Here is a 288,358-nt window from a genome sequence, read left to right as displayed (position 1 = left end):
ATGCTCGGGTGTGGACACATGAATCCAGAAGTCATCTTTGTAGCGAGCGCAGAAGCTGGAGGAGCCGGAGCGTCTATTGAAATACACATGTCGGTAGAACTAGTTTGATAAACGTTACTCTTTCCGTAAATGCAGCTGAAGGTAGACCTTTTTTCAGGGTTTGATCATAACAATAGCCTGGCCTGTTGTAACAGAAAGATTCTTGGCTCTGAAGACATCTGTGAAGTCATTGTGGGGAGGCAGCTGAAGGAACAAACTCAGGTCGAGCTTCTAGGACTGGCACCCCAATTCCACTGCAGGAAGCTGAGCTGTTTGAGCCGGGCTCATTCCCTCCACGTCGGAGGATCTGCTCCACCCCTTCCCATGGTTACCCTTGCAGCTCAGGCCTCTGATGCAGGTCTGGCCGGGAAACTTACACGGAACCCTGCCTTTCCCTCCTCGTGAGTCATTCTGCATCAACATCCCCAACTCTGATTTGAAGCGGATCAAGAGATTTCTGTGTTTTCTCAAGGCTGCCTTCCTGCTTCTGTGTCTGAGAAAGGAGTGGGCCTGAGGCTTGAGTGAGCATCCCACAGCACCGGGTGCAGCAGCTCAGCTGTTTCACAGTGAGTAGTGTGTGTGTGTGTGTGTGTGTGTGTGTGTGTGTGTGTGTGTGTGTGTGTGGTCACTCCCACGAGACTGCAATCCCGGACTTTCTCTGGTAGTTTTAGTGTGTTCTCGGTAGGGCTGCTGTTGAAGAAAGACATTCAGGAGCCAGGGAAATCCTGGCGTAATGGATTTGCGATGTCTGCCTAGGTCAGGGTGTGGAGAAGAATCACGCTTCCTATCCGCCACTGGCTCTTATTGTTCTGCCTATGACACACTTTCCTTCTGTGTTAGAAGAAATAGCTCGAACAGTTGGGACAGCAAGGCTGTGCCACTACACCTGTCCTGGTGACTGCATGTCTAAGATTGTTACTAGGAGAAAACCAGTGGGCTACGTGCTATGTTCCAAATCCCCCGAGTATATTGTGTTAATCTAATATTTTATTTTTTAACTCTAGATTTCTTTAGTAGTCACCCTCTGTTTCCTCTTATGACTCATCTGCCAGTTTTACCCTCTCCTTTTCCTGAACTGCAGCCTTGGGGTGAATTACACACTCAGTGCATACTTTTGAATGGGAAGTAATACCATAAGGATCAGGCATTGTGTGTGTAGTGTTCATGTATGTATATATGTGTGTGTATGTGTGTGTGTATATATGTGTAGGTATACATGTCTCTGCTTATAGCATGTATATATGTATATATAGTATATGTGTATATGTGTCTGCACATAATATATATGTGAATATGTATATATGCATGCGTGTATATGTATATATTTGTATATATATTTGCCTGTAATAGCATGTATATGCATATATTGTGTATATGTATGTATAGATGCATGTATATATACATTTGTATGTATATATTTATATGTATGTGTAATGTGTTCATATGTGTATGTATATGCATATATGTGTATGTGTATATATGCATGTGTGTGTGTGTGTGTGTGTATGTGTGTGTTGAGTGTGGGTCTTGAACTGGACTAGTTCAGCACCTGAGCAAATTCTGATTTCCCAAAACAAAAGTGAGCTCAGCTTGAGGGGATGAGCTCTTTGCTGCTACAGGAAAGGTGCTTCTGACTGTAGGGACTGGAAGGATGAAGTCTTTGCTTTTCTGCCCTTTGGTGCTCATCCCTCAGGCACCTTTCTGATATTTCTCAGTGTCCTGCTCCCATCCCCATCCAGACAGAATTGGCCACTCTTTTCTCTGTCTTCTCACACGACAAGGTGCACTCTCTGTTATAGAAATACCCCTTAGGGATTTGTGTACATGTTCATATTTTCAAACTGATTTTCTTAAAGAAGAGGCTGTCATTTAGAAACCAATATTTGCTTTTTTTCTGTATATTATCTTATTCAGTTCTAACAGTAAACACACTCAGAGGAGTTAAACAGCAGTTCTACTGTAGTATATAGACATGACAGACATAGGCCTTGAAACGAGGTCATGTTTCACACCTAAACCAAGTGTGATATCAAATATATGGGAGGGAGATCAATAAATGCTCATCAAATAAGTAATTAAACTTATAAGCTGTAGGCTATACAATATTAAGAAAGAAAAGCCTTCCAGCTATTAGCTACAAACAGATCACTTCTGTTACAGCCCTGAGCATGTGTCGAAGTCATTCAAACTCTCTTTTTTTTTCAAGACAGGGTTTCTCTGTCATTCAAACTTTTTTTCTTTTCTTTTCTTTTTCTTTCTTTTCTTTTGGTTTTTCAAGACAGGGTTTCTCTGTGTAGCTTTGCGCCTTTCCTGGAACTCACTCTGTAGCCCAGGCTGGCCTCAAACTCACAGAGATCCACCTACCTCTGCCTCCCGAGTGCTGGGATTAAAGGCACGCGCCACCACCGACCTGGCTTCAAACTCTTAATACCCACAAGAAGGATCTAACACCAGACCAAACTACCCAGAACAACACAGGAACTACCCCACGTGAGATCATCTGCCATACCTACCCTTCCCCAAAATTTTGCTCACACTGTCATCCTTAATGATTCAATTTAAAATGTTAGTGTGCTATGTCAGAACCATCCAAACATGGCCAAGGGAAGAAAGCTTCTTTCCAGCACATGAAGCCAGCTTTGATGTGCCCCAGCTAGGACGGAAGATCTGCTAAAGTGTCAGGTGCCTCAGAGTTAAACAGTGTTCCTTGCTGTGATCTGGGTGAAGAAAGACACTTTCCAGTTAGACTGGTTTTAGATCTATCTGATGCTTTTTGTCTGTTAACAAGTGGTAGTCAGGTGTCTGCATGAGTTAGTTCCTGGCTTTCCTATGTTCACCATCCACAGGGCTGGAGGTCAGGAGTGGCCGAATGCATTCAGGGTGCTCTGCCTAGAATGCGGGACTCTGATCCCCAGGGTCCATGAGCTCACCCTTTTTCCATTTGTCACCACACACGTGCTGGGTCCTGGTGGAAAATAGTCGTGTTTAGGTGGAAACAGCAGGGAGTGGGGCCGCTGTGTTTCGAAGCTTTTACTTCCGCTTCCTCTGTATATGGCTCATAATAGGTTTGGTGAGTGTGTGGGGCTGTATAGTTTCACTTATACTTTCCTTTTCTATGACCGCTTTGCTATCACTGTCCCTAATCACAAAAGCTGATAACATTCCCAGTGTTTGTCTTCTGGGACTATTAATTTTATCTTGCTTATTGTTATGTTTTAGGAAAATCTATTATAAGTTCTGAGGCATTCTACTGAAATAACCATGGACTGTTTTACAATGGAGTTACCCGCTGTGAAACTGATTTTATCTTTCTTGGGGAGCAAATGGAGTTTGGCAGAGAGATGTGATGGGTAAAGATTATAAAGGTGGTGGTTAGATGGAGAGGTCTGGTTTTAGGCTCCAGCCTGGCTGCAACTATATGTATGAATGTTTTAGAGAAGTTATTCAAACATACAGGACCTGAAGAAAGTTCAAGGCCAGCTAGATAATCTCTAAAATCCCTTCAAAGAATTAAAACATTATTCTGAGGTTTTACCCACCTCGCTCCACGTATCCTTTTTCTGGTTCCCCAGAATTAGAGTGCAATTTGGAGGACACACAAAGTGTAAACAAAGCTATTTTTATTGAGGACTTTCTACCATTAACATATTCTCCATTGGTTTGTGGTTCTGTGGTTTGTGAATCAAATTTTTCAAAATTATCTATGATTCATAATCCATTTGGAACTGCTGGAAAATAATGAGAGTTCCTTCAGCGACGACCTCCCACCCCCCACCCAAGACTGGCCACTGAACTGTCTCTAGAATTATAGGAAAACAGGGCCTTGGTGCCTTTGTGATGAGGATCAAAATAATGCATATTTAGGAAGACATTTTCCGGAGAGAATCATCGGAGAATTTATGCTTGGGATTCTACTTTTTACTTCCTCCTAAACCTCTGCTTTCGTACTCAATTTTTTCCTTTCCTTCCACACATGTGTTCATTTGGGGGCTGCAGCTAAAAGACAAAGGGACTGTTTCTGAAGAATCTAGAACTCGAGGGTTGACAACTTAAGCTCTGCACAAAATTTTGAGGTAATTTGATTAAATAGCAAGAGTACCTTGTGTTTTTTTTTTTTTTTAATTTTATTTTCCTCTTCAGGGCTATTAAAAACATTCCATGTGAGACATGGAATTTCTGTCTTCAAGCATAACTTCCCAAAAGCATGGACCATAATCAACATTCTTCCAAAGAAAAAAGATCCCCAGACATCTATTGTGCATATGCAATGTTGATTAAAGTTTTAATAATCAACACTGCATGTTTTCTGGGCACTCTCCAATTTCTGTCTACCAGTGAGGGAAGGAAGATATTCTATATCTGCCAACAAGAGGGTAAGCTTTATTTGGTACCAAGGGAAACTCTAGTTTTCTTCTGCCCAGAGAGTTTAGATGATTTCAGTTTATGTAGAGTGAAGCAGAAGGACACCTTTTTTGGCTTTATAAAGGTCCTTTTACCCAAGGGCCTTTTCTCTCCGGCTCTACTGAGTCACAGTTGCCCTTTCAAGTTCAACAGTATTCATGACTGATAAACACAATCTGCATGGAGATAGAACCAGCCGTAATCTGTAGCTGCCTTTGGCGGTGGAATTTCAAATCAATGTGTGCAGATTAAAGTCTAATCTGCAATGTGTAATTTAAATCTTCAAAAACTCACTCTGCTTTGAACTCACCGGCATGTGAACTAACTGTATTTTATAGTCATCTACATATTGTTTTTAAAGGTGGGCTTCAGATGTTAAACTAACTGAAGTCCTGTGAGGTCAATAGGAGGGTATTTTCCCCGCCAATGAGGCTGACACAAGGGTGGGTTCTGACTCTGGGGTATCTAAGCCTTCCTAAATGTGGAGAGAGTAGTCTCTAAGAAAATAGGAAATGAGTGTGATAGTGATGTATATGGAAAAAGGTGCTTCACACACAGGCACATTTAAAAGAGCTGACAAATATTACACATTCAAGTAAACTCCAGAAATTAAATTTCATGTTCCCCGATATTTTTGAACATTTACTATTTGAGAACATCTACTAACAAACTTTACATTTTAATGTAAATTTCTATAAAGAGATTACAAAAAATTATTTTCACTTGACATGGTTGATTGAAACTTGGTTTTCTTTGTGGTAATAGTTCACAAAAACCTCTTTTCTTTCCATAGCTCAATATTGGTCATACAAAATAAAACATTGCTGTCAAATTTAGGGACCATCTACAATTTCATTCACATATGAGCATGCGTATGTACACTCGGAACTACTCTTGCAAACCTAGACATTGTAGTAAGTCTTACTTCATGTAATTGCCATTCAAAGAAAAAGCTGCGGTGGCTTGTAGTTGTACATGTTACATTGACGGGGTTGTTTCTGGCAGGAGCAGACTTTCCCTGACCACTTGCCTGTGGGATCTACATTGCCTCCTCATGGCTCATGCATCTGATGTTTGGGAGAATTTCCCACAGACTGCCATCTAACCATTTCCACTTTCACACACAGTGCACCTGTGGCTGTGCCCAGGTGTGTCAGTACCGTGAACCTTATACACTCTCCTGAAGGCTGTACACCTGTGGCTGTGCCCAAGTGTATTAGTACAGTTGGCCTTAGTACACTCTCCTGAAGACTACACTTGTGGTTATTCCCAGGTGTGTTGGTACAGTGAACCTTACAGACTCTCCTGAAGACTGTACACCTGTGGCTGTGCCCAGGTGTGTTGCCCAGGTGTGTCGGTACTGTGGACCTTACAGACTCTCCTGAAGACTGTGCACCTGTGGCTGTGCCCAGGTGTGTTGCCTAGGTGTGTCAGTACTGTGGACCTTACAGACTCTCCTGAAGACTGTACACCTGTGGCTGTGCCCAGGTGTGTTGTCCAGGTGTGTTGGTACAGTGGACCTTACACACTCTCCTGAAGACCAAGCTGACTGACAATAACTTATTTATGCAAGGAAAAGACTGCGAATGAAGTGAATATATACCATTTAAGCCATACTAAATATATACTCTCTTCAGTTTCTCCTTAATTGGAGCTTAAAATATCCCAATTAGGCAGTTGGGAGTGGAAAGAGATAGCGGTCTTAACTAGTGGCTGTTAAAGATCTCTCATAATGCTCTGCACATTTTTCAGAAATATAATATTCTGAACACTTCAATTTTCCAGGGTCTTAAAATTGCTTGGGAAATCCTAACCTTAAACCAATTTTATTAGGTTTACAGAGAGCCTAACTCTGACACAGTGTCTGTTCTGTGTTTCTTTTAGTCTTTGGAAAGAATACCTTTTTGATGTCAGGGGTTCCAGCATAGGGGTGAACACCGCTTGAGTCCCCACAGCAAGGTGCCGACGGCAGCGTCCGGTGCCTGGTGCCCATCACCCAAACAGACCTCCCCCTTTCTCCTCTCTGTGTTTCTCTTCATTCCCAGTTTCTCAGTGCTGGGCACTGGGCATGGCCCATGGTCCTTGGTGAAGCATGGGGACACCTTTTTCACAATACAGATCCCACTCTGCCACTGACTTTTAGAGAAGTCTTTACGGTTGGGAGGCTTAGTTATAACCAGAGTTTATACAACATGCCTAGAGAGACTTCTATGAGGATCAGAGGCAATTACATGTAAATTAGTAAATTTTTATGAGCCTTGGCTTCCTTATAAAGTGAAATTAATAACGCATCTTAAGTGGTTGGCAGATTTGAGATAACATATATGTGAAGTTGAGCTGTGCTTGAGATGTAAAAGTCAGAGCTGCTTTTGGAAAAGGCACATGAGTCGCAGTCACATTTTACTGTGCTCTTGCTCACTGCCAGCCTGTCTGCAGTCAGGTTAGAGTTACAAAACAAGCTCTGGCCAATGATACATGAGTAAAAAGATGTATTTCTGGGCCAAAATAGTTAAACGCCAGAGTACTCCTGAACGTCTTCTTAATCTCTGCAGCTGGCTTAGCTGCCTTGTTCAAGGATTGTGGATGCCTGAGTCACCATCAAAGGAGAACATGTCAGGAGAGTTTCGGGACCATGCTGGAATTTGTATGAACATGAACAAGATTTGTATTGTGTGACTGTGATTCTATTTGTTAACTGCAGTTAACCCAGTCATCATTATTGTGGGGTTTTTTTTGTTCTTATTATTTCTGTGGAATGGACTAGAATTACTCATAAACTTCAGTATTTGAAGTGATACATAGAACTACAGTGTTGGCTCCTACCTTCCCTAATGAGGAGAGAAAAATATTTCTTTTACAAATAAAATATTTAGTTTTTCCACAAACACAGATTCGGAAAAATGTTAAACAAAAAAGAGAGTGTTACAGTTTTGTGCTGGATAGTTTCAGGACAACTTGACACAAGCTAGAGTCATCAGAGAGGAAGAAGCCCCATGTGAGAAAAAAAAGCCTCTGTAAGATGGGCCTGTAGGCAAGCGTGGAGGGCATTTTCATTATTAGTGATTGATGTGAGAGGGCCCAGTCTGATGTGAGCAGTGCCCCCGCCCCCGCCCCCCCCCCCCCCCCCCCCCCGCCCCGGGGAGCAGCACTCCTCCATGGCCTCTGCATCAGCTCCTGCCTCCAGGTTCCTGCTCTGTTTAAGTTCCTGTCCTGACTTCCTTCGATGATGAATAGTGAATATGGACGCATAGGCCAAATAAACGCTTTTCCTCCCAAACTCGCTTTTGGTCCTGCTGTTTTACCGCAGCAATAGTAACCCTGACTACAACAGAAACTGGTGCTAGGCTAGTGGGGTATTGCTGTGACAGACCCGACCATGATGTTTTGGGGAAGAGAGTGGAGGGGCTTTGGAACTTTTTTTTTTTTTTTTAATGAGAAAAGCCATTGAGTGTCCAAAGCTTGGTGAGTTGTTCTGTGGGAGCTTGGAAGAAAAGAGTGTTGGGGGGAAAGGCAGAAAAGGGGGTCTGTTTTGTAAATTGCAGAGAGAAGTTTGGGAGTTACTTAAAGACTATCAATGCTGTTGCGAATTTGTTGTTTTGAATTAGGATTCTGTGGTTCCAGTTAGCAGGAACTGAAGAGTCATGATTAACAAGAGACCCGCACCATTGACATGAAACCTTTGCTTTACTGTGACATCTGATGCTGGTCGGCTGGAGCTGAGAAATTAGTGGTGATTAAGAAGAGACCAGCATCACTGAGGTGAAGTCTTCAGAAAAGTTTCCTCAGAGTCAACACACACAGAAGCTGTGTTCCAGGGGTGGCCAAAGTATTACCTTGTGCTGGCAGCTGAACTTGGTAGATGTGTAATAAGAGTCACCCAGGTGGTACTGGTTTTGAATGCATGAGGGGGCATGGAGAGCAACTGAGTCTTGGCTCTGTGAGAGGCCAGAAGGGGCCACTGGTGAAGGTGCAGCCACAGCACCAGTTGGAGGCCCAAGATTGAAGAGGTCATGCAGAGAAGTTGAAGCTTGGCACCATGAAGAGAGCCCAGGAGATGCTATTGGTGAAAGTGCGGCCCATTTTGGAGATGCCAGTACCATGGGCTGACCAAGAACAGCAGCAGCAGTGGAGTGGAGCCTGGCCAAACTTAGAAGACACGCTGTGTGTACTGCCTGGGGCAGAGCTGGAGAAATGACCCAAGCCCTTTGGAGGAGTCCAGAAGATTGTTAGTGAATCCCAGACATTAGACATTGAATTATTTACACACTGAATTTGGTTTCATTTTGATCTGATTGTGATTGTGTCCTGGTTCTTCCCTTTATATATGAAGAAACTATATAACTTATTTCTCATTTGACATGAACTCACAGTTGAAAGACTTTGAACTTTTAAAATGACTGGATAAAGAGGTTGAATTTTAAAGTGTTTGGATTTGCAAAAACAGTGGAACTTTTAAAGTTTTTAAAATGTTTTATAGTGTGAAGTTTATATTAATGTGTGATCTTAGGGATGAACAAGAATAGAAAGATTGTGGCTTAACAATGTGTCTGTGTGTCAAGCTGACAAGGGGTCAGTTGTGCTGGCTAGTTCTATGTCAACTTGACACAAACTAAAGTCATCAGAGAGAAGGGAGCCTCTATAAATGCCTCTATAAATGCCTACAGAGCATTTTCTTAATCAGTGGCTGATGGGGAAGAGCCCAGCCCATTGTGGGTGGGGCCACCACTGGGCTAGTCCTGGGTTCTAGAAGAAAGCAGACTGAGCAAGCCATGGGGAGCAAGCCACTAAGTGGTACCTCTCCATGGCCTCTGCATCAGCTCCTGCTTCCGACATCCTGCCCTGTTTGAGTTCCTGCTCAGACTTCCTTGGTGGTGAACGATGATGTGGAAGTGTAAGCTGAATAAACTCTTTCCTTCTCAAGTTGCTTTCCTTATGGTGTTTCATTGCAGCACTAGCAACCCTAACTAAGACAAGTTTGGATATGAAGTCGCAGCTCGAAATATTCAGATGCTGAAATCTGGATCTCCACCTGGTAGACTGAGTCATTGGGAAGATATTTGATCGTGGAGGGTGAATTATGTGACAACATTATTGAGAGGCGGGTGGAGGAAGAGGTTACATGAGAACATATTTTTTTTAAATATATTTTATTTTATTTTTTATGTGCATTTGTGTTTTTGCCATTGGGTACCAGGGTCCCTTGAAACTGGAGTTACAGACAGGTGTGAGCTGCCATGTGGGTGCTGGGAATTGAACTCAGGTCCTCTGGAAGAAGAGTCAGTGCTCTTAACTTCTGAGCCATCTCTCCAGCTCCTGAGAACATTTTTGAAGGCTGTGTTCTGTATTTGCCCCTATCCTCTCTGCTTCCTGGCTGGCTGGAGGCAGCTTCTGCCCCATGCTTCTACTATAGTATTCTAGGTTGCCTTAGTCCCAGAGCAATGGATTGAGACAAACTTGGACTGAAACCTCTGGAAACATGAACCAAATAAAATATTTCTGACCTACACAGAGAGCACAGTGTGTGCAGTTTTCCACTGGCATAACTGAGTCCTCTTTATTCAGATATTTTATTTGCTTGAGATTCTAAAAGTCAATGCATATTTTCATGATAAAAATATCTCCTCCTATCAAATTTTAGAAATTACAGGTTTTCTTCTTCAAATTTAGTTTGATAATGCTCCAAGCCTAAAAATGCAGACTCTCACTGGAGTATTGTAAACTATATTCCCTATTAGGGATAAATTTCATAATCATTGATTCCTCAATGCCTGGCTGGTGGGTTGTATTCAGAGTTTAGGCATCCTTGAGTGCCAACATGACATGAATGTGTGCATTATTTGCTTTGTAGGAAGCATTGCTTAAACTATATGGAAAATCTCTATGAAAGTAATTGTGCAAATCAATTTGTTAAATGCTGATCTCTTTGGGGGTATGGTCTTTCTTGTTTGTTGTCTGCTTTTTTGTTTTTGAGACAGGAACTTAACCAATAGTCCAGGCTAACCTGGAATTCTATATAGTCCATGCTGGCTGTGAACTTACAGTAATTCTCCTATCTCAGTCTCCCAGATGCTGGGACTGCAAATGGGAGACACCAGTCCTGGCTTATGTTTTATACTTTTAAATGTGGTTTCACTTGCCAACCTTTCTTTGGGAAGAGTGGTAGAAATGCTGTTCATTGGATCTGTGTGTTGGATCCTGCACAATTGTTATCTGCAGCTGCCAGGGGGAAAGAGCATTCAAAAGACCCGAGCAAATTACAGCACGAGGTCATTAACAAATAAAAGAATATCGGTGTCAAGTTGGAAACTAGTGTGAACCTTCAGATAACGTGGCTGAGAGGGTTGGGAAGTGATAAAGGGCCCAGGTGGTTTGGAAAGAAGATCCCGGAGGAAGAAAGTATGCTGGGCCTTGTCCCTTCTGAATGCTGGCTGTCCGTGTGGGTTGGCAGCAGGCAGGCATCAGGCAGCAGGCAGAAGGGCTTAAGGGCATAGAATCGACTACAGAAAAGTGATAATGGTTCCACGCACAGGGGAAATAAAATCTTAATACTCATTAAATCTCATGTTATTACAAAATGGACAACGAGTTCTACTATCAGCTTTGTATTGTTCCAAAGTAGGCACGGTAGAAAAAAGAGTGTAGATTCTAGAAAGATTTCTAGGAGGGAGAGCAAACAAATCTAAGAACTGGATCATTTCATTGCAGAAGGCTGGGTCCTGTTACTAGGTAGGCCCATCTTGAAATGTCATCCTGCAAGCGCAAGACAGGACTGTACATTCAGAAAGGTATCTGGACATGGATATCAGAAATAAGTTGCAGATATGTCCCTGAGAAGACACTCAGAGTAAGAGGGTGGGCATCGGACACTCTGACATCGGTGAAGGTCAATGCTGTCACCTAAGCACAATGACATCCCAGGTTCCCCCGAAGCTGGCAACAGGCAGGCACTTACCTGGAGTCAAGTATGAAACCTGCTTCTCTGGGTTTCAGGGTGTTCCTACAAAGGGCATTTCTGTCCAAGAGATCTGCCCGTGGTTTCCCCTGGGCAGTGTGGTCTGACTAACCCCCCATAGAGCTGCCTACTGCTCCCTACTATTGTTCCCCTGTAGGGAGGCTTTCAAGGTCAGCAGGATCACTAACTGGCAGCAGGATCACTTGGTTGGGATTGAGGTCCCAATCCTAGAATTTCTGGTGTCCAGGTATGTGCATTTCTAGTGTGTGAGGAACTGTTGCTGCTGGCCTGGAGAGTGCCTCTGAAGAAAGACTGATTTAGCACACACGGCAAAGGCATTTTCTACTGTCACATACTAATGGGAGTGGTCCTGTGCTGTGGTCCAGGAGGATGCTCACTCACCCCTGTGAGGGCTAGATGCTGAGTGTCTCAATTTTTCTAAAGATCTGTGAATCAGTCACAGGATGTCAAAGCTGGGCATCACCGCATGTGGCTACATCTTCTAATTTTATTCCTTTCTGTACATCTTGATGGGGTTTTAAATGACCTTTTGTCCTCCAACTCAGTGCTTTTAAAATTTTGTGATATTCAGTCTTTCTCCACAGAAAACTATGCATCAATAGCACACTGCTTACCTTGATTTTCTTCTTCCCAAGTAAATATGGTGGCCTACAGAATACTTTAATACAAAATACTGCAAATGGACAGGATGCTATTAAGATCAGTTCTACTTACAGGCATCTCCCTGTCCAGAAGGATCACTACTCATTGCTGGCGACTTTCTGTTCTAGTTTTTGATAATCACTTTCTGTCACGGGGGCTGTTTCCAGTTTCTGTTTATTTTTGTGTTCTAAAGTTGTGGTAGCATGTACAGAACACAGAGTTTGCCTTTGTAATCTCTCTAAATAGTACAATTAAATGGCCTTACAATGTGCTCTCCAGTTCCAAAACAAATCAATCACAAGAGAATTTCCTTACCCATTTGTTGTGGAATAGAGTATTTGTTTAACTATGTAAAAATATGTTACTGTTTACCTTGCCTGCCTAAGGTACCTGATTGGTCATAAAAAGCTGACTGGCCAGTATCTAGACAGAAATAGGATAAGTGGGTCTGGCAGGGGGAGAGGTAGAGACAAGGGTAGCCAGTCAGCCCACCAGCAACCAGCCAGCCAGACATGGAGGAAGTAGGAAAGTAGGATGATAGTATATAAAATGAGGTAAACAAGCCTCAGGGCAGCATATAGATGAATAGAAATGGGCTAATTTAAGATTAAAAACAACAAGCTAGAAACAAGCCTAAGCTAAGGCCGAGCATTTGTCATTAATAATAAGTCTCCATGTCATGGTTTGGGGGCTGGTGGTCCAAGAAAGCCTGCTGCACCCGTTAAGAACAACTTCCTGCTTTTTTCCTCCATCCACTGATGACTTCTCTTCTCAACTAACATCCTGTGAATTTGTCCTTTCTAGGCACTTCACACAAGTAGGATCATAAAACAACTGTCTCTTTTTTTTTTGTATCAAGACAATTGTTTGAGGAAGTATCTCAGTATGCGGCCCCTGAGCCGGCCTTGAATTTGGGATCCTCCTGCCTCAGTCTGCTAAGTGCTGACATTAGAGGCGCACACCACAGGGCCTGGCTGGATTTCTTCTACACCTGTTTAATCACACTTGTATTCTCTCAAGAGTCCTCTTCCTAAAGGAGAATCCCTTTTATTTCATTACTTTTGCCTCCTTTCCTTCCCTGTCCTCTTTCTCTTCCTTTCCTTCCTCTGCTTCTACCTTCTATTCCTCCTCCTGCCCTCTTTCTGCATCTCCTCCTTGTCCTCCCTTTTCTCTTCCTCTGCTTCCTCTTCCTCCTTCTCTTTCTCCTCTTTATGCAGTCCACTTTTTTTTTCTGTCTTTCACCAGCTTCTGAATAGACTTCTGTACTGATCCTTCCTTCTGTGACTCATGCTCAGGGTATCACCCATCTCTGCTGCCAACTTGTCCCCTAACCAGTCACAGCAAGCAGAGTTTTCCCAAACATTTCAGTCGTTTCAGAAATTCCCCAAGAGCTCTCTCCAGATCCTTCTGAAAGCCATCTTTGAAAACTGAGCGATGGATTGCCAGATCGTTGCTGGGCAGTAGTGGGGAAGATTATCTTCGGAAGCTGCATCCCCTGAACCTTATCTGCTAAGCAAACTGTGTTTTAGCACTTCCATGTAGAAGGCTATTGTGTGTGTGTGTTTTTTTTTCCCTCAGTAGAAGAAGTAAATAAATGCTGCAATCTCGAGGCTATTTAAAAACCAGGAATCTTTAAAATTACCCTTAATTGTACTTTGTTTCCCAAGCCAGTGCCTCATCTGATAAGGGCAACAGAGCATAAATCTCTGCCAAAGGAGAAAAAAAAAAGCTAACAGTATCTTTTCTAGATATGGTTGGAACAGAGTGAGAGCATGGCTTCTGATTATCTCTGAGCCTGTGCTGCTTATCAGGTTAGTAACATTGTGGTTAAGGTTATCTTCAAATAAAGGGAGCTGCAGGGCCAAGCACTAGAGCGAGAGAAAGCCAATGACCACAGACTCCTTCCTCAACACGAAGACACACTAACTTCCACGGTTCCCAAAGGCTTGTGTTCGACGACTGCCCAGCATTCAGCAGGACAGTATCAAGGATCTGGCTAATTTTGTTCATGATAGTCTAATTGCATCCACGATGTGTACACAGTTTGAAAAAGTCTGGAGAGCAACTAATTCTTCTTCTTTTTTTAGTTGCTTATTAGTAACCAGCAATTAGTGAATAATGCTTTTAAAAAAATTAGTATTTTTTAAAAAAGATATAGTATTCTTATATCTTGGGGTTAACCAACAGCTGTCTAATTAGACTTAAAGCCCATTCAACAGGAGGGAGATCATACCCAGGGCCACTACAGACCTACTATAAACCTAGCTAACTGCCCATGGCTAGTGAGATCTTAGAGGATGGAGGAGAGCCTACTATTGACACCTCCCTAAACCGGAATAATTCCCAACTGCATTCTAAATACTCACCCTTGTACCCCTCATGTACCCCTCCCCCCAAGCCTCCCTTCCCCCCACCACAGAAGTTTCTTTCTGCAGCAGACAGAGACTGGTCAAAATGCAGAGAACAACTGACCGTGGGGCCCCAGCCCCAGCCCAGCCCCAGCCCAGCCCCAGCCCAGCCCCAGCCCAGCCCCAGCCCAGCTCCAGCTGGTATATCCGATGCGACACAACCTAAAGGCTCAAGGACCGTGGTGGCAGAGAGAGCAGGAAGGTACAAAGGACCGGGACATCAGCTGTGAGACAGTGTCTTCTATGTATAACAAAGAAGCTGCTCTCACAAAAAAAATCTCAAAACTGTGGTCACCCCAACAAGACCTGAGCAATCAATGTGCAAATGAGGATGGGGAAAATCTCACAGACCCCTCCCTGAGATGAAAAGCTACAGGCGATTAATGAGTGCTGAGGACAGGAAAATCAGTCTTCTCCAGGGACAAGTCCCCAAGTGGTTATCCAGTCCCAAGCAGGCATCCCTGAAATCTTATACCTAAAAGTGACACTAAATTGATTCAGTAGGTGGCACTTACATGCGTATTTGTTTATATATGTAACAATAACAACTAAAGAGGCTGTGAATTTGAGAGGGATTGAGGGAAGGATCTGGGAGGAGTTGGAGGTAGAAGAAAGAAGGGGGGATGATCTAATTATATTTTAATTTTTTTTTAAAGAAAACACTAGGCATATTATGAGAAATCCAGAGTCTGCTTAAAGGGTAAAGGAATTTATTAGTAAGGAAGACTCACTATAGAACAGGAGATTTATCATCGGGTCCTGGAAGGCTGAGGTACAGTCCCATGCTGTTCTTCTGCCTGAGTCTGTCCCAGCATCCAATCCCACAAGGGAAAGAGAAAAGAGAAATATAAGTGTATCTTTGGTCTTAAGGGGTAGCCCTGAGGCCACACCCCAGGGGCAAGTACTTCAAGGTCATAGGTAGGTAGAACAGTTACCTGCTGCATCTCTAGGGGTGGTGCTTCAAGTTCATAGATAGAACAGATATCCACTACATCTCCCCCTTTTGTCTAAATAAGAAAGTTCTAACCTAATACAAAACTATATACAATAGGAACGATTATCAAGTATTGTCCAGGAGAGGGGAGAGGTAATAACATAAACAAAAGTAGAAATACAACCAGCAAGTACAATGTCAAACAAGAAACATATACTAAAATCAAGAAATGTCCACATCATAGATAAATGGCATGTTAGAGGAATTACTCCAATAGCTGTCCTATCCTAAAGAATCTAACTTTATTATTTGAAAAGTTCTTAGCTAAGATATGAGAGATTATAACCATAACTATTTAATCTTCAACCCCATCAAAGACCTGAGAAGGAAAATAATATTACCTGAGAAAACAGGAGGTACAAGCACGCAATTTCCAAAAATATTTGAGAATAGACAGAGACAGCTGGCAGCCTGGATAGTCACCTAAAGATTCTCAACACTGTTGAGTGATCCATTTTGGCTATAGGCCTAGAATATCTGACAAACCATTCAGAAGCAGAAATTTTGAAAGACCATCTTACCCTGTCTTGACAAGGTTCAGTAGTTGCTTTTCCTTATGTCCTGCTTGTCCAGAAAGGACAGTGTTCATACTGTTAGCAGTCAAGGCAAGGACAGTTCTTTGCCCAGCAGGCCATTTGGTGCCAAGAAGACAAACTTCCAAATGGAGTGTCTTAGAAGCCCAACATTCTCTTAAGAGTAGATTGATGCTGCCAGGAGCAATTGTGTCTCCTGTCAACAGAATTCTAAGTTATCAAAAGATTTAAATACCATATTGTCTAAGTCTATTAAGTGTTTGAAGATTACCTTTCTATCTGACATATGTTTCTGTAAATCTGGAAAACCTAACTAATATAACTATAAATAAGACAATCATAGGTGACAATTAATCTGTAAGTCTTATCTACCTAAATAACCTAAGGACTAAGGCTTCACATATCAAGGTAAGCAGTCTGTAAACAGATGTACAGTATAAAGACAATGGCCTCAAAATTGTGACAATATACAAAATAACTTAAACAGAAGTAGAAATGTATAGTGCAATATGATAACAATATCCTTAATATGTATCAATATACAAAATATCCTAAACAGAGGTAGAACATACATACAATACAATGAATATAATTTTACATTTGTATCAATATACAAAATATTTCAAATAGGAGTAGGAACATGTGTACAATATGACAATTATAGTTTTGAGTTTGTATAAATATACAAATTATCTTAAATAGGAGTAGAAAAACAATTTACATTTGTATCAATATATAAGAATTCATATCAGTGTAAATTATCTAAGGCTGATAGTTTGCTAAATTAGTTTACTAGTAGATATAATAGTCTACCATAATATACCATACCTATCTATTCCGTTTTTTCTTTTCCATGACAGAATCCTGACTCTAAATTTTATTGTTCCACCCCTAACTCTATAGCAACTTATTCATTAACCCTGAGAAAATGAAAACTTTTGGGAGAGGGGGCATCATTTTCTCAAAATTGCTTCCTGCTATTTAGGGGACAATGGTATCTCTGTAGGATCCTGTAAGAAAGCTAAATGGTTAAGTCTCAATAAGACTAGCTGTAATGTATATTGCCAGTCTCAGAGTAATGGGTAAAGTTATCTGAGGTTCTGACTAGAAGTGTAATATGATGGACCATCTCATCTTGGAACTGTCCTGAAGAGTTTGCAGTCCAAAGCTGATTAAGTGGTGTTTTTAAGTTCAATGTCATCATTATGGACCAGGTAGAGTCATTGTTGTGGGGCCTCATCTTCCTTCTGGAGACTTCAGAGATTGCTATTGGAAAGACATATTTTACTGTGGAAAACTTGAATATTATTAATATCAAAATGGAAAGTTTGGATTTAGGATGATGTGAGGAAGGATTCCCAGAAATCAAAGATAAGCATGGAAAGAAATAGAATCTTGACAACAATAGTCCCACGATTATTGGTTTTCTTCTGTCCTACACTAGTTGGCTTTTCTGACATGAGGTTTTCTTTTAGCAACATGCTTGGGTTCAGAGAAGGAGAGAGTCACATTCCAACTCCAAAGCCAGTTTGATTTATAATTGAATCAGGACCACAACTCAGTTGGTAGAGCATGGGACTCTTAATCCTAGGGTCATGGGTTCATGCCCCACATTGGGCACCAGATATTATGAGAAATCCATGGAGTCTGCTTAAAGGGTAAAGGAATTTATTAGGAAGGAAGACTCACTACAGAATAGGAGAGTTATCATAGGATCCTGGAAGGCCGAGGTGCAGTCCCACGCCTTTCTTCTGCCTGAGTCTGTTCCAGCATCCAAGCCCACAAGAAAGAGAGAAGAGAGAGAGGCATACATGCGTCTCAGGTCTTAAGGGTAGCCCCAAGGCCACGCCCTAAGGACAGGTACTTCAGGGCCATAAGTAGGTAGGATAGTTACCTGCTACATCTCTAGGGGTGGGCCTTCAAGATCATAGATAGAACAGATATCCACTACACTAGACACACTTAAAAATGGTATTGTTTTCTTTCCTTTTGTATGTAACATTCCAGGTACTCAGAGAACAGAGGCTGAGAGATGCTTCTACTGTATTTACAGCTAAACAGGCTAACTAAGCTTGCTCTTATTTCCAGGGTTAAAATTATTTAAGCAAAAATGGGGAAAAAAACATTGTATATACCTGCCATAAGTAAGTAAATCAGAAAATATGTTTACAGTCTTATCAACCTCACACATTGTTTATTTTTCCTTAATTCTTTATATCATAGCCTCTACCCATCATTATACATTCAGAAAGTTATACAAAAAAAACAGCTCACAGGACATGATCAAAGAATAAAGGGATGGATGTAAGCTAGGCCTTTAGCCCTTTGGTTTTCTTGAAATTCTGCTCCAGTTAGGAACTTGAGCTGAGCATGGTAGCTTGTGCCTGTAACCCCAGCACCATGGAGAAAAAAAATGCCATTAGAACCAATTCTAGTGCCATCTGCCTATAATCTGATGCTGAGAAATGAGAGGCAGGAGAAGCTAAAGTTTGCCGTGAACCTAGGCTCTGTAGTGGGATTTTGTCTCAACAACCACAAGCTGGGGAGATAGCTCAGCTGGACAGGTGTGAGGCTTGAGTTCAGTCTCCAGAATCCACACAAATAAGCCAGATGTGCAACAGTAGGGAATCCACACAAATAAGCCAGATGTGCAACAGTAGGGAATCCACACAAATAAGCCAGATGTGCAGCAGTAGGGAGGTGGAGACAGGGGGTTGCTTGCATTTGTTGGCCAGCCAGTTGACTCTCATCAGGGAGCTCCAGGCCAATGAGAGACCCTGTCTACAAGAAAGAAGCTGTACAACCCCTGAAGAAGAACATCTTAGGTTGGCACCTGTCCTACCCTCCTACCCCCCTCCACACACATGCAAATGTATGTAAACATACATACACCAAAGTCAAACCCAGAACAAAGCGGTAACCCTTGAAGTAGTCAACCTGTATTGTCACTAATTTTTTTTTAAATGGAAGTTTTAACATTTGAGTTACATTTTAATTACTTGTGTGCATTCACGTGGGGTTAACACACGGCACAGCACACATGTGAGCAAAGGTTAGAAGGCAGCTGTCAGGAACTCATTTTCTTTGTCTGCCTTGTCAGTCCTAAGGACCGAACTCACGTTGTCAGGGTTTGGCAGCAAGCGCCCTTACCTGCTGAGCCATCTTGCTGGCCCCCAAAAGGGAGTTTTTAGAAAATATCAAAAAGAAAGATTACATTTCTTTTTATTAATCAATTAAATTTATTCATTTATTTTACCTCCTCCCCTCAACCCGCCCCTCCTCTGTTCCTGTTCAGAAAGGGGCAGGCCTCCCATGGGTGTCAACAAAACATGGCATATCAAGTTGAGGTAGGGCTAACAAAGATTATATTTCTAATTATTTACTGTCTAATGAGATACTCTTGACCAAACATAATTAAACAAATATTTCAGGGGAACTTAGTACAGCCGTATGTAGTGGTTTGAATGAGAACGGCCCCATAGGTTTATATATTAGAATATTTGGTCCCCATTTGGTGAAACTCTTTGGGCAGGATTAGGGGATGTGGCCTTGTTGGAGGAAATGTGTCTGAAGTTTGAAAAGACTCGTGTGGCTCCCAGTGCGCTCTCTCTCTCTCTCTCTCTCTCTCTCTCTCTCTCTCTCTCTCTCTCTCTCTCTCTCTCTCTCTCTCCATTGTAGTTGTGGATCAAGATGTAAGCTCTCAGCTGTTGCTTGGCTCAGTCACCATGAACTCTAACCCTCTGAAACAGTACGCCAAATTGAAACGCTTAATTTTATAAGTTGCCTCGGAAATGGTGTTTGGTCACAGCCAAAGAAGAGTGACTACTACGCCACTTTGCTTCCTATTGAAAGCTTCATAGAGGAATCTCGTACAAAGTGCTGAGAACTTAGCAGGAATAGGAGGCAAATCAAGTGAATATACAAATATCATTCAAGCAAAGTAGAGAAGGTAAATGACATGGGACGGCACAGAACATCCTGAAGGGTTTGGCGGGGAATGACGTCAGGTATTGTGGGAGAAGGAAGAAATAGCTTTAGGCTACACCCTTTGGAACCGATCTCAGTTTGCGGTGGTCAGTGGGAACCAGACTTACGTGGAAGAGCTGGCTGCAGTGAGGTAGGCTTGTCATCCCAGCACATGAGAGTTTGAGGGAGCAGGATTGCTGCAATTTTTAAGGAAGATATTTATTGCCTTTTTACACGAATAAGTATTTTGCCTGTATGTATGTCTGTGCACTACACGTGTGACTAGTGCCCGCAGAGGCCAAAAAAGGGTGTTGGTTAATCTGGAACTAGAGCTACAGATAGTTGTGAGCTGCCACTTGGGTGCTGAAGTGTGGTCCTCCCTAAGAGTCGCAAATGCTCTTAACGTAGGAGCCAACTCTCAGCCCTGTGTGTCTGTGATTTTAAAATCAGCCGGGGTAGATAGCATGTTCAAGGCAAGCCTGGCCTATATAATGCAACTTTATATAGAAAACAAGGGAGGAAGGGAGGAAGAAAATAAAATAAAAACAAATAAAGGAAAGAAGAATGACATGAAAAATTGATTAAATTTGCTAGTCCTGTACTCTATTCTTTATCAGTGGGTCTAGCATAGGTCTTTAAATCTGTATTAAAACAAATTCCCAGTTGTGGTACACTCTTTCTCTTTCTCTCTCTCTTGCACACGTGTGTACGTGTGTGTGTGTGTGTGTGTGTGTGTGTGTGTGTGTGTGTGTGTGTGTGTGTATGTTCTATATATGTGTCCCTCAGGGTATGTGCACATGTGTGCATGAAGACCGGAAGTCAATGTTGGATGTCCTCTATTACTCTCCAACTTAGTTTTTGAGGCAAGATCTCTCACTGGACCTGGATTTGTCTAGACTGGCTGGCCATGGGCTCTAAGGGGGTCCACTTGTCTCCACCCCACAGAGATGGGGTTACAGGTGTGGTACCCAGATGTTAACATTGGTTCTGGGGATCAGAACATAGGTCCTCACATTTGCACAACAGTTACTTTACCCTTTGAGCTGTCTTCCTGGTCTCCCTTCTCTAGTCACAGGTCGTTTTGATACTGTCATCTCAAAAATGGCACACCATCACTGTAGAGCAATTGAAAAGGAGCCAAGCGTTCAGCCCAGGAAAGGAGAATAAACAAACCCAAAGGCCAACAAAATGAAGAGCATTTTAAATAACAGTAACTTACTTTTTGAGTTGTTTCAACTTTGCTAATGAGATTAAGTCTCAAAGGGTTTAAAGAACTGGCTGGAAGTCACAGAGCTAACCTGGCAGAGGCAAGGTTGAAGCCCCTGGGCTCGGGGAACTTCCATTAACTACCATAGTTTCCTGTAGGGGGCAGTACATCTTGTGTGGCAAAGGCATTTTGTCAGGCGGTCCTGGGAGTTAAGGCTGAAGATGTGAGCTGCAGTTGTTTCTGTGGAGGTCTCAGATGCTCTGGCAAGGAGTGTGGTACTTGTGTGTCAATAGAGATGTGCTGACATTTGCGAGCAGGGTTGTTCATTGAGTAATATATCATCAAGGTTGGAAGAAGGGATACAATGTGAACCTCTTTGGCAGCCCAAGCGAAAGGAAACAAGGGAAAATAACAAAGACATTTGAGCCAGAGTGATTTTGTGACTGAACAAAAATGGTGCCTCCCAATCTTCCCACCGGCTGGGATTCCATGACTCAAAAGATTTGACTTACAAGTCAAAGACTTAACTAAACAAAGGTAAATGTCAGAGATTGTTCTTTTTCTCCATTGTGTCACAAATGCAGGTCAGAACTAACAGTGATGATCATCAAGGCTGCAAAAACTACAATATTGTTTTGGCTGTGGGAAGGATAATCATCAACAGAGGGAGCGAGCAGTTATTTGAAATGATCTTACTGTTTTTGGTAACAGAACTTTGTCACTATGCCCACATCTGTAGTCATTCATATGACAAACATGTTCCACCTATTCTGGTGCCATCAGAGTCTGGGGGATACTGGTGGTATAGCTTAGGGCTTGTCTGAAATGACAGAGACCTGGTTTCCATCTCCAAGCACCACTGGGGGTATGTGTGGGTAAAAACCAGTGGAATGTTTTGGTAACCTGAGACAATAAGTGTTGTACCATACTGATGCAAAAGAATTTCAGACAAGAGGGAAAAAAAATCCATGAGGTTTTATGGGTAAATCTGTAATTTCCACTAGATATTTACAAAAAAATTAAACATATCTTTCTTTTCTGTCTCTATGGTTCTGAAAATAAAAAATTTGCCACAGAATAATGTGTATGTGGCTAGTGACGGGTCAAAGACTGTCTAGGTTGGGGCGAAGTGTTTAGGAGGAAAGTATTGACAAGAAAGTAAAAAATGACGCCACACGGAAGGGCTGGAACTGAAAGTGTAGTGGAGCAAGGCAGGCATGTTGGATCATCAGTCTTGACATGTTGGATCACCAGTCTCGACACCAATTAGCTTTTACAAAAACAAGACAGAGCGTTGGCAAGATGGCTCAGGAGGTCAAGTTGCTTGCCACCAAGCCTGGGCAACGCCATGAAGAGAGACAACTTGAGTCCCCCAAGTTGCTTTCTGACCTTCACAGTCATGCATGCTCATAGCCCTCCCCCCTCCACAAATAAATAAATTAACAAATACAAATTAAAAGTATTAAAAGCAAAAACTCCTTAAAGCTGGGCCCGGTTGTGTATTCCTCTGATCTTGGCACTCAGGAGGCTCAGGAATTCAAAGCCAGCCTGAGCTCTACAGAGAGTTTGAAGCCAGACTGGGCAACATAAAAAGACCTTTTTTAAAAATAAACAACCAAATAACTAAGCAAAAAACAAACAAACAAACAAAAAACAAATGGAAACCTAAGTAGAAGTAAGAGGTGTGGAAAACTCCTTTGGAGCATAGAAACACCACACTAAGATCTCTAAGGGGAAATACCTTTACCACACAAACATTTAGAATGTTGTTTTCAGATAGTTGTTTTTAGTTTTTCTAATAGTATTCTAAATATTACAAGTGTACTCTTTGTCACTGATCATACTTTTTCAGAGTAGACTAAGGATGAGAAAACACAGATTGTTGTTGTTTGTTTTGGGCTCTTTTAGGGGGCCCGCCACCCAGCTCCCAAACAAATCACACACAGAGGCTTATTCTTAATTATGAATGCCTGGCCTTAGCTTGGCTTGCTTCTTGCCAGCTTTCCTTAACTTAAATTATCCCATATACCTTTTGCCTCTGGGCTTTTCCTTTTTCTTACTTCTGTATATCTTACTTTCACTCTTACTCTGTGGCTGGCTATGTGGCTGGGTGGCTGGGTGGCTGGCCCCTAGCGTCCTCCTCTCCTTGTTCTCTTGCTCTTTCTTCCTTCTTCTCAGATCTCTCCTTCTATTTATTCTCTCTGCCTGCCAACCCTGCATATCCTTTCTCCTGCCTCACTATTGGCCGTTCAGTTCTTCATTAGACCATCGGGGATTTTAGGCAGGCAAAGTAACACAGCTTCACAGAGTTAAATAAATGCATCATAAAAGAATGCAGCACATCTTTGCATCATTAAATACATGCTCCACAGCGTAAACAAGTGTAACACATCTTAAAATAATATTCTACAACAGAAGATCATGACTCCTTTTAGACCTACTGGTGGTCACCCTCAGCTCTGTGGTCAGGAAAGAGTTAAGCATCAGCCGTTGTGGCAGCAGCAAGGGGACCCAATTCTTCACAGTGCCATAGGGTCTGGTCCTGTGCTGTGTTGTTGCCCTTGTTGTCCCCCTCCCTCCTCTACCCTCCTCCCCACCCCACCCCCAAGATAGGTTTTCTCCATTTAACATTCCTGGCTGTCCTGGAACTGCCTTTGTAGACAAGGCTGGTCTCGAACTCACAGAGATCTGCCTGCCTCTGCCTCCCAAGTGCTGGGATTAAAGGCATGAGTCGCCACACTTGGCCAGAGTCTGGTTTCTTTTCCATGGTAGCATTGAGCCTGGAAGCCATGTGTTCTTACACCATCCAAAATCAGAGTTCCCGAGAGGGAGCATCTTCACATCAGCAAGCATTTGGAGAAAGACATGACAAAGAAGCCTCTCCCTGACTCCACGGTAAAAGACAGATGATCCCCAGAGCCACAAACACTACTCATCACATGCATTTGGAAATTAAATTTCAAGCAGTCACCACCAAAACAACATGAAGCCTTGCTAAAGGAAGCGGCAGAGGGGACCTGTGCTATGGTAGGAAGAGGAATCACAGAAGAAGAGAGGAGCATCAGCTGATAGCATGTAAACAGGATGGTGGAATAGGAGGACTTGCGGAGGACCACCGTGGCTATATTATTCTGAGTCAATGTAACTGAATGAATCACCACTTTTAATGAGGAAAAATTAGAAGGGATGCCGAAATAGAGAACTCCAAACTGCATGTCACTTAACAGCGGCTATATGAATGTATGCATATATTTGCTTAATTTAGCTAGAGACTCTAATTTATTCCTGAGTGTGGGCTAAGTCATCAACAGTTAGATTTTTTTTTTATTTTGTGCAGAGAACATAATCTCTGCACTGTTGCTACCCAGAGCCAGGTGGGTCCAATGAACAATTATAGCCAAGGTCTTCGTACCCTGAGTGGAGAGACTAAGGAAGATATCTCTGTGTAGAGGTGGCCTCGGGACATTGGATGAGATGTGCTATAACCCTCGGGAATGAATGAGTGAATGGGTCAAGGCTAACCAGGAGCATGCAGTTGAGCACTGTGAGCTATAAGCTGTAGTGAAAGGGTTTCCCCAAGAGGTGCCTGGCACAGTCACTGAATGGTACATGAGATAACATGTAGCATTCTGTGGTTGCTGCGCAATTATCAAAACCATCGCATGCCCTCATCACCTTAACTCATCACCAGGCAGTCAAGACAAAGTGAAAAGTAAAGGGAGATGCTTTTAACAGTAATTTGTAGCAAAGCTGTTTGGAAGAAGAGCACATTGCTTGTTACCACTGGCTTTTCTGTGTTAATCACCTAATTGCAAACTGGCTTTGCTTAATGGCTGGATACCATGGAAATAATCCTATACTTTCTCTGCACCTTAGATCCTGTTATTTGAATTTGTATAGAACATGCCTGCACATTGAGTTGGTTTTTTTGTTTTTTTTTTTTTTTTTTTTCTTTAATTTTCTGGAGGCATTAAATCAGGCATTAAATTGCTTGTTTGGGGCCAGGGAAATCAGGCCAGGGAACCATGAAGTTGCATCCTGTACCCTTGGCTCATAGACAGTATATAGTGGGAAAAGAAAGAAAGAGAGAAAGACAGACAATTCAAGGGAGTGGGGCATACTCACTTCGGAAGGCTGAGGGAAGGAGGTCAGGAATCTGAGGCCAACATGCACTACATAACAAGAACTTTTCTCGGAACTGAACAAAAGTAGAAAGCAAATAAAAAAACAAGGAAGTGTTGTGAGAAAAGCAAGAAAAATCATTCTTTCTTCACAGAAGAACCTACACCGGACTCAGCGTGATGATATTGCTGCCTTTGAATACATTTGTCTGTTTTATGTCCCTTCTGATATTAGCACTTTAAACAATCAACCTTCTTTTGGGTGCTTGTGTGAGACAGTCTTATTCTGTAGCCACTAGTCTGGTATCTGGCAATCCTCTGGCCTCTGCCTCCCAAGAGCTGAGATTGCAGGGATGAGCTGCCTACTGGTCTCAGAGTCAAGCTTGTAGACACACTTTGCTTTCTGTAAAAGTGACTGCTGGGCCTGGAGTGATAGCTTAGTGGTTAAGAGCACTCGCTACTCTTACAAAGAACTGGAGTTCTGAGCACCCGTGTTGGGTGTCTCACAACTATCGGCCACCCTAATTCTAGAGGATTGACACCCTGTCTGCCCTCTATGGGTACACTTACTCAGACACATAAACTGAAAACAAAACAAAACATTTTTTTCTGCATTTATTTATTTATTTGTTTTTAATTGAGACAAGGTAGCTCTGGTTGTGCTATGTACACTCACTATGTAGACCAAACAGACCTTGAACTCACAGAAATCCACCTGCCTCTGCCACCCAAGTGCTGGGATTAATGGTGTGTACCGCCACATCTGGACATTTTTTAAGAAAAGGAAAAGATGACGGCCATTGTACACTAAGAAAAATGACCACTGTGGTGACAGACACTTTAAATCCCAGCACAGGGGAAGCAGAGGTGGGAGGACTGCAGTGAGTGTGAGGCCAGATCATCTACATGGAGAGTTCCAGGACAACCAGGATTACATAGAGAGACCCGGTCTCAAACAAACAAACACAAAGATAAAAAGAAATTTTTAAAAAGGATAGAAAGAAAATGTCAAGCAGTCAGTAGGTATCTATGGAACCTATTAATGTAAAAGTCTGACATGGCAGTCTACATGGTCATCCCTAGTCCCTATTTATATGGTGCTCAAGATACTCAGATATATAATAAATGAACCTGAATATGTAGGGCCTACGAAAACTAGTATGAAGTAAGCTATTTGGTGCAATGCATAAAGGGGAGGACAAAAGCTTATGTAGGATTGGGTAGGTGTCCTCATCAATGTGGTAATATTCTATTTGTGCTGAAATGTGGTGATATTTTATTGGTATGTTAATAAATAAAGTTTGCCTGGAGATCAGAGGACATAGCCAGGACATGCCCTTAATCCGATCACACGGCAAGCAGAGTCTCTGTGTGTTCAAGGACACACTAGGGAACAGCCAAGCGTGGTGACACATGCCTTTAATCCCAGTACCGACCATAGAGACCTGGAGGTCTGTACAGACAGGCAGTGACGAGGAAGTGAGGTAGCTGGGCTAAGAGCCAATGAGAAGGCAGAACAGCAAGGCAATAAAGGTGCAGGTTAGACAGGAAGAAGCTGGTTCTCTCTTGGGAAGCTATGGCAGCGTGGTGAGCTAAGGCTAGCAGATGACTCTCACTATTTCTCTGACCTCTACGGCTCTCACCCCTGTATTTGGCTCTGTGTTTCTTATTTAATAAGACTGTTTAGACATTCGCCTACACATCCTCTCCTTTCTCCTCCCCTCCCTCTCCTCTTCCTCCTTGGTCTTTCTTCTCCACCTTTCCCCTACCCTGCACCTTTTAAACTCTTCTCTAACATATGATCAATTGGTTATAGATATTCATGCAATTCTTTATGTAAGGCACAAGGAAGAAATAGCCCCTCATTCCTGAAATAAATGATGTAGATGCATTCAAATTCTCCTCATTCTGTTTTCAAGATTGTTATTTCTGAGGCTGCTTTGCTATTAGTGAAGGGATCTATTTAAAAAAAGAAAAAAGAAAAAAATATTTCCGGCCTCACATCCCTCTTATCTGTCTGAACTGTTTAAAGAAGTAGAGCAAGTCAATATTTCCATTTAGTTTTTATTAGTATTCTCTCTCTCTCTCTCCAGAGTTTCTCTGTGTAGCCCTGGCTGTCCTGGAACTTGCTTTGTAGACCAGGCTGGCCTCGAACTCACAGACACCTGCCTGCCTCTGCCTCCCTGGCGCCCGACCCTATCACTTATTTTTTCTGAGGGCTAATACATTCAGTCTTTCTAAAGCCTGGTTTTGCAGTTTGCACAGCCTTTTCTTCACTCCAGGATTATCTTCACTGCAGAGACTCTTACGCCTCTAGCAATGTCTTAAAAACATGAAGGCCTGTGTCCACCTAGAGCACCAAGTCCTCTGCCACCCACAGTTCATGTAAATCACTCCAGTAGTCTGACAAGCGAAGACATGCACCTGTGTCCCAGTTTGCGGGCAGAGCTTCGGAGCTGAGCGGGTCAGGCTGCTCACCCTGTCCAGCGTTTCCGTTCTCTCCCGGGGTGTTGAAATATTGCTCTTGCAACTGCAAAGAGATAAAAAAAATCTATAAAATAAACAGCTCCCATGTGTCCTATTTCAGATCCGTGTTAGTATGTGCCTCTGGGGCCAGTCCAGGTTTCATCTGGAGCAGGTTCCCCTGTGTCAGGGTTCAGGCAAGCTGGATATGCAGAAGTGCTTCATCTCTCACCGGGCCAATCAGGCTACACCATAAGGAGTTAAAGTTTTCTTCCCCACACAGGGAAGCTGTACTCCAGCAAGCTAGGCTCCAATTGCTTCTCTAGAACTGGCTGGGGGATCAGTAGGTAGATGTGATGATCTCATAGTGGAAAAAAACCACAGCTATCACGTGAGAGTTATTGGTAGTTCTTAGAATCTAAATTTTCCAGATCCTGGCAATTGCCATGATTTGGGTTGAATTAACCTTTTAAGCCATTTTGTTTCTTAGATCCTTTGAAGCCGCTGCACAATACCAAGCTGCTAGCCTTCATCTGTTTGCAAAGCCACAAGGTTGGCGATCACTGCAAAGTCTTTTCCAGACTTCGCTAAACTCTGCTGGGGTACACAGATTAGCGAACTTGATCGCAGCATTCCAGAGAGGGAGTGGTTTTATTAAGCCTCTCCATTTGACTGTAGCCAAGAGAGCCGATGTAGGAAAGTCTGGTTCCTATTCAGAGGGATATCAAAGTTACTTCTACAAATTTACTCTGTACGAAATTATAATTTACTTACCACGTATTTTTTTTCAAAAACTCTTATCATAAAGAAACTTTCCAAATTATAGTTGAAGAAGACATTTCTGTTGACATTGGATGCTAAGCAATTATTATTTACATTCCAGATGAGAAAGGAAGTTCTGTCTTCATGTAGGAAGTAAGAAAGACAATGAATGAGTATTTCTGTAGGCTTGACTCTAACTTTCTGTATTTACTTACCTCAATGGTGTGTTTCCCATCATTCTGCCCTTTGGCATGAGATGGGATCCCTCTTCTGTGCTTAGGAGAATCAGTTTCCCAGGAAATGATTTGAAAATCATCCTACTTCAAAAAGAATTTACTTAGCTCTTGTTTATAGTGCCCTAAGAACTACCTAGAATGCTAGCAAAGGGGATGCACATTTGGAAGTGTTCCTACAGAGGACCCTTTGTCCTGTGGGTACCACTCATTCCTACCATTTTTTTTAAGATTTATTTATTTATTATGTATACAGTGTTCTGTTTGCATGTATCCCTGCAGGCTAGAAGAGGGAGCCAGATCTCATTACAGATGGTTGTAAGCCACCATATGGGAGCTGGGAATTGAACTTAGGACCTCTGGAAGAGCAGCCAGTGTTCTTAACCTCTGAGCCATCTCTTCAGCCCGTTTTTTTTTTTTTTTTTCACTCTTGCCATTTTGACTTAAAGAGAAACAGACAACATCACTTGGTTGTTATAAATGCCTCGACACAGGCAATTTATATCCATCTACTACAATTTAATAAGCACCTGCTGAATTCCTACTTTGAGCCAGGCTTAGCAGGTACACTGAAAAAACACAGGTGTAAGAGAGTTATTAGAAGCATGGATTTGGGGTGCCGACAGCACAAATGAGGTTCCTATTTCTGGCAGACAAATTGTACAGTGCTGAGCAAGCAGCTGGACTCCTCTGTACCTTGGTTTCTTCAGCTTTCAAGTGAGGATAGTAAACTCTTGGTACAGGGGTGGTATACTGATTAAGTTACCTTCTTTACCACATTTAGAATAGTGCCTGGTGTATGGTTATGCTATATATTTTAGTTATTCATGGTGCTGAGAACACAGCTCAGTGATAGAGCCTTTACCTAGATGGATTCTAGACCCATCACTTACATCATTTCCAATAAGTAAATAAAATAAACAAGCATGGCATCGATAGACTGTTTCCATTTCAAACTCTCACTGTGAAATCTGCATAGCTTTTTTCACAGTTATTTCTTATTAGGTTTTAAGTACATTTTCATGAGAGCTTGAAGAATTGTGGTGCTTTACAGTTAGAGACTGTTTTATAGATAGAAATTATACTATATATGCAGTAGGCTTTCTATTTTGGGACACCAACTAGCTCCCAAATCATGACACGGAGACTTACTATTAGTTTTGAATGTTTGGCCCAGCTTAGGCTCATTTCTGGCTAGCTCTTTTAAATGAACCTGTTTCTCTTTATCTACCTCTTGCCTCAGGGCTTTTTACTTTTCTCCATTCTGCATATCTTACTTTCATGCTGTCACTGTGTCTGGCTGGTGGTGGCTGCCTGGCACCTGCCTGACTTCTGGCACCTGGCATGTGTCCCTCTTTCTCATTGTTCTCTTCTTTTCTCGTCTCCTTTTTCTCACAAGCCTAGATTTCTCCTCCTACTTATTCTCTCTGCCCACCAGCCCCACCTATCCTTTCTCTGCCTAGCTATTGGCCATTCAGCTCTTTATTGGACCAATCAGGTGCGTTAGGCAGGTAAGGTGAAACAAATGTAACACATCTTTGCATAATTAAGCACACATCCTTACATCGTTAAAGAAATGCAGCATAAACAAGTGTAACACACCTTTACACATTTAAAGTAATATTTTGCAGCATAAACAAATGTCACACATGTTTGCCTAGTTAAAATAATATTCCACAACATATATGAGTGGTTTAAAATAAAACATGTGGTTGGTTGGCTATAGTGATCATGTCTTTTTTTTTAAACCTTCTCTGTATGATATTGGTGATTACTTTTTCCCTCTGGTATCATCCAGAGGGCTTCCAGCATCATGAGTCCTAGTCAGTAGGGGTGATGCTTCTAGTTGGGCACCAGGTAGATTTCTCCATGTTCCATGACATAAATAAGTGGTATCTTCAGCAATAAGGCCTTACTGTTAGATCATGAAGTTTATCATGAATTTCTAAAGGTCTTACCATTAAAAAAAAAAAAAACAACCCATAACCTGATATTGAGGTGAAAGCTGAAAGATCAAAGAAGGAAAGCAAACCAGAGCCACCACCTCTTACCTCACCAACTCCTCAGCCTGAAAGTGCTCCTGCTGAAAGAGCTTCTAGCTGAAAGGAGCACTTTCTGCCCAAAATCCCTTAGTTCCTGTCTCCTCACGCCTTATATACCTTTCTCCCCACAGCCATCACTTCCTGGGATTAAAGGCCTGTGTGCTTCCCAGTACAGGTATTAAAGGTGTGTGCCACCACTGCCTGGCATCTATGTTTAATCTAGCAGCTTGTTCTGTTCTCTAATTTTTGAGCAAATTTTATTAGGGTACACAATATATCACCACAGTGAAGGGTAACCAATGGCCTTGACAATCAGCTGTGGTGTTTGGGGATTTGGTATGGGACCCTTTTGCCAATGACTTAATAAGATGTAACTCGTTCCTGGCACTGGAGGTTTTGCTTGGTGGCTTTAGATGACATTGTCTCCCTCATCATACCACCAAGTTACATGTGGCCTACAACCTGGTACAATAGGAGTAACCAAACAGTTTTTGATTGGATTTTAGGCCCACCCCATGAGATGGAACCCATACCTGACACTGTTAAGTGGCCAAGAACCTGAAACTAGGGTCATGGGCCCTAGGGGAAAACCTGCCACTATTATTCTGCTAAAGGAACATGGTAATAAAATGACTCTTAATGATATATTCCTACACCTATAGATCAGTGCATCACCCAGTCCTCATTAGAGAAGCTCCCTCTTGCAGTGAATGGTAATTAACAGGGAGACCCACAACTGGACAGTGTGCAGAGAATGAGAGACTTTGGGACATTCAAACCCAAAAGGTCTTTAGTAAATCCCTTCCCTCAAGGCTCAAGCATCTATGTAGGATCTATGGAGTTGTAAAGATTTTAAGAGTCATGGGAGAGGGAATCAAGGAAACAGAATCATCTAGACACAACAGGACTTAACGTACACGTGAGCTCGCTGGGACATGACAGCATGCACAGGACCAGCACACGTTCAAGCCAGACAAAAATTGTAGCACTGAGAGGGGAAGGGGACTCAAAGTCCACATCTTACCCTGCCAGGAAAGGGAAAATTCACTTTCTCCAATGGAGCGACACTGGATACATACTTCAGCACAAAATAGACTCTATGTGTTTTTGTTTTGTTTTAGTATGTTTAACTGGTTTTATTTATCTATTTATTATTTTTGTTAGTTCATTTGTTTTGATTTTTTTGGTTTTGTTTCTCTTTGAGAGAGAGAAAAAGAATAGTATGCATTTAGGTAGGGAGAAAGGTGGAAAGGATCTAGGAGCAGTTGAGGGAGGGGAAAGAATATAATAAAATACATCATATGAATTTTTTTGTTTGTTTTTTGAGACAGGGTTTCTCTGTGTAGCTTTGTGCCTTTCCTGCAACTCACTCTCTAGCCTGGGCTGGCCTTGAATTCACAGAGAGCCACCTGCCTCTGCCCCCCGAGTGCTGGGATTAAAGGTGTGGGCCATCACTGTTGGGTTCATATGAATTTTTTAAAACAATAACAACAACAACAAAACCTTCACTGTGCCTTAAAACGTGTCATTGTCCTGGGTCTTTCAAACTTAGGCATGAGAACCTCAGGCTCATAGTCCAGTTACCCTGTCCCTTGCACAAATCATCAACCGTTCCCTCACCACCAAGGCCACAGGTTGTAGACCTGAATCTCCTTTAGGAGAGAGTTCTGCTCTCACTCCCAGCCCCAAAGCACTCTTGCAGAAAGCATTAGGACAGGCAGAACCTAGCCCAAATGGGCGTCACACAAGCAAGGCTTATTAGGACTGAAAGAGACATGTCGGCTACATTCTCCCAGATCAGCTTTCTCCACCTGATAGGGATGTGACCACAGCCTTAGCACCTTCAGATGCTAGCTCACAGCAGGTCTGGCTTAGACAGTGAAGGGTGAAGCATTATGATTGACCCAGGCTGAGTTACATGTTAGTCTCTGGGACTGTGGATGGAGACGGTGTTTATATTGAGTAGAAGAAGAGAGTGGATGGGGAGGGCAAAACCTATTTTCTGTCTAGCTTCCCCTAGACAAGAGACTCATGTGACATACATATGTGTAAACTCTACATCTCAAATTCATTAGCTTGTAAGTAAGATTGAATACATGCTCCAATGAATATCCTATTTTGTGTTTTATAGCCCACATCCAAGAGTCTGAGACTTGTGTTCCTATTTTGAGGGTTCTTTGATATTTGTGGGCCATAAAGCAAACAGGAGAGTTAGAATTTCACACCATTCCATTCTGTGGCAGGCCTTTCTCTGACACCTGTCAGTCTAAGACTTTTAAGAGCCCAACAGAAGTCTGCACCTGACCCAGGATTTGTCATTGCTTGTAATTTTATAAGAGCTTCTGTTAACACATACATGGGGGCGGTGCTTATCTGCCACCTCACAGGTGAGGAAACCAAGGGTCTAACCTGCACTGGGTTTTATAATTCATCAGTAATAGAACATACCGTGTTTTGGTTTGGTTTTGTCTCTGATCTCCTTGTCAAAGATTGTTTCCACACATTCAGCTGAACGGAGACAGACAAGGGTATTTGTTTTTCAGTTTAGAGACAATAGGGGCATTGAACAGAGTTTGAGAGGGTCAGTGTGTGCCTCCACACATATTTGCTGGATCCTTTGTCCTTGCTCCCAGCACCAAGTGAAAGCTCATCAAGGTGGAGGATCAAAAGGCTAAGCAGGGAAGAGCCCTCCCAGCCAGGTTGCCTCGACCGCATCCACCCCGGCTGGCACTGTTCTCTCAGCGCCGACTGGGGAAGCTTTTCCTTGTTTTCTTTCCTGATTCAGATTGCCAGATCCTTGTGTTTGATTTTAAATTGATATGACAGCACGTCCTGTTTACTTGGATTAGCTCACAATTATTCTTTTTGTCTGCTGTTCTACAACACAAGGGTTACTTTTTCATACCTGACCGGATGCTGAACATGTCCTTTATGTGTTCGAGTTTGTTTAGTTCTCGAAAATACATTTCGTAACTGTATTGAACAACCCAGTTAGTTTGTAGGATTGGGGGTTAGGACATGGTGAGTAGCTCTTTTGCCTCTTAACGAAACAATTCACTCTGTGTTAAGTAGTTCTGAGAGCTATGTAAGGCTCAGGATCACTAATTAGATCAGTTATAACGTTCCCAAAGGCAGTGTTTGATTTCCCAAATCATAACCCAGCACACTGAATATGGACCGAAGAAAACAGCTTTGCAGAAATCCTACTTCTGTTTCAAGACTGAGAAACCATTGACCAAAGCCCTGAGAAATGAGAGCATCAGCCTCATGCTCCGAAGGTATCGGTGAAACCAGTCTTTAAAATGACACCTTACTTCCAAACAGGCAGCTGTAGAAGTTGTTCATAATTGGCCAATTCTTTTGAACTGGAATGAAAGATGAGATTCATTCTGTAAGTCTTCCCTTCGAAATTCTAAGCTCTTTGTAAAGAAACGAATTTATACTTCACAGAAGTGAAAGGCTGGCTTCGTGTATAAGCAGTGGAAAATTTCCATGTGCCACTGCGGGACTGTTAAAAATCAATTAACAAAAGAGTTAATCTGCGGTTGCCTGTGTGAGTGACTCAGTAAGCCACCTCACATGTTACACAACTCTACTTGCAAACACTGGGCTGTCCAGGTGCTGGCCTCCTTCGAAAAAGCAAAAGGAAGGTTCATTCTACATTTAATCTTATTTTTAGATTCCCCCTCATTGTATTCTTCCAGTGTGAACACAGTCACATCTGGTGGTGGTCTGTGGTTGGGAGCACATTCTCCTTAAAATTTCATAGTCTCAAAGCATGTCAAAATGCCATGTTTGACTTAGCACGTAGCTAGCCTCTTTTCATCTAGCTATGTAATTTCGTCTTACATGTTTTCTTTCACCAATTTTCTTTCCATGATTTGTTTCTCTAACTTCCATAAAATCTTAAGTGCTCTTGCTTTTTATTCATTCTTTCTACTCTTCTTCTTCTTCTTTCATTCTCATGGTCTTTTTGGGATCTCTCTGGTTGACAAGAGGTAAAGGTGAAAGGGGAGATGTGTTGTTGGTCAAGTTTTCAGTGTCCAGTTTTGGGCATTCATTCTGATAATATCTCCATGTGTGGAGAGAATGTCTGTTTCAGATGGTGCTTAAAATAATTCTGAAGTCTGTAACCTACATCATTGTCCTGAAACTTTTATGGGTTAATTGTAGTTTTCATAAGGCTAGATTTCTGTATAGCTAAAGAAAAAAAAATCCCCCTGGTCTTTATTATCAGGTCCATGACCTACTTTATAGAGTTACTTAACAGTAGAAGAGCTAAGTCATGCCTGTCTCTGGGTGAGACTGCTCATGTGCCCATCTGCTACTCTGGGCTTCAATAGTACCAAGCAGAGACACTCTGTCTGTATGCATGACAGTCCCCCCAATCCTACTGGCTTAGTTAGGGTTTCTATTGCTGTGAAGAGACATTGTGACCACAGGAACTCTTATAAAGGAAACATTTAATTGGTGGCTTACAGTTCAGAGATTCAGTCCATTATCATCATGGTGGGACATGGCTGCATGCAGGCAGATACAGTGCTGGCGAAGGAGCTGAGAGTTTTACATCTTGATCTGCTGGCAACAGGAAGTAGACTGAGTGTCACAGTGAGCAAAGGAGATCTCAAAGCCCGCCCCACAGTGACACGACTTCTTCCAACTAGGCCACAGCTACTCTAACAAAGCTGTACCTCTTAGCAGTGCCACTCCCTTTGGGGGCCATTTTCTTTCAAACCACCACACCTACCCCACAATGGCTCATTGCACTTTTAGGTCCCAGTTTTACTCTTTTTTAAAAAAAGCATGTTCTGAGTCTCCTTTGCCTTTTTTTTTCCCTCTTTGTCTCCATCAGGTCTCCAACATCACTAAGGCTTTTCAGAGATAAGGGAGAATGGGAGAGTTAAAAGCTTAGGTTTCACATTCAAGGAAAGAAAGAAAGAAGTGCCCAGGGCTGATTACCTGTGGCGGCTGTCCCAGGATGCCACCATTGTGTTTGTTCATTGTGTCTGTCCATAACTGTGGTATGTCTAGGGTTCTAGACTAACCTATACCCCGTCTTGGCCAAAGAGGAAACCTAGCACTCTCAGTACCGAGTTCTCCCTCTCAGTACCGAGCTCTCTTCGTCCTTTCTACTTCTCAGAGCCTTTACCCCAGCATTGCTGTGTCTACCCCAGCTTCAGCCTGTCACTCACAGACTCAGGGCGTCTTGCTCTCTCCCCTTTGGGGTGGGGGGCATCAAGTTTAGTGTCCTTCATACTGAGTAAGTTATTCAATTTTTATTTCAAAGGCGACTAATTTCAAATTTTTTCAGTCGCTAAAAGGTTGTTTATCTTTCCAAATGGTTTCAGAGTGGTCCCCCCAAAAAAACAATCGCTTTTCTTTTGTAACTGGGAGAACATCGCTGTGCACATATCTTTCTTGGTACAAAGCTGATTTTATGGATCTCCTCTAGATGCCTTTGCTGTTTGTTCAACGTTTCTTCTGAAATAGGACACCAGTGATAATCACACCAGGACTCCAGGCATAAGCAAAGTGAAGTGTCATCCTCAGGCACTGTAAACTTCTTTCATTAGAGAGAAAAAAGAAAAGGAAATAAAAATTTAATCTGTGGTTTCTGCTATAATAGACAACAGTCTGCAAATTTTTAGGCCTCATGGGAAAATTAAAGTTTGTCTTCAAGCACAGGTGGGATATTACATTAATCATACCAAGTTTCCAAACTGAATTTCCTTGACTTTCACAGTCAATATTGGTGAAGCATGAACTATGTGCCTAAGCATACCAAGCCAAGGCGAACACACAAGTGGATAGGCACATTTTCACTCTGTTGCTCTGAATACAGACATTCCATCTTCTACGTTTGCTATTTCCTGAGACAATGGCTAGTGCTCCTCATGTTAAAAGATGCTAAAACTGAAATGTTTTGATGTTATAGAAATAGGATTTGTAAGTTCCTTTGTTACTATTTAAATGCTCCTTTGTACAAATAACAAGCAAATTGGATGGCTTTGACTGAGGATCTGCCAATATTTTATTCCCCTTAAAACTGAAGAATGAAGTGATTTAAAAAAAATAGTACCATCTTAGCTTAACATCAGTCATTGTTTTCATAGCTTCAGTCAATGTGAATCTTAATTTAAATCCAGATCTAAGAGACAAAAATGCTGTGGTATGTTTGATATGGGGAGCAAGAAACTCACACTGTGCCTTAGGCTAGGTCATAATATTTGTGGGCAAATAGCTGTTTCCCTGGCACAGCTAGATTCAACAGAGTATTAAAATGTCTGGATTCATCACAATAACTTTTGGGAACATGACTAAATGGCAAAGGCCATTTTGTTCACATTCCACAAAGGATGATCTTTTTGTAAAGCTTTCAGTGAGGAGGAGAGTTTTGGGCCCCTTCCAAGATGACTCAGTCCTTGCCTGGCTGTTCCTTGAATTGGTTACCTGGAAAATAATGTAAGTAGCTATTGCAGTGTTACCAGTCAGTAGGGGCAACTAACATGTACAATGCTGAACATGGAGTAAAGCCTAGCCAATCGAGCACTTTGGGCAACTGGTGATACCATGCAGGCAGAGGTGAGGGGACCACTGTAATATGTGTTTACATCAGCATGCCATGCTTGTAGGTGCTGGGCATACATCTCAGCTCTGTCAGGGACCTAGAGAGAGCAGAAAAAAAGTAGCTTGAATTTGTTATGGTCCATGAAAAAAATTTCAAAATGTCCCAAACTCTGTAATATGTCACCTATCATACAGCGCTGCCTTGTGTTTTTCTTGATCTCTTTCACATAGGATGGGCTTAGCTCTCTAAGTCTCTTAGAACACATGAGCCTGTCTTAAAAAAGCAAAGCCAAAAGCAAACAACAACAAGACAACAAGAGTGAGGGGGGGAAGAGGGAGAGGAGGGGGAGGGAGAGGAGGTGGAGAAGGAGGTGGGAGAGAAGAAGTGGTCCTCTGAGGCACAGCTTCAGACAAAGCTTGCCAGTAGGAAGAGCTGGTGTTGGAAGTCCTCCTGAATCCCCTCTCCTAGCATCCCCTACTCCCTTTTCAGCTCTGAGAACTTTCTCAATCTCTTTTTCTCTAGTAGGGCTAAGCTCCAGGCCTATCTACCCTGTGTACCTCTTCCAAGTTGTCAAATTGGCTTGGATCCCAGCTCCTTGAGTGTGTAACCTGTGGCAAGCTCCTGGTCCCCAGTAGCCTCATCTATGGGGAAGTGAACATATGGTGAGCTTAAGAGGCTTAAACGAAGGAAGCTATTTAATAGGTTCTACAGTGGCTGCTACATATTAGCAGTGTAATAAATGCTACTGTATTTTGTTTCTCCTTCTCCACAGCTCTCCTCACTGGGGCTTTCATTTGGCTGGCACATATAGATTGCATCCACCAATAAGAAGTGTGTCCTGTTCGAGTAGAAAGGGATTTAGAAGAGACTGAGTGGAATTTTTAAGGGAATGATCTACACAGCCTCAGATTCCCCTGGGGCATCCTGAAACCCATGGCCTCCTCTGACCAAAGAAATTCTACTACTATCAAGTTTGCATAATGGAAATTTTTTTTGGTAAGATTTTATTTTGGAAATGTAAAACTGATACCCCCCAGATTCCTCCTACCACCACTTTAAAAAAGTTTGAAACGATGCTTTTTGCCAATTCTTCATCTTACTGATGAGGAAAATGAGACCCAGAGAAATTAGAGATTGAAGCCTTTGCCTTGTGCCTTCCACCCACTAAGTTCCTGGACCATTGCCCTGCCTCAAGCATGTCCTTCCAACCTCTTTAAGGACATTTGGCTGGACTCTGTGTGGCTTTATTCAGTAAGAATTCACTAAGTTTAAGTACCCCCTTCACAGCTGTTTAGCACTGAAGCCTCCTAGGAATGTTGGCATAATTCTTACTACGGTATTGGTGTTTGCAAAAAGATTCTGTTTCATCATTCAATGGATTCAGATCTCCAAAAGCAAACAAATTAAAGAATATAAATTTTAAGAGAATTACTCAAGTTGTACATAAACATGTGTTATTAAACATTCAAACAATACAGAGAGACCTGTGGAAAGTCAAACCTAGAAGTATTTCTCTACCTCTTTACTCATATCCTGAGTGAGGCCAGCTCAGTTCCTACTGACCTGTTGAACCCATTAACTACTAAAACTTCAACACACAAACTTCCAGGTATTACTTTATGTATCTCTAAAGATTCATATATTGTTTTAGTTTTCCTTATGTAGATAAAACCAAACTCCAATTAGAGTTTGTAATAGGATTTTTTTTCTTCTAAAATGTACTACAGATCCTTTATTATTTTAAGTATAAATCACTTTTATATATAGTTTAAGAATAAATCTACTTGCTTTGGAACATATAAAACCTTTCATCTAGTTATTGCTCCACTCAACCACCTACCCAGACCCTCGTTCTGTGGACCTTATGGCTATCATTTTAAAAATGTGCTCACTGCCATTTATAGGGTTCAGGAGAGTGTAAAAATAAATATATGTGGTTAATTGTGGCTTGGTAATCTAAATTCACCTCTAAACCAAAATGTTTTTGAGTGTAAAAGAAATTATTATATTGAAAAATATAAGCAGGGAATGCATCATCATACAACTAATCAATTAACCACAGAAATTACTTTGCTTAAATTTCAAAAGCTTTTTGACACTTTAACATGTGGTTTTATGTTTTATATTTCTATTTTATTGTAAGAATATTCTCTATTCTAATATGTCTATTTTTCCCTAATGAATTTTGTATTAATAGTTACTTTGATATATCTCTTTGCTAGGCCATGTCTTGGTGTTGAGTTACATTTGTTACAGAACTAATACTGTTCAGAAATATGATGTCTATAGGATTGGCACATTATTGACAATACTGACATTATTAAGATATAAGAATATATTCCATTTGAAAATATCTTTAAAATATTAAAATTTTTTCTTTATATGGGTCCTGAATAGTTTTCTGGCCTTTTGCAAAAAGCTTTATAGCCAGGTGGTGGTGGCACACGCCTTTAATCCCAGCACTTGGGAGGCAGAGGCAGGCGGTCTACAAAGTGAGTTCCAGGGAAGGCACAAAGCTACACAGAGAAACCCTGTCTTGGTGGGAAAAAAAAAGAAAGAAAAAAGCTTTATACTGTTTTATACTGATGTAAATGGAATCACTTTCTTTATTTTCTTACCCATAATTGTTGTTATGTGGGAAGGTTTTTAATCTATGTGTTTATTTCATAATTAGAGCCTTGTGTCAGATTTTTTTCTTTCATGTATTTTATAGTTAGTCTCAGTTGTAAACTTGACAAAACTTAGATGTACCTGGGAAGAGGGAATCTCTCTATTAAGAAATTGTCTCTATTAGATTGATCTATGGCCATGTCTAGGGGGTATTTTCTTTCCTTATTCTCTCTTTTATTTTGAGATTATAATACAATTACATCATCTCTCCCTTCCCTTTCTTCCCTCCAAACCCTTCCATATACCTTTTCTTGTTCTCTTTCAAATTCATGGCCTCATTATTCATTAATCACTGTTACATCAATACATCTATATCTATATATCTATATATACATCTCTCTATCTATCTATCTATAGAGAGACATACACACACATATTTCCATATTACTAAATATAACCTGCTCAGTCTATATAATGTTACTTGTATGTATGTTTCTGGAGCTGACAATCTAATATTGGATAACCAATTTGTGTGCTCATCCCTGGGGAAGACAGTAATTCCCACTTTCAGTGGGAAATAGTGCTTTTAGTTATTTGTGTAGAGTTTCTCTGTCTACTTTAGTAAGTCTATTGTTATTCTTTTTCAGTTCATGTTAGGCAGCCATAATGAGACAGAAAATGGAAAGATCTCCCATGCTCTTGGATAGGTAGGATTAATATAATAAAAATAGCAACCTTACCAAAAGCAATCTACAGATTCAGTGCAATCCCCCAAAAAACCCCAACACAATTCTTCACAGACCTTGAAAGAACAATACTCAACTTCATATGGAGAAACAAAAAACCCAGGATAGCTTAAACAATCCTGTACAATAAAGGAACTTCTGGAGGCATCACCATCCCTGACTTTAAGCTCTACTATAGATCTATAGTAATAAAAACAGCATGGTACTGGCATAAAAACAGACATGTGGATCAGTGGAATCAAATAGAAGACCCTGACATAAATCCACACACCTATGAACATTTAATTTTTGACAAAGAAGACAAAATTGTACAATGGAAAAAATAAAGCATCTTCAACAAATGGTGCTGGCATAACTGGATGTTGACACTTAGAATAATGCAAATAGATCCCTATCTATTGCCTTGCATAAAACTCAAGTCCAAGTGGATCAAAGACTCCAACATAAAACCAGTTACACTGAATCTGATAGAGGAGAAAGTGGGAAGTAGTGTTGAACGCACTGGCACAGGAGACTACTTCCTGACTATAACACCAGTAGCACAGATGCTGAGATCAACAATTAATAAATGGGACCTTCTGAAACTGAAAAGCTTCTGTAAGGCAAAGGGCATGATAAAGAAGACAAAACAGCAGCCTACAGAATGGGAAAAGATCTTCACTAACCCCACATCTAGCAGACAGCTGATCTCTAAAATATATAAATCACTCAACAAGCTAGACATCAAAATACCAAATAGCCCAGTTAAAAATGGGGTACAGATGTAAATAGAGAATTCTCAACAGGAGAATTTCAAATGGCCAAAAGACACTTAAGGGATTGTTCAACATCCTTAGTCATCAGAGAAATGCAAATAAAAATGACTCTAAGATACCATCTTACACCTGTCAGAATGACTAAGATCAAAAACACTGATGACAGCTTATGTTGGAGAAGATGTGGAGTAAGGGGAACACTTCTCCACTGTTGGTGGGAATACAAACTTGTGCAGCCACTATGGAAATGGTATGGCATTTTCTCAGTTGATTGGCAATCAATCTACCTCAAGACCCAATGATACCACTCGAATATACCCAAAGGATGCTCAATCATACCACAAGGACACTTGCTCAACTATATTTATAGCAGCATTACTCATAATAGCCAGAACCTGGAAACAACCTAGATGCCTCTCAACTGAAGAATGGATAAAGAAAATGTGGTACATTTACACAATGGAATATTACTCAGCAGTAAAAAACAATGACATCATGAAATTTGCAGGCAAATGGATAAAAATAGGGAAAAAATCATCCTGATTGAGGTAATCCAGACTCAGAAAGACAAACACAGTATATACTCACTCATAAGTGGATAGTAGATGTAAAGCAAAGAATAACCAGGCTACAATCCACAGCCCAGAGAAGCTAGGTAACAAGGAGGACTCTAAGAGGGATGAATGGATTGCCTTGGGAAGGGGAAATAGATGAGATCTCCTGGGTAAACTGGGGGCAAAGGGAGTAGGTAGAGAGGAGGGGCTAGGGATGTGAACATGAGTGATCTGAATAGCCAAGTTGGGGGAGGAATGGAGAGGGAGAGCAATGAAAGCGATACCTTGATAGAGGGGGCCATTATGGTGTTAGGGAGAAACCTGATACAAAGGAAACTCCCAGGAATCCACAAGGATGACTCCAGTTAAGACTCCCAGCAATAGTGGAGAGGGTGCCTGAACTGGCCTTCTGTTATCAGATTGATGACTACTCTAATTATCATCATAGAACCTTCATCCAGTAACTGATGGAAGCAGATGCAGAGATCCACAACCAAGCACTGGGCAGAGCTCCGGGAGTCCAGTTGAAGAGAGAGAGAAGGGATTATATGAGCTGGGGAAGGGAGTCAAGATCTTGATGGGGAAACCCTCAGAGACAGTGGACCTGAGCTTGTGAGAGCTCATGGACTCTAGACTGACAGCTAGGGAGCCTGCATGGGACCAACCTAGGCTCTCTGCATGTGGGTGATAATTGTACAGATTGATCTGTTTGTGAGGCCCCTAACAGTGCAGTGGGACCAGGATCTGTCCCTGGCACATGAGCTGGCTTTTTGGAACATATTCCCTGTGGTGGAATGTCTTGCTCAGCCTTGATGCAGTGGGGAGGAGCTTGATCCTTCCTCAACTTGATATGCCATGCACTGTTGACTCCCATGGGAGGCCTTACCCTTTCTGATGAGTGAATGGAGGTAGAGAGAGTCAAAAGGAGGTGTGTGTGTGTGTGTGTGTGTGTGTGTGTGTGTGTGTGTGTGTGTGTGTGTGTGTGTAGGGGGGAGAAATATAAAATAGATTCTGGGAGTGTACTTTAGTTGGCAGAGTGCTTGTCTTCTATGCACAAAGCTGAGTTTGGTTCCCAGTGCTGCATAAAACTAGATGTGGTGGGGCATGCCTGTAGTTTCAGCAGTCTTGAGATGGAAGCAAGATCTTCAGAAGTTCAAGGTTATACTCAGCTAAATAGGGAGTTCAAGACTAGCCTGGGATAGATGAGACCCTGCCTCAAACAAACAAACAAACAAACGAATAAAATGATGATTTATAAAAAAGAAAGAAAGAAAACAAGAGTTATTGACAAGAAGCAAAGGAGAAGAGTGAATCTTAAGGAAGTGTGGAGATCTGTGTAGCTTTGGGATTGTTATAAATACTTCTTCTATGACCAAACAGAAGCAACTGTTACCTTTATGTCTGGAACATATGCTGTATCTCCAACCTATGGGAAGAGCTCTCTCTGTTTTTGATAAATGACTAAAATTTCTTCTAAGGACAACAAGGTCAGTGTGGCTCCTTTCAGAGCTGAGGAGAAACAGACGTCTCAGGTGCATTGAAGCAAAACCTGACATTGTGTCAGAGATTCTTGATGACCTTTGTTGAAGGCTTTTTTTTTTCACTCTACCAAAAATAATGAAAACCATGTGGAGACCTCATTACTGTGGTACTTCAAGGCAAACAAAGACAACAGCTAAAAGTGATGGACCAAGCCCAGTTGACCTGTTTCCACGCAAACCAAGAAAATCAGCTAGGTATAGAAAATGCCTGGCTTCAGAAGACGACTGAAAGACAGGAGTTTTGGGTTTGGTTTCAGTGGTTCCATTCTGCTTTTCTCCCCCACTCCCACCCCCAAAATCTAAGAAAATAAACTGTTACTACAGATAATATAAAGACTTATGCTTTCTGAATTTCATGCTTCAGTTTTATGTTTCAATCTCTATAGTTGGAAGGTTTTTCTGGTCCCTCCAGGCCCCTGCAGTCCCGTGGCCTGCTTATAAAATGATCACTCAGAAGCTTATATTAATTATAACTGCTCGGCCTTTAGCCCAGGCTTATTACTGACTAGTTCTTACACTTAAATTAACCCATAATTCTTATTTATGTTTAGCCATGTGGCTTGGTGCCTTTTCTCAGTTCTGTCTTGTCATCTTGCTTCCTGTGTGTCTGACTGGTGACTCCTGACTCAGCCTTCCTCTTCCCAGAATTCTCCTCGTCTGCTTGCTCCATCTATACTTCCTGCCTGGCTACTGGCCAATCAGTGTATTATTTATCAACCAATCAGAGCAACACATATTCACAGTGTACAGAAAGACATCCCAGAGCAAATCTCTGCTCACCCTCCTTTTTTTTTTCTTTGTTAATCCTGCTCCACCTCCAGCAAGCTGAGCATCCCCCTTAGCTGTCTGTCTTGTTCTTTCTCTCTCTCCCCCTTTTTCCTTATTGCTTTCTCCCAGTTACTTCTCCTCTCTCCCCTTACACACACTCCACTACCCTCTAGTTCACACTTACTTTTGGATCTCAGAAAACCTGACAGATACACCACTGGTTTTAAGCCAAGAAACTTAGACATGTACTCACCAAATAAAAGAAACATGCCAGTCAGTTCAAATGATCCCTCAAAGCCCCTTTTATGAGAGTCCTGGAGGCTTCCCTCAGCCCTGATCCAAGCATCTTCTACCCCCTTTCAGGAGCCAGTCCACAGCCTCAGGAAAATATCAGAAGCTCCCAATTCCATCTGGGATTCTTGAGGAAGTGAGGAGGCTACCATTGCCTCATTCTGTTAGGTTAAGGAAGACTCGCATAAATAGAAATACCAAATAATTACTAATTCATACCTGGGATTTTTTATTGGTGGTTATGTTCATGTGATGGTTAATTTTGTGAACTTGACTAAGAAATACCTAAGAGAATTGGGTGTGGTGGTGCACATCTGTAATCACAGTGATTTGGATGTTGAGAGAGATGGGTGAAAGGTTTCAGACCAGCCTGGGCTGGTTACATAAGGCTCCTGAGGTTGTCTAGAACTACATAGCCAGGCTCTCTCTCAAATGATATGAGAAGATGCCCCTAGGGCATTAGTAAAGCAAGCCAAGGCTGTGCCTGAAAGGATGCTTCCAGACATGACTAGTTCCTGAGGGCTGCAATCTAATGTGGAATTTAATCCCTTGTTAGACTCAAAATTTGGGGAAAGAGGAACTGCAAAAAGGAGGAGGTTGGAAGAAGGAAGTCACTGGAGATGTGTCCTTAGAGGATAGACCCTTCATTACTTCTCTCTGCTTTCTGCTTCCCATGAGGTGAATGACTGATTCCATCTACATGTTCCTGCCACTGTGATGTCTAGAAACCAGGTGTATGGAGCCAAATAAACACCAGTGGAACCCTCTGTAACTGTGAGCAAAACAAACCCCTCCCATTTTAAGTTGTTTCTATTAGGTATGTTGCTATAGTGACAAATAGGTAGGACAGCGTCTCCTGGAGGACTCTTTGTGCCCTTCCTCATTTCACTATTTAGGTATCATTGATTTCTAGGAAGGCATTTAAACCTACTTGACTTTTGTCCAAAAAACCATAGCTACAAACCAGAGATAAATTTCAGGGCTAGAAAGCTTGCATGGTGTGTGTATGGGGGTGTGGGGGTAGAGGGTTGTTCCTCAGCACTATGAAGTAAAACAAAACCAAAAACCCAGACTTGTTCACTGTCCCTGAACTAAATAGACCAATACATAAATATTTAAGGTATGAGCTACTAAAAGGGTTTGATTTTCTGTTTTATATTTTCTTTTTTTTTTCTAATTCCAATGGACAGATTTCAGGTTTATTTCTTTTTTATTTATTTATTTATTTATTTATTTATTTATTTATTTATTTATTTATCTTTTCATTTTTCTTTATTAAGAAATTTTCTACTCACTTCACATGCTATCCACAGACCCCCTCCTCCCTCCTCCCACCCCAGCCCTCTTTCCCAAGCCACACCACATCCCCACACCCCCCAAACTGAGGTCTCCCATGGGGAGTCAGAAAAGCCCAGCACACTGAGCCCAGGCAGGTCCCAGCCCCTTCCCACTGCACCAAGGCTGTGCAAGGTGTCACACCACAGGCACCGGGTTCTAGAAGCCTGCCCATAGACCAGGGACAGATCTCGATCCCCCTGCCTGGGTGTCCCCCAAACAGTTCAAGCCAAACAAACATCTTCCGTATCCGGAGGGCCTAGTCCAGTCCCATGGGGGCTCCACAGCCACCAGTCCACAGTTCATGGGCTTCCAATAGTGTGGTCCGTCATCTCTGCACATCTTCTCATCATGATCTCGACATCCCTCACCTGCAGTATCTCTCCTGTCTCTCATCAGTTGGATTCCCGGAGCTCAGCCTGGTACCTGGCCGTGAATCTCTGTATCTGCCTCCATCAGTCACTGGACAAAGGCTCTATGATAACAGCTAGGTTATTTGATAGGCTGGTCACCAGAATAGACCCGTCCAGGCACCCTCTGCACCACTGCCAGCAGACCAAGGTGGGGTCAACCTTGTGGATTCCTGAGAGCCTCCCCAGAACCCTGCCTCTTCCTATTCCCATGATGTCCTCATCTATCATGGTATCTTCCTCCCTGCCCTCCCACTCTGTCCCTGTTCCAGCTTGACCCTCCCATTTCCCTATGTTCTCATCCCCTACTCCTCACCCTCTGCCATCTTCCCCCCGCCTGCCCCCGCCCCAGTCCACTCATGTAGATCTCATTCACTTCTCCTTCACAGGATCATCCATGTGTCCCTCCTAGGGTCTTTTCCTGTTAGCTAGCCTCTCTGGAGTTGTGGGCTGCAGCCAATGGACAGATTTTAAATGAAACAGGAAGTCAAAAGTTTTCTTCCCAAAAATTGAATAAAACTTAGGACTTTGAAAAAGCATTATTTTATCTATTCTTTGGGATTTCATACATGCATAAACGTCTTTGAGAATATTAACTTCCTCCCCGAACTTCTTCCCGATACCTCCCCCTCAATTTTACATCCTCTTTTTTTCTCCCGTCTTTATAACCCACTGAGTTCAGCTAGAGCTAGCTGCCCCTGTGTGCCTCAGTGTAGGGCCATCAGGGCAGCATGAGCAACCTAGAAGAAGCCACAGCCCCGAAGACAACCGACCTCTTTCCCCAAGCAGCCACCAATCACGAGTAGCCTCAGCTCCATGACCCTTTCCCTATCCATACTGAGTGTTGCCAGGCTTGACCTAGTGAAGGTCCTGTGCAGGTTGATCTCCGAGTGTAACTGCTCTGTCATGTCCAGAAGACACTGTTTTCTCCCGCTCTCCCTGTGGACCTCTAACTCTCAGAATCGGTCTCTTCCTCTGTGATGTTCCCTCAGCCTTGGAGGGAAAGGTTGATAGAAGATGTTCGATTTGGAGACTGAGCACCTTGCAGACACTTATTATTAGCACTGTGAGCGAAATGACAAGCTTTTAAACTCTGTTTGGAGGGAAGAATTTGGGATTCAGGCTGGCAGGTGCCTTACCCTTCAATGCTGGGCAGGTTATCTGGTGTCTTGGTAGTTGTGGGTCATTTATTGCTATGCTTAAATAAATCTTCTTCCTTCACTTTGCGAAGGTGACTTTGAAATTTGGGCTAAATCCTGTGCTCTGCTGATGCTATCCATACTAACACTGATAGCCGGCGGGTCCACAAAGTCCTTGGATCATCAGGAAACCATCTGGCAGTCAATCTATTGCTCTGTGATCTCCTGTTAGTTCCTGAAGCTAACAAAGAAAGCTTCCAGAACTTTACAGAAAGAAAAGCCTCAAACAATGGAAAGGCATTGAGGACAAGCTCTATCTCTTAAGCTTAGCTATTTAAAATAATTACTCTAACATGGGCACTTTCCTTTCTCCCAGGATCCCTTGTCTATAGTAGATGATAATAAGCCTCTGGACCACTTTGTGTGCCTAAATACTCAGGCAAACAAGGCTCTCAATTTAGGTTGATATTCAATTAGAGTTCAGATAAATGATAGCCAGGCAGCTCACATTAGAGTCTTCCAGTTTCAGCTAAGTGCAGTATATTACTCTGGACACTTCAGGGAACAACTGGTCATGGTCCCAACCATAGATCCGTGTACCGAAGGACCTGCTGTTGCCACATATATTGATTTCAATTTGTGCGAGAAGAAGGATTTTCATAACTAACATTTGTTGAATGTTTGCTATGGGTCCGTATTACAGTAAGCAATGTATATATTAAAGCATTTAATTTTTTTTATTCAAATACTTGAAAGGAAATAGAGGAAACGGAAAATGTTTTTCATTTCCTGTGGATTTATGAGGCTGTCCTGTTTTGTTTACTGTTGTATTCTTTGGCTCTAGGAAGTATTTGGCACATAGTAGGCATTCAGGAAACCCCCATGAGATGACTGATGCTCACATCAACAAACGAATTCTAAAGTGGCATAAACAACTAGGACCCTGTGTTTAACCAAGATGGTTCAGGGGCTGGGCCTGCCCATTGGTGTCATTCCGCTGAGAAACAAAAGCCACAGTTACCTTCCCAGTATCCCAGCCTTTGTGAAACTATTGGCCACAGCAAATTTAGGTTTGTATTGCTGCTCTTGTGGTTTCAATATGATGATTTAAGGGGAAGTAACATAGGCTCCTGGGATCTGACAGTCTTAATTGCTCAGTTAACTCCATGATGCTCTAGTTCGACAGTTTGGGACTAGAAACAGTATGAACAGTATAAATGTTGCATAGGAAAATGTATTATAGATAAAACATGTAGTGGGAATGGTGTCACATGCCTCTAATCCCAGCACTGGGAGGCTGAGGTGAGGGTTCAAGGCCGGCCTGGCTGGCCTACATAACAAGGCACATTGCAGACAAACAAACAATACCTACCTAGGGCTGATGTCTTCCAGGTGTCAAGCACTCACACTTTACCTTTTCCTGTCTTGTAGAATGGGAAGCTCTGCCACTCTCTTTGGAAAAGCACAGTTCTTTGCTTTCTTTTTGTGGGGAGGGGAGCAAGGCAGAGTAGGGAAGTCAGAGAGAGGACATTCACCCTGGGGAATAGAGAATGAAACTGTGCCCAAGTCCCCATGGATCCCCTGCAGGTACAATGTTCCTTTGCAGAGAGTTCAGCATGTGTGTTAATACTCTGAGATAATTCTGGCATTGGTGGGTATGGAAAAATCAGCCAGGCTAATGGAGGGCTGTGTGTGTGCTGGAACAGAGCCTGATTAAATAGATTATGAAATGTGGTCTGTAACGTGCAGCTGTTTTTGAGGTTAAGGAAAGCAGCCCTTTTGGAATTTTTATTAAGGGGAAGGATTAGAATTAAATATCACCAAGGAGTCCGTTTTTAAGGAAAACCTGGAATTTTAAAAATGCAGACATGTAAGAAAATATCCTTAAAGAAAAAGGGAGTGGGTCCTTAAAATGCAGTCTATGCTTGAACTGTTTTCTTGAAGGTAACATCCATGCTTTGGTGAACAGAGAAGGAAGACTTTTTATACTCTTGCTGATCACCCCATCCTCTCCTACCCTCTCTCTTCCCTCTTCCTTTGAAATAGGGCCTTTATAGCCTTTTTAGTCAAAGTAGGGGGCCTGAAACTTACTACCCTGCCTCAGTCTTCTGAATGTTGGGATTGTATGCCTGCTTCACCGTACCTGGTCTTGGTTTTGTTTGTTTGTTTGTTTTTGCTTTTTAGTTTACATACTGGGTCTTGTTCATTTGTCTCACAAATGTTGTGTTGTCAGCGCTATTGGGGGCATTAGAAACACAGGAACAGAGGCACCTGGCCAGGTCATCTTTGAGCTTAACATCTGTTTCATCTTTTGTCTTGAGGCAGGGTACATCTCCCTTTGTATGTCCTTAATCTTGAGACCCTTCTGCTTTGCCAGCTCAGGCTGCATAGGGAGACATCATCTCAGAAAGGGAAAATGTATTAAGCAGTGGCCTCCACAGACAAGGGTCTTGAGAGCCCTGAACCTAGGGTTACAGTGTATTGTGCTGAGCTCACAGTGTATTAAAAGTTGATGTACATTAGTTTTCTCAGTGCTCCAGCTAAGACTTCAAGTACTGTAATTGAGTAGATATGGAGAGAGCAGACATTCCTGTCTTCTTTCTGATTTTAGTGGAAATGTTTTGAGTTTCTTTTCATTTAAGATGATGCTGTAAACTGCCTTTATTATGTTGGGGGTATGTCCCTTGTATCCTCCATCTCTCTGAGACTTTCATAATGAAGAAATGTTGAATTTTGTCAAAGACCTTTTTCTGCACCTAATGAAATGATCATGTGGTTTTTATCTTTTGGTCTGTTTATGTGGTGAATTATATTTACAAATTTCCACATGTCAAGCCATCCCTACCACATTGGGATGATGCCTACTTGATGACCATGGTGAGTGGTTTTGTTTTTTTTTTTTTTTTTTTTTTTTAATGTTTTTGGATTCATGTTCCAAGTGTTTTATTGAGAATTTTTACATCTACATTCATAATGGAAATTGGTCTGTAATTTTCTTTATTTATTGTGTCTTTGTGTGGTTTAGGTATCAGGGTAATTATGACCTTGTAAAAAGAATTAGGCCATGTTCTTTCTGTTACTAGTTTATGAGGTTCATATCTATATTCACATTAAAGAAGCTTAATTGGAACACTCTATTTTAGCAGTATTGATTTTAGTTCTTGAAGATTTGGTAGAATTCTGTACTGACTTGATCTGACCCTGGGTTTTATTTGGCTGGGAAACTTTTGATTATTGTTTCGACTTTACTAGGGGTTATATGGCTGTTAAAGTTGCTTATCTGATCTTGATTTAACTTAGATTGGTCATATATACTAGGACATTTATCTATTTCTTTTAGTTTCTTCAGAGTATAGATTTTTACAGTATGTTCTTATGATTCTCTAGATATTCTTGGTGTCTGTTGTAATGTTCCTGTTTTGTCTCTAATTTTATTAATTTGGATCTTTGTCTGTAACTGGAGCCTTTTCTCTGTCCTGCTTGGTCCTGCAGCAGCTTATAAAATAATCATTCAGGGGCTTAATATTAATTACAAACTGTTTGGCCTATGGCTCAGGCTTATTACTTGTTAGCTCTTACATCTTAAATTAACCCATTTCTATTAATCTATGCATTGCCACGTGGCTGGTGCCTTACTGGTACTTTCACATCTTGCTTCTTGGGAGGCTTACTGGCATCTCTCTGACTCTGCCCTCTTCTCCCTGTATCTCTGCTTGGATTTCCCACGTGGCTATACCCTGCTTGGCTGTAAGCCAAAGCAGCTTCTTTATTAGCCAATGGTAATAAAACACATTCACAGCATACAGAAAGACATTCCATAGCATCTGTCTTTGAGTTAATTTGACTAAGAATTTATAAATCTTATTATTTTCTTAAAGAATAAACTGTTTTTTGCTGATTCTTTGTAATTTCGTTTGTTTCTATTTTATTGATTTCATCTCTGAGTTTGACTAGTTCTTGCTATCTTCTCCTTTCGGGTATTAGTTTTTTATTTTGCTATAGATCTTCAAGAGTGCTGTTAAATTGTTAATATACAATATCTTCATTTTTTTTTAAAAAAAAATGTTCTCCGTTTGTTCCTAGAACTTACCTTTTAGAGCCACATTCATATTGTTGCATACGTTTGGGTATGCTGTGTTTTCATTTTCACTCAATTCAAAGAAGTCTTTAATATTGATATTAACTTCAGTCTTGACCCATTTTTTATTCAGCAGAGGGAGTTTTTTAGTTTCCATGAGTCTGCAAATTTTCTGTTGTTTCTGTTGTTGTTGATATCCAGCTTTAATTCATGGTGGTCAGAGAGGAAGCATGGTGTTATTTCAATTTTCTTGTACCTGTTGAGACTTGGTTTGTAACCAAGTAGGTTGTTAATTTTGGAGAAAGTTCCATGAGCTGCTGAGAAGGTATATTCTGTTTTGTTTGAGTGAAACGTTCTGTAAATGTCTGCTAGATACATTTGATTTATGGCATTATCTAACTCCATCATTTCTGCCTTTAGTTTTTGTCTGGATTACCTGTCTGTTGGTGAGAGTGGGGTATTGAAGTCACCACTCTCCCGGTGTGAGGGTCAATACGTGATTTTAGCTGTAGTAGTGTGTCTTTTATAAACCCGAGTACCCTTATGTTTGGTGTATAAAAATGTTTAGTCTTGTGATATCTTCTTGGTGGATTTTTCCTTTGATGTGTGTGTATAGTGGTCTTTCCTATCTTTTCTGAAAAATTTGTTTTAAAACTATGTATTTATACAAAGCTGTATTTTCAGCATTAATGTAGTAAAATCAAAATATCTATCAGCTGTGAAAAATATTTAAGAAGCCCTATAAGGTAAAGTATCAAATTCATTTCCTTATGTGGGAATAGATTCACATTCATTTCACTAATATGAAAATTTGCTTTTGTTTTTATCAAATGATTATATATATATACCAGATTATTAAATTATTATTTTAAAATTAACCTTTCCTCCCTACTTAAGCTTCCCTACCCCCATTGTTTCCCATTGTTAGGGGTGGAGTGGGACAAGTAACACTAAGGAGGTCTGAAAAAGCAATTCAGAAACCTACTATTTTATGAGTATATATATATATATATACTCATATATATATATATATGTATATATATATATACAGTCCTATAAAAGAGCGTAATTGGAACTACCTTACACAAGCTTCCTGCCAAATGCCATAGGTTGTGATACAAAAAGTCCAGTGCCAGGTAAAGAGTATCTCTTCTTGAATTATAGGTTATGGGGGTCCTGGAGACCTCACAGACAATATAGACTATTGTCATTGCTCTTGGCTTCCCACCATAACTTATTGGTAAGACCCTACACACTTTTGGTTGCAGCATATGGAGAAATGAAGTTGATAGTGACCAAGAAGTCCATCTACTCCCTGATGACTATCTTTTATAGTGCTAGGAAGTGATACTAGGCTCCTTAAAGGGAAATGTCATCAATAGTCTTCCCCATCTGTGAACCTGTAAACTACAATACAAGATATGCCCATGTGTGCAATAGTGGTATGGATGTCATTGGGGTAACTAGTCATTTTCTGATTAAATTTAAGCCTGTTCCACAAGCCTGGCACTATGAATCTGTCCGAGAGTATAAGTAGAGGTGATTGGTCCCAGAGGGTGAACCTACTATTATTATTCTGGTAAATGGACATAATGTCAAATTGACCTCTAAATTCATATCTGTATAGCCATAGATCAGTGCAGCTTTTAGTCCTCATCAGAGAAGCTTCTTTGTACAGCAGACAGCAGTCAACATGGCAGAAACACAACTGGCAAAAGTGTAGAGAATAAAAGCCAATGGAAACCTCAGCCACAAATGGAACACCTACATCACCTGTTCCACAAGGCACAGGGGCCATTTTGGAAGAAGAGGCAGGAAGTTGTAGGATCCAGAGGTCTGAGATGACTGGAGCAAAACAGTGTTATTTGGACATAACATGACATGAGACAGCTCTGTACTCATGAGCTCACAGCAGCTGGGATTGCTTGCACAAGGCCTGCATAAGATGAAGCTAGTCAATATTCTAACATGCAGAGGGGAGGACTTATTGAACTCACCCCTAACTGAGGACCTACTGACACTTGATGGCTTCCAGAGGAGGGAGAGTCAATTTATTTAAGCATGTGAAACTGGTAGATTAAGCAGAGTCCAGTGGATGGTCCCATACCTAGGGGTATATATGGTCAGCACAAATTGGACTTTGGGAGGTGAAGCTGTAGTTTTTGTGTTTTCTACTGTTTGTTTTAACTATCTACTTTTATTAATATCTTTAGAAGTAAAATTTTGTGCATATTAACATGCATATAATCTATTCACTTGGGAGTCATTCTGCAGTGTTTTGGAAGAATTAAAATAAAGTTTAAGCACATGGAAAAAATGCGAGTGGGTCAAGAAGTTGAGAAGGGGTGGGGAAATAGAACTGGAATCTGGGAGTTGCTAGAGGGAGGAGTAGTAGGTGAACATAATCAACATATATTTATGATATTCTCAAATAATTAAAAATAATATATTAACATACCTTTTTTATTTATTATCAATAAATGTTTGGTTCATATACCTGTTTTATAGATCTATATACTTTGTGTCATATAAAATTGCTTGGGCACAAACAAATTATGGATGGTCATTTAAGGACTTTTATTCTAGGCTGGAAAGGGACACTTCCTAGTCTTACTGCTTTCTTGAGTCTGGGTCACATAACAGTTAAGCACCATTGACTCATTTCTGTAAAATATCTTGGAGATTTCAACAATGATGGATGACCTTGAGTGGAATGTTTTCTCCTTGAAATAAGAGACCGTACAGGCAGACTTAGGAATGAGAGTTAAAGATAAAGCAAACATGAAGTCCCATTTTTCTTCTCTTTCTGTCTCCCGCAGCGCTACATTAAGAAACCATCAGAGGAGGAATGAGGCTGTGTTTGTATCTCATATCCATGACAGCTTCTTTTTGCCTGTTTTTTTTCTCGTGTTCTTATCCTTTTTCGTATTCCTGCTATTTTAATTTTTGTCCTGTGGAATTCTGCTCCTGTCTTCTCTCCTCTTTTCTTTCCCAAGCTTCTTTTCATTTTGGTAAGACTCTCTGAGACTAGCAAGGTTGATGGTATGTCCTCCCTGCCTTCTTAAAGCATTAAATTCAAGGCATTTTTGACAGCTAAATTGCTATTTCCCTGACAACTTTTCTTAAAAACTGGAATGCTGCAGGGAAAAAAAAAGATAGATATTATTTGGTTGTAGCAAAATGTGAGTTGTACATGTCAGAACTGGGCATCTAGATCTCAGGCAAGATAAGATAAATTTATCCTTTGCAAGAGCCAGAATACCTTTACAGGGAAGTGTTGGGTAATGTGTAGGTGATTCAATGTGTTTTCTGTGATAATAGGTGAACCAAATTATCAATGTTGTACCTCCATTTTCAAGCTAAATAGAAAGTCTAGGGTACTTAAGACCTTGGGTTTTTTCCACAGAACCACCAAAAGCAAACAAGAAAAACAAACAAACAAACAAACAAACAAACATGCTGTAAAGATCTCCTTTCAAGTCACTCACACACTCAGTTGAACAAAAGCATCAGCACACTCCTGGGTCCTTGCTCTCCTCCTCCATCAGTTTCAGGGAGGAGCAGTGATAGGAAATGCACAATCTACTTCTAATATTAATTATTTCATTAGCTTAGTAGTTTTAGACATTATAGTATTTTCACTTTCCCCCAATCCATGGTTTGCTGGGCATTAGAAACAGAGTGGGCAGGACCACACAGATCATTTGTGAGTTTAATTCTTCTCCTTCTGTTGTTCCTTCCTCCCACTTATCCCCACCCCACCCACCTTGTCACAGTCTCCTTATGGATCCTAGGCTTGTTACCCTTCTGTCTTTGCCTCTGCCTTCTGAGTGCTGGGATCCAGCTGTGTGCAGTTGTGTACTACTATCTAGCCCTACTCGTGTTTTTCTTCTTTTTTTCTTTTTTAAGGGCTTCATTCTTACTAATCTTTTGGTGAATATAAAAGAGAAAGTCTCATTCCTCGGCTTAAATATTGATGATTTCAAACATAGCCTTGCTAGGCTCTTGAATATAATGAATCTTACTTGTAACATTTGGCCTAATAAACATATGCCTTGAAATCAATCATTACCAATCTTGTAAAGTGCCTACAGGGTATTAAGTCAACAGCTATAAAGTATTCTATAAGTAATGACTGGAGAGATGGCTTAGGTGCTCATTCTTGCAAAGGACTGGAAGTTGCTTCTTAACACCCATGCTGTGTGGCTTGCAATTGTCTATAACTCCAGCCTCAGGAGGATCCATGCCTTCTTCTGGCCTCTGAGCACATCTGCACTCAAATGTACACACACACACACACACACACACACACACACACACAACCAAAGTGACAACAGTAACAACAACATCCCCCCACAAACCTTCCAATATTCTGCAAGGAACATCCAGATACAATCTTTGTGGAGTATTCATATGAGACACTCATTTTTGCTTTTTTTTTTTTTAAAAAAAAACTATTTTTGAGGTTGCCTTTCAGATTGTTTTTAAGTCGACATAATAATTTTCATGTAACAAAATGGACAGATGTTATGCTCTGAGCATAATTAATTTTGATAAAAGAGAAAGTCTCGTTCCCCGACTTAAATATTGATGATTTCAAACATAGCGATGCTAGGCTCTTGAATATAATGGATTTTACTTGAAACGTTTGGCCTAATAAACATGTTCCTTGAAATCAATCATTACCAATCTTGTAAAGATAGCTATGCCATCTGCACTCCCAAGCATATCTCTACCACGCCAGAAGTTTCCTTTCTCCTCTCCAATGATGTTGCTTCTTCCCTCAGTTCCCGCCCATTTTACTCTCTGACCATAGTGGGGTCCCTCTTATTAGATGTCATATACATGGAATTAGATGGCATGAACTTTTCGGTTTCTGCTGTTATGTATACCAATAGCTTATTTCTCTTGAATTCTGAGTAGCACCCATTGTATCATTGGCATAATATCATTGCCACAATACCATATGGCAAATGTTGTTGCCATAATGTTTTTCTTTTAATTGAAGACAGTGCTTTGCTGTGTATCACAGATTGGTCTTAAACTTGTGATCCTCTGGCCTTGGCCTCCTGAGAGCTGTAACACCATGTGCAGCTGTTCAGTTATTAATAAGTATTTCTGTTGTTTCTATTTGTAGCTATTACAATAAAGCTTCTGTATATGTCTTACTGTGGAATTCCTGCCTCTTCTAATTTCTTTTGGATAAAGACCAAGAGCGGTGTTTCTGGATTATAAATAGTGTCTTTGTTACTTTCCTGCCATTTTGATAAAATGTCTGAACAGATGCAACTTAAGGGAGAAAGGGTTAGTTTTAGCTCACAGTTCCTGGGAACTGTCTTTCATGGAGAGGATGTCAAGGCACCAGAAGGTTTTGAGAACTATCACATCGTCCACAGGTGGGAAGCAAAGGATGACAAATACTTAGCTCACGTTCTCATTTTTATACAGTCTGAGCCCAGAAAGCAGTGACATCCACAGTAAGTAGATCATCTCACCTCGCTTTACCTAATAAAGACAATCCTTCATAGGCATGCCTGGAGGTTTGTCTTTTGGGTGATTCCAGATCACATCAAATTGATAATCGAGACTAGCCTTCAAGATAAGTTCTGTTTGACTTTATAGGAAACTGTCAAATAATTCTCCAAAAACAGTTCTAATTGTTTTATATTCCCATCAGCAACAGATGAGGATTCTAGTAGATCCACATTCCTGCCCATATTTCAAATCCAGGTGTGGACTTTCCTGGTTCTAAGTGGCATAGTGTCCCAGTACAGTTTCAGTTTGCATTTCCTGATGACTGTTTTGAACACCTTTTATGTTATTATTGGTTATTTTTGTATTTGTGTATGTGTGTGTGTGTGTGTGTGTGTGTGTGTGTGTGTGTGTGTGTATGTGTGTGTTGTGTAGTGGGTGACTGCATTTAAAATGTATTTTTCCTAGCTTTCATTTTATGCACACTTTATGGCCCTTCAAAGAGCCTCTTGTGTGTGAGAAAAAAGGGAATCTATTGAAGGGAGTTCCTGGGGAGAGAGGAGCAGCAAAAACTACCACACACTCCTTTGGAGTTGCCCTCTTTCTGAGGGACTCAGAACCGGAAGTCATAGAGATAAGCAACCTGTTGGTCTCAGCTAGAGAAAGCTTCCCTTTATTTTGACTAGCCCTATTCAAACCAGGCCAGTGCCTGGTGTATTCAGGGCTTCCCAAAGCTCTGCCTCCGTTCTCACTGTAGGCTGATCTCTATTCATGATCTTTGTTGTTGATGGCCACCGAATAAAAGGAATGGGATCTCCTGTTGGCTGGGCCGGGCTGGGCAGGACTGTGAAGGGGAAGCCTCTCAGTTTCAAAACTGGCTTCTATTCCAGGCTGCACAGTGCCTCTTGCTTCTCTGGCCCCAAGTTTCTTTTAGCTTAAGGTCCAAAGAAAATGTTAGTATCTCTCTGTGTTAGCGAGAATGTGATTCATTTGTGTAATCTTGTGGGGCCGGATCTTGGGGATTTAAAATATTCTCCTATAGAGCAATTCAATACTCTTACACCTAAGGTAGTAAACTGTATGTGTTCTTTTCTTTGTTAAAAACTAAACAAACATATATATTAAAATAAATAAGGGCTGGAGGGATGGCTTAGTGGTTAAGAACACCCACATGGAGGTTCACAACCACCTAAAACTCCCATTCTAGGGGATCCAACTTTCCTCCTTTGGCTTCCATGGGTACTGTACTCATGTGATGCACATAGACTCAGGGAAAACATCCAGCCACAAATAAAATACTATGTTATAAAAACAAAGCTAGTATGTTATATCAAGCTATCATACACATAGTCATGTTATTTTCACATATATTGGATCTGTCTCTGAGATTTCTGAGCTGTCTGGATTCCACGGATAATCTAGTCTAGCTGTTTTACAAAAAAAAAAGAAGTTAAGGTTAAGACCTCAGAGCCAACATGCTGACCAAGAAACTGTCCCAGAGTAAAACTGAGGAGTTTCTAAGCCCCACACCCAGGGGTCTAGGGGCAGCACAAATTGCAGTTAAAGTGTTTTTAAAAAGAGGTATTGGCAGATGTGGGAGGAGTTAGGGGAAGGAGTGGTATTGAATATGATAAAAAAAATATTGCATTCAATTATCAAAGAATGAATATATATTCATTTAGTGATATACATATACAACATTAATTAAATATATAATTGATAATTATATATTTGATATGGAAATATAAATATATTTATATAATTACTGAAAGTAGGAAATTCCATGCCAATGAAGATAAGCTGTTCACCCCAACAAGCAGTTAGTTAATTTAGGGTTTCACAGCAATTATTGATACACCATATGCTGAAAACCCATGCGATCTTCTGGAACAATGCCTTTCCCAAGCTGTCAAAACACAGCTTTCTACATGTTTGCTCCCACATCTTATTCAGGCCATCTTAACTCAACAAACTCAACATCAGCAATACACGTTTAATATAAATTTAATAAAGGTAGGCTATTTCTGTCTATTGAATGAGGAGGGGAGTCAATAAAGTGTTTGCTCAGGAAACTAATTCAGGGCCAAAGTGATTGGCTCTGAAATGTATGGGGCCTAGATTAAAGGCATAGGACAATGGAGAAGAATTTATAGGAATGTAAATGGGACTGGTGGTGTAGCACAATGGTAGCATTTGCCTAGCATGCATCAGACTGTGGGTTCTGTTTCTGGCACCAAAACATGTTGGAACATTAATCCCAACTACTTTATTAACACTTCTCCCACTTTGATCTCCTGTGGGTGTAGCTGGAACAGTGAAGTGAATTGATATTTGCAGCTTTCCAGCCACCTTTTACTTTACATGTACAACCCAGGTAACTTGGGGTGACTGGTGGTAACAGTAACATGCTTAAAACCCAATCTAGTAAATCTTGCTGAACACAGACAGGCTGACCTGGGTAGACTGATGGCCAACAGTCCAGAGTCATCTACGATGAGAAGCCTCAGTATAGGAACTATCTAGATCAGGATGGTCTATGGTGATGTCTAGGAGGGTGGACTTGATGATTATTGATATAGGAGGGTATATATATATAAAAGGCTACGGAGACTTGTGACAGAGAGTGAACAAAAGAGCAAGCCAGCAAGCAATGTTACTCCATCGTTTCTTGGTTGTTTGTTTGTTTTTTTTACTTCAAGATGCTGCCTTGAGATCCTGCCCTGATTTCTCCCAATGGTGGATTATGACCTGGGATTATAAAACGAATAACTACACCATCCCCAAGTTGGAGTGTTTAATCACAGTATCAAAAAGAAAACTAGAACACTGGTGCCCCCTTCTTGAATAATGATGATTTGATGACTCCACTTAACTGCTAATTTTCTTCTTATACCACACGATGTTGGGAACAAACCTCATTCATCCACAATTTAAAGATTTCTTGTAGCAGGGTCAGCCAGTATACTGCATGCTTGCTACTGTGCTTTCACCCATGCCCTCGATTGACACTGTCCGCTTGTCTTCATCTTCTTTCCTACTAAACCTTGACTCAGCCTCACAGTACTTCAGGGTAATGCTTCTTGGTGATTGCACTGGTACCAAGACAGAAGTCTACTTTGGAACCAATAATTATTTTGGGACCCAAATTAATCTTAATTCACGTAGTCAACCTAGACTCCCTCCACAATGCCCATGTGAAGGTCCAAACTAGCTTGTGTGCTTACAGATGACTTAATGGTGCCTCTGACATCTCTAATCACGCATCCTCATCTAGAGCTTCTTACTCTGCCCCTCCCCAGCTGCTTACCTTCACTATCCAGGTAGCCACCAAAGCCTGTGCTTTGTCATTTCTAAAGATCTCTGGAATCTTTTGCCTGCTTTGCGTCTCTGCTGTCACTGCTTTCTCTGGGCTCTTGCAAAGCCTGTTTGCTGGGATCTCCAACTACATTCCACTGTCCTTCACCCACATCACTGCAAGGATAGTACTATGATCCATAAATATAAGCACGCCATTCCCCACACAGGTTCTGAACAGCCTTTCCCCTCCATAAGGTTCAATGTAGAATTTAAGCCTTATAATCCAGCTCATCACAGTTTGTCATTAATCTACGTCTGCCTTTCTATAGATGCTTCTTCCTCATTTCTATATTTGATGAGAGGCTTCTGATTGTCCTTCAAAATGACCACATTGGTTTCTCATATTGTTCAAATCTTTCCCTGCAGTTCTGTATCTTATCATTATCTTCTTTGATTCCCAATTTCTTTGATTTCATTTTCATTTATTAAGTCTCCTAATTCAGGTACTTGGTTAACTTATTTTAAACTTTTTGTTTTTCAAGACAGGGTTTCTCAGTGTATTTTTGGTGCCTGTCCTGGATCTCACTTTGTAGACCAGGCTGATCCTGAACTCACAAAGATCCACCTGGCTCTGCCCCCTGAGTGTTGGGATTAAAGGTGTGCACCACCACTGCCCGGCTTATTTTAAACTTTGATATTCTCTTACAAGTGTTTTTTAATCCCGGATTTCCTGGCACATATTATACTGATCACATTCTGCAAGTCTCATTCTACTCTTTAAACACATTCAGTTTTAATTTGATTCTATTTCAAATTTGTTTTTGATTTCATATGGGATTTACTGTAGAGATAATATATATAATATAATTATTTATACTATTATTTGAGATAATTTGCCAGTGAATGGAATAATGCTTTGCTCTTTTTGTGCCATCAATGTATTATGCATTAGAGTTAGAAAAATAAAGCTGTAATAATTTCTGCACTTTGAAATTTATTGAGAATGTATATTATAATAACATGTGGCCAGTTTTTCTAACTATTCCATGGAACTTAAGAATTTATACTCAGGTGCTTCTAAGTATACTACTCTTTCAACATGTTAAATGAAGCATATTAACTCGGGTTTATATATTTTTAGAGAAATTTCTTAATGGTACATTTTCTGAGTAAGGTATACATTTGATATAATATACACACTCTATCAAAGATGGGTGCATGCTCTTATATGGCAATGAGTAAGGATGCACATTTGATACAATGTGCACATTCTATCAAAGATGGGAGCGTGTTCTTACATGGTAGTGAGATCTTGCTTGGGCTTTTAAGTCTAGGTCCCAAATGCCTGCTCCTCAGAGCTGTGATGATGCTGTGTCTTTGCTATCTAGCAACAATTTTTGCAGCTAAGAAGTCCACGTTAACCTGATCACTTCCTAATGGTACACTCCTGGTCCCTCTCAAGTGTTTTTGGATAGTTCAATATTTGGGTCCTGGCAATCATCAAGATGAAGCTAATGGACTTCGTCTTTGTTTTGAGTGTGAGATTTTTTTTTCATCTGAAAATCTGATAAGAACATTTTAATCTCTTACTGTGTTTATTATTTCTTCTATAATGTCCCCTCTCTTCTGCTTTTTTTGGAACTCTTACTAAGTTAATATTTATCCTTCAGGCTCTTCCTCATACTCTTGAAGTTTTCCCTCACATCTTCCATCTGTGTTCTGGGCTTTATGGTTGGAGAAGCACCCTCTTCTCTTATTGACTCTTCAGCTCTGCATATTTGGCTGTTTTGTTCCCAGGCCATGAGTAGATCAAACTTTTCACTGCAGAGATCTCTACTGGTGCGTTCATTACTGAACTTCTATCACCGAATCCCTTCAAAGCAATTGGAAAAAGCCCTTCATTTCGGATGTTTTTTTTTTCTTTTTAATTTTAATTGCTTATATTATTATCCTGCGTTTTTGTTTGCTAGGATTCTGTCTTTTCCCAATTCTATTTATTGAGTTGAGAACTGAACTGTGGCCATTGTTTGGTTACTTCTTTACAGTTGGTTTTCCTCAGTGTTACAATTCTGCTTGTCTGTTTCTAGCTACAGATGTAGCTCCTAGCCCAGATGAACATCCATATTCCTGTAATATCGTAGCAGGTTCTCATGACAGAACTCCCCACAGCATGTGTGGGGAGCATGTGAGGGAACGCAGTGCCAAGAATCCTGGTCCTCCTTGGTGTCCACAAGCTTCTCTGAGCCCACTCTTCCCTTTCCAGCTTCAGCTGCTCATTTTCCCATACTCCAACTCCCACTGAGAGAGCTGCCCTCATGCCTCCAATCTGGACACGGACCAGGAGTCTGTAGCTATAAGAACTAACCGCTCCCTTCATGGCAACAGAGCCGTGGGCGGGCACTGATGTAAATGTTTTGATTGACATCCTCCAATTCATCACCTCACCCACCGTCTCCATCCTGCTCCTCCCCTCTGGTTCCCACTGCTTCCGCTGTTTGGCTTATTCTGGGGCCGTTGGGAAAGCAAGGTCTGTTTGACCTTCTATTGCTCTGGTATCAATTGTGACTTCCTCAGCTCTCCTAGGTTTTACTTTCAAATTGTATCTGAGCTCCTATGTGACTGCTAGAAGCTAGACATTTGACTGGTGACATCAGTTTCAAATTGACCACTTTGATAAGATACATCCACTTCTATAAGGTTTTCTGAAATTTCAAAGTTACCCCTTCCCCAGAACATAAATTCAACTTGCCAGTGTGGCCTAGAAATCCAACCAATTGCTTAGTAATTAATAAGTTACCAGCTTCTTCTTCTTCTTCTTCTTCTTCTTCTTCTTCTTCTTCTTCTTCTTCTTCTTCTTCTTCTTCTTCTTCTTCTTCTCCTTCTTTTGGTTGAAGAATGTATAACCAATATCAAGTCACATCTGAGATGTGCCACACAGTGCTATTTCTTGCCTCGTGATTACTCAGAGTCTAACTAATGCCCATGTTAGATATCTCTTACAGTAGGACTAAGAACTTGGGGGCCACCTTTATTTCACCTCTTAGAAAACATAATCGTAGGCTTCACATTTGAGCAGATTTCTTAAAAGCCATACAGATTTAACTTGGGAAGCTTGGGACCTTTAGGCCAGGAATCCTGCTTCTCGAATTAGGTCCTGTAACGGCACTCAAGTTTGTGTAATTTTTTCTTCCTTTTTCCTTTACTCAGACTTACTCACTGACTTTCACTTAAGCTCCTTGGTAGTTTCCTTTGTGGCTTAAAATATAATCTTTGTTTGGCACACAAGGAACATGCTTCAGGCAGGTTATTTGCCAAATCACACAAATTAAAAACTAGAGAAGGACTAGTTCTTAAACCCTAACGTTCGCCCTATTTTTGTAGGCTAGTTTTTCCTAATTTTTGGATGGTCCCATGATCTATTCTGTTGAACAAGCACATGTCCCACATTAAGCTTAGTGGCTCTTGCTTCCAGCTCTACCAGACAGACAGTGGGTCAGGCTTAACTGAGCTCAGCTAGATTCACTTACCTCTGAGCTCTGTTCATGTGTCTGGTGATTGACTGGTTGGTTGCTGGCTGGGGCAATGTCTGTCATTGTCCCATAGGCCAACCCAGGCCTACTCATGTGGTGGCACTAGGCTTCTAACACCATCCATGGAAACTCCTAAGGCCTCTGTAACTCTGAGGTTGGAATTGTTAGTTCCTGTGTACTTTTTTTTCAGTCAAAATAGTTCATAAAACCAGTCCAGATATAAAGGACGGAGGGAGAGTTTGTAAAGTCATATTGAAAGAGTGACAGGTACCAAGAAGAAAGCCCTGGCTATCACCTTCACAACAACCATCTACCACACTTGGCGTCTGGACTTGTGCCTCAGTGGCTCTGAGTTTTGGCTTCTAACAGATCACAGATGTCTCTGGGTATGGACAATATCAAGTCTCTCCAAAATTCTTATGTAGGGACTTTTTTTTTTTTTTTTTTTTTTTTTGGTTTTTCGAGACAGGGTTTCTCTGTGTAGCTTTGTGCCTTTCCGGGAACTCACTTGGTAGCCCAGGCTGGCCTCGAACTCACAGAGATCTGCCTGGCTCTGCCTCCCGAGTGCTGGGATTAAAGGCGTGCGCCACCACCGCCCGGCTTTTATGTAGGAACTTTTACCTTATGCGTCTGGATATTGGGCCTTTAGGGGGCGATTGGGGTTAAATGAAGTCATAAAGGTTAGGCTCTGAGCCAACAGGAGAGAGATGAGGGAGAGAGGTTTTTGTTGTTTTGTTTTGTTTTTATGTTTCTTGTTCAGGTAAAGACACAGTGGAAGGACATTCATCTATAAGACAGGAGATGGGCCTTCATCACCACCCTTGCTGGCCTAGAACGCCATCCTCCAGAATGAGAAACTAATTTCTGTTGTATAAGCCACAATGCTCCATGTTCTTTGTTATGGAATCCCGAGATGACTAATGTGCTTCCTATTTGGGAGTTTTAATTGCTACAGCTCAAGGGGGACTGTGTGACCCTAGAGGGTATGACTCTGTAGTTTATGTGCAGGGAGGGGTGAGGCCTGTGACAAATTGGTGCGGATAGAGGGAGATAAAAGGCTGGTCCTCCTAACTTAAATGCCAACAGCTACTTGCTATTATTGAAGCTCAAGCCTCCCTCTAGGTCCAGGTGAGAGAGGAAGACCTAGTAGATTTGTCTGAGACCACAACCCCTGCCCTCTCCCGGTCTTCCTCTGCTCCCCACTTTGCAGGGTCTTCCTGAAGGACTCCACCTCGAAAACTCACAGCATCCTGTCTCGGAGTCATCCCTTGCTCTAGTATCCCTACCAAGGTGGTTGCTACAGACTGATCCTTGCCACCAGTGCATATTCATAAGCATAGATGCATATTTTAGCTGGCTTATAGACGCTCTATAATTCTAAAAATGCGGCTTTACACTTTGGTGAAAACAGCAATGTTGGATGTTTTCTAAGCGCTGGATAAATCCTATGCTGAGTGTGTAGATATGATCGAATCTAGTCCTCATCATGACCATTTGAGATGGCTACCGTTATGTAGGATTTTAACTTTGGAGTGTTTTCTAAATCACTCCCTATCTGGGGTTTTGATCTACTGTCCTTTGCTCTAGCAACAAAAGACTTCTGGGCCAGCATTAAAATAGCCTTTGACACATGGCACTCAGGAAACACCTGATAAGTGTCCCAGACAAGACAATGTAACCTTGCTTCAACTTAGAAGGTCAGGCCTCTCTGGGTTCATTATTGGACAATCTTGATAAGGGAATGTAATGTTCAAGGAATCAGTCCTACTTGAGACAGGCATCTCTCACTCTGTGTTACAAAGTGCTTTTCTGAGTAATATATTTTGGGCCCAGGCACACTTCTCACGTTAAAAAAAACGTTTTTCCATTTTCTCATGTTTTCATTCGGTAGGGCTCACTCATTTGTACAGCAGACTTTCCTATTTCATCACCACCTGTTAAGTACTTCTGTAATAACTGTGGGCACTACTGGAAGGTGAGCAGCGGGTCAGTAGCACGCCCACTCAGTGCATCCCTGATTTCACTGGCCGGGGCAGGAAAGAGGAAATCTTACGAAGGGAGGGTCCAGGAGCAACCTCGGTTCTTTGTTAGTTGCTTGAAAATGCTTTGTCTTTTTCCGTTTAGGTGGAAATGACCTCTGACTCCAAGGGAAACCCCAGGAAGACCAGTTAAAGCTGTGTTTGTGTGGCAGGACGCCTGAACGCAAGGCTTAGAGAGGTAAGAGAAAGGCCGGAGGTCGTACAGCTAGGGGGTGGTGCACTCTGGATTGGAGCGCGGGTGCTTCCCTGTCTGCTGAGACGGCAGGAAGTGAGTGAGAACCACCGCGATGGGCTGCTTCCCAGACAGCGGCTTGTGTGCTGAGGGTTTTTCCACAGTGAAGGCAGATAAAACCCCAACAGGTGGCATTCCCTGTACCTTCCACGATCCCACGGCCAAGCTAAACTCCAAAGAGTTTATATTCAGGGGATTCTGACCGGGCTTATAAAAACCAATTCATTAGGTACCCAGAATCAGGGAAGACAGGGGAAGAGAATGATGGGCCAGGGGAGGTGGTGTGAGAGACAGACAGACCAGTGAAGGAGTGTGTTTGTGAGTTTGGCTGGTTTGAGATCTATGTTAAATTTGATGAGAAACTGCTAAGAGGTTTGAATGTTGGAGCTTCTAGAAACACAGTTTTTTTTTCTTTGTTTTGTTTTGTTTGGAAAGTGAATAATTAAGACGTAATTATTTCAGTGAAAGAATCACAGCCCAATTCACCAGAAGAGTGATTACCTTGTTTATTAGTAGCTGGAAATTGAAGGCTGCCCCGGGCACCCTATGAACACCTATGAGGGTGGAAGCTCACTGGCATGGAGCCCACGATTAGCCCAACTGTTTGCACACGAAGGATTCACAGATACAGTGCAAGTTCCTAAAGACTTTTTTTTTTTTTTAATCTAAGAAACAAAACAAAAACACCAAGCCAGATGTAGTGGCCTCCTATCTGCAATCCTAACATCTGGGAGGCTGAGGCAGAAAGAGTATTTGTGGTTTAAAGGCAGCCTGGGCTACACAGTACATCATGGAATAGCCTGGAAGAGAGAGAAGGAGGAAGAGAGATGGAGAGACTCCAGCATCCCCAAATGCACTGTCTAGTCTATTTTTTTGTGGATTTCCATGCAATTCTATGCCTTGGCCACTTGAGTTGGTTTTTTTCTGTTTCAAGCAGGAGGCCAAGGCACACAGGTTGCCTCTGTCACTTACCAAGCAGGAAGGTGTATTACAGAGAGAGATGAGAGGAAAAGAGAAAGCTTTAAAGGAAAGCGATTGGACTAGATAAAAAAAAACAAAAAACAAAAAACAAAAAAAACGGAAGAACCAAGGCCTGGTGAGCCAGCCTTGGCAGTGTGCCCAGAGCAACTTCAGGAGAGGGTCGGAGCCCAGTCAGAGCATTTCCTGCTTTGGGTTAAAAAAATAAATCCAACTACCCTCTAAGAGGTGGTCTATTCTTCCTGTGCAGCATTAGGTCATTAATTTGAAAATTGCAGGTAGTAATAAAAACAGCAGTCATTCGATTAACATGGAGCTGAACGGGCATCCCTGCTACACCCACTGCACACCTGGGTGAATCTAATGCTGCCTGTGCGGGGGCCAATTTCCAGAGAACTTCAGTCTGGGCCAAGGCTTGAAGTCTGTTGTCGGTTTTCCTGGATTTCCCATTAATTCTGTTTATTTCCGCTCAAAATCTTGGACATGACATAAAGGGTAACCAGCCTATAGGTTGGGGAGCTCTCTCTCTCTCTCTCTCTCTCTCTCTCTCTCTCTCTCTCTGTGTGTGTACGTATGTATGCATGTGCGTGTGCATATGTGTGCATGTGTGTAGTCATTATCGCTGGAATTAGCAAAGTTCTGTCAGGCTTCATGTATTCCTTGCCTTCGGGAGGTCACTGGTTCCCTTCCCCCACAGCACTTTTTAGCAGGTTTCACAGGGTTCTGCAGCTCAGCCCAGTCAGTCTAGCTGGGCTTCCTCCAGGCAGCAGATCAGCGTAACTTTCCGTCTTATTTTGAGAGCTCAGACAACCTGGGTCTGGGGGTGGGGGCTTTGCCTTAGACTTCCAGGCTTGTGACCACGTAAAATTTTCCTGATGCTTGCACAGCCTGTAACAGAACCGCTCTGCTTTGAACTCCAGCAGGTGTATGGTTTTACAGCGCAATATTTTCAGATAGAATTTGTCTTAATCTTCCAGTTAAGCCTCTTTATATGAACAGGGCTGCCAAGATGACAAATGTAATTCACTTGCGAGTTGTTTGTCTAGTTAACAGTAAGTACGCAAATCAGTTTCCTGTTCACACAAAGGGTTTTCTTGTGTTGGGAATCTTTGACCAAGGCTACCTTGGCTTGGGTTTTTATAAGGGAATTCACAACGTTAATTATCTCTAGTACCCTGTGCACCAGGATGTGAGGTGACTTACTAAGCAGCCGGCTAGAACCAAACAAGTGTATGACCTGTGTTGCTGAAAAGGACCTTTGTGTTTATACTAGGGGGACATTACAGAGGAGCCACAAGCAATCGGATCCCGGGCTGTGAGTGATATTAGGAAGTCCAGTGACAGCACAGTTGAGGGGAAACGGAAAGATTTGCTGTGCAGATAAAACTCAGATAAAGGCTGAGAAATGGTTCATGGCCCTCTGAGTTTCTGTTCAGAATTTATTTTCTGCTTCTTTCTTTCTTGAATGAACTTCCTTCTTCTTCTTTTTTTTTTTTTACCTTAAGCAACATGAAAACACTCATGAGTACTTTTTTTTTTAAGAAAATACCTTTGATTTCTACTTTGGCAGCTTCATACACATATACAATATATTTTGACACTATCCAGTCAGCTCCCTCTCCCACCTTCACATCCTCTCATTTTTGTTGTTATTGGTAACAAAACCGAGTCCTGTTAGTGCTGCCTGCTGGAATGTTCTCTGGTCTTGGCGGCTTGATCTTGCGCAGGTAAACGTAGCTGCAGGAAGTTCTGAGTGTGATGGCCATGCCGTGCTCAGCAGACAGCGCTTCACAATGCTCCTCTCCATCCCTCAGCTCTTACGTTCTTCTGTTCTCTTCTATGCTGTTCTCTGAGCTTTTTTGGTGTGTGTGTGTGTGTGTGTGTGTGTGTTTGCGTGTATTATGATACAGATGTCTCATTTAGGACTGTGTAGCAATCTGTCCTTCTCAGCCCTTTGATCAGTTTCTGAATTAACTTGCGTCTGCTGCAGAAATCGGGTTCTGTGCCTGAGATTGAGAACTGCACTAGTCTACAGGCATGAACTTAAATACTTAGAAAGTAATTTGACAGTGTGTCCACTTAGCAAACACAAAATGAAACAAAAACAAACAAGCAAAAAAAAACCCTCCAGGAATCTCCCACCCCCAACCCCAAGGCCTGTGACTTCCAGAACTGTGGGCTTCTGACTAGGTTCTCTATCAGAAAGGGGTCAGTTATAGGCATTCCTGTCATGCCCCTATGGCCCCAGTGGGCACCAGTGGCCATCTTCCTTGGCAAGTCAGTACCATAGCATTCAGAGTTCAGTGTTAGGATATCATTGTAAAACACAAACCTTTAAAGATACTTTTCTGTTGTGTTGGTGGCAGCTCTGGGCATCAATACAGGGATCCAACCTATAGCCCCTGTATATGGCAGACAAGCATTCTGTCAATGAACTATACTCTCAGCCCTTAGTATTTTTAAGTGTGCTGAATTGCTGTGGAATAATCCTTCTGTACACTATAAATATATATTACTCTCATTGGTTAATAAAGAAGCTGATTGGCCTATAGCAAGGCAGGATGAAGTTGGTGGGACCATCAAACCAAGGATACAGGGATGAAGAAGGGCAGAGTGAAAGAGCTGCTGACAGATGCAGAGAGAGCAAGATGGGCATGCCAGACTGAGAAAAGGTATCAAGTCACTTGGCGGGGTGTAGATAAGAAATATGGGTTAAATGTAAGGGTTATGTAGTAACAAGCCTGAGCTATTGACCAATCATTTATAATTTATATTACGTCTCCAAGTCAGTTATTTGGGAAGTGGCTGCCAGTTATACTTGGGAACAGGTGGTTGGGACAGGAAACATCCACCTATGCTGAACTATGGGGCTTGGGAAACAGCTTGGTGGTAGAGTTTTTGCCTGGCAAGCTCAGGTACCTGGGTTCAAGCTCCACAAAACAAATCTAGATACCATAGACAATGATATCATACCTAGAGCAGCTTGGTGATTGTAGGGCTCCGTTTTCTCCATAACTTACATTGTTCCTATTATTTGAAAGAGTTCTTTTTCATTATTGTTATTATGTATTATGTATTATTATGTATTATTATTATTATTATTATTATTATTATTATTATTGGTATCTGGGTGAGAGCAGGGTCTCCTGCGGAGTACCTTACTTTTTGTCTGACTCACTAGTGTCACTGGCAATGGGTTACAGGTATAGACCACCACACCAGGCTTCAAGGAGATTCTTGCATCTTAGGGACAAGCAGGTTTGTACTAATGTGGACTTCAAGCTGTAGGCAGCATGGTCAGGGGAAGCCCTGTGTGATCAAAGCACTGAGTGTTGGGGGAGGAAGGGTGTCGCTGAAGCATTTCCCTATGCATCCTTCCTAAGACACAGGAACCTGCATAGCAGGCCTACCCCATCCCTTGGGTACTAATGTCAGCAGCTTGCCCTGCTTTGGAGGCTCTTTGGATCCTCACTTGCTCATCCCAAGAGATGGCCTTCAGCAGGATAACTTAGGTGTAAGAGTTGTGCATTGCCCTGAGTGAGCAGTGGAATCAGAATCACAAGACAGTGGAAACAGGATCTGAAGTTCAAAACTTTCAGTTCAGCTGGGAAACATTCCAGTAGAAGCCACGTGGAAAACAAACTGAAACTCGCAAGGGAGGATTGGAGCACAGGACAGAAGTCTCAGGAATGGCCTCTTTGCAGAGGCATCCTGATGTAGAAGGCTGCAGATACAGAAGAGAACCCGAGGCCCGGTAGAGCCAAACAGCAGAGAGCCAGAGAGAATGTTCTCAGTTTCACAAGAACGCCAGTTTATGTGCAGAGTCATGCAGGTTCTGTAAGCCATTGATGTGAGCTGAGGCAAGTCTCTGAGATACACAGTTGTGGACAAAGCAAGAGGGAGGGATTGTATCCTAGAGAGAGTGTTAGGGCTACCTGTTAACAAATGGGTGTCAGAGTGCTGTGGGAGCAAGGCCAAGGTCTGGATTCTCTCCGGGAGCCATAGGGGAAAAATAAACATTGTATTTGGTCTCTGTTCAGTATCAGACTGGATAACACATACCTGGACACACACAACACTAGGCTGGTATCAACCTGACATGGGAATGGATACCTGTTGCCAATTGCTATCAGACTCATTAGCATCATCAACTGTAGGCTAAGGATAGAAAGAAACAGTTGTTTGTGGAGGTAAGGGAGGGAGAGAAGATGAGGAGGAGGAAGAAAAGGAAGAGGAAAAATAGAGGGAGAATGAGAAAAAAGGAGGGGGAGGAGGAAGAGGAAGGGGGAGAAAAAAGAGGGAGGAAGAGGATGATGATAAAAGAAGTTGAGCTTTTTATTTATTGGACTTCATATTTTAGATAAGTGTAGACTCACATTTAGTTCTAAGAGATATCATAATATTTCAATATTGCAGTTATGAGAGACCCTATGTGCTCTTTACTAAGTTTTCTCCAATGATAACAGATTAGAAAAGTATAGTCTAATATCACAATCAGGGTACCACCAGGATGCTGAATGCTCCCATCACAAGGAACTTCATGCCATTTATAGCCACACCCTGAATCTTCTGCTGCCCTTGTACTACACAGTCACTAATCTGTCCTATTGCTATGGTTCTGCTTTTGTGGGGGAAAAAAGTATTTCTTTTTCTTGAGACAGGATTTCATGTAGCCAAGACTAACCTTGAAGTCACTATGTAGCAAAGGCTGGCCTTGAACTCTTCACCCTCCTGCCTGCACTATCCAAGTTCTGGCACTACAGGCAATAGCTACCATGCAACACTGCTCAGCTTGCAAGTTGTTACTCCTCATTCACGTTTTGGAAATTGGCTTTGCTGATAGAGAATTCTAGATTGGTAGTTCCTTTTAATTCAATAATGTAGGAATTTCCCTTGCTCATTTCTTTGAATTGTTTCTGATGATAAATACAATGTAATTTGTGTCTTTGTTCCTCTATAGATAATGGTGTTTTATCTTTTGTCTTTACTCAAGAATTTCTTTTTGTATCTATTTCTTTTCAGATTGACTATAATATGAATAACTATGTGAGGGTTATTTTGCATTCATTTTGGTCTTATTCTTTGCAAATCTGTAATTTGGTGCTCACCACTTACTTTGAAAATTTCTTGGCTACTTTTAATTTAAATGTTTCCAAGTTACCTTGTAATCTAGTTAATATTCCTTTTCACATCAATTTAGGGTGGTGATTTAAATGTATCATAATCACTTTGCTGGAATTTGATCAGAATAATGCTGAGCCTGTGCATTAGTTTGGGAGAATGAATAATTTCTTCATGTTGAATTTTCTGACCTCCACACACAGTATGTCCATCCCTTCCATTTTTTTATTTGCACTCTTGGATTTTCAGTGTTAAGGTTCTGCACATGTTTTTTTGATTCACACCCAAGAATGTTTCATTAAAACCACGGTTGTAATGATCCATACCTTTTCCTCGTTACAGACTCATTGCTACTCCAAGTAATTCAGTTTTGTGTTGTTTTTAATCTTAGATTCTGAGAACTTGCTGAATTCTCTTAGAACTCCTAGGGAGTTTTTTGGCAAACGGTCAGATAGGGAGAGTTTTGTTTCCCCCTCCCTAATCTTTACGCTTCACTTCCTCTGGTTGCCTCATTGCTCTAGCTGTGACTTCCAGCACTTTGCTGAAGAAGATTGTTGAAACCAGACAGCCTGACTTTGTTCCCAATCGCAGTGAGAAAGCACTCGGTCTGTCCTCATGGAGTGTGTGACAAGTAAGTCCTGCTAAGTAAGTTCTTCTTTCTTCTTTTGGCAGCTCCAGGGATCAAGCAGAGGTTCTGTGAATGATAGGCAAGTGCTCCACTACCAAACTAGAACCCCAGCCTGAGAATAAGTTCTTAATAAGAAGTAAGTTAGATTTGACTTAATTAGTGTTTAATTGTGGGAGGATTTAGAGTTTTGCCACATTTATTTTCTCTGAACCCCATGATAAGACTCTTTGATTTTTCATCTTTAGTTTGTTACAGTGATGTATTACATTGATTGATTTTTTTTCAGGGTGGGAGGGTAGGAAAAGCATCTCACTATGAAGCTCAGGTTGGCCTTGAACTTGCTATCTAGTGCAGCCTGGCCTCTGACTCCAGATCTTCTGTCATAGCCTCCAAAATGCTGGTTACATGTGTGCACCACCATGCCCCACTTCTTTATGTGCTTTAGATGTTGAAGCAACGTTAGAGGTATAAAATGAATTGAAAGAATTCTATTTCTTGTGATAGTTTTATATTAAGCCATGTCAACATGAGTAGACCATGATACCCAGCTATTTGGCCAAATATTATTTTGAATGTTTCTTTGAAAGTATTTTCTACGTGAGAATAAGAAAGCAAGAACTGAAGATCTTAGGGTGGTCCCATAAATAATTTGAATCAACAGTGTGGGTTTTTTTCATCCTATTTGAGTTATTCTCAAGCATTTGATAAAATTTTGTTAATATAATCAACTCTGTTGGCTATGCTTTTGGAAGTTACAAAAGAAGACTGTGTTACAGTGTGAGTCCAACAGAGATGGACAGGAAGCTGTGCAGTCCTAGCACAGCCATTCTCTAAGCTGCAGGGTTCAAAGTGAGAATGGCCAGCTGAGGTCTTGACTCACCAATATGATGGGTTTGTGAAATAAAGCATGATGTCTCACTGGGTTTCCAGAAACCTCTTGTGGAGCAGAACTCAATGGAAGGATGGAGTCTACAAAAATGTTTAGGTAAAGGTGTGGTGTCCGTTCAAGGTGCATTTTGAATAGGAGAGTGTTAACAGTACAGCTCATGTAGATTTCAGTGAGAAAAAGCCAAGCCTGTGTGGATTCCTTTTGACCTTAAAGGTTTCTGAGTATTGATCCTGAGCTTAGTCCCACCATGGGGACAGGAACTTCAACCAGTCACCCAGGGTCTTCCACTGCCTGGCCTCATACCAGGGTTCTAAATACCTTCTCTGTCATATAATGATACTCAATCCTCTGCCCTCCTAGGCATTGTGGTCCTGTAAGATCTGCTGCTGGCCACATCCAAGCCACACCAGGGAATGCAACTTCAGCCGGGGCTATGTGCAGGGCCTTAGAATCTACCCCATATGGCAGGTATCCCATGGAGCCAGCCCCTCTCAGCTCCTCTCACATCCTATAGCCATGACAAGATGCAGGGATGGCTAGAGGAAATGAACCCCTGTCTCCTCATGTTCCTCTCAGAGGCATGTTCTCAGACTTCCTTTTTCCTAATTGACTTGGGCTTTGGAATAAGGACCTGGAGTAGAGTCTCTGGATTAGCTTCTCATTTCCCTCTGCCACAGAGTCCTGAGCACAGGAGACCAAGGCAAGCCACCTCTTAATGTAGGAATAGAATGGAACATAGACAGAGAGAAGAATGTAGCAATAATCCAGAAGCTTATTTATTAATATTTATTTTAACTAAAGTTCAGTGAGATTTGGGACTCCTGGTTAACATATATCTTTCTTATGATGTTTGTTGAGAATAAATATGTATAGAAAGGTTTGTATTCTGAATATAAGGTATACCCATCCTGTAATAAAAAAGCAAGCCTTGGGCCTGCTTCTGAACACACTGTTCATTTAACCGAGCAATTCATCTCATTGCTCTAGGCCAGGGGTCAACAAGCTTTTTCTGCCAGATAGCAAGTAATTTAGATTTGCTTATTGTCTAATCAAATGAGAATCACTGTATTCCAATAACATGGTTCATAGACAGTAAGTGTTGAATTTCATGTAACTTGGTGTCACAAACTCTGCTCTGTTTAGAATAAGATCATTTAAAACATGCAGAACATTCAAAACCCTCAGGCCTTGCAAAATCCGGTAGCACCCAGATTTGGTCCATGGCTGTAGTTTGTCAGCTTTCTTGTCTGCATTGGGAAATACATTAACTCACAGTCATCAGAACCAGTGGAGGCAAAATGTATTCCTTCGCTTTCTGATACGCTGCATGAAGAAGCCATCCCTCTTCCGTTTCCATCCAGGTTGAAGGTAAAAGCCGCTAGAACTAGACCACGGTCTTCGTAGTATCGCCTCTGGATTATGCTTGTGTAAGTGAGAATGGAGGTCTGTAGGTGAGGGAGGCTTCTTCCTGCCCTCAGAAAACCCCGGGCCTGGTGATATTCACTCACCTACTTACCTGTGTCTATCATGTGGGGCAAACAGCATTCATGGATATATTTGCACCCCATGAGCACAAGCATTCAGGAAGATGCAGTTGCTGTCATGTGTGGATGGGGGAGATGCAATGGACTCTTGGTCAGGGATTTTCTTCTATGTCTGTTCTTTCCCTGTCCTAAGTTTGGGATGTGCATTAACTTTGAGTCTGACACGTAATTTACTCATTTTGAATACATATTGAGTTTATATGTATATATCTCAACCATAAGTCAAAAGCTCAAGTCACTGAAATTTATGACAGTACCAATTCACAACACACTATACAACTGTATTTCATCAGGGGTGACAGAACCATTTACTTACAGGGCCGGGCAGGTAAGACAACTGTCTTAAGCAGGCGTGGCTAAGACAATAGAGGATGGTGGGACACTGTGCAAACTGTAGAGTGCTGCATTTACTCTTCATAGGAATATTTATTTTAGAACAAAACAAAGCCCAATGAATAAACAGAAGCCAATCCTTCCCTCCCTCCCTCCCTCCCTCCCTCCCTCCCTCCCTCCCTCCCTCCCTCCTCTCCTCCTTTCCATTCTCCTTCCTTGTGTTAGGATCCACTGAGTCTAGGGTCTTCATACATCCTAGGCAAGCACTCTACCTCTTAGCTAAACTCTGCAACCCCCACATTTTCGTCACCGAACCAAACAAGTTGATCAACTGATTGTGGGCAGCTTTTTGTCTTTAAACCATTGCTGTGGATCAAGTTTGATAAAGAAGGTACCTGTGGAAAATTCTTTTCCTAAAAGTGGAATAGAGATTGACTTGAGAGAGAAGAAAGACAAGGAAGATCTCTGTGATAGAACTGCGCAGGGGTGGTGTGGGGGTGGGGGTAGGGTGAGTGATGAAAGATGCAATTGCCCAGGGCTGTGTGTCTTGGTCCTGTGTGGCATTTTCTAGTAATAAGTTTAGGATTTGTTATCTCACTGAAACCGTTTTTGTAAGAATAAATGTGTAAGAACAAAACAAATTCAATTTGAAAACATTGCCATTCATTCATTGTAAAGTACTGGGAAAATATCAATTACACTTTTATAGTCAGTTCATTGTTCTCAATGCAGGTCCCTGACAAGGCCATGAGCTTCTGCTGATGTCACTTTTTATTTATTTATTGTTTTCAGCAGCAACTAGGCATGCGGCATCCTTTTTACAAAGCATACCACTAGAAGGCTGAGGTAGCATCAGTGTTTGGATCGGAGCTGTAGCTTGCTAGCCCAGTCCACATAGAGCAAACAGCTGGTGGTAGGTTGCTCTTTTCCTCACTGGGCTCCCATCATTGTTGGGATAGATCCATTCTATGAAAAAAAAAATGACACCGGATAACAAATCTGTAACCCAACAGTGGGCAGGCTGAGACAAGAGAATCGTAAATTAGAGTCCAGCCTGAGCTACAGAGTAACTCTCTCTATACATAAGCAAAAGTGATATCAAAACATGTTACGTGGTTTTCTGTTTAAGAACAGGACTCGATATTATTGGTGCTGAATGTTAAGGGTCAGTCTTTGCTAAATAAAACAAACAAACAGCAACCAAACAAAAACCATATGTACATGCTCAAAATGGAGCTAGTCAGACAACTAGGCCCTCCCACCAAAGGCTCTGGCTATGAGATGTGTATTGAGTATCTGGCTTTGGAAGTGTGATCCCTGGGGATCTGAAAACCAGCACAGCTTTTGTTTTGTTCTGTTTCATTTTACCCTAAAACCATGATTTCATTAGGTGTGGGAAACTCTGTGACTCGTCCTGTTTTCTGCTGTGAACTTTGTCCTAGCACACGCATCCATTAATTTTAGAAAGATCATTTCCTACTTGAACTCAGTTCTCCTCTATTGACAGGAATTTCTGGGAAACCTTAACCAAAATTTTTGTTGTAAGAATTATTTATTCTTTGTAATTTTGACTAGTTTTCCCTCTCTCCCTCCCTCCCTTCTCTCCCTTTTCCTCCCCTCCCTTCTTCCCTCTCCCCTCCCTCTCTCCATTCCTCCCTTTCTCCCTTCCTATTAGAGTTTGAACTCAAGGATTCATGTATGCTAAGTGTACACTTTTATCATTGGGCTTTGCTCCAGTTCTTTCTTCAAATTCCAAGTCAGTGTGATCAGACCTTTTGAATCGTAAACATTGGTTTTCCAAGTCTTCGAAACAGCAATTTAAAGACTGGAGAGATGGGTCAGTGTTTAAGAATGCACTCTGCTCTTTTAAAGGACCCCAGCTCTGTTCCTAGCACCCACATCAGGCAGCTCACAGCCTCCTGTAACTCTAGGTCCAGGGGACCTGATATCTTCCTTTGGAGTCTGAGATACCTTCAGACTTATACCCACACACAGACCACACACACATATACATATAATTCAAGATAAAAATAAATCTTTATTTTTTTTTTTAAGTACTTAGTGTGGGCACTGGGAGAAATAGCTCAGTGGTTAAGAGAACTGGCTGCTCTTCCAGAGGACCCAAGTTTGATTCCCAGCACCTACCTGGTGGTTCACATCTGTTGGTAACTCCAGTTCCAGGGGATCTGATGCCCTCTTCCGTCTTCTGCGGACAGTGGGCACACATGGTACACAGCCACACACGCAGACAAAATACCCATATTCATGGAATAAAAACAAAACAATAAAAATTGCTAGGACCTGCATGGCTTTGAGATTGACCTTTTTCTGAGATGACAGGGAATGAAGAAGAAAATGACAGATGTGGGGTGGGGTGGGCCGTGTTCTCTGATGGCTGTGCAGCAGCTGCCAGAATCAAATCTCTTAGTGCACTATTCACAGCTGAGGTAGGAGGCAGGTGAGCTCATCTCAGTAGGGGGTCTCTGTAGGGGAGCAGTCTCAGGCTGCAGTAAACCTGGAGGAAGAAGCTTTTGTGGATACTTCCCATGCAGTGCTTGGACCAGGGACCAGGGTAAGGCTTTGCTCTCTTCTGAGCCTGTCCTGGGGAAGGCCTTGCTGTTCCTATGGATCCGAGGCACTGGGGTCCTCGACATGGCTGTGCTTATGTCAACAATATCCATTCACTCAGCACTTCATCTGCTCCCCACATAAATAAAAGAAAATATTTGGGGGATGGTTTCATCCTTGCAATCCTTACACTTGATTGTATTTTGCTACTGTTGTTGTTGTTTGTTTGTTTGTTTGTTTTTTGGTTGTTTCTCTGTGTAATAGCTCTGGCTGTGCTGTAACTCTCTTTCTAGACCAGGCTGGTCTTGAACTCACAGAGATCCGCCTGCCTCTGCCTCCCAAGTGCTGGGATTAAAGGCTTGTGCCACCCACTGCCCAACTGTCCTTACACTTGTTAATTGCCAAGTAAATAGTATTTTGACTTAGGCTCACAGAATTTGCTGATATTTCTCTATTCATTTTGCTAAAGGAAGAATTCTTTATATTATCATAATGTAGAAGAAAATGGATTGGGGAAAAAAAGCACAGTGTAGCAGATAATTATAATTTGGTTGAATTTATTCTTTCCCAGAAATGCATTTAGACAGACTTTTAAAAATTGTGACTTCTTTGCAGTTATCAAAATGAATCCTCATTTGTATTTTTGGGCCAATGACTTGAATTCTGCTCATTTAAGTCTAGTACTTTAAAGCAATTTCATCTTGCAATGATCATGTTTGGGAACATTTGACTACAATAATGAAATAATTGTTAATTCCAACATTTATTTAAATTAACTGTATATCTCCTTATTTAATTTAACTTTCTGGTGTGTGGGGGGGGAAGCTCCTGATTAGTGAAAAGATTAATTAATACCGTATATTTCTAGAAATGTTTTTAGAGTATTAGAAAATGGCTTTAATTATTCATGAAATATTTTATTCTCTGAATTTTGTTATGTTGATGGTTACTTTTTATATGTGTGTATATATAAAGTGTGTATGATGTGTTTGTAATCCTCTGTGTGAGTGTGGGCAGGGGTGTGCCATAACATGCCTGTAGAGGTCACAGGATACCGTTGGCCACTGGTCTTAGCTTTCTACCTTTTTGTGGCAACATGTCTTTGTTTGTTTGTTTGTTGTTGTTGCTTATTTTTCCTACTGCTTTCAAAACCAGGATAGCTAGCCCCCCAAGCTTCCAGAGATTCAGCTGGGAATGTGCATTTTTCTCTTAGAAACTGCTCAGAGGCCAGTGTCTCCCCTGCTCCATACGTCCCAGGTATTGAAAGAATTCTTGTTACCAAAATGTCACATCAGTACAGATTAACCTATTTATGTTTAGACCAAATGCCCTCCCACCTTCAGATTTGAAGGTGACCCAGACCTGAATCAAAATCAACTTCTTATAAAGATGGCTTTTCAGACTAACGTGACCCTTGATGCTAAACTCGAAGGGTTGGTGTGTGTGGATCTGTAGAGGTGACGGGCTCAATTAATCATTAATTGCAGGTCTGCAGTTCCTGTTACTTATCTCCATGGTGCGGCTGCTTTCATGTGGGGGCTTGTCTGACCACTAACCAGGAAGTTGATGTAGAAGTTAACACGGGCCCATGTGGGATGCGGTGGGATTTTCTTCCTGTCTTGTTCTCTCTTCTTTCCTTATCCCCCTCAGTATCCCAGGGGCTCAAGGCAAATCTTTCTTAAACTAGAGAGGAGAGAACCTTGGTTATCACGTTAGTATATCAAAATGAGAAGACGATGGCTTGAGGAATACTCCACTCTTTTCAGAAGGTAAAGATCTGAAGCTTTCTCTCACAAACACACAGTGAGGAGATGCCAACCCTCAGCACCACTGTTGTGTCAGGGCCAATGGGCACAACCTTATGGCCACAGCTGGCATATTTAGCTGGTGTTAAAGATCATGCAGCCAAACCAAGGCGACCGTGCTGCATATGGTGATGGGAAGGTACCAGAGAGAAGGGATGCCTGAAGCCGATTCTGTAGGGCTGATGTAGGCACCTCAGAAAAGGCAGAGAAGTGCTTTGTGTGGTGATATATTGTGTACCCTAAAAATCTTGCCTGAGGATCAGAGCCAGCCACTAGATTAGACATAGAGGTCAGGCAGTGGTGGCACACACCTTTCATCCCAGCCCTTGAGATCTCATGCCTTTGTTTGGGAAGTGCATATGCCTTTAATCTCAGGAAGTAATATGGTAGGGCAGAGAAAGATATATAAGGCGTGAGGAAACAGGAACTCTCTCTTTAGGCTGAGGATTTTGTAGAGGTAAGAACTAGTGGCTGGCTGTTCTGCTTCTCTGATCTTTCAGCTTTCACCCTGATATCCGGCTTTGGATTTTTTTTTTATTAAAAGACCATCTAAGACTCTAACAACAGCTTTGAGATGCTTTTTGGGATCTGTACTCATGACCAGTAAGTATTGAGTTGGTCTCATCTCTGACATTAAACACAGGTGCAGACATAGAGATACACACACACACACACACACACACACACACACACACACACACACACACTGACATATAGATACAGACGCAAACACACATACACAGACATAAACACACACAGACACAAACATACATACAGATACACACACACAAACACACAAACACACACACACACACACACACACACAGCCATTATATATGAAGCTGAGGTTATGTTCAAATACAGGAGGATTATAGCTCAGCATGAAAACCTAAATTACTGGTGGGACAGTTCTTTAAAAAGTTATTTCGTATTTCTCTTTTGATGAATATCTAGAATCTCAAAGCCGTCATATGCCTATACAAAGCTCCATGAGCTCCTTCAAAGATAAAGAGAAAGAGAAAGGAAGGGAAAGAGGAGAGGAAAGGGGTAAGGAAAAGAAAAAGGGAAAGGCAGGGCAGGCACTATGGTTTAGAAATTGTCTTGTAGGTGGTCGGGACATACAATCAGATCATGCTCTCTTTTAATAGTACTGGTCCCATCCCAGCTTGCAAGGAGTGTTTGTCCATGAATCAGGGAGTGAAAGTATAAAATCGGAGTTTGAAGCCTGCCTAATGTTGTCTGCTTGGACTATACTCACCAGGAAATCTATGACTTATTAAAATGTGCCTATCAGGTCCAACTCCAGAGGCCAGGCCTATGCAGTCATGCCAACCACTCATCAAATGTGAGGTCCTCTTTCACGGCAAGCAGGCAGCCCTCTGTCCCCGGACTCCCTCATGTTCTCTCTGCCCCTCCATCTATAAAATCACCACAGTTAAGGAGACCCTTCTGTGTCTATGAGAACCCTGCTTATCTAAGCTGATTCTTAGGTTTGCTCTGTTTCTGACATCTGCTGCTGTGCTCAGAGGACAGGATTCCGATGCCTAGTTGTTAAACTGGATGAATTGGATTGACTTGTAGCAATACAGCCACACTCAGAAGTCTGCCAATACTGCTTCTCAGGAGGCTCACTAGAAGAGTTAAGTTCTGAAATCTCCTCATTAGTGCCCTTTGGGGAGGACATGGATCGTTTGAGTGGGAAGGGGACATAACAGGACTCCTTGCAGTCCATTAATTACAGGGTGCCCCCTGTGCCAATGCTGCTGTTTTCTCTGCCATTATTTTACAGTGCTCACAGCAATGTGATCATCCTAATAGAAGTGTGTATTTTTCTTTTCTCCTAAGGAAGGGGTGGGGGGTAAAAAAAAAAATCAGTGTTGTGTCTTTTCCCAGGGAGATACTGTCCAGAACCTTTTCCCAAAGGACCACAGCTCTGATTCATTTTTGAAAATTGCTTCAGCATTATTTTGTTTCTACCCTTGCTAATGTTCGTAAAATTCATGCCATAAAGAAATAAACTTGAGAGGACATGAAAGGACAGACCTCGTGGCTATTGACTCGTTTGGCAATGATTTCGCTCTTCGGGGCTCGAACCTTCCCCAACGCGAAGCAGGCCCTCCAACCCAGCTTCCGCTGCCCAACAGCGCTGCACCAAGGGACAGACACCTAGCATCCTTCCTTCCAAGTGTGGCAAACTTCTCCTGAGAGGACGGTAGCAAGCTGCCTGGTTTTGTGTTCTTCCCTCACCCACAGGAGTGTCTAAAGACACAGCCTCCTACTGCTGTGTGGCTCGGTGGCCACTGCTGAGTGGTAGACACTTTCAGGGTCTGCTTCTGAATGCCCCCCTTTCTACGGATCTCTCCCGGCACGAACACTGTAGGTGACACCCAAACTTGTAAACTCGAATTTGACGGGCTGTTTAGATTTTGGACTCCATCTTGGTGACACTAAACTTTAATTATTTTCATATAGGAAATCTACAACTCCTCCTTCGAGGCCACTGGAACACACCTATCGTCACATACAGTGGGGACTTCTTGTAAATCTTCTCTAAGGTTTGCTTCCGCTTGGAACAGTTGGCTACTGCGCGAGGCTACCAGCTCCTCAATCTTCCGTTCCTTTTCTGCTAAAACTTCTTCGAGCTGAGTGATCTTCTCAGTTTGTAGGGAAAGCTGGGTGGATAGCTCCATAATGAGGCTAATCTTTCTGTCACCCTCTTCCACAGGGGGGAGACCTCCATAGGGCACTTCCACGGAGTTCGACGCTAAAGCAGGCAAAGAACAAACACAAGAGGAAGAGTCATTTTCATCGGAGTTCCCAGAGCTCAGAGAGAGGGAAGATGAAAAGCGCTTCATTTCTCACGTTCGCCAGAGGCGGCCCAGATGTTACATCATCCGGTTGGACACACTGAGAACAGAATCTAGATCCCGTGAGGGGAAGAGCTCAGGGTGCTCGTGAAAGAAGAACTTGGAAGTCTCTGGAGAGGGACCAGAGTCAATCCTTGCCAACTTCTAATTTTATTTTATTTTTTTATATGCGTTTAACTTTCAATTAACTGTGGGAATGAGCCGACCTTGAAAGACAAATTCCAACAACAGCCATGCCAGGCTTCATCTTTTCCTTCCCCCAAAGAATCATTCACAAGAGGAATGACTGAGATAAAGGAAAACACGCTTGAAATTCGATGTTTATGTGTCTGAAAAACAACAACACATCTTGCCCTTGCTCCTTTTGGGGGAGATGGTAATATAATATAGAAAGACTAACTTCCTAGTCCAAGCATCAGAATTGCCAGGAGTAGAATTTGAGCCCAGGCAGGGAATTGCTTGCATGAGATCCATCACAGAGGTTCAGTTCTTCTAGGCTAAAGACTGGTCAGTGTTTTAAAATAAAATTAAGCATCCTCTAGGACATCAAAGTTTATTCAGATCCTTGGTGAATCTCTGAGTTAAGGATGAAGACTAGAAGAAGGGAAAGGAGGAACCTACAAGGAGATGGAGGATGCATCACTGGCCCCAATAGTCCTGGAAAATGAATCCCACTACCCATAAAAATGTGGCGTCTGTAAAGTAAACACCCTCTTATTAGACCTCAGAAGTACCATGTGGGAGCCCACAGAGGCTATCTAGTGAGAACTTTCTCGGGGTCAGAGAATCTGAGCTTGCTTTACCCAGCAGGCCTGCATAAGGGGATGATTTGACCACGGGTATGGTTGCCAGGTATTTAGAAAGGTCTACACTTGCGGTGTGTTTTGATCTAGCAAGGAGGAGGTCTTTTGCCCTGCCCCTTGGCATTGTTATAAAAAGCCCTTTTGAATGAATGGGAAAGGCCGTTGGGTAGTGATCCAGGCCCTCCTGAAGCTATCCTGTGTTTCTGTCTTCCTTCTCGTCAACTAGGTCTCTCTATCTAATACTTTCTTAGCACCCTCTCCCCCTCATAAGGACCCTAGAAAGGGTGGGAAAGATAGGAGCTGGACCCCCACAGTACCATCTTATTTCATCATCAAATTTCTCTGCGCTATGGAAAAGCCAGACATAGATATAAACAGTAAGAGATGTCACAGGCTTGGACGTCGGTTTAGGGGTAACGGAGCCAATAGCATCCCAGTACGTGGCTTCAGTGGTTGATCTGATATAACTGGAAGTCCATTGTTTTCTCCAACCCCAGTGAAGAAAAGCCCAAGGGCCGCATCTGATACACGATTGCCAGCTATGGATAGACAGGCTTTCTATACACGCCTGCGTGATGGCTCATGCCTTTATTTCTAGCAGTCAGAGAGATAAGCATTGCCATGAGTTCTAGACCAGTTGGGGATATAGACTGAGACTCTTAACACACACACACACACACACACACACACACACACACACACACACACACATACACACACCTACTACTGCTATAAACCCATACCTGCTATTCTCTCTGTCTCTGTCTCTGTCTCTGTCTCTCCGTGTGTGTGTGTGTGTGTGTGTGTGTGTGTGTGTGTGTGTGTGTGCATATGTGTATGTGTGTATATCTGTGTTTGAGTAAAGAATCACCCGCATTCATTAGTGAGTAAAACATAGTGGTCATTAGCATTTCCCTGAAGGGTCTCTGGAGGAAGCTTGAGCACCTAAGGCACGATGTGTAGCATCCTTGTGGGTCACAAAAGTGACAAGGAGATGCCAAGCCATTCTCTAATCTTAGAAATTATTATTGGCAAATTATTAAATCTTTAAGACTGTCCAGGAAACTTTAGTTCTCGTTATTTGAAATCCTAATGTCCGTATTGAAGGGTGTGATGACTTGTTCACCTCCTTTGTGTTAAAGAGCAATAAAAGGCGATGGGGAGACACTCAGTGGTCCAGAGCACACACTGCTCATCAGCATCCCTTCCTGGAGGCTAAAAACCTCCTGCAACTCCAGTTCCTGGGGGATCTGATACCCTCTTCCGGCCACCGTGCCGGTTCCGGCACTGGAACACACACAAGATAGATTTACACAGACAGACAGACACACACATACACACACAGAGACAAAAAATTAAAATAACGTATTTTTTTTAAGAATAGTTAAAAAAGTATTGCAGTTTAAATAATTATTTGGTTCATTGTCTCTGTGAAAGGCATATGCCCTCCAGCCCAGTAGAAGCTGCCCATCCAGCAGGGGCTTTTCCTAGCTACTGACATGGCAGAGCCCTACCTACCTTTTATATCTGGCCAGAGCTGTGCTGGTAGCTACAGTAACCACACATGACCAATAAGCAACTGGACGCGGCTATTCTGAGTTGAGATATGCTATCATGGTGACATAGGCATTGATTTTGGAACACTTAGCTTGGAACAATGTGAACTGTCTCATTAATTTTTGTTGATTATTATTGAAGTAGCAATCTTTTGGCTATTTTGCATCAGAAAAAAAAAACATGCTATTGACATTTATTGCATTCATGTGTTCTAGCTTTGAAAGTGTAGCTACTAGGAAGTTTGAATCACATGGCTTGAGTTTGTGAACCTCTTATATTGCTGTTGAGTAGTGCTGGGCAGGCATCTCCTGCAGCTGAGATCCAGGTGGCGGCCTAACTTGTAGACTGTATTTATCTACTCAGTTTTCACAGGCGTTATTTGGGAGGGAGGATTGGTCACTCTCGATGGATCATTTTTCTGTGTCCTCTGGGTGTGGAGGCCTGAAAATGCAGGTTTTCAATGGGTTCTTATGGGCTGAAGTAAGGTTCAACAATAGTGGAAAGAATGAGATGAAAATCTGCAGCAGGGCGGCAGTGGCACACGTCTTTAATCCCAGCATTCGGGAGGCAGAGCCAGGTAGATCTCTGTGAGTTCGAGGCCAGCCTGGTCTACAGAGCGAGATCCAGGACAGGCACCAAAACTTCATGGAGAAACCCTGTCTTAAAAAAACAAAAAAAGAAAAAGAAAGAAAGAAAGAAAGAAAGAAAGAAAGAAAGAAAGGAAGGAAGGAAGGAAGGAAGGAAGGAAGGAAGGAAGGAAGGAAAGAAAGAAAGAAAGAAAGAAAGAAAGAAAGAAAGAAAGAAAGAAAGAAAGAAAGAAAGAAAGAAAGAAAGAAAGAAGAAAATCCTCAGCAAGGTGAGGTGAGTGGGTACAGGCTACCATCAGGGTGGAGCAGCCAAGCTTGGCAGCCTGGGTGGAGAAGGTGTCTCCGGAGCTCTTCCCTCGGATGTGTTTGGCTGCTACCACTTTTCACTTTGACCCCTCTATCAAATTTCTCTCCCCACCTTGTCTTTAAACTGACGTGTGAAATGAAAAACCAGAGTGCAGTACCACGCCAGAAGGCACATGGGTCTCTCTCATTCTTTTCTTTCCTCCTTCTCCCCCACCCCCTTCTTTCTTTCTAAGATAAGTGAAAGTAGAGAGAGTGAAAGGTTTAGACAGTCTGAAGAGAACCGGAGTATGCAGCATTGTAGATGAATACCTTGGTCGCCTGATTCTAACGATAAAGGGGCAAACTACTGGAATGGGAGGCCTTCCCTAGGTGACGTTAGATAGCACATCTGTATTCTTGCTCTGAAAGAGGACAGCAGAGAGAAGGTGGAAAAGAGAGAGAGATGGAGAGGCACAGTGGGCCTCAGATGCTTTAACGAAGTGTCACACACTGGGTGTCTCAGGCAATGGGCATTGTTTCTCATAGTTCCAGAGGTGGGATAGTCTAGATCACAATGGTTGGGCTCTAGTAAAACCTTCTTGGATTGTAGGTGGCCTCCTTCTATGTCTCTATGGTGAGGTGAGAGACTGTAAGTTCAATAGAAACTCTTCTCCTTTGTCTTTGACGCAGGGTCTTATGTAGCTCAGGCTGAACTAAAACCTCCTACCTCCGCCTCCCAAATTCTGGGATTACAGGTATGTGCAATCATACCCAAAAAAACCATTTTTATTTTTAAATTTTATGTATAATATTGGTGTTTTACCTGCATGTGTGTCTATGTACCATGTGCATACAGTCCCTGCAGAGGCCAGAAGAGGGTGTCACAAGAAGAGGGTGTCACAAGAAGAGGGTATCACAAGAAGAGGGTGTCCCGTCCCCTGGGACTGCAGTTGCAAATCATTGTGAGCTGCCATGTAGGTGGTGGGAATTGAACCCTGGTCTTCTGGAAGAGCCATCCGTTCTCTCAACTGCTGATCCATCTCTCCAGCTACCGGTGTCTGTTGTCAAGGGCAATAATACCTATCACAAGGACCCTATTCTCATAACCTCATCCAAGCCCAATTCCCATCATGCTCACTTCATATAATTGTCATGCTGAAAGGCAGGCCTTCAACAAAGAGTTTGGGGAAAGGCCTAATTCAATCTGCAGCCCAGGAAGTTGACACTTAGAAAAGGAGTAGACGAGGACTAGAGAGACGAGAAAAGGGGAGCTGACAAAACACTTTAAGATCTGCTCTGCATGGTTTCTCTGAAGGAAACAAAGATGCTGATAAGGAGACAAGTTAATGGCTACGTATGCCAAAAGGGAAATTTCTTATACAAGTCAGTTCGTTGTTAAGCAGTTTCTTTAGACACATAACACAAAAATGTCTGTCCCGCTTCTCGGGGTGAGGGGATTTGCATGTGCTGTGGGGCACATGGGAAGGTCGGGGGACACCCTCAGCTCTTGTGTTTGAGACAGGGTCTCGTGGTGTGCCGCTCTGCAGTGTAGTCCTCACTAGCTGTCCTGTGAGCTTGCTGAGGCTCTTGTGTCTTTGCCTCCCATCTCATGGAACGAGTGCTGGGATTACAGATGTTTGCTCTCCAAGGGTTCTGGGGAGCACTCTACTCTACCCATTGAGCCACCCTACCAGTTAAGCCATGCCTACTTGTCCAAAATGGCCAAAAAAAAAAAAAACAAAAAAAACAAAACAAAAAAAAAAACAAAACAAAAAAACAAACAAAAAAAAACCTTTTAAAACTCTTCATCAAAGTGAGGAAATGTATAGTTAGGATGTCTTGTAAATTGACTCAGGCCACCCTAGGTTGTTTTTTGAACCCAACTGTTAATCATGACTTTTCCTTTCCCTGAACAGTAATCTCTCATTGTAATCTCTCAATGTCCTCCAAGGTCCCGCCCGACAGCTTACATGTCCCAAATCTCAAACTCTTGCCATCTTCCCCAGACTTCTGCCAACAGATAGATAACCCCACCTCCAAAGCCATGGCTGCTTGGACATGGAGGGTCTGCCATCTGACCAGGTAGCTAAGATTTCTTTCCATACTGAGAGTTTCATTCCATACCAAGACAGAGACAGCCACAGGCAAGGGCACATCTCCCTGCGAGCGAGGCACAAACCTGACTAGCCACAGCTGGAGTAGGAACCTGTCACACTTGCAGAGGTTTCTGTCATCATACAACAGCTTTCATTATTTTCTGTTTCTGCCTACACTTAACATAGAGGTGAATGGGCTGAGACTGTAGCTCAGTGATGAGACAATGCTTGCCTGCATGCCCAAGGCCACAGGCTCAATTCTGAGCCCCGGAGGGCCAGAAAGACACGAAAAAGGAATTAAGCTGAGAGCTAAAAATTGCAGCAGAGAAAAGATGAGGCAGTGTATCACCTGAGTGTGAGCTGTCTCCCACAGGTTCCCCGAGTTGCACGCTTGACCCCCAGCGGTTGGTGCTTCTTTTCTGGAAGTTTCTGGAAGCATTAGGACATAGGACATATTTGGAGGAAGTAGGTCTTTGAGGGCATGCTGTACAAGGCTGTATCTGCTCCCCAGTCTCTTCTTTTTTGCTCCCCATTTCTTGACTGCTTGCTATGTGTATGGCCACTTCCTCCAGAGGCTCCTGCTGCCGCAATGTTCTGCCCATGTGCATGCCCACGTGCATGACTTAAATAGTGCTCTGAAATCCCAAATCAATACAAATCCTCTCTTCCTGAGGTTATTCTCGCCAGGCATTCTGTCTCAACAACGAAAGTAGGCAAGCCATGGGTGGTGGAAGTCGGGCGTGTTCAGCAAGGTTAAGAGTGGGAAGTACAGGAGCGTTCTTGCATCTGGCCTGAGCTGCTCACTTTTCTCTGTCGGCCTGGAAGGACCAGAGGCTGGCAGAACTGTGGCCTGTGCCTTTGGCATTTCCACCTTTTCATTCATAACCTCACAGTCACCACGCTCTTAGCAGTGTGACCCATAAGAATTATACAAAAGTAACCGATAATAACTAAGTAGATTATAGCAGGGGAAAACAACATTTAAAGGAATGTCTTAGAGCCTGAGAGTTGGAGAGGGTAATCTGACTTTTCTTTCTTTCTTTCTTTCTTTCTTTCTTTCTTTCTTTCTTTCTTTCTTTCTTTCTTTCTTTCTTTCTTTCTTTCTTTCTTTCTTTCTTTCTTTCTCTTTCTTTCTTTCTTTCTTTCTTTCTTCCTTCCTTCCTTTCTTCTTTCTTTCTTTCTTTCTTTCTTTCTTTCTTTCTTTCTTTCTTTCTTTCTTTCTTTCTTTCTTTCTTTCTTTCTTTCTTCCTTTCTTTCTTTCTTCCTTCCTTCCTTCCTTTCTTTTGTAGCCACTATAGGAATTCTGAAAACCTCCACAAACAGTGATCCTCTACTAATCTGGAGTCCCTCAGACTTTTTATATGTTAGCCACGGAACTGTAACCAACGGATAAAGTCTGCATCATGTTGTCACTGCAGCTACGAACTTATAGAGACGATGGACAGATGCAAAGCTGTCCTGGACAGACTGGGATGGGGGCAGGGCAAGCCCAGTGCTGTGCAGCAAGACCTAGGACACGGGAACATGAGTTTGTGAGTGCAGGAGTTCTTACCATGTTGAACGGAGGCCCAGTGAATGGTGGGAAGGACTTTGTTGTTGCCTTTTAACATCCTCGGCTGAAGAGGAGTGTCCCCTCTAAGTTCCTTTACTGCTGTCCCCTCTAAGTACTTACTGAGCTGAGTACCGCTGTCTGGTTTGTGAATCAAATACCTCCAACCATGTGGCACTTTGTTTTCATCTGGGACATGAGTATCTTCTACAGCCATATTTAGCCCGTTCATTTTTTTTCCTAGCAATTCATGATTGGGCCCCTGCACACAGAGCATGGATATGATGTGATGTTGGCTCCTGCAGCCACGCTATGGGGCAGGGGATAGGCAGCCCCATGAAGCCCTGAAGGAGAGTCAGGATTAGCATGAACAAACACCCCCAATAGGTCCTCACCATGGCAGTTTATTTTTCTCTTTGTTTTTCAAGCGGATGCTGAGCCTGCCAAGTATTTACTCAATAAGAAAGACTCTTAGCGTCGAGGTGATTAAATACCTCATCCTAGAGCCACCCAGGATTACTGTTCAGCCTCCAAGCCTGTGCCAGCATCCTCCTCTGAACAAATGCCCATCACTCTGAGTCACTTCAGGCTGGTTTTGAAAGCTGCAGATGCTTGTCCACAACCGCCGGGGAGTCCAGGCTCACCCCCTTGTCATTCTCGGGCTTCCCGATTGGCACACCCACAGGCATATGCCTCGCCCACTTAAATAAAAAAACGAAGAAACAGAAACCTTCCTAGTTTTCTATCTTTCTTAATAATCATTTGTGTGTGAATGGAAATTCTCTGAAAGAAATGCCCCCTCCCCCCGTATTCTTGAATTTTACCGGCAAACACACAGATAGCTATTGTCTGGAAGTTCACTCCATCCTACAGCTTCCGTGTTTTCCTTTGCTCACAAAGACTAGTCTCGATGGTGCCAGACATATGACTTCAGAGGCTGTTCAATTTCCTTCTTACCAAGCTGTGCACACTCAGAACACTCCTAGTGTTGGCACTTGTTAACTGACTTGGCAAAAATTAGAAATACTGTGCAAACAGACGTGATTATTAAATAGGGTTGGTCACTTAAAAAATTAAAATAGAGTGGAATATTTATCAGTGTTTGATATATCATAGTGATGATCATCTACACAATAGGATTGCATTTTAGAATAAAAACATTAGACAAAATTTCAGGCTAAAGAGAATAGAGAGCTTAAGAGTGTCTGTCTGTTTTCCTAAGTGCCTTGGAAGACAAGGACACACTGAGACTCTGTACCCCCAAGGACGTGGCTCTTTCACCTCCTGAAGTATTAAGAGAGAGTGAGAGTACTGCAGAGATAGAAGGCAGGAAATCCAGGGGCCAGAGACTGAGTTGGAGGTCATTGTTTTAGTGTTCAATAGAGTCCCAGGCGGATGTGATGCCCATGTGACCCGGGCATCCACAACACGACTGTAGGCTGGGTAATTTGAATACAAGAGAAACTCACTTGGCATAGGTCCCAAGCATGAGAACCCTAGGATTAAGACTCCAAGCCTGTTAGTTCAGTGTCTGGGGATGGTTCTTTCCTCAGACACAGCACCTTCTAGCTGACCTCCCAGGGTGGGTAGGACAACAGGACAACAGTGCAGGGGCCACGTTCAGATTCCAAGAGCAGATTGGGATTTAGCTTTCAGCAGAAGAACTTTGGAAGGGTACAAACATCCTGACCGCAGCATTGCAAACGTCACCGGAGGACTGTAGAGCTCTCCAGAACCAGAGCAAGAGTGGAGATGGACACTTTCAGGACCTCGATAGTCGTTAGGGATCCTGGAGGCTGGAAAGCACTCTTGTCTGCTAGCTGCAAATGTGGTGTTTAGTTGCTCTCTCTGTAAGATACCAGCAGCTAAAGGAACCAAGGGAACTGAAGACATCCATCTTCCTTCTCATGGACTCTAAAGCATGGAGTTACTACCCACCATGTTTATCATTTATGTAAATGATAACTCACAGTGTATAAAGTTGCAGCAGTCCACTAGCTTCCCACCTATCTTTGCTGTTTCTGCTATCAGGTCTGTTGTCAACATAGACAGCTTCCATTCAAACACACGCATGAGCTATGCCAAGAGGCCTTGGTACTCTTACCCAATCCAATATTCTTCACTGATTTTGCATCTCAAGAAAACTAAATAACTCAAATGCTTAGAGAGGCCCCATGTGATCTGGGTCCACTTTCCCTCCCTGACACATCTCTATTCTTCACAACCTCCTCTCTAGTGTAAATCCAACACTTAATCTCCTACATCCCCATGATACTTATTGCTACTCCTAAGAGATAAGGCATATTCCTACCACAGGGCCTTTGCATTTGCTATTACCTCTGTCTGGATTATTATACTCCGGATATGCACATTATTCTCCACCTTAATTCCTTCAAGTCTTTATTCTACAAAGTTTCCTTCATTCGGTAAGGCCTTCCCCGGACATCTTTCTTATAATTTCAACTCCCATTACTGAGCACTCCAAACCTCTGTTTGCTGCTTTGATGTAAATGACACACAGCACCTGACCACTTTGGTCATGCTGTAGTCTCTCTTGCTCCCTAGAGAGGAAGCTCCAGATGGACAGACTTTCTCTACTGTCTTCTTCCCTGCTGTGTCTCCTGTACTTGGAATGTGGTAGGTCCTTATTACCAGGTAGAAAGTGCACATGTAATGCAAAATCACCATAGGAAAGGACTAGCCTGGAGATTTCAGTGGGTGTATCATTAAGGTGATATCAGAAAGGCACTAGCTGACTATGAGTGGTTTGAAGGAGGGGATGGGAAAGATGGGGCAGAGATGGCTTTTATTATGGAGGAAGGTCAATACAGAAAGAGAGGGAGGAGGGTTAAATAATGCAAGCATGTCTGAAAAGTCACAAGGAATATTTTTATTATTTATTTACCTAAAATTATATATATATATATATATATATATATATATATATATATGAATCTATGTGCATACATATACATATGTAGTTTGAATGAAAATTTCCTGCCTGGGCTGACAATGCTTCCCCCAAGAGCCACAGATGATCTAGCAAAAACCGTCAATGCCAGGCATAAGAAGTCCCCTTTGAGTTGTTGGTCAGGGCTATCCCAAGACTCCAACACATTATAGGCTATTGCTGTTCCATTGGTTGTCTCCAAGAGGTTAAAGATAATTCCTCATTGCTGAGGCAAATGTACTTCAGGCACAAAATTTGAAAGACTTGAGCTGGATCTGACCAGAAAGCCTCCTCCCTGGGGACATTCATGGCATCAGAAAGTACCAAGCAAGCTCCAATGGAGGAAAGCAACTAACAGCCCTACTTGGTTATATGATGCCTATGGACTTCAACAATGGCCATCATGGTACAACAACCCTTAGTGTACAATCGTGGCACACACTATCTTGATAAGAACCAACAGCTCTCTAGTAGGAATTAAGGCCTGCTCAGTAAGAGGGAAATCATGCCTGGTACTGGAAACCTAGCTGACTACTCAGAGTCAATGAGGTTGTGGATCTTGGTGGAGAACCTACAACCTCCAGTTTATGAAGCCAGCATAATTCCTAACAGCATCCCAAATGTGTATTCTTATACCCAACAGAAAAGTATAATTCTTATCCCTCATCAAAGAAAATTCTTTTTGAAACAGATGAAGACTGTTTCAGCAAACCACAGAAAATCAAAATTCAGAGAACAAGTAATCTACCAGCTCCCACTGATAGACTTATACCACAAGTCCCGCACCTACAGCTCAGGAAACACATGGAAGAGGGGGCAGAAAGACTGTAAGACTCAGAGAAACAGGAAATATGCTGTGAGATTATGTCTCTTAGACTGTCAGGGAAACTACACTCATGAAATCTCAACAACATGGCTGCCCAAATGTGGCCTGAATAAGGAAATCACCAATAGACATGCTAACATGAAAGGGAGAAATGCTATGGGGTCCCAGCACTAAACAAAGAACTTCAGGCAACTAAGGAATATTGGGAATAGGGATGGGGAATATACATACAAGTAACATTGTATGGGCAGATTAGGATATATATATATATATATATATATATATATATATATATATATATTCCTACACACACACACACACACACACACACACACACCACACACACACACACACCCCTTAACAGTTAAAGAAAAAGCAGTCATGAATTTGAGAGAGAACAGGGGTGGCATGGGAGGTTTTGGAGGGAAGAAAAGGAAGGGAGAAAACAATGCAATTGTATTTTAACTTCAAAATATAAAGTTAAAATAAAATGTAAAAGATGGCATTTAGGTTCCTTCCTGGGCACATTTCCCCCTCTTCCAGAAAATCTTTTAACTGCTGCATTAAAATAGTACTGATGGTGTAGGAGAAACTTGGAGTAGTCATTTGATGTTATAAAGGATCTACTAAACTTGCTTCAAAAAGGAAATTCCATAAAGGAGAATTCAGCAGAGGGAGCAGTCAAGGATACGTAACACAACTAGACTTGGTAGAAGCTATAGAAAAAAAAAATGGGACATCTAACATAAATGAGATTAGTTTGTCGAGAACATGTTTCTGTTAGATTTGTCCACTAAGATGGCTACCAATGAAGCCCTATTCCCATAACAAAAGGAGACAGCTTTGGTCACAGCTTGCCCTTAGGCCCATCCCCCACCCCCACCCCCACCCCCACCACACAGGGCAGCACTGGGACAGGGCCACCATTAAGTCCTGGTCTGTCATTAAATTAGGAAAGATGTAATTCTGCCCTGCAGGCAGGATGACCCTGATTAACAGCTGCTGGTCAAAGCAGCCCCATCTGTCTATGGTTAGCTATGACAATATTTTTATGTTGTAAATCTAATTTCTCTCAGCAACCATCTTGGTATTTCTGTCTCAGTGAAATGGGTTTAATTGCTCAAGTGTAACTTGGAGCCGTGACACTGAATATGTTAGTGGGGATTTCTGTTCAGGGCTGGTTCTCTTTTGTGCATTAGCTAGAAAAAGTCAGGTGATATTATTCAAGAGTTTTTCCTTTGTTAATCTCTAAGCGGTGGAGTGATTTCTCACTGGGGAGTCATATTAATTCTTTTTGTTTTATTTGTTTTGTTTTTTGAGACAGGGTCTTTCTATGTAGCCATGGCTGTCCTGGAACTCTCTATGTAGACCAGAATGACCTCCAACTCAGAGATCCACCTGCCACTGTCTCTTGAGTGCTGGGCCAGCATATTAATTCTACAGCAATAAAAATATACTGTCATGATCCTGTAACACTGAATGTAACACATCTGAGTTTATTCTCTTTAAAAATAGGCATGTAACAGCTAGGGGATCTCACCTGCTAGTCTTCCTTGAGATCTGGAAGATATAAAAATGATTCCCAAACTTGACACCCAGGATCTCATCAAACCAGGATTTCATCTTTGAAATTCTGCTTGGGTGGATGGATCAGAGTGCCAGGGAATCTGTGTTTTCAAAAAGCCCCACAGCTGACTTGGATCAGCCAGCTTTCTACTGACCTACATGAAGCATGGTAGGTTGACCTTTTGACTAAGTCCTTAAAAGCTGGCCAGTAAGCATCCAGACAAGCCCCTTCTTAATAAAACGGCAGTTCCCAAAGCCAGAGAAGGGAGATCACATCTGTTTTATTCTTGGTGCCTTTCCCTGGCTATTCGACAGGACTCTGCTGGTAAACACCACCGGTTGACTAAACGTATTCATGGTCCTCATGGCCTCAGCCCTCTTTTAATTAGATTATATCCCAGAAACATCTCAACAGTTTATACTTGGCTAAATCATCTCCAGGGCTTCCCAGAGAGAGTCAAAAGTGTTGGCTTTGTTTTGCTTCTGTTTCTATTTTCATGTTTGAAGGGTTCATCTCTCTCTGTTCTCTGTGAGGAGTCTCTTTCCACTAGGAATGGATGGAAAAGAGAGACTCCAAAGGGCAGAGGAAGGGAGGATCATATCTGAGGTGGAAACGTAAGACCTTCTGGATTCTATGAGTGAGTTATCCCTAAAGTTTGCTGGAGTCAGATAATATGCCCCCAAAGACTTAAGGGCATTGTCACAGAAAGACAGAATGATACCTTGGTGTAACTTGGGAAGGGTGGTAGTTGGGTATCACAGCTGTCTCTGCAGAACTAACACAGGTTGGTGCAGAAACCTAACTATGGCACCCTGAAATGTCAATCTTAGACACACTTCATGATGTCTATTCAGAGAAACTACTAACAGACACAGCTCTTCATTTTGTAAATGAAATTAATACCTGAAAGGAAATTTACATTGAGGATGTTAAAAACCAGTGCATGTAAAATAAGCTTTCCCATCTGGTATTCACCTTTTTGCTTAGCAAGGATCCTTTCTGAGGAAGACAAGATTGGGAGGTGTGTGTGGTTTGAATAGGAATGGCCCCAGAGACTCATATGTTTGAATGCCTAGAGAGTGGCACTATTAGTAGGTATGGGCTTGTTGAAGTAGGTGTGGCCTTGTTGGAAGAAGTGTGTCACTGTGGGCATGGGCTTTGAGGTCTCATATGCTCAAGCTAGACCTAGTGTGGCAGTCTCTTTCTACTGCCTGTGGATCAAGATGCAGCTTCTTCTCCAGCACCATGCCTGCCTTCATGCTGCCATGCTTCCCACCATGATGATAATGGACTGAACCTCCGCACTGTAAGCCAGCCTCCCTTGAATGTTTTCCTTTATAAGAGTTGCTGTGGTCACAGTGTCTCTCCATAGCAATGGAAACCCTAACTAAGACAGGGGAGATCTGACACTGGGTCCAGTCAGAGATCAGCAGAGGTAGATTTCATTGGGACAATTCTTCTGATGATATGGTCCTTCTTCTCTGGAAACGTGCCCTCTCAGCATTTGAGAGCCTGCTCCATCTCCCATCTCTTCGAAAGCCTGAGCCCTGCTGCCTTTGCTTAGCTCTGCACCTGTCTAGCCCTCTCTAGAGTCATGTGCTTCCCATGTATCTCCATGTGTCTCCATGTTCACTTTTGTTTTCTAGTTAATATGCCTCTTGTCAGTTGTGTTGGAGCCCACCGAGGTTTCCTAGTAGCTTTACCCAGCAGGACTGGGTAAAGAGGATGACTGGGCCACGGGCCTGGGTACCAGGTGTTTGGAAGGGTCTATGCTTGGCTGTATCTAGCAGGGGGAGGTCTTTTGCCCCTCCCCTTGGCATTGTTATAAAAAGCCCTTTTGAATGAAGTTCTGGGCTGGTGGGTTTGGACCCAGGCCCTCCCGAGGCTATCCTGTGTTTCTGTTTTTCCTCTCATTGTCTAGGTATCTCTTTCTTTCTAAGTATTCCTCACTTCTCCCTGCTCAAGAGTTTCCAGGTCATAGAAGTGGGGGCTGGTTCCCCCACATAGTTGAACACATAGATTAAAATTACCAAAAATTCAATGGGAGAGAGTGTGTTTAAAATCTTCATAAGTTGAAAGGAAGCTGAGGAAAAAGTTCAAGTAGCTAGACATCGCCTGGTCAGCGGTGGTCAATACGTATTTCATTCTGTGAGTTACTTTTATATCATTGTGATCAAACTACCTGAAAGAAACAACCAATGAAAGAAAAGAGGAGGGTCTGGCTCACAGTTTCAAAGAGTTTTAGTTCATCACACGAGGGAAGGCAGGGCACAGTGGATCAGTTCTGGAGCAATACAAGTGTGTGGCAGCCGCCCTTCCCATGGTGACAGACCAAAACCAGGGAGCTCTGGACTGGGACTGGGGCAGGCACAGCCTTCAGAGAGGCCAGGACTTAGAGCAGGGCAGGCACACCTTAAAAGGCACAACTTCTCGCCGGGCGGTGGTGGCGCACCCCTTTAATCCCAGCACTCGGGAGGCAGAGCCAGGTGGATCTCTGTGAGTTCGAGGCCAGCCTGGACTACCAAGTGAGTTCCAGGAAAGGCACAAAGCTACACAGAGAAACCCTGTCTCAAAAAAAAAAAAAAAAAAGGCACAACTCTGGTGAACTAACTACTTCTGCCAGCCGGGCTCCATTTGCTAAAGGCTCCATAGCTCACCCAGATATCTACTCACTAGGGCTGAAGTGCTCAGAACACCAGCCTGTGGGGGACATTTCAGCTTCAAACTACAGTGCCCATCTTCTGTTAGCTTGCCCATAGCACAGGTATTTTGCTGGGGAAAGGTAAGAGCACATGGGTGAACTTGCTCTTTCTGGAACTTTGGGCCCTCAAGTCATTTCTGGATATTTACAGAAAGGGTTCTTGAACACAGTTGAGAAGATTGTAAACACCGTCAGCATTATGAGCTACTCCAGGCAAGAGTCAATCTATGCAAAAGAAGGGGGGTTTTAGAAATGCCTTACTTTTTCCAATGAGCAGGTCCAACAGCACCTTTCAGAAAGTCTGAGTAGTTGGTCTTTCAAAGAAAATAAAGACTAAAATGTAATGATCAACACTGCTTGCCAGAAGCCAAAGGTGAAAATGAACCCTGGTGGGAGGGTCAGGAACTTTAAGGCAGGGAGAGACCCAGGGGATTATCTGAAGGGACAGAAGAAAGAAGACAATGAGTGGAGGTCTATTTCTGTCCTTATGGGAAAAGGAATCAGCAGGGACTCAAAGTCCATTAAGCTGAGTTTCCGTCTTTTAGGGTCTGTGTTATTCCCTGAGCACCTCCACCCACCCACCCAGAGAAGCCAATGGTGAATGAGTTCTATTTTATGGTTTCTAGTGTTTTGTAGTATTGAAAAACAATATTCTGGTAATCATAGCACTCACATAGTTATTCTTTGATAATAACAAAAGAAGTTAGTAGGGTTTTTCCTTTTCTTTTTTCCTTCTGAGAATGATAGGATAAAGGACATCATTTTTGTTTATTAAGATTTTGTTTATTTAGCTGGGCGGTGGTGGCCGATGGCTTTAATCCCAGCACTCGGGAGACAGAGCCAGGAGGATCTCTGAGTTTGAGGCCAGCCTGATCTATAGGGCGAGATCCAGGACAGGCACCAAAACTACACAGAAACCCTGTCTCGAAAAACAACAACAACAACAACAAAAAAGTAAAAGAAAAAGAAAAAAAGATTTTGTTTATTTACATAGTAAAAGGGAAAAGTAATTTTTACTTAGCTGACTCAATACTAATTACATCCCTCGTGTGATACAGTCGTATTTTGTGCACAGGTTTGAAGGATGTGCACCATTTTATCTCACACCATGACATTCTTCTCTTCCTCACATATTAACACTCATGTATTCCTCTCTGTCTTTGGATTAGCCCTGAGATGACAGTATTACCATGGACACCTACTAGCTCCCTAGGTGAGGTGTATGGTCTAGAATCAACCCATCTTGGCAGGAGTTCTGTTTTGTTTTTAAATTAGGCATAAGACATGATAAACTGCAGTAACTACTATAGCAGCTGGAGGGTTACAGAGAATTTATTTGGGTGGTTCAGGTTTGTTTTTCTTTTTTTTGTCCTGAACACTAAATCCACTGTGACTTGTTCCAGCCAAATAACATCGTCACATAACTCTCAGAGCAAATTCTCCAGGTTGTGAGTACTCCATCACTGCAGGGTGACATTGCTGAAATTTGTTACTGAGACTTTTATTTATATGAAACATTGAGCAGAGGCAGATATGAAGGCTTCATCCATAATTCTCAGCATTGCAGAGTACTTTGGAAATACAGATATGGGGTTTGCAGAATAATGACCCTCTCAGAGTTGTCCACAGAGATGTCGAGCATAACTCCTAAAGGATACTCCCATACCAGAAAGTATGTGACTTTATGTGGCAAAGCCCCTTTGCAAAAATAACTGGGGATGAGATGGAAAGGTTGTCCTGCGTTATACCATTACTTAATTACATTATACTCAATGTAATCACTAGAGGGATTTCCCCTCCCCTCCCCCTCCTTTCCTCTCCTCTTCCCTCCCCTCCCCCTTCCTTCTTCCCTCCTTTCCTCTCCTCTTTCCTGGCCTCCCTCCTCTCTCCCCTCCCCTCTCCTCCTCCTTTGTCCTCCCCCCACGATTTGTGAAAATGTAACAAGCTTTGGTGTAGGCTCCTGAGGCCCCAGCTGGAACCCCAGCCACCATACCCCCCCCCCCCCCCCCCCCCCCCCCCCGCCTCCGTCATTCAACTGAGGCAAACAAAGCCACTTTTCCTAAGTGGTGCCTTGCTGGGCATTTGGTCACAGTGCTGAGAAAATATCTGATACAATACGCTGCTGGCTCTGAAGATAAGCAAGGTACCCAGAACCAAGACGTATCATTGCCCTATAGAAACTAGAAAGTATCAAGAATCACGTTGCTCAGGACTGCTAGTAGGGACACACAGGCCCCTCCCCTGCTGGAACCTTGATTGTAGGCCAGACACAGTTGCTTTGAACTTCTGACCTCCAGAACTATACACTAATACAACTGGGCTGTTTTAAGTTACTAAGTTTGGATCATTTGTCACGGCCGCAATAGGAAATCAATAGAGGGCAAACTCATGCACTCCTGAGTGGTAGGAATGGAGCCCAATAGCTCACCCGGGCCAACGCACTACGGCTCAGGCTCTTGCATTTTACCTGAAGGGGGCTGAAGGTTTCCCCAAGTCCAGAAAGTCCTGTCTCCAGTGGCATCTTAACATATTGTCACCCCCTTTGCTTTTGTAGATGTTAATGGTTCCACGCAGTTAGCATTTAGACTTTCTCCTGCTGACGGTCTTTAAAAGGACAGAGAACCCTTCCCTATTTAATCACTTCGGAGTGCTTCCAGACTCCTCTCCTCTGAATTCTCTACATCCAGGCTGGCTTTCCTATCATTTGTCTCATGTTAACCCAATGCAATCTGGATTTTCATTTTGGGGTTTTATTTATTTGAAACAGACTCTTTCTGTGTGGCCACGCTGGCTTCAACCACCCCACCCCAGTGCTGAGTTACAGGCATGCATCATCACTGTGCCGAAACCCTAGTGTTGTAGAATATCAGTTAAAGATATATGTGTTTATGCTGTGGAACATTTGTTTAATGATGCAAAGATGTGGTGCATTCTTTTATGTTGCATTTGTTTAACCTGTGAAGTTAAATGCCTATCGAAAACACTTGACGGTCCAATAAACAGCCAATAGTGACAGGCAGGAGAAAGGCAGGCGAAGCTGGAAGACAGAGAGAATAAATAGAAGGAGAAGAATAGAAAGAGAGGAGTGAAAAAAGGAGGAGAGGAGAATGCTAGAGACCTTCCACACAGCCACACAGCCAGACATGGAATAAGAAGGGAAGAAAAGATATACAGAAATAGAAAAGGGTAAAAGCCCAGAGGCAAAAGGTAGATGGGATAGTTGAAGTTTAAAAAAGCTGGCTAGAAATAAGTCAAGCTAAGGCTGGGCTCACTTCTGGTTCTGAGAGGTGGCATCTAGAAGTCACATTGCTGTCATTCTCTCAGCCCTTCGGAGACCATTGGTCACTAATGCTCTGGGGAGCCTCTTGCCCGCCTGGGTAATCATCCTTATGGGGGCTGATCCTGACCTGCAAGGGTTTGTTCTCCCAAGAACCCAAGATAACTGCAATCTGGGGATTCCTATCTCTGACCCTTTGTCCAGAGGAAAGGGGACAGACAGACAGAACCAAGGCAAAGATGCCAATCCCCCATTCTCTTTTAATTATCCTGTGGGTCCAACTGAGAAGCCAATGCTTTTCACAAAATGTGCTTTTTTAGCAAAAAATCTAAGTGTCTGTTTCATGTGTCTATATAATTCTCATTCAAACACTATGTGTTTGGGGACTGGATCTCAATCTCTTTGGGTACTGAACTATAGTTTCTGAACTCTGTCTTTCTCCTGTTTTCACAACTTTATGGGAACGTAATAGATATCTGTATGGAACTGGGAAGATAGTGGGGTTCACCTATCAGATGACACCAATGGGCTTCAGCCCTTGGACATTTATTCTTGAAATATACGGGGACCGATTCAGAAAAAGACCAGGGAAAAAATTAGCAAAGAGGTAAGGAGCCATCAAAGTGTACGAGAAGCAGCAGCAGAGTTGAAGTTAGAAGTGTTAGGACTCTTGCCCACTGGAAAGGAGAGGCTCAAATTAATCAATACTGTTTCTCAATCTTCCTTCCAATGTAAACAATTCTAATGTCTTCCTTCCTTTCTTTCTTCCTTCCTTCCCTAACTCCTTCATTCCTTCTTTTTTCTCCCTCTTTTACTTTCTTTGTGATTTTTGAAATCATGCAGCTTAGGCTAGTCTGAAATTCCTTATGCAGTCCATGCTACCTTCGAGTATCTAATTTTCCTGCCTCTATTTCCCAAGAGCTAGGATTACAGATTTACACCACCACACCAGCTTAACTTTATTTTCATTAACACTTTGTTCTACTTTTTTTTTGTGCAACTTTACTGATAGTTTAATATAATAAAAAAAATTAGACCCAGGGCCAGAGACAGATGTTTACTACCACATTCAATTGCCAGCATAAAAACACCTTGTTCTATTATTATTATTATTATTATTATTATTATTATTATTATTTATTGTTGTTGTTATTGTCTTACATAGCCGAGGCTGGTCTTGAACTTATTGAGTTATTAATGACTTTGAACTTCTGATTCTCCTGACTCTGCCTCTCCAGTGTTGGATTATAGCAGACAAAGTTGGATGGGAGACAGGGCAGGAAATGCTGGGGGAGTTGGAGGGAAGCAGTGGTGGATGGATATGACCAACATACATTGTGTAAATGTAGGAAACATTCACAGTATAAAACATTTAAAATAAAACAGAAACAAATGCCCTGCTTTCCAGGGCATTGTGTAGAACACAGTTATTTCAATTCTCACTCCCTATGGAATGCTACTCCAATTTTATCAGCTTGAATTTTTTATTTTTATTTCAGCTTCAAGATGTAATTTCATCTTGAAATTACAAGAGATAATTCAAAAGTGATAGAGAACCTCCCCCAAAGGAAACTCAAACAAGCTTTTCTTTCTTTGCAAAACCTCCTCATATTCAGTATAAATGGTAATTCTCATAGACACTTTACTCATTAGTTTTCTACTTTATCAGGGAAATTATATTTCTTTTACTATATTATTACAGCTAATTATTTTCAGCTTGGGCTTAAATGTTGCAGGATATTTGATCACAGTGTGAACCCCAAGTTTGTGTTTGCGTTAATTAAATAAACCAGCCTGGGGTCAGGAGGCGGGGCCAGCAACTAGTTGACAAAAAGTAATCATAGAGAGTCAGAGGGAGTCTGGAAGATGGACAGAGAGATGCACAGGAAGTAGTAGGACGGGACTTTGAGTGTGGTGGTCTTTTTTGGTCTGGGAGAGCATCTTCCTGAGACACTGGTGAAGAGGGAAGTTGCTCCTCAACCTCTCTGAGCTAGCAAGTTTTCACCCCAGCCTCGGATGTCTGCGTCTTCTTGATAAATAGAACAATAGAGATTTAGTTAAAAACTACATTTGGTGGCAGTGGCAGGAAGCAGATCCAGCAGACATAAAAGTCCCGCTGGGCTGCTGCCTGAGGAACAGGCCAGTGACTGCTGAGCCACAATTGCTGGCAGAAACAGCACGAGCTTCAGGTGCAGCTGCTGTGCCTGAGGAAAAACAACACTTAAATCCAAAGCACATTATGAAAGTACAAAAAATATGCAGAGGATTGATAAAATACTTAGCAAAATACCTCTGTATTGATACAGGAAATTTCATTGTATGTGTTTGAAATATATTGTGCATTAAAGTCAGGAAAATAATACAATGCTTAAATATATCAAGCAATTGACAACAGTGAATTCATCTACTTGTGTTCCTTATATATTTTATTTTATTTACTATGATTTGTTAATCTTTGTGTGTATGGTGTGTGTGTGCATATGTGTGTGTGTGTGTGTGTGTATACATGAGTGAGTGCATGCCATGACAAGCATGTGAAGGTCAGGATTAGAGGACAACCTCTTGTGACTGTCATCGACCTCTATCTTGAGACAGGGTCTCTTTGGATGCCACTATTTGTGCTAGTTGTCCTGAGAGACCCCAAAGGATTCCCCTGTCTCTGCCTCCCATAAGAGGCATGCTAACAAAGGTATGTTACTACATCTAGCTTTATGTGAGTTCTGGGGCTCCAAATTCAAAGTAAGGTAATTACGTTTTGCTTCATTATTTTAATAGGATGCCCCCACAATCTGTATGAGAGCATATGTGACAGCTAAAAGGAAAAAGCAAAGAAGGAGTCTTTAATCTGGCCACATTGAAAAGAGGAACAAACGAAGAGTTGTAGTGATGCCCAAGTCTGTCTTTGGGATAGTTTCAGGAGGTTTTGATTTAAATAGATGGCATAAAGTTTGTATGAACAAGTAGTCTTAGTCAAGCTGTATTCCCTCCTCATCATTGGCTAAATATTGTCCCAAGTCCAGTCTCTCCTGAAAGGTAGTCTGAAAAGTTTCAGAAACATATGGAGTCTTTTCTTGGGAGACAAGTTTCTCCACTGTCTGGCACCCAGATTTCAGCCGTTCCCTGCCCTAGCATGAGATCCCTGGGGGAAATTTTAATTTCTTGAGGTTCATTGTTTCAATAGTTTTATAGTCAAAGTGAGGGGGTACAGGTATTTCTATATAATTGGTTTTGCTTGAGTTGTTGCAATCTTGCCTCTGTTGTCAGATTTCTATGTGTTTCCATATAAAGTTTGTGCTACCAGCATTTCTTGCTTCTCTTAGGTCACAACATGTCCATTTGATTATGGAAGGTTTCTAATCTTTTCACATTGAATAGAATGCCCCCTAAATAACACAGGCTATTGCCATTGACCTGGGGTGCCCACAAGAACTCAATAATAAAACCCTGTTGCTGAGAACACCATGCTCTTCAATCAAATGACATGGAGAAATCAAGTAGGTGCAGGTGAGGATGTTTTTTGCATGCTGGCTAACTTTCATAGTACCAGGAGATATTTTGTAGGCAGAGGATGGGGGGAAAAGTCATCAACAGTATAACCAGTTAGTTTCCTGTCAATTTGATGCAATCAAGGATCATCTGTAAAGATGGAACCTTGATTTTGAAAATGCCCTCCTCCATAAGATTAGCCTATTGGCATTTTCTTGATTAATATTGATATGAGAGGGCACAGGGCACTGTGGGAGGTGCCACCCCTGGGTAGGTGGGCCTGGGTTATTAAGAAAGCAAGCTGAGTAAGCCATGGATGGCAAGTAAACAGCGTTACTCCATGTCTTGGCTTGAGTTCCTGCCCTGACTTCCCTTAATGATGGACTGTGATAAGGTATGTAAGCTAAATAAACCCTCTCTTTCCCAGGTTGCTTTTGGTCATGGTGTTTATCACAGCAATAGAAAGCAAATTGGAATAACAGTCTTACTCAGTTGTGAACTCTGTGAGCTTCAGTAATGATCAGCACGGCAAGACAGGCCCATTGGTACAACAGTGGCAGGAATGGTGTGGGGGTAACCAACCACTTCCTGATTGGGTGTAAGGCAAGCTCTGAAGCGGGAAACCCATATCTAGTACTATAAACCTGACCAAGAATACGTGGCTCAGGAAGCCATAGGTTCTGGGAGTGAACCTACCTACTATTATTTTGCTAAACGGACACAGTATTAAATTGCCTTCTAAATATGTATCTCTCTACTCATCGATCAGTACGCTTGTTAGGCCTCCTTAGAAAGGTTCCTTTGTACAATGGATGGATGGTAGTTAATGCCGTAACTCATAACTGGTCAAAGTATTGAGACTAGGTGTCTAAAGAGTGCTCAGCAACAAATGGGATTCCTATATCTCACTATCTCCTCACACGATTCATTGTGGATCAAGAAAGAGAGTGCAGAAAGGTTGTAGGAGGCAAGGTGGAGATATGAGAGTGTTCTAGTTACTATCCTGTTGCTGTGAAGAGACATCATGACCAAGGCAATTCTTCTAAGAGAGTTTAATTAGGGGCTTACTTACAGTTTCAGAGGCTTAGTCCATTATCATCATGGCAGAGAACATCGTAGCAGGGAGTATGACAGTGGGCAGATATGGTGGTTGAAAAATAGCTACAAGCTACATCCTGATCCATAAGCTGAAAGAGAGATTGGGCTTGGCATGGGTTTTTGAAACCTCAAAGCCCCGCCCCCCCCCAGTGGCATACTTCCTCCAACAAGGCTACTAATCCTTCTCAAATAGTGCCATTCCCTGATAACTAAGCATTCAAATATATGAGCCTCTGGGGGCCATTCTTATTCAAACCGCAGCAGTGAGACGGTGTCTTCTAGACTGCTACAGAACCACTGAACTCATGAACTCACTGTGGTTGTGGCTGTCTGTCTGCACAAGATCAAGCCAGTCAACATTCCAGCATGGAAGGAGGAGGGGCTTATGATTCCTGCTCCCTGCACCCCAGCTGAGGAGCAACTGACAATTGATAGATTCTAAGGGACAGAGAGTCACTTTGTTAAATAGTGGGGCACCTGGTAGCTCAGTAATGTTCCAATGAATGGCCCTACTCCTATGAGTATATGGAAGGCATAAACCAGACTCCATGAATTATAAAAGAAAGAGGACATGAAGTTGGGAGAGGGGTGGAGAGTGGACGTGAATCCAAGAGGAGTTAGGGAATGAATATGATTATAATACATTTTATCCATGTATTCAATTCTTAATTAATGAGATGTTTTATTTTTAAAAAGCAAAAAAGGAATAGCACAATAGGTCACATGTCTCATTCTTTTGTGTTTCCATCTATTACTGATTTATGATCCAGCAAATGCTAAGAATCTTAGGAATTGGCAGCAGGGTTACCATTAAGACGTGTGGGCATTTGTTCTGGCTATTTTCCAAGATGGCCCTCCCATGTCTTCTGGTTCTAACCACCTGGATAAACAAAGACTTAGAGAATACATTCATTTTAGCAGCTTAGCCTTTTATTTCTCACTTAAGATATAGAAATTGCTTACATTTAATCTGCATCACATAGTAATTGGCCAATACAATTCTTGGAGCCAAATAAATAACACGTTTAAATGGCAAAGTTTGCCTAGAATTAAGAAAATAAGTTTCTTTTTCAGATTCAAGTCATCTTTAATCAATTAAGTTGATTTTATAGTTAGGATTAGTCTGAGAGAATCAATACTGTTTGTGTCTTTAGCTGTTAGAGTGATTCAGCCACATATTAGATGGCTCATCTATCGACAACTTGGACAAAGGGAGATTATTATTACACATAGGTGAATCTAGGAATTCCTGGGTTAGTTCATTGTGTGGCTTCTCTTGTTTCTGACCCAGTTGCAAGGTTACTGTGTTCTTCAAAGAGCTTTGTCTAAAAGTTGGAAGAGAAAAGAAAATCCTGTCTTATCTCCCATGTAAGGGGTAAGAAAACTTCCAGGATGCTGGCATGCTTGCACAGTCTCTTCCCTCTCCTCTCCCCCATCCTCTCTATGTATTTATGCTTGTAGAGAGATACTATAGATATACCTTTTAAATTCTAGCATATTCCTAAAGCAGTCCTGAAAAGAAAGATTCCCCATGATTGGTATGACTAATGAACATTCATGTTCCGGGTTGTATGTGGGGAAACTCCTAAAGCACATTATTTGCCTAACTTAAAATTGGGGTTCTGTTCATGAAGAATGGCCTCTTTTGTGTAGGTGACTAGTAGTGTCTGCCACTGAACAAAACTATTTTGTATTAAAATCCAATAATAGTGTATCATTCAGGGCTATTTTTGTTAAAAGAAAAAAAAAAACTATGAAAGCCCATGCCTAACCAGTTTAAGTAATGAAGAGAACGCACTGGCTCCAGAGACAGTATTAGCTCCAGGCAAGACTTGAAATAGTGGTCTCAATAATGTAAGTGAAATTTGTCCTCTTCTGGTCTCCCTGTTCATTCTTTACAATGCCAGATTCTCCTGAAAACCTGCACTATTTGGGATCTAGATGGTTGTCACTGTTTTCTAGGGACAGACCACTTTCAGTCTAGTGTCAAAGAGAATCTATTACTGCACAGGAAATCAGGCAGCTTTTCTTTCCTATAAGTCACAGACATGATCTCATATTTTGTTGTTTCATTTAGTTTATGAGATTATCCTGCCATCTGTGATGGAACTGTGTAATTCTTGTTTCAATTTACAGATTACTGGCATGTGTTTAAATGATGCAGTGTATACCAGTAATGTCCCGACAGGAGTAAAAGGAATTAGGAAACAGCAATATGAGTAAATGAATGAGTATGCTCCCAATGATCACAAGTCCTATATCGTAGGCATTTTTTCTAGTAACAGTTTCAATAAATTGAATAATTGTTTCTAGAAAGTGGCTTAAAATAAAGTAAGACTTGAAAATCAACACAAACAAAATGACTCCTTAGGAGCTTGCAAAAGAATAGTGTACACCCAGAGAAATGTGTAAATAAACTAAATCCTGCAAGCTGGCGTTCTGGGAGGGGATATTGATTTAAGTGGGGGTGGAGTGCGAGTGATGAGAGAGCTGAACCATTTGTTTATCTTGTATAGTGTGAATTCATGCACAAGGTACTAAGATTGGCCTTGTGGATAAAACAGTGATTCAAAAATAACCAGCCTTTTCCTTAAGGAAAATGTAAATAATCCATTTTCTTTCACATTATTCAAAAGCTTACAATGTATCAATAATCTGCTAACCAGCACAGTGTGAAGATAATGAATTATAAATGTGAGCAAATGCAAAAAGGTACTTCTAAATGAAAACTTCAAAACATACAATGCATCCCTTAATTTCTTGGTGTCAAGAAGAATATGTCTAGACTGCTATTTTCACTTGTATAAGAATAAAATTTTAATATTAATATTGAGGGAATGAACAAACTTACATATTAAACTTGGTCCTTTCTAATTGTTTGCTGCCAGCTGAGTAGAGCTCTTTACACTTTCTGTTCACCCATTTCCTCACTGGCAATAGGCCTATTAGAACTGTAGCAGGGTAACTTTTGCTTTCCTAAGAGACTTAGAAGGTGAATTCAACTGGAAAATTTTAATTATGCAAAAATGGACATAACAACCAACTTCCCTCAATTTCTCTTTTTAATCCATAGATCAGTGCATCTCTCAGGTTTTTACAGTAGATGGAAATTAATACTGAAGACCCATAACTGGTCAATATATAGACAATAAGAGACAAGGGATTGTTCAGAAATCTACATCACACCTCCCAAAGCTCAGATCATTGCCAGAGGTAGGGAGGGGCAGAAAGATAGTAAGAGATAAAGGGAATAGACACCTATAGAGAAACAGTATTTGTGCTAGACATGATAGTGTCATTGCATACATGAACTCACATGGACTGCATGCATAAGATTAAGCCAATTAAAACTCCAGCATGAATGGGGAAGGGACTCATGAAGTCCCACCCTTATCTGAGGAACCGTTAGCAAACAATGGTTGCTGGAGAAGGAAGAGCTAGCTTTCTTTGCATGTGGTCCCTGATAGGACACTGGCAGCATTAACTGAACTTAGTGGGTTTAAAGAAAAGAGAGCACATGAAGATTCGAAGGGGAAGTAGTGGTGGGGATAGTGGAGGAATTGGAGGAGAGGGAACAGTGTTTGAATAAGAAGAAAACACATTATATGCACATGTTGTAGAATATTATTTTAAGGCATGTTTCATTTGTTTATGCTGTGGAACATTTGTTTTAATAATGCAAAGATGTGTTGTTTTCTTTTATGTTGCATTTGTTTAACTCTGTGAAGCTGTGTTACTGTGCCTGTCTAAAACACCTGACTGGTCTAATAAAGAGTTGAATAGCCAATAGCAAGGCAGGAGAAAGGATAAGAAGGGCAAAGAGGATAAACAGAAGGAGGAAAAGAAGAAAAGCGATAAAGGAGCGAGAAAAGGTTCCAGTCACCCAGCTACACAGCCAGACACAGAATAAGAAGGAAAGAAACGATATACAGAAATAGAGAAAGAAGCAGAAGCAAAAGATAGATGGGATAATTTAAGGAAAGCTGGCCAGAAATAATCCAAGCTAAGGCCAAGCATTTATAAGTAAGAATTAAGTCTCCGTGTATATTATTTGGGAGCTGGGTAGTGGGTCCCCCAAAGAGCAAAGAACAAAAAGTAAAAGAGTAAATAAAGAGTTAAAAACAAACAAAAACAACCCAACAACATGCATGTATAGATATTAAATACAATATATTCTTTAAAAGACCTAGAGCTTCCTAGGGGACAAATTGGGAAAGCAATGAGCCGGAGAATGAGAAGGATGAGAGAGGGTAATAGGGAATGAAAATAAGACCACAGTACATTCTATATGTGTATGTAATTGTCAAACCTAATATATCAGTTAAAAAAAAAGAACTACCATATGTACTGGTAAGGTTTTTTGTCAACTTGATGCTAAGGTCATCTGGGAAGAAGAAACCTCAATTGAGAAAATGTTAGAGGGCCAAGACCACCAAGGGAGGTTCTTCCCCTGGGCTGGTGGTCCTGGATTGTAGAAGAAAGCAAGCTGAGCAAGGGGAACCAACAGTGTTTTCCCTTGGCCTCTACTTCAGTTCCTGCCTCCAGGTTCCTGCTCTGAGTTCTTGTTCTGACTTCCTTTCATCAACAACTGTAGGCTGTAAAGTGAAATAAACCCTTTCCCTCCCCAAGCTGTTTTTGGTCAGTGCTTTATCACAGCTATAGAGAAGCAAAGTAGGACACACTATGACTCAGTTATCCCATTCCTGGGTACACATGGGAAGGACTCCATATACTACAACAAGGACACTTATATATCCGTGTTAATGGCTGCCACACTAGCCAGTAAGTGGAACCAGCCAAGAATCCCATCAACAGATAAACGGTGATGAAAATATAAACACCATGAAATTTTACTGAACCATAAGGAATAATAAAATTATGAGCTGGGTGGCGGCGGCGGTGGCGCACGCCTTTAATCCCAGCACTCGGGAGGCAGAGCCAGGCCGTTCTCTGTGAGTTCGAGGCCAGCCTGGTCTACAGAGCGAGATCCAGGACAGGCACCAAAACTACACACAGAAACCCTGTCTTGAAAGAAAAAAAAAAAAAACAGCAACAACAACAAACTAATAAGATTATGAAAATTTCAGGAAAATAGGTGGAAAATATTTGGAAAATATTTTATCAAGCAAAGTGATCCAAATTTATAAAGACAAAAATTATACATTCTTTCTCATGTTTTTGGACCATAGTTTATGATGTACATGTGTGTGAATGCAGATGGGAATAGATATAAGTGAAGCTAACAACTAGAAAAGAGTCCATGAGGGGCCAAAAAGTGACGCTGAGGAACAGGACAGAGGGTAAAAGGTCACATGTCAAATTAAAGCAGGAAGGGACTCTGGAGCAAGGAGAAGATTATGGGACTGAGGAAGTTGGGGAAACTATAATCAACCAAAACAATGTTTGTTGGAAAATACCATAATAATACCTAATACTTCTTAGGTTATTTTAAAAAATTAATTAATTGAGGAAAAAGAGAAATCTTAAACTAGTGTCTGGTACACGGTAATGCTCAAGAGATGTTAAATACTGTTACCGCCCATGTAGGCCTCTAAACCCATTCTCTGAATTTCCCCAAGTTTCTATGGATCAGCCGACGTTCTGTTCATACAGTTGAGCAGATGTCATTTGTACAAGTCCCCAACCCCTGGTCCTAGTTTGCAGATTCCCAGTCTCCAGAGCACCTCTGCTGGCAAGGCCCAACCTGACTTGATCTCAATTCATTTGGCAGTAAGACCTGACCTAAACAGGGAGACTATTTACAGGGCTTCCACATCCCATCCAGTGTAAATATTGGTGTATTTCCTGATGGAATGTTGTCCCAGGCCCTACCTGGTTGCCTTCCCAACTTGAGAAACTCTGCAGTCTGAGAAACACAGGGCCTCTAAGATTCAGACAAAGGGTTGGAGACCTGCAGTGGCTGGGTAGGCAGCATAGCAGTGATTTCTGTCTGTGGCTCTGTGAGTCAAGATTTATTAAACAAGCATTCGTATCGCTCCATTTATAAACACACTGATCGAATCAGCTTTCCGGATCTGAGAAATGTGGTCCTTGTTTCCTCCGTGACCTTCACTATCAAGGTCAATCTCCCTCCTACTTGTTCTCTCTGCTACAATTGCCAAGGACCACTTATTTTGGCTTTGGAACATTTTTCAAGTTGGAAAAATTCCCCTTACCCATTATTTTAATTCCTACCTCCATCTGTATGCACACCTGTATAAATGCATGGATGAGTAAATGTCACTCGGACAGTCTGGCAGAGGTATTGTACCTCTGTCCCACTCAGTCCTGTGTCGGGATGGCTTTCCCACCCAACTCCACCTGAGGTGGGTGAAGAAATCAAGAAGCTCAGTGGAGACTTCGTTCTGTTCCCCGTGTGTCCTATTGTGGGAGAATTACTGGCTGAAGACCTGGGTCATCTTCAGGCAGTTCATCTGGTTCTGTTTCAGGAAGGGATAGCAGATCACAATCTCCACAGCCTGTTCTTGTTAACTACTCCAGCTCTTCGGAGATCTAGGAGAAAATTATTCTCACTGCTCACCTTCTGCTGTGTCTCTAGAAAGTCTAAAGTCTTTGCACGCATTTTAAACATCTCAGAACAGACAATAACCACACCAGAGCTGACTAGAGGAATGGCATCTGGCTTTGAAAATCTGATCTCACCTCTATTTCTCACTGAAAGCAGAGGTGAAGGTAGAAATGAAGTTGAAGATCTCCTTTGCAGGGGACTCGGCATAGTCTCTATCTTTGATGTGGTAAGAGAGGAGGCCTCAGGATGTAGAACTGCTAGTCCCCCCAGGGGCCAACAGGGAAGAGGCAAATGTTTTTCATGTTAATATGTTAATTCAAACAAGAGGGACAGTGAGATCACAGGGAAGTAGAGATGCCATTTTAAAGAAAACACAGCAAAAGGCCTTGACATTCGGGTTCTCCTTAGGCCCCTTTCCTCAAGTGTATTGTGGATCTTAGAGCTTCTTGGGGCTTTTAAGTTCTTTAAAATAGGCATCAGGATCCCTGCTTTTACACAGTCAGTCCCGGCCACCAGCTAACAGTCGCTGAAACTCAGATTCATTTTTGTTAGACTTCCAAACTACTAATTTTTGTCCTCAAATCATGCTGTCTCTGGAAATTTCACACAGGAAACACAAGCGTCCTTTTGCTGTTGAAAATGTCAGCGAGCTATTACTATGGTGAGGGAAGGCTTTTGCATTGTTTGACTTCCTTAGGAAGCCTCATTGGAAGTACTGGACCACCATGAGAGTTGGGCAGAAAATGGGGCAATGGACTGCAGAGATGGCTGGATACTCGCTGCTCTTGCACAAGGCCAGAGTTTGGTTCTCAGCCCACACACTGGGTGGCTCACAGCAGCCTGTAACTTCAGCTCCAGTAGATGTAAATGGCATCTTTTAGCTACCAAGGGCACCTGCATGTACTTGGGCATATACACAGGCACACACACACACACACACACACACACACACACACACACACACACACACAAATGAAAGGAATCCTAAAAAGTAAAAATGGAAAGATTATAGCAAGAAATGTCTGCTTGCTTTAAAGAACCAATCCGAGAGTGAAGAAGCATTCCTTCCAGGGCAATCCTGGACACTGATATGAGGCTTCAGTGACTCTCCCTTGTTACCAGAAAGAATCCCTCCTAGATAGAAGACAAGATACCATGGGCCTGTACACACAGCCACTCAGGAGACTGAGGCAGAAGGATGGGAGTTCAAGGCCTGCCTGCTCTGCAGAGGGAGCAGGACCAACCTGGGCAATTTAGTGAGACCCCTGCCTCAAGAAAAAGCTAGGGATATAGTCTGGTAGACGAGTGTTCAGTTAGCATGTGTGAGGCCCTGGGTTCAGCCTTCTGTCTGTCATATGAAAACTACGTATGTACCTAAGTGATAACAGATGGGATGGATGCCTTGCTGAGAAGCCTGCTCATCACAGTTGCTCACTATTCTAACATTTTTGGCTTCCTACAAGACTTTAAGATCTCACTCTGATATACTCTCTAAAACATCATACTTCTTTAGAAACTCAAAATACAATGTCTCCCCCCCAACCCTCACCCCAAAACTTGAGACTCTGTTTAATGGGGATTGGGAGAAAACATCTATTCAACCTAAGTTGCTTTTCCTGTTGTGGCAAAGTATTTGGATGAAAGCAGCCTAGAGATGTGCATTTGGTTCACAGTTGGTGGTATGGTCCATGTTGGAGCAATCATGGCAGGAGGTGTAGTAGAATATTATTTTAAGGTAATACTTTTGTTTATGTTGTATTTGTTTAACTCTGTGAAGCTGTGTTACTGTGCCTGTGTAAAACACCTAATGGTCTAATAAAGAACTGAACAGCCAATAGCAAGGCAGGAGAAAGGATAGGCGGGGTTAACAGGCAGAGAGAACACATAGAGGGATAAATCTGGGAGAAGGAAAGAGATAGCAGCCAGAGAAGGAGGAGGACTCCAGGGTCAGCCACCCAACTACACAGTAAGCCATGGAGTAAGAGTAAGATTTACAGAAGTAAGAGAAGGGGAAAAGCCAGAGGCAAAAGATAGACAGGTTAATTTAAGGAAAGCTGGCTAGAAACTAAGCCAAGATAAGGGTGGGTATTCATAAGTAAGAATAAGCCTCCGTGTGTAATTTATTTGGGAGCTGGGTGGTGCCCCCCCCCAAAAAAAAGAGCCAAAACACAACCAACAACAAGGAGGAGTTTGAAGCAACTGGTCACATTGTGTCCACAGTCTGGAGTAGAGAGCAGTGAATGCTCGCCCTCAGCTCAAAAAAGCTCTCCTTTTTATATGCCGGCCAGGATCCCAACACAGAAATGAATGGTGCCACCCATAAGTAGGCAAGTTTTCCCCACCTCAATTAATCTAATCAAGTTAATCTACTACGAGTGTGCCCCAAGGCCCATCTCCTAGGCGACTGTAGATCTCATCAAACTGACAAATGAGATAACCATCACACAACCTATTGTTGCAGAATATTAACGAGAACCCCTAACTAAGGCCATTAAAAGAGGCCATGGGGGTGACAGCCAGAAGACCTGTCTCAGGCCAGTAGTGTTTCCTTACCCAATGGTAATGGACAAGTATCATTGAGGAGAGGAGGAGACAAGGAGGATAAAGGCAAATGAAGAAGTAAATGCTTCAGAAAAATTACGTGCAACACTGAAAACAAGAGAGAATAAAACTGTAGCATTTACACTTTCCTTTTTAATTTTGGATGTTGTTGTCTTATCTGTGGACCTAAAAGGAAACACTTTTCTATTTACATCAATCGGTGGATACCTACACAATACAGAGGGCACAAACTTATAGTGCTAGGGAAAGTAAGATATGCCACTTTTTTAGGTTTTTGTTGATAGGTTAGAGAAAAGGGCAGGGGACAAGTCCATTTGGATTCTGGGTAAATGGTCCCATCTCCAGATTCATAAGGACACCCTAGAATACAGGCAGTGACTCTTTTCCCCATTTCTCCTTAGCCAACAGAACACACTAAATTATTTCTTCCTTTGTGTGTATACATGTGTTAAATGTGTGAGTACATGGGGTGGGGGGAGTGCCTGCTTGTGTATGTGGGTATGGGTGCACCCGTACCATGGTGCGCATGTAGAAATCAGAGGACAACTTTTGGGCGTCGGTCCTTACATTTTCACCTTGTTTCACCTTGAAGACAGGCTTTCTTCAGTGCTGTGCAAGCGGGGTTAGCTGCCTGGCTTCTGAACATTCTTTTGTCTCACTTTCCATCTCCTTGTTGGGGAAGCTGGAAATCATTCAGACCATCCTATTGTATCTTGGCTCCGTGTGGGTTCTGGAGATCCGAACTCAGGTTATTGGACTTTCTTGTGACAAATGTTTTTTACCCACAGAGCCTTCTCCCCAGACCTGGGATTACTGTTACTTATGTATTTATTTACTTACTTACTTATTTATTTTTACCTACATCTTTGTCCTGTGCACTGGAGTATGAACTCCTTGACAATGTTACCTGCTTCACATTTTTAAGGGTTAAATAGTCCCACGGCCTATGGGTTCCAATGTTTGTGCAATGGTATAGGAGGACAACATATGCTTCTGAAGTTGGTCTTTGTTGTGGGATCTGATGATTGAAATGATTGTAATGGAACACTTGGGGAGCTATTTAAAAAGTGTTCTTTTGGTCTATGTGCTATATATAGCTTGAAGGTCACATTTTACATAGAAGTAAATATGTCAGTTGATTAAATGAGTCAGAGCAAGTTTGTTTATATCTAATGAAATTACACAATACACAAGACTACAGGAAACACATTCTGCCTATCTTCTGTTTCCAGCTAAATTAAGCTCTAAGAAGGAAATATGTTGCTCTCTCACAGCCTACCACTTTTAAACAACCTCAAAGGCCTATTCCCCATGGGCTGTACTTTGGCAGGACACTGCTGTCAGTCTGTGCATGGGGTCATGTGAAACCCTGTGATCTGGACAGTTAGTGGTCCACTCTTCACTAATAGATACCACCTTTTGTATGACTCCTGCATGGGAAAAGAAAGGCCTGTTCCTGCAATGGGAATGTTTGGGAGAATCGCTCTCCACACAATTATTCAAACTCCAATAATCTTATCTCATTTTGAACAATGCCTGCTTCAACACAGGGACTTTATTGTTCTATGGATTTCCTTATTACCCACCCTGGACAAGCTCAGCTCGAAGTTTCCTTGAATGCTGTACCATACCATTCCCTTGCTAACAAAGACAGAAAGCAGTGAGCTAAGGGTAAAGCACTGGTTTAATTGGAGCCTGCATTCCTGGTAATTTACTTAGGAAACCAGTAGAAGGAACTGCCAATCATCCTGAGAATGAGCGAGGAGGCCAAAAGCCCACAGAGTCTAAACAGTGATTTAGTTTAACAACAGAGAATTTTATAGTATCTCATCATAGATCTTCCAAACGACACAGCTATCCCACTCCTGGGTATTTACCCAAGGGACTTCAAGTCAACACAGCACAGTGGTATTTGCACATGAACGTTATCGGAGCATTAGTCACAATAGCTAAATTATAGGACTAACCTAGATGTCCAACTACAGAGGAATGGATAAAGAAAATGTGGTTCATATACCCAATAGAATTTTTTCTCAGCTATGGGTTAGGGAGAAGGCTTAGTAGATGAAGGCACCTGCCTCCAAGGCACCTGCTTCCTGAAGACCTGAATCCAATCCATAGGACCCACCCATTGGAAGGAGGAGAGAGCTGACTGCCACAGCTAATCCTCCGGACCACCACATGTGCGCCATGACACATGCCACCCCCACGCCACACACGCCCACCAAATAAAAATGAAATGTTTTGAGAAGAATGAAGTTTTTCATGTGCAGGAAAATGGATGGAACTGGAGATAATGGTCTGCCAAGTAAGTCGGTCACAGAAAGACAAATATTACAGGTTTTTTTTTTTTTCTGGTAGATCTTATATTGATACATAAAGTCAGTTATGTATACACCATGAATATAGAAATGATGCTGTCTAGGAGAACAAAGACATGAATAGGAGTGGGGAGGGACAAGAGAAAGGAGGGCAAGGGTCAGGTGAGTGGGAGCAGGCTTAGCATACAATACGTTCTTACACAAAAACTTGTAAAACTACAGAAATAAGGTATTTACTTAATTTCCAAAAAGTAGCCATAAAGTTATATGTTATCTTGCAGCTGCGAAGATAAAACCAGATGTGTCTAGTGTCTGGCTTTAGGCCCAAGGTGCAGCCCCAACTGGTCCTAGGAACCCAGAAAGTCTGGCATTTCCTCCTTGGCAAACACCTTCTGCTGGGTCTAACTTGTTTTACATGGATCCTTATTGTGGGGGTTTGAATAAAAATGGCTCCCATAGGCCCATAGGGAGCAGCACTATTAGGAAGTGTGGCCTTGTTGGAGTTAAGTGTGACTTTGCTGGAGGAGGCGTGACTTTGCTGGAGGAGGTGTGGCTTTGTTGGAGGAGGTGGGGCCTTGCTGGAGGAGGTGTGGCTTTGCTGGAGGAGGTGTGGCTTTGTTGGAGGAGGTGTGGCTTTGCTGGAGGAGGTGTGGCTTTGTTGGAGGAGGTGTGGCTTTGCTGGAGGAGGCGTGGCTTTGTTGGAGGAGGCGTGGCTTTGTTGGAGGAGGTGTGGCTTTGTTGGAGGAGGCGTGGCTTTGCTGGAGGAGGCGTGGCTTTGCTGGAGGAGGTGTGGCTTTGTTGGAGGAGGTGTGGCTTTGTTGGAGGAGGTGTGACGCTAGGGGATGGGCTTTGAGGTCTCCAGCCCAGCCAGGGTGCCACTGTCACTCCTGCTGCTTGTGGATCCAGATGTAGAGCTCTCAGCTCTTCCTCTAGGACCACATCTGCCTGCATGCCGCCATGTTTTCTGCCATGAGGACAATGGACTAAACTTCTGACTGTAAACCAGCACCAATGAAATGTTTTCCTTTATAAGAGCTACCATGGTCATGGTGTGACCTCGGGGTGACAGAAGCCCTAACAGACACTCTCTTGGTAAACACAGGGGGGTGAGTAAAGTGCCCACTTAAAATGAAAATATTTTTAAAGTCCTGAAATTGATATTTGTATTGTTTTTTTTTAATAAAAGAGGCAATAAAGAAAAACTTTAGAAATGAACTGCATTTCTGGTTTTCCTTTAACAATAATGAAATATATAAACCATTTTGTCAAATCTTAAACTTTTCCATTTCTCTATCTCGATCAGAAAATTAGAGAAAAAAAAAAAAAGAACCGATGCCCAGGACCTGATGTCAGAAAATGTAAGTGTTCCAGTTGTTATCGGTATGATGGTGAACAAACTGCTGAGCTTTACTGTTTTTACAACTGCGCCGTATCCCACCCCCCACCACCAAGGACTGTAAACCACACAGTGAATTTAAGAAATTGCAAGCATGTTAAAATCAGAAGTCTGTTTTCTTCCTACAAACCACCCCCCTTTGAAGTGCCTGGTTATGGGTATTCAGTAAGAGGTTTCCAACAATTTATAATTGGTTAATTCTTCTAACTGATCTCGATGGGAGCTGAGGAAGGAGGCAGACAGATATTCGCCCATTCAGGATAACTGTTTGGACAAGACCCTCAATTCAGGGCTTCCTGCATCTACCTTCCCTACCCTTTTCCACAATAAAGTTTTTAATCTCCTTGCTTTGGTGTGACACAAGGATGTCCACTCCTGGCACGACCCCTGCTCTGGCATGTCTTGCTTTGTACCCTCCGGTGTCCTGTGCTGCTTGGCTCTGGCTAGGCCTTGGCTGACTCTGCCTGCTTGTCCAGTGTTCTGCTGGAGCTGGACCCTGAAGGCTCTAATTTCTGACCCAGCCCATTTTATCCTGGTTCCAGAGTTGTCTCCTTGTCCCAACCTTGGGCCTCTTGGGATCCCAGCAATTTTGTTACTTACTCAGTACCCTGTTGGGGCTCAAGAGAATTTCTTTCTCTCCTGCCAGTGTGTGTGAGACCAGAGAAACCAGAAAAACACCTTCTTTTGGTCGTCAGTGTGGTGTCTTGTGGCATGTCGACTGCTCAAACCGTGTGGTAAAATGGCTACTCCAAAGCTAAATGACTACTTAGCTACTTGTCCTCTGTCTTTGAGGGACCTGACACTGGACACACCTTCACAAGGCTTTTGTCGTTGTGCCCTTGTGAGTGTGCTTAGCAACAGGAGGATAAGAATTTTTTGACTTGACATCTCATGATCTTACTTATCTAGGGGGAGGATACAAACCCCATTTACCAATCTTGGAGTTTTTGATGCACATTAACAGGACAAACAATAGCACATTCCATTTTCATAGGTCAAAATGGTCAAATGTTAGAATTTTGAAGTGATCTAATCTGCAAAAATAGGATTTCAAAGTCCAAAAATTTATTTTTCTCCTCAAAAGCAACACCTCCTCTTCCAAACCATGGAACTTAAGCCATCTCAATTTGGATGCCAAATTGAACAGTTATTCTTTGTGCTGAACAGTTTCTGCTCTCCTCTATCCTGAGAGTTTCTCAGTCTCAAGGTCTAACTTAATGGTAACAAAGCAGATCTGGGGAAAGTCCACCCATAATATCACATACACCTTATTACAGTTTAAAATCCTGGGAAATCATAAGCACCTGTGAGGACATGGAATAACTAGTCCGCAAGCATTGCTAAAATGGCAGTTTCAGTGGAAAACACTGTAGAGTCCTCTCAAACAATTAAACACACATAAGTCCACAACCCAGCAACTACATTTCTATGTATATACCCAAAGGAATCGAAAGGAGGGATTCAAATAGATATTTGTACACCAATATTCATGGCAGAATTAATGACAATGGCTGAAAGGTAGAAATGATCTGAATGCCCACTAACAGATAAATGCCAAAAAGCCACCACCAACAACAAGAAACTGTTTTGAGTCCCTGGGAATGTTGCCCAGCATGCATAAAACTCTGGGTTCAATTCCTAGCACTATGTAAACTAGATGTGGTGACTTTTGTGATGATACAGCTAATGGACTACTTAGCCTTAATATACATAGTATGTGCAATGCACTATTAGGTCAGCATTTAAAAGTAGTGCAGCTGCATCGAGCTAGAGAGATGGTTCAGCGGTCAGGAGCATTGGCTGTTCTTGCAGAGGACCCAGGTTTGGTTCTGAGCACCCACAGAGCAGCTCACAACTGTCTGTAACTCCAGTTCCAGAGTATCCAACACCTTCTCTGGCCTCTGTAGGCACTACATTCATGGGATGCACAAACATACTTTCAAGCAAAGCACTCATACACATAAAATAATATATATGTCTTTCATCAAAAGTGTAGTTGAAATCCATATCCATGGCTACATACGTGGAGACAGATGCTGTGTGATTCTATTTAAAGCAGGTAGAGACAAATAGCAGAACAATGGTCTGTAGTTGGAAAGAGAAGAGTTATTTTTATAGCAGTAGAGAAGTTGAGTTTGAAATGAGGGAAGGTGGTGGTGGTGGTGGTAACAGCAATGTAAATACTTGATGCTTCTAAATCAGATACTTGAAACTAATTACAATGCTAAATTGTAGGTTGTGAGTATCTTACTGCAAAAACTTTTTAAAAAAAATTCTTATTTTTTTAAAAAAATTGTTTGACACAGGGTCTTGCTAGATGTGGCCCAGGCTGACTTGATATCTCTCTCTGCCTCAGTGTTCTGAGCACTGGTATTACATGTCTCCCCTGTGATTTCTTGGGTAAACCTGAGATGCCCCCTTAGAATATCTGTTTTCTGTCCAAACTTGATTTCCCCTTAGGCGTTATCACTCTATTAGCTACATGCCTAGTTGATTCCTCTAGTCCTGAGTTTCTCTTCCATTAAATAAGTAAAATGAATTGAGTTATTCTTAACACTCAGACTATTAAAAAGAAAATACTAAATTGCTATTGTGAAAACAGACTATATTTCTATTCTCTTTTCTTTTGTATTACAATTCTCAGGATAGGGATATATAGCGTGGATTTACTTTTCATTGTTAGTTGTATATTTTTGCCATCGTAGAAAGAATCTTTTGGTAAATCTCTCTGTGGAAGGTGAGTTGGAACAGAGTATAGGATCCAGAGGACACAGAAAACGACAGCCCGGCAGTGACTCCCGGACATGACAGGGCCACTGCACATAATGAATTCACATTGGTTGTGACAGAATGCATAAGCTCTATGCAAGCTTAAGTCAGAAAAAAAATCCTAGCATGGAGAAGGAGGGTGGAGTCAAGTCCCAGGAAAGGGACAGTAGGTTTTCTTTAATGGTGTGGCCACAGGTAGGACAACCATGGTCCGGTGGGTGGGCACACCTAAGAGCATATTGACTGCACAGATTGAACCAGATGGCGAAACAAGAAGACCCAAAGTTGAGTGAGGATGGAAGAGGTGGTAGATCTGGGAGGAGCTGGGGGGCGGAAGGGAATATGATCAAAATACATTGTATGAAATTCTCTGAAAACTAAAGAAAAAAAGGAGCAAGGTCTTAGCAAATATTTTAAATAGAAAATATTTTGAAATAATAAAAGTAATTTTCTTAACAAGTATTATGAACTTGCACAACTTTACACATCTGCAACAATGTTACCAATGACAGGGAAACAACGTTATTAATAAAATGTTAATCTTTGAGGATTTCATATATGTATACAGTTTATTTTAAACATATCTATCCCTTATTATATCATTCCTCTCCTCCTGGACTTCTCCACTGATAATATTCCTCTCCTCTTGTTCTCTTCTTTAAAAAGAAATTCCAAAGTCCAGTTAGTAATTCTCATATGTGCACAACTATGGCATCATCCACTTGAACATGGGCAACCTACCTCCCGGTGGCCACACCCTTGAAGAAAACCAGCTCGTTGCCCTCTCAGAAGCTGTCAATACCTTCCCTCAGCTAGGCATGGGGTCTTGGGATCCCTCCTCCACCCATGCTGGAAGTTTGGCTAGTTTGACTCTGTGCAGGTCTTGTATAGCCAATGACAGCTGTTGTGAGTTTGTGTGTGTCAAGTCCAGAACATTGCATGTTTACAGAAGTCCCCCTGGTCTTCTGGCTATTATAGACTCTCTGTTCCCCACTTCCAGGGATATTCCCTGAGACTTGGTGAGAGAGAGTGTGATACAGATATCATTATATAGTCACTTATTTGCAATATGACCAGTTATGGGTTGAAACATGTCATAAAAATTATGACTATACAGAAGAAGACATTCCACAGGTTAATAAGAGTGACAAAGTTAGCCTGGTGTGGTGGCACACATTTTTAATCCCAGCACTTGGGAAGCAGAGGCAGGTGGATCTCTGTGAGTTCCAGGCCTGCCTGGTCTACGTAGTAAATTCCAGGACAGCCAGAGCTACATCATGAAACACTGTCTCAAGTGACAAAGTTATTTTGTTTATTTTCTTTTTGGTGTTGGGTATTGAGCCTAATGTCTTAATCATGCTAAGCATGTGCTTCACCACATCCCTGTAATGAGAAGCGATAAAATTAGAAGTAAGTTTTTACATCATACTTAATAGATTGTATCCTTTTTCTCCCTGGATGCCCATATCTTGAGTATAGTTACTAATAAGTAGTGAATAAGTTGGTTTTCATAAACAAATACACCTAGAAACGTCTGTCACACAAAAACATCAAAATGTATCTTTCCCTCAAACAAATCCAGTGGTTCTCCAGGAAGCCCCACCCCTTCCACCAGTCAGGAAGCAGGGATGTGAAATCCTTTGCTACCAACTGTCTCACTAAGAGCCTTCCCGTTTGCCTGTACAGGGAACACAGAGAACCAGAAGGCTGCGTGGAATCCTTGCTCTGAGCCTGCAGCATAACCCATGCTGCTTAAGCTCATAGTCCATTGGCCAGAGAAGATCACATGACCCTTTATCACTGTACAGAGAATGAGAAGGTGAGTGATACATAGATTCAGTGAGGATTTTTGTTGTTGCTGTTTTTGTTTTTTTCAAGACAGTGTTTCTCTGTGTATAGCCTTGGCTATCCTGGAACTTGCTCTGAAGACCAGGCTGGCCTTAAGCTCACAAAGACCCACCTGCCTCTGCCTCCTAAGTTCTGGGATTAAAAACTCGTGCCACAATTGCCCAGTTTTGTGAGAATTTACAGTCACTGGAAAAAAGAAATTCTTCAATGTAAGCATTCTATATGGCCTGAAATGACCATAGTCTAAAAATTCAGGTCATATTAGGACATAGGAAGTCTTCAAATTAGCTTCCTTTTTTTTTTTTTCCTGTGTAGCAATGTATTACAAACCATTAAAGAATACACATTCCTTATCTTATCACACAGTCCAGAAGTCTACCATGAGTCTCAGGAGGCTCCAATCCCAGGGATGCCAGGTGTCTGGGTTAATTTTTGTCAACCTCATATTGCTAGAATTGTCTGGGAAGAGGGATCCCAATTGAGAACATGCCTCTCTCAGGTAGGCCTGCAGGCAAGTCTGCAGGGAATTTTCTTGATTAATGATTGATGTGGGAGTCCCAGCTCTCTGTGGGTGTTGCCACTCCTCAGCAGGTGGTTCTGAGGAGTTTAAGAAGGCAAGATGAGCCAGTCTTGGAGAGGAAGCCAGTAAGCAGAGTTCCTCTGGGTTCCTTGTCTGCTTGAGTTCCTGACCTGTTCCTTCCTTTCATGATGTACTGTAAGCAGAAGTGAAATACATCCTTTCTTCCCCAAGTTGCTTGTAGTCATAGCAATTATCACAGCAACAGAAACCAAAGGGAGACACCAGGGCTAATACACTAGGAAGAGTTAGGACAGGCTCTTCTGCTTGGCTTTTCCATTTTCCAGGGACTGTCCACCTTCCTCGGCATCCAGCTCCCCTATCTCCCAAGTCAGTAAGATTCCATCTCTCAGACCCTGTTCACTTCCCTCTGACCACAGACTGGCAATGTTTCCGCTTTTAAGAACTCGTGTGTACATGCCTACCTAATAAAATCCATTGCCACTTGAACCTTATCTCCAGAATCTCTTTTACATGTAAGACTCACAGACTGCAGGGTTTAGGATGAGAATGATGTGTCTATCCATCTGCCTGCCTGCCTGCCTGTCTGCCTGTCTGTCTCTGTGTGTGCATGTGTATGTATATGTGTGATTCTTCTGCCTGTAATAGCCACTTTTTGTTATGATATTTACTCTCATTTTATTTTAATATCAATACCTGGCCAGGGCTTTAGAAACACAAAAGATAACAAGCCAGCAGGCATTTTACTTCATTCACACTTCAAAGTCATGGGCTTGCTGAATGCTTGGCTGGAGGAGTTTAACATGAGACATCACGGCCATCTAAGATGGATGCATCTTAGGTGCATATAGATAGGAGTTATGTGAAAACCGGGGTGATGATCAATTAAGGAATGGTTTTGAAAGCAAATTGAAGAGTACTTAATCAACTCTGTGAAGGTAGGCAGGAAGTTTCCTTCTTCCCTCCCTCCTTTCCTCCTTCCCTCCCTCCTGTCTTCCTTTCTTCTTTCCTTCCTTTTTGTTTTGTTTCCTTCTAAACCAGCATGTTGTGAATGTCAGAGCCTAGATCCAAGAACGGAAAGCATCATTTTGTAGCTTCCGGCTGTTATGTTTTCCGCAGATCCCTTGGTTATTATTGTTAAAAGAAAGATCGACATTCCTCAACAATTATTCCCTTACACATACAGTTTACTCATCCTATTTGGGATCCTCATGAATGGAAATTCATTGAGATGTAAAAGATCTTACAAAGTAGACAAACATAGCACAGTGTTTTGATTATGAACACGTACATGTGTAAATGTGTTTCTATGGAGCACCAATACACAAAAACTCAACCTATTATTAGGACAAAGTCATGGACAATTTTGATCTTATTTAGAATTACAGCGAATGCTACAATTGATGAAATTCTTGCTTGATGCTTCATGTTGACAGTGATTTTGTTTTCTTTTGAGACAAGGTCTCAGGCTGGCATGCAGCTTATCATTCTCATTCCCTGAGTCTCCTCATTGCTGGGACAGTAATCATGGGCCACCACACTTGGCTTTTGGAAATGCTCCCCAAACTATGTTCTGATCATACACTAAGGCATTCACTTACCTCTCTGAGTTTGCACTTACGCATTCACTCACCTGTCTGAGTGTGCACTTAGGCGTTTTATTCACCTTCTGACCTTTGCTTCCTAAGTTGGGACCAACATGGTCCCAAGAGATATCTGTCTAGTTTCCCTTTTTAAACTCCCTCACGGATGCAGAGGTGGTAACATAAAGATGTTAGTGTTGATTTCCTTGCTCCAGCCATAAGCAAAGGCATGGAGACCCATTCTTGCCCTTTGCTTTGCTGACAGCTCTGTAGTGTAATTAGATGGACCAAGGCTTTCCCCAGCTTCCACAAGCCTCCAGCCATCTCTCCTATTAGAGTCCCTACATTTTCTACCTAACATTTTATTCTAAACTGAGGTAGTTAAGCTGAAGAATTTTCTAGAAACAAGCCTGATTTCTTCTTCAGAATATTCCTTATTACCCATAAGGCTCTTAACTAGGGGATAAAAATACACAATTCTACATGATCCAGTCAGGTGGGTACTAAGGAAGATTATAGTCAACTCTTCCACTTAGGCTCTGTCTCAAGGAGGCTACTACACAGCTCTAGCCATACTCCATGCATGGAGATAGCCCTGTGTGACTAGCTTTTGGTTTTCAAAGAAACCCACATGCCATAAGGAATTTTGTGAAGAGAAGAGACTCTTAGGAACCCATATAGATCTCACCCTGACCCCTCTGAGATTCTTGCTTATATCTCACTACACCTGACATATTTCTATTTCAATAAGACAAGGCAATCATCTTCTATCTGTGTGGTCCAGTAAGTACATGGAATACTTCTGTAACTTGGGCTTTGTTTGATAAAGGTTTGACCTGTGGCACTACAAACAAACAAACACAAAGGAAAATAATAATAAAAAGACCATTAGGAAATGATACAAAATAGGCCATAAGTGTCGCTCTAAATAGGAAGGCCAGACAATTGAGCCTAGAGTTGGTCAGGAAGGACCAAGGCAGACAGGACTGGTTTCAATAGCTTCAGGACACTGGGGTTTGAGATGAACCATCAAAAATGTGAGGAATGCGGATGAATGGCTAGGAGCAGATGAATGGCTAGGAGCAGGCTGATGCGGAGCGTGAAGGGGCTTCAGGCAGAAGCCACACACTTCCTTTGGGTTTTCTCTGATGCTGCTGCAAAAGGGATGTTCTTCATTTATTTCAGTCCTCTGAGAAAGACTTAGTCTTATTTTTATTTTACATTGTGTTTGCTCTTTACAGCTGCATGACTGACTCTGACTCTCCTTGGACTTTCTTTGTATATATGTTTAGAATTCTAAATCAATCAAATCCCATAAGGACTTGAATAAAGTTTTACAAAGTCCAAATCACCTCACGTATTTTCCCAAGAACAAAATCCTTATTAATCAGTAATAGAAATGCAAATGAAAGACGAGAGATAGACTTATCAATAGCCCTCAAAGCATTCCTTCTTTGGTCAATATCTACTCAAAATAAATTTAAGTATTTGGTGATTCATTAGGTGATTCATGGTTTTCCATGACATTGATGTCATTCCATGACATCCTGCACTAACAATGCCACCACTTAACAAAATGGCTCACCATTTTCAAGAATATTTTAGTAAAACAAGATGGAATAAGTTTTATTGCCCAAGTGCTGTGCAAACAGGGAATCTACTTTATTTGATTACTATATGTGGATACTCAATTTGTTATGTGGAATTTATGAAATACTATACTGTTTGATCAAATTTATATTTATGTCTAAAACTTGTGGGCTGGAGAGAGAGCTCAGCATTTAAGACCACTTGTTGTTCTTAAAGAGGACCTGGGTTGGGTTCCCAGCACCCACATGGTGGCTCACGACCATCCATAGGCATGTATGTGGTGCACACACACACGTAGCCAAAACATTCATACACAGAAAAAGTTAAAAAACAAAAATTTAAAAAAATAACAGACAGATTTAAACATTTTAAACACAATTATCTGTGCTTCAGGAAACACAGCTTTCTTTTGAACCCTGCTGCTTTTTTCCATCCTCTGCCCCTTTGCAAAAGATGGAGTGTTTAGTAAGCTACAAAGCATAGAGGGGAATCACTTTGACACAATGTCTCGCTAATAAAAACATTTTCAAAGAAATTCCAATAAAAGAGGAAAGTTGCTATATCTCCTCTCTTTATTAGAAAGTTGCCCATTTCCATCCATGAAAATACGGCCGAGTAAATGACAATTTCCATTAATTGCAGGTGCATTTGTAAATGTCACAACATCTAATATGCTTTCCTATATTGACGTTTCCTTCTAATCTACTCTAAGAATCTGTTGGCCCGAGAAGAAATGGAATTTATGACAAAGGAAACACCAACAGGCTATACTCGGCTCCTGACCTTCAAAACTGGGTTATAAAGCAAACCACATGTGGTGGATGGTATTTTCCAAAGATGGCCACAGCAGTGTGTCCCACCCCACATGTTCTTCTGCAGTGGGCTTGCCACACCCTAGGAGGAGACAGAATCTATTCCTCTCCCCTAAAATCTGAACTGATCTCAATGGCATTCATGTAACTAATAGAATAAACACATTTTCATGTCACATGCGCATCTGACTTCAGGGTGAATGGAAACTTGTGACCTCCATCCCTAGGAGGAATGGACACCTCCAGGAAAAGGAACACTTGTGGTAGAGAGAGTTTCCATTTTTTTTTTCAATAAAATTGTATAATTCCCTTCCAGTTTTAGAGCAATAAGGAAATTAAGGCATAGAAAAAAAAATATTAGGATCGATAGAGCTGCGTTTCAGATGTTCTTTTTTTTCTTTCCATTCTACATTCTTTCCCCTGAGAACCAAATCCAATAAGTGTTAAAATCTCTTCAGCAAACAATGATTCAATCTGCACACAATGCTTAACCTATGCATGCAGACAATTTTTGAAACTGACGAGTTGGTTTGCTCTGCTTAAGTGTCAATGAAAATATCAACTTGGGGGCATCCTCAGAGGGACCTGATTTCCCTTTCAGAATTCAGGGCCCTGGCCTCCTTGATAACGCCAGTTGCCGTACCAAAGAACGAGCTACACATCCAGGGAACATGGACAAGTATCTGAAGATGAATGTGCACGTTGCGATGAGAACGCAACGCGATTCTGTGAGCACCGAAACTGTGGTTTTGCTCTGACAAGGTCAAGATCAGGACTGGATCCTTACTCAAGTCTCAGGAAACCAGCGAGAGAGCCGATTGTAAGATGCATGAGCTTCAGCGCACAATTTGTTCTTGTTCATGCTTTTCCTCATTCTCATGTGATACTTTTTTTTTTTTTTTTTTTTTTTTTTTTTTTTTTGCATTTGGGGCTGGAGGCTGAAAGGCAACGTTTACCTTCCGTTCAGGGGTAAGCTGCCTGGCTGATTGACATTGGAGTCTTATGACTCAGCCCTTCCCTTTGCTATCCCAGAAACTCTCCCAGCGTTTCCTCTCCTTTACGCTCTTGGCCTGCACTGCTGCGAGTTTCAGTCGGAAACCTCATGGCCAGGGCCCTGATTCCCTTTGGAAGTTATGAATCCTTCCCGTTTATCCTGAACATTCTCTGCTGTTTAGAGGAGTGGTTTGTGGGTCGCGACCCCTTTGACATGCTATCACATATCAGATATCCTGCATATCAGACATGTACATTATGATTCATAACAGTAGCAGAATTACAGTTATGAAGTAGCAACAACATAATTTTATGGTTGGGGGATCACCGTAACATGAGGAACTGTATTAAAGGGCTGCAGCGTTAGGAAGGTTAAGAACCGCTGGTGACTGCTGTTTGGTCCTCTTTTTCCCCTCTGGATTCAACCTCTGCTTATTGGTTGAGTGGGTGGTTTTGTTGTTTTATTGGAAATCAATTCACTGGCTCCCTCTCCCTCACCCAATAAAAAGCAAAATAAAGACCTCACTCCCAAGTTTTACTCCACAGTTTAAAATTAGCTTCCTATAAAACTTAAAATTAAATTTCAAAGTGAGTCTGTATTTCATTTATTCTTCCCAAACGGCTGGCTGATTCTGAGAAACCCACATTCTAGCTATTCTAGCTACTGCCACTGCCTTGGAATTCAGAACAGGCTCCACAGAGAAAGCAAAGTCGGAGGGACTAGGAACCCTTGATCACAGTGACATCGTTAGATATGGCCTATGTGCCTCAGATCCACTCTAAATTCAACATCGCTGCGGATTTCTCCTAGGACCATTCTGTCTGGAATGACCTCTGTTTTTCCCGACCTCCTTAGTGAGGTAGCTTTGGGACAACCTAGGCTCTAGAGAGCCACGCAGAGCGTGGGAGGGCTCCTCCCTTCGGGTCTACCCCGTCCATTTCTGGGACTTCTTGGTGTGCTACGCTCCCACTAGCCCCTCCCTCCTTCCACCTGCAAAACTGCACGGTCATTCCTGCTCAGCCAGGCATGCTTTCAGGCTCGTTTTTCTCTTTTTTTTGTTACTGTACCTGCAAACAAGATTTCTATTATTTGAGAACTAAATCAAGTAACTAAATCAGGCCTTCTCCTCTGGTAACTAATATTTGGACGACGTTAGGGTCTCCTCCAGGCCATTAACATCTACTCGAGTGTGTTCGAAAGCTATTTGGTTCCTAAGTTCTCATGTTAATCATGAAGCTGAATATCGTTCTTTCAAGCCATCACTGCTGGACTACCCATGATGTCTAGTTTCTCATCTGATACTGGGGGCAGGCTTACTAAATGAAATCTTGCCCAGTAATTACTCCTGCACATTTATTTACATTCTAGTATTACTAAAGCTTTTTTTTTGAAATAAAATACATCAGAAGTTGAAAACTTCTTAAATCCTTTTTACTGTTACCAATGATTTTTTTCTTCAAAAGCAATTCTTACAGTAGAACATCCATTCTAATGCAAAAGTTAGATAAAACTTTTAATGGAAATATAATATAGCCATTTTAATAAAATTATATAATGCCATTAGTGCCTAAATTTCTTTTTCATTAAATAATATAAAAGAATCTTGCAGGGCCTTTCTTCTTATGAGATGCCTGGCTTGTTAACTGCATCCACATCCAGAAATCATAAGTGCTTAAAACCCAAGAGTCTTAACTCGTACATAGAAAACTGTCTTACAGGAAATCCAACTCAGTGTCTTACTGAAGGGTCTGCTATTTTATATTTATTTACTTTCCTAATGTGTTATCATTGCAGTTTCAATGTGGATTAATTATGGATAGATGTTACAGTTACATCCCTTTTTGGTAAATTCTTTCCTGTAAGAAATAAATATTTTGTTGTTGTTTTTTTCACTTTTGAACTAAATATAATTTTTTTTGGTCCTTTAAAATGGCTTTAAGTAAAATAACCCAGAATGCATTTGGATATAATAAAGCACTAAAGCATATGCAACCTCATTTTTGTGGTGATAGGTGAGGAATCTCTAAACCTATCCATTTTGTTTTTTGGTTAGAACAAAAGTCAGCTTCAAAGGAATAGAAAAGGAAAGATATAAAACTTTTCTGAAGACAAGCTTTAGGGAAGAAACACAGCAAATTTAACTGAAGATTCAAGCTACAGTTGGGCAGATTAGATTAATAAAGGAATCCTTTTCAAGGCAAAGAAAATATTCAAGATACCAAGTCTGGAGTGGGCATCCTCATTCAAGCCTTTTACCGTGGCTCAGACATTGATAGTTGGTGGTTACATTTAGGTTTCTATCCTTTGGATTACACCAGTCATATACTTCATTGTATATCATATACAATTTATTTATTTAATGAAGTAGAAGCACAGAGCACAGAAATGCAAGGGAAGCATTGGGAAGCCCAGGAAGGTTGCATTCTCTGATTGAAGGGGAACAGGGTGGCAGGGTTCGGATCTAGGACTTACTACCACCAAGGAGTCAAGAACAGATGTTCCTCTGGTGGGTAAATGGGATGAAATCATCCTCATTCAAAATTCAAATTCCCAAACATGGGCTATAGGTGGAGGCAGAGCCCTGGCCTAGCTTACCGCACTAAATAGTTTCATACTGAAAAATAACTAATAAGCAAATACATAAACACTTGAAAATTAAACAGTGAACAGACAAGTGGCTTTCATGTAAGTTAATCTCTGAGAGCTGAATAAAACCAATTTAAATATAAAAAAATCATACATGAAAATGTAGTAGTACTGACTTCTAATGCCAGAACTCAGAAAGACTGAGAATTTAAGGTCAACCTTGATTATATAATGAGTTCAAGGGCAGCCTTAGCTGCCTCTGTAGTAAGACTGTCTCAAAAAACAAAACAATGAAAAAGTATCTAAAAGTGTGGGCTGTATGTAGGTCCAGAACAGAGTCCTTGTCTAGCATGCAGGAGACCTCAAGTTTGATTGCCAACATGGGGAAAAATACCATATAATCCATTTTCTGATAGTCTTCCTTCAAGAGCATTTCTAGGGCTGGTGTCATGGTGCATAGCTGGGATCCCAGCACTTGGATGATGAAGGGAAGAGAACCACATATTCTGGGGCCTGGAAGGCAGACCCTGCTTCAAAGTAAAAAGGAGGAGGAGGAGGAGGAGGAGGAGGAGGAGGAGGAGGAGGAGGAAGAGGAGGAGGAAAGAAAATGGATATGTCTCTAACCTAAGATCAAACCAGGCAACTACTGATGGGTAACATTTTAATCTGAGGTGGCACTACTTTTTACCTAATTATTCATTTCTTTTACCTCTTACTTTAGGTTGTATTTACCTGCTTACTCATTTTAAAACATAACTAAGAAACAGTAAGCATTAAAGGATTTCTGAAATGGAAAAAAAGGTATAGCTAGTTTCTGGAACTACCTTCAGTCTTTTCATTTGACTGGGTTTAGGGTTTCCTTTTTTGTAAAATGTGGATTATATTAGACAGGCACTGTACAGGTGAGGACATGGGTAGCCCTGGCCTCCTGTTCATCCCATGGAGAGGTGGGAGAAGGACAACCAAACAGAACTTTTGCAGTGGGTGGCCAGTGTTCTGATCTAAACAAAGGTTGTCAGGCAAGAGTCCAAGTCCAAGGCTGCGGGGTCATCTGGCTTTCCAAGGGAAGCAGGAATGCTACTTGTAATGTAAAATCTTTTAATTGTTAAGTTTTTGAAACCATTGAAAAATATCTAAGATACAGCACAGGCCCCTGGCTAGTACTGTTGAAGAATACTATAAAATACTATGGCTGGCTTCATTTAAACCATGAACTAAGTTTGCCCCATTGAAGACTCTTTTTCATCCTAAAACTGTGTCTAATTTTCACCTTTCTCAGCCATCTGGAAACAACCCAAGTTATAGCCAGAAGACACTAATTATAGGGCATCCTGGACTGTCTTAAGAAAGTGTGCAGTGGAATGCTAGAATGGGCACCTGGCTGTGAAACCATAAACTGCTTATCCATCCTCAGTAAATCTTGACCAATGATTATTATGTCTATATACCTGAACTATAATTAAATGTAGCTAAAATATAATGTCGTGGAATATTAGTCTAAGATGTGTTAAATTTGTTTATGCTGTGGAATATTTGTTTAATGATGCAAAGATGTATTGCATTCTTTTATGTTGCATTTGTTTAACTCTGTGAAGCTGTGTTACTTTGCCTGCCTAAAACACCTAATTGGCCTAATAAAGAGCTGAATAGTCAATAGCTAGGCAGGAAAAAGGATAGGCGGGGCTGCCAGGCAGAGAAAATAAATAGGAGGGAAAATCTAGGCTTGAGAGAAGAAGAGAGAAGAGTGAAAAAAAGGAGGATAGGAAGACTCCAGGGACCAGCCACCCAGCCATACAACTAGCCATGAAGTAAGAAGTGAAGAAGAAAGGTAAAAAGTTCAGAGGCAGAATGTAGTTGAAGAGCAACGGGTTCATTTAAGTTAGAAAACCTGGCTAGAAATAAGTCAAGTTAAGGCCGGGCATTCATACTTAAGAATAGTCTCTGTGTATTTATTTAGGAGCTGGGTGGCAGGCCCCCAAAGAGAAAAAAAACTACAGTATAAGAATAATAAGATTGCTTGTTATTCATTAAAATCTATCCCCAGTGTTGGAGATAAACCTAGGGCTTCCAACATGCTAGGCAGTATGTATTACTAAGCTTACTAAGTACATTTTGTAAGTGATATGGTATGTATTTTCATGTCATGGGGCAACACAATGGAGGTAGCTAACTAGAATATATATATTCTTGTCCTTCCACATATTATAAAGACATAAGTAATCTTTCTTTACCTCTCTGCCAAAACTCATTTGATGTTTGAATGCTTGGACTCTTATCCTGTCCTTTTGGGTAGATAAATCTAACAGAATCTTACTGAATTAATTTAAAAAAGGTCATTATGATTTATAAAATCTAATTTGGCATACATGTATACAAAATTGGTATCCACACATGTTTAAGTATAAAAGATTCTCTTCAGAAAGACCCTTCAGCTCTGTTCATTAGTGTATTTCTTAGTTACTAGATTTCTGGCCTTTTGGTTGAGTTATCTTCTGCTATGTTGCTATTCTGGAAAAATTAGAAAGTTCCACTTGGCATTTTATACAATACTGACTCACTTGATATTTCTAGATTATTAAAGGCCTAAGTATTTATAGACTAGTACAATGATCCCCCGCTCCTCTTCATCCCCTTTCTGGGAAGAGGCCCACAGGCAGGGGATTTCTTAAGATACAGGAGGACACCCTTGGACTGAAGCGGGTGTCTTTGTGCTGCTGCTAATCCCAAGACTTTGGGCAAGCAGGCCCAGCATTTGTTGATTCTCCGTGTGCCAGGTGGTTATGCACATTGCTCTTAATCCACACACCATCCCCATAAAGTAGCTATTTTGAGCCTCATTGTACAGGTAAGGAAACAGGCTCAGAGATTTTGGAGGCAATTGAACTTAACTCATTGTGTGCTCTCTATTTTCTGCATTGCTTCCTGGTACACCCCAGGCAGTAGAGCAGAGTGATGGTCCACTGGTCCTCCACTGTCTCATCTGCAAATCTCAGGAGTGAGATGAGGCGATCATGAAGGTCTGCTTGACTTCTGATGGCTCTGTCTGACTGTTTTATGGCTTTCTCATAGGTAGTATATGACTCATTCTTGGGCGAAACCCTCTTTAGATGTTTTTAGATAGTTCTGATCCTCCTGGCTGGGATTTTGAAACAGGATGTTGACAGATATACTTACTATTAATCTTGTCTCCTGAGGTATTCGGATTCTTGCCAATTCTTTGTCACTTGAAACAATGGGCAGCATTATTTTCTTTGCCCTTCTATTTGCACACAAATCTACTCTGCACTACTTCTCCTCCTAACCCTGAGCTATGGTTTTATATTGAATCAAATTCTTGTGTATACTTTAAAATAATCATTCCGTGTACATCTCACCAACAATAGTATAGATTTCTGAATGTTGAAATCCATGATTACTTAGGTTCTCCTTAAAACACGATGTAAAACACTGACACATTAAAGGAGAAAACACTGGACCCACAACAAGGTGGATGCCAGCAGATCACGCTGCCAGTTACCAAATGAATTATAAAGCTAATTTGAGCACCAATTTCCATTCTAATAACAACTTTAGGGATCATGTAAGATAATGATTTTTTTTTCCCCTTTGAAACAGGTTGGTTGAAACAGGCTGTCCTCATGCTCAGTATGTAGCTGAGGATGACCTTGAACTTTTGGAACTGACCCTTCTGCCTCTGCCTTCTCAGTGCAAGGGTTATAGATATGTACCTCCATGGCTTTTGTTTTTTTCAGCGCTGGGGATTGGTCCCAGGGCTTCATGCATGTCAAACAGGCATTCTGTCAACGGAGCTACATCCCAGCACCCAATAAGTGGTTTATTTATAACGTTTTTCTCTATAAATATTGCTCATAATTGCCCTATCACCCTTCTCTTCCCAAATAAAATTTAAACTTCTCTGTATCACCCCTTTCCTATACATATTTCTTAATGTAGTTTATTCTACCTCAACATCTAAGAATAATTTAGGAGATACATTCTTCAAGAATTTTCTTCCGCCGGGCGGTGGTGGCACACGCCTTTAATCCCAGCACTCGGGAGGCAGAGGCAGGCGGATCTCTGTGAGTTCGAGGCCAGCCTGGGCTACCAAGTGAGTTCCAGGAAAGGCGCAAAGCTACACAAGAGAAACCCTGTCTCGAAAAACCAAAAAAAAAAAAAAAAAGAATTTTCTTCCATTTAATGTGTAATGACATCAGTCAAGTTTGATTGTGACTGAGAGATATCTTTCTTTAGTCTTACCCCATGTCATTAAGTCAATCTGTGGTCACTTTAAAAAAAAAAAAAAACAACTAGAGGGTATAAAATGTAAGGCCTAGAGTTCAAAAATAAAATCTTTGACAAACTGATGATAATTTCATTTACAATCTGTTTGTTTATTGATTTATAATGATTATTCAGCTCAGGGTCTTGCACATGATAAGCCCGGTGTTTTCTTTTTTCTGTTGCTGTGATAAGCACCATGACTTACAGCAACTTGGGAAGGAAAGGATTTATTCCATCTTACAACTCCCAGTTGAGAGACCATCAGAGTGAAGTCAGGGCAGGAACTAAAGGCAGGAATTGGAGGTAGTAGCTGAAGCAGAGGCCATGGAAAAATGATGCTGCTGCTGGCTTTTCCTCATGGCTTGTTCAGCCTGCTTTCTCTATAACTCAGGACCACCTGCCCAGGGGTGGTACCACCCACAGTGGTCTGGACCCTCCCACATCAATCATTAGTCAAGAAAATGCTCCATAGGCTTGCTTATAAGCCAACCTGATGGAGGCATTTTCTCAATTGAGTTTCCCTCTTCCCAGATGACCCAGTTTGTGTCAAGTTGATGAAACCCAGCCAGCACATCCATGCTATATCACTGAGCTGTACTTCACCCGAAAATCTGCTATCCTTTTGATGAAACATGTTTTCAGCCATAGGTATCCTTAAGATTTATTTATGACACTGATTTAAGAGTCATGTTAATGAAACATGGAATTCGAAGGCATGAATATTGGTGTGCCCTGCTTTCCAAGCCATATTTGGATTTTTACTAATGTATAGGCATTATATACAGTGCTAGGCTTCATAAAGACAACTTGCTTCAAGTACATTATATACTTTGACTACATTCACCCGCTCCTACTCCTTCTTCTTACCCCTCCCAGACTAGTCATTTTCTTCCCCCATCTCTCTTTATAAAAAAATTCCATGGCCCATAAATAAGAGAAAGTGTAATTTTTTTAAATGTCTGGCTTATTTTTTTTAATATGATTATCCTTGGTTCCATCCATTTTCCAGCAAATGGCCTGATTTAGTTCTTCTTCATGGCTGAATAAAATTCCATTATATAATTTATAATGTAATATAATATAATAAATATAATATAATATAATATAATATAATATAATATAATATAATATAATATAATATAACATAATATCTACTATTTTTGCTATCCATTCTTCTAATGAAGAAAACCTAGGTTGATTCTGTAACTTAGTCATTCTCAGTAGTACTGTAATAAACATGGTATGTACATGCCACAGGTATGTTGAATTACAGTCAGATGTTCTGTAGCTGCTTCCTATGGTAAATATATATATACACACACATATATAAATACAATATATACATATATAATATTGTATATATGTATATACTGAAAAATACTCGGGACCAATTTCCATAATGTTTGGTCCAATTCACATTTCTCCCAACAATGCCTAATGGTCCTTCTTTCCCCATCCTTCTTAGCAGTTGCAGTTTCTATTTTCTTAATGATTTCTCTACTGACTGGGGTGATATAAAAATCTCAATGTGGTTTTAATTTGCATTTGCCTTATGCTTAAGGATATTGAGCATTTTTTTCACATTTATTGGTCATTTGTATTTCATCTCTTCAGGTCTGGCTATTTATTTCATTAGCCTCTTTATTGATTTTTTTTTGTAGTTTAGTTATTTGAATTGTGTATTTTGGATATAATCTTGTCAGATGTATAGCTAGCAGAGATTTTCTTCCATTCTGTAGCCTGCATCTTACTAGTTTCCCTCATTTTGTAAGTCTTTTAATTTCACGCAATTCCATTTGTCTGTTCTTCGTATTGTTTCTTGAGCTGCTAGGGTCCTGTTCAGAAATTCTCTGCCTCAGCCTGGATCTTGAAGTACTTTGATTATATTGCCCCCTGAAAATCTTGCTTCGGGTGTTATATGGAGGTCTTTTATCCGTTTTGAATGGATTTTTCTCTACAGGGTCAGAGGTAACGTTCTAGCTTCATTTCTTTCTGTGTAGATACGCAGTGTTCCGGCGCCATTTAACAAAAGGGGCTGACTTTCATCCAACGTAGATGTTTTTGAAATCTCTGTGGAAAGGCGGGCACTTGTACTTGTGAGTTTACTTCTGGCTCTGTCTTTTCCTGTTTCATCGATCTACACATCTGCTTTTGTTCCAGTCCCACATACTTTTTGTTCCTATGGCTCGGATCACCTGAATTCAGGAGTGATGATATCTCCAGCAACGTTCTTTTGCTTCAGGATTGTTCTGGCTGTTTGGAATCTTTTGTGCCTCCGTGTCGATTTTAGGATTTCTTTTCCTGTTTTATTTGCTACTTTTTCTGAAAAATTTTGGAACGTTTTGCTTGCGATTGGGTTGGATCTGCAGATCACTTCTGGTAATGCAGCCAACGTCTGCCACTCCACAAGAACGGGTGGCCTGCCCATCTTACACCAATTTCTTCAATTTCTTTCTTCAGTGTCTTACAGCCTTCATTGTAGGACTTTCACTTCTCCGATTACTTTTATTCCTAAATATTTTATATTTGAAACTATTGTGGGTTGATTATTTTATTGATTTCTTTCTCAGTCTGATCATTATCAGTGTATGAAAAAGCTATTGATTTTTGTATGCTGGTTTTGTGGCCCTGATACTTTACTGAATATGTTTATAAGTTCTAAAAGTGTTCTGATGAGGTTTTTAGAATCTGTCTTGCATAAGATCATATATTTGCAAGCAGGGATAATTTGTCTTTTTCTGTGAATATTATATCCTTTTTATTTCTTTCTTTTGTCTTACTGCTTTAACTAAAACTTAAAGGAGCATATTGAGGAAGAGTGGAGAAAGCACTCATTCCTGATCATAGTGAGGATGCTTTAACTTCTCCCAAGTTAGTGCTGCCTTGGCTACAAGTTTGTCATAGGATGCCTGGATTGGTCAAGGTAATTTCCTTCAATTCCTAGGTTCTTCAGGGCATTTGTCATGAAAGGTTGTTGGACTTTACCAAAAGTCTTTTCAGCATCTATTGAGATGATTATATTATTTCTATTCAGTAGACTGTTGATGTGATATATTACATTTTTTATTTGTGCATGTTAAGCCAACCTTGTAAACCTGAAATAAAGTTACAGAAGCTCACTTACCTGATGAATGACCTTTTTGATATATCAGTAGATTTTGTTTGCAGATATTTTATTGAGAATTTTTACACCCATGCTCATCAAGAAGATTGACATATAACTTTATTTTTTTTTTCCGTGCTCTTGTCTGGCTTTGATATTAGTGTAAAACTTGCTTTTTAAAATTGATATTGGGAAGATTTCTTACCTTTCCATTTTATAGCATAGTTTGAGGAGCATTTATTGTTACTTCTTTAAGTTTCTGATAGAACTCAGCTGCAAATTTGGTTTTTTTTAGTTGGGAAAATTTAATTATTGCTTTAATCTTGCTGCTTATTACAGATATATTTAAGTTGTTTATATCTTCTTGATTTAATTTTGTAAGTTATATGTGTGCAGAATTTTAACCATTTCTTTTAGATTCTACAAGTTTTAGAACATAAATTTTCAAAGCAGTTTCTAATTACCTTTTCATTTGATTGGTGGTTATCAGACTATTTCCTCTTTCATCTCTAATTTTGCTAATTTGGGTTTCTTTATCTTTCTTTTGGTTAGTTTGACTAAGGGCTTTTAATTTTGCTTATCTTTTCAGAGAGTCAACTTTGTTTCATTAACTTTTTCTTGCCCTTTTTACTTCCATTTCATAAATTTCGCATATGTGTTACCCCCTTTCCATTTCCTGATTTGGGGTTTGACTTGTTCTTGTGTTCATAAGATGTAGGGCATCTTAGTTACTGTTCTAGTGCTGTGATGAAACACCAGGACCAAGGTGACTTATAAAAGGAAGCACTTAATTGGAGGGTTGCTTATCGTTTCTGAGGGCCAGTCCAAGCCCATCATGGCAGGTCACACAGCAGCAGGAAGGCGTGGTGCCAGAGTAGGAGCTGAGAGTTGACATCTGATCCAGAAGCAGGAGGCAGTGAGAGTGAGACTGGGCTTGGTGTGGGCTTTTGAAACTCAAAAACCCACCCCCCAGTGACACACCTCCTCTAACAAGGCCACACTTCCTAACTGTTCCAAAATACTTAAGCAACTAGGATCCAAGCATTCAAATATATGAGCTTATAGGGAGCATTCTCATTCAAACCACCATGGGGCAGGAGTGACCAGTAAGTTATTTATTTGAGATTTCTCTCATTTTAAAAAATATAGGTATTTATAGCTAAACTTCCTTCTTAGGACTGCTTTCATTGTATCCCACATATCCTGGTTCATTGTGGCCACCAAAGAAATATGGAGATAAATTTAAAAATTCCTCAATAAAGTAAAACCCCAAACAGTGTGCCTTTAGCTGGAAATCACTTAACTCCTTATACATCCAGGATCTGTAATTCTGTCCTTTTAAAAAAGTCTCACATTCATCTGTATTCTGCTTGTCCTTTCCTGTCAATTTATCTTTGTCATATTCTGAATGTTCTAATTTATAAACCTTGTCTTTCCAGCCATGATATTCTAGTTTCTATTAATTTATTTTCTTTTGATGGGTTTTTCCATGGAGCTTACTTTCATTTTGAAAAATTGAGTTTCATTCATGCATTTATATACTATAGGTCTCCTCCCCTTCCCCCCAATACTCCTCCATGTCCCTCACCAGGTTTCCCATTCAGCTTCACATGTTCTGCTTTTTAAAACTTCTGAGTCCTGTACACGTGTGAGTGTTGGACCATTTACTGGAGGTGTAGGGACCCTCCCATGTTCTACATCCCTGAAGAAAAGTCCCACTCCCTCTGCAGTCATCAATGCCAATATCTTCTCAGCTGCAGGTGGGACTTTATTCCCAACTCTACCCTGGGATTTGTCTGGCTTGATTGTGTGCAGGTTTTATGTGTGCCATCACAACATCTTTGAGTTCCTGTGTGCAACAACCCAGTAGCTTCTGGGTAATAGTGTCTCATTGTAGCCAACTACTACTAATTTTGGCTCTGATAGTCTTTCCACTTCCTCCTCCAAGGTGATCCTTTAGCCTTGGGAGGAAGGACATGATATAAATGTCCCATTTAGGACTTGTCACTCTGCAATCTCTTATTCGCTGCATGTTGACCAGTTGAGGGTTTCTGCTGCGAAAAGAAGCTTCTCTGATTAAGGTTGAAAGATTTTAATCTATGGGTGTAGTAATGTGTCATTAGGAGTCAGGTTAATATGATAATCATTCTGAGTGAGGTAACAGAACCAGAAAGATAAACATCATATGTTCTTTCTCACATGTGAAATCCACTGAAGATTTTTGTTTGATTTATTGGATCAAATAGAAATTTCAGTATTTCTATTTTTTCAGCACTTTTATCTCTATTTCTTCATTGAATTACCTATATTGACTTCCTTATTTCATTTTGCCTGTGCATGCTCTACTTGAATTCATGCAAGGATGTACTCATTTCTTCTTTGATGATATTAATATTATACTCTTTTTAAAATGCTTAAAAGTTATTTAATTTATTACATGCAGACAAAATACTCACATACATAAAAAAGTATGTGTGTGCACCACATGTGTGCCTGGTGCCTGCAGAGGTAAGAAGTTGTTGGATCCCTGGGACTGGGGTTACCATGGTTGTGAGATGCCATGTAGGTACTGGGAGTCAAACCCAGGTTCCTAGCAAGAGCAGAAAGTGCTCTTCATCACAAAGTCAACTCTCCAGACCTTGAATACTCTTATAATCATTCTTTTGAATTCTTTGTCTGCAATTTCATCTAATCCATTCTTGTTGGAGGCATTACTGTACAGTTAGTGGTTTTGTTTTTGTTTGTTTTTGAATAGTCATGTTGCCTTGGCTCTGTGTGTTTTTGTATTTGGACTTGTTTGTTGCTGGGTTAAAACACTATTACCTCTATTCTTTTAGTGAAAATATTTACAATGTTAAAATTGGACTAAGATATAGTAGCAGTAAGGTACTATTTTTCATCACTGGGAATGCAGCTCAGTAGTTAGACATTCAGCCCACATGCTCAGGGCACCAGGATCAATCCCTACACTATTCCATGAGTAGAATACTATCTGCAGAAGCAACCACAGCTAACGGATAATCCGATATAAAAATATAGTAAATCAATAAATAGGTGTGGTAGCAGATATCTTTTATCCCAACATTCTGGAGGCAAAGACAGGATGGTCTGTAAGAGTATAAGACCAACCTGGTCTACATAGAGATTTCAAGGCCAGCTCAGGTTACATAGTGAGACACTATGTCAACAAACAAACCAGTAAGTCAATTAGAGATAATTTCTCATTTAACTCCATTATTGTTAGGAAGTAAAGCAAGAGGGATGATATTGCTGTGTGTATTAAGGTATTTCTTGAGAGCAAATTAATGTAAAGGAAATTTGTGAGTAAGATGGCAGTTAGAAATAGATTGACAAGCTAGGTATGGTGGTACATACCTTTTATCCCAGCACTTGGGAGGCAGAAGCAGGCAGATCTCTGAGTTTGAGATCTACAAAACAAGTTGCAGGACAGCCATGGTTATACAGAGAAACTCTGTCTTGAAAAACCCAAAACCCAAAACCAATAACCAAAAACCAAGTGAACTTATTAATAGTATAAAGGGTAAAATGAAATGAATACTATCAGGTTGTGGCATACCTTCTTATACAAATAAGATAGATGCATATTGAGAATTAGCTGCCTTTTAATAGAAAACTTAGCATCTTGGGGTAGCCATTCCTTACCACCTATGTGTGGGACCTAACACCCTGTAACTAGCAGATAGAAACCCTTCGAAACCTGTCAACTTAGCCAGCCACTAACTTCAACCAACACAAAAGCTAAGATAGCATCTGACGCCCGCAGCTGAGATTTCTCCACTGCACTGTGGCACACCTCTGATGCTTCCACCGAAGTATCTGACATTTGTTTTGCTACTATAAAAACTTCATGAAACTATTTCCATGTGGGAACATGGAATTTGGAGTAACCTAAACCTGTGTTCCAGAGCCATGGTCACTCATACGTGGCATCGGAATTAACGCTCTCTTCTCCCCTTTGAGGCAAAAGTTGTGTTTTTGCCTCAGCACCAGTCAATATTCCAGTATGGAAGGGGAAGGGCTCACGAGCCCCCAGCTCTACTTGAGGAACTGTTGACAGCTGATAGCTGCTAGGGGAGGAAGAGTCAGGATGTTTTTAAGGGATGGTCCGGACCGTGGGGGGCTGACCAGGCTTCAGTGGATGACCCCATGACTGTGAGTATTTGCGCAGCATAGATTGGATATGGTGGGCTGTCAAAACCCAAAAAAGAGAAGATGAAGTGGAGAGAAGATAAGGGGGAAGGGGAGCTGAGTATGATAAAAATACACTGTATGTGTCTATGAAATTCTTAAACAACTCATTTAAATTATTTATACATATATACACACACATATGCACACATGTAATATAAAGCATTTGTTTTGCTTCTGAGGACTCATGTATTCCAGCTTTCTTCCATATATGCACATACTAGGCACACATACACATTTTTTTTTCAATATCTTTTGCATCCTCTCCTTGGTTTCAGAAATTTCCTTTTTGCGTTATAGCTGACAGTTTGCAGTAATCCAAGCTCAGATTGTGGTAAGGGACCCTTCCTTCCTTTAGCTGGTGGACTCCATTTAACATCCTCTAGACTGTAGACAGGGCTCCTTCCTTGTCCACTAGGAATAGGTATGGAAAACGTGGCCCCCAGAGCACATCTGGGCTCTGCTTGGTGGAGCAGACTCGACCACGGGGCCCCAGTGCAGATAGAGTGCATGTGGCGGGACGTCCAGAGGGGCCCTGGAGGTTGCCTTGCTCTGTTGGCTGGTGGGTCTGAGATGACGAAAAGCATTTGCAGAGGCGTGTGAAGGGCTTGTCTTCTAGGTCCGATTTACCCTGTAGCAGGGGCTCAGCTCCACTCTAAGCAACTCTTTACCACCCCCCTTCCCTGTCCTCTCACCCCTTTTCTTCTTATCCCCCTCTTTCCTCCCTGCCCCTTCCCCTCTCTTCCCCTCCCCTCTCCTCAGCCCCTTTCATTCTTAAATTATCCCTGTCCTGGGTGTGTAGTCCAGAGCCTTACTCATACTAAGCGGGAACTCTACTCCTGACCTGTCCTATGTATCTTCTTGATTTCTTGGTATGTGTTCTGTGTGACTGTATTTGGTTGGGAAAACTGGAGGCATAGCATGGTCGTACGACACAGACAATGCATCTTTAAAAACCAACACTTCTTTCTAGACCAACACGTGTGGACAAGGCTATCTATACATTTAATAAATAGAGCATGGCATGTGTCTAACTCCATCCCAGAAGTAAATACAGAGCTCTTCCACTTGTCACACTGAATCAGGTTTTTTTTTTTAATCTTTTGGAAATTTGATTTCATGAGTCCATGTCCCCATAAGACATCTGCTCATTAAGCCAAATTTACCCATATAACCAATGTAAGTAATCTCTACCTTCAGTGTCTTATCAAGAAGCATCAAGTCCCTGAATAAAATCCAAAGACATTCCTGGGGAGCCAGAGGAGAGGATATCACTAATGTTCTTCCCTTGTCAACAAGAGAGGGAGCAGCCACATGGGTTTCGACAATTGTTTGCAGCCTCAAAGTGTCTGAAATCTATCTGCTGCTATTTAACGAAGGAGCGCCGGACACTGCTGAGTAAATTTCCTGGAAGAAGGCGCCTTCCTCCTCTGCCCTCCGCTTCAGTATTTAGCAGCATTCCCCAGCATTGCACGCAGCAGGGACCACAGTAAAGTAGGAAGCCTCTGCAAGGGATCCTGGTCCCATTCCCACGTGCCTTGTCTGACATTTAGCTCATGCTTGACCTTTCATCCAACCTCTCTGAATATAGAACCCAAGAGACTTAAAAAAAAAAGGAGGAGGGGAAGAAAAAGGAAATAAAACATTCCTAAGGGATAGACAGAAGGAAGGGAGCACCGTTTCCTGATGATGGTGTACTTCCAAAATTAGTCCCACAAACAAAGGACGGAGGGGACCTTGACATCACTGAATTCCCACAGCTGGTGTAGCTACAAATCCTGGCCCCCAACCCAAAGCTTTAGAGTGGATCTTCTTACCTTTCGTTCATTAGAAAAGAAACAGATTTCCAGAATGTTCATAAAAGGAAGTGCCTAATTAAACAGTGATGAAACTGATAAGGAGAAAGAGAAGACGAGGTGTTCTTTCCTGACGGGACAGTAAATGGCTCTCCTCCCTGCTTTTATGAGATTTAACTAAGGCAGAGCAGAGGGGACCATGACAGGTGCACTCCTCAGTCCCGAAGGCTTTCCCCTCTCCCTTTATCTGACTGTGTTCCCTTGTTGGCCTCTGGCACAAGGCTCAGATGTGGACTACAATAACAGCCTGTGGCTTCAGCCACAGCAATTGATCCAAGGCTCATCAATGTCATTTAAGTGTGGCCAATTTTCCCCCTGAGATTTCTCTACAGACTCGAAAAGAAACGGGCCCCCCTAGAATTGGATATACAGTAAGGCTTTTTGGTTGCAAATACTACAATCCAATGCTTACTACCTTTAGAGAAATTTAGAGTATGAATTTAGATCGGCATATAAGATAGCCAGAACTGAAGGAAATCTTTGATAAAGGCAAAGAGCATGGGGCTGCAGTTGAGACACAGGTACCAAAACCATTAGATAATTTCCTCAGAGGCCAGGAGCCAACTTCCAGAGTAATTAGCTCTGGCGTTTTGCTGTCTTCCCACGTCAACTGAGCTCAAGATTCAAGGTCCTAGGACAATCCCCTATGACTGGCTAACCTACATGCGACCTCTATACAAGGGAAGAGAGACACCTCACCTGCCAGCTCCACAAAACTACAGAGAATAAGGGGGGGGGGTCCCCAAAGGAAAATCATACTCCATTACAGAATGGACAGGAAGGCTGTTCTGCACAGGCCGAAACAGCAGATGGTTGAATACAGACTGTGAGCCAGGACCTCCTGGGAATCCATTTCTAGCCTATGCCTACCATAGATGAAGCCAACACCCACAGAGGAACCAGCTGAGTAGTTCCCAGGCCCATGGCTCAGCCTCCGAGCCAGCCTTGGCAGCTAAAAATTTGCTTCCCACTCACATTGGTTTTATTTCTGTTTCTGTCACTTGCAGCCAATAAAATCCCAATCTCTGCCTAGTTTATAAGTCGGTGCTTTTTAGGCCTGGAGGTCTCTGAAGTGTCATTTTGAAAAGGAACACTATCCTTAATTTGTGCATACTGAATTAGGCTCCAGCCTCCACCCGGATGGAGCAACGTTTGTTTCTTGGGATCTTGTGCAATGGATTGCTCAGCTTCGTGGGGACTCTTGGGGCCAGTGCCAAGTCTCCTAGAGACTTGTGAGAAGGTTTTGGTTTTGGGGTTCAGTGGGTCTGTTTAGGGACGAGTTGAGTGGATAGAGGAGGCAACCTACCAGATAGTGTCTAAGTGAACCTGTTTCTGTCAGGCACATATTAAACCCTTGAGAAGCCTGTATTGGGCAGTGCTTCCCTGACCTGATCACAGTTGTGCTTTCTCCAAGTCTTTGCTGTCCAGCCCTGGCTCTTATTGCTCTAAATATAAATGACCCCACTTCAGAGGAGCCTCTGTTTGAGAAAATTCTGTGGCATTGCTTGCATTTTTGCAAGCATCTGGGGACAGACACCTGCTGGGAGAGAAATCATCATCTTTTGTTTTCCCCAAAGATTATCTTTTTTTTTTTTTTTTTTTTTTTTTTTTTTTTTTTTTTTTTTTTTTTTTGTCAAGATAAAGACATCCTGCATGGTAACTAGGATTGCCAGCTGCCTGCCTGTCCTCAGTAGCCATTAGAGTGACCCCCTTGCCGTCCAATGACACAGGTGTTCAGGGGTGCTTTTTTGAAAGATTCACAAATGGCTTACACTGTGAGGTGCCAGGGTTGGCCTGGCCACTTTCTGCATAACTCGAGGTTGCCTGGTAAACTAGAACCCTGTGTTCGGAAAGAAGGTTGTCTGTAGGACTTCTAGTCAAGCCGCTGTTTGCTGGTCTGGGGGATAAGAACATTTGAAAAAGCTGTGGGTGAGGATAGAGTGGGATTGCTCAAAAGCTCTACACACTGGAGAGTTATTCAAGATGGAACTCAGTCTAGTACTTTCAAAATGACCTCTCTCTAAATGCTCTTAATTCTACCACGTTAAGATCTAATTTATCTCCACTGTTCTTTCTTTGGGATATACTTGGAGACTCGGTAGGGTTAGTAGTTATTATACAGCAGTGGTAATTTTCAAATTGCTATTTGTTTGATTATAACTGAAGTTAAGCCAACAGAATATAATTCAGTATAATAATCATTTCAGAGGGGTTTAATGTATTAACTGTATTGGGGAAATGCCATAGTTAGCCTTGGGACATTTTCTTCATCTTCTAATCTCTAGTTCCTTAACTTGTAATTGCAACAGGAGTTTTGATCTTAAAGATGTTTGAAAAGGGCAGAGGAACATTGGAGAGGAAGTTTAGTCTGGAGCACTTAGGGTAAAAGATTCTCCTTAGAGTATTTTCACTTAGCTCCGGGATGATGGCAAAGTGACTTCTCTCCATTTTCTGAAGAAGATAGAAAGAAAAGCAACAGTTTGATTTTCAAAAGTCATGGGGGAATTTGCCCAATGTTTGAAACTGAAATGTTACTTCTATTACAAATTCTCACCCCCACATGTGGCTGGCTCTATGCAGATATGAATCCTGGAAATGTCTGCACTGGGATATACCAGCATCACCTAGAGAACGTCCTTTGTTTGTTTGGTTGGTTGGTTTTTTGGTTTGTTTGTTTTTTGAGACAGGGTTTCTTTGTGTAACAGCCCTGGCTGTCCTGGAACTCACTCTGTAGACCAGGCTGGCCTCGAACTCAGAGAGATCCACCCGCCTCTGCCTCCTGAGTTCTGGGATTAAAGGAATGGGACATCACCACTGAGCAAGAATGTCCTTTAAATGGAAATAAAGCTAAAGATGGCTTGAGAGTTGATACAACTCTCCCTTGAGGAGCGGGCCCAGGCGAGTTGGTAGTTGTGCATCATAAGAAAAATGAATTAAAAAAATTAAAAGACAACAAAATCTAAAGCTTGAAATAATACATAGTCTGGCTAAAGAGAGGAACCTTGTATGCTGTCAAGTAACTGTACTCAATCAACAACAGGTCTGGGGGCTGGGAAGGTATCTTGTAAAGTAATGGGTGAAAATTGGTAAGACACACACCTGTGGGCATGTTAGAGGGAGGCTTGGATATGAGGGTGCTGACTGAATCAGTGGCTTAGCCCCTGGACACAGTCCAGTTGGAGCAGACGGTTGGAGGGTGGAGGCTGTAGAAGGAGGGGCCTGCTTTGAAGAACTAGGTCACCGGGAGTGACTTCCAGGGCAGACTTGGCCTGGCCACTCCCTTCTTTATTTTGCTTCCCGCCCTCCACGCAGCGAACAACCTCGAAACAAGATTCCGCCACCACGATAGTCTCACCACGGGCCCAGAAAGCAAGGAGCCCAATGGGCTTGGCCTTAGGAAACCAAGAGCTGAGACAAGGCTTTCCCCACTTGACTTGTCCTGGCAGGTCTTTCTGTCACATTAACCCCTCTTCCCCCATGGGTAACTCTGTCTTCCTAAAGCAAAGAGGGCGAAGACTGTTCAATTCCTACACACTGTGATCTAAAGAGTAGATGGCCTCAGACTTTGAAAACCCCAGCACACTAGGCATCCAGGGCTGCTGGCAGTCAACAAAGCTGTGAGCACTTCAGGGGAGGACTCTGGAAATGACAGGAGGAAGCTGCTTTGGGTTGTGACTATGTGCACAAATCAAACCCACAAGGACTAGGGCTGTAAGATGCCTGCTGTTCTTCTCTCTCTCTCTCTCTCTCTCTCTCTCTCTCTCTCTCTCTCTCTCTCTCTCTCTCTTTAATAAACAAAGGTGTTTTTATTCTCAGCTGAACTCGAGTGTAAGAGGAAAAACAGTTTGGCATCTCACTGTTCTCTCAATTCGAGCATAAATATGCTTCAAGATATTCCTAACATTCTGGAACATTCTCTGATCAGAAGGCCCGAAAGGTGATCTGATGGCTTGGCAAACAAAGCAAACGGGAAAAACACGGCATGTTTGGGTAGCAGAGACATCTGTTTTATTTGGAAACAATTCCATTAATCCGTTAGGCTTGTAAGCATCGGTTTGTCTCTAACAGAGAAGTGGTGTCCTGGTAATCCAGGGACGTGAGCTGCTACTTAGAATCCACACTTTCCTTTCCTCAGTGGGAATTGTTATAATAAGCAGGCCACTGCTGTGGGTGGCCACCCCATCACCGACAGGGGCTGGAAGGGCCTTCCCCCAAACTGTGCACTGTAGCTCTTATGGGGTCTAAAATCCACTCTGGATAGTTATTTCTTGGACCATTAAAGGCCTTCTGTTCATTGATTTAAAAAAAAAAAAGCTACCTTTAAAGTGTAAACGTCCCTGGGATTGATGACTCATTAAGTATTTCATTATATTTTAACTTGACCACGAACTGACAGTGTATTGATATTGGTCTGTCTTTCTCCATTCCAGTAATGGGACAGCCCTTCCTTTAAGTTCAGCTCTATGCGCTTGCCAGGCAGAGGTCTCTTTATTTCCCCACTTCATTTTCCCTCTACCCTGCCACCCAGTGGTGGGTGCAGGACCTAAGCTTATGCATCCATCATCCCCCAGCCCAGGCCACATAAGGATATCCAGAGATGGGTACCCAACTCAAGCCAGACAGCCTTCTCTCAGATGTTTTTCTAACTAGAACTGCTAGGAAAATGTTTGCTTTCTTCTTATCGGAAGTGATAAGTGCAGATAGCCTCTGCTTATAGTCCGCCTTCTATCCTCTCCTGACATCTAACTGAAGATAGAGAAGGCTCCGTGCAGGAAGAAGCAGAGATGGATGATAAAGAGTACCCTGAGGGTACCTGAGACTCCACTTCATTAGATAATACTGTGCTCTTTCTTGATTTGTTTCCAAGAATCACAAATGATCCTTTCTCCTTAAGCTCTTATGCCTGGGCCATCTGCCATTTGGTCTGAGAACCCCAAACAAACATTTTACAAAAAATGACCCCAAGAAAACTAGTAGTGTAAATCTAAAAATGTGTGTGTGTGTGTGTGTGTATGAGAGAGAGAGAGAGAGAGAGAGAGAGAGAGAGAGAGAGAGAGAGAGAGAGAGAGAGAGAGAGAGAGAGAGATTTGGTCTCTTACACATAAGCCATTGTGCATTAAAAGTCCCTGGATATTTTTTCACACAATTTTGAAGAGATGAAAAGGCATGGCAGGGTAACCAGGTGTCTGAGAATGCCAAGTAATATTAGTCTGGGACCATGATGGACTGTTGAGTTCAGGGTAAGGCTTCACAGTAGGGGCTGACTGATGAGTTAGAATTTGCTAATATTGATTTAAGAAGGGGTGGAGAGGCGGCTCAGAGGTTAAGAGCACTTACTGGTCTTGCAGTGGACCTGGGTTTGATCAGGTTTGGTTCCCAGTGCCCACATGGCAGCTCACAACAGCCTAGAACTCCAGTTCCAGGGGATCAGGCATCTGCTGGCTCCTGCAGACGTGTGGTGCATACATTCATGCACACATACACATAGACATAATTTATTGTGTTCAGTTTCCTCACCAAATAAGACAAGCAACTTGTAGGACCACAATGGGCTGACAATGGCTGCTAAGATTTTTATTTATATCTTTTTATCAGTGTATCAGATAAAAGGGGAAGCTACTTTCTTCTTCCCTTCACCTCAATATTATTTAAATTTTGACCTACCTGAACATCCAAGAGGTCCTCACTTCAGAAGCATGTAGACTAAGACTGGACACACACAGGATAGAGTAGCGTGGCTGGTGCCCAAGGATGACTGACATGCAAATTCATGAAACATTCCACACCCTTAAAAAATGCACTTTGTTGGAAAATGTCATCACGATGTCTAACGCAACTCACATGCTAACTAAAAACAAATAATCAAAAAAATAAACTATCCAAGAACCCAATTTATTACTAAAGGTCCGTTTTGGCCAAAATGGAAAGAATGAGAATTAGATGGCTTGCATTAACACTTCTGCACTAGGTTTACCAAGCAGCTAAAAAGTGGGAAGTTTTTGTCAAGTGAGTTGGAGTCGGTCCTCCAGTGTTCTAGGATGACGGTTGGCTTCTTCTATGTGACCCTTGGAACTCTGGGATGGTGCCTGGAGTAAAGACCGTTACGTTGACAACATTCTCTAATGGATTTTGTGAGGATTTATGTTGGTCAAAGGGCAATTAAAAAAATCTTTCTAAAAAAAAATTCTTTCTATGCTGTTTTGATGAAAAATAAAATAGCTACCTTTCCACATGTGCCCCAAGGTGACGTTGTGACTGACTTATCAGTTGCATTCTGGGAAATTGATATTCAGAATTGAAAATGAAAACCATCCGAGTATTAGTGGCACACACTTTTAATCCCAGCATTCAGGAGGCAGAGGCAGTAAAATCACTCAGTTCAAGGCCAGCTTGGTCTACAGGGCAAGAACTAGGACACAGATTCTGTCTCAAAAAAAACTAAAAGGAAAAAAAAAAAAGAAAACCAAATTCATATTCAAAGCTTTACCCTGTAGTCAGGAGGCTGGGAATGCCCCCTTTCTGAAGCTACCACATCGCCTGCTTCTTCCTTTCCCCTTCTTCCCAAGTTGTTCCTCCTTTTCCAGCATTACTTATGAGTAGGAAAGGACTGGAGTAAGAACAATGGCATATTCCTGACTTTGCAGGCAGAGCACACAGCAAGTAATGACCTTTGCCCCTCCCCGGGGACCAGAGTTTAACCTGAGATCCTGGGGCAGAAGTGAGCTGCTGGAGACCAGAGAGAAAATGTCCTTGGTCTATCTATTGGGTTGAGAGGTGCATCTGCTTTAGTAGACGATGCTACCTGCCCAAGATGGCTTGCTCCTTTCTAACCAGAGCTGAGCTAATCACCATCCTGAGCTTCACTTGATCTAATGGAGTCTGTCTGTACACTTGGCAGTTATTCTGAGAACAAGCGTGCATGGAATTCTCAGTAAACTGTCTAGCACTTACTGTCGAATATTAACTTGAATTATTGCTAACGAAGACAACTTGACGGGTTTGTTTTGTTTTTCCCCTCTGGTGAGTTTATAGCTTCTTGGTAGCCGAAGTTTTTCTATTTTTTCTAAATCATTGTAAAGCCAGGAAGGGTGGCCTACGCCTACAACCACAGTCTCTGAAGGCTGACGGGAGACGATCAAAAGTTCAAAGCCAACTTAGGCTATGTGATGAGACTCTCCCTGTCTCAAATGTCACCACCGAAAAACCCTTTAAAAACTAACGTGGAAGGGCCTGACTGTGAACTCTTAGCACCCTCATAAAAAGCTGGACCAAGTGGTACATGTTTGTAACCCCCTTCCAAGCTTGATGGCCAGCCAGGGTAGCTGAAACTGTGACTCCAGGTTCAGTGAGAGACCCTGTCTCAAAAAAACAAGGGAGGAAGCAATGGAGAAAAGCTCTTGATATGAACCTTTGGCCATCACATGCACCTGTACATACACACATGCACATGCCTACACATCTATATAGCTAGTTCTGAATTACCCAGATTTCTTTCCCAAGTACCATACCCTATTGCTTCCTGCTTCATTCATCCACTGGCAAGAAAGAATTTCTTCTTTCCCTGTGCCTGGCTCGGCCTACTGCTGCTCCTGGCTCCATTCTAGGGTCCCAGACCTTGAAGTGCCCTGTTCTTCTTTTTCATGCTTTGCCCTTCCCTCTCTGCCACCCAGCTTAGCCAGTGACATTTCTAGATGCATTTCAGCCCAGCTCTCCACGTACAGAGACATCCCCTCTGAAACTGCTGGTTCCTTGTCGCCCTGTCAAAAAGTCGTAGCAAATCCAGCCTGGAGTTCAGAGATCCTGAGCTGACTCAACTCATGTGTTGTCTTAACAGAGCCAGGCCAGGCCAGCATCTAGGCCAGAACGCTGCCAGGCACAGGACCCGACATTTTGTTTCGCTGTCAATCAATCTATACGCACCACCCAGGACCAGGGGCCAGTGTGCACCTGTCACGTGGTAATACTGACCTCTAGGGAAAGGCCTTCCTTCACAGAGTGTCTTTATCTTCTCATTGAGTTCCAGGACAGTAATGGCAGCCTCTTGCTTAGCTATTGCCAAATCAGTTTGTAGCTTTTTCACTGTCTTTTTGTGCTTTAGTTTCTTAAAAAAATAAGAATTTCCTGTCACTGGAGACAGCAGATGCATCAAAGGGATAAAAGGAATTAATCGTGTCTGGGCAAGCATGGCTTAAACACTCCATTCATCTAAGCCCACTCTCTCCATCATCAACTCTTTTAACTTTCTTGAAGGGGGAAGGGGGCTGGTCTGGACCTAAACCCTGTGGTTTGGATACTTCGAATAGAGGCAATTAGAGAAACTCTATTTGTCATTTAGCATTTACTACCAGGCTGCTAAGGCTTCCAAGTATCAGGTTTCCACCCCAACCTGTGAGCAGATTCGGGAGAGACAGCCAGAGCCTTGATTAGGAGTCCTGTCTCCCCTGACATTTGAATTTTATCTGCATTCACATAAACTCTGGAATGCATGTTGCTACCGGGAAGTGCAGAAATGTAGGCATTTGCAGACACTTGTTGCTGCGGCTGTAAAGGGAACACGGTCAGGTCTAAACCTTCCTGGGAACTCTACTGGGAAGTATTTACATAACGGAAGGATTCGCACTGAGCCTCTATGGATTTCAACGTGGATTTGATTTGTTAGAACTGGACTCGTCTGCAGAGCTGGAGCCAGTTTGTTAGAATAAGCGCTGCTTTCGCACATTGGTGTTGCTTTTGGGTAGCTGCCTTTCCACGGGAGAGCTCACCTTGCCAAGTCTTTGTGGCCGATCATTAAGAAGCCCAGAGAATGAACAGAAAAACACTGCTTGTCGGACGCACATCTTGAGATAGGGAAAGGAATGCTCACTAGGAAAGAACCCACTCTTCTCTGGCCTCTGAAGGGCGTGCACGCGGGCTCCAGGGAGTCAGCCTCTTGGTGTAAAAGCCAGTGAAATCAGCTAGCTAGTCAAACCCAGGGTTAGAGAGGCACAGCTTCCAGGTTCTAAAGTTGGGTGATGAGACCAAGGGATGCAGCTAAGCGGGGAAGTATATATATATATATATATATTGAAAGCAAAACAAAGGTTCCCTCACTAGCATGGGAAAGCAAAATCAAAAGCAGATTGTCGAGCCTGGCACAGTTGCCCATGCCTGTAGCCCCAGCAACCCCTGGGAAACAGAGGGAGGACTAGCAACAGGTCAAGCTTACTCTAGGCTACATATCAGAGATCAAAGCTGGAGTGGGCCACACGCGGGAGACTATCACTTGAGAAATAAAAACAGAGATGGACTGTCTTTTAGATTTAACCCAGGATGATAAGAACATCATAAAATCTTCATTAATGACATAAAGATGGCTAAAAGCAAAAGAGCAATTCAAAGGAATGGTAGGTAGCAAAGGAGCCTTTATCCAGGGAGTAGGAGAGCTAGAATACGGCAGGGTTTACCCTTGGCAGTCCACAGCCCAGGTCCGCTGACTTCTCAGCAGCCTTCCTCATTTCATTGTGACACATCCCCTGATTATCAGGAATCATACCGGGTTGGCTGGCTGCTAAAATCAAGACCAGTAAAACCTTATAGTTTCTCCCCTTTCTGAGTGTCTAATCACTAAAGCCATTCATGATTCACCCTGGGAAATAGCTAAGTTCCTGAAGAGACTGAGCTGAAGAGGGCGCATGTCAGGAGGTTAGTTGTTAAACTGTCGGGCAGATCTGCATCTCCTCCTCTCAGGAGCTGGCTTGAGCCAGTCTGTTCCTAAAGACCTTCTCCCCCTAAGGCGGGCAGGCAGCAATGGCATCTGGGAGGCACCTGGCTGCTGCTCACTTTTCCTGTTGCGATCTCAAGAGTATTCCACACTCACACTTGGATTTTCACCATGCCTTTTACAACTCAGAACTTTTGAGATAGAAGACTATGGACGTGAACACTGCAGAAGTGGAGATGACGAAGAGATGTATAACCAAAGATGAAGAGAAGGGAAATGTTGAACTAAGAGTAGAAAAAAGTGCTAACAATGAAGCACAAGGCAAAGCACTGGGGATAGATGTACTGACTGGGTCCGGTTACGCCGACAGGCACAGAACAGTAGAGTGAGTGATGACCTGCTAGAGAAACAGACATGAGGCACACTGAGGGGCACAGGGAGAACTCGAGTGTGGCGATGTATTGTGTCCCCCAATATACTGTGCACCCTAATAAACTCATCTGGGGTCAGAGGACAGAACAGCCACTAGATAGACATAGAGGCAAGAAAATGGTGGCACGCACGCACGCATGCATGCACGCACGCACGCACGCACGTGCCTTTAATCCTATCACTTGGGAGGCAGAGATCCATCCTGATCTCTGTGAGTTCAAAGCCACACTGGAAACAGCCAGGCATAGTGACCCACGCCTTTAATCCCAGGAAGTGATGGCAGGAAGCAGAAAGGTATATAAGGCATGAGGACCAGGAACTAGAGCTGGTTAAGCTTTTAGGCTTTTAGCAGCTGTTCAGCTGAGATCCATTTGGATGAGGACTGAGAGGCTTTCAGTCTGAGGAAACAAGATCAGCTGAGGAATTGGCGAGGTGAGGTAGCTATGGCCTGTTTTGTCTCTCTGATCTTCCAGTGTTCACCCCAATACCTGGCCCCAGGTTTGTTTTCATTAAGACCTTCTAACAATTTGTGTTACACTTGAGAGCTTTGTTATATATTTGTTCACATGACAAGCCTCCAGTATCTCTGTCTGCTTGGGGTTTAAATCAAAACATCAAAGATGAATTAAAAATTGAGGATTTACTTTCCTTATAATTCTTTTTTTTTAAAGTGGATAGAATTTTGTTTTTTTATTTATTTTACATACCAACCAGTTTCTCCTTCCTCCTCTTCTCCATTCCCTTTCCCTACCTCCTTTCCACACCCTCCCCCAACCCACTCTTCAGAAACGGTAAGGCCTCCCATGGGAATCAACAAAGCATGGTGTATCAAGTTGAGGCAGGACCAAGCCCCCCCCCCCCCAATCAAGGGTAAACAAGGTGTCTCTCCATAGGGAATAGGTTCCAAAGAGCCAGTTCATGCACCAGGGACAGATCCTAGTCCCACTGCTAGGGGCCCCACAAACAGACCAAACTACACAACTATAACATGATTCTTTTTTTAAAAAAACTTGTCCTTTTTTGAGACAGGGTTTTGCTGTGTATACCAGGACAGCTTCAAACTCGAGATCTTACTTCCTTATAGATGTATGAACACTGATAATTCTTAATAGACTATATTCACTTTCTTAAAGCATGTTAAAATTCTTTGAAGATAAGTATTTTCTAGAAGCTTTTTTTTTAAAGCAGGCATTGATCATAGGTAAATAAAATAATAGCTAAAAGCAACTTGGTGAGAGTTGGTGATCTATAACTGTGAGTTGACATGATATTCCTAAGTTAGAAAAAGTCACATGGCTGCATTTTGACAAGGCCGCAGAACACAGGAACCCAAGGTGTAGACATAGTGCATCTGAATATCAGCTAAGACTTTCAACCTTTCCCCTTTTCAGCTTTGTTTTTATTTCTTGGTATTTGAATTCAGATCCTTGCATACACTAAGAATGTATCCACCTCTAGGCTATGTCCTCAACCCCTCAACTATTCATTTAAGATATTTTACTTTAAAAATACGCAACTTCAAGACTATATTGTTCTTCTCTTACAGTAGTTATGTGTCAACCTTTTCTTATTATTATAACATTTGTCTGCTTGCCTTATGACCTCATAGGGAAATCGAGGCTGTTTTGTTTGGAAAAAAACAGTATCCAAGGGCAGTCATGACAGTTGACTCCAGCTATCTAAGGGACTATTCAAGGGGAGAGGAAGTTGAGTCAAACTGTGTTGTTCTAGAGATACCATGAAGAACAATGGGGAGAAAACATGAGGAGGCAGGTTTTGGCAGGACATGAGAAAACACTCCCCAACAATCAGAGCTGCATCCATAATAAGATAGGATGGGTCCTGGCGAGGACTTGCCGCTCTGGGAATGATCAAGTAGAGACAGGAGGAACATAACCAGGCAGGCCCTGCTAACTCTGGAAGCTGGGTCAAGAGGTAATTCTGAGTTTGGCTCACCCTCCAGTTCTTTCCATCTCTGGCCCCTCCCACTCACAGAAAGGGCACAGTGCAGGTACTAAGAGCCCGGCCTCTGAAGCCTGGAGGGCTGTTAGAGTCACCAGGGACATTTTAAAGACGATTCTGGTTATTTGTGAGAAATTGGATAAGAAGGCTCGTGCTTCTTTTAGAGTTCAAGGATGATGTGACTCAAAACTTTAATTTTGTTATTTAGCTGCAGAAAAAAAAAAAAGGTTAGGTGACGTTAAATTTACAATACAAATTGAACAAACAAACAAACAAAAATTCCCTAGACTAGTTGCCTAAGGTCTCTATGGGAAAGTTTTGGTTATTTAAACACTCTTTCGAATAGTTTAACGTCCTTGCCTTTTCTATCCATCTCCAGACAGGATTGCTGTGGTGTTACTAATTCATAGCTTTAATGGAGCCCTTTGGGCAGTTCAAAAAATTCAATTTGCCAATGTGTTTTTATTAGTCAGGGACATCAAATGATTTCAACAATGATAAAATTTTCCTTTGCTTTTCTTGGCATTCACTAACCAGGCAACCCAAGTTTTGTACTTGAATCTAATGGAGTCTGTTATGGTCTCCCTAGTAACCAGGGACTCTCTTTAGTCATTACTGAAAGGATAGGAAGGCTTCTATTGCTTGGAGCGAAATTCCTATTACTTTGCTGTTTTCCTATTTCGCCCAAAGGGTGGAAAGAGGGAGGAAATCATGTATTTGTGCAGTGTTTTGAAAAGGAAATATTTATCTGTATCATATTGCTGAATGGCTTGCATTATAACAAGTCAAGAAATAGCCGGGGAACTATTTATAGAGGAGTTTCAACACAGAGCTGTTAGTGATATTTTAAATTTCTCAGTATTTCCACATACTTTGAATCATGGCCTTGTACTGTGCAGCTGGGCCTTGTCACTTCATGGTCATGAGAAACTAGGCCAGCCACATGTCATTGACAAGTTCCGTCCCTACTGTGGTGATCAAATGATATGTTTAGACGTGCATCCTACTCTGTGTGTATAGTAATGTCTATTTTTTTATCACTATTCCTTGAAGCACATAGGACACATTTTAGCCCTTCACTAACATACGAATACATTTTTGTAAAAGATGTCAATCCACTCTTTATAAAGTGAATCTGCCCTTATTTAAAGTAAGACTTCCCTCTTTATCATTTTCTGCATGGTTGATTTCTTTCTTACTTTGTATGGATAGAGAAAATGTAACTTAAATGCCCTGAAAATAGACCTGTGTATGGCTTGATCCTCTATTCAGCCAGTGCTGGCCTGATGCCTGGGTGAAGTCAGGGGATGAGTGGAGGAGTTTTCTCAAGCTCTAGTTCATATTCCCAGGGCAACACTCTTGTCTCTATAATAGCAACTATTTCCCCTATGTCTGAAATCTACCTAGCTCATCCCTCCTTCATTTCTTATAGCACAAAGATGAAAATGTTGTCTACAAATGACCACTAATAACACACTCACTACCAAGGATGTAGGACAGACTTGGATTTGAATGCAGAATGCAGAGTTAACTTTCTCCTTTTAAACCTTTTCCAGTTAATAAAGCAGTGAAAATATAGTAGTGGGTGGCTTAAAAGTCAATTAATTGCACATCTTTTCTTATGTCTTTATTCATCACAGCCCCAGGAGACCAGTTTAAAGTCTAGGGATAGCAACTATGTGCCCTGTGTGTGTTCTTCGTGGGGCCATGCTTAGAGATTATTTCATTCTGCCTTGCAAACATGCCCTCCAGCCCTTAACCCACATTCCCACTCCTCATTGGTGAAACTGATCATCATTCAACTTGTGTCTCTCTAGGTAGATGAGATGGCTGGGCTATTGGAGTAGTAAAATGGACTGGAAGCAAGGCCTTTTCTGATGTGCTTCAACAGCAATGGGAGGCACTGTTAGACAATAGCACCATTAATGTTTTTATAAGTTAATTAAATGTAGCTTAACAGACTTGGGATATAAAACGTTGGCTTTGAAGTAATATGGGGAAGCATTTGTAAGGTGGTTGCTGTGGTAACTGCAGTAGAACCTAGATATTAAGTGAAATATTTGATAAACCCAGCCAATAACAATGTTGGCAAGGTGTTGTTAATTTCCTCAGTTGTTCTTATCAGGGGATCATCATCCTATCTATCTATCTATCTATCTATCTATCTATCTATCTATCTATCTATCTATCTATCTATCTATCATCTATCTATCTGTTAGCAGGCAATCACCATCACATTTCTGGGCAGGCAATCACCATTATATTTCTGAGTCATATGGCATGACAGAGAAGGTTAATCAAATGAACCTTTCCTACAAAGCATTTTGAAGGGAAAACACAAACGAAAACTGAAGGTTAGTCTTGTTCCATTTGGCCAGGTGTCAGGGAAGAGTTGATACACGAAGACTTAGGGCTCAGCATGGCTGTCACCACACACCTATGCTTGTGTGACCTCTGAGAGAAGCCAAGAGAGCTAGATTCAAAAATCAGAACCAACAGTTTTTTTTTAGTTCCTTACAGTACCCCTCCCTCCCATTTCATTATTTTTATTCATCCCATTTGATGCGCGGAAATCTATACAATTCATTTTAATTACTCCCCAAATTTAATAAGTTCAAGGTTTCCAGTGACAAAGCAATCTTACTAATTAAGCAAGCAACTAAGCTTTGCAGAGGGGAAGGACCACCCTAAAGTAAGAACCAAGTCTCAATTCTTTTTCTTTGTGAGAAAAACAATTATTAGACATATAAGAGAGGATTTCTAGTTGAAATCTTAGCTTCCAGAACACCAATATAAGTGTCCATTTAATAGAAATTATAGATGAATACAAACCAAAGCGGTATTATACACTTTGGAGAGAATTTCCATGGCAAGGGAGTATTTTCTAACAAAAGAATTGTATTACATTTTTGCACTAAAGTCAATAAGCTGCCGTTCCCTTCCTGTGGCATACAGCCCATTCCCGGGAATTTTCTAGAGAGAAATGAACACTTATTGACCCTCTGCAGTACACCAGACATAGCTCTTGGAGTTTCATATTCATTGGCTCATTTCCTATTTATAGCCATTCAGTGAAATTAGACTACTGTTTTTCTCATTTTAGACACAAGTTACGAAGAGCCTGAAGTAAATTGCTCAAAGTGTGAAGATTCAAATGCTTGAGGACTAATTACATTCTACCATCTATCACTAGGGCAAACTGGACACAGGCCTCTGAGTTGTGCCTAGCATAGAACATTTCATAGTCTATACCTTTCTAAAAGATATGGAAGTGGTGTGTAGCTCCTGACTCTGGAATTCTGACACTATGAACTTGACCTGAGAGAGAAAAGTCATATGGGGCCATCAAATCCTAGAATAACATAGACTTGGACTTTGCAGAGCGAGGGGTCCTGACTCTTTATCTCTGTCCCTCCTCCTATGCCAATATTATGTTGCTTTTGGGCCAGAAGAGCTTAAGAAAAATTGGATAGGTATATGATTGGAACTCAGAGCTGTACCTAAGATCCCTCGAGGCTAAGGCTTCAGTATCAGAAGTAGTTGGACTTCTGGCAGTCAGCCTTCTCTTAAAGCCTTCTTTATATAGTTAGCCAGCACACACACACACACAAACACACACACACACACACACACACACACACACACACACACACACACACACACGCATGTGCTGCACACACTCACACAAACATAGGCATACACAAACAAAGACTTTACTCATGATAGAAAGAAGGGTCTAGGCAGCCAACTTCTTGGTAACTTGAAAGACATGAGCTCTGGGATGGGAATGTAGTTCGGTGATAGACTGCCTGTTATGCTGAGGCCCTGGGTTCAGAGCCCAGCACTGCACATTCTCCACCACAAGAAACAGACAGAGTCAATCTCTACCAGCAAACTTGCTCTTATAGTTGCAGCACGAACCTTAAAAGGTCTTATTATTAAAAACAAACCTGGAGCCAGGTATTGGGGTGAACTCTGAAAGATCAGAGAAACAGAATCAGCCATAGCTAATCTCACCTCACCAATTCCTCAGCTGATCTTGTTTCCTCAGACTGAAAGCCTCTGAGTCCTCACCTGAATGGATCTCAGCTGAACTGCTGCTAAAAGCTAAAAGCTTAACATGGCTCTAGTTCCTGGTCCTCATGGCTTATCTACCTTTCTGTTTCCTGCCATCACTCCCTGGGATTAAAGGTATGTGTCATCATGCCTGGCTGTTTCCAATGTGACTTTGAACTCACAGAGATCCAGATGGATCTCTGCCTCCAGAATACTAGGATTAAAGGCTTGTGTGCCACCATTTTCTGACCTCTATGTCTATCTACTGGCTGTTCTGTTCTCTGACCCCAGATAAGTTTATTAAGGTGCACAATATATTGGGGGACACAATATCACCACATACAGTGCTAGGCTATATGCTATATTATACTGTTAAAGATGTTCTGATATTAAGGGGGAAAGTTTCCCTGATTTTGGCTGAGTCCAGGAAGAAGAAAGCATAGTGTTTAAAGGAATCTTGAAAAAAGAAAAATGTGGGCAGTATCACAAATGCCAAGTCTACTTGGTCTCAGCGTTTCAAACCACACCCTATGAACAGAGAGAGGTGTTGTCACACCTAACAGAGCCTGGTAGGAAACTCTTTCCCAGTCCAATTCTCCCCGGGGACAGAGCCCAAAGAGCCCAAGCTATACATGAGGCAATTTCATTTTCTCAGCCGCACCTTTACAGGTGCTGGGATCATTAGCAAACAGCCGCAAGTGATGTGGGTGGAAAAGAACAGGAATCAGAAAGGAGAGATTATTCACATGGAGAAAACGAATTCCCTTATCTGCCTGTGAGAGAGGTGCTAAGTTCCTCTAACATGATTACAAAACAACAAAGCGCTTTGCTATGCAATTACTTTATAATTGGGCAGATTTTGTTTTCTCTTTTTTTTTTCTAGACTCAGCACTACATTTGAACTTGAGGAAAGGCATCTTTCTAGAATGGAATCAGCGCTATTGGCCACCTGTGACCCTTCTTGACTCTTAAAGCAGAGGGGTACAGGCAAGTGCTGGAAAAGCAAGATCCCAAGCATCAAGCTGATGTGATGACTTTTAAGGCTTCTTCTTGTAATTCAGACAGCCTAATTTAATTAATAGTCCTAGTCAACAGCTCCTTTTTTGCCAAGCCCCACTTAGCTCCCAGAGTGGTAGGCAACAGGGGCACCTACCTGTACACTGAGCACAAGTGCTGACCATAAAACAATTCTACAGTGATCAGGAAATTCAAGTAGAAAATGGGAAGCAATCTTAGGATGGGGACAGAGCCTAGGCAGCACCAAACACCTGCGGACTGCACAAGAGAGAGCAGCTAAGTGAGGCCTGTTTTTGTGCTATGTATTGTTTCTGCATGCAATGCAATGTTTCAAAACAATCACCATTTTATAACAGAAATCCTTAGGCTTGAAATGAAACCCATATGCTCTCATGTGAACAAGGTTTTATGCTAAAAGTATGTAGGGATGAGTGGCTTAAAAAATGCTGACAAGTGTATGGATCATGAGTATAACTGACTTATTATTTTGAATTTTGATTCTTTGTAAGTAGAATTTCTGAGATCCTAATCAATTATTAGCAATGAACCATCTTGGTACATGACTTTAGAGTAAAAGCTGCAAGTCGACTACTTAATGGCTACAATTAAAGGAGCAATTTGTCAATTCTTTAATGTTTCAATTGCTCTAATTGGATGTATCTGGAACAAACAGTTTTATAGAGGACAAGAGTCTCAATTAAGGTTTCTCCTAGTGAACTAAAAACTTATCAGATTGATTGCAAGCACTCTTTGAAAGTAGAGTGGCCTAAACCTAGACATGATCGTGGGCAGTGTAATGCACATCTGGGGTACCTAATGATTGAAACATGGGCAGTGTAATGCACATCTGGAGTACCTAGAGATGATTGAAACATGGGCAGTGTAATGCACATCTGGAGTTCCATTTTCTCAGGAGACTCAGAAGGAGAATGAAATGAGTCCAGAGTGCAGAGCTAACCTGGGCAATGCAGAAAGATCTTAGCTCTTAAAAAGTAAAGGTTATAAAAAATATAAAAGTAGAGATGATGGAAGAAATCATCTTGACTTGGCATTCATCACAACTATCAAAACTTGTTATTTCTTCAATGAAGAATCAGTTTAGCACTTGGGGAAAAGGTCTCAACACCCAGCAAACCTAAATAGTTTTATTCCTGTATTACTTATCTTCAACATCCCAGCTATGACTCTAGCTGCATACTAAAAACCACCTTTCCATACTGTTTAGAGAAACTCTATGGTTCACATCATGAAACCATATTTCTTGGCGTTGAGATTAAAATATTGGGATTTATGCATAGCTGTTTTAAAATAGTGCTTGAAACAAGTTGCTTTCAGAATCTGCTCTGTATGTGAATTGGTTTGCACACCATGACCTGATAAAAATCTGTGGATTGAGTGTGAGGAGTGGAGGGGGAGGGAGGGGGTGGTGCTGATGTAAACTTTTGCTTTGGAGGTATTAGCAAGTTTCAGATTGCATATTTTAACAAGTCTGAACAAATACCCTCACTAGAAAAACGACTCATCAGAGAGAAGCTATTCCTTGGCTCTGGGAGTCTCAAGGGTCTGCCTCACTTGTTACTCCACTCTCTACAAAGTGCCTTCACTAACTCCATTACAAACCTAACAGGGTGATGATTGTGCATGAATCTGACCTCCCTGGTGAAGATCCGTAACTAACTATAGGAACTGTGGCTAGTTGGTCTCTACGCTTGTTCTCATCAACACGCCCTCCTCTCAGATGGGCCAGGATAACAGTAGGGAGGGGACTGTGTGGACTTGGCTGAGTACCACTTGCCACATCTCTGACTTGTTATGTCACAGTTTCCCAGAGCCTGAGATAGTAAGTTTGAGGAATAACTGTGCCAGTTGTTTGTCAATAAAAGGTTGAAGATTTCACAACAGATGCATGATAAATTGCCTCTTTTCTTCTTGACCCAGAAAAACCCATGTGTGCTGGTCAATTTTGGTTAGCTTGGTGCAACTAAAGTCACCTAGGAAGAGGCAATCTCAGCTGAAGAACTTGCTTCCAACAGATTGGCCTAGGGGCAGGTCTATGAGCATTTTCATGATTAATGATTGATGTGGGAGGGCTCTTCCCACTGTGGGCAGCTACCCCTAGGTAGGTGACCCTGGGTTCTATGAGAAAGCTGGTTGAGCAAGGCATGAGGAGCAAACCAGTAAACAGTGTTCCCTCACAGCCTCTGATTCAGTTTCTGCTCTAGGTTTCTTTCTGCCTCTGCTTTCCTGGAAGATGATGGACTGTAGGCTGCAAATTGAAATGCATCCTTTCTTCTCTGAGTTGCTTTTTGGTCATGGTGTTTATAACAGCAACCAAAAGCAAACTAGAATACCATGGGAACCATGTTCACTGACTTTTGATTTGCACTTGAACTTCCAAATCATCTTTGAAATAGTGAAAACAACACTAGCCTGGTGGGAAATAGTAATGTGTGGTGCCCGGGAATACATCCCTGGGGTACCCAAGACTGAATTTGAAACTCCAAGATGAGAGTAAGGCTGACACAAGGTCAGCCAATCAAGCATCTGTGAAGCCAAAATTCAAAGTATGCCCAGGAAATACTTTTTATTGTGAAAAGAGTGAATAGATGAACTAGATGCCTCTTTATTTTGTTCACAGGTCACATGTCAAAGCTGACATTGACTTCTGTTTGCTCTAACTCAGTTCCATGCTGTCTTATGTAAGCTGACGTCAACTTTCTGAGTCACCAGTGTCCTTCACTTTCCAATGGAGAGTACCACATGTTCATAATCTTAATTACTTTGAAGTATATAGGGCAGTAGTGTCAAGTACAGAGATGTCACTGCCAGGCTACCAATTTGCAGATCTCTTTCAGCTTGCAAAAACCTAGAACTCCCCATTTTCTCTTCCCTTCTCCTCTGGGTAGCCATAATTTCTCTCTGTTTCTATGAATTTGACTGTTTTGGGAACCTCGTGTAAATAAGATTATCATTTAGCACATTATCTTCAAGGCTTGTCCATACTGAAACATGGGTTATAATTCCCTTCACTTTTAAAGAAGAATAAAATTCTGTGGTATGAACAGGTCATATATTTTCTTGTAATATTTTTACCATGTGAACATCTTGTGTGTGTGTGTGTGTGTGTGTGTGTGTGTGTGTGTGTGTGTGTGTGTGTATGTGTGTGTGTTTGTGTGTGTGCTGGGAGGTGTGCATGCCACATGCATGGGGTAAGAGGACAATTTTGTGTAGTTGGTTCTCTCCTTCCACTTTTATGTGGGTCCTGGGGATCAAACTCAGGTCATCAGGATTGCATCAGAACCTTTGTATGTGGAGCCATCTGGCCCTTGGCCACATTTTGTTTAGCCACTGATTCATCTCAGCACATGGATTGATCTCACTTCTTGCATTGTACAGAGTATATTTCTTTATATATATATGTCTTTCAAAAAATTTTGAGGTTATTATGTAATCACAATATTCCATCCTTCCCTTTTCTCCCTCCACACTGTCCCATATACTCTGCTTTCTTTCAAATTAATGGTCTATTTTTTCATTAATTGTTATTACATGCTTATATGCATATGTATATATATGTATTATACATGCATGTGTATATTCATATATATTCCTAAATATAACTTGCTCAGTCTGCATAATGTTACTTGTATATGTTTTCAGAGCTGACCATTTGGTATTGGATTGTGTGTGCTCTTCCCTGGAGAAGACTATTTCCTTCATCTGATGAATATGATTTTCTTCTTTTCTGTTTACTGGACTATTCACTGGGCTGACTATTTTCTTTGCTGTGAAGACATTACTTAGTTTGACTTAATCCTATTTTCACTAATTGTTTTAACTATAGCTTGATGACTAAGGCTAGGTGCTTTATAAAGAAAAGAGGTGGACTTAGCTCACAGTTTTGAAAGGTTGAGGCTATGGCACTGACATCAACCGGCTCAGTTCTGGAGAGAATTTCATGGTGGATGGAGTCCTGAAGGTGGGAATTTATGTAAGAAGCAGCAGTTGTATCACTAAACCAGGCTGGTTGCTCTACAACAACCTTCTCACAAGGATCAATTTACTGTCCTTAGAGAACTACACCAAGCCCTTTGAGGAGTATGCTGCCACTAATTTAAGGGCCCCTCAAAAGATCCCCCATCTCTCAACATTGGCACATGAAGGACCATGTCTCAACTGCTCAGACTCTCTGATCTGGAACAAATCACACACAAACTGTAGCAAATGCTCTTTGTCTGGTTTTGCTTTCGGGGTCTCATCTTAATTATATCTTTTATCAGTGGCTTTAATTATTTCTCTTACATTTTATCTAGTAGTTTTATGGAGATTGTTTTAAATCACAGATTTACAAATTAACTTTTCCTTGCAAGTCTGACCTAGAGCCTTCTACAGTCTTAAGAAGGAACAGCTGTAGGCTGCCATTGACCAAGAGTAGGCTACCATTGTGCTTGATATTTGTTTTACTTGGAAACATAAAACCTAATGACAGGAGAAGGCTGGGGTCATGGCGCAGCCATAATTCAATGCACTAGGCTAGAAAACTGGTGAGATGTTCTAACCATCCAAGGTTGTTAGAAAGACATAGGAAATGGCTATAAGGCAAACTATTCAGTGGTAATCTTCCTCTCATCTACTGTTTCAAAATAGAAATGCCAAGATTTTCCCTCTTCTACCTTCAACCCAGGTATCATGGAGGTCTTAAAAAAACATAGGCTCAAGTTTCTCTCCAAGCCAGCTTCAACCAAAGTTGGATGGGATATTAATCTGCATTGTAGGCTTCCTGGTTAGTCTTGTGGTGGCAGACTGATGGAGAATCTGTGGGGAAGATTCAGATGCTGGCCACAAAAGCCACACGAGTTCCTCCGTGAACAGCAGTGTACTTGCACACCTGAGGGCACTTAAGCAACCAGGAGTGTGCCTCAGAAAGTAGGGCGACCCACTAATTTGCATATGGGCTCCTTCCCATGGGAACTGGGTCCAGGTAACGTGGGTGGCCAATTTCAGCTTTAGACAGAAAAAGATGAAAGCAAAGGGATCTCTAGTTTTAGAAGTCATAAATTTGGGAGTTAAACTTCTGAGTGTAAAGACGAAGACATGGTCATGAGTGTCAACCCCCACCAAGTCACTCGGAACTCCAGCGCCTCTTCCCTCCCTGTGAGCAATGCATCACTGTCTTCAGAGTCTTCATTCCCACCCGTGACTCCTTCACAGGTCACACTAGCTAAAGAAAATCCCTCCGTCTGTTTTCTCACTTGCTGCCTTGTTTAGAGTCATGTTAGTGACTTCTATAACGTTCAAAGAAACCTGCGGGGAGAATTTTAAGCCCTTTCCTTAACTCTGGCAGCAACAAAGAGATCCGAGACAAGTGTCTCTCTGTTTTCAATGCCAAATGGAAATTTTGAGACCACCTTGGGGCTTATAAATGGATGAGTGCACTCATGTGGATTAAATGCTTTGTGCCTCCAATTCAAAGTGAGGTTGAAAGCAGTTGCTTGAAGAATTCTTTAAGAAACTCTCCCTTTAAAAGCTTTAAGATGATGATTTATTTTTTTCTTACTTAAAAAGTAACCCAAGAGCTGGATGAAAAGTCCCAGGGTTATAATCCTAGCATTTGGGAGGCAGAGGCAGGAGGATGAGGACTGCAAGATCATCTCTGCTACATAGGAAGTTTAAGGTTCAGACTGTGCTATGTAAGGATTCTGTCTCAAAAGTATAATACAGAGAGAGAGAGACCAAAGAAAAACATAATTCCTGCCAAGAAATTATTATGTTATTAGTAATAAAAGAGTCTGAAAATATTTTGCATGTTCAAATATTTGAATGTATGTTTGTACATGTAGATGCATAATGTGAGCGTGCGCATGCATTCAAGTGCTTGTACATGTATACTATGAATTGAACCTAAAGCCATATGCCTGGTAGGTGAGTTTTGTACCACTGGGCTACAATTATAGTTCCCATGTCAATTCATTTCAAATATGTAAACAGGGGCATAGCCCAGGTGGTAGAGTGCTTGCCTGGCATTTATGAGGCCCTGGCATCAATCCTTAGGACTGGAGGGAAAAGAGGCATTTGGCAAAAATGTAGAACAGGTCTGAAATAGAATCAAGTAAAATAAATTGAGAGTGAATGAAAACTCTCTCTCTCTCTCTCTCTCTCTCTCTCTCTCTCTCACACACACACACACACACACACACACACACACACACACACACACGTAAAACTGTCAGCTTGATACAATAAACTTAATAAGCTGGCATGCGATCAGGGAGTGTATGTGCAGGGGATCATGCAAAGCTACAGAGACATGAGGGGAAATATGTAGGATATATAAGAACACTCTAAAATTGGAGTAGGACAGGAATTTCTAAATGCAGTTGCAAATCTTGGGTTTGACTCTTTTTCCTTTCCATCTAGCTGGAGGAGGATCATTGTGAATGCAGAGTGAGCCTATCGTGTGTCTCTGCAGTCTTTGCAGGAGGGAACTAAGAGTGGGCACGTGCTTTGTGCCGAGACAGAGGAAGAATGCATTTGTTTGTCAAAGGTAGACTTGGCAAGTAGAATACTGGGGGGATGGGACAGTCACAGTTCTTTGATAGTGTTTAGAACCTAGTTATGAAAAGACTCAAAACAATACACACACATTATGCTAACAACTGTAATAATCGTTATGAAGGAGTGGCATGTATTCAAATAGATGTTCATAAAAGAAGTGACTTCACTAAGGATATTGGAAAAGTCATTCATCATTTAAGGAGATAGGAAAAAAAGATGCTAAGAGGTCTAAATAGTACAAAAGTTCATCAAATTGGATTAAACAGAATGTGTAAAGTCTTGGGATGGAAAGACAAAGGATGAGCAGAAGGGTCTGGAAGAAACCCAGGGGCCCTCCAGTCACAAGAGTGAGAGGCTGTGAAATAAAAAGGAGCTCCATGGACGATAATGAAAGCAGTAAGAGGGAACTGAAATAATTTATGCAGTCAATCAATATGATAGTATTTATAATTTAGTAATCACAGCAGCTAACATTGATTCAACATATACTGTATTCTAGGCATCATCCTGGGTGTTTGTCAAGTGTTATCTCATTCACACACTGAGCAACCCATGGGGAATACACCATTGATATTCTCATACACACAAGTAAAAAAACTTGGAGCTATTGTGCAGAGGGCTAAGTGGCTGTGCAAACTTTCCTGGACTATAGTGTCCAATTGTTTGGTCAAGTACTAGATTGGATGGTGACATAAACCTACCTGTGGATATGATTAACATTTACAATCAGTTGACTTTTAGAAGATTATAATGTGGACAGCCCCAAGCATGTGAGGTCCTCAAGAAAGACAATTCAAGTTTCCTGAAGAAAAAGCACCCCTGCCTCAAGACACCACCATAGAAATCCTGTCTGAGTTCCAGCTCACTACTTCAAACTGAAGATTTAGAACTCAAAAACGACAACATCAACTCTTCAAATTTCCTGTCTGCCAGCCAGCGCGACAGATCTGCGCATTTCAAATATAACAGACCCAGCATTGTGTGAGCCATCAATTCCTCAATATAATTATCTTTCCCTTTCTCTCTCTCTCCTTTCCTCCCTCCCTCTCCCTCTTATACTGATGTTCATATAAACCCTACAAGTCTCACTGAATAGATTCAAGCAAGCCAAGTCAGGATGGAGTCAGGTGAATAGTAAAAAGGAAATGAATTCAGTAACTAAGGCATATTATGATGGAACTAGAGAAAGAAGAAAATGGATTGTAGAAACAGATGTCAATCTCTGTAAGATTTTGTTAATGGTTTAAATGAGGGAGGCAGAGGGGTAGGAGGTATGAAAGATGAGTACTAGTTTATGTAAGTTGGAGAATTATAGTGTTGCTCAGCCAGTTGAGAAGCCTGTAAGATAATGATGTCCATATGTGTGGTGGGATGGCATTAGTACCATGGAGCTATAACTGTGAGATGAAGAATGTTGATTTGAGAATTCCATATGAATATAATAATAGGAATCTAACTTAATGAATATGATATTCAGTTAAGGGCTGGACAATATCATTTAGGAAGTCATCTACAAAGAGTGGTATTAAACTTTTTTTATTGGTGAGCTTGCCAATGTTGATGTAGAGTAAAAAGAGAAAAAAGGCAGAGGACTGAGCATTGAAGAACTCAGATGTTAGTGAAGGAAGAGGAGGATGAAGCTGCTAAGAATAAATGGATAAAAGGATAAAGGAAGTGGGAGGGTATCTAGAGGGTGTTAGGATGAACCCAAAGGAAGATATTGCTTCTATAATGAGAATACGGTAGTGCCTGACATTGAGTGCTCGAAGACAATGCAGTCTAAAGTATTTGTAGAGTTCAGTGGACGAGATGTCCTGGATTATTGGGGAGCTGGGTGGGATGATAGAAAAGGTTTATTGAAAAGTGAGTGGGACACAGATATGTAAGCACACACCTTCTAGAAAGGTTGTCTCTGAGTACTGAGTCTGAAGCTGAGGGAGAGGGCTTGGAGGGGGAAATTCTCATTCACTGTACTTTTGACATTTTGTTTACTGTACCTTTGGGAATATATTGCCAATTAAAATTCTTAAATTTCTAAAATGTGGTTTAGTGAATAGAAACCACTGTCTGTACAACCTACTGAGGCTTGGATAAGAAAAGAGCTTGAAAAACAGAGACTATGAATATTTTTCATGTTGCAGTCATGAAGACAATTTTAAGGGCAAGAGAGAGTTGCATTTCAGGAGGTAGTTAGGGATTAGACAGCGCAATGAATTAGGTGGCAATTAGGTGGCAATGAAGCTGAAGAGTAGGTTGCAAACTGGGAGACTATTCTAGTGGAAGGTCAACGCCAGGGCTGGGGCAAAGACATAGATGTTTGTAAAGTATAAACACACACACACACACACACACACACACACACACACACACACACACACACACACACACACACAGGCAGTGGCTTGCTGTGATTTAGCCATGGAAGGAGCACAGAAAACTGACGATGGTTAAGAAACAGGTGTGAGAGCCCCAGCCATCTTTAGCAGGTTACACAGTGGCTTTCTCTCTTGCAGCGGTAGACCACCCATGAAGAAGAGTAAAGCTTAACACTGAGCTCTAATGACTGAAGGCTTAGATGGGGTTCGCTGGGGTTGGTTACACAGGGCAATAAACAAGGGAATGGTGACATGTGCTCAGATGCCACTGAAAAGTGTGGCTCTTAAGACATCTATGTCTCCTGGGAGCATGCGTATGTGACTAAGTTTTCCTTATTACACGCCATCTCTTCCTTTTGTGAGAAGATCCTCTAGAAATATCTCTTCCATGAGGCTGAACAGGTGCCTGTCTCAGGAATTAACTCTACATTGTTGTCAGCCTATCATGACTAAAAGTAAAGGAACAGTTATACATAGTCTTTGTGTTCAAAAAAATCGCCAGGATTAGAGTAACTAAACCAAGTGCAAAAGCAAGCGCTAGCTGCAAAAGGACCATAGGTTTTGGGTAAACCAGACTGTCACTAATGAGTGAAGGGGAAAGTCAAGGGGAAGAGGAAGTGATGCTTGTAGTCTGGGGTCGGTTGCTGTTCAAAGCACATTGCGCACAAAATGATGATTTCCAACTTCAAGACTTAGAGAAGGAAACACAACACTGGTGTTCAAATGCAATTTCAACTGTTAAGTTTTGAGTGGTCATAAAACTGGTTTAATTTTTTATAACCATAAATATTTACAACCCTGGACATATCACAGCCCATCTAGAACCGATTCCTGGAACACAAAGTTCTCTGGCACACCAGTTGGTAAACCTTGACATAGAGAAATAGCTACATGGATATGTGGGCTCCAGGCAAACCATTTCACTTAACCTGAGCATTGCAATCTTGCTCAAATATTGACAGGAAGGATCAAGTTGAAAGGATGTAATTTAAATATATAAGAAAGAAATGAATAGTTGGTAATCTAAGATCCCTGAGACAGTGAGAGGGGTCTGGACTCAAAGCTAGGTGAACATTGTCTCAGAAGACTTAGGCACACACCTGTCTATGTGGTGACAGGAACAAATAGTCCCATCTAATATCGTTTCTCAGGAACATTTCCTACTCTCTGATAAGTGTTCACAACTGCAAATCTGAAACCAACACAACAGAAATAATTTACCGCTGAAAAACTCAGAGAATGATATTGTAGCACAGGACCAAATGAAAGGAGATGGGCAGCAGCTAGACAACCACCAGACCCTCCATCAGTCTCAGACACCCTCAGCGTGTGAAGCAGTCACCAAGGCAACGGGTGATAGGTTGCTTCCTATGGCTCCTGTGGCCTCTGCTGCTTTGCAAGGTGCAATTTGCTGCTTCTCTAAAGAACTTCTCTGTGCTGTTCTCTGCATCTCCAATTTCCAACTCACAGCCTCAGGAATGCACACCAGCAGGGTCATATTCCTCCTGCTTGGCTGTAAGGGAAGCTGTAAAATAATAAGTCTGTTGGCTTACAGAGTGGGCTCTGCTTCCACTGATGGGTGGCGTAATGGAGGCTTTCCTTTCACAGGTAAGCAGTTTAGAATCTGGGATGGTAAAAAAAATGACTTCTTTGGTTCCCCAGGGAGCACCTGTGTGAGAATTAGTCAAGGTGACCCATCAAGGCAGGTGCACCTTTGGGCATTAGTCATAGGAGTGTGTTTGAGAGAATCATTGTTCTTATTTTGTGGTGCTGAGGATGGAGTATTGCTAGGAAAATATGCCAATAGCTGAAATGCACCGCCAGTGAGGTTCCTCCATCATCAAGTATTTTTTTTTCTCTAGGGAAATCCTTTCTTCAGCCAAAGTGCTCAGTTAAATTAGTGTTTGAATGTAGCCACATTTTAATCCTCCCTTCCTCCTCTGCCAGGAGCCCTTGTCCAATTCCATGCAATATCCCTGATGACTTCACCTGCAAGATAAGGGGATTAGATTCGATCATAAAACCACTTGCGAAGAAATGACAGATCTAGGCGGCTGCACTGATCCCAAACTCTATAATCTATGAGGTTTTTATTGTATAGCTAATCCTAAAGCCATAAACTACTGCCTTGTATCTAATCGGCAGATGTTATCAGCTGAACCGTTTTAAAATTCTTTTGCTGTTATTCTTTAGCTAGGGATCCAAGCAGGTAGCAGGCAGCATTAGTCAGATGAACAAAGTCTAGGGGTCTAGTTTTCACTCAAGATATAGAGGTCTGATCTCAAGTCTCAGACCATGAGAGATTCTCCTTCAAAGAAATGTTCTCTAGCTAGAAAACCCTGGCTTGAGTCACTCCAGGAATCAGAAGGGGCTTTGGGAAAAGGCTTCAATGAGAAGCTGAGCATTTGCATCCTCTCTAGTCACATGCTATATCTCCTCATCTCTTCATATGTCTAACCCCCCAGACATGTATAAATCACCCAGATGGCAATACTTTGGCTTTTACAAGTTGTAGAAGTATAAGGATCAGTTAACGAATCTCACAATGGTATTTACATCCCTACAGGAGTGATGTCAACTCCGTCTACAACCTGGAATTTCAGAGGCCACCTTCCAGAGTTCTTAAGCAGAAATGAGCCATGCCCCCCAGTTCTCCTGAGGCATCCCTAGACCAGAATGGCCCAAAGTAGTCAGCAGTCAGCCTCTGGAAGTTGTAGGTAGTAACTGGGGTGGTAGGACTGTAGACATAAAACCTTAAGTAGGATTCTAGAAGTAGACTAAGTCAACCTACATATGCTAATTTGGACTAAACTCAAGATAGAATTTTTAATGTTTATATAGACTTTTGTATTGTGTTTGGGGCTTTTAATTGCTTGTTTGGTCTTTGTTTTTGTATGTTTTTGTATGTGGGTACAGATGGGTATATGTGTAGGGCACAGGGTCAGCCTCAGGTGTTATTCCTCAGACACTGGCCACTATTTTTTTTTTTTTGGAGACAGGGTTCTCACTAGCTTAGAGCACCCCTAGACACCTAGGCTGGCTGGCTAGTAGTCCACCTATCTCTTAGTGCTGAGAATTATAAGCATGCATCACCTCACCCAGCATTTTTATGCAGTTTCTGGGGCTCAAACTCAGCTCCTTGTCCTTTCACAGCAAGCACTTTATCAACTGGGCCGTCTCCACAGCCCCAAGACTTTATTTTTATGATATATTCCTCCTCTGACAGAACTAGAGTTACTCAAATTTACATAACCAATGATTCCCTTTCTTTCCAGAATGAATGACATGTCTCCGGAGAGTGAGCAACAGCTAATGCTAATGAACTAAGTCATTTTCATATACATTTTATACACATTAACTCCTGAGATCTTCATAACAAATAAATGTGATAGAGGCTCTTTTTTAGCATCCTTATTTTGTAGCTGAGAAAATCAGGCCTGGAAGACCGGCTATGAGACTTTCAGAGGCCACACCCAACCGGTGGCAGAAAGCTAGCTCCAGGGTATTCAGGCCAAAAAGCTAGCTCTGGGCTGAGCTCTGAGGTGCTGTGCCAGCTTGGCGTCATGAAGAAAGCAACCCAGACTTTCCAGGAAGAAAGGAAAAAGGCTAGAAGAAATGAGGTCAGGAACTGGATAACCAAGGATGGGAAGTAAATGTGGCTCAAAACATGGAAAATATAGACATGGAAAAAGACACGGGAAATTGCAGGCTCTATTCTCAAGTTCAGCAATGGCTAAACTCTTCGGTGTTACATTCCTTGTGCAACAGTTAATAAGCCTCAGAATAAAAGGACGAGAATATGTGACCAAAATGTTGCCTAGACTCTAACCATGCAAAGAACCAGGTTCATGCTTAGGAACATCAAAGATAAAAGAAGTCATATTGGATCCTAGCCATTGACACATGGAAAGGGAAAGTCAGCCTGACCTGTAGAAGAATAGCTAAAATTGTTCTTTGATAGTGAAATTATTAAAGGAAAACCAATTTTAGAAGATACATATAACTTTATAAGAAGCAGGGGTTAAACATCAAATAATCAAATGTATTGGGCTATCCTGTCTCTTCTTGTTATTGTCTATGATTTAACCATAGGATGATACTTACATTGACATCAAACTCAGGTCTTAATGAGCCTCAGCAAAGGCGTTACAGAATTTATAGGGAAAAGACTTCTGAAGAACAATTGTCTGGATAGAGGAATGCACAAGGCACTGGTTTGGAGATCTGTTTGCAGAGGAAGTGCACTGTTTGAATTAAGTGCAATCATGTTATCATTGGAGACAGTTTGGGGGAGGAGGAGCTTTTACTTCCCAAGCTACCCTTGTTGCTAGCCTGATTAGCACAGAGCAGAAGGGTATCTTTAGTTTCCTGACCACTACTCCACTACTTCCAAATTGTTTCAAAGATGGGTAGCACAGTCTAAAGACAACACATATCAGCCACTTTTCTAGAACAGCCATCTCAAATTTTTTGGTGGTGTATAATTTGCTCATGTCAACCCTTAAATGTGCCACACAGATGGCATTGTGCAGAAGTAAAAAAACCCATGGCTCATAACCCAAGTGGACAAGATTTACTCACTGAAGCCCCTATCAATGCCTGTTAGAACCCGACTCCTGTCTGAATCTAAGTTTCTAATGAGAGTTAGATGAGGGATGGAGAAATGGCTCAGTGGTTAAGAGCACCGGCTGTTCTTCCAAAGGACCTGGGTTCAATTCCCAGCACCCATGGTCAGAACTCCAGTTCCAGGGGATGCAATGCCTTCTAAGCACTGTGTTCATGTAGTGCATAGACATATGCAGGAAAAATACCTACACACTTAAAATAATTTTTAAAAAACTTTTAAAGACGGAATAGCTGAGAAGTTAGAAACAATCGACTCACGAAAGTTAAAATTTCATAACCACTAACTTGCAGCTGAATCTAAAAGTCTGGTGGATATTAGTTAAAATTTCCTTCATAATCAGGATAGTAAATTTCATTCTCCTGATAAGAGTACCTATACTATAGCTTATCCTATTTTACAATAGAACTTCTACATATTGGAAAGTTTTATAATTATATATTATGGTATCTTATTTAGAGTTTCTATTGCTGTTAAGAGATACCATGAACACAGCAACTTTTATAAAGGAAAACACTTAATTGGAGTGGCTTACAGTTTTAGAGGTTTAGTCCATTATCATCATGGGGACATAGTGACATGCAGGCAGACATGGTGCTGGAGAAGGAGCTGAGAGTTCTATGTCTAGATCCACAGGCAACAGGAAGGAGTAGTCTGTGTCTACATTGAGAGTAGCTTGAGCATAAGAGACCTCAAGCTCACCTCCACAGTGACACACTTCATCCAACAAAGCCATACCTCTTAATAGTGCCACTCCCTATGAGCTTATGGGGGCCAGTTACATTCACACTACCACATTCCATTCCCTGGTCTCCATAAACTTGTAACAATATCATAATGCAAAATGCATTTAGTCCAACTTCAAAAGTTCCCATAGTCTATCATAGTCTCAACAATGTTTAAAAGTTCAAAGTGTCTTCTGACATTCATGCACTCTCTTAACTGTGCCCCTATGAAATAATAATAATAATGATGATAATAATAATAATAATAATAATAATAATAATAATAATAAAAGACCTCATACTTCCAACATATAATGACACAGAATACATGCTACCATTCTAAAACATAGGGAAGGGAGCATAGTGAGGAAATACTGGATCACAGCAAAATCAAAAACCAGCAGTGTAAACTCCAGACTCTGAATCTCCATGTTTGATGACAAAATGCTCTTCAGATCACCAATTTCTTTCAGCTTTGTTGACTGCAGCATACTTCTTTCTCTTGGGTTGGTTCCACTTCCTATTAGTAGCTCTCCTTGGCAGGTACCTCATGTCTCTGGCATCTCCAACATCTTAGGGTCTCTAAAGCAATTCAGGTTTCACCTTCACAGCTTCATGCAATGGCTGCTCCAGGCCTTCATTCAGCGACACCACTGACATGACTGGCCTCAAAGGCTTTCCTTAGTCATGGAGGAAGATTCCATAACCTCTTTCTTCTATGCTTGACTCTAAGCAGAACCATGTGACTAAAGCTACCAAGTTCTGCTGCTTGCTGGGGTGGAACATGACATGGCCATTGTTCACTTTACATCTTCACCAGCTTTCTGTTTTTGATGGTATCCTTCACTGCCTAAGCTTGGCCATCCTGAAACTGAATCTGTAGACCAGGCTGGCCTCAAACTCAGAGATCTGCCTGCTTCTGCCTCTGGAATGCTGAGATTCCAGGCATGCACCACCACACCAGGCTCTGAGATTTTCTTTAATTCTTTCCACAAGTTGAAAACTTAGCTGGGTAGGATCTTGTCCTGAGGTCACCACTCCTGTTATTCCATTTCTTAACCTATCTCCTTGAACACAGGCCTTAGCTCCATTCCAGTTCCTGGTGCTCCTTTTCTCCTCAGATTTTACATTTTGTATTTTTCCTTGCTCAACTTGTTCCTTTTCATTATAAATCTTCATTAACGTTAACAATAGAAACCACACAAGAGAGTCTATACTAGGATGTTTTGAGATTTCCTTTGCCAATGCACTTAATCCAAAACTTTTCACTGTAGCCTTAGGCAGACTTTTCAGACAAGAGCAAAAAGCAGCCACATTCTTCACCAAAATATCACAAGAACAATATCTAGGGAATATATTTATTCTCCTCTCAAAATTCTTGAGCCAGGCCCCCACAGTTTATCAAATCACACTCAGCATGACTGTCTTCCATGCTCCTACTAGTATGGCCCATTAAGCAGCACTTAAAGTATTCAACTGCTTTATTATTTCCCCCTTCAGTTTTTCAAGACGGGGTCTCTTCATGTAGTTTTGGTGCATGTCTGGATCTTGCTCTGTAGGCCAGGCTGGCCTTGAACTCATAGAGATCTGCCTGGCCCTGCCCCCTGAGTGCTGGGATTAAAGGCATGTGCTACCACCACCGCCGCCCAGCTCAACTGCTATTCTAATCCATACTCCCAAGGTCCATATTCCAAACAAAAGCATGGTCAGACCTATCACAGCAATACTCCAGTCTCTGGTACCAACTTCTGTCTTAGTCAGGGTTTCTGTGAAGAGACACTATGACCAAGGCAACTCTTAAAAAGGAAAACATTTTAGTTAGGGTGGCTTACAGTTTCAGGGATTTAGTCCATTATCATGATGGAGACATGGCAGCATGTAGGCAGACATGGGGCTGGAGAAGGAAATAAAGATTCTACATTGATCCACGGGCAGCATGAGGGAGTCTGTGTCTACACTGAGAGTAGCTTGAGCATAGGAGACCTCAAGCCCACCCCTACAGTGACACTATTCTTCCAGCAAGGTCGTACCTACTTCAACAAAACCATACCTCCTAATAGTGCCACTCTCTATGAGCTTATAGAGCCAATTACATTCAAGCTACCAATATGGCTATTTTGACTTAATTTCATTGCGAGGAGAGAAGAATATATTGCATGTCTCTAGTTTATGCACATTGTTACAGTGGATTTACTATTAACATTAATAGGCTGTTTTCTTAACCATACATCATAAATTGTTCTGCATCCTTTGGAGAAAAGATTTTTAAAAAGTAAATAGCATCAGCAGGAAAGATACAACTTAGTGTTTAGTGTATGGATTTCAAAAGGAGAAGGTATTTGGAAGGGAAAAATATAAAGAGTAATTATGATTTCATGAGACAGGCTAGAAGGCAAGTGTGTTATGCATGGAAGAAGAGGCATGACAAGGGTCGTGGAAGTCAGAAGGGAAAAGTACAGGGTGGGGTGGAGGGCAGAGATGGGAAAAGATGGAATCCAAGGCACAGCAAAGGATTCACTGAACCCTGCTAAAGGCTGCACAAAAACACAGGTCATAGGACACACATTTGCAAACAGTGACAGGCCTATGTGAAAAACAGAAGTCAAGGGAGTGAAACATAGTCCCAGCACAATAATCCAGCTGAGAAATTCTGAAGGTGTTCAGAGTGGGAATAATGGGTGAGCATTATTGCTCTAACCCTTCCTAAGATGGGATTGACAGCATCTGGAAGCCAAGTTGTCTGAGGAATAATTAACAAAGAAGTCATTGACATTTCCTTGGTTTTTGTTGTTTGTTTTTTGAGACAGGGTTTCTCTACATATCCCTGGCTGTCCTGAAACTCATTCTTTAGACCAGACTGGTATCGAACTCAAAGAGATCCACCTGCCTCTTTCTCCCAAGTGCTGGGATTAAAGGTGTATAACACCATACCCAGCTGACAGTGCCCTGTTTTTTTTTTTTTTATTGTATTCACTAAACTACTGGAAACATCTTCAAGTTAGATAATAAGATTATTTTTAGGTGTGTGGATATAAAATAAGTCCATTTTTAACTTTCAGCTTCTTGTCAGAAGTCAAAGCAAGATCCTGCTTATCTCTACGCAATCACTCACTTAACAAAGACTATATTAATCAAATGCTCACCTATCTAGGAACTGTTCTAGGCTTTGAGATTACTGTAGAAGGAAAAAATCAAAACTATGATCTTTATAGAGGTTACTTTACACTAGAAAAACAAAAATATTAATTTCAGGATAAATTTGTGATGTACATAGATGATAGCTCCCTCCCAGATACAGTAAGATACATGGAAACCTTTCATATAGTTGATATATTTATCACCTGTCTATCTCTCTTGACTCATCATAATTCATACACTGAGTAAAATGGTTAGGTTTATTTCCTTTTATTTTACACTATTATTTTGTCTATGTTCTAAAGTCTTGCTCAGCCATGAAATAGTTTATTATTATTATTTTTGTTAAGTTTACAGGAGAAACTAGCAAGTGTGATAAAATGGTTTTACTTGAAGACATACTCATCAGAGACCTCAATTGTTAAATGCGGACTCTCTGAACTTTGATTTCCTTATTACAGGTGGAAGACACACAACTGCACTCAAATCCTGCCTCCCTCAAGTCTATTCAGTGCAGTCCACCTGTCCTGCCCTCCCAATCGCCTCACATCACCCCCTACCCTAACCTACTTTCCTTGACTCTTGACATTGCCCTGCTTTCACAGGCCTGCCTCAGGGCTGCTGAGCTCTGCAGAAGGATGAGCTCATGATGTCACATTTTAACGACCTGGGACAGTCTAGTTATCTAATCTCAGCTGAGTTGCCCAGGTGGCTCAGGGATCCTTCTGAGCTTCTTTTGCAGCATGCTTTCCTTCCCCACAGTGTCTGCTCATGAAACCCTTGCTTCAGTTTACAAATCTCCCTGCCTCCTTACACATGACCTTGCAAGCCCCTTCCCCGAGAGACACACTCAACTGAACAACTCAGACAGGCGCTCTCTCAAAGCTACACCACACGTTCTGTGGGGCAGCATCCTTTGCTGTCTCTCTTCCTCTCTTTCAGCAGCTGCTCCCAAAGGACAAGGTCCATAAAGTTCCATTGTCCTCCTCTGCTTCAAGTCCCATCTGCCCCCATGTGCCCAGGGTCTTTCTCCTACTTCTACTCACCCATGTCTTTCTAGATCCATCTTAATAGAAATGAAAATGCCCAAGATTTTCCTTCTTTAAAAACAAACTATTAAACTTTCATATCCTCAACTTCCTGGGCCATCATCCTCTGCTCCTGTAGATGCTTCTCTCTAGTTCCACTCTCCATCTCCCACTCACTGCTCAGCTCTCTCCAGGGCAGTTCTTGTCTCCACAGCTGACCAGAAAGTATTGTTTAGATGGAAATATTTTTGAATGATAAAAATGAAATTAAATACACAAGGCCAATTTCAGAATTTTTATTATCTGTAAGATTCCAAGTGAATAAGAGTTTTCCATATGACATGTGACAATGATATGACTTCTGGAGGACAACCTGTAATGGGTAATTTTGGATAATGTAGAAAAATGGAGAATAGACTTTTTTTTTGGTTTTTCGAGACAGGGTTTCTCTGTGTAGCTCTGCGCCTTTTCCTGGAACTCACTTGGTAGCCCAGGCTGGCCTCGAACTCACAGAGATCCGCCTGGCTCTGCCTCCCGAGTGCTGGGATTAAAGGCGTGCGCCACCACCGCCCGGTTTAGGAGATTAGACATTTTTAATAGATAAGGTTTTGGCTGAAAAATGACTCCAAATGAAGCCATTTGGAGATAAGAGTTGAATACTGATTGGGAAGAACAGCTGAAACCATGCCTTTCCCAGTAGAGGACATTGATTACTCAGATACATCTGCAAGATTCTCTCTCCTTTCTCTCTCTCTCTCTCTCTCTCTCTCTCTCTCTCTCTCTCTCTCTCTCTCTCCCTCTCCCTTTTCTCCCCTCTCAGTAAAATAAGGCTGAAAATTTTGGGTAAATAGGAAGGTTTTGCTGCACCCATAAATGATAACTCAGCTCTACATATTGTGACTGGATCCAGAAAGCGTCTTTCCTGTGGTCCCTGTGCTTGTGAGCATCATGTGCTCTGCGGAAGAACACACTGGGTTTGTGAAGGAGTCCCACACACTTTCCATTTCGTTCTCAAAGGAAAACTTCACCTTTTTTGCTTTGCTTGGACAGTGGTATTGACTTGCTTTATGCCAAATGCGGCCTTTTCAAGCCAGGCCAATTCCTTCTTGTTATCTCAGGTTATTTGTTCCTTCACACACGATCCTTCTTAAGCTCAGAGGGTAGCCGTGCACTGTTGCTGTCTTCAAAGGACCACAAAGAGAAGGGTGGCACTCTTTGGTTTTTTTTAAAAAAAAATAATAAACACTCAACAACTAACAAAAGCCAAGGTCTTGTGAAACGGTGGCACAAGGCCCTAGGTGGCCACAAACATAACTTCCTCCTCCTGTCTTACCAGAGTCACTTGGTATTTTAGGGGCACCTGCTGACGGTGTCAGCTGCCAGAATACTGCTGGCACCACATGGCACAAAACAACAAAAGAGCAAGCACAGGGCACTGTTGGCAGGGCCACCAGGCAGGCTGCCACCATGAATGCACAAAGAGCAGCTACACCATCTACAGACTGCTGTGTCCCCAAAGGATCATGCTCATCCATCACACAGCTCTTCATCCTCAAGCCATGTCTCTGCTAGAGGGAAATCCAGTCTAGCACAAGACATGATCTGCTGGGAGGCACAGCATGCCAAGGAGAGTACAGATGCCCTCAGAAGGTGGGCATGAGCAATTCCAAAGAAAGACGGTTGAAGTTAAAGTAGACCCCTAGCCCAGTAACCAGGACTCTCTTCTAGTCAAGATGCCAGTGGATTACTTGTTTGTTTTTGAGATTTCTTCTTTATGGTCCCTGTCATATTCATCCCTGAGAATGCCTGTCTTCATTATTACAATATAATCTCAAAATGATACAAACAAAATTAAAAGTTCATCCTATTTTGAAAATGAGACTTTGAGATACACAGGGTTCAAATGATTAAACTGGCGATTTTGAGTACTTTCACTGTTAAAAATATACCCATTGCCTCATTCTGAAGCTGTCAAAGCACAAACACAGGCTACCAATAGCTAACCAGAATTCTCCTTACTCAAGATGCCATGGAACAGGGTAAACAGAGGGATGCAGAGATACAGGAATGAAGACAAATGTTTACCATCCACCTATAACCCCAGCCCTTGGGAGGCTAAGACTTTAGGATCTCAAACTCCAGGTAATCTCAAAAAACAAAATACTATTTTTCTGGAAAGATATGTTTATTGCACATTTTTCATAAGTAGAACTAACTCCAATAAAATTTAAATCATATATACCAAGAGTCCTTATTATGTCCATTAACCCATTAACATGTTTTCTTTCTTTTTTTTATTCTTCTCTCATACAATACATCCTGACTGCAGTTTTCTCTCCCTCCACTCCTTCAAGTACCCGTCCCCATCTCCTCTGTCTCCCAGATCCACTCCTCCTCAGTTTCCATTCAGAAAAGAGCAGGACTTCTGGGGATGTCAACTGAACAAGGCATAACAAGTTATAATAAGACTAGGCACAAACCCTCATATCAGGGTTGGACGAGGCAACTCAGTAGGAGGAAAAGGGTCCCAAGAGCAGGTGAAAGTCAGAGACAGCCCCACTGTTAGGAGTACTACAAGAACACCAAGCTAACAAAGATATATTTGCAGAAGACTTAGTGCAGACCCATGCAGGGTCCATGATTGCAGCGTCAGCCTCTGTGAGCCTCATTGAACTCTGCTTCGTTGATTCTGTGGGCCATGTTCTCCTGGTGCCCTCGACCCCTCTGGCTCCTACAATTCTTCCTCCTCCTCTTCCAGGGAGTCTCCTGAGCTCTAGAGGGAGGGACCCGATAGAGACCTCCAATTTGGGCTCTCTCTCCACCTAATGTATAAACATGTCTGTAATGTGCTAAAAATGCATGCATTATGATTATGCATTTTTGCATGCTGTATTTTTAACCTCTTAGAACACACTGGGTGTTGGCAAAGCTGGCAGCAGTTAAAAAAGGGAAAAATGGGCAAAGAAGGGCTGGAGAAGTGACTAAGCAGTAGAGAGTGCTTGCTGCTTTCCCAGCAGACCCACATTCAGTTCGCACACTCATTGGATGGCTCACCATCTAGGGGGATCCAATGCCCCCTTCTGGCTCCCACGGGCACTGTGCACACATGTGGCAGACACATGTGAATAAAAAGCAAAATTTAAAAACTTGGAAGGGGGGGGGAAGCAAGAGCTCTTGAGTAGGATCAGGTGACATGCTTCCTGCAGCAGGCTTTGCCGTGGCATCACACTAACCCTGGCTAAGTAGAAATGATAGCAAGGCCAACAGTGGTTTCAAGTCCCTGGGGGAAAAAAAAACCATGTCAGCGAAAGATGAAAGACAGTTTCTTGGCTAAAACACAGACCAAGCAATTAAAGTAATGAAGCAGAAAATGCACACTGTCACAGATGCCTCGCAACTCAAATCCTCATATTTGTGGGTGGGAATAGCCTGTCCAGGAAGAAGTGAAGTCAATAGGCCCCAAGCACACAGAGTCAAAACTGGCTGCCTCTGTTTCTCACCTGGAGAATAAGGGGCTCGCCAGGTTGCAATTTAAGCTCTATCTCAAGTCTTAAGACTCGTCTAGACGGGGAGGCCTTGTCAAGTTCAAATCTGTTGGCACGTTCCTTGGTCGGCCGGCTTGCCGTTGTCTACCGTTCACTCTGTTTCAACTTTTAAATGATTGCCAATATCTAAAAATATTTCAAAGAAGGCTATGAATTGCTGCCTTTAAAAATAGGATGAGTTGCACCATGCATTTTGTGAAGGGAGAGACCTGGTATAAAAATAAAAATAAAAATTTCAGCCACTCCATCTTTTAAAAAAAAAAAAAAAAAGGCTGGGAATTTTAAGTTGGTGGCATTAAATTTTACACCAAATGTGGGACCTTCTGAGTGTGAGCCTTGCGCCTCTACGTAGGTCATGTGGCCAAGAAACAAACCTCGTTGGAAAAGGAGGAAGTGGCAATGTGACCCACACACTCAGACAAAATTCAGTGGAAGCTGAGCGGGTAGCTGCCATGTCGCCTCAACCTCCTTTCCTGTCCTCACCGAGGCCAGGTGTCAATCAACATTTGTCGCTGTATTTGCTCAGTTGACTTTTTTTTTTTTTGTTTTCCTACCACAGCCTCACTGAGCTCCTCTCCACAACCTTCCTGTCCCTGTAGAAATCAGAGCCGTGCTCTCTGGGGCAAAGGTTAACACAGCCCAGACAAAGGCATGCTTTCTCATCACCCACTGGGACATGGACCAGGCTCCCGGACTTTGTTACTAATTCTTTATTCCAAGATGGTGCAGCTAAGGGTGGACACAGGTTAAGCAGGCAGCTTAGATGAATCTCAGCGTCTTCTCCATCTTTTCTCTGGTGGGACCTTAAGGAATGATGTCAGACTAGGACCTGGTAGAAGCCCTTCTTCACTGTAGAATTCAAGTCTGTTGTGTGAAAGCCTGATATATTCTATTCTAAAGTCCAAACCCAACCACACCACTCAGAACCAAGCACCAAACCAAACCAAAATAAAACAGAAGCAACAACATCATCAAAACTCAGATAACCAGGAAGGAACATGGGAGACCCTTGGTGAGGTACTGCCTACCAGTCATTCTCTTTGAGCCTTTCTGATGTACTTTGGTGAAGTACTTTGCTCATGCTTTGGGGAAAGTTTGGTGAATAAACCCAAAGAATCTAGATAGCTGTTCCTAAGTATAACATATTCCAAAATGATGTCTTCTTTAGTGCTTGATTTGTGGAGTTTCATTTGTAGAGACAGATTCACCTTGTTTCCTTGGCTAGCCTGCAACTCATCATGTGGCTCGTATTAAATTCAGGCCTTCTAGATAGCCAGATCTCAAGCAAATGAGCAAGTCAGGAAACACATCCAGGCCCCTACCCCTTGGGCTTCAAGGCAGTTTGACTAAGCCCTCCTTTCCTATCCAGCGTCTCTGTGACCCCAGTGAGGGAGCCTAAATCTTACTGCCTACTTCTGCCATGCAGCATAGAGCAACATTAAGTTTGCTTTTTTTTTTGTTGTGTAGGTTAATGCTCTTCCTGGAGACCTTTAAGAATAGAGACCTTACTTTGTCTGGTAGGAATGATGCTTTGAATCCCTGCCATCTGGCTTGCAGTAGCGTTAACAATTGGGTGATCAGACTCGAAGTCTCTATCTATACCCTCCTTTCTTCTCTCCCTTTCCAAGGCCTGACACTAGCCAACATTGGCCTTGAACTCACAGTGATATCCCTGCCTCTGCCTCCTGAATATTGGAATTCCAGGGATGCACCACCACAGCTGATGTTGCTTCGTGTTGTTGAGCCTCAAAACTCATGATAGGCTTGATGTTTATTCCCACCCCAGCTGTGACGAATGCTCTATACTACAAAGCTGATCTTCATGCTATGAGTGCCTACAAATGGAAGGCTTAGTTTTTGCCAACAGTTCCCTTTCCTGTTTGTTTAACCTGATGTGGTTCCTGGCACCAGAGACGATTTCATTTTCCTGGGCAGTTTCCAGGCCAGGTCTTGTTTCTATACAAACCCTGAGAAGGTTCAATAATCAGGGTTCTGGTTGACTCATTCTGCCAAATTTCTCCCACTTGGTCAACATTCTTTTTTTTTGGTCAACATTCTTTACTCAGTTCTTAGCTGTCGCTGTAGCTGTCACCAGGGCTTTCAACGTATGAACACACATGGTAAATATTTGGTAGATTCTATACACCTCAGTAAATAAAAATATAATGCACTTAGCCCTTCAAGTGAATACTATAATGAAACGCATTTAAGTTTTTGCCATTAATCTTTTACTACTGGTGAGCTGCCACTCAGTCACAAAAGATCAAAAACAAAGTGATTAAGGACAGGCATCAACTCCTTGAAGCCTCATGAGAGTTCAGGAAATGTATGGTTCAACAAAAAGAATCCTAACGTGTCTCTGTTTCTGCACGTATGTTTGTTCTTTTCTAAGGTTATCTATGTAGAGCCCTTGGGCACACATCTTCACTTGTTTGGTCGTTTGGAACAAGCATACAGAGTCTGCAGACCTGTTTGGTCTTTGTGTGTCTGTCTCCATTCTAGCCTTTGGGCTGCAGAGCTTGTATTTACTCAGTTGGCGTTCGGGACAAATGAGCCAATAGGGTGACTGCAATACTTGGGCCACTGCACTCCAGACACTCGTCCTCTTCCACGTGTTCTCTCGCAACCCTACACACTTGACTCATTAAGCAAGCTGGGAGGATGGTACACGTAAGGGCCCTGTGGAACACTGGACTTTTCTCCCAATGGTTTTCATACGCAGCTGGCAGGCTTGGTGCCGAGTCTTCATGTGGAGAGTCACTCTCCCCTAGTGTTCAAATGCTTTCCCTGTGTTCCTCTCAAATCAACCCCCTGCTTCACCCCCAGGTCTTCTCATGGCCTTAAGTCTGTAGGAATGGCTCAGAATTGTCAGCTGTTTGTTGTTGTGTATACTTCAGAGGATTTTATGCAGATTTGAAAGTTCAATTCCCAGAAACTCCTATGAACTAGGTACAACTATCACTACACTTCATTCATTTCCTGACACATTTTTTTTAAAATCTCTGAAATATGAATGAAGTTTCAGAATGGAGCATGAGAAGCATTAAAAAAAAAGACCCCAACAACACTATATCTGTATAGTTGCTGAAATAATGGCAAACATGTCTTACAGCCAAACCACTGGATTTGATGAGATATGGTGACCTCATCCAACTGACAAGGACAAAAAGTAAGAGATGTTAGCCCAAGGTGAGGAAGCCATGCCATCAGATTCCACAGCCCACCTCCTGACCACTGCCTGTAATGTGGTGCAATGGTCCTCGACAGTTCTTTCTTCCATAATTTCCTTCTCACCTTCAAGTATATTAGCATAAAACAAATGATCATTTTCTTTTGTGACTTAAAAGTTTATGCATATTTACTGAAAGATCTAGAAGACAGATTTGAGGAGGAACAAACATCTAAATCACCTTAAATCTTACTGAGCTATCATTATTGCAAAGGTCTTGCTATGTTTTCTCCCCAACTTCTTCCCTTATTATATCGCAATACTTAAACCTCTCAGGTTAAAATACATTTTCCCTTTCTTGTCTCCTTTCTCAACATTACACACTGAACTTCTTACCCAAGTATTTGTGGACTCCATGTATAAGGACCCAGAGAAACATTCCCTTTATGGAGTCTCCTTGGACATTCCAATATGTCAGTAACACTGGGAGCACATGGAAATGGGATTTAATTCCTTTCTTCATTTACTGTGTGTGCTGCTGATTCCTTCCCTATGATATTACAGCTTCAGAGAGAACACAATTTCAAGGCCCATCTAACTTTCTGTTGGATAAGCCATTCCGTAGTTTAACACCCAGACTGTTTCCAGGTTGTCATGTGATGGAATCCCATGAGTGGCTGACCTTCATCTGGAGCTGTCAGGCTCAGCTCATCAGTAGAACTAAAAGTGTCCCCCATACCGAAGGACCACTGACAGCGGACCGGGAACACTCATCCAGCGGAACTGCAGCTTCCTACGGCACTGCTTCCTGGGCATTGTTCAGCTTCTAAGTTTGCCGGCAAAGGCCCAGGCTACCATTTGCTTAAAGTTGAGTCCCTTTTTAACTGTCAGGTGCTGGTCACACCTTTGAGGTGGGCACTATTTTCTTACTAATGAGCCGCAGAGTGGAGACACAGATACGTAGCAATGGAAGGCCAAGAGTTTTAAGGTAAACGTTTTTCCAGCTCTTAAGTTTCTCAGCCTCATTTTCCTTTTGCTTCTCTGCATTAACCATCATAGCAGAGCTCAATCATCACAATAGGGCACCGTGGACTGAAGAAAAGCAAGTTTTGAAGAGCCCGTGAGAAGGCTATTCACATTCTTGACAGCTCATCTACTAATCCCCAGAAAGATATGTGTACATAGTTCACCTTCCCAAAATAACCACTCTTGATTGTGGCTTTTACTTCCTGGGTACATTCATGTTTACTGTTGTGATTAAAATGTCTTGAAAATTAATGACTTGAAGACGAGAGGATATTTTCTCAGAGTCACCAATTAAAAGTTTTCAGTAGCATCTTTCAGTTTCAACTGAAATAAACCTGGAACTCTCTAGCCACAATTCAGTATTCTCTAAGTCAAACAGTAGCACTCCATTGGGTCTGTTCTGTCCTTGTCTCAGCCTGCTTACAGCAGGCTAAGTGTATGTGTGATCGACACTCTCCTAGGTGCCTTACATGAGACAATACCTTGGCTTTCCCAGAGGCTACTGAGGGAGAGTGAGGGTATAGTCATTAAGAAGAGTGAATAAAGCTGCTTATTTCTACAGTATTCGAGGGTGAGCCCTGAGTGGGCAGCATAGAGTTGTAGGACTAACACTAAAGATGCCACAAATTCCAGAAACTTTGGTATGGACTATGGCCCAGTTCTTGTCTTCTCTATGAAACCTTGAATACCTTCTATTTGAGTAGTAGATACTTTCCCAGGGAGACTGTCATGCTTCTTCGAGGTATAGCTCTTGTACACAGCATTTGGATTCCAAAAAGAGTAGGAGATTCCTCCACTGTCACTATAGCCTAAAGCCTCGTGATGAGGCCACGAGACACCCAATATTCAAAGGAAAGAAACAGGCTAGATTTTGAGGGCATATTTCACTGCAAATGTGGGTTAGGAATTTACCTCGAGAAAATGGCTGAAAGGAAGATGCTCAAGGAAGGAAACAGTAGAGAGAATCTGGGCAACTTGGAAGATTCTGGGTTGACTGCAGAACCATCTGGAATATCTCCTCATAAGGAAGCCAGATCAATTTCCTACTTTACATTTCAATTTCATTAAATCCATCATCTACTTGAGAATTCTTTTGCATTTCTTGTGGAGTAAGTCATGAATACATACCATAGGACCAAAGAGAAAAATAGTCAACTTTTTTTTTCTGTCATGTTTCAATAGGATTCTAGGGCATGGTTATTATTTTATTTCTTCTCTCAAGTTATAGATGCTTTCTAAGATAGTAAACTCTGGCCGAAGAGACAGTAAAATATTTTAAATATATAATGTTAGCTTTCTCAAATCAAGGTTCATAAATAATTTAAAAATCTGCTTTTTTTTTTCTGTTTTAAAAATGTCCCTTTAAGTTCCTGCTTGCTTAGCAACACACTCGTCACGTTTTACTGATGTTCAGTCTCCTCTTGCCTCCTCAGGTGACAGTGTTCTCACAGGATCAAGAGCACACAACTGTTTAGTCTGTACTGGAGAACAAGCAATTAGCCGCTGACCCTCAGGAATAGCGTCTGAGTCTGCCCAGGAGGGCACTTGTTTACATACAACACTTACTCGTCTAAAACATTCTCCTGGCGGTGATTTTGCGTTGTTGTGATCTCAAATGCTTGCCTGAAAAAAATACTACGGTTGACTTGTGATGGTGCAGAAACTGCATGCTTTATCAAGTTTGTTTGGGCACCACGATAACCGAGGTTGAAGTCTTGCTTTTTATCACGGGGAAGGGAAACTTTTTATTTTCCTCCACTTAGGAGCTGACTGACATCTGCCTCATACATGTGCATGGGAGTCCTCAGGGACCAGGGCCCCTCAGGGATGGCTACAACCTGAGCTTCTGTGGTTTCTTAGCTAAAAAACAAAAGAGAAGAGTCTTTGCTAGAGAAGTTACAAGATGAGGGGGAATGAACTTGAGTTCCTGGGGCATCGAACTATGGAAAGGTAGGCATCGTCATCTCATCAATTCTCTGGGCTCTGCCCCAGTGGATGCAGCCAACCTTGAAGAAAAACTATCTGGAAAAAACCTGTACCTGTGCTAAATATATATTGACATTTGCTTCCTTTGCCCCATCCCCCAAACAGTACAAGACAGTAACCATACAGCCTTCACCTTGTGTTCAGTATAGCATAGTGAAGGTTTAAAGTACATGAAGCATGTGTGCAGGTTACATGTAAAATACTGCTCTGTTTCAGATAAGGAACTTCAATCAGCCCCTGGATTTTGTTATCTTCCAAAGGTCCGAGAGCCTGCTCTCCAAACTCCAGCTGTACAGGGGCACTAATGGAACATGACGTCTAGCTGGTGAAGTTAGCTGCGTTGATTCATCTCATGCTGGCTCTGGCTTGACTCGGGTGACTACTAACTATTTTCCTCCATAGAGGGAGGAAGGGCACCTTTGCATATTTATGTCCTGCTTTTTAGGAAAATAGGAGAAAATAGGATGCTTTTTCTTTTTTTGTCTATTTCTAAATTCTCTTCAACCAAATAATCCTTATGTTAAAGGGCATGGTGGAACAGTGTTTTTATTATGATGGTTTCCACTTTTCCTTAAATAAAAAGCTTTGTTTTTATTTCTAATTTAGAGGATGCATGTGTGTTCACATGTGGGTATGAACACATGAGTGTAGTGTCCATATATAGCAGAAGAAGGCGTGGAATTCCCTGGAGTTACAGGTGGTTGTGAGCTCTCCGCATGGGTGCTGGGAACTCAGCTCACGTCATCTGTAAGAACAGTAAGAGGTCCTGACTGCTGAGCCATCTCTCCAGTCCTCCACGATTTCCATCCTCTTAAACTGGCTTCTGGTTAACTGTCCCTTAACTGTGGATGCATTGTAAATTAAATACTGAATAATTGTTGACATAAGACAGAATAGAGTTTTTCAAATTTCTTCTCCCTGCTGGAAACTGAGACACTTCCTGAGAGACAGACTTCCAGTTCAATATTTTCTCCTGCTGTGTGTTTGTCCTCTTGTTTGGAAACAAGATCTTACCATGTAGCCCAGGCTGGCTCAGAGTTTGTGATCCTCTTGCTTCAGCCTCCAGAATTCTGGAAATACAAGAATTTGTCCATACCTGGATCAAACGTCATTATTTGTATATAGCTTCCTTTACACTACTGTTGTTCACTTCCATGGTCTGGTCTTGTGTAACTAAGAAATTAGCTTTTGACTCCAGAGGCACAAACAATAAATCATCCACTAAAACATGGATTTGTAGCACTGGAACTCTTTTTACTTTAGTAAAGAGAAAAAATAATTAAATCCTTTTATGTAAAGAATCAAACAGTTTGAAATTGTTGGTATGTGTATGGTCGTATGATCTGTACAGATGGGGTGCAGAGTAAGGCCTCTGCCCCCAATAAGTTAATCATAGTGTGAAGAGAAGCAGGAAAAAATATCTGGAATAAATTCAAGGCAGTGTGCGTTTACTTAGCTCTTAATGTGTGCTCATTAGACAGTGAATTAAAAGCCAAATTAATCTGGAAAGTGAACACATAAGAGAATTCTAATAAGATAATATTTATTTTAATACAACAATTTAAATACTAGGATAGAGGTGTATCTACCTACTAGGGCAGAATTAGTCAACTGATAGCATACTATGAGCTCACTGGTGAACCATAACAAGACAGACGGCTGTGGGAGGGGGAAGAGGGCCATAGCAGTGTTCACACATGAGAGCTGAACAGGGCAAGGGAAAAGAATGAGATCACCTCTGCAGAGGGCCAAGCATTTTAATATGCTTGCAGTCAGCATTCTTGCAGAAATTCCTGCAGGAAAACTCTATTCCTGGGCTTACTTGAGAATAGGTGGTAGGCTTACCCTAGGAACAGTTTCAACAATTAGGAGATTCGAACTCTCTAACAACCCACAGCACTTAGCTAATGCCTGATGAAAACCTGAACAATTCAAAGATGCCCAGGCTCCCTCCAGTGGATTTTATTTTGGCCTAGTTGGATTTTGCTGGGTATGAACAGGATATAAACATATAATTTGGGGTTTGATGGTTTAAAACAAAGGCCATATAGGTGACAGTCATGTACATACTCACCCATGTATATAATACATAAGCATGCATGGGTAGCATATACATTCAGTAATAAATTTGAAATCTACTTTGTTCAAATCTTAGCATCCATTGTTTCTTTTTCAGTTGTCCTAATTGCACAAAGCGGCAGTTTTCATTGTAATATATTTATACATGCATATAATCTACTTTGAATTCACTTGCCTTAATAGTCTTCAAATTTCCTTTTTACTCAGAGGCAAGCACCATTTTGAATTCTTTTGTAATCTCTTCAGGTTTTTTTTTTTTTTAGATGAAAAAAACAGATTCTGGCCGGGCGTTGGTGGCGCACGCCTTTAATCCCAGCACTCGGGAGGCAGAGCCAGGCGGATCTCTGTGAGTTCGAGGCCAGCCTGGGCTACCAAGTGAGCTCCAGGAAAGGCGCAAAGCTACACAGAGAAACCCTGTCTTGAAAAACCAAAAAAAAAAAAAAAAAAACAGATTCTGTCATTCTATGTTTTTCTCAATGGTTCTTCTACATGTCCCTTTACTACATGACTTTCCTACTTCATATGGTTGTATAAAAGTTTACGTCAGTGCCCTGAGTACTGACTCTGTGCAGGCACAGTTCTCCTGGTGAAGAACTTTCCAGGGTAGCCGCCCCCGCCTCCCCCTTACCTGCAGCTCCGTTTTTCTCTGTTTCATTTACCCACAGTTACCAGAGCCCAACTGCTGTCCAAAAGGGCCAAGTGAAAATTTTCAGGAATGAAGGTTCTTTAGTTTCAAATTATAGGACATTTTGGGGTAGCAGGATGAACCCAAACTCCATCCTGTTTCATCCTGCGTGGGGGAACCACCCCCCTATCTAATGTGTCCATACTGAGTAGGGCACACAACCACAATTACTTAGCAGCTGTCACAGTGCTAGACATGTTCAAGTGTCCTTTATTTTATTGAGTAATGGCCCCAAAGCCTACGTGTAGTGATGCTGGTAAATCTATTGGGGTACATTGTGATATTTGTCTATTTCATTGTTAGTTACTGATACAGAAGTGCCAGTCTTCTGGTTCTCTCTCTCTCTCTCTCTCTCTCTGTCTCTGTCTCTCTCTCTCTCTCTCTCTCTCTCTCTCTCTCTCTCTCTCTCTCTCTCTCTCTCCTCCTCCTCCTCCTCCTCCTCCTCCTCCTCCTCCTCTCTTCTCCTCCCCTCCCCTCCCCTCCCCTCCCCCCTTCTCTCTCTCTCTCGCCATTGCTTGGTCCCATGAATTTCCATGCGAATTTTATAATAACCTGAACAATTTCTTCTAAGAAGCCAGCCGAGACTTTGCAAGCAGTTGTACTGAATAAGTTGTTGAATTTGAATTATACTGGTGTCTTAACAGAATCAACATGTTTGATGCATGAGGGTAGGATAGATTTTGATTCGTTTAGGTCCTAGACCCTTTAGAATATAGATTTTGATTTAAGTTGGGGCCAATATTCTTCATTTGTCTCAGCTCTACCAAGACACACACTCAGAGCAACAATATTCTGAAAGGTTGAAGCTGCCATTCCTTTCCAGGGTTTGAAGGCAGGAAGACCAGGAGGTCAGAGCCAGTCTGGGCAACTTAGGAAAAGCCTACTTCAAAAACAGTTGCTACAAATGTTTCAAAGGAGAATTCAAGAACTATACATCTATAGGCAATCAGGAGAGCTGAATGTTCAAATGAATTAAGAACTAATTGCATTCCGCCAGACAGCTCATTTGCATTTCTGTGGACCTTTATTTACATTACCATTCATTTTCTACAATGCACAATTAATTATAAAGCAGCTCAAAGTCAATGAGATAGCCCACAAGGCTACATTCTAAAGGACACCCAGGAAACTTTTTTTTTAATCTATTAAAAAAGTTTTTGTGAAACATAAAAGATTCCTTCACTATTCCCATGGGAAACCAAACCAGCATGAATTGCAAAAACACTGTGAGGTGGAAATGGGCATTGCTACTTGGGGAGATCATTATATGTTCTCTCTCTCTCTGAATTCTATTTTTCCTCTTATTACTTGGGAAGTTATACACTTATTTCCTGTGTTTTTGTAAGCTTTTACATTTTAACAGCTTCATCTGAACAAAGTCTAGAACAAATCAGTATCTTTACATCCTAAATCACGTGTTTCTGGAACATTATCATTCTTGGCTCAAATCTGTCTGTTTTTCATTCATGTTCAGACTGTCTAAAAGGCTAAATTAATTAGGGTTTAGTCTGTAACTGACTTTTTACCTCAATAAACTTTAAGCCCACAGGGAAGCTGAAGGAATGTCTTGAGGAACACCCTGGGACCCTTTCCTTCCATCCCTCAACCTCTGACAGCTCATCACCTGCACTTTCCTTCTCCCAAGTGCACACCAGATTTCATGACACACGAGTCTTAAGCATGTTGGCATTCACCTATGAAAATAACGACCTCCTTTATAAAGACACAATGCCATCATCACATTCAAGAAGTTATGCTTAGTACAAGAACTAATCCGGTCTCTGGGCTCTCACTTAATCTCTTCAATGGCTCTTAGGACTTTCTTTCTATTTGATCAGCTTCTCAAGGACCACACACTGCATTTTAACCTCACATTTCTTCAGTTTTCTTTTGGGTGTTCTGTGTGCCGTGTGCTGTGTGCTGTGTGTGTGTGTGTGTGTGTGTGTGTGTGTGTGTGTGTGTGTGTGTGTGTTTCCATGTGCAGGTATGTGCATGCTCATGTATGTGACCTGCTTGTAGAAACTAGAAAAGCAACTGGGATATTATCCACCACCACCCACTTTTTCAGACAAAGCCTCTCACTGGCCTGGAACTCACCACTCACCAAATAGGCTATGCTGCTGACGAGCCCTAGGAATCCACCCGTCTGTACCTCCCCAGCAGAAATCAGAAGAGCTCATCATCACACCCAGTCCTGGGGAACAAACTTAGGTCCCTGGGCTTGCTAGGCAAGTGCTCCCCGACAGCTCTAGCTTTTTTTTTTTTTTTTTTTTTTTAAATCTAGACCAGCCTTTTCTTTTCTTCCATAACCTTCCTCCTTCTTTCCTGCAGTTCATCGCAGTAGCCCTGGACTTTGGTGAATCTTATTGATTTCTTAGCTTGGGTATATTATATATTATATACCACATAGATTCAGACTTTCCATCCCTAAGCAGAGCATTGCTGTGGGATGTTCTGTATGTCCTGTGGGAGCCCTTTTTGGGTTCTTTGTGGCGTTACCCAGCAGGTCCGTATAGAGGATGATTAGGACCATGGGCCTGAGTGCAGGTGTTTGAGATGGTCTGCACTTGGCTGTGCTGGGGGATGGTCTATATGTCAAGTTGCTCTGATTGGTTAATAAATAAAACCTGATCGGCTGTGGCTAGGCAGGAAAGATAGGCGGGACTAACAGAGAGGAGAAATAAAAGGACAGAAAGGCAGAAGGAGACGCTGCAGCCGCCGCCATGACCAGAGACACTGCAGCCGCCGCCATGACCAGCAGCATGTGAAGACGCCAGTAAGCCACCAGCCACATGGCAAGGTATAGATTTATGGAAATGGACTAATTTAAGATAAAAGCACAGTTAGCAAGATAAGGACAGTTAGCAGGAAGCCTGCCACGGCCATGCAGTTTGTAAGCAAAATAAGTCTCTGTGTTTACTTGGTTGGGTCTGAGCGGCTGTGGGACTGGCGGGTGACAAAGATTTGTCCTGACTGTGGGCAAGGCGGAAAAATCTAGCAACAGAGCATGCCTAGGATTTCAATTTCTTGTAGTTTATTACAACTCAATACACCAGTCTGGGTTGATAAATTTGTCCTTCCAGTCATCACGGGTCTTTTTACCTTCTGTCCTATTACACGACAGTTTCTTGGCCCCAGCATTCCCATTAAGCTCCATTCCAAGTCCTCTGTCCTCATATCCTACAGCCTAGTTGTTTTTCCATGTACTCTAGGCTTCCAGCTACTGATCAGTAATGGGCTCTGCATTTCCCATGAGCCTTTTGTCATCAGCTCTAGCTCAGCATTCTCCTCTTGAGTTAGTCTTCTTGCCTACAATAGGAGAATTCCTTTTTCCTGGTTTTCATCTGTACTATGTATTTAAGTTTGTTTTATTTTTCTGGGGAAAGGGAGTAATATATCACCTAATATCTCAATGTCAATGCAGCAGCTCAAGAGAGTCCCTGTGTACCAGATGTCTTCTAAAAGTTCTGGAAGTTCCGAGTCATTGTTGTTGAATGCTGCTTCTTGGCTTTGCAGTAGGCAGAGATGGATAGAATCCTTGTCTATGTAAGTGACAGTGACCATTTTGACCAGATGTGAAGAGAAATCTTCAGAAAATCAGGGAAGTTTCAATGTGACAAATACCAATCACCGAGGAAGAATGCCAAAGACAGTTTCAACCAGTGTTCTGTGATCCTGAAAGTTTACCCTTAAGAATGACTTTTAAATGTTTATTTTTCAGTTTTTAAAGATTCTTAAAGGAAAGGGGTATCATAATCAACAGCTAGCACTTCAGTAGGTTCTCATTGGCACAGTCTAATTATTTTCTAATAAGTAGTTGCTAGGAAAAAAAGTACAATACAAACATCAGATATTGAGAGGAAGACAGTAATGTGAGAAGGCTCAAAATATAAAAATGTTTAGTATGCAGGACAGTTTACTAACTCAGTGACTACAGAAGTAATATTTTTAATATTCCAAAGCATGGTTTATTCTCACAGCAATTATAATTTGAGTTTAAGATTCATTTACTATTGCATTGTTCATGGTGCTGGGAGATATTCTGCATGCTACCAGAGGTGGAAACTAATCGTCAATATGTCCCAGCTACAAACCTTACACCTAGAACAATGATCTGCCTGCAAGAAACACACTGTGCAACGGTGGTACACATGTTATGAGAGTAAACAACTACTTTTTAAAAGAAGAAATTTAAGGCCCACTCTATGAGACAGAATCCATACTTGATACTGCTAAAGTGACCAGTGACTAAATAAGTCATGAACCTAGGAGGAAACCTCCTGCTAAAGGCACATAGTAATAAAATGACCCATAACGGCATCTTGCTATATTCATAGAGCAGAGAATCACTCACCCCTCATCAGAGAAACTTTTCCTTGCGGTAGATGTGAATTACCACAGAGACAGACAACTAGACAGTGTACAGAGAGAAAGGAACTTGGGGCAAGCAGTCCTAAAGGGAATGTTTCATCCAATTTCCCTTTCACAGTTCAGGAATCTATAGGGACGACTGGGGCAGAAAGACTGCATGAGCCAGAGATGGCGGGTGACTCTAAGAAAAGATTATCTTCCAGACACAACAGGACTGATGTGTGGATGAGCTCATAGAGACTGTGAGCATGCACAAGACCTGCACAGTTCAAGCTAGACAAACATCCCAGCACTGAGAAGGGAAAGTGGACACCATCCCATTCCTAACCAAGAAGTTGTTTGCAATAGATATCTGCTGGGAAAAGGACCATCCATTTTCTTCAATGGAATATCACTGTGTGGTTAACCGCATTGCTGGGCAGGCCCCATGCTCAGGGGCAGTTGGCCAATACAAAATGGACTCTATATTTTGATTTGGGGTTTTGTGGACTATTGCTTTGTTTTTTTGAGAGAAAGTGGGGAGGAGAGAAGGAGCATGAAGCTGAGTGAGTAGGGAATGGAGAGAAGGAGAGAATCTTGGAAGAGTTGGGGTAGAGGATGGGATGATGCTTTATTTGTGCTGAAATGTGGTGATATTTTATTTGTGCTTTAATTCATCTACAAGAGGAAACATGGTCAAAATATATAGTATGAAAAACTTTTAAATTTAAGGAAGAAAATGTTGAGTTCTTGATTTTTCTCTAGGACCCAAGAGGCATCTGAACACCCTTTGAGTATGTGCCTTGCTTGGTCCCCTTAGACAGTAGGTATTGTTTCCAGGCAATAGAGACTCTTTTAAATCCTAGAAATAAATTTGTATTGAAAAGTAGATAAGAAATATAGGCTCGTATTTTATTTTTCATTGCATTTCATGATATAGAAATTTTTGAGAATAGATGTTACCAAAGAAGGAATTATTTTAATTTTCATCATAAATCTGGTTAAGCCACCAGCCTGTTCTTCTCCCATGACTCTCGTCTGATATCTGTGTTGTTATCCCTGGACAGGCATGGGGCTAGAGCTGGAGGAAGGACACTACCCTTACCATTGATTCCACAAAAATCAACTAAGAAACAAAAGCCCCAATCCTGGAAATGCATACACTAAGAAGACACATAACCTTTGAAACCTGAAAAACCAGATCCTAGTAAAATACGGAAGCCATTATGGCAAACACCGTGTGAAGAAGACATGTTTGACAGTTCATATACAAAACCACAACTTTTGGTGCGGCTGATCTTCGCCCAGCTCCTCTTTGCTCTGTTCGGCTTTTTCTTTGTTACCAGCAATGGTGGTAAAAATAGATGAATGAACTCATTGGAAATTACAGTGCTGTCAGACCCTGGAAAGACAAAGGTGGCCGAAAGAGCTTTCTGTTTCGAAGTTCCTGAAAGATGTTTATAATGTGAACTACCAGAAAACAATGCGGTGTGTGTGTGTGTGTGGGGGGGGACTCTCAAAGAGTATCAAAACTCTCTCTTTGAGCACTTTGAACTTTCAAATGGCTTCTCACTTTTTCAGCTTCAAATCTGCATGTTCAACTTACTCCCAACCTCGTTTATTTTAAACACACATTGGTCAAGTCGAGGCAGTGTACGTGAAAGCGTATTCGTTTTGCTCCCAACCCGCTGGCTGCTCTGAGTGGTACCACCTTCCGTTCCTGTTTCAAGATCCCTGCAGCATCCTGGGTTCTCTCACCCTCCCTCCCTCTGCATACTTCCTACCCCCCCCCCCCACCTCAGAGTTGAAACTAACCCCATTCCCAAGGTCAATGTAGGGAAAGCCACTCTTACCCACCCGGGGTTACTCCTGTGGACATCCTTAGTTCATCTTCCCTAGGCCACTCTCCATGGTCCCCAGTCCAAAATTTCTAAAAATCTTATGTAAAATCATTTGCAGTATCAGCTGCTGTGGCGATGGCTTCCTGTCTAGATCTTATGTGTGCAGACTTTCTGCCTTGGCTCCTTTTTGAGGAGCTCAATCTGGCATCCCAGTGGTCGGTGTTCTCTCTAACCTGAACTCCTAAACACACTTCCTGTTTTAAGGTATCTTGATTTCTTCTGGGAGGTTCCTCACTCCCTCTTTTCCTCAATTAGGCGATACTCCCAGGTGTTATCATAAATGTGTGAGCTAACACTGTCTTGGTTCTTTGCGATCAGCATTGTCAGTGAATACTAATTTGACTGGGTTCTCTGCTGGCCTGAGAATGCAAAGTAGAGATAACATTCACACTGCTTTCCATTGTTAAGTTGACAGAGCCCATCACATAGTAGACAGTTCTAGGTATTAGTAAATAAATGGGTCAGAAATAGAAGACAAAAATTATACTATTTCTGATGGACTCCTTCCTTTGCCTTTTCATTTGGATGGTTTGCCTGCATCATTGATGTCTTAAATATAATTGAAAAATATAGAAATTCCCTTAGGCAAACTTATTTTATTCTTCATACAGTCCTCGAGGGCAGTTCACTGGCAGCGAAGAAAAATAAAGTGGTACTGATTCCAAATGGATCAAGACATTGGCTCATTTTACCTCTCCTGTTGCTTACTGGAAGATTTAATTAGTGATGTGATTCAATGCCCTTCTTGAGTGTAAACCTCCTTTTCCCAGAGCCTTCTAATCACTCCAGAGAAGTCAAGCTTTTTCTCAGATTAAATATATAGGGAATGGATGATTCTTTAACTTTCTTGAAAAATAAAATGTAGATAGATATAGAATATAGAATCAATGAGCCAAGACTGAACATCCTTAGTAAATCGATGGGAAATAGCCATCCTGGGTCAAGGACTTTTCACAGGAGATTAGAGGTTACACTTCTCTTTCCTGATCAGGAACTGTTCAGACTGCTCCCAGGAGTGGGGAGTGACCACCTGACAGAAAGGTCACACTCTAGACAGTGTCCCTTTATTGTTTTGACATTCATATGTTAGTTTATGGTTTCAAGACAACCATTGCACAGCTGTGTCCAGTGAGACAGTTAATGACAAGCCACAGCACACACAGTTCTTCTGCAGACCACACCTAATTCTTTTATACTGGTTAAATATTTAAGAACGCCAAGGTTCCGTATTTAAAGACGCCGTGCACCTTAAGCCACGCCAATCTAAACCAAATGGCCTTTAAAATGTCAGGCGTCTCTAAGGTTTTAGACTAATCATCCACCTCTAGAACGACACAATACACTAACTTCCAAACTGAGGCAGCCATTTCTCTTTCAAAGCTGTGTTTCTAAAGAGCTCCCTGGATGGTCCTGTAGTGTCCAAGAAGAACAGGTGTTGAGAGAAAGCCCTGGAAGCTCCCCTTCGAAGTTTCACAGATAAAATAGGTATTTGGTGTTGGCAGAGCAACCTGTATATTTTTTTCTCTCTTCCTGGAAGGAAGGAAGGAAAGAAGGACAGGTGGGCTTCTTGGGGAACGGTTCTGTGCTTTGGGATTTTCATTGCTTTGTGGAATTTTCTACTTTGGAAAGCCTGCCCTGCCCTACACAAATCTCCCTTCTGCCACTGGCCTCCATTCTGTAATGAAGATGGTAGAGAGACACAAGTCTCCGACATTCACCTCTCTAAGTTTAACTCGTGTGTTCCTTCCATTTTTTTCTGTCTCTGTCTTTACCCCCCTTTCTCTTGTGGCCCGTTTCTGTGATACAAAACAGAGAAAAAGAAGTTTCTCATCCATCTGTCTGATTTGTTTCTTCATTTCAACTGGAAAATAACTTAGACACACACACTACTAAAACCTGTGGCTTGAGCTTCCACACATGCGATGCTATTAATTAATGTCATTAATTAATTAATCAATTAAGCAACACGAGTTTTCATGGGTTCACTGCTATCCTATCTCCGTAGACTCAGTTAGTATCCCTCCCCACTGAGGTTTCCTGCTCCTGGCCATTTGGTGGAAGTCAGTGAGGTAACTGTGTGGTGTTTTGTATGTCTTCTTAGCAATAGTGACAATAATTCCAATGTAAACCTTAATGTGCACATGTTCAGTAAGTGACTATTTGAAAGATATAACTAAAGATACAACAGTGCTAATAATACTCATCCACAAAATAGCCAAGTAAGCTTTTTTTTGTGTTCTTTGACAGACTGTAGCTCAGTCTGGCCTTGAACTTGTCTTCCCCATGCCCGAGAACACTGAGTGTTAAGATTATAGAAACACCACCGTTGTTGTCAAAGAAATCTTTAATAACCCCCAAGTAACCAAATAATACTCAACAAATAAAATTGAAAATGCTAACACGAACCCAGATTTACTCATGATTATGATTTTTATTTAGAAAATCCATGGCAACAGTTGTAAACGGTACTCAACTCCTGAGGCTGAGGAGCTCTGAGAAAAAGCTGACTGCTGGGTCTCCTCATGGGAGGGTTCCGGTGCTGGCAAGCCTGCATTAGGCTGGTCCCATGCAGAATATCCACCCTCCTTAAATTCTAGCAAGCTGCTGGTTCATCTGTGAACTGTACAACCAACCGTTCACAGTAGCACATTTTCAACTTAACTAGTAAGAAGTCTCTAGTCCTCCTTAAAAGTGAGTGACTATGGAAACACCCATCACTGGTTAGAAGTGGAAGTTACACTGCATCCTGTTGGAGCAGCTAGAGTCCAGCAGAAAGCTCTTACAGAAGCCTGGGTTTTGAAATGTCCCCTAGGAAAGCCAAGTGTAATGGTTGGAGGCTGGCTGCAGCCCCTTTAGGAATAACAGACAATAACATGATGAAATGGAGCTGGCTGTTTTTCAAGTTCCAGGATGCTGATGTTTCCCATCTTTGACATAAAGGTCCCTTAGGCTCCTGATGACCCTGGGAGTCCCCATTTATAATGGAAGGGAGATTACAGTAGATATTTCTGCCCAGAGTTTCAGCTATGTATTTTATTTCAGTGGCTGTACTCTTGATTTTTCTGGGGAAAGTGTAAGCAGTGTAAATTATTAGCTTCTAGACTATCTTTGAACTATTGTTCTCATGCTGTTAACTACAAATTAGGAATGGATTTTAATAGACACAAGTATAAGTGACTGTTACTATCAATGCCTTTCCAGGTTACTATTTTTAATCAGTCTTCCACTAGCATCTTCAAACCCTTGGTGAGGGAAGCTGGCCAAAGAGCCTGATGGCCCTGTTGTATTTCCATCACAATATCCAGATGAGCTGAAAGGCCAGGTCATGAGTTTGAACAACTCTTGGGCTTGTCCTCTGCTATATTAAAAAACTTTTAATAAGAACTATCATTGTTTCTCTGGAAACAAAGATTTGACAGCAACATCACCTCATTAATCTGACCCAGGTGGTGAAAACAGGGTACTCTCAGCAGCCCCGTGACTTCCTCCTGAACATTCCCTTTCCCAGCTGTGACCCTGAAATAAGGACAGGACTCTCACGTGGGTCAAGAGAGTGGGTGGAGGTGCAGAATGGAGCCATTGCATTCTAGAGAACCCACAGGGCTCCCAACTGCCCCCAACAGCAATGGATTGCTCGCACAGGCTGATTTCGTCTCAAGGCAATGTTTACATTACACGATATATCCAGAATCTGCATAGCTCTCGTTTTGTACGTGGGCCTGTGAAATCCAGTGGTGGGGTTTCTCAGAAATCGCTCCATTCATCAAAAGAATTGGGGCATTTTGGAAATAATCAAACCTGTTTAATTTATATGAAAAGTTAGTGAGGCGAGTTTTAAGAATGGGAGGTTGAAATCAAAATTTTCCACATTATTTCAGAGTTTCTGCTTCCTTGCTGAACGCTGCTGGTTGCTTTTATAAATAATGTTTCCTCCAGCTGGCACACTTCAACAGGATCCATTCAAACAGATTACATGGAACATTAAGCAATTCCGGTACCTTTCTCAATCAAAACCAAAGGTTATGTTATTCCCTCTCTCATTTCCCTGTGCTGCCATTGGCTAGGGAAGGAGCTGGTGCTTTGGAGACGGTTTCAAGGAAAAGTGCAAGTGCTAGGCCTTTTTCTTAGATGACAGGCAACTGTCAACCTTGGTCATGTCCTTGAAAACAGGTTCTTTTAGGTAGAACTGCCATTTCCCAAAGGATGAGGAGAGAGAGAGGGAACACCTCTGGCGGGCTTTACCTACTCATACTTCTTTTGGGGCTGTGCTTGAGTGAAGGAACCTTGCTGCAACCTGGTTAGCCTGTGATACAGGCCGATCTGGCGTTTTGGAGATAGCCATGATTTCTATCAGCAGAAAAAAATTGGCCAATTGACAACTAAAGGTCAAGCCAACAATGACTCTTTTGTGTCTGGACACAGTTGGGACAGTAAACCTTTCACCGGTTTTAACAGAACCTCTGAAACATGATTATGTAGAGGCACTGGGAAAATCCCATGACCTCTTTTAGAACACATAAGGACTCTCAAGGTGACTACAGAGCTTACAAAAGACATGGAGGCTTGGGAGCCACTCTTTCTAATGTGAACAGTCCTACAGCTTCTTAGTGGCTGTTTTAGAAATGAGGCAGAGACCACAACAAGGCTTGAAAATAGAAATACACTGGCTAGCGTGGGGGAATATTGGCCTCCCATAGTTAACAATAACTATGCAGTTAAGAAAGAGTAGTGGTTCACGGATGAAACCATCTTTGGGGATTGAGTTGGTATAATCAGTGAAGTGAGGAAAGACATATGCAAGAACATATTAAAATGTGATTACTAGTCATAAGCCTTACAGGAGACCTCTGGATCATTCTAAGGGCAAATGGATTAATATAGAGTTTAGCAATCAAAAGCAAAAAGGGAAGTATCTCTCTAAAGACAGGGTAGATGGCAGAGAAGAGAGGTATGGTTACAAAGCCGTGGGCACTGTCAACATCAGCTGTATCTACAGATGTGAGGACATAGACTTTACCCATACAGAATGTGGGGACAAACCTGTATAATGAGATAGATTAATGTCACCACAATGTTGTCAGTAAGTACTCCGACCTGGAAAATCAACTATCTCCCATTGAGGGGCAGATTTAGGGAGAGGCCAGGTTGGCCTGTATCGTTCTCTAATGATACAAAGTCTGGGCACTATTATCTTCTCTGGAGATGAATCTGGAACTTCGCTAGATTAGGGTTACCTATGGAGGGTCCTGGAGGGATGGTTGGTTCCTGCTTCCCCTGGAAATCTCACCTCTAACCATAGCACTATGGGAAGGTATCCAACCTGGAGTGTAGATGTGGTATACTCCTGAAGACAGGGGTCATTCACTGTGCCTCAGAGGCCGGATATGTTGGGCACCGCTTCAGGTGCCACAGGAACATGTTATGCCCAAGGGACACCTGTGCTTCAGGACACGTAAGCTGCCAAACTGTCATCGGAAACCAGATATGTGCATTCCATCCTCCCTGGAGCTGCTGGTGGATTGTCCTTTCAGAGACATGCCAGAGTTCCCTGCGTTTCTAGACTCAAGCCAGCTCCCCGTCACTCTCTGTAGAGAGGCTACAGTCCGAATCCCAACCCTGTTCCTAGTTTGTTCTCTGCAGCCTTTTCACTGCAATATTTTATATATTTCTTTACTGTCGTTCTTGTCTTTCCACCCACACAGTAAGCTCCACAGGGGCAACGATTTTTGTCTATTTTGCTGGCCATTCTATCCCAGCGTAGGTTTCTCATAAACGTCAGATGAACTGGCTGTCTGAGAAACAAAGGAATAAGGCAGTAAACACAGTCTGTCTCTGTGGTCGTGGATCAAGATGTGAGTTCTCCGCTGTTCCTTTGCTCTCCCACCCTGGACTCCAACGCTCTGAAATCATAAGCCAATTTCTTTCTTTCTTTTTTTTTTTGGTATTTTGTCACAGCCAAGAAAAGTAATTAAGACAAAAGTCATGCAAGGTGACTCAGTGGGTAGTGGTGTTTGCTGTACAAGGGTGACAATCTGAATTCAGTCCCCAGAACCCGCATAAAGGTTGAAGTAGAAAATCGACTCCACAAAGATGCTCTCTGGCCGGGCGCTGGTGGCGCACGCCTTTAATCCCAGCACTCGGGAGGCAGAGCCAGGTGGATCTCTGTGAGTTCAAGGCCAGCCTGGTCTACAGAGCAAGATCCAGGACAGGCACCAAAACTACACAGAGAAACCCTGTCTCAGGGAAAAAAAAAAAAGATGCTCTCTGGTCCCCACACATATATATACCTTGGTACAAGCACTCACAGCACACACTATGCATGTGCACGCATATGATAATAAGTGTGAAAGATAAATACAAGAATAAACACTATTTCGTGTTCTACAGATCGTCCGTTGACTTTGATAATCTCTCAGGTAAGGGGAGCTCTGGAAGGTCTCTGCTAACTAAAGCTTCCCCAGACAAAGCAATCTGGATACGTGGCACACATCTGTACTGTGCTTGGAAGCTAGAATCAGGGGGCTTCCCACACGTGGAAGGCCATTCCCCAACCTCTAGTGAGACATCATATCTCAAAATGACAACGACCATTACGGTTTCTGCTTTAGTCCGTACTTGAGTTTCTGCCCTGACTTCCCTACGACGGATTGTGATCTGGAAGTATAAGCCAAATAAAACTCTTCCTCCCAGGTTTCGTTTGCTTAGAGTGTTTTATCACAGCAACAGAAATGGAACTGGAACACCATGATTTTTTTCTATGCAGACATGATAAAGTTAAACTGATAAATTACATATGGTAAGTGTGGGAGCCCACAGAGGTTTCCTAGTGAGACCCAAGCTTGCTTTACCAGCAGGGCTGCATAAGAGGATGACTGGACCATGGGCCTGGGAACCAGGTGTTTGGAAGGGTCTGCACTTGGCTGTATCTAGCAAAGGGGAGGTCTTTTGCCTCACCCCTTGGCATTGTTATAAAAAGCCCTTTTGAATAAAGTTTTGGGCAGGTGGATAAGGATCCAGGCCCTCCCAAGGCTATCCTGTATTTCTATCTGTCTCTCTCTCCTCTATATTTCTATCTAAATCTCTTTTCCCTCACTCCTCAAGAGTACTCAAGTAAAGGTGGGGGCGGGTCTCCCACAGGTAAGATTAACAACAGTGCCAGAAAAAAAAAAAAAAACTGGTTATGACAATGCATGGTAATAAAAAATATGTGAATGGTGTCCCTTTCTTTCTCAAAAATTTATTTTGCTATTTTCACCTTTCTTGTGACGATGTGATAGGATATAGAACCTGTCAATCAGAGGAAATGAAGTGGGGTCTGTGACACAGTATGGTGCTTGTACATAGATTTACCAGACACCAGCAGTATGGTACTGCCATAGTGCGATAGTGGAGATGGAAACTAACGTGACTAATCGGGAAAGTGGCACATAGAGTCTGAATATCCAGGGCGAGAGTGAGTTCATCGCACTGTTCAGACAGTGCGGGCTTTAAAGCTTATGAATGCTTATTTATGGAATTTTCCATTTAATAATTTCAGGCCACGATTGATAGTGGGTATCTGAAACCTTGAAAGGGAACTGTAAATAAAGGGTGAATCAATACATTTAATACATTTTTAACAGTGTAGACATTAAAAAAAACAAAAACAAAAAACATCAGAAGGCTTGGTTCCCAAGCTAACTTTTATTAGGATATTAAATGTGTGCCAATATATAAGCTTCTTTAATTTCAGGTCTTTTAACTGATACGATTGTAGTGCCCACCTAGACTCAACATAATGAACATGTATTATTGCATGACTGACTCTACCATGTCAGATAAAGGCAATCTCCCTACAATTCAAACAGCGCTGTAGAAATGACTCAGACTGTTCGCTCTCATGGGAACCACCAGCATGCGTCACATGGCGATCTGATCGGAAAGATAGGAAGAACACAGGGCAGGAGCCTAAAGCAGGACCTGCTGACAAGGAGGTGGCAGCTTCCCAACTGCCCAAACTCTTCCAGGGCTAAGAGAGAGCTAGACATCTGCTTCGCCCTGCGGACCGTCAGTGTTCACTCACTTCCTAGCGCTTGTCCAGCTTACGTTGCCCCTGTTCTCAGCCGCTACAGAGTTCAGGACAATAAAGGAGTCTTACCTGGGATTGGCCACCTCTAGAAAAGTGGGTCAGCATTTGATATGAGAGGACACATTTAAAATACATTATAAAAATAGTGACTCCAGGACTTATCTCAACATCTAACATCCGCACAGCAAAAGCCAGCATGGCTAGACATTCTTCTACTGTGACCCCATAAAGCAGGAGACTGGGTTATTTCCTCAACTGAAAACAAAACAACAACAAAAATAAAACCCACAAATGTGGTGGTATTGTGTTCCCCAAAATATTGTGTACCTTAATAAACTTATCTGGGGTCAGAGAACAGAAAAGCCACTAGATACTTAAGATAGGCAGTGATAGCACACGCCTTTAATCCTAGTATTCCAGAGGCAGAAATTCATGTGTTCAAGGATACAGCCAAGCATGGTGACTCACGCCTTTAATCTCAGAAAGCGAGCCTTTAGTCCCAGGGAGTGGTGGTAGAAAGCAGAAAGGTATATAAGGCGTGAGGACCAGAAACTAGAAGCATCTGGCTGGTTAAGCATTTGGCTGGTTAAGCATTTGGCTGGTTAAGCTTTCAGGCTTATAGCAGCACAGTTCAGCTGAGACCCATTCTGGATGAGGACTCAGAGGTCTCCAGTCTGAGGAAACAAGACCAGCTGAGGATCCGGCAGGTGAGATAGCTGTGGCTTGTTCTAGCTCTCTGACCATCCAGCATTTCACCCCAATACCTGGCCCTGGATTTGTCTTAATAATAAGAACTTTTTGAGATTCCTGCTACATACAAACAAACAAAAAAAACAGGATGTCACGGCCAGAAGCTCCAACGCTGTCACTTCAGCTGTTGCCTCCCATGGCTTCTGAGGAAACTTTAATTACAGCCAGTTATAAAACACATGACCAGGTTGTTGGGTTTAACTTCACAGTCCCTTCCTCCGGCTAAGGTCCAAATGTTTTCACCTCTCCTTGTCTCACAGGCCACCTTCCCTACCTGGACCACCCCCATTGATACCCCATTCTTCCCCTAAGTTAATGCTGTGCTCATGTCTGCATGTTTATGGTGGCTGGTGTCCACCTCCAGCCAGAGTCCCCCATCTGCTTACTGCCATAGTTCTTGGCAAAGGATGCTACATCACTTGAGTGGGCCTCATCTGTAGGGGGTAGCTAGTCTAGCTTTGATCTGAAGTTCCAACCCTCATTGGGGCTTCGGTAACTGCCACGCCTACAAGGCGGGGCCAAGGGAGGACCCTGAAGACCTGAGATCTGGATGCACAGCGCTCTCTCGGTTCCTGGACCCTGGATGCTGGAGGTAGACCGGGCAGAGTTCTCCAGAGAACACCGCTGGACTGTGCCATACCTTTCCCAGACCCTGTAACCTATCCCTTCACTTGTAAGTTACCCCACAAAATAAACCTCCCTTTTAACTACATGGAATGGCCTTAATAATTTCACCAATACTCATCTGTTAGTAACTCATAGCCATAGTTCTGAACTTCGCTAACATGGTGAAATAATCTAAGGAAGATTATAAAGTCAGCATAACCTACCTGCACCCCAGACCACCAAAAGTGGGGTCTCTGGGGACATAGCCCAAGAGTCAGGATTTTCAGGAAGTTCTCAATTGTTTTCAACATGTATCTAATGTCAGAGACAGGCTAGTTTTAGTCTGTCTGGTGCTAAGTTTTTCTAAATTAAAGAATTTCTGCTGTTAAAATGGAAGGGGTTTAGAATTGTTTTGCATGGTATTGAATTATTGAACTTTATGTTTCCTGGGTGGTGGTGGTGGTGGTGGTGGTGGTGATGGTGGTGGTGGTGGTGGTGGTGGTGGTGGTGATGGTGGTGGTGGTGGTGGTCATGGTGGTGGTGGTGGTCATGGTGGTGGTCATGGTGATGGTGGTGGTGGTGGTGGTGGTCACGGTGATGGTGGTGGTCATGGTGGTGGTGGTGGTCATGGTGATGGTGGTGGTGGTGGTGGTCATGGTGGCGGTGGTGGTGGTGGTGGTGGTCATGGTGGTGGTCATGGTGATGGTGGTGGTGGTGGTCATGGTGGTGGTGGTGGTGGTGGTGGTGGTCATGGTGATGGTGGTGGTGGTGGTGGTGGTGGTGGTGGTGGTGGTGGTGGTCATGGTGGTGGTAGAAGTGGTTTGAGTAGAAAACAGACAAACCCCAACATGATCAAAACCACTAGTTCACTGGTTCTTATAGCAATGCTTTGAGAGAAAGGTAGCATAATTTTCTTTCATTTCTGAAGACATTATCATATTCTGAAGACTCTTCCAACAGCCTCGTGCTGTTCCTTGGGTATTCCCCATGATGGGAAGAGGAACCTAGAGAGTTTGGCAGCACAGGGCAGCACTAGAGCTCAGGTGACCTAGGGACGTGAGGACCAGGTGCAGTGGTTCTCAGAGTGTCACGGGTCAGCGGCAGGAAAACAAAACCCGTATTCCCAGATTCCTCACGCAAAGTTCAGCAGCCACTTATGTTTCCCTTCTTCTATAGGGAGGTACAGTATCCACCTCTACACTGAGCCTACAATCCAATAATCTCCAATATCTTCACAAAGTCACACAACTCTTACTATTACACAGTTCCTGAACATTTCTACCCCGACTCCCTGGCAGTTATGTCTCCTCTCCCTACACAGACCAGTGGGAATGGGAAAGGACTTTGTGTCTCCCCACGTTTACTTACATACTGGACATTTATATCAACACAGACATAAATATATAGACTTTGGTTTCTGGCTTATTTTGCTTAAGGTAGTAGTAGTAGTAGTAGTAGTAGTAGGTGTGTGTGTGTGTGTGTGTGTGTACACATGTGTATGCTTGGATATTTGTGAATTTGTATGTGCACTCTCGTGTGTGTGTGTGTGTGTGTGTGTACATGTGTATGCTTGGATATTTGTCAATTTGTGTGTGCATTCTCGTGTGTGTGTGTGTGTGTGTGTGTGTGTGTGTGTGTGTGTGTGTAGGTGCCTGCACTCATGCCAGTATACTCATGTGGAGGCCAGAGGTTGACATGGGATACCTTATCTGATATTAACTTATCTCTTATTTCTCTTCACCCAGTTTTTTGAGGCAGGGTCTCTCACTGAACTTGGAACTTCTCATTTTGCACAGGCTGGAAGGCCCACCAGCCCCGGGGGCCCTCCTGTCCCCGTGCTTCCCCCCCCACACACGCCATCAGCACTAGAGTTGCTGGTTCGTGCCACCATGCCCGGCTTTTTCGTGGATGCTGGGATCTGAAGTCTGGTCCTGATGCTTGCACAGCAGGTGTTTTACCCACCGAGCCAACTCCTAGGCCTGCAAGGCGGTGTTTTCTAATGTTCACCCGTGTCATCTATGTGATGGCAAGAACAGGTTTATCTTCCTTAAGAGATGGCCTCACCACGTTGCTCAGGCTAGTCCCAACCAAACTCTTGGGCACAAGTGGTCCTGCTGACGAGCCAGTTTGGCGTCATGGAGGTATTTGCCAGCCAATTAGCATTAGGCGCTTTCCCTAAGCTTAGGGGTTCCCCACCTCGTGTGGCCGCACCTTCTAAAGAAGGGCGTGCATCCCTTGTCCCTCAGAGCAAGCCTGCAGTCCCAGCAGTGGCCCCCATGCCAGGACTGAGATCACACAGCTGCTGTGAGTATTGCGCGCACAGGAGAAACCCCTGGTTCGGAAGCCCAGGATCTAGGGAAGGGTCTTCCAGCACCTGAATCAGAAATGCCAGTTGTTAACTGGGCAGCAGGGGGAGGCTCTGGTGGGAAACATCTGTTGTGATTTGACTCTGCTTCCCAGCTTGTTTCTAGCACTGGTCTAATGCTTCCTGGGGGGTCTGGGAGTTGTCGGTGACCTCCACTAACACTGATTCTACTTACATAGACCATGTATTTCTGTAAATGGGACCATGACTAGCCTCCAAAGCCCGTCAATGCCCATTGTTAAATATAAGAGGGCTTCAAATCTGCATGTCAGCTTCAGTGTCCTGTCCAATCGCTGTCTCTTTTGTAGTACAATCCCACTTCCTGTAAGTCTGGTGCCTTTTCTCTTTAGTTTGGGTCATAAAAAGTAAAACCTTTCAATAATTCAATAATGCAACTTGGACTCTTTGTGATATTTAACACTAGTGATAAAATATTTCCCCATATTGTGAAGCATTTCTTTCTTTCTTAGAATGTGTTACTTTTATTTATGTGTATGTATGTGCACCTGTGTGAGTTCTTACACAACATGTGTGTGCAGATGTCTTAGAGATAGACATGTGTCTTCCATCTTTATACTTTATATAGAGGTAATTTTTGGTGTGTGTGTGTGTGTGTGTGTGTGTGTGTGTGTGTGTGTGTGTGTGTATTTGTTGTAGGTGTGTCATCTGCATGTGAAGATGAGGGTAAGCGTGCCCACATATGCACATGCACAGACCAGAGTAAGACTCTCGGTGCCTTCTCTCACTCTCTGCCTCATTTCCTTAAGGCAGGATCTCTCACTAACAAAAATCTCAGCTTTTCATGTAGGTAGGCTGGTCAGTGAGGGCTTGAGGTCTGTCTGTCTGTCTCTGTGCCTTTCACCCCACCCACCATGCTGGGGTTACAGGCACATGCAGCCATGCTCAGCTTTTTATGTGAGTCCTGGGGATTTGAACTCAGGTCCTCATACTTTTAGAGCAAGCAGTCTTACTCACTGAGCTGCCTCCCCAACCCTGAACGCTGTATGTTGAGAAGAAAAACTGAGATAGCATACAGTCAAACAGTGATGTGGATACTTCCTTATTTAAAGAATATCCTTAGATTCACATGATCAATCTTGATGTTCCTATAAGGAGATGGGCTCTGTGATGTCAGGGGTAAATTCTATGCAGGAAATCCCCATGAGTTTATAGATATTGTATTAAACCTCATCATCTTCTACCTACCCACTCTATCATCAAGTAGCCACTCTACAGACCTGCCTCAAGATACCAGGCTGCTAATCTCTACAATCACTTTACCGTAAGCACAGTCTGGCGGGAGAGAGGCAGGGGTTCACCTGATGCTCTGCTCTTTCACCTCTTCTGGCTTCAATTTAATTTGCTCCCATACTTGCTGGTGCACAGAAAACAGCGTCGGCATCATTTTATCCTTTCTATTATATACTAAAAGCTGCCTTGCACAGAAGTTCCAGTGCACACAGTAGGTATGCATACCACACACATGGCTGGGCCTATGAGAAGTGGAGCCTGGAGTCCCATTGCTGAGCAGTCTGGAAGGCTAAACCTGGTTACTGCTTATAGGGAGAGCTCCCACTGTTACACTGATCCCCAAGGGATGCAGAGAATCACATTTTTAAGGTCAGAAATTTCCCACAACACCCAGTCTTGAAAAGGAAACTAAGAAATCTTAAGAAGAAAATAATTGCTATTCTGAAAGAAAATTCTAAAAGCGATTATTAGTCATCAACAATGTCTGAGACAACACAGGTGCATGAGCCAGAAGTGGGAGCTGAGGGGGTCACCATTTCAATGACGCAAATTCCCAAAGGTGTCTGATTGAGGCTGGCGGGTAAGGGACCAATTTGTGGGGAGGCTGTTCTGGAGTCTAAATTTGTGCCCTAAAGTCTACATCTGAAGGGCAAACTGCACTCCCCAGGCTACACAGTTCTGTCGAAACATTAGGACTCTCCTCCAAAATATTACTGAGTCTCCATCCAACTAACTTTGAGCAATAGCAGGACGTAACGATTATTTGTTCCCAAGCATGAATCCTCCTTGTTCACAGGCTGAAATCCTCCTCAATCGGACAATTCCAATGGACCAATGTGAGGTAAATTCACAACATGGAACACCACAGCCCTGCAAGGGTTACTGCAGCAGAGCTCCTAATTACTCAGGCTACCTCCTGAGCCCTGTCTCCGGGGACAGGTGTAAAACACACCTGGACGGGTGTGGAGGGGGAAACATCCCCCTGGGCTTCAACTGGACATAACTTGTTTTTAATGCCTCCTGTAAACATCTAGCTGTGTTCTCATTAGCAAACTCGCGGAGCTGAAAAACACTGCTATTCTCATCTCTGTTCCCGCGGCTGGCTGAACTTCTGGCCTGACTGTTCGCTTTGTTCCTGCGCCCACTCCCATCTTCATGTGCTCTGCATTCTCCCCTACGCCTGCAGCCTGCTCAGCCGCTTGCTTTTGATCAGTCTGGCCTCCTCCCTGCTCCCCCTCCTAATCCTTCCTCTTAAATGGTTCTTCAAGAGGACAGACAATAACAGTTCCCAGTCAAAGCTCCCAGCACCCACTAAGCCTGAAGCCGGAGAAGCTGTCTTGTTAGGATCAGCAGAAATGGCTGAAGCATGAACCATTAATAACCATTTCTTTGGGGTTCACATTCCTTTTGCCTTTTCCTGGAATGCTGTGACTTGCATGTGTCCTTTCCAGGAGAAGTTCAAGTTCCCCTTAGTTCTTTTCACACTGTTGACAGACTTAGTAAAGAGTGGAAAAGACACAGAGATGCTGTGGGAGTTTTCCTTTAATCTGAACACAACTGGTGTCTATTATTTCACCTAGTTATCCTTATTTGAGAAATCACATCGGCTCAGACCAGTCAGTTTAGCATCATTGACTTATATGGTTGCTAATTTTTGTTATAGATTCCAAGCTTACAGTAAATCCTTTCTTTAGAAAGGGTCAAGAGAACTCTCATGGCCCCCTACCCCTTCCCTCCAGTCCCGCAGTGAGCTTTACATCAGGCTTTATGGCACATAAAACCCAGGGAAGAGATTGGACAACAGATAGACCTATTTATATTAGAAACCCTAAAAATAATAAACATCTGCACTTAAGCAGTGGCTTAAATCAGTATTTAAAATTAGAAGCATGTTCCTGTTGCACCAGACAAAATGAGGGATTGACATTCTCTTAAAAAGGAATTAATTCCCAACCATTCTGAGGTCTCTTGGCTGTAGATGGTAGTCACTTCCATTGCTGCCTGAGAATTTGAGAGTGGAGACTAAAACAGTGTCCGTTTGAGTCCTTTAGGGACTGAAATTAGGAGAGTGAGGAGTAACATCAAAAGCATCACATGGAAAAGCAGTACCATCCGGCCTCCCCAGTCCTGTACTGGCGTCCACATTTATCACACTCAGATGTCTCCAGAGAGGAATGCCTCACGGTGGAGGTTAAAGAAACTTTGGCAAAGCCAGCTGCAATCATTTAGCACTGGGCTCAGGGAATATACGTCATCAACATTCCCAGTTGGGACAGTTGTTTATTGGGGTCAAGTAAGAAGTGGAGAGAAACAGGTTGGATGACATTTTCCAGGGGGCTGAGAAAGCAGGGGCAGGGAAGGCAGAGTAGGAAGGACGGAGCGGGAGCGTTCGGAACCGACTGCCCCTCCCTGAGCATCAAAGATGATCTTTCCCAGTTGGGAACCACCTCGGCAGTAGTTTTCCATTTCCTGCGGCGGCGCTGGCAACTACCGAACACAATCAGTGTATTCTCACTCAAGTGAAGGTGAGCAGAAGCGCCCAGCTAATTCCTCCCTCTGTGCCCGCTCTGACAGGCAGGGAGCTGCCTCCTACACGATCCCCTCATGCGCACAAAGAATGAGTAATTGCTTGAGATCAACACAGGGACATGATTTATTTTGAAAACAGTGCAGTAATTAAGAGCTAAACTCCATGTAATAGAATCTGATACTGAAAAATAAATGTTTATGAAGTGCTTGATCATGTCAAAGCACATATTGTGAGTGGTGAAGAGGGCTGGGCATCACAGCAGCGGCAGTGCCAATAACGACAAGTGTTGGCTGTGTCCCAAGCAGGTGCAAGGGTCATCCCTTCACTCCTCTCTTCTCATTTAATCCCACTAAAGTGGGTTCCAGTATGCAGATGTTCACAGTGCAGATGTTCACAAAGACTTCTTTAAGCGTACCACTGAACAAGTTAGGGAATATTTGCTGGTTGTTTTCATGGTTGTCGTTGTCGGTTGGTTGGTGTGGTGGTTCTTTCTGTTGTTATTTTTGTTTTCAGTATATCCTTATGTAAGATTTATACCTGTTTTGCATACACTGATCTGGGCTTCTGTCAAGTAACTTATTTAACCATCAGGCCACATCTGTAAGTGATATGTATAGTCAATAAATAGCCCCACTTGGCGGTGAGGAAATTAAGCCCCCAGAGTAGGTGCCTACACAAAGACTCCCAGTTGGTGAATGGAAGAGCTGGGCTTTAGACTCTTGCAGTTTGTTTTGAATGCTCAGAGGGGGAACTGTTATATAAAGTGGGATTGGTGGCGTAACATTTAAAAAACAAGGTTTGGGGAGACAGCTCTTCAGGAAAACACTTGCTGTGCCTGAAGGGTTCACAACACGCCCCCACGGTCGCATATACCAGGCGGACACTTCCACCTAGCCAATTCCAGGTCAGGATAGGCATTTCCGGGTCAGGGCGTCTCTCGTAACCAGGATACCCGGTGGACCTGGACACCTCCGCCTAGCCAGTTCCAGATCAAGATAGCCATTTCCGGGTCAAGGCATCTCGCGTAACCAGAATCCGTGACGTTTCATGGCCACGTAAGTGCGCAACGTGACCATGTGATCTACGCACACGTGTGGAGTAGTGACATGACCTGGCCACACCCAGCCGGTTTAAAACTGAGCACCATGTTCCCAGTTCCTTCTTCTTCTCCACGCACGTGTCTCTCGCACAGGCCTGCTCACTCTCTATCCCTTTATCTCTAATAAAACTCTTATAAGCGGATTCTGTCGTGTTTCATGACATTTCCTTGCGGGGTAAGAACACAATGTGGCTAAATAACTAACAGTGCCAGCTTGATGGTCTGAGTTTGAGCCCCAGAACCCCCATAAAGGCAGAAGAAAGACCATCATCAAAATGCTACTCTCTGGCCTCTGCACGCACGGTATGGGTTATAGCACATGGGCACTCACACAAACAGCATGCGCATGCACACGGTGATAATAAATAATGTCAGAAAGTACTTAGTTAACTGTGGTGGACTAAGACCATATGAAGTATGTGGGCAGCACGAGGGAAAGTATTATACTCTCCTCTCTTGTCTCCAGACGTTGCCAATGACTATTAGGCATCATGGCTACTGGCGTAAAGCACCAATTGGTAATAAGCACTTACTGATAATAAGCACTGCTCTTATGGAAGCTGCCTCTCCTAAGCCAAGGGATGACAGACCTATCACGGAGATGGCTAAATTGACTAAGGATTTGTCCAGTTCAGTTCTGCTAGCTAAAGCTCACAGTTCAGATTTTATTAAGACCTAATTGGAACATGTGTCTAGAAAGATTGGACATAGTGCTGTGTATAGACCAGAGGCACTTCTGAACCTGATAAAATTTACCACTGAACAACAACGAAAGTCACAAGTCTTTGGATAGGTTTATAGGAAGAAGCATGGCGCACAGGCCATGGCAGACACAACTGACTCAAAGTCAGTGGCTTCAACTCTGGGATGGTAAATCCCTTTGGAAGAGAGAGGAGCATTCTTCTAAGCAAGTGACTGAGACCAAAGTTTCAGCTAATGGGGGGCTGAGCTGAATTTTATCGCATCCTAAACATGAAAAAGAAGGACTGGAGAGATACCTCGGTCGGTACAGTGTCTGCCACACAAGCACGGCAGCCAGAATTCAGTCCGTAGCCCCCGTGCAAAACAGCTAAGTGCAGTGGTGCACACCCATCATCCCAGCACTAGGGAGGCTGAGGCAGGAGGATTCCCGGAGCTCGCAGGTCAGCCAGAGAGTCTGGCTGTTATCAGTGAGCCTCAGGTTCAGATGGAGACCCTGTCTCAAAAAACAGGCTAGAGAATAGTCTGATACCAACCTCTTGGCTTTCACGCTCATGTGTGCTCCTGCACACACACTTGCATACACACATACACACACACACACACAAATGCAAAAATGACATTCGACATTCCTTTCCCTTGGATATCAATATGTAAGATATTTGGAGGTATTGTGTATATTGCATGCATAGCTCTTGATTGTACGGTATTTACTGAATAAGTTTCCATCTTAATTCTTTCTTGGTTTAGTAATAGTAATAGTAATACAATTTTAATGCACTTTATCCTGGAGCCAAAGATGTGAAGAACTATAAATTGTACTTCAGAGAATGACTTAAATGCTAACAGGACAGGTGCTCATTGACATGTCTCACATCACCTTCTTCCTGCCAGATGATCTTTCCCAGAATTCCTTACAGTCACTGTGCCTTAGGACTGAGTTCTAACCATTGGGCTATAAGCAGAGGTGAGCAGTGCCACTTCCAGGAGTGTCAAAGCAGACGTTTGGCCTGACTGTCTGGAACAGAGAAGACCCCAAAGTGACCTTGGATTCTGCAAATTGAAGGAGGATCCTTCAGTCTACCACTGAGTAGTGACATCTGACCATGGACACGAACATGTATGACAATAAACAAGAAAAACAAGCTCCTATTGTGTTCAGGTGCTGAAATTCTAGGGTCTGTTGGTTATGACAGCTACCATTATCCAAACTAACAAAATAGTGCCCAAAAAGACCATGATAAAATACACTGACTCCCCTCAGCCTAGATTTAAAATCTGAGATACAGCTGCTATCTAGTTCACCTATATGTAGGCTTTGCTTACTACACACACAGTTCTACTTTGAATTAGTTGCTAACACATAAAAATGAGGAGACTTCACGCAGAGAGCTGGATTTTCATCTTCTGAAAAATTGGATAACCTGGCTGCCTGGCTTTATTCCCTTTCTTGTATAAGTCAGGCACCTTCTCGATGAATATAACTTTTTCTGGCTGTCTTCCACCTTGTACATTATTTGCTTGGGATTTGACTGCAGGAAAACTTGCCTGGTGGATTATCACAAATGGTTATGGATTAAAATCATACACAAAGCAGCTACACTATAATTACAGTAGAGAAAGAACTTTATCCACATGTTGTGAGCTTGCTTTCTGCTGGTGGAAATTGCAGGAGCAGCCATCCAAAATCCATTGCTATTAATATATCTGCTGATCTGTTACTGTTCATGGGTTCTTTTTGTTTTTGTAATGAGCCTTTCACTATTGTCTGTGGAATAGTTCCCACAAATCTCATTTCAGAACTATCTCACTAGAAAATAAATGATAATATCTTCTCCTACCCAATACAGTAAGAATTGCTTGTGGAACCATTTTCTTTGTCTTGACTTTGGCTATGAGAAATATCCGATCCATATTTTTGTTACAAATATACTATGTGATAAGCTATGACTTACCCACACATATTCCTACTTTTCTATGATGTGGCCACTTAATATATGGTTCCAATGATTATTTATGGACTTTTAAAGAATAGCTATCTCACAAATGCTTTTATGAGTCATCTCAAATCTTTTGTGAAATTAGAGGATAAATGAGTAAATATAGTTAAACATTGTAGTTCATATTTAATAACTATAAAATTATATCAAGAGAGCAGTTGAAACTGAATACTCATAAAGTATCAGGCTGTGTCAGAATAAATACAAATATTTGTTTCTTTCCTTTTGAAAATGGGATAGAATAATATATATTTTGACTCTTTCCTGGATAATTTACTATAAAACAGAAAGCCTTGTTTATTTATCATTGTTGTTTTGAAGTTCCCACTAAATCTAACATATGACTATAGCCATGCTCTAGAACCCAGAGAACTCAGCTAGTGGCCAGAAGGAAAGACTCGGAAAAAGGAGTCAGCTTTGTCCTGAAGAGTTAGGAGGGGTAGAAAAGTCACAAGAAGGGAGCAGAGGAAAGGCTCATTCTGAACCCAGGGGTAATCCTTAGTGAATGCCAACTCCTCCAACCACTGGGTGTCAACTGCCTCGGGGAGAGTGTCAGGAGATGATGGTGTGTAGGGCAACAGTTCACACTCCCTTCCTTTCCAAGCCCTCTGCAGTCTTTGGCTACAGCATGCACCCCCTGGAAAACCTCTACTAGTACCCAGTTTTCAAAGTCTCCAAATCAAGCATAATGAAGACAAGCCATGGACTAACCTACAATGGTTAAAATGGGTGGCTAAATTATGATGCAGCATAGACAATCCAGCCAAGAAAAGCCAAGTGAGGAATAATTATAATACACCCAACACATGCTGCACTATTTCCTAGATTTATCCTAGGTGAAAACTGGCAGTATTATGTGGTTCTGCCCATAAATAGCTGCTGAGGAATTTTCCATTAGGTTAAATATATATATAGCTCTTTAAAAATGGCCTAAAAATGCTCTGTTGGAAAGGAATTTTATCATCCCTCATTGTCTCCAGTTAAGACACTCCAAGAGACATCTGCCCAATTCTCTCAGACTGATTAATTGCACCACAGGATCTAAAGAATACATAAAGTATGTAGACATCATAAGCAGTAAGTTATTGTCATAGGCAGGATGCATGCTTTGGTCTAAATGCAGCAAAAGTTCTGAACTGGAATGAGACCATTCTTAGAACTAGGTACCCTAGACTCCGAACAGCTACAGTGGAGTCTTTGTGAGCAGGGAGCCTAGCATCTTTGGTTCTCGCTTTCCTTATCTGATGGAGGAGAAATACCTCCCAGGATTGTTATGAAAAAGACATGACATAATGTGGGTAGCAGCACTAGGAAACCGTACTGTTAGTGACTCCAAAGTATTCATTACTGTCACATGATGGCAGAATTAGTCGTGACAAGCTTCAGGAATGTAGCGATGATTCAAGAGCCGGCAGAAGTGTGGGGTGCAGAGGAGGGGCAGGAAGATGACGCCTTTTTTGCTTCATCACCTGAACGAATGTGTGCCTTGTGCTGAGCTGCGCTGCAATCCTGGGGCCCTGTTAGGAGTCAGGCCTGGGGAAGATTCCCAGTGGTGGGAGCATCAGCCAGCGCTATGCAGCTCAAGGACAATGCTGGTGAGAATGCAGAAATCTGACTGACCGTAGCAGTGGCTCCTTGGATCGAGGTTATCAGCAGCAGAACTACCTGGGGGACTTTCAAAACCTTACACTGCAGGATTTCCACCCTTAAAACTTCTGAATCGGGATATGGAATGGGGGCCTCAAAATATGCTTCTTGAACAGCTCCCAGTGTGACACTGATCCTTCTAACTCCAGGGCCACACTTTGAAAATCACTGAGTTAATGTAAGCAATATGATTCTCTGTCTCAGCTGACTTATTTTGACTCTGACCAAATCAAACAAAATGAGATCGTGCTTGGGGGAGATCGGAGAGTTTTCTTAAAAGGCTCTTAAAAGCAACAGGAACCTGGTTCAGAAGAAAGGTCTAAGAACAATTCAAGTCCAGGTAGTATCAACTACTTCGACATAGGGCCTGGTACCACCGTCAGAACATACCCACTGGCATCCTTCTCCTGTTTCACCTGAATCAACATGAAGATTCCTGGCAGGTTTAGCAGGTCGGTTCATCTCAAGTTAGAAGCTAATGGAATACCTTGAATGACAGACCCCCCAAGACTGCACACAGTGAGAAAGACTCAACTGTAAAGGGAATCTAGGTATTACTGGGAAAGTGTGTTCATGGATGTGTAAGAGCAAAGAAAAACAACCCCAAGAAAGTGAACCACATGGGGAAAGAGCAATCAGCAGATGGCTAGAGCTTTAGGGCAGGAAGAAACTACTAATGGACTGAACTGGCGCTTTCATGGAGCTTTAGTTTAGAACATTTAAAACACCAAAAACCTTTCTTTAGAGAAAGAAGTTAAACTAAACTCCCAGGAAAAACTTTCAGGAGTTCCAAGGGTGATCCTGCCCATGTGCTGGGTCCCCTAGCCTCAGCTGCTGACTGTGAGCATCCTATGAAACTGGCTTATGAGATTCTGGTTTCAGCACATAATCACATCTTATCTTACAGAGTAAAGAAGGCTACATGGTTCATTTGAAGGATTTATTCATTGCAACAGTTTTGACAGGCTTATGCTGAAGTATTTTAGAAATACATGATGCTATAAAAATAGGAACACTTGAATGCCTACTGTCCAATTATTCCGATTTCCACTTTGAAAGAACTCCATTGAAGATGAACAGAACTTTGAGTCTTGAGTAGGTCTTATGGATAACTAGATGCCAAGAGACAAGAAGGCCACTGGGATGAGGGTATAGTGGGGTTGAAGACTCATGAGCTATTGTACACCTTAAGGTCATTAATGCTGGATTAGCAGACAGACAAAGCACTATGCCTCCAAATACTAAAGCTCAACAAGAAATGGATCCAGCCACTTGGAAGGCATTCATATTTAAAGGTTTTTTTTCCTCTTAAGATCTCTAGTCTTAATTCAAGCCATTATAACTTAAACAATTGTCTTCAAGTGACTATAAACATTCACTTCAAGTATTTGTTTTAGCTTGTGTAGGTCTCTAAGCAGTTAAGTAACCATGGAATAGAAAGTGAAAAAATTTAGCCAGGGCAGCTTAGTTCTGTGGGTGGCCCAGTCTGGGTTCTCACATGTGCACTGGGGAAAAAATTTAATCTTTAAAAACATTTTAAAATATAAGCTGTCTCTAGGAACAGTAAAGTTAGTGGGATAAGATTTTAATCTTCAAAATATTAGCAAGTGGTAACATAGAAATGTTAAGGCTTGTATCGTTTTCTATTTCATAGGTGTCAATTTAATTATATAAAAATATAATTCACCTTTTGGGTTCTTTATGACTGACCTTAATAAGTCCAGACAATAAGTTGTTGTTCATATTGAGATCACTCATTAGAAATATTTCTTTACCTGTAGTAGGAATTTATCATAACTATTTTTGTTTGTTTGTTTTTGTTTTTAATTTGCACTTCCACAACAGGACATTATTTCTTTTTCTCCTTTGCATGTTGTGGTGGTTTGAATGATAAATGTCCCCCATAGTCCTAGGCATTTAAATACTTGGTCTCCAGATGGTGGCATTGTTTGGGCAGGTTAAGGAGACACGGCCTTGCTGGAGGAAATATGTGGCTGGGTGGGGGTGTTGAGAGTTTTAATGATCCTGCCATTTTTAGTTTGCTTTCCCTGATTTGTGCTTGCTGCTGAAGATGTGAACCTTCAGCTTCGGATCCTGCCGCCATGCCTGCCCTGGCCGCCACGCCTCCCCTCTGCCACCACGGACTCTCAGCCCTCTGGAACCACAAGCTCAAATAAACTCTTTAAGTTTCCTTGCTTGTGGTGTTTTAGCTCATCAATGGAAAAGTGACCAATACACATTATATCCTGACAGTGCTAGCCTCAGGCTGAACTTACATAACTGGTACCTTTATGGAATATAATTCTCTCCACAAATTGTTTGCCTGGAAGCATAAAATGTGTGTCTATAAATAAAGTAAATTTCACTTTCGTTTGACGGTATCATTTCTTGCTTTACTGGTTTTTAAATGAAAATATGAAATAATGGATTTTATGGTGAGATTTTTCACACTGATGCCATTGTGCGTGCTCAGTCTGCCTGTAGTGGTCTTCCTTCCCTCCTGCTGCTGTTCTTCCTCCCCCTTGAGGTGGTGCCCCTTCTGTCTTCACTTCTCATGTAAGTGTACACACGCAGCTAAATCTACACTCTAAAGCATGAGAGAACATATATGATGGTTTGTCTTTCTCCCCACCATTCCTCCTCTTGTCTTCCTCTCTCCCCCTTAAGCCATTTCGTTAAAATCTGCACAAGGCACTGAGGAGAGAGACACTGAGGGAGAGGAGACGTAATGATAGGCCTGGGCTCTGCTCGCCAAGAATCCAGGTTTGGAGAAAAGGCTGGCCACATGAGGCTATTCCACCATGGGGTTACAGTGCCATGAAGGAATGAGTGAAAGGAAGAACACAGGAATATGAAATCACACCAACAAAAGATAGATGACTTCTGGGTAAGAGAAAACTTCCGAGCAATCGCTATCTTGATCAAGAGTGAGAAAAATATGGCAAACTGAACAGTGCAGACGGGTATGCCTTGTGCAAAGGAAGAATAAGCAAAGTTCCTAGAGACAAAACGGTATGGCACACTTATGGGGAGGGTCACAGGTACGTAATGGAGATGCAGTGGGAAAGGGGTTCACACAAGGCTATGCATGGTCTGAGCGGTGCCTTCCCTGTGCCGTAGACTGTGATATGCCAATGACTGACAGCTTGTTGCCCAAGCCCCCATTGCCGACACTCTCCGACATCATTTGGTACTGTAAATATAAGCCAAAATGGAAGTTTCGTTTTATTAGTAGGGTCAGTGAGAAACTGAAATGAGTACAGGAGAAGAGATGAGAGAAGGTTAGGAGCTGTGTTTGCAAGCATCATCCAGGATGGTCTTCGGGAAACTGGAAAACCATCAGGTGGTTGTCTTAGAGTTACTATTTCTATAATGAAAGGCCATGACCAAAAGCAACCTGGGGAGGAAAAGGTTTACTTGGCTCCACATTGCTGTTGACCATCTAAAGAAGTCAGGACAGGAACTCAAACAGGGCAGCAACCTGGAGGCAGGAGTTAATGCAGAGGCCATGGAGGGGCGCTGCTTATTCGCTTGCTCCTCATGGCTTGCTCAGCCTGTTTTCTTATACAACTTAGGACCACCAGCCTAGGAATGGTCCACCCACAGTAGGCTGGGCCCTCCCCCCAACAACCACCGATTAAGGAAATGCTTGCCAACAGCCAGATTTTATGAAGGTATTTTCTCAATTAAGGTTGACATAAAAGTGCCCAGCACAGTGGTTAATTTACATAAGTGTGCATTTAAGGAAGTTATAGTACAATAGGAAATCTAGTTTTTGATAAGACTCTCAAATACCTAAAGAGACTGAAGTCAACAACACCGAAAAACTCTTCTTATCTCTCCCTATTATTTATTTCCTAATCTTCAGAGTCCTCAGAAATCTCAAGATACTTTAGTTTTTCTCCCAGAGAAACCTTCACTCTGTCTCCAAAGTTCTGTTATTATAATCTTAGTTTCTTAAGCCTCTTCTCGTCTCTCACTGCCAGAGTCTCTTCCATCTAGTTTTGTTTTCTATGCCCAATTTAAATCATTAACTCTTCCCTTCCCTTCCCTTCCCTTCCCTTCCCTTCCCTTCCCTTCCCTTCCCTTCCCTTCCCTTCTTCCCTTCTTCCCTTCTTCCCTTCTTCCCTTCTTCCCTTCTTCCCTTCTTCCCTTCTTCCCTTCTTCCCTTCTTCCCTTCTTCCCTTCCCTTCCCTTCCCTTCCCTTCCCTTCCCTTCCCTTCCCTTCCCTTCCCTTCCCTTCCCTTCCCTTCCCTTCCCCATTCTTCCTTTTTTCCTTTCTTCTCCTTTCCTCTGTCTCTCTACCCCCTCTTACACTCTGGCTTAAACCTCATGCTTCAGGCACTCTGAGCTATGCACACAGCCCTCACTTAAAATATTTATACATAGATTTTATCCTTTCTCTTCTCAGCCAACCAAACCTGGTGCAGCTAAAACAAATCGGCTGCTTCGTGACCAGAGAAGGACAGTAGAAGGCTCTAAATTTTCATATGCTAATTATGTGGGACCATTTGCAATAACTAAACTCTACAATGGTCAGAAAAGAGTAGAGAGGTGGTGGGATAATGAGGCCAGAGGTGTGGAAGTCAAGTAACAGAGATGTAGACCCAGAACCCCACAGCTAACTACATGAGGGTGGAGGTGGAGAAGGCTAGGGTTTTAAGACTGCTTTTTAGTTGGTCTCTAGAATAATCTAATAGTGTATACTAGCCACCATGGCTGGGGAACGTAACAGAGGGATGTATTCAAGATACAGACGAAGAAGATGGCAAATCTGTTCCTGAGATGGCCGCATGATGCTAGGTCACAGTTAGGAAAACACTGCTTCAGTTTGATACTAGCTGTCAGCAGTCTCCAGATCTGTGTACTTTAAAATAGTACTGATGGATGAACACTTCGGGAGACCGGCTATACAAGGATAATTTCCAAAGGAAATACATTCTCTTTGCTTTGTTTCTGGCCCTCTGCGTTTCCTGCCCCCCCCCCCCCAACACACACATTTTTTTCCCTTTCTTTTCTGAGTAGGTAGGAGCATCTCACTGAAGGTTTTCTCCAGGGATAATGTTTTTAAGAAACGCACATTAAAAACACTTAGGGGTTATAATCACAGGATGACTAAGACAGAAAGCGCTCAAAGGAGTTGGAAATGGTTGTTTATCTGCATAGACGTGGGAGCTGACGAGGAGCTGCAAAGGGATGATTCACTTCCAGGCCATGGGAAGAGAGACGCTGGTAGCAGGGCTCTAGATGACCTTTGACACCTCAGAGAGCATGCGGAGAAAGGAATTTGGAAAGACACTCAGTCGTGATGGCAAAATCATGAATTTCCAAGTATGAAAAGCAATCGAACCTCTTTAAGATTCAGTCTTTTAACCTGAGAAATGATGCCCAGCTTGTTAGGTTATATCAGAATTTAAAACTGATAACGATAGGAAGACACATGACCAACTCAATATATACTATTATTAACAGTTTTCATTTAAACTTTCCTAATGAATTAAAAGAAAAGCCTTGATGAATATGAACTGGCATGTTGAATTCTAGCTATTGGACAATTACTTTAGAAAAATCTAGAAACCCTATACAAACAAACAAACAAAAAAAAAAAAAACAAAAAAACCAACACCAGTTCAGATGAACCTGAGACAATAGCAGCGTGGTGGAGGCAGACACTCTACAGTCAGGAAACACAAGTAGGTACCACAGGGATTTCCCCAAGGCACCAGGGACAGGGAGCTTTAAAATCAGCCTGTCCTGAGGAGATGCTGGAAGATAGATAGCATCAGAAGCTTGCCTGCCTTCCTCCATGCACAGAGATGGAGGTAACAGAGTAAGTATGGAGCTTTCCTCCCACCGCAGTCATTAGCTGGCGCCCTAGGGCAAGTCAATGGCGAAACATTTGCAACAGGATGCTGAGCTAGTGTGGCACACTTCTGCTAGAACTGGTCATGAAGCTGCACGTGTAGACACGAGCCATTTTTAGTACTGGTCAAATGAGTAGCTGAGGTAAGGAAAAGACTGGGTTTGGGGATTAAAAACTCTGTCCCGACACCTAAGGTTGGCTTTTGTTTGTTTGTTTGTTTGTTTGTTGTCTTTCAGCACAAAAAGATGGGACAATTAAAAAGATTTTCCAAAGACAGCTTGCCTCACATAGTCAGTGGGTGGTCACGAGAATGCATTATTTTACAGTCTTTTCTGCTTGCTTTCTGAGCGGCTCTGAGGAACTAGTGCTATTGAGGGTGGCCGTTTGACGTGACTGGCCAGCATCCTTTATCAAGATTAGCCCACGCAGCCCAGATGGAGATGACCAGAAGGATGACAACAAGCTTTGGGGACATGCTTAAGGTATCAGGGTCATTCATATTCTCAGGAGTACCTAGGTGACAGGTTTACAGACACTAACACACAAGGCTATCCTGCCTCTTGGTGCTCACAGACAGGCTAACGTGCAAATGAACATGGCCCAGACATTCATGAGGTATTCATCAAAGATGCTGCAGGGACAAATGGACACCCATGATGCACTGTGATTTGGGGTTATTTTCCCAAATATCACAAGACTGAAGCAAATGAGTACACATAAAACATGCTACTCATACTGACTCAAGGGTTGGGAACACTGGTATCAATGGCTTCTACAATCCCCCGGGGCCTAAGCACCCAGCCAACAGATCTCTGGGCAGGTTGCCTTTTGAAACTTTCCAGGGGCTTTTTTTCACATGAACTAAAGTTTCAGGATCTCTGCCTCAGATCGAAGTTCCATGTGTCAATAACCACTGAAGGCCACTCCAGTCTCTTCCCTGACTTTCCAGGCATCCTTCTCTACATTTAGTGCTTTGCAGATGTGCATCAGCATAGACTGGTTATACCATCTGACCATAAATAAGAGCACTTTTTTTTTCATTTTTAGCATCTTCGAGAACATGAGCTTTACTTATGGAGAAGTTGTAAAAAAAATACCTTTTTTTTTTTAACTTTATGGTTTGTTATAGAGTGGATAAACCTCATTTATGACTTCTGACAAATTTCTGTTCATTTTCGGGATTGCAGTGGTATGAATCATGGGATCAAAACAAAAGAAGAAGAAAAAGAAAAACACTTACATGGGCTGTAAGTTTCTCTTGGGAGGCTTTTACTTCAACTTGCAGCTTCTCAATGCACTGGAAAGGAGAAAGGTTTAGAGAGCAAGTGTCTGACTCTTTACAGTCCAAGTGTCCCACAAGTAAATATGTGCCTGTTCTCCATCTGCCAACTGGCAGCATTATGATCCTAGCTAGGTGTTGAGGAAATCAGTACCAGAGAGATAATTTCTAGGTCTATGAGAAAGCCTGAGGGCAAAGTACAAAATATGTTAACTACTAGGAAATGGTCAAGGGGGGGCAGATGATAGCTTGAGGTGATGAGGTTGATGCTCGTGTGTTTGTATGTGTGTGTGTACCTGTGTATGTGCACATACGAATATTTACAAAAAAACATATCCATAAATATACATAAACTCTTTGAAGTGAACAAAATTCAAATTTACATAATGATACACACTTAATTTTTCAGAGATCTATCACTTAGTAAATTAAAAATACATGTGCTAGAGAGTTTTGTGTCAACTTGACATAACCTAGAGTCATTTGAATGGAGGGACCCACAACTGAGAAATGTTTCCATAGGATCCGACTGTCTAACATTTTCTTAACTAATGACTGATGAGGGAAGGCCCAGCTCCATTGTGGGTACTGCCATCCCCAGGCTGGTGGTTATGGGTTCTATACACAGCCTGAGAAAGTCATGGGAACAAGCCAGTAAGCAATACTCCTCCATGGCCTCTGTGTTGACTCCTGCCTCTAGGATCCCGCTCTGTTTGAGTTCCTGTCCTGACTTCCTTCAATAATGAACAGCCATGCTGAAGTGTAAGCCAAATAAATTCTTTCCTCCCCAACTTGCTTTTGGTCATGGTGTTTCATCATCCTTACTAAGATAATATGTCAAAATTTAAGAACAATTGTTTTACTATATAGAAATGAGTCTTTCATCAGGTCCAATCCTGAAAACCAAGAAATATGTGTATGGCTGACACCATGTACAAAATTCATAGACTACAAGGCTAATATTTCCCAAAAGGGTACATCATCAAAAGAAAAAAAAACTTAAAAATGTAATGAAAACAATCTGTGAATGTTCATTAGAAAAATAAAGTGTTGGATTCACCTCCATTAATTCAAATATTAACTTGTTTTTGTTTTTGTTTTTGAATGCTAAGGATTGAACCCAGGCCCTTGTACACTCTAAGCAAATATCTACTATTACCAGAGATTTTAGGTTAAAGAGTTGGGTTCTGGCACTCCCAACAAACTAGGCTCAGGCCTCTATCCCAATAAACCAATTTAGAGAAATATTGGGAAAGGCAAAAGAAAGGAGATATTTGTGTAGTATGACCACATTGGGAAGAGGAATAAATATGGGGCCCAGTGACCCCCAAGCCCAATTTCTGGAGCACAGATGTGAAACTAGAAGGCAAGAATTCTGCACAGTAAAGCGCTAGGGGTCAAGACGTGATCCAAACAGCATGGGCCCGTCATTTTTGGCTGGATCTGTCCTGCATGGCGGTCCTCTACTACATTAAGCTATTAACTTTAGAATGCAGCCTTACCACCGTGGACAATCACCCTCATCTTATGGGGGTGGGGCTGGGTGAGGGGTAGAGGGGGTGGAGGTGTCTTTTCCTCCCAGGGTTTGGTCTTCTAGAATCCTAGGTGACCGTAGGTTTAGACGACGATTTATCTCTGTGCCCTTGGCCAGAAACAGACACAGAGTGAAGAAGACAGGTGTCCGATTTCCTCTATGCTTTTTGTTACCTGTGGGCCATAAGGATGAGTCAACACTTTTAGTAAAAACAGCTCCTAAGTGCCTGTTTCATTACCGCTGAGTGACAGGCCCGGCCCATTAAATGGGGACTTTCAACCCGGCAATGGCTTACAGACTTGTCACATGCGGTTAAGTAACTCTTAAAACGTGACCTTTCCTCCACGAACCTTGTCTTTCTCAAGAACCATGTTTTCGTAGGACATTCCGCTTGCACTCCTCTGGTTCGCAGCCTCCAGCCTTTCCTCCAGCTTGGCAACTCTGTCAAGCAGTTGTGATTTTGCTTCTTCGGAGGCTGCAAGCTAAAGACATATTTTCTGTGAGGACACAGAAGTCAGAGGTGCTTCAAAGGCGTCTCCTAAAAATGTCAATTTAGGAATGAATTATCTTCTATTAATGTCTGTTAAGGCTTTCGGTAAAGAGCTTCTGCAACATTCTCTACACATGACAAATGATGAGGGAGAGAAGGAAATGTTGTTGAGATATAATTTCATTATTTCTGACATGGATAAGAGAGGTAAGAACGCAGTCCCAATGAAGAGAGACATTCCTGTTTGTCAAGGTCTCAGCACTCACCTCCTCCTCTGTGTTCTGGGGTTCCATGGCTGGCACAGCTGTCTCTGAACCCCATCTTGTGGTCACACATAGTTCTTGAAACTTAACACTTGGGAGTCTACCGCTCTCCACAGAGTGTGTGGGTTCTCACTCACTTCACTATTTACCATAAGCGCAACAGTATTGGAGGCAGAGGAGAACGTTGGAAGTTAAATGTCTCAGTTTAAACTCACTCGGATTAAAGCCAGATCTGTGCAAAATCACAATCAAAATATCCCTTTGTGATGATTCTGCTATTCGGATCCCTCTTGAAGGAGGGTGGTGCAGTGGCTCTAGTCCCTTGGAGAGCCCCTGACTAGCTCTTCCTTTCTCTCAGACAGCTCATTGCGCCCTCTCTCTGAAACTCAGCAGCACTCTTGAGGGTCACAGGAAAGTGTGGGGAATTGCGTGTTCACTGCAACTCCCTGGTGATCTTGGAACCATAGATCACCTCTGAGTATGTGTTTCACGTTATCCTGGATGTTACTGCAAAAGATACTCTTTTTGTGTCTTGAAAACAAGCATTTTTAAATAGTTCACTATATGAAGAAGGCAATCTGAAAGCAAATGCTAGCATACCTTACACCACATACTGGCTCTCCCAGTCTATCTACACAATCATTCACGTAACAAGTCTGTTAGTTGGCACTCAATACAGCCACTGTGTAATGTGCTGCGAGTCCACCAGGGGTATGTATACTCAGGACCAAAGGAAATGCACATTGCAAGAACTGTTGGTGGTACCTTTCCTTTTGAAGTGTTTGGGGAGGCCCAATGTGCTTTTATGGCCACTGGCACAGTCAAGTCTTGGGCACAAGGTGGCTTGGGAATGTTGCCTGGCTTCCCTGAACCTACTTCTATCTTACTAGAGAAGAATAGCTCATCATGTGGACTCTGAGGCAAAACCTCAGCTTTACTGAGTGACTGGGGCAACGTGCTCAGCCTCTCTGGGCTTCATTTCCTTTTACACTGAGCAGGGGAAGAAAAGAATGTTACTTAATACACAGGGTTTGAAAATGATGTGCGTTTATAAAAGAGCAACCCTCAGGATAGCTGTAACATATCAAGTACTGAATATTATTATTCTCATTGTTCTTCTGCCCCTCTAACCACAGTGAGCACCCATTGCAGTTGTAAGCGTGTTTTTATTATTCTTTGGGAATCTCTAACACTGGCTTTTGATCCTATTCATTCCCTCCCCATCTCCTCCTAGATCCACCCCCAATTCTATACCCCACCCAATTCTGTGTCCTCATTCATTATCTTATAAAATACCCATCAAGTCCAATTAGTGTTGCCTTTAATACTCTTGGGGATGTGGCCTTCCAATGGAGCTTGCTGGACATACTATGTATGGGCCCCACCCTTAAGAACAACTAACTCTCCCTCTCCCAGAAACTAGGTCCTTAGGGGTGGGACTTCTTGCTCCATCTCCACCATGCTGGGATTCTATCTGGCTTGAGCTTGGGCATGTTTTGTTCATGTTATTGCAACTGTTGAGAGGTCATATATGCAACTTCCTTACTGTATCTGGAAGATATGGCTTCCTTGTAATCTCACTGCCACTGGCCCTTATATTCTTTCTGTCCATTCCCGTAATGATCTCTGAGATTCTCCCCCCTCTCTCTCACCAAATTATATTTGGTTTGTTCATTTCTTGGCATTATTAGAGAAAACCTTGATTTATAGAATTATTTTCTCTCAGTTGGGTACATTTTGTTTTCATATCCTGTCCGATCTATAAAATATCTTGTCATTATTTGATTGCTTTTCTTGTTAGTCCATCTTCTGTTGTTTAGAGAGTCTTTATTCCTTCACTCAGCAACTATTTACTCATTTGTTGCAGAAATAAGTTTGCTGTTTGTTATGTGTAAGAAATAGAAGATTAAAAAATGAAAATATTATGCTTACCTTCAAAAAAACCTTCACATTTTAACTAGAAAGGTAGACAGTTTAAAAGTAACTATCACACAAGATGGAACTGTACAGATGAATAAATAATGAATAACTATATCAATAATTGTTCACATTTATTATAGGATTGCTATATAGCAGACATTCTGCAAAACTTTTTATTTTTAATTTATTCCAGCATTTCAGTTTAATTCCTCAAGAAGTTTGTGCTGGTGTTATTCCCATTTTACATGCAGTAGGTTGAGTTTCAACCAGGTTGAACTTTGATTTGGAGTGTTCTCTTTGGAGGGTTCTCTTATCTACCAAATATGATCACATTATAGCCATCCTATAAACATCAGGCAGGCCAGGCACATGAGAAGTCAAATATAAACTACACCCAGTGTACCGTATTGATAGTCAAGAAAGGGCATTAATATGTTTTAAAGTAATATTGAAGTAATATTAAAATTAGAGGATGGCAGATGAGAGGCTCCAGGAATTAATCTTGATACAAATAACAACTGAGTTGGCAAAAATGGTCAGAATCAATCACTGAAGTATTTTAGAGTCCAGAAGAACACTTTCTGGTTCTGGAAAAATCCTTGATGAAGAAAAGTATCAATATCCAAAGAAATCTCTATCATTACTGGCTAACTACAAAAATAATAAAAAGGATTTCAGTGACTACATACAACAAGAAATACAGACTTTGCAAAATTGGTACAAAGAAAAATCACTAACTAAATGGACAACTGTCTTCAAGGAGTGATATCACTAATTCTTAGGGACGAAAGATAGGATCTGACATCTAGAATTTCTACATCACAGTAGTTAGCATGTCTACTTCTCAATAAAGCTACCATCCTTCAAAATACAATATGACTCTTTTCTTTGGGGGAAATGAAGAACTCATTTCTTAACAGGAATCAGTGCATGGAATCCTAGAGAATGAATTCTAGACTTTCTGATCAACAACAATCAAAACTTATGATCTTAAATGTGGTCAGAGGTAAGAACACAACCAAACAAACAAACAAAACCATGGACAGAAAATCAGTAAAGGAAATTGGGAGAATAATATGTAAGCAAACAGGAAATAGCAAAAAAAATTATAAAAGAGAGTCAAGCAAGCCGGGTGGTGGCAGTGTACACCTTTAATCCTAGCACGTGGGAGGCAGAGGCAGGTGGATCTCTGTGAGTTTGAGGCCAGCCTGGGCTACAAAGTGAGTTCCAGGGAAGGCTCCAAAGCTACACAGAGAAACCCTGTCTTGAAAAACCAAAAGGAGAGAGAGAGAGAGAGCACGAGGCAATTCAAAAGTTGCTTTAGTAAAAATCCACTAGGAAGACACAGTACAAGCTAGAAGATGGAAGAATCAGAAAGTCGGGAGAGAGCTTTCTTTATCAACTCAGAGGGGCATAACAACATCTACCACAGTCTATATGTTTCAAACAATGCATACTATAAATGAGACTATGTAAGTGGCTCACTCTAGTCTTGTCTATTTCCTATAAGAAAATCATGTCACTCTAGATACTTTAGCTTCAAGATTATTTCTAGACCTAATTATTTTCCAAAGGATTAGGACCTCATCATATTCAGTCAGGACATGTTCAGTCGTTAGCATTTCACATCTAGCCCTCCTCAAAGTCATGTTGTGCTTATATACAAATACATCTGATCTCAACAGCCCCCAGAGTCTTAGCTTGCATGACCTTCAACTGTAAAGTCAAAGTTTCCTCAAAATATTCTCTAAATCACATATTAGTAAAACAGTTCATCTGGAGGTAATATTCTTTTCCAGCTGGAAAACCACATAATTCATTTGTTTCCAAACTATAGTGGTCAAATGGGTGTAAGATATGCATTCCCATTCCACAAAGGAGACATAAGGAAGGAAAAATGAATTCTTCGAGCCTGTAAGGCTTGAGAATCATCCTCTGATGTGTTATGGTTCTGTTGGGCAACATTTGATTCTTTGTGGCCCTGCACAGTGTGGGTCATACCACCAAGGACTCTACTGAGTGGAAGTTTCATCTCTAGGGCTCTGCTACATAGGGGCCAGACTTCCAGAATTCTGCCTCATGAGTCTTGTTCCTAGGATTCTGCCATGCTGGCTTGTACTTCCATGGTTTCAGGTGACCCCACCACCATGGCTTGTTTGGCTCATTGAGACTAAGGATAACACATTTACATGTGCATAGCTGAATTGTCTTCTGTGGAATTTAGGAAACCAGAAACCCTCCCTGCATCCCATCGACATTTCTTGTAGCTGAAATCTTGGTGTTCCTATTGAAGATGCTGAGTAGGTCTGCGGCTCACACTCATAACTATCTCTTTAAAAGACAGCTCCATGGTAAATACCCTTGACATCCTCTGCAATGTAAATAAGCCGAGAATTTTCTGTTATTTACTTGACAATTATTTTTTCAATTTGCTTATCTTGTTATCTGCTCCTTCAACACTTAGAATTCTTTTCAGCCAAATATCCAGTTTCATCACTGACATGTTTTACATTTCTCACAACAGGCTGTGAACACAATTCAGCCAGGATCATCTTTCCTTTATTGTGAATACCATGTTCATCTTTTCCTCCTGTGACCTTGTTAGAATCCCTGTTAATATTCACATGATTTGTGTTTTCTGAGAAGATGGAGGCTTTCTCTCTAGCTCTCTGCTTTTCTTCCTCAGTTCTCACCAGATTACCTTTGGTAGTCATTTCACAGTAATAATTACATCCCCCAAGTACTGGAGATCTAAGTGAGCCTAGTATACACCAGGCACTCAGTCCCTGATCTATGCCCTCCCAATATCTACTCATTAAGCATTTTCCTAAAGATTTCCAAGCCTCTACCCATCACCGAGCTCCAAATCTTTTCTATGTTTTAGGTACCTATTACAACAGCATCCCATTTTTTTCTTTTTTCTTTTTTTTTTGGAGGGGGCGTTCGAGACAGGCTTTCTCTGTGTAGCTTTCTGCCTTTCCTGGAACTCACTTGGTAGCCCAGGCTGGCCTCAAACTCACAGAGATCCGCCTGGCTCTGCCTCCCAAGTGCTGGGATTAAAGGTGTGCACCACCACCGCCCAGCCCCATTTTTTTCTTTAAACATTTTTAGGAGCTAGAGAGATGGCTCCAGGATTAAAAGCACTGGCAGCCCATCTAGATGACCCAGGTTCAATTCTAAGCACGCATATGGCAACTCACACCTGTCTATAACTCCAGGGGATCTCACACATTCTTTTGCACCCCATGAGCACTACATCTATGCAATGCACAGATATACATATAGGCAAAACACCCATACACATAAAGTGAAAATAAATAAATAACATTTTAAAACTTCCTTTTGTTTATGTCTAGATGTAAGTGTGGCTGCATGTTTTGGTTGGGGTTTCTGTTGATGTGAGGAGACACCATGAGCACAGCAACTCTTACAAAGGAAGACATTTAATGGGGTGGCAGCTTACAGTTCAGAGGCTTAATGTCCATTATCATCATAGTGGGGCATGGCAGTGTGCAAGCTGAAATAGTGCTGGAGAAGGAGCTGAGAGTCCTACATCTTGCAGGCAACAGGAAGAGATCTGAGACACAGGATTGCTTGAGCATAAGTGAGACCTCAAAGCCTGCCTCTACAGTGACACACTTCCTCCTACAAGGCCACACCTACTCCAACAAAGCCAGAGTTCCTAATAGTACTACTCCCTGTGGGGGCCATTTTTTTTTCCAAATCACTACAGCATGCATGTGGAGCTTAGAAGGTGACCAGTAGAGTTCGCTTCTCTCCCTCCACCGTGGGAGTTCTAGGGAATGAACTTGGAGTCATCAGGTTTGGTGACACTTTCACCCACTGAGCCATTGGCCTGGCCCACTCTCTTAATTCATGATATCAGTCTCTGTCAGTCATTCTTTTAGATTACGGTAGTGCATACTGTGGATTGAGTGACTTAAGCATTTCTATTTCACTGTTGTGAAGTCTAAGATCAAAGTCCCAGTTTACTCAGTGCTGAAGGCATTCTTCCTTCTGACGTCTCTTTGCTATAGATCCACATGGTAAGACGGAGACAGTTCTTGTCTCTTCCTCCTCTTTTAGGAGTAGTCATGCCACCATTGGGATATCACTCTAATGGCCTTACATCTAAACCTAATTGTATCGCAAAGGCTGTACCTCAAAATACCACAAAACTGGAGACTGGGGATTTTACATGTGAATTCTGTGGATGGAGGACCTGCATTCCATGAGAATTGTATGTAATAGGGCATTGGGATCATCTGGCCGGAGGAACAGAATAAGGAAAGAAAATCCTAGAGGCCTATGGGATGCTATCAAGTGGACTAACACACATATTTGGGGGGAAACAAACATATATAAGAGAATAACAGGCTATCAGAGAGAATCAAATGGTTCACTAGAAAATATGAAACATAGACATAAAGCACAAAAAGTCATAAAATACATAAGCAACAAAGTAACTGAAATGTGTATTTCATTACTCATACTACTTTAAGTATAAGTGGATTCAACCTTCTAATTAAAAGAAAAAGACTAAAAAGAAACGTGAAATGCAATCAAACAATATGCTGCCTTCAATGGACTGACTTGATACTCAAACAGGTTAAAGGTGAAAGAAAAGGTACTGTCTGCAAACAATAGCCAAGAGAGTTTGGGCAGTCACATGATTATTAGATATAATAGAGGGTAAGGCAGAACTTTCTGTTATGAGCCTGTGAGCTATCTCACCAGTTAAAAGTACTTGTTGCCAAGCCTTACAATGTGAGTTCTAAACTCAGAATCAACATGACACACACACACACACACACACACACACACGAAAAAATAAATGTAATAAAATGTTGAAAAAATAGATGTAATAAAATGTTTTAAATAGTATTCTTTTAAAGTATTTTTATTAAAAAATAATGTCATTGTATGTTAGTTAACAAAAGTATCATTTCATCAAGAAGATTAGAAAATTATAAATGAATCAACCAAGGGTACAAAAACATGTGAAGCAACCATAACAGTATTTAAGAGAGAAATTGTGGTTTGGCAAGGTTAGAGAGCAAAACATACAATTGAAATAATGAACAATGAGCAACCAAAATAAGGAAATAAAAATATTAATCTATAACAGCATACTGAAAAATACCACCTAGTGATAAATTTAACCAAGGTAGTGAAAAGGCTGGTACACTGAAACTACAAAATGTTACTGAAAGAAATTAAAGACCTAAACACATGGGAAGGCATCCAATGTTCATGGATTAAAAGGTTTAACACTGTTAAGGTGCCAACTCCCCCCATAGATTAAATATGACCACTATTAAAATTCCAAAGTTTATTTCAGAATGAACAAGTCAATTGTTTAATTCTAATGGATTATGAAGGAACTCAGATATTCAAAATTATCTTATAGGAGAACAACGTTGTAGGAATCACATTTCCCAGTTGCAGAGCTTACACAAAAAGCAACAGTATCAGGCTAGGACAAGGACAGACATGTGAACAGATAGAATAGAGTTAAGCCTAAAGATCCAAGAGACTTTTGTCCAGTATGTCAAGAAGATTTAGTAGGAAGATTCCCTTAAACAAGTAGTTAGGACAACTAGATAATCCAATGCAAAAACCTAGTGTTGGACCCCTATCACAATCTACACAGAAATCAACTCAAAATGAGTCAACTGCTAAATTAGCAAAGCTATATAATTATTTGATGAAAACATACCAATAAGTGTTCAAGATTTCAGACTTGACTCTGAAATCTGTCATGGGCTCTGACACTAAATGCATCATTTAAGGTCTCTGTTACTATGGTAACACTCTATGACCAAAAGCAACTCAGAGAAGAAATGGTTTGTTTAGCTTTCATGTCTCAACCAAGGCAGGAAGTCAAGTCAGGAACATTGAGGCAGGAGCTGATGCAGAGGCTATGGAGGAAAGCAGTTTACTGGCTTGCTCCTCATGGCTTGCTCAGCCATCTTTCTTATAGAAACCAGGACCACCAACCTAGGGAAGACACTGCCCACAGTGAGCTAGGTCTTCCCACATCAATCACTCATCAAAAAAAGCCTCACAGGCTTATCTACAGACTAGTCTGATGAACACAGTTAGCTCTTTAATTGAGGTTCTTTCTTTCCACAAGACTCTTACCTGTGTAAAGTTGACCAAAAATAACCTGTGAATTAACCTTTTCTCAGAATAACATCAGATTGTTCCTCAAGAACTCTAAAAAGCATGCAAGCATGAAATGATACAATTATATAAAATTTCAAGCCCTGGGTGTGAGTATAATATTATATATATATATATATATATATATATATATATGAATATAAGTAACAGTCAACCATGATTGCTTTATCAAACAAAACTATCTTTTAAAATTGATGGAAAAACAAAATCATATCAAGATAAGCACAAACTAAGACAGTTCATGCCCACCAAGCCACCACAGCCCAAACCAGAAGCTTCTTAGAAGCATACTGTGCAGGGGAAGAGACAGTGTCAGTCACAAGAGTGCAGGAATGGATAAATGTCACAAGAGGAATAGGTGGACAAAAGACAGCACAGAGCAGCTACTCTGCCTCTCCATAAATATTCCTCACTCACCCTTCCAAACACAGAAAGGACAGGTAGGACTCAGTCAAGTCAAACAACCTCCCTTAATAGGAAAGAAATAGGAACAAGCAATAATCTAACAAGGAAACAAGCAAAACATTACAGTAATCATGAAACATCTCTCAATAATAAATGTAAGTGGCCTGAAGTCACCAGGAAAGAGAAGCAGATTGGATTAAAAAAACAAAACAAACAAAGAACTAAATCCAACTATCTGTTGTCTCCAAGAAATGGATCCCACTGATAAGGAAATTCACTGGCTGAGAGCTGAAAAATAGAAAGCAATCTTCAGGTGAATAGTAGCTGAAAAAAAAGTTTGTACAGTTATTCTGACATTGGATAAAACAGACCTCAAACCAAAAGGATACACAAGAGATTAAGAAGACCACTCCATGCTCAAGTGGTGAACAGTTCACCAAGAAGTTATAAGAATTGTAAATGCATATGCACCAAATTTCGCATGCCCACTTTCATAAACAAACACTAATGGACATAAAATGCCAGAGTGGTCCTGGTATCCAATGATGGATGATTTCAATATGCTGCTCTCATTTCCAAATCAGTCATCAAAACTAAAGGCCAACAAAAAAACCTAGAGTTACATTGTACCAGGAGAAATAAAGACAGTATTTCACCTGGCACAGATGGAACAGACACTCTTCTCTGTACGCTCTGGAATTTTCTCTATAGTAGACCATATTCTATGCTACAAACCACACCTTACCAAATACAAAGAATCAAAATAATCCTTTGCTGCTAATAGCCTTTTCCATATTTATCCTTTGAATCAAAACCCAACTATCATCAGGCAGAACACATGTGTAAAGGAGCTTGGCTTTGTCCAGCCCCGGCACATGAATCATGTATGAAATAAGCTGCCATGTTTACCTGACTCTCAGGTAAAAGAGACTGTTTTAGGAATGGCCGTATAGTACAGTGGAGACACCTGAAGCTCGATGAGAAGAACTTTGCCAGAGGTTTGGAGACTCTGTTCCAGAATGTTCTTACCTGCACGTGTGTCCTACACAGGTGTCCTACAAGGCGGCACAGCTGGCATACAGAAGGGGGCAAGGCAGAGGTGAATGTTGCTCACACTCTGGGTGGATACTCTTGACTGACTGAGTTCATTACCTCCAGAGCTTCCTCCCTCTGGCCTTGCTGTTAAGTGGGATGATAGCCAGGCGTGTTACATTGGTAACTGGGTTTCTGCATTGTGAAAAGCATCCATAATGAATTGGTAGGAAAGGTCTTCTTACCTCCAAAGACCATTCCTTCACTTAGCTTTGATTCAGTCATCTCTTCCTATCTCAGAACTTTTGCTCCTGTTGTTTCTCTGAAAACACCAGATCCACTCTACATCTTCTACATTACCCTCTCTAGAAGGTTCTGTTCAGCATATGAAGTTATCATAAGACTTCTCACAAATCAACAATCTCATTGAACTCTCCCTTCAATGATCATCCCATCTCCTTGCTTCCTGCCCACTCACACTTCTTAAAACAAGTATCTATTCACTTTGTTCTTACAATCACATTTCCTTCTTCAAGAGCTGTAAAATTGAATTATACCACTGGAGAGTCCGAGGTAGACTACAAACTCAACCGGAGCCAACACATCTATCCTCTTTCTTCCCATTTCTACATCTCGGTGCTGGGCTTGTGCTGGCCTCATCATTTCCCAGTGGAAACAAACTGTCCTTACACAGCAGGGACGCTACCCATTGACTCAATAGCAAGATGACTCATCTTCCAGGAGAAATGCAAAACGACTCTCCTTGGCATCTTAAGCCATAAAAATCTCTCCTGGATCAATCTTTATGGTCAAGAAGATGGGCCGTCATCAGTAACTGCTCTAAGGCTGTTTCTTCTATCCATGAACACCACGATTCACAGTCATGGGTTATTATGAGACTGAAGATACAGAACAGAAACAGGCCAGTTACAGTCCACCACATGGATATTTGGCACAATTAGACCTTTATGCCCACATGCATACATGCATCCTGTATCACTTTTCTACTGTTGTGATGAGACGCCATGACCAAGGCAACTTATAGAAGAGAGTCTATTGGGGTTTACCATTCTAGAGGGCGAGTTCATGAGCATCATGTCAGGGGTTGGGGCAGCAGTCGGACATGGTGCTGAAACTATAACCGAGAGCTTTTACAGCCTTATCCACGATCAGGAGGCAGAACAGAGAGGAACAGCGGGAATGGCGGGGCTTTTGAAACCTCCGAGTGACACACCTCCTCCTACAAGGCCACACCTTCTAATCTTTTCCAAACAGTTCCATTAACTGGGGACCAAGTATTTAAGCACATGGGCCCATGGAAGCCATTCATATTCAAATCACCACACACACACACACACACACACACACACACACACACACATACATATTCATACACATATGCATGTATATATATGTGCATATGTACATATGCATTCACACAGATATGCATTGCCTAAGATGTCCTCACGTAATAGGATGCATATATTCTGTGTTAATTACAAAATGCACCCACCCCTTCCCTGAAGGAGGCATGACAAAATCATATCGACTTACTTCATCATGCTTCACATTCAAATCTCCAAGCTCTTTTTAATCTCCCATGGAATCATAATCACATGATACAGCATTTCAAAACCAAATGCACACTGTATCATTCCTCATGTGCCCAATGCACAGAAGAAGAAGATAGGGCAACGTGGGCAAGGGGAAAGAATCTAGAGTTGTCCCCAGTCTTTGCAGCTGGCACGTTCTAACTCTCATTTTGGAAGGGCTACGCTATCTTGGCAGTGCAGTGAGTGGAGGTGGAAAAACTACTGGTCTCTGCCCTCACTGACCACTGGAAACCCTCCTCCTCTTCCTCCTGGGTATATCCAAGAAAAGAACTAGGGGATTCCTTCAGCAAAGTGCTATATTAAGTTCCAGCCTCGGCAATGCCACTGACTTCCCTAGACCGCTTCAGTTGTGTTATAGAGACTTAAAGCAAATGGGCTTTAATATATTAGCTGGTTCGTTTCACTGGGAAGTAGAGGCACTCCTGGACCCCGAGTCGTACATTAGATTTTCAGAGATTTCTCACTCTACTGTCATTGGCCCCTGTCACTCTCCTTCCCTTCCCCTCCCTCTCTCTTTCACCCTCCCTTCTTCCTTACACACACACACACACACACACACACACACACACACACACACACACACTACTACGGAATAATTTCCCAGTCCTTGGAAAGAGAGCAGCCAACAGCCTCATTTATGCACCTCTTCCAGCCTGCCTTCTGCCCTCCTCTGCTCTCCTGGTCCTTACTGGGCCCAGGGTCTGCCATTCTCTCCTTAGCAAACACAATGCACCCTTTCGGGTCATTGTATTCAACCTCCCACTACAACATTACACATTTGAGGACCCCATGCCTTTTTCAACACTCTCCTCTTTCTGACTCAGGACACTGTCTGGATTTCTCCTGTAGCTTTGGCTGGACTTTTTCCTGGACTTCCAGCCTTCTGATTGTAGAAATCTATGGGTTTGGCACTGGGACCTGTCCTCTGCTTTGTGTACAGGTATAAGGTGACTTCTAAGTGATCCTGTTGACAGCTGGGGTTTAAACACTAGTCACATGTTAAAGACTCAATATTTTTATATCCAGCCACTCATTTTCAGTCATACCTATACACATATGAAATTTGCCTAATATGTTAGTTGCTCCTATACCTGACATGTTAGAATTACCGAGCTCAAAGTGAATCTACCTGTCATCAGTGTCTTTCCCTCTCTCAGTAATAGATTTGAAGCCACGGAGCAAATTAAGAATGGGCATTCATCCAGCCATCAAGTGCAATTGTGAAAACCACCCTATTAAGTAATGTCGAATTACAGGTTCATCTATCTCTTCTTATCTGCATTCCTAGATTTTCTGCCCCACGACCTACATAAAGGTTCACAGCAAGTAATTGTATAAGCTAGACTTACACAAAATTGCTCAAAACCAAACTCTAACCAAGCCTGGCAGAGCTCAGTATAGAGGAAAACATTTTGAAAACAAAGTCTTCACAAATGCTAAGTGCTTTACACGCTGGTGTGGGCAGATTATGCGTCTCTGAAGCAATAAATAAGAGATACAGGTATCTTAATAAATCTTATCCCACCTGTGGATGGGGGGACCTGATGCCTGAAGATCCATTTTGACTCACAAAACTGATTTGATCTAATTTAAAACTTGGATTTAAAGAAACAACAAATTCCCCATCCTATCCTTAGTCTTAGGCCATTGCAAACAATGCAGATGTTAAGATTTATTTATGTTTTTGCCTTTAAAAGGCTACTTCCAGGCACTTCTGTGTTCATGTACATTTGAAATCGTGTTTTGGGGCACAGTTCAGAGTTAGAATTACTTCTGTGCTAGCCTGCCAGAACTGCTACAAAGAGGGCCACATGCTGAGGGGTGTGAACACCAGGGGTCTATTGTCTCCTGTTTGTGTAGGCTGAGGGTTGTATCTAGGTATGAGCTGGGTTGATTCCGGCTTCGGGCTATGGGGAAGAATTGATGCTGTGCCTCTTCCCTCCCTGCTGGTGGTTTGTTGACAATTTCTGTAGCTCTTTAGCTGATAGAATCATCCTTTTGGTGTCTGCCTTCATCTTTGCATAGCTTTCTCTCAGCATGAATGTCTACATCAACCATTTCCACTTTGAACTAGGATCCTATCATCTTGGAAGAAGAGCTTGCTCATCCCACTAAAGGGCAACCTCGCCTCAGCTGATTATATCAGCAATGAGACCAGTCATAGTCATGTTCTCAGCTGCACAGAGTTACAATGCCAGCAAACGAATTTTGGGGGGACACAATTCAACCCATAGCACACCCAAATTATTTCAGAGGGAAAAGCCTTACACAACACAGGAAAAGTTAAGCTCTGAGTGAAAATGTACAGAAATCTTCACCTAAAGGCTAATTAACAATTGAAATATAGAGGTCTAGGAACAGAGGTTTAAATTTTCATTTAATGTGTATGTGTGTGTGTGTATGTGTATGTGTGTGTGTATATGTGTGTGTGCATACTTGTGTGTGCATGCATATAAATAATACTAGAGAAAAAAAGAAGAGACATTGGAAAAGGTAAGATCTGAGAATTAATACTAGCAATTATAATTGGAATAAATAGCCCGTGTTTGTTGTGGCCAGGGATATTGAGAAAGGTTGGAGTACTTGGCATATTACTGCCGATGAAACCTCCATACCTTGTGAACTTGTTATTCAATAGGTCCTGACATTGTGGAAAGACACAAACACACACATACACACACACATATGCATACATACATACATATATATGTATGTGTGTATGTATATGTATATATATGTATGTATGCATGTGTGTTGCTCCCTCAGGATATCCACCATCTCCAGAGCTACTCATCCATCTGGCAGCCTTACAAAACTTCAAGACATTGGAAAAGACATTCTGGCCCCACCCTGGTCATAACTCAGAAACCTCTTGCCCCCAGGCCTACACACTACAAATGAACTGATTGCAGATTCAATGCAGGGACCAAGAGCCCATTGCTTGGACACAGAGAGTCTCCCTAAGCTGCCACATTCTCAAAGCAATTTCATGGAGCATCAAGCAGCAGGCATTCTCTGCTGACAGGGCTCATGGACTGGGCTCCCTGCTCTCCAGATTGGGAGAAATGTATTTTGCTATCTTTGAGGTTCCTTTCTACCCTGCCACAGGATTAGTCCTTGTTCTAAAGTCCCTGTTAGTCAACTTGAGGGATTTAAATAAAAGTTACATAATTTCAGAGAAATCCCCCGAGGGGAAGAAATGCAGAATGACCCTCTTTGAATGAAGAAGGCAACTGTCCTGGTCCTGGATGAGCTTTAAAGCAGGGAGCAGCTGCTTCCACTGGAACAGACTCAAAATTCAACTCACTGCTTCCTCGGAGTCTGTGGGAATCCTAAGGAAAAGAGATCAATCAGGGTCGACCAATAAAAGATGGAGAATGAGGGGGGAAAGACTTGGCACACATAGTCTTAGGACGACACAGCCCTTTTTATTACCAAGAAAAGCCAGGTATAGTACATGCTTAAGGGGGACCCAGTAGTAAAAGGACAGTCTGGGGGGGGGGCTGGTTTTCGTTATTGGACACCAGACATAAATAGCACAGACACGAATAGCAAAGTCCCTGAAGCAATGGTAAGATATCCTAAATGGGATGGCATGGGAGACAGACAGTATGTTGCAGACAGGAGTCCCAGGACCTGAAATGAAAGTCCAGACCTGATCAGTATTTCTGCCTTAGCCACGACCAGGCAAGGGTTTTCTGTTGTGCGTTCATCTCGTGTTCTGTGTGATCTCTGAGGATTTTTCATCATTGGCACCCATGCACGACATTCTGAAGTCAGTCCTTCCCAACAAGCACCCTGACTCTTCAGGTGTGCACCAAATTAAGGAACACTCCATGGAGATAATTGTCCCCGAACAACCTCCTCTACCACCACTGAAACCAAGACTCTGGCAGCCATCTTGAGCCAAATCAGCAAGGCCCTGACCTCCTCTTCTCTCACACAATTCTGAAAGGGGCACAGTTCATCTCTGAATTGAAAATGCTTCCATCAGTTTCAACAGTGCAGTATCAACTCAGGGCGTATCTGAGTGGGCCAGGGTTGTGAAAATATGCCTAAGAAGCTGAGAGCAGGCAGTGGGAGAAGAGAATTCTCTGAAGGGGAAGGACAAAACAGCCTCTGGGAGATGTCGATGCATAAACACTGGTGGGAAGGAGAGCAGCTTGGGAAAGCATAGTTTCCCGGTGTGGGCGGTTCTTTTAGGATGTGTGGTCTATGCACAATGAATAGGAATGTTTTCATCTCATTGAGTCTCTTCCAAATTGAGGGAATGTTTCTTGTCCTATGATATGATAATCAGGAGCCCATGTTCAACAGCAATGGAGGGGATTCAATCCCTTCTTTAAGGTCCTGATTAGAATTATTTTGTATATCAATAAAACCTATTTGAATTTGCTTTGCATTTTATTTAAAGTCACCGGTCATGTTCTCAAACAAGACATGTCCTTCAATCATATGCTACAGAGTCCCTAAACTAGCAGCTTTAAAATGTTTTATCCTGAGGATCTTTTTTTGTTTTGTTTTGTACACCAAGACAACTCCCTGGAGCTGGTGAGGTCATACGTGGATCTTAGAAAAGAACCTATTACTGTTCCTCTACTAGACCAGCATATTCCTAATTACATTCCAAAACTTATCCTTATGCCCACAGCTAAGTGTAGTTCTCACCTCTCTTCAAAGAAGCTTCTCTTTGCAACAGACAGAAACATTACAGTGGCACCATCAATAGGTACTTAACCTGAAAGGGGGAAATCTCACAGGGCCTCACCTCTAGAGAAAGTACTACAGGCAAGTAGGTACGGATGAAAAAGAGTTCATCTTCTCTAAGGGTGAGCCCCTTAACCTGTTACCTAATATCAAGAGGTCAGCCCTGAAATCATATACATAAAACAAGTAACAAAAATGAGCTCACCAAGTTGTGTTTGTGTGTGTGTGTGTGTGTGTGTGTGTGTGTGTGTGTGTGTGTGTGTAGTGTGTAGCAATAATAGTCAAAAAAGAGGTCATAAATATAGAGGGACTGAGGGGTGGGTGCACATGGGAGAGATTGAGGGAATGGTCATGGAAAGGGCTGTGGGAGCAAAAGAAGTATGGGAAATAGTGTAATCATAGTTCAACTTAAAATAAATTTAAATTTCTTTTTAAAAATCTGGGAACTTTTAATATTCTAAGTAAATATTGAGGACCATAAGGAACTTTCATTATATTGGTTCTATCTATTGGTGTTTACTATATTAAGAGTAAAAATACTTTTAAAGGCATTTCCATCAGTTCATTTAAAAATAATAAACTCCACGTATGCTAACATAATAACATTTTAATTTTAAAAAAAAAGCTTTTACAGCTGGGCATGGTGGCTTATACCTCTAATCTCATTTCTCAGAGGCAGGAGGCTCACCACAAGTTCAAGACCAACCTGGTCTACATAGTTGAGTTCCCAGCCATCCAGGGCTAGGTCACAGTGAGGTTCTCACTCAAAAATAAATGAACAAAACAAAACAAAAAAATCAGCATTACCACCAACAAAAAACAATGTTAAACAAATGGTATTGTTTTCTATTTTCCAAATCATAATATCTCTCTTTGTAGAAGTCAGCCAGGCTTTCAGATGCACTTCAAAATGTTGTGTAGGCACAGGACACTTGTGTCTACTCATAAGAAGATGGCAGTATTAAGTCAATAGCTAACCGATAATGCTAGACAAATAGCTCTACATTTGAAGACAGCCACATCTAGAGTCCTTGGAAGCTCATTTGGAAAAGCCTAGCCCAGACAACTGTTCATCACTGTGCATCCACTTAAATAACATCAAATGATTGGCATTTGTATAATCCCAGATGTAAACATTATACTGTCCCATGGTTAGTAAATGGGATCTTTATACAGAAAACACACAGTCATCCACAATTTTCTCCCTGAAACTCTGAGGCCTGAACATGAGTATAAGAAAACACTATTTCTAAGAATGGGTTAAAGGCTACCATGTAACTTCAAATTCTGAAATTCCTAATATCTAAGTAAGCCAGGCAACAAGCACTGATGGACAGATAGTTCATAGCATGAATGGTAATAAGCCTCCATGGAGGCTTCCTGGGAAAAAACACAACCTTCAGAGTGTAAAAATTCACATATAAGACAGATAACATCGAATCGTAGCCATCTGCCATCAGACCAGTCTTGAATCCTAGTTCATCTATCGCTAATCACAACTGATAAGTATTTCTTGTCTCCAATTTCTTCTCTTTATCACCATCTTAGACCCTTAACCATTTTAAAACTAGACTTTCACAAGTATTCACACATTATCCTGTCCTTCTCAGGAACCTTTAGTTTCAGCTCTTGAATACAAATACAAATACACCTTCCCATCAGTCCCCATTGCCTGCATATCAACACCAACTCTTGTGATGGAAAAAAAAAGTCAGGGTTGCCCAATGCAATCTCCTGTTCCTACTTGAGAGGAAATGGTATCAGAGAGATCTGGAAAGGAAGGGTTTCTTGAGGCTTTTTGGATCAGGAGAAAGTGTGAGAAAAGATCATATGAGCAGAGCAGAGATCTTCCAAACAGTGCCAAAGGGAAAGAGAGTATGGTGATATTTTATTTGTGCTGAAAAGTGATATTTTATTTGTATGTTAATAGATAAAGTTTGTCTGGAGATCAGAGGTCATAGCCATCCATAAACAGAAGGTGGTGGTGGTAACACATGCCCTTAATCCAATCACATGGCAGGCAGAGTCTCTGTGTGTTCAAGGACACAGCCAAGCATGGTGACACACGCCTTTAATCCCAGTACCAACCATAGAGACCTGGGGGTCTGTATAGACAGGCAGTGATAAGGAAGTAATGTGGCTGGGCTTAGAGCCAATGAGAAGGCAGAACAGGAAGGCAATAAAGGTTCAGGTTAGACAGGAAGAGGCTCTCTTGGGAAGCTATGGCAGCATTGTGGTGAGCTAAGGTTAGTTTGGTGGCTATCACTATCACTCTGATCTCTACAGTTTTCACCACTATATTTGGCTCTGTGTTTCTTATTTAATGAGACTGTATAGAAATTTGTCTACAAGACAGTATTAAAATTTGATTCTGAGGAACATGCTCTTTTTTTCCCTCAGATAAAGAGAACAGTTTGTACATTGAAGAAACTGTAAATGACGTAATTCCACAGCTCTGAGCACTTGCTACTTAGGCAGAGGACCCAGGTTTGGTTACCAGCAACCACATAGTAGTTCAGAAACATCTATACCTTTAGTTCTAGGAGATCTGATATTCTCTTCTGATTTCTGTGGGCACCAGGCACTTATGCTACACTTACATCCATGCAGGCAAGACAGTCATGCACTGAAAAACTAAGACCAGAGGAAAAGAAGAGAAAATGCCAATCACAGCTTGCAGGGAGGGGTGTAAGGCAAACTTGGGGAAACAAATGTGAGGTATGTTAAGGAATAGAGTTGACTTGGACAGCAGAGAGGTGCTATGTTGGGATTTTAAGTTGGGGAGAAATATGGGGTAAGAGTTGAAAGGTTTTATTCCAGCTGTAATACTGGTAAGTCACTAAACACAGAGCATAATGTTAAGTCAGGAGTTCCTGCCACACAGTGTGGCCTGAAACCAGTGGAAGCAGAAGAAAGATAGATCCAAAGACTATATGGAAGGCATGACTTATAAGAATGTGAACCAGCTTACTCCACCCTCCCCACATTTAATATGGCCAACTGCCCCTTTCAACTGTCCACAGAAGACCTGAACAAGGTTGGGAGAATTAACCTTCTTTCATGCTGGAAGAGGGGCTCCATTCCTTCTGAAAGGTTGATGGACAGTTAACGGTCATTTGCTGTGGGTGGGTGGGCTTACAAAGCCGCCTCTAGTTATAAAACCTGACAACCTTCCTTCTACCAGATATTAACCTTCATTTTGGTACTGGGTCGTTGGGTATAAATTGGACATTGTAAGGGCAGAAATTCAAGTCCCTGAAGAGATGGGAGTTTGTTTTGTTTTCATCGGTGGCGTAGCCACTATAAGTTGCCTGTGCTTCTGTAAGTACCCCTCATTCATTGACTCACCAAGGTACTCTTTGAGTTTTCTGTTGGTGCCCTATTGGGGATGAGAAGGTGTTTGCTCATGTCTTCCGGGGAAAGGGTCAATCATAGCCCTTGACTGGATGTGTAGGGGAAGGAAGTGGAACTGATGAGAGGACCACAGCGTTCTCATTTTAGCCATGAGGTGTCTAGCAGCACTTCTCACTAGGGCATGTGGAACAAGGAATATGTCTATACTAAGAAGCTGATGTACTGGGGAGGCGGTACTTGAGTCGACTCTGGCAGCCTTGGTGGAGCTGTCTAGGAGGTTCCGTGTTTAGGGACAGGAAGAAAATCTGGGACAACGAAGACTTCAACTTTCTCAGCAGTGTGTGCCCTGAAGCCAGGTCACCAAGGGAAGGTGGAGAAGAGCAGACAAGAGGGCCTGCACGTTCACGGAGAGACTTCCAACAGTAAAACGGCACGCAGCTATGTAGGACTGTGTGGACAGTTGCATGGGCTATTACATGGGGATTCTTAGAAAAATGCTAACTCACAGGGCCAATAAATATTCCCTGGAAGAATCAATAAGTGAACAAAATCACAGATTTAAGTGTTATGGCTTAGGTATGGTTTGACCCTGACAGATCCATGTGCTGGGAGCTCAGACCCCAGAGTGGGTGCTCAGGAAGGAGACTGTTAAGGAGTGGGGTCTGGTGGCATGGAGTTGGGGTATGGGAGCTACATCTCCTGACAGGATAGGATTAACCCTGCCTCACGCAAGTGCTTGGGTCCTACAGGAGTGGAGAATTCCTGCCAGAATGTTGTTATAAGCAACCAAGGCATTTGCTCTGAATCTGTCTTATGTAAACATCACTCACTACTCTCTCAAGAGTTCTCCCCCATTGTGATGGGATCCACCATGAGTCTCTGGCCAGGGTTAAAACATATGATACCATGCGTCTGATCATCTGAAAGTACAGACCGAATAAACCCCTTTCATTGTATAAAACATCCACACACACACACCCCAGGGATCTTGTTATAGCAGAAAAAGATATTAACTTCCTATTCTACTTGCAAACACTAAGAAAAGAGAGTTTGCCTTCACAGAGGAAACATTAGAAAGAAAATATAGGTAAAACCCATACCAAATGATACCTGATCTTATCAACAAAGCCATGACTCTGTAGGGATAAGGCTTTCTGCTTTCCCTTGTATAGGAAAATCGCATTAATTAGCACCCAGTCAGCTATTTAAAACTGACCTCAGTTTGATCTTGACATTTACAAGCAAAAGGAAGTCTTCAGTTATGTAACAGGCTCACAGTCCACTCAGCCAGCCTGCGACAACAGAAGCCAGTCTGTGGTTGTGCCTGATTCCATTCAAAACAAAAAATCTCTGCAGGGACTTGAATTTTTGCCCGTACATTGTCCAATTTATACCCAACAACACAGTCACAGAGAGAAGTTTAGCATCTACCTAGAGAGGAAGGGGCTAGATTCTATAATTAAAGAGGGAAGTCTGGCTCTAAAATCAATCAGGACTTTGATTAGCCCAGACTTACCCAACGAGGCTCCATATAACAAGACTTCCTAGAGGCAAAGAAACTCATTCCAAACCAAACTGACTGCATGTGCTTTTGTGACATTAAAGTAGACTTCAAACCAGATCAGAAAACAGACAGTCATTCATAAAACCTCCTGCTTTCATACTGGCATGTAGAACATGACTTCTGAGCATTTCCAGAATGAATACTCCTACCACGCTGGCATTGCTTATTTCAAATAAGCTTGCATCAGGGGATCTACTGTTGCAGCTGAACAGTAAAGATGGACTTGGACTATTTTATTTGGAAGCAATCCAGCACACATCAAAATATTTTTAGCCATTCAATACACATCTCACTGTCTAAAATTTTGCTAGCGATCAGCCTTCCTTCTATCCCTGAAAGAAAATATAAATCTGACACTAAGGTGTGAGACAAGGAAAATATGGAAGATACTTAGAGCCATTGATGTGAAATGCTTAATTCCTTCTTGGTTATTTGAGTCAAACATGACATGCCAATCCTTTGGGTTTCTGTTTCTTTCTTGTCAAATCTCAATAACTACACACATACAAATGCCCGGAGAATCAAGGCTAACTACCAGCCAAGTTGATAAACTCCCAAGAGAAAGCAAAATGAAGAACCCTCCCTATTCTGCTACAGTGATCTACCTCCTTCCCCCCACCAGCTGGCACCTGAGCTCTGTTTCCCTGTTTATTGCACACTTCGGCCAAAGGAGTCCTGAAAGAAATGTCCCATCTGCTTTGCTTTGGAAACCTCATGTTGAAGACAAAACCTGAGGCCCCAACAGTAACCTAAGATGGTGACTTAGCCTCAGCTCCCATTGTTTACATTCTAACACAAGAATAACACACACACACACACACACACACACACACACACCACAGACAGACAGACAGACAGACAGACAGACGCACACACACACACATAGACAGACACACAGACAGACACATGGAGAGAGTGAGAGACAGAGTGTGAAGGGACTGCAATCTCCATTTTGTCAAGGGCAAGAGCCCACTGGCTAATCTCAGGCTTCCCAGGCAGAATTAAGACCCAGCACTGCCCCCTCAGGCTTTCTTTAGTGTGGCCCAGCAAACTACCAAGACCACTGGAAGCTGTGTTTTCAGCGCCTGTGTGACAGCGCCCGTGTGACAGTCCTGTGTCCTCCCCCATGTATGTCTTCTTCAAGTGAGGGAAATTTGCCAGTCTGTTCAATGCTGTGTCTCCACGTCTCAGTACAGTGCTCAGTAAATATTTGAAGTGGAGTGCTCTGCAGAACAACGGACAGAAAGCCTGAAGCAAGTGGACATGCAGAACTAGCTACCTCAATTTGTCGTGATCTAACTTCAACAACTTTCAAAGCTCCCAGAGTCCACATTGGGATCTTGCAAAAAAAAAAAAAAAAAGTCTGGGTGAGTTCACAGAAGAAGGAATATAGAGGTAGCAGAGGAGACACCGGATTCTTTTTCCTTTACCATTTTGCCTCTTTTTAGATGACTTTCATCTTTCTTATTCACTCTAAGGAAACACACACGATATTTTCTTTCTTTGAACTAAAGATTGCAGAGAATCTGTGCCTACCTCTGGGTACCTCTTGAATTCTAGAGTTCAGTTCGTGTCGCTCTCTGCTGGCTTGAGACACAGCTCTCCATTTTGCTAACATTTCCCTGAACACTGGCATACAGAGTTCCCAGGACAATATTTCTTCTGGTTATATTCCCTGCACCTTTTCTATGCTTAAAAGGTACCCAGTGGCTAGCATATCTTTATAGTAGAGTTATTATGTCAGGTACGTGCACCAAAACAGTAAACAGAAAACTTCACTTGTCTTAGTCTGAGCTATCAGAGCCTATCCCAAATGTGTCTGTTCTGTGAGCTGTCGTAGCATATCCCAAGTGTGTCTCTTCCGTATGAAGCGCCCCAAGAGCATAAACATCTTCCCAGAACAATTTGATAACTAGGACTTGTAGAGAGAAGTGCCTGCTGAATGTCACATAGGGAGAGCCCAAGGGACAGCGTTTTGAGTTCAGAGATTAACCGACACATCCAGGACAACTAGTCTTTCTGTCAAAGATGTTAAGATGAGTCCATGGTAAAACAGTTCCCTCGTCAACAGCAGGTACCGGGAACACTGCGTCTCCAGAAGAATGTGGAGTTCACCTGGACAAAGCTCTGTGTGAGCCAGCATGGTCAATGGGTTGAATATGGAGGCAGAGATTGCTGATCTTACTAGATATCCATTTTCCCTTTCTTAAGGAAGGAATCCAAATGCTTGTGACGGTGACATTGCATCCAGCTAATTACCTGTTTTTCTCACCTCTAATGCAAATATAATACACGAAGATTAATGGAAGTCTCCAGAAAGCCCATCCCTGCCTTGTATTTGCCTCTTCTCCCATTGATGCCTGACATGTGGGTAGACAGCAGAGCGTCAGGGCCTCTTGGTCCCTGAGGACCGACACCTTGTTTGTGAATGCGAAAGAGACAAAGCTCAGGCCTCCAGGTGCCTGCCACCACCACACTTACTGCGTGTGAGGAAAAGCCAGCATCTACCTTTACTCAGTTGTCTCTTTAGTGCACTCAAACCAAATCCTAAGTGACGCTGTCACTCCACACTATGGAGCGCAGGGTAACAATGGAAAAAATCCCTTTGAGTTCTGGATTAGCAACAGTGTTGAAACTAGATGGGGTCTTGACAGAAATGTAAATTATTAATTCCTACACCATATCTAGTAGATCATTTCTGAGGAGGAAGGGCCTGCCAATCAGGCTAACAAGCCCTCAAGGTTCCTTAGAACCCCCAGCTAAGGAATCAAGAGAAATTCTTCTTATCCAATGTTGCAGGGTAGAGAAAACTCTTCCTGGTGTCATTGGCTTGTGTTTACACACACTCAAGAACTGCCAGGGTTATTTTCAGCAACAGGACCTCATCATCAAGTTGTTGAGGGCAGCCTACAGTAGCCTTTGGCAATAGCCTGTGATGGCATTTTTGGTGAGGAGGGCGTACGGTACCCTTTTGGCCAACTATTCAACAGAACTGATGCACATATGAACTCACAGAGACTTTGGCACCAAATGTAAGACCTGCTCAGGTTCAAGACTGATGGGGCCCCAACACTGAAGAGGGAAATGGACCAGGATCCCACCACTAACCAAGAAGTTACAGTACCTAAAAGTCATCCCAAACTAAATTCTGACTTCAACTAATTATTACTAGATTCAGCTAAGTACAGCTCTTTACCTTTTCAAAGATAAAGTTAGAGCAGAAATCCAAAAATCTCAGGGTTAAACCCTTTGAGAGCCATGTTTATATTTGATTGATTTGTTTCAATAGCAGTGGTAGAGGCAGCCAAATGTAATAAACTGCTCAACTTAATTAAAAATGTAATATTGCAAATCCCTGTAATGTGTTTTACACACCATTCTTTCCTTTCCTCACACTGTTGCCAGCTTCTAGCTAAATTCACTTTGTCATACAAGTCTAAAAATGTCAAGAACTCTGTTCAGATAGTAAAACTTAATGTTATCATGCATCACACTTGGAGTCATAAGAAGACCCACTTCCCCTCTCTACCTGTCCAGTGATTCTACTTTCTGTGAGCTACTTGGGAACCAGGCTTGTACACTTTTCTTCCCCAAGTAGCTCACTAGCCTCTTACTATGCAGAAACAAAGAATTTAGATGGAATCATGTCTATTTTAGATACTTAATTTCCTAAATGCCAAAAATCTACAGCTCACTTTTTAGTGTTATACCAAGGGAGTCTTCCAGTTAAGAACTCAAATATTAGAAGTCATTTGTATCAGATAAAAATATTTTATAAAAAAACAAATTTTATGAATAAATCAAATCTTGCTTATTTTATTAAAATAATCAAAGCTGAGTGTGTTGAGACACACTTTTAATCCCAGGATTCAGGAGACTGAGACTGGAGGATTGCCTTGAACTTGTGGTCAGCCTGGGATCTATAATGAGTTTGAGGCCACTTGAGCATTATAGCAACAACTTGTCTCATAGAACAGAGGGAGAGAATGGATCATAAAAAGCATTTGATTGTAAAATAAACATACATCTTAATGCAGGGAATTCTCCTTTAGTTACTCATTCAAAACATCTCTGAAATTCTGGTCTTCCTTGGGGAACAGTTAGAAATAGTCTTTCATGTCCATCATCATTTTCTGTATAATTCATGATCTTGCTATTGTTTGAGGTTTATTTTAGGGAAACAACAGTTGACAAGGCATGGATCTGTGATGGATACTTTCCCAAAAGCCACCACAGTTTCACTGATTGACAAAAGTCCTATAAAAACTACAGCGTCGATCACATTTAGTCACTACACAAGAGCAGCCCCCAGATAACATGTTTGTTTTGTAGGCTGAAAAGAAAATGAAGGCTGCTGATTGGTTCCATTGCATGCCAATTATAGTTCTTCTCATAACGCACACGTCCCTTTTCCTATTGGCCTATAAAAACTTTCCTGTAAGATTCAGATGTATAAGTACCTGTGTTAACCTAAAGGTCTCATGAAATAACATCTCCCCAAGTCTGTCTAACTCCATCAACCCATGAGAAATTAATACAGATTTCTGACATTCCAGGTCTCCTGTCCTTTTCTCTGCCCTCTCTGTCATTAAAGGTGTGTATTGGTGGCCTTGTGCCATGTGGGGAGACCTAGCTCTGGGAAGATTTGCATTGTAAGTCCACAACAACAAACATTGCACTGTATTTTTTTTTTCCAAAAGGTGGTATTATTAGCAAATGGTACTGACCCTGGACTGAGAATTTCTGATAGCTACATCCATATCAAGGCCTAGCTGTGTACAGGGAACACCTGCTATAAAATGTTCAATTAGTGTAGGCCAAGCACCACGGATGACCTGTTTGCTTAATTCCAGAAAACCCGAAGAGAAGCCATTATCTGAAGTCATCTTTTCAGAGCAAACTTCCTTGGAATGATTCACGAAAAATCTGTATGGTTCTGCTAGGTTTTCATTTACCTCTGAGTTTATCTATTTGTAATGCAAATACACATTGCTTATTCAGGGAAAAACCACTTACTTAAGGAAGGCCCGCGCCCAACTCCCAGAGGGGCTTGTAGTGAATGAAAACCAAATAAAATACAAATGTGAAAAAAAGGGGGGGGGTGCTTTAGAGTCTGAAAAGCTCTCTGTAGATTAAAGAAAGCGTTGTTAGGCTGAAAACAAAGGAAGCGTGTGTGTGTGTGTGTGTGTGTGTGTGTGTGTGTGTGTGTGTGTGTACATGTGTATGTGTTTGTGTGTGTTCATGTATATGCACTTGAGTTGGGTCAATGGGACAGAGGCTAAAGCCTTCACCCTTGCTCTCCCACAGCCTAAGCGGCAGATCTTTCCAGTCCCCGTGACAGGTATTACCTGTTCCAATAGAACTTTAGCCTTTTCTTCTGCTTCCTTCAGGCAAATCTCCAAGTGCTCCAGTTGTTCCAATGTAAACGCTGCCATCTGTCCATTGACTGGTAAGTCTTCCTTCAAAACAAGAATCAAGGTTTTTGGTTTGGGTTTTTGGTAGGAAATATTTCCTGAGAACTTTTTGAACAATTTTCTGAACTAAAAACAAGTTTCATTCATAGACTCATACCAATCTTCTTTTCTTACTACTAACAAAACAGCAGATTGTTATTTAAAAAAAAAAATCAGTCCCAAGGGAAGGCAGAAAATAAGGAACAAGGAACAACCTCCGAACGTGAGAATAAAACTGCCTATGCTCGAATTTGGTTAATTTGCAACTTTTGTTCTTCAAGAGGGTAGGATCAAGGTTTCACATTCTGATAGGAAATGTCACCTACATGCTATGTGTTGAACACTCATCTTTCAGGAAGGTCATTTTTTTTCCTGTCTGTTCCGAGACACAAGCAAAGACAGCCATGGTTTATAGAATGAGCTTACTCTTCCCACACATAGCCTAGCCAAAAAGACCCGAACCACCAGACACAAACCTCTCAAAATTCCTCTACAGTTACTTTCTATGATCTATGGGATGAGTAGAGAGTCGGTATAGAATTAGTTATGGACTGGACTCTAAACCTTGAGAATGTCCTAAGCATTCTTTGGCTAATGTAGCAATCACTATTTCAGGTTAATTTGAAAACTTAGAACAGGAAGGCCCAGACAGGAGCAAGCATTCTGACTTCCCTGGATATGTGTCATTTTCTTGCGGATGCTCCAGCTGGACGACTGTTTCTGATCAGCCTTACAAGTGTGGTCCTACGTACTCTAAAGATAGCGGCTTTGTTTTTTCCCTCCCATTTATGACTCCTATCAGTTTAATGTGTGCGTGGTCATTTCCTGGTAATACTATAGTGCCATCTGGTGGTGAATGGAACCAGCCATTTAAAATAAAACCTTCATTCTGTTTGTCTGGATGAATCTTGGGGCTGTGCCACTGGCCTAGTGAAATGAGTGGACCACCGCAGGATAAAAGACAACAAAATGCTTCCGGGATACAACAACTCTTGCTTCTAGATCCACATCTGTCATACACAGCTGCATAGCTCCCTCCAACACTTGCCTGCTGGGGGTGAACATCTTAGGCTAGAACAGTGGTGGTACAGGCCACGTGAGCCAATTGTCCATCCTAGACCAGGGTAATTTAGTCATTTCAAGAATGGGTTCATGACTTGTCAAAATACAGAGACTAACTAACTGTGTGGTGCCCAGTCCCAATGAATACATTCTACAAGACAATCCTCACACCTACGTCTCAGGAAACACCATGGAAGAGACAGACAGAAAGATTGAAAGAGCCAGAAAACTGGGTAAATGACAGGAAAGCTGTACCAAAATTGCCACAATGTGGTTGCCTAAACAAAACCTTAAAAAATGACACCACCTATTGGCATGCCACAGTGGATGAGGGATTCTCAAAGAATTTCATTCACAGAAGAGCTAAAGGCAGTAGATGGCTGCTATGAGAGGGACAATCAGTCTTCTTCAGGGACAAGACCCCCTGAAAGGTCCACCAGTCTCAAGAAATTAGCCCTAAACACATACAAGCAACACTAAGTGATCTCCAGTCAGATGTATTAATAAATGTACGTACATATATATGTAACAACGATGTTTTTAATGGGTTCAAATGTTCCCCCCAAACCAAGTTCTTGGATATTTATACATAGAGATAAACACACACCATCCAGCATTTTAGGCAAAAAGGGAGATCACCAAGAAGTCCGATGAATCCACAAAACTGTGAAACCTGTTCTAGACTACTATCACCAGGAAGAACCCTCCTGACTGAAGTTCAATCCTAGGGGAAAAGTTTCAAAATCTGTGTCAACATTAGCTAATCCATTTCTTAGTCCTTTTTCTCCAAGCACCCCAAACTTCTCCAAACAAGAAATGTAACCACATGAGTAAGACGGAAGTTCCACAAAGTCAAAACCAAGCAGAACTGACTGCTATTGAAGACTGAACTACCAAGGACTTTTGGACAGACAATTTTAGGAACCTGTCCTGTATTCCAGGATGCAGCAGAATCTTAGCAAACTCTAAAACACAGTTTGTATCCTGCACCTGTACCAGGCACAGGCTATACCCTTCTACACTTTCTTAAGCATACCGAGTGCTCTCCTCACTGTCTTACAAGAAAAAAACTTATACAAAGTGCTTCTCAATAAGAAGAAAAATCCATTAAACAAATGAAAAAAATAAAACTTAAAAATAAAGTTAAGAATGAGCAAAACATGAAGTTATGAGCTTTGCCTGGAGGGGCACCCTGAGTTTCAGAAGCCCTGAAAAGGTAAAATGCAGTCCATTATTGTCCATTTTGTAGGATAGGAAGGCAGAAAATCAGAGACAGGACTTAAATCATGAGTTTAAGCCCTCGTACACAAAATAACTCTGTACTACTTATAAAATTGAACATTCTCAATGGCTAAAGAATTGATAGGTGGATTGTGATAATTATCAATTTGTTTCATTAAAACAAAAAACTTTGATAAGAATGAAATAAAAGGGAATACTTACACACTGCTGGTAGGAATGTGAATTAGCCCAGACACTGTGAAAGTCAGCATAGAGGGCCCTCAAGAAAACAAGACTAGAACTACCATATCATCCACCTATACCACTCTTGTGTATATACCCAAAGAGTCCAAGTTAGCATACCACGGAGATATCTGCACATCCATGTTTATTGCAACAACTTTCACAACAACCAAGCTATGGAATCGGCTTAGATACTCATCAATGAATGAACGAATAAAAAAAATGTAGCATATGTACACAGTGGAATTTTAATTAGCCATGCAGAAGAATGAAACTATGCTATCAATAGGAAAATGGATGGAGCAGAAGATCATTATGTTGGGTCACATTGTTGATCTCAAGTGTGGCACATTTCTCTCATGTGTGGAGGAAGGAGGGGAGAGTCGAGGGACATTGGGGTGTGAAAGGAGAAAGGGAGGCTGGAGGGAGAATAAGAAAGGGTAGCAGAGGGGATGAATGTGATCAATGTGCATTCTAAACAAGCATGGAAAGGACAATGAAAAAAGAGACGACCGCATGACCCCACAATGCAAAAATACAAGTGATAATAAATAGGACTGTGATTTCTCAATGGATAAATTCCAATAACTCAATAACTCCTATTTATAATATTTAATTTTAGGTTTTAAATATTTCTATATAAATGTCAAATCAATCTAAAGACATGTAGTTAAAATGATCAAACTAAAATACAAGTAAATAATTTTAATCATCAGACATATTCTTTGATTACAGTAAAGTGCCAAACTATTATACACATGAGCATGCATTTGGATTGATAGTTTATTAATGGAACAAACATACAAAACATAAACATAGGCTTGTTTTCGGTTGTACAAGTTTCTCATCTGAGTCTAGAGGAAAATTTCTCTCTCTCTCTCTCTCTCTCTCTCTCTCTCTCTCTTAACCGATCACAGTACTTTCTCTGTATCATCACTGGTTCTAACTAGCTTTATATCTATGTCCTCAGATGACTAGATGACTTATCTGTGTTGGCCATTAAACTTCTTCAAACCTTGAGAGCTGGTTCAAGGTCGCTAATGGATGCAATTGATGTTCTACTCCTAGTCTGGGTGGTGTGTGCAGAGGTCACCCAGGACTTTGCCGAGGCCTTAACTGAAGCCAAATAAACAACTGTTGATTGATCAGAGGCCCAGCAGCTCACAGAAGATGGTTGTACCAGAGCAAGCTGTCCTTCATGCTGGGGGTTGACAATGGCTTCTTTTAGCAATACTTCCCGTGTATCCTGCCCGTGACACCAGCGGCGTTCACAGCCCCAGGAAATTCTGCTTGCCAGGGCCCGGGATGAGATGGGGTTGCAGAGGGAAAGGCTATGGCTGTGGGGTGAGGTGACGGGAGGGCTGTTATAAAGACAAAGCTTTAACCAAATAGAGTAGGTAAACACTTCAACAGATGACACATTCAATAAATAGTAATAATTTCATTAAACCAACTTAAGGAGAACAGTTTGGTTCCAAAGTCTTCTAGCTGATTAAAAAAAAAAATTAAAAGAGAATTCTCACAAGTGCAGTTCTTTGCTCAAATGACAGTGGTGAAAAATTCTGTTATGGAATTAAGCTAGCTAGTGCAGCCATTATATGCATGGACATTCATTTACAAGAAAAATTGCTAAAAGGAAAGTGGCCATAAAAATCTACTTTTATAGAAGAGCGTTTTGAAACAGGTTGGTTTTAGAGACAGTCTCTAAAATCTGAGACTTCTAACATGCCAAGTGCCCAGCAGGGCTCCCTCCTGCTCAGAGATACAGTCACTTCCTTCCATATTAGAAATTCTTTCAGCAAAGTTTGCAGTGGTTGAGCTTTCTGTCTGGCATCTCATCTCCTCATTGATACTGTCTGTTCTTTTTCTCTCTGCTTGGTAGACACCAATGGGCTTTTATGTCTTCTCCTACCTGCTGGCTGCTCAGATTCCCTGCAGGTTCAGGTCTGTCTCTGCTGCCATCTCCTTCATAACTTGCCCCCATTCCTGAGCCCTGAATTACAGACACGTAATCATTCTTTCTCTCTCCCTTTTTATGATGGGAATTCACTCACAGTGGAAATTTCATCACCGTCTCCAGTGAAACAGCATTCATCTATGTTGGGGCTGCCTTCTAACCACCCAATAAGATATTAAAGTTCAAACGTGGAGGCTGCATGGAACATCCATCTGTCAACATGACTGAGCAGGAGGCGCTGGGGGAAGCAGGTAGGAGAGCACTGTCTAGGGAGCACTCTTCTCCTCATCCAGGAGGTTATGTTCTCTCTCTGACTTGATTGTGTCACTTGACTTTGTCTGTCTGAATTTCCATCTTTCAGTTCAGAAAGTGTGTCCTGGCAATCAGCTGTCCCAAAGGAGTGACTGGAGTAAAGGAATCGAAGGACCTGTTTAAAGGTGTGGGCATCGCGGAAGTCCTCCATAGACAGTGGAGGCAAGTTCCAGATTCGCGGGCAGCCCCAGCCTTCTCTTGACCTGTAAAGGGTGGCTGAGGAAGGAGGCGGGGAGCACAACAGATAAATCTAGACAGAAAGCTACAGCCTCTGCCCCTGTGTTAAGACAGGGGCACACATAGCCTGACTATCTCCCCACCTAGTAAGGAGCCAAAGGCCTAGAGAGCCTGAAGGACAGGTGCAGAGAAAATAAATGGCTTTCCTGGAAAAGAGCAGGGGTAAGGAACCCAGGGAAGAGGACAGACATGGAAAGAGCCAGACAAAAGGGGAAGTCTCGCCAGGCGGTGGTGGCGCACGCCTTTAATCCCAGCACTCGGGAGGCAGAGGCAGGCGGATCTTGGTGAGTTCGAGGCCAGCCTGGGCTACAGAGTGAGTTCCAGGAAAGGCTCAAAGCTACACAGAGAAACCCTGTCTCGAAAACAAACAAACAAACAAACAAACAAAAAACAATGGGGGGTGCAGGGGGAGCCTCAGCTCAGAAGGATTGAATTCCACTCCTGTGTCTCTGAAGCCAGCCTGGGGGCTGGACTTGGGATAACAGCATCAGCTGTCAGCAACTAAAGGACACGAGCAGAGCAAAGGCTTGTCCAGGAAGCCTGAGCTCTTCCCTGTCGCAGAGGGGCTTTTAGTCAGTGATTATAATCTTTCTCTTCTCTCCTCTCTTCTGTGAACAGCATCTTTCATCTTTAACAAAATTAAGGTATGATGGATGGGAACTGCTGTATGTTGATATGCTTTCTTGGGGAGAAAAATGAAAATTTGCAACCCCGTGAGAACTCACCCTAATTATGTTGAGGGAAACACTCTCACTGCTTTATGAAACATACATGTGGCACCCTCCCCTCCCCATTTATCTGATGGGTGTAGATTATGAAATGCATGCTTTGGTAGGTAGTTTTTCCAGAATTATGGTTCCTCAGGCTCCTGGACCAGTTTCAAGTGGATCTGTACCATCCACCAAGCTGTCTGTGTGACAGAGAGTACGGGATACCTGGCTTCTCACAAACCAAGCCAAACCCATTTCCAAGGGTTAGCCTTTTCTTCTGCGTCAGATCTGACTGTTTCCAGTCGACAGCATCAGCAATAGAGGGGAGCGACGCAACAAGGGAACCATGGGCTCATGCTTTAAAAGAAGATTGTTGTCATGGAAGCTGATGCCATTTGGAAGCTTCATAAGTAACGTTTAAATAATGGCTGTCTCAGAGTTTCTATCGTTGTGATGAAACACTATGACCAATAAGCAAGTTGGGGAGGAAAGGGTTTATTGGGCTTATACTTCAGCATGGCTGTTCATCACTGAAAGAAGTCACGACAGGAATTCAAACAGGGCAGGATCCCAGAGGCAGGAGATGATGCAGAGGCCATGGAAGGGAACTGTTTACTGGCCTGCTTCTTACAGTTGCTCAGCTTGCCTTCTTAGAGAATCCAGGACCACCCGTCTAAGGGTGGCACAACCCATCATAGGCTAGAGCCTCCCTAATCAATCCTTAATTGAGAAAATGCCTTACAGCTGGATCTCATGGAGGCATTTCCTCAGCTGAGGCTTTTTCCTCTCTGATGACTCTAGCTTATGTCCAGCTGACACACAAAACAAGCCAGTACAATGGCCTATACCGAATTCTTACCATGCTCACACTTATTTCAATTCTGTTCAAAAACCAATTCAGTTTAAAGATCCTTATTGAGCACTTGGGAGGTTAACAAGTCAGACATGGTTGATGCTCACACCAGAGTTGTTACTTTAGAAGTTGTGTCGATATAAAAATTCTGAGCTTTGGTTGTACTAACTTTAGTTTAACACTTTTTATAGCGATTCATAATCTATCATTCTGTACTTCGGGGCTTCTCCAGGGAAGAGCACATCAACTGGCTATCCAATATCAAACCGCCCACCTTGAAGACATACATACAAATAACATTAGGTGGATGGAGCAGGGGTTATATTTAAGAACATATATGTATATGCAGACACATCTATACATGTAATAAAAACCAATGAAAGAAGAGACCATAAATTTTTGAAGATGATCAGAGAGGGTAATATGGGAAGTTTTGGAGGGAAGAAAGAGGAAGGAGAAATATGATTATAATCTCAAAAAAATTTAAAAGAAAACTTTTAAAAAGTTATATATAAAAAAAATAAATCAGTAAGAGACCATCACAGCCTGCCCTAGGATGCTCAAGTTTGATCTCAACTAACATGACCTAGACCAAAAGCAGGAGAGATCATGAAAAGTTCATGCCTTCCACGCTTTATATACTACAGACGGGGTCTGACTGCAAGGACACCTGGATTCACATTGTGTTATATTAGTTCTATTTCAAGGTCTCTTCTGTGCTCTAACACAGGGCTCTGCCAGTTTGATTTGTGAACCTCCCAAACTTCTCTAAGTACTTGATGAATCTCAAGGTCCACACACTTGAATCACAGGTATGTACAGTTTTGTAAATAACCTTAGGATGAGGTCCATCCACAATGTCAAAATTGATTATAAATCCTTTGTTTAGAAGGAATATTATATAAAATACACTCTGAATTTTTATATAAAATAAAACACAATTCTGGACAAACATGTCAATATGATCTTGCTTCCTCCATTATAAATTATGCAGGTGAGTAAACAAATAATCATTTCCTCTGCAGGAAATGGCCCAAACTTAAAAGAAGAAAATAATTTTCTCTGCCTGTTCAGTAAACAGCACCCCTTCTAAACCAAGCTTAGTTTTTAAAACTAAAACTTCTCAATCATCCATGTCAACCTTGCTGCCCACAGACTGAAGATTTTTCTAGTGAGGATATGCATTCTTCACAATGAGAAAGGGGGAAACAAAGCAAGGCTTTCTTGTTACTGAAAACTGTTTTTATTTCCTTAAAATGCAAAGGACACAGAGTCAAACAGGGGGCTGTTAAATGAGTGTAGAATTTCAGCTTTTGACACAGGGTTTCTCTGTGTAGCCCTGGCTGTCCTGGAACTCACTCTGTAGACCAGGCTGGCCTCAGAATCACAGAGATCCACCTGCCTCTGCCTCCCGAGTGCTGGGATTAAAGGCGTGCGCCACCACTGCCCGGCTCTGGAGTTTCAACTTTAAATGATGAGAAATTTCAGGAAACTTGCAACAGTGAGAGGTATGATTAACACCGATGAGCTAGTCAATCCTAAGCTAATCTCAATGGTAAAATCCGTACGGACTTTAACATAATTCAAGAAGAAAATGACAATAGTCTTATAGCACCAGCCCATGAAACACACATCATGAGAAGTCTGTTTTAAAATAAACCCAACTCTTCTGTACCCATTTCAAAAGATTGTTATGATAATCAAGTAGAAAAAAGATGCAGCACAATATAAACTATGAAAGATTTAAAAAAGCCCATAATAGTCTTCTTGCCCGGGGGAAAAGAGGATTTGATTTCTCTAATTAAAATTACCCAAAACACATCATTTGCTTTGCTTAGAATGGTTAAGATATTTGAGGGACAGAATCTTTTTTTTTCACACAGCACACAAAAGTTTAGATTTTTAAGTACTTGGGCATATTAAATAGCAATTAATTCCCCTACTAAATATCACTATTTGAGGAGATAGACATGGCTATCTGAAGGACAACTGTCAGGTCACTATGTAGGTGAGGTGATACAACTGTGTTCCCAAGACGACTGTAATTTCCCAGTTAGTTTTGTTATATAAATCATCTCTTATTCTGTATACTGACAGTGTTCAGAGTGGTGACAAATGCTTTTCTGCCAGCGATGTTCAGATTATAAATATATAAACATTAAAAAAGTTCCAAAAAGTGAACTATCCTGATAAGAACATCCATATTCCAACGATGCTGTTCCCCAAACACAGCAAGAAAATCCTTAGTTGAACTTGATGTATAATGAGAAAGTTTTCCCCCAAGCCTGGCATCTGCACAGACTCTCTTTCTTTCTCCCTCTCTCTCTTTTTAACCAAGATCAGAAGGAGAAATGGGTTATGTACCCTTTTGTATCAGATAAAAGCCCGGCAACAATTTCCATAGTACATTCCAGACTGATAAGCCAGGCAGAGGACAGGCTCAAAAGCTCATTTTTTTTTCCTGTAAATTTCCACTTCTTTTAAAGTCTCCCAGTCAACTACTCCTAAGAGGCAGGCAGAATACTAACAGGAAGTACAGCTCACACAACTGTTTCTTCTCAGGGAGGCTCAGTCTTCTCACTCGAGAAATGAGGCTACAGTGCCCATTCACCTTGAGCTCAGTGCGGCCTTCTGCCCTGCTGCTCTGCTGTCTTTGGGCTCTCCATGTTTTTGGAGAGTTTCTCATCTCGCTAATTCTAGAGTCTCTAAAGTTACGGCCTCTCAACTTGCCTTTGCAGCAAGGTGTAGCGGGGTGTCTTGGACTCCACCTTGTCAGACACATCATCTTGGGACTCTAGTGTGGATGGGAAAGGTGAGAAAAGGTATCAAGCAGACTAGAATGTGGCCAAGTAGGCAGGGCCACGCTGCTTCCAGAGGCTGCAGTGGCATCAGCATTGGGGGTATATTCTATACTCAGGCCAAGTGACAAGCAATGCTAGGTCCCTGCCTAGTGGCAGTAGTCACGGACTTGTCATTAGACTGCGGAGTAATGGCCATGATCTCCAGGCTGGATTCCCCGACTCTCCTAAAGAACCATTGGAACACCTGACAATCTTCAATGACCCATTTCCTCATCATTATAACAAGAGGGAGCCTGTGGATATCACGGATAAATGTGACTAATGCGAGGTATTTGGAATAAGTGTCACTAATTTGTGTGACTTGAAGTGAGTAATTGATTGTTTTGAATTCCCATTTGCTCATCTATGGAAACAGAGGAAATAACTCCAGGCCGGGACGTCCATGATAACCCGCAGTGGTGAGCAAGATGGTTACCGTTGGTAATGAAAGCTCTGAAGTTTATGTTTCGATGGTGTGGCTTCTGGGAGCTCACAACTCCAGGAGAGGCTGGGAGGTCATTATAAGGACCAGAAGACTCAAAGAAAGTGGTGATCTTGGCACCATGGACCTGTGTGATCTAACTCTCCCTGGATGGCAAGGAGAAAGCACAGTGTGAGAGCAAGTATTTAGAACTGTAGCCAGGGAAGACAAAGCCTGTCTCTTCTCCATCACCAGGTGGAGTCTCCGCCCATCTTCTTCATTTTTTTCTTTGACATGTTCTTTGGGTCTTCCAAGGTGAGGAAGGGATGGTAGAAAAGAGTCAATGAACAGCGGGCCAGGGCCAAAGGAACAAGGTTTCTCAGAAAATTGTGAAAAGACTACTTGGGGAAAGCCATCCTGTGAGAGAGAAATGTATGCACAAGGAGAGGAAGAAACATGATTTGTCAAAGAAGCTTTGACACCCCGGCCCCATTGCTGTTTAATTAATGAGATCCTAGCTTTGATGTGCCAAAGAGTTCAATGGACCCAATTAGAACTTTGTTTCTTTTTTGGACAGTTACACTTGTAATAATTGATACTTCATGACTTGGCAGTATCACAAAGAACAAAGTTTCAATACATTTGTTTAGAAAAGTAAGACAAAGTTAATTCTGTCTTGAAGGGTTTTTTTGCTGTTGTTTTGTTTTGTTTTTTTTTTTTTTTGTTTTTTTTTTTTTGCATCAGGCTCTTTGGCACCTTTTAAAACATTAAGACAATGATGGAATCTTAGTGACATTACTTTTTCAGTGTTGGAAACGTTTTTTTCTGTTTGGTGATTCTGGCAATTATTTTATATCACTGCTAATTATTTCCAGTTGTATCTTAAAAAGAAAAAAAAAACCACCAAGAGGAATTTCCACCCAGTGCTCTGGAACCCACTGGGTAGGCAGATGCAGGACAGACCTGAATAAGGAGGGCTATGTCATAAGGGGGCACATGGCTATGATGGCTGTGGTGGCTGAGGTCCCTGAGGAACTGGCTAGAACCTGCTGAAGCTACAGTGGAATCAGAGTCGATTTTTAGAATCACATAAAGAGAGAAAGGAAGAAACCTAGGGTGCCTGTGAGGGTCCTGATGTCATGTCTGTCAGATTGATGTCTTCTGTGGTCATGTATTATATACATTATATATATATAATACATTATATATAATACATAATATATATAATATATAATACATTATATATAATATATAATATTATATATATAATTTTATGTATTTATTTTCATGTATTTATTTTATATATAAATAAAAGATAGCACGCATTAACGTCAGGGATGATAAAAGCTACGCTGAGCAGGCCGGGTCAGTTTGCTGAGAACAAAACCAAGGTCAAGTTAGATCCCTTCACATGTGCTGGCACAAGTGTGTGTGTATTTTACCGCCACACTGAAGAACTCCACCAGATTCCTGCTATCCCAATTGCAGCTGAAACTGCACTCAAACTGCTGATGGCTCCCAATTGCCTACATTGTCATATAAAATAAATTGTAACCAGCTATTCCTTTTCCAACGTTTCATACTTGTAGCTCAGTTAATCATTTTTCATATATGGCATGTTGCCTGTTTGAAGTGGAACTATGATGTGCTTTGCAGAGCAGATTATCTTCTAGGCAACATCAACAAATGAAGGGCACTTCACAAGTGGAAAATAAACAATTATGCCAAATTGTCTGGAGTTTTCTATATCCTTTGGATGTGACTTTTAAAATTGTGATACAGCAAATACTGAAATGTAAGCATAAATGAACACAGTCTACAGGGAAAGGCAATGGTAAATATTTTTATGTTTTTAAAGAATTTGTTTGGGGCTGGGGAAATGCTTGCTGTTCTTGCGGAGAACTAGTATTCAGTCCCTAGCACCCACATGGTAGCTTACAACCATCTGTAATTTTAGTTCAGGGAATCTGACATCCTCTTCTTACCTCTGCAGGCACCAGACACACAAATGATGCACATACATACATGCACAGAAACCACTCATACACATAAAATAAATAAATCTAGATTTTTTAAAAGAATCAGTTCTGTTCTTATAGTCACTAAATTGCATTACTAGAGTTACATAAATAATTACATGAAAAACATGTTTATAATGTAGCAAAAACATGGGTTTTTATAAGGCAAGGAATAAGAGTTGAAATGTCTTATGTGTTTTTGATGAACTGTGGCATTATTTAAGTGTTTAAGTACATTTTCTGTATTGTTTATTGCTACGATTTAAGAATTTCATTTAAAAGCAATTTTGGAAGACTACCAGGTACAATTTTGGGGAAAGTAACTGTTTGAAATGTAGCCAGAGGCTCAAACAAGTAAACGATATGACTTTAAAAATATACCAAGAAGAAAGCCAAAATGTAAATGATAGAGGAGTCTAGACAGGCAATTCATAGAAATGAGTTTAAACCCGTCTTCAGTCCCTTCTGCTGCCAACAGTGTGTGGCATGGCCAGGAAGGCTTTAAAGAGGGGGCACCATTCTCGCAGTCTGTTTCAGATCTTGTTGAACACAGTTCAGTGATAAAATCCAGAACTTTCCCATAAATTGTGCACAGAAGAAGAAAACAGACCCGGGGAAACATCTCCGAAGTTTTAGACAAGCCAGAAGGTGCCTGCCGAAGGGAGATGTGACCTGACACTAGCCACGGCTTCTCAATAGATGCCCCTAACCACACGCAACTCTTCAGTTCCTGAAACTGCTCAGTTTGACCTGGGAGATGTTGTAAATGCAAAATACACTCCAGGGTCCGGTAACTTAGCCCATTGCATGAGAATATAATGTATCTTGTTAATATTCTTTATACTGATTATGTGTTGAAATGGCAGGACTGACTTTGGCTACATTAGATTAAATAAAATGAATCAGGTATTTAAACTAAACTTTTAAGATTTGAAGTTGATTATTAGGAAATTTAAACTGGAAGAGTTTGAACTCATGAACAGCTTTACAGTTTGTTTCTGCTGGCTGGTGGCGAGCTTAGAAACTAATGTAGAAATTGGAATTAGTCATGGATGTGAAATAGACATCTAGTCTCCAGATCACAGTTTTCTAGGGATGTCCTAAACTCATGAATCCAAACAAAAGCAACAAAGAAGGACATTCTCACAGAGAACAAATGATGTCACATGCTGTTTGGGGACAAGAATATAGACGTTTCTGTTTTGCTGAGAGGGTGTGTAGCAGAATTCACCATCTTTGATAATGCGTGTATGCCAAAATTTCCACTTGACACAGAGATGTTCTAAGCTTAAATTTCATATTATTTAAGTATAAATTTATTAAAGTAAATTCTCCTGGGAATGACTGAAGAATGATTTGGAAAAAAAAGGTTGTTGTGATTCAGGCAGACAGCAGCGATGACGTCACAGCACTCTGGCTAAGAACCCGAGTGGTTTGAAGTCACTGGCATGCTCCACATGGTTTGCTCCCTTCGTTTGCTTTGAATCATAAGCCAGTTCTGCCACTTGGACCTTTTAAGTCTCAAAGGACATGTTGCACTTTAACAAGGAAAATTACTGTGGATAACTTTCTCCAGATTTTCTCCAGTCCTTTTGACTGGAAAGGACAATCACGTGGAAACCAACCTGCTCTCCACAGAAGAGGAGACCCAGTGGGATCCAGGTCATGGTCCCCAGGGACCTAATGCAAGACTTTCATGAGTAGGTCTGGCTCCTACAGGAAGAAGATTGCTACAGAGTCACAGCATTTAAGGCAAGTAAAACCAACTGAGCAACAAACACCAAACAGGACTTAATTCCTTTAGTGTTTTAATCCCAAGAATGTTTTCAGATTGTCTTACAGTTTAACTTCCCTTTGTATGAAGTTATGACTCAATCAAGTTTGTTCGTTTGTTTGTTTTTGTTTGTTTTTTTCTAACTGAAGAGTACAAGCGATCCAGGTATTCAGTAACATACACAGGTGAATAATCTAGGTATTTATCAAGCATATTTAGTTTACAAGGCCTAGAACAAAATCCCAGAGGATGAAAATTAACTAATGGGATTTCCCATAGTATGGTGAAGGCTGAGAATGGGAGTCTAGACACATAGACAGTGAACTGCAGTATTGATGTAACCAACCGTCTTATTAAATAAGAAACACAGAAACAATGTAAAAGAGAAAGCCGAGAGGTCAGAGCTCAGAGCTAAAATCTCACCCTTCCTCCTGCTGTCCCAGCTTCGCGAAAGAGAGCTACTTCCTGTCTGTAAATCGATTTTCCAGTCATTCTGCCTTCTCATTGGTTGTAAACCCAAACACGTGACTGCCTCATCACTGTGTGAATGTACAGCCCCCTAGGTCTTAAAGGCATATGTCTCCAATGCTGGCTGTATCCCTGAACACACAGAGATCTATGGGATTAAAGTCGTGTGCCACCACCGCCACACTCTTGCTATGACTCTAATAGCTCTGACCCCCGGGTAACTTTATTTATTAACATACAATCAAAATCACATTTCAGTACAATTAGAATACCACCACACTGCAGTACCATGAGGATGAGAGATGTGAGAAGAGCTCACTCTTGGTATCATTTCTCCTTGGATGCTCAGGAGCTGGAGGTGCAGGGATCCACCAGATGTAGATGCTGGGAACCCAACCAGATCCTCTGTAAGGCAGCAATTGTACTTAACCATTAAGCTGTCTCTCTAGCCCCTTATAATAAAACTTCATATTTAAGGATATTATATTGCGATAAATAGCACAAATAATTTTTCTATCACTCATTTTGAATACTTCTAAGTGCTCCTTAGATGGATTGAAACAGTGGAAGGTGATGAGGTGCTTCTTTAATGAGATATGGAGTTTTCAGAATCTGACTTATCTCATCATCATTATGTGTTCATTCATGCACAGCTTTGAGGAGAAGTCAGCTCTTTGAAGCCACCAACTAGACAGCCTTGGAGAACCCTTTCATTTCCTTAGCCCTCACCAAGGACAGATAACATAGCACATTAATCAGAATTGTTAAATATACTTAAAAAACAATTTTCTCTGCTAGCTGATGGAACATAAACATCTCCGCTGTCATCAAGAGGTCCTGGCTGTTACCACTAGCAGCTAGTTTCAATTTAACTAAATTATCGAGATAAATTATGCTGATGTGCTCCCATCTGCCTGCAGAGGCTGTGGGCAACCCTGTGTCTATGCCTTCCCTTGAAATCTGTTGCCCTTAAACTGTCTACCTCAGGGCTCACCAAGTCTCTCACAACGTCTCATCAAGGATGCAAAGCTCCTCACCATAGGCCGGCCACTCACCCCTGTCAGGAGAGCAGGGTTGGATAAAGTTCTAATGGTTTGGGAGGATGACCTCTCTTGAGAAGATCTTTACCAACTTTCAATTTTCTTCAGCAACTGAAGTGTGTTCTCAAAATCAGATTGACTGATTCTGTGGTCTCCCAGACACTTCCCCCTTAGTCAGCCTGCTTCAGAAGACGAGCAAGTTACACACAGGATTGGATCTTATCTAGAACGCTAACATAGAGGGACCCTGGGTCTCTAAGAAGCCAACATTTAACTTCTCTTCTACTTCCATCATCTATCTGTCTCAACGTTGCCACCCTCACAGAAAACAACATGTCAGTAATTCACAACACTACTGTCCTTTCCTCCAAATAACACCAGTAATTTGGAACTTTTTGTCATTTGAAGGAACTAAATGATGAAAAAAAATGGCCTGGGCACCTGATGGAACAATTTCACAGACAATCTACTACTTCCGTTTATAAAGGTCCTTTGCTCCACTGAACTGTCCTGGGGGAATTCTCAAAAACATTCTATGTGTAAACAATCTGTTCCAGAGACACATGTTTTCTAAATTGCTTTGCCTGTTGACATTTAAAAAAAAAAAGAAAGAACATATTTTTGTGAAGACAGGACCTTCTGTTTCTTATACATTTACTCTATCATAAAAATTAAAAATGAAATAGGTCATCTCCAAAGGCCTAGGAAGAATCATTTCCTTTCTAGTTCTTTGTCCAAAGGACTTCATTTTAAACTGACTCTTTTTCACAGCCTCGATTCCGAAGTTAAACGGAACTTATTAGCATGAGATGCTAATGAGAAAGCCAATGCTTTTCTTTTTGCTTTTCTCTTTCCTTCCTTCCTTCCTTCCTTCCTTCCTTCCTTCCTTCCTTCCTTCCTTCCTTCCTTCCTTCCTTCCTTCCTTCGTCTTTCTACATCATTTCTTTTCGCAGGTTTGATTTAATTCCTAAAATCTATCTTTGTTTGGAGTTAAAATAACTGTCTATCAAAGCATAGCTGAAATGTCTCCCAGGCTCCTCACATGGTCTCATTTCTTCAGCCTGTGAAATAGTTTTGGACCAGGTGATCTCATTCGCCAGTCCAGTGCTCTGGAGAAGTGATGCTGTCTGGTGAATGAAGAAACACTTCTTGTGTACAATTAATTTCTTTCCTCTTTTCTGTGGCCACTGGAAGTGTGTGCTCAGCTGAAGCATCCACCCTGAGGGCCCTTTAGAGCTATTCTGAACCCCTTTGTCCAGGATTTTGGGTGGGTTTTGTGATGAGGAAATACATTATTTAGATAAACAAATTATTAAATACATCAATAATTTGGAACTGACAACTTTCAGAACTTTAATGCTAATCAAACTAAACGAAAATTGGCATTTCAATCTTGCTTCACATTAACATTAATCAAAGATGAAGCTACTAATTACAAAGATATCATCATGCTTACTTTTCCATGCACTACTTAATTGAAAGTTGCTGTAGAAGTAGATTCTGTATGGAATTCAGACCACAGGATTTTATGGTGGTATTTTATTTGTACTGAAATGTGATTTTAATTGTATGTTAATAAATAAAGTTGCCCGGGGGTCAGAGCTATTAGAGCCATAGCAAAAGCTGGGCGTTGGTGGTGCACACCTTTAATCCCAGCACTTGGTAGGCAGAGCTAGGTAGATCTCTGTGTGTTCAAGGATACAGCCAACATTGGAGACACATGCCTTTAATCTCAATACCATAGAAGACCTGGAGGACTGTACATACAGGCAGTGACGAGGCAGTCATATGTTTGGGTTTACAACCAATGAGAAGGCAGAACAGAACGTCTATATAGACAGACAGGAAGTAGGTCTCTTTCAGAGAGGTCTCTTGGCTGAAGAGGCTAGCTGCAGGGTAAGGCTCTTAGCTCTGATCTCTTGGCTTTCTTCTTTGCATTAGTTCTGTGTTTCTTATTTAATAAGACGGTTGATTACATCTACAGGATTTAGACCCAATGAAGGGAGATGAGTGTGGGGCAGAGCTGGAGCTGCAGACAGGAGGGTATGCTATGAACCAGCCACTTTCAAATTACAAGAACTCAGTGTACAGGTAACTCTGCAGAAGACTGAGCAATGGCTAGAAACTCCAAATGACATCTCACTTCCTAGATTTGGGGAGGAAATAACACTCATCTACTCCAGTTTTCTCTAGCAGTGGAGGTTTGGTTTTATGCATTGCTTGTGGGGTTTAAAGAATTCTTTGGAAGTTTTGATTGTATCTATGTATTGTACACAGTTGTATATTACATAAGGGTACTACTGGTCTACATGGATATAACATACATGTTGAGCACTCCCCACCATGCTTCTTCACCTTCTGTTGCTGTGATAAAACCCTGACCAGAAGCAACTTGGGGAGGAGAAGGTTTATCTGCCTTACATGTCCCAGTCACAGTTTCTCAGTGAAGGATGCCAGGGAATTAACACATACAAGCAAGAATCTAGAAGAAGGAACTCAAGTGTAGACCACGGAGAAACACTGTTTACTGGCTTGCTCCGATACTTTTCTTAAAATAACACAGGACCACCTCCTGCTCAGGATGACTCTGCTGACAGTGAGTTGGGCCTCCCATCAATCATTATTCAAGAAAACACCACAGCCACGACCTCAGGCCAATCTGATGGTGGCAACTCCTCAATTGAGGGTCCTTCTTTCCAGGTAACTCTAGTTTGTGACATTTGTGTTCTTTTTGTGGAAAAATGTTTTAGATCAAATATAAGAACATCACTATGCCTTATTTAATGAAATACCTTACTTGCTTCAAGTTTGCAAAACTATTCACTAAAAGATAAGAAAGACTTCTCTAAAGAGCTGTCGAGAGTTAGTTTCTCTTCCTGATTTCCCTCTTGCCCATAATGCCAGCATATTAGCTCTTCTTATGGATTATCTCTCACAAAATCTCCTTCATTAGCTGACCAATAACTTTGATTTTGTGACTTTATTACGTTAGGCTCACAACAAACTGAACTGGAAAGAGAGATCTGGCCCCAGAGGTCGGATAGGAGATGAGACTGATAAAAGGAAGGCAGTCGGGTCCCAGCTCATCTCAAAGGGCAGCTCGGCAAGTCGGCCATCTCTACTGAATGGTCCAAGCCACAGGTCAGAGGCCCTACATCAAGTCATCATTGGAAATCTCTCTGTGATCTTGAGGCAACTGTTTCCAACTGAAGGGAATTCCTGAAGAGAAACCTAGCTAGCCGTCAAATGAAATTAAAATGGATCTTAGACCTAATTATAAAACCCAAAACTATGAAACTCTTAGACAAAATCTTGGGAACAAATATCTGTGTCCTTGGGCAAAGATTTCTTAGATGAAATACCAAAAGCATGAGCCATGAAAGTAGCCGTTATTAAATTAGATTTCACCAAATTGAAAACTTCTGCTCTTCTGAAGACACTGCTGATTGAACAAAGGGAACTTACCAAGACTGGAGAAAGTACTGTCAGAATCATAAAATACAAGAAAATTACGTATACCCCAAATACATTTTCAAAAGAACTTTCAATACCCTGTAATAAGAAACAAGCAGTGTACCATACAAATGAACAAAATATTTAAGTACCAGATAGCAAGATGACATGTAAAATGATTGACACCACTTGTTACTTAATGAAATGCAAATTAAAAACCACAATGAGGTATAATTACAATATCAGAAAAGCAAAAATTCAAGGGGCTAACTTTACCGGGTTTGGAAGTAATGTACAGGAACAGAAATTCCTCCTGCCTCTGGTAAAGGGGCAAAAATGCCAACAACCACTTCGGAAAACATTTTAGCAGTTAAACAAAATAAGTCAGAGCTACATCATATGACTCAACCATTCCACTCCTAGGTATTTACCCAAGATGGGGGCAGGGAATCATTTCCATACAAAGACTGGAACACTCACCATATGATTCAACCATTCCAGTCCTAGGAGTTTACCCAAAAGAAATGAAACCATATGTGCATACAAAGACCCAACCATGAACATCCTAGCTTCATTTGTAGAAACCCAAACCTAGAAATAACCCGAACATCAGTCAACAGGCAAAAAGATAAACACAGATGTACATCCCCCACAAAGGAATCTGAGCCCACAGTAAGAGTGAACTGCTGACATACTGAAACATGAGTGGACCACAAAATAACTTTTTTTTTTCTAAGTCAAATAGTCCAATGGAAAAGGTACCTACTGTGTGGTTCCCTGTATATGAAGCTCAGGGAAATGCTGGAGGGTTGTTTGGGGGGGGGGCGGTTTCCGAGAGACACAGAGTTTTAGGGTTGATAGATAGCTCTATTATCCTAATTGAGAGGATGACCTCACTGTGCACCAAAAACGTGTATATTTTAACTTCATCTATTATGACTCTGGAAAGAAACTGAAAGGGAGGAAGGAGGCAGGCACAGCAAATGTTCTGAGTTATTACTTTTTCCTTATTAAAGTGGCAAGCTTTGAAATCTAACCTATTTTCTAGAATCCTGACAAACCTTTCTATTTAAATATACATAGAAACACAGGTCTGTGTTGCTCTCATTTGAAGAATGAAAGGGCATTGAAGTCCCTTGAAATGTTCCTTTAAAGTGCAGTGTCCTGTTGACACCTTGATTTGTTAATGATTTGAACTTCTGCTCATCAAAGGGAAGGATCTTCTAAAAGCCCATTGTAGAATGTTAAAATTTGGAGGAAGTGGAAATCTGGCTGCTGCCACTCTCAGGCCAGAGCAGGACGAGCAAAGCCAATGACTTAGCATCTCTTTCATGTAACATGGGTTCCTTTAGCTAACTTCATGCTATCTTGTAAACCCAACCACAGAAATTAAAAACCCCAAAGAACTTTTGTATCTTTGGCACTAAAATCATGATTCTTTAATGAAGCTGTCACTAAATCGCAGCTGGGAAGTGAATAGCTTCGTGATAATCTTAGTATGACTAAACCCATAGACATATTCTGGATTTGAGTGTGCCTCTCCTTGAAACCAGGGACATTAATTAGTATTTCGCCCCTGCCAGGATTCTCAAGACTAACTTGGGGAGAACAATTCCGATAATTTTAAGGCCAAGTGTCTGTACAATAGAATTTTTATTTCCTAAACAGCTTCAAATGAGATCATTTATATATACTGGTATTTTCTGTCAGATGATAAAATGGAGGAAAGACGTTTAGCTTCTCTTGCTTCTCCATAACATCTTGATTCTCCAGTTGGCTCAAAGGAGTAGTTTGAGATAAATGGGGGCCTCCTGGGTATCCTAGAAGGGAATCTAGTTCTCATCAGATTGTCCTAGAATATCCCTATCCAATGTGAACATATTCATCCCTCACATCTGAAATTTCCTTGAGCCTCTATAAATCACCATTTCTTAACCGTTAATAGCCTAAAGAAGAAACTCAACATAGTGGTGGTGCTTTTGGACCCCCTCATGTGCTGGTGTAACAGTATGAGTGGACACACCCCACTCTATGCCTGTAGCTGCCCATAATTTTTATTTCAAATGATACTTACAGAGAGCCATTTGGATGTCTGAAATTTGGTTACAGATTCATGGAGACTAAGAAATAAAGTCCATCTCTTTAAGAATTCCCAGCTTATCAAAGGATGTGGAACTTAAAATATTTAAGAGGGCAGTCTACTAAACACAAAGAAGAGACACATCTCCATGCCAATGTGACTGACAGGTAGAGTATGTGCCAATATGCCTGCATGGCTAAGAGGACCTCACATGACTGTAAAGGACTTCATCCTTCATATCACCACCTTCTCTGCCCAAACTAAAACTAATGATTTAGAAGATGCATCTGATTGCCACCCACGTTTTTGTGCCTCATACTACGTAAGTGTTCTGAGGTATTCTGTCCTAAAAGTTCCATGACTTGACGGGACTGGATGGTAGAAGGGACAGCAGTAACTATGGATATGCCATGGCCTCTGTGGTCACTGAGCCTGACTTCCTCCAGCTAAATGTGTAATCTTCTAGAGACTTAAAAGGAAAGAAAGCAGAGCTGGCTCCTCCGAGCCCTAGACATCCCAATCACGTCAACCGTAAATTGGAAAGGGATGGATTCCGAACTCTGGGAAGCTAATTGGGAGCCTCAGGCAGAATTCTAATGCGGTCATTGTCCTCATCAGTGTGGATGCCACTAAGGAGATACTGGTGGATATACACATTTAGAGGACAGACACCGGGGCCGTGAAGTAGCCCATTTCTCAGACTCAAAGGTTGCCATCAAAAAGAAAGGTAATAGGGGAGAGATTTTTAAGCCACATATTCATAAATAGCTTCATTAAATAAAGTCAAAATTCATTATTCAGTTTCTCCCACTTAACTGAAAAAAAAGCAATGTATATAGGCTAGATTTTTAATTAAAATCATTTAATGAGTTGAACTGAGTTTCCACTTAACATTTTTTTCTAACAACATCCTTCCTTCTGAAAATGGTTTATGGATTTGAGAGCTATGCTCAGTTTGTCTAGAACTAGAAATACACTGGAGAATAGAGGTGTGTAAGTTCTGTTTTTAAAGATATATTTATTTTTATTTCATGTGTATGAGTGCATAGTCCATATGTGTGTACATTTCTGGTGTCCATGGAGGCCAGAAGAGGGCACTAGATCCTTTGAAACTAGAGTTAGAGATGATTGTGAACCACCCTGTGGGTGCTAGGAACTGAACCAGGGTCCTCTACAAGAGCAGCAAATGCTCTTAACCACTGAGCCAACTCGCCAGGCCCAGAGGTTAGCATTTTATGAACCAAATCACTTGCATAAAGGTGATGATGTCCTGGATATGTGTCTCTCAAGGAAAGTGCCTGTTCTAACCCATTATGTTGGGAGGAGAGCAGACCACAGAGGAAATCTTGAGAAAGCACAGGGTGGACGCAGCCTCCTGATGGGCACCACAGCCTGTTGAGTGCTGTCAGATCCATAGCTTCTCTAGCTTTTATAGCTCCTTTCCAAGATGATTTCAGACCCTGAACATCTCACCTGAAGCTGACTACTCAAGACGCATTATCATCAACGCTGTAGGTGAAAAGTAAGGTTCACAGAGATGAAAGGAATTGGCTACAATCACACAGCTTGGAGGTGAAAACTGAACCTGGATCTGTGTTTTGAATCCTAGTTTTATGAACGTGTACACTATACCACCCTCTATAACTCAGAGCTCAGATAGTTTGAGAAATACCTTTGAGTAGGGTCTAGAAAGTCATAAGACTGAACCAAGAGAAGCTGAGGGAAACTTAAGGAAAACTCTTACACTTGCATAAAAACATACGCTCCAACTTCGAACCTCACCTGGCTTCCACTTCTCAATGACCACTTAGATTTATTCAAAGGCCAGAGAGTGGCACAATGGGGTTGGGGAAGAAAGGGCCAGTGTTCCCAGTATATGACAGAACTACAGAAGACCTCTGAGGCCAGAACCAGTTACTTCAACAGCCTTGAAAGAGACCCAAGCTGGATATATCTGGAATAGACTGTGTTTTTTAAACCCAAGCTTAACTAAACCAAATAATACGCTCTGCTGGATTTATGTCATGTTTCAACTCAGGACTTCCTCATATATAAACAAATGCTTGAAATAGCCCAGGACATCTAAGCTATCTTAGGCCCACAAGGACAATGGGACATCATGACGTGTTAAAAGGAGAAAGGCCGACCATATCACTTTCATCTACCATCTCTTCTCCCATCTTCTTCCCCTAAAACATCCCCGCTCCCTTTCCTTCAGTATCCTGCTTGGGAAAGAACATTCCACAATTTGTTTAAAAACATTTACTAATTGGATGTGAAAACTAAACTTTATCAAAAAAAAAACCCAATATTAAATTACATATTTTTAACAGAAAATTAACCAGGCAAAGTTTATTTCTTACCGATATTCTGTTTTGTGGCTGTGTATCTGACTGATAACTTCCAAACATCGACCTACACGATCTACACAGCGACCTGGACGACATGCTGGAAGTGAGTAAAAGTTTTATTTTATTTTAGGCAGCTATACACACACACACACACACACACACACACACAGAGAGAGAGAGAGAGAGAGAGAGAGAGAGAGAGAGAGAGAGAGAGAGAGAGAGAGAGAGAGAGAGAGAGAGAGGTCTTTACACTGTAACATGTAAAATTAAAAATTGAGAGTATTTCACCCAAATGCAATGTTCTGGACATTTCAGAAGGAAGTCAAAGTAACCGAATGTAAACATGACTTGGAAGATAAAGCAGCCTTTCAAGTCTCCCTTGAGAATAAGCAGACTGATCGGTGGTGCAGTCTGTTCAGAAACCCTGCAAAATCTCCTATTTCAACTAAAAAAAGAAAAGGGAGGAAGACACATCCTCTCTGTGAAAAAGCAGGAGGGCGGTCACCCGCCCCTCCCTCCCTCCTTCCCTCCCTCCCTCCCTCCCTCCCTTCCTCTCTCCCTCCCTCTCTCCCTCCCTTCCTCCCTTCTCTCATCTCCTCTCTCTTCCCCTCTGACCCCAGGCTCTAACATGTCATTGATTTCAACTTGAGCCTTCCTGACTTTTTAGTGTCTGCTTGATTCTTCTAACCCCCTTCCTGGCAAAAACTATTTTTTCATTGGCCCCCAGTCCTTTCCTCTTCTTCTTTTGCTAAAGCCACACCTACCAGGCTTTCCCTAGCACCAGTCCATGGTAACGTGGCATGTTACCAGGACGCCCCTGGTTGCTATCTACACTGGTCCTGAGGCAATTCACCTTAACAGCTTTTCACATGACTCATCACCTCTTCTTAGAAATAGTTTCTTCATCACCTGGCTCCCAAGGCATCCCTCACCCTTAGGAATATACATGGATCCATGTGGCTACTTGCTCTTTCTTTACTGTCTCTGCCAAATACCATCTTCTCCATGGATCTACCGTGCGCATCCGACGTACAATCAAAGCCTCATCTCACTGCACTTGATTTTCCCTGCTGGTGCAACTCCTTCCTGACATTCTACATGGTTTATGTATTTATTATACATGTGTTACATAACAGCTGGCCCAGAACATTCCTTCAATGTATAGGATACCTTTTCCTCTTATCTTTGTTACTCTGTCCTTGGCAACTTCTCCGAGTGCTCAAGTGTTGGGTTCTTGCACATGCTAATCAAGGGATGAGTCCCTAAGTTGCCTTCCAGGCCCAATACTTGGCATCTTTAAGACTGAAAGGCTGGTTAACATCGGTGGAAAGAATCAATGGCTAGTCGGGTGCTTCAGTAAGCGTCACCAGGTTAGCACATTCAATCTCATAGTTGCTGACTGATGAGCCTTCCTTTAAAACCCCAACCCACTCAATCTCTACTGTTTAAAAAGGTTCACACAGCAATAAGTGACTAATGGGTAAAATTAACCCAATTTTCACTTAATAGAAGAAGACGTGAGTTCTAAGAAATTTAATTGCTTTTTTTTTTTTTTGTTTTTTTGTTTTTTGTTTTTTGTTTTTCGAGACAGGGTTTCTCTGTGTAGCTTTGTGCCTTCTCCTGGAACTCACTTGGTAGTCCAGGCTGGCCTCGAACTCACAGAGATCTGCCTGCCTCTGCCTCCCGAGTGCTGGGATTAAAGGCATGCACCACCACCGCCCAGCCTTAATTGCTTTTCTTGAATCACATGTACACTAGTAAAACATGATATTTTGGTACTTCCTATCTGACAGTTCCTCTTTATCACAGAGTGAAAAGTAGCCTCTTCTTTCCAGTTGTGGGGAAAATCAACACATAGCACTGAATGAACTTAATGATCTAGACATTCTTATTTTCTTCTCGCTTTCTCTTCGATCGGTGTGCCTCACAGAGCTGAGGTGCTGTGGACTGTATTATATAACGATTCCAGAGTATGTGCTTCAGTATATCTTCTTAATAAGATATTTGAGTTCTCGGGTCTTGCTGAAGGTTTGACATTTCTTTACACCACACTCAACACCACCTCTTCAAGAAGCCTCTGGGACCCTTTGTATTTCACAAGCAGTTTTTAGGCATCTCTCTTATAGCCCTCAATGTGTTTAAGGGTGTATATAATCTTGTACCTGTGTTTTTAATCTCCCCAGAACACCTTTACAGGGAGAGAACAAGTACTCTACTCTCTTTACCCAATAGCATGTTCAGCTTTTGTGACCAGAGCATACTCATTGGGTTTACTCGGATAAGCCACAGATGCACAACAAAACCCACCCCATTTTAATAAAGCATGAAACAAAACTACTGACTTCAAAACAAGAGAGCCTTGGCCACCTGACAATAACATTTAAAGGTCATGAGTCATAGCCTCAGAGTAACCATAGTAACTCAGCATACACGCCGGAGACATGTATAATAATTAAAAAAAGCTCCAGAAGGTCTATTAGCCTTGAGATAAAACAACATGGAATTAACAAATATATTTTTGAGCCTTTTTTTTTGTCTCAGTGTTTGCTTGCTTTGGGATTCATGGAAGAACTGAAAAGCTTCATTAAACATCTGTGGCATGGAGTGTAGTGATATCATGCGAGGCTGGAAGTAGTTTCTTTTCTCTCCGTGCCTTACCAAAGTATAAACATTTCTTTCCCTTTAATAAAATGTGTCTGATTGCTAGGCTTTCCTCTATGCTTTTTATTTTGGAGTTGTAATTAGTGGCTGTGGGAATACAGGATTTCAGCACAGCTGGTTTGGCAATAGAGCAGGTGAGCAGCACCCTGTTCTCACAGAGGAGGAGGTCCTCGGAAGATGCTTTTCTGGTCCATGGATTTGCAGCATCTGGGGTCTCACCCTCCTTTGTTTAGGGAAGTTAGAATCAAGTTCCCATTTGGTTGGTAAAAATGCTGGAGGGGGTTTGTCTCAAGGGGATGAGAAGGGGGCAAAGGAGAATGGCGGACAAAATCAGGAGACCCGTTCATACCAGCTCAGAAGAGAAACTTAAGCTGCACCCACCTGAGGATCAAGAATGGCAGTAGACTACTTCCCCATCTCTACCTCAGAAGCCCTGATCACCGCCTACACCCCGCCGTTGGCTCTGCCTATCAGAACAAGAGCCCACGGGACCCTTGACAATGAGAACAGTGTCCTGCTTTGCCCTGGGCATCATCATTGCTTCACACTGGGTTATTCATGTCACAGCTGATAACCACAGGACATTTGGCCTCCATTTGGAACATTTTATTCACCTTTCTAAATGTCTGCATATCGAAATATCAGTCCAATGGGGGACTCCTTAAGGGAAATTAAGAGAAAATGAACAGTTGCTAAGTTTCATTGTTTCAAAGTTGAACATAAAATGAGGTTGTGTATCTTTTGAGGTTCGTAGATTACACATTGAAACAAGATTTTTTTTTTTTACATAAAAAAATGTAAGAGCTTAATGAGTTCTCCTTATTAGTCATGAACCTCGGGTCCAATGTGAAAAGCAAAGCTCACATAGTCACTAAAATGAAGACACAGTTTAAAGCCAAATGAAGTAGAATCCAGGGCTATAGGTGCACACCCCCACAGGAAACTGCCTTCAGGAGACAGCTTCTTCTACAAAAAGAGCACAATCATCTCACTCAAAAATTTGAAAGAAAATTCTGAACAGAGGCTATCTCCATATTTGAAGGGGAAATGTGTATTGAGCCCACATGCAAATTTTCCAGTGATTGACTGTAGATCGATTAAAGAAGCCATTTCTATCTATGTCCATGCCTATGGTCAGGGTTGGTTGGTAATTTCTCCTTAGAAAACAGGTTGAGAAGGAGCGCCCCCACCTATCTGTGAGCGTCCTGGCTGGAGAGTGGGCATAGTGGTGCTGCTTTTCTGTGGTTCTGAAAAGAGGCCTGGCTGCTTCAGTACCTTCCTTCTCACGCTATGAAGCTGCTTGGAGTGGGCGAGTGTATAAGTCTGAGAAATGTACACGAAGAACGTTCTTACTCTTTTGACAAGAGCACATCTTGAAACCTACCGAACGTCAGGCCTTGCCCTGTGATCGGAAGACAGAATCTTCCATAGAAAAAGGTCATTCATCAGGAAAGGAAAAAAATCTCTTTGATGTTTCCCCCAAGACTTTAAAGAAAGGTTATCTTTGAAGTCTGGAGTGAAGGTTACTTTATCCAGAAATTTCCATGGATTATTTTTGAACAGAAGGAACTGGGGACTCACCTGCATTTTGCTGGGGTTTCAAAGTCCGGGATTACAACTTTCTTGCTATGACATCCTCCCATATCAAGACCAGGCCCATTGGGATCCTCTGTCCATGGACAGACACCAACTAACCTCATTCCTTAGAGTTTTGGAATCCCTGGCACTGCTCTGCTGTCCATTGTTGCTAAGCAACTATAATGACTGTGGTAAAGACCGTTAACTGCCCAAAACTAAAAATGAGTCAGTTAAGAGCCACAGGCTTCCCCAAAAACATCTCACAAACCAGATCCAGGCATGAGGACAGATGGAGGACAGTCCCAGAGCCATCATTTCTGGAAACCTGTCAAAGCATAAGAGAAGTACTGGGTTAATGTTTAAAGCAGAGGATGCTTAAAATCCAGTTCTAATGCCAAGGACACCATTGTCACGCTGCTGCCTGGCAGAGGCACACACTCAAAAACAGATTTGTTTAAGCCATGCTGGTCCGCTGTCCCTATGCCCTCACACAGGGAGTCCCATGTGGCTGAGGAACATTCAAGTTCCTTTCCTAACACAGGCTGGGGCAGGCAATACATTTCAGTATGTCTGATCATTGTCACAACAGGTCTGCAGTCCCTGATGCTTGTCAGAAGTTACCAGTCACTTTCTCCCAGACAGTTGCTGCACCTTTTCACGGAGGTGTCTGCAGCCCCCCACTTCCTGTTTTGACAGGATTACACATAAGGGCCCTGAGTTCTTGATCCATGTGTTCTGCATGCAAACTACTCACACAGCTCATACCAAACAAAACTAGGTTAATATGAAAACAATTTTCTAACCCTAGGAATAAAGTTAAAATGAATTGAGCACTTGGTGGGCCCGGTTAAGAAGTTAACATTGGCTGGATGTGTGTCGAGGACATACAACTAGTTCACAGCCTGTGGGGGATTAGAAATACACCACCCTCCTCCACACATTGACGTCCTTACTGTGGGATGTCTTCCAGATCTAACATCCTGCTCTTCCCTTATCCCATCTCATCGAAGCCTAGAGTGGGTTGTACTTTTACACACTTTAGAGACATGGGCAGATGCTTACATGTAAATAGTTCATAACATTTTTATGAAAGGAAGGTCCACTTAGAAATGGCTAGTGAGAGGCACTGTGAGCACTATTTATAATGCTTATTAATCTCATGATATATCTTACTGATCAAAAAGAAAGGCAGAAAGTTATGGCTGGTACAAAACAGATTTTTCAACATCCTTGACAAGCAACCAGAGTTGTACATTCTTCCCACTCAAAAGGACACTGTATGAGAAGGCCTTGGCAAGAAAGCTAAGAAGTGTTTATGAAGACATTTATTCACAGAATTCTAGACTAACCAGACTAATAAAATCAGTCATAGACCCTGTCATAATTAAGTTAAAATCATGCAAATAATTTTGTTTTTAAAGTCTGAACTACATTTTAAGAAGATCCACATTTTCTCTAAGTCTAAAGGAAAAACATTTCATAACCAACATCTATTGCCATCATTAACACTGTTTGAAGCTAAAAACAATGTAAGCTCAGGGCAGCTGTTAAAGACTGCTATCTATAATTAAAATCTTACCTTGTAGCCTGTCAAATATGTATCCTTCTTCTTGTTTTTAAAAATATTCATTTTATGTTGGGGGAGAAGAATGCACATATGCCCGTGATGAGGAAGTCAGAGGACAACTTGCAAGACCCAGTTCTCTCTTTCTGATCATCATGGGCCCAGGGGATCAAACTTAAGTTGTCAGAGTTGGCAGTAAGCACCTTTACCAGCTGAACCGTCTTGCTGGGCCTCAAATCTGTATCTTTCCTGACAATCAGAACTCACATGTGTACACATATGTGCTTGTGGGATACATATACTTCATGGACTCTGCTGCTAATTAGAGTTCAATGAGTAGCTATTAACAGGACCAGAAGAGACGGGAAGAAAGGAACATATCAGTGAGAAAATAGCAAGGCAGAACAAGAATCAGTTGTAGCGAGGTGACGTTGGCACTCTAGTTTATAATAGGAATATTATAGTAGCGGTCTTTGGGCTCTGCTGCATTCATGTGTCCATTTGTCTTTCATTTGTTTACTTGTTGTTTACCAAATATTTCCTGAAAGCACTGTGTACCGCACAGGGTGGTAGTGTGAACAAACTCAATCCTGCCCCAGCTCTCAGAGAGCTGACGACTCAGTTAACCAGCAGCAATAGACTTATTATAAAATGAATACATAAAGTGGGTTTGGGATTCCAAAAATGTTCTTCTAACGCAGCAGAGGTATGAGTAACTAGGAGAGCAAACTGAAGTCGTTCAAGGGGTCCCTCCCAGGGAGGTACAATCCTGCAGAGTGGCCCCATTTCTCGAGACGTTCTCTGTGCTCTCAGTGTGATATGCACGGCATGGCTAGACTGGAGGTTGCGTCCAGATCAGCGTACTTATGTGTGGGGAGGCTGAGGGGAGAGGAGAGAGATGATAGAGAAGCCGAAGGGACAGCCAATAAAACAGGCCCAGATCAGTGCCAGCACAATGGAGACATCGCCCACTGACTAAAAGGCTCGCTGTCTGTCCCTGTGAGAGCTGGCTCCCTCGTCATCAGTTTGGCGGTCTTCCCCCACGAAGCTGATTGCCGGACACAGTGGGTCTAATTACCTCCAGGCTCCCATCTGTTTTAATAGAGAGCGATGTTTATCTGTGTGAGCCGAGACTTTTCTCTACTCATTTTGGTCCTAAACTCTTTGCCCCGGGGAAAACGGGCGATAAACATGAAAGCTTTTTATTATGGAGCAAAGATGTAAACTTGCCCTTTATGGTTTGTTTGTGGCGGAAAAAGGCATGTTCATTCTCCCCTCACTGAAGCGAGCATTGGTTGTTAGGGGCCCCTAGCACTAATGTTTTCCTCATGCTCTATGATTTAGCTGTACGGGAACAATAAATTCAGGTACCTGGCCCCCATCATGTAAGCTAAGGGAAAACAGGTGGATTCTACCACACACTCTCATCGGAGCCTTGCTGTTCATCACAGACTCCAAGGACAGAATCTGAAGCCTCAAAACACTTCAAGTTCTAGATTTGCAGTGGTTTGTTCTCTTTTGCCTTGTTAGTACAGAGGCCCTGGGTGGGACTGGTACAGACTGACGGATCTGTGCTAATGTGTTGGTGATTTAGGCAAGACAATGTTGCTGCCCTCTTGAAGTCCTTACTTTACTTGGTAGAGGCAAGTGTATACAGAGAGTCACTCTAGAGAGGGGAAAGTACTAGAAAGAACATAAAAGAATGTGATGAGAACAGGACCAGGGGGTGACATGACCTGAAGCATGAAGGATGGGAGGTGAACAGGCATGGGACACCCTCCATGGAAGAACCCTCCAGCCGGTCCCAGCATCGGGGAGCAGGCATGCAACATCCTCGTGACCTACATCTTCTTGCGCTCCTTTAACAACAACAACAAAGAAAGAAATTACAAAAGCTCTATAGAAGAAGAGTTTATCTTGAATGTTTCTCTTGTTCCATAGAGTCCACTAACATGCCCTTTGCCAGGTTTCACCAGCCCTCATCTTGCTGGCTCCGGAGACAGCATTCTGACCCAGGAGGCTGGACTGATCTTGGTTCTGTGCACTCCGAACCCTCATTAGCCTTCTGTTGGGTTTAGGCTTGAGAGACGCAGGAGGCATTGAGTACCTTGCCCCCACACTGGCACCTGCTTGTCTGGGGCTTTTTGTCTACTCTGTTCTTTAGTCAAACCAAAAGTTTATCTCAGAATGGAAGACTAGAAGAAGTGGGTTATGTGACTAAGTCACAAAAGGGTGGGGTGAAAAAAAGGGACAATATACAGGGAAGATTGTACCACCCCGGAGAACTAGCCAATGACAGAGGGGGTGAGGCCTTGTGATTCTGATGCCATTTTGAGCCTAATGGGCCACTGTGTCTGGACTGGTGCCCAACCTTGCAAGACTGTAAGATAAACTACCTTATTTTTGACATTCTGAGTCTTTAGAACTCATGATTAGGAAGTAGGGGTCCTTATTCTCTCTTAACATTAGCCTCTGGTACACACACACACACACACACACACACACACACACACACACACACACACAGCAGAGAGAGGGAGAGAGAAATCCTCCCAAACAAAAGCTCTGTTGGTCTGAAAGGTACTTGGAGACCCTCTATGAGGACTTCCCTGCAGGTTGCTCCTGCTGCCACACTGTTTCAATCTCCATGTCCTTCCAATGCTTTGCCACTTCCGTCTCTGTAGAAACCTCACTCCCTAGTTAGGGCTTTAATAAGTGTCTCAGAGATTCATTACCTGGAAAACTCGATTTAATTTCTCCAAATATTGCATTTTTGAGTCTTTGATAATTTTCATAGACTTTCAGTGGAGAATCTAGTGTCTGGTAAGTAAAAACAAACTAGGTAACAGTAGGAAACCCCAAGAAGCCTTGGAAAAGTCATTTTTACTTCTAGCATTTTCTCATGACTCACAGCCAGATGGACAAAGATGCTATAATGGACTTTGTACCATGAAAGACACTGTAATGCACCAGTAGCAGAAAAGACAACTCATGATAATTAACTCACAAGAGAATTTGCTTACTCACATAGCTAGAAGGTTCAGGAGTTAAAAATGGCGATGTTATTATCAAGCAGCATTGTTCCACGTTGCTGCTCGGAGAAGAACAATGTCTTATTCTGTAGGTGTTTGTTCCTTAGGGGCTAGCAGCTAGCTGCTAGCAGTAGCTATGACTATAAGTGGTTTTGTTCATAGCCCAAGATGGAGAGAGGATTCTCTCCTATAACCTTAGTAGTGAAGTCCTATATTGTGTTCTAACTTGGCCATCTGAACTAGCTAGAGCCCCATCAGGGACAATGTTCATTCTCTTTAACCTGAAATATATGCTCACCCCAAACTAATCCTTAAATAGATGGGGGAAAGATCCACAGAATCCAACTTTAGAATTGCCAGTCGGATCAATTTCACTCAAGTTCTGGGACTGACATGCAGTGGGGAAGGCTGAAATACATTGAAGAAGATCTAACCACCATCCAGCAAAGGATACTATTTTCACAGAATCTGTATATAACTTATGTAGTTTCCCAGTTGCTTATACAATCATGGAAGTAATCATTATTATATAATATAATAGATTGTTGCCACATATATAGTCTTTATGTTACACCAATAATTTTAAAAATAAATATCCAATAAAATGTACTCAAATGCTTCCTAAGTGGGATTGGGTGTGTTCAGGGTGGTATGGACAGAGACTCAAATACATTTAGACATGACTAGTTTCAAAGGCCTTTCCATTTGGGTTAATGATAAACACAATAAAGATAGATGCGCTGGTTTATCATAATTAACACTTAATCTTATGGAACATTTAATATAACCGTTTCTACAGAATGAGATGTTTCTA

The 288,358-nt window shown here is 41.9% G+C and overlaps 1 protein-coding gene and 1 long non-coding RNA gene across 4 annotated transcripts; one reads left to right on the top strand and one right to left on the bottom strand.

Annotated features, from left to right (window-relative positions):
- Positions 1–65,952: 65,952 nt before the first annotated feature.
- On the top strand, positions 65,953–84,470 carry LOC121823964 (uncharacterized). Its single transcript, XR_006065640.2, has 3 exons — positions 65,953–66,095; positions 72,770–72,879; positions 82,741–84,470. It is a non-coding gene; the product is annotated as an uncharacterized LOC121823964 (long non-coding RNA).
- Positions 82,454–283,111, bottom strand: Ccdc192 (coiled-coil domain containing 192). 3 transcript variants are annotated; one of them, XM_042264043.2, is made up of 7 exons: positions 282,952–283,111; positions 278,722–278,806; positions 255,565–255,675; positions 229,033–229,164; positions 227,110–227,166; positions 152,610–152,742; positions 82,454–82,779 (listed from the first exon to the last, which is right to left on the bottom strand). In XM_042264043.2, the coding sequence occupies exons 1-7, from the start codon at positions 283,068–283,070 to the stop codon at positions 82,493–82,495; spliced, it is 924 nt and encodes a 307-aa protein (XP_042119977.1). In that variant the 5' UTR covers positions 283,071–283,111; the 3' UTR covers positions 82,454–82,492. The 3 variants fall into 3 exon arrangements, with proteins under 3 accessions (XP_042119977.1, XP_042119979.1, XP_076411403.1); XM_042264045.2 differs by lacking the exon at positions 82,454–82,779 and adding an exon at positions 150,297–150,428; XM_076555288.1 differs by lacking the exon at positions 82,454–82,779 and adding an exon at positions 150,559–150,727.
- Positions 283,112–288,358: the final 5,247 nt, after the last annotated feature.

The sequence above is a fragment of the Peromyscus maniculatus genome, chromosome 19 (genome assembly GCF_049852395.1).
Source record: "Peromyscus maniculatus bairdii isolate BWxNUB_F1_BW_parent chromosome 19, HU_Pman_BW_mat_3.1, whole genome shotgun sequence".
NCBI lineage: Eukaryota > Metazoa > Chordata > Mammalia > Rodentia > Cricetidae > Peromyscus > Peromyscus maniculatus.
Note: the sequence above shows the minus strand (reverse complement) of the source record. Positions and strands in the feature narration are given on the sequence as shown.

Bases quoted from the DNA above. Each gene is read 5' to 3' on its own strand.
- Ccdc192 (XM_042264043.2), bottom strand. From the start codon at position 283,070: ATGAGGTTAGTTGGTGTCTGTCCATGGACAGAGGATCCCAATGGGCCT. The intron at 255,676-278,721 runs GTAAGAAATAAA...CTTGTTTTGAAG, and splicing joins AGCCACAAAACAGAATATCG to GAAGACTTACCAGTCAATGG. The intron at 152,743-227,109 runs GTAAGTGTTTTT...TATTTTTTTAAG, and splicing joins AAGAGAAACTTACAGCCCAT to AAACTAAAGCACAAAAAGAC.